The 268,627-nt window shown below is 51.9% G+C and overlaps 5 protein-coding genes and 2 long non-coding RNA genes across 18 annotated transcripts; 4 read left to right on the top strand and 3 right to left on the bottom strand.

Annotated features, from left to right (window-relative positions):
- Positions 1-52,833: 52,833 nt before the first annotated feature.
- On the bottom strand, positions 52,834-67,751 carry TPRA1 (transmembrane protein adipocyte associated 1). 5 transcript variants are annotated; one of them, XM_057311984.1, is made up of 12 exons: positions 67,060-67,369; positions 59,632-59,773; positions 59,343-59,475; positions 56,504-56,590; positions 56,332-56,404; positions 56,143-56,222; positions 55,487-55,597; positions 55,279-55,339; positions 54,985-55,087; positions 54,767-54,847; positions 54,184-54,344; positions 53,440-53,525 (listed from the first exon to the last, which is right to left on the bottom strand). In XM_057311984.1, exons 2-11 carry the CDS (start codon positions 59,754-59,756, stop codon positions 54,185-54,187), a joined length of 1,014 nt encoding a protein of 337 aa, XP_057167967.1. In that variant the 5' UTR covers positions 59,757-59,773; positions 67,060-67,369; the 3' UTR covers positions 53,440-53,525; position 54,184. The 5 variants fall into 5 exon arrangements, with proteins under 5 accessions (XP_026357286.1, XP_026357285.1, XP_057167966.1 ...); XM_057311985.1 differs by having other exon boundaries at positions 54,184-54,341; XM_026501501.4 differs by lacking the exons at positions 54,184-54,344; positions 67,060-67,369 and adding an exon at positions 67,571-67,751 and having other exon boundaries at positions 52,834-53,525.
- Positions 67,752-72,266: 4,515 nt separating this feature from the next.
- MCM2 (minichromosome maintenance complex component 2) lies at positions 72,267-93,003 on the top strand. The gene is made up of 16 exons (XM_026501499.4): positions 72,267-72,398; positions 73,338-73,567; positions 76,233-76,408; positions 76,550-76,810; positions 77,573-77,792; positions 78,069-78,276; positions 80,120-80,254; positions 80,600-80,791; positions 86,832-86,925; positions 87,768-88,018; positions 88,139-88,265; positions 88,853-88,965; positions 89,882-90,130; positions 91,058-91,240; positions 91,549-91,704; positions 92,138-93,003. Exons 1-16 carry the CDS (start codon positions 72,393-72,395, stop codon positions 92,246-92,248), a joined length of 2,712 nt encoding a protein of 903 aa, XP_026357284.2. The 5' UTR covers positions 72,267-72,392; the 3' UTR covers positions 92,249-93,003.
- A 13,351-nt stretch (positions 93,004-106,354) lies between these two features.
- PODXL2 (podocalyxin like 2) lies at positions 106,355-142,537 on the top strand. Its single transcript, XM_048227035.2, has 8 exons — positions 106,355-106,451; positions 112,100-112,378; positions 127,967-128,757; positions 129,496-129,570; positions 138,340-138,496; positions 139,071-139,132; positions 141,340-141,519; positions 142,009-142,537. The coding sequence occupies exons 1-8, from the start codon at positions 106,382-106,384 to the stop codon at positions 142,219-142,221; spliced, it is 1,827 nt and encodes a 608-aa protein (XP_048082992.1). The 5' UTR covers positions 106,355-106,381; the 3' UTR covers positions 142,222-142,537.
- A 115-nt stretch (positions 142,538-142,652) lies between these two features.
- Positions 142,653-150,536, top strand: ABTB1 (ankyrin repeat and BTB domain containing 1). 4 transcript variants are annotated; one of them, XM_026501496.4, is made up of 13 exons: positions 142,653-142,819; positions 144,098-144,160; positions 144,256-144,311; positions 145,443-145,587; positions 145,740-145,899; positions 145,991-146,036; positions 146,383-146,499; positions 146,586-146,704; positions 147,259-147,357; positions 147,465-147,632; positions 147,812-147,844; positions 149,640-149,840; positions 149,914-150,536. In XM_026501496.4, exons 1-13 carry the CDS (start codon positions 142,764-142,766, stop codon positions 150,118-150,120), a joined length of 1,470 nt encoding a protein of 489 aa, XP_026357281.1. In that variant the 5' UTR covers positions 142,653-142,763; the 3' UTR covers positions 150,121-150,536. The 4 variants fall into 4 exon arrangements, with proteins under 4 accessions (XP_026357281.1, XP_026357282.1, XP_057167965.1 ...); XM_026501497.4 differs by lacking the exon at positions 147,812-147,844 and having other exon boundaries at positions 142,659-142,819; XM_057311981.1 differs by lacking the exon at positions 146,383-146,499 and having other exon boundaries at positions 142,669-142,819.
- Positions 150,537-156,257: 5,721 nt separating this feature from the next.
- Positions 156,258-268,367, bottom strand: MGLL (monoglyceride lipase). 5 transcript variants are annotated; one of them, XM_026501494.4, is made up of 8 exons: positions 268,251-268,361; positions 266,819-266,963; positions 226,937-227,043; positions 188,494-188,630; positions 187,060-187,170; positions 176,461-176,550; positions 162,886-163,101; positions 156,258-159,224 (listed from the first exon to the last, which is right to left on the bottom strand). In XM_026501494.4, exons 2-8 carry the CDS (start codon positions 266,941-266,943, stop codon positions 159,099-159,101), a joined length of 912 nt encoding a protein of 303 aa, XP_026357279.2. In that variant the 5' UTR covers positions 266,944-266,963; positions 268,251-268,361; the 3' UTR covers positions 156,258-159,098. The 5 variants fall into 5 exon arrangements, with proteins under 5 accessions (XP_026357279.2, XP_026357278.2, XP_048083155.1 ...); XM_026501493.3 differs by having other exon boundaries at positions 267,434-268,281; XM_048227198.1 differs by lacking the exon at positions 187,060-187,170 and having other exon boundaries at positions 268,251-268,362.
- Positions 164,980-176,142, top strand: LOC125283797 (uncharacterized). The gene is made up of 3 exons (XR_008959143.1): positions 164,980-165,894; positions 168,030-175,198; positions 175,972-176,142. It is a non-coding gene; the product is annotated as an uncharacterized LOC125283797 (long non-coding RNA).
- On the bottom strand, positions 236,910-261,113 carry LOC130543643 (uncharacterized). The gene is made up of 2 exons (XR_008959144.1): positions 260,636-261,113; positions 236,910-247,403 (listed from the first exon to the last, which is right to left on the bottom strand). It is a non-coding gene; the product is annotated as an uncharacterized LOC130543643 (long non-coding RNA).
- Positions 268,368-268,627: the final 260 nt, after the last annotated feature.

The raw sequence follows: 268,627 nt of genomic DNA, 5'->3' as shown, positions 1-268,627 counted from the left end.
GTATATTAAATCATCACATTGCGCACTTTTTAAAAATCACACCATACAACCTAAATATATACAACTTTTATTTGTCAGTCATATCTCAATAAAGCTCAGGGGGAAAAGAAGAAATACAAAATATTGAATGTTCTGTTAAACTATTAGAGAAATTGAAAGTATAATTAAAAATATTTCACAAAGTACATTTGAGACCTAGATGGCTTTGCCAACAATTTTTACCAGAAATTTAAATCCAGAGATGAGGAGAAAAAAGGAACACTTCACAACAGAATATAATCGATATCAAGACCCAAAACGACATTATGAGAAAGGAAATATCACTTAAGAAAATAAATGGAAGGGGACCTGGGTGGCTCAGTCAGTTAAGTATCTGCCTTTGGCTCAGGTCATGATCCTGGGGTCCTGGGATCGGGACCCGCATCAGGCTCCCTGCTCAGCAAGGAGCCTGCTTCTCTCTCTGCCCCTCCCCACAGCTCATGCGCACGCTCTCTCTCTCTCTCTCTCTCTCAAAAATAAATAAATAAATAATTTTTAAAAAAGAAAAGAAATGGAAAAATCCTGAATCAAACATTAGCCAATCAAATCCAGTGACATATCAATCACAGCAACTCAAATTTATTCTATAATTTGTAGGTTGGTTTAACATCTAGAAGTCACCATATCAACAGACTAGAGTAGAAAAAGCATGTAGTTATCTCCAAAGATGAAGAAAAATTGATCACATTTTATGTACATTTATTAATTTTTAAATCTTATCAAGGTAGGAATCGAATGAAACTTTCATAATCTGAAAAAGGAAGTATATAGAAACATAGAGCAAGCATCATATTTAATGATGAAATGTTGAGCTCTTTCCCCTTTGAGATCAGAAGTCAGTCAAACATGGACGGGACTGGAGGAGATAATGCTAAGCGAAATAAGTCAAGCAGAGAAAGACAATTATCATATGGTTTCTCTCATCTATGGAACATAAGAAGTAGGAAGATTGGTAGGAGAAGAAAGGGAAGAATGAAGGAGGGGTAAACAGAAGGGGGAATGAAGCATGAGAGACTATGGACTCTGAGACACAAACTGAGGGCTACAGAGAGGAGGGGGTGGGGGAATGGGATAGGCTGGTGATGGGTAGTAAGGAGGGCACGTATTGCATGGTGCACTGGGTGTTATACGCAACTAATGCATCATCGAACTTTACATTGGAAACCGGGGATGTACTGTATGGTGACTAACATAATATAATTAAAAAATATATTATTATATTAAAAAAAAAAGTCAGTCAAAGAGACTCACTATTACCACTTCTATCTGGCATTTTATCAGAGATTCTAACCAGTGCAGCAAGGCAAGGAAAAGAAAAGATAAGGAATAGAAAAGAACTAAAACTGGAATTGAATTAATACAAGGTTAATATATAAAAATCTATTGAATTTCTATAGATAGTAACAAACTGAAAATAATTTTTTGAAGAAGCTGCTATGCTAGCATCAATAAATATCAAATACGTACAAATAAAATTAAAGAAAACCTACATAAATGAAGGTATAGATCACATTCATGGATCGTAAAATTCAATATTGTAAAAATGTAAGTTCTTTCTAATTCCTGTAGAGCTTCAGTGTGGTCCTAACCAAAATCCCAGCAGGTTTTTTGTGGAAATTAGCAAGCTGATTCAAATATTTATATGGAAGAGCAAAAGGCCAGGAATAACCAAGACAATCTTGAAAAAGAAGAACAAAGTAGGAGGACTTGTTCTGCCAGTTTTCAGGACGTTATAAAGCTACATTGCTTAAGACAACGCAGTTCTGTGCAAGGTTATGTAATCAGATAGACCAACAAAGGAGAAGGCTCCAGAAACGTATAATCGGATGGTCAATTTATTGTTTTAAAACAGTAACAGCTCAGAATGGGGTATGGGGAATTATTTTTAATAAATAGAAATAAAATATTTGATTATCCATGGTTTTCCATGAGGAAAATATTAAACTGATCCCTGCCTGCCACCATATATAAGAAAATCAGGTCCAAGTGGAATCATAGATCTAAATATGAAAGGTAAAACAATAAAGCTTCTGGAAGATCATATAAAGAAAATATGTAATCCCAGGGTCAAAAAAATTTTTTTCAATAAGATACAAGAAAACTTACCCTTAGAGGGAAACACTGACATATTGGAATGCATGGAATACATGTTGTATATGTGAATATATACTTTTATATATTATACATATTATATGAATGTTATTTATATTATGTATAAAAATACACAGGTAGAATACATATTGGAATATATTAAATTAAAATTAAGAAATTCTAGATATCAAACACCATTTAAAACTTTCAAAGGCAAGCTACAAAATGGGAGAAGCTGTTCGTGACATGTAACAGGCAAAGGCTCATATCCAGAATATGAAAAGTACTCCCACATTTCAATAAGAAAAAGACAGAAAACTCATAAGAAAAGCAGGCAAGAGACTTGAACACGTGTTTCACAGAAGAGAATGTCCAGAAGATCTACAGACACACGGGAAGATGCTCAGCTCACTGGAAATTATGGAAATGCAAATTCAAACCACAATGAGATAGATCCCTTTACACATCCGTGAGAATAGGCTAGAATTTAAAGTTCTGGCAATAGCAGGTGTCGGCATGATGTGGAATAACGGTAATTCTCACATTCTGCTGGCAAAATTGTAAATGGACACAACTCTTTTGGAATCTACCAATGTCGAAGACAAGCATCCTGTGTGACCCAGCAATTCCACTCAGATCTGGTTCCAAATAGAAATGCATGCACCTGTTCAGAGAGTTCATGGCAGCACATGCAGAGTATTCGAGACAGATGGGAAAATGTCCATAGCCGCATGATTCATAATCGCCCCAAACTGGAATGAGCCGCGTGTCCATGAACAAGAAAGTGGAAATGTAAGCGACAGGGCATTTACAAAGAAATACCCCCCAGCAAGGAAAACAAACAAGCAGCTACACCACAGCGTGGATGAATGCCACGAACAATGAGAAATGGAAGACGGAGACAAACTGCGTGACTCCACGTAGATGTCTTAAAACCAGCAAAAAGTTGCAAACACGTTCCAGGGGTGTAGGCTTGATACAGTGATAAAACTATTTTAAAAAGAGAGAGAGCGAGAGGAAGTAATTACCGTAAAGTCAGGATAGTGGTCATTTGGGAGGAGGACAGAGAAGGTAAGCGTTAAGACAGGCAGGAAGGGATTTCTGAATCCTTAGAGTGTTCAATTTTCTGCCCTGACTGGTGGCTTTCTGGGTCTTTGCCTTGTGGTAACTCACTCCAGATGTACATTTCTGTTTGGTACAATTTCCTGTATGTGTTCACAATTCATGATGAAAAAATTCTTTTAACTGCTTCTGTTTCTTTGGCCCTGATATATTCATAGTCACATGGACTCAACTCTTACGCTCTTTAAAGTACGACGCTAACGGGTGGCTGTTATTCCTTTTTCAGATAAGGAAACTGAGTCTGGGGCAGGGCGCGAGGCAGACAGCTGTGACCGTGTTCAGTGGCAGAACAGCAACAGAACATTCAGTCACACCTGATCTTTTGCTTTACACAATTAATTTGTTGGGGGCAGAAGGGAGGTACAAATCACGTTTCTGTAAATTGATTTCATTTCATTTAAAATGCACCGGAGAGCCTGCCACTTCAGGAAACCCCTGAGTGTATTCATTTATTAATTGGTTCAGCAAATATTTATCAAGTGACTATCTTATTCACAGAACTGTGAACCCCATTGAAACCTAAAAGGCTTGCCTTTTAATTTTCTTAATGGTGTCTTTTGATGTATAGAATTTCTTCATTTTTTTAAAAAGATTTTATTTTTTTGTTTGAGAGAAAGAGAGAGTGTGAGTGAGCAGAAGTAGGGGTGAAGGGGGCCAGAGGGAGAAGCAGACTCCCCACTGAGTGGGGAGCCCAACTTGGGGCTCGATCCCAGGACCCTGGGATCATGACCTGAGCTGAAGGCAGACTCTTAACTGACTGAGCCTCCCAGGTGCTCCTAGAATTTCTTCATTTCAATTTAATATATTCCAACATGTATCCGACATACATGTATTTTTTACACATGTAAAATATATTCCATACGTATTTAATGCCTTCCAGTATGTTAGTGCTTTCTTTTAAGGTTAGGTTTACTTTGTTATTTAAATTTTCTCATAAAAATATGTTTTTCAGGGGCACTTGGGTGACTCAGTCAAGGTTGAGCATCCGAATCTTGCCTTCGGCTCAGGTCATGACCTCAGGGTCGTGAGCTGGAGCCCGGTGTCGGGCTCAGTGTTCATCAGGGAGTCTCCTTGAGATTCTCTCCCTCTCTCCCTCTCACTCTGCCCCTGCCCCCTCTCATGCTCTCTCTCTCTCAAATAAATAAATCTTGAAAAAAAAATTTTTCATAAATAAACACGCCCTTAATTTATTGGTTATACAAGTCTATGTTTTCCGATATTGATACACTTTAACATTTTATTGTTTTTTTTTTCCTTATTCCAACAGTAGTGCCTGTTCTGAAAAACTATAGAACATTTAGAAACTAGAGGAAACAAAAAGAAGAAAGAAAAACCACCTGTATCCCACCCACCCAGAGATAACCATTGTGAACATTTTGGCCTGTGTCTCTCTGATAATTCTTTTCTATGCATGTATATATTTTCCTAACCAAAATGCAATCATTTTAAGTTTCTTTTTAACTTTAATTTTTATTTGATTTTAAACATCTAATTGAAATCTATACAGGAAAACAGAGAGAAGTATCTCAAATACGTGAGCCATCCTGCTCCTGATTTGGGTGGGAGGACTTCAGATGTCAGGCACAGATTAGGGACACACCACGCGCACATGCCAGGGTGACTGGGTACCCCTTTCCTGGGACTCTGTCTCAGGAGTGGTCTCATTGTGCACTCACCCCCAGATGACCTCCATCATCACTGTCAGCTGAGCACAGCACCAGGTCTGTGCAAAGACTCAAGTCCCCACTACTTGGAGAGACCCAAGGAACTACATACAGTTACAAGACAATTGCCAGTAAGAATATACAGACAGGTCTCTGCAGATCACCTTTGAGATTTCACCAAAATTCTCCTCCAGCCTTTGCTTTGGGTAACATGGTCCTGTTGATTCAAGTCTCACTACAAGAATTTCAGCACGTTCTGCTTATAATCCTATGGATATATTCTATTGTATGAAAGCCAACCCAGGTTGTTGGCAGGACCTCAATACTTTTCAAAGAATAGAAAATTTGGCAAGTTGCACTTGTCCTTGTCCTCTCCAAAGGCAAGGCACTGGTGGGGGAAGCAAATACAGGGCATTAGGGAGAGAAGGGGACTGATGACAGACAAGACACAAGACAGTGAGGTCTATGGCTCAATGATCAATATCATTGATCAATATCATTGATCCAGAACCAAGCCAGCACCATCAAAGCTTGAGCAACCTGGACAAGAAGGAGGAGCCAGGAGAAAGCCAAGTTCAAGAACTTGATCTAACATCTGGAATCCAGGAATTACCACTGGGAAACAGAGGTAGCCATCAAGGAGATCTTCATAACCCTATTCAGGAGAAATAGGGCATGTTAGGACCCAAGAACAAGTGACCTGACAACCCTGGGATGAGATGCTCATGTCCCCAGTGGCTTACATATCAATACCTCCCTTGTAAAAATACAAGCTATTTTTATCTTTTCTTAGAGTACCAAGAACAACCTAGGAAAAGTTGGTTTTTATGGAACACAATTCTTGTAGCAAAGACTCGGTCACTGATTCGGTCAGATGCCAAATGAATTACAAGCAAGGATTAAAGTCATCTTAGCCAGTGAACAATTGCTTCTTCACCGATTTGTTTATAGTTTATAAATACCTTTGAAAGAAAGCATCTCAAGAAAAGGACTGGAAATAGTCAGAGGGACCCAAACAAGTCCTACTTTTAGGTTGGTAATTAGACCCAGTTTGCTGACTCTTTTATTCTTTTTGGATACCTAGCATCTGAATCTTTTTTTAGTGTTAGGAGAAATTTCACCAGAGAAAGAATGGGCATCTCCTCAAGACCCTGGGCTTTGAAACTTTGGGAGACCCTCTTTTTAAAGGATAAATGCTTTGGTAATAAGATAGTGGCATTGTATCAGCAGCAAATACACACATGCATTTAAATATGGGGAAATGTGGAAAGTTAAGTGCAGCCTGATATTGGATAATCAAAGAATGGGGTATTGAAGGAAACCTGTTTGTTGGCTTGTTTTGCTGCTTAGCAAGTGAATTACCCTCAGCTATCAAAGCCCAACGCTCCCAATGTGATGGTGTTTGGAAGTGGGGTCTTTGGAGATAATTAGGTCATGAAGGTAGAGCCCCGTGAATGGAATTAGTGCCCTTACAAAAAGAGACGCAAGAGAGATGACGTCTCTCTCCACCACATGTGCACACAGCAGGAAGGTGGACATCTACAAACCAGGAAGAGAGTCCTCGCCAGGAGCTGAGTCTGCCAGGACCTTGATCTTGAGCCTCCAGATCTGTGAGAAAATAAACTTCTGTTGTTTAAGCCACCCGATCTATGGTATGTTTGTTATAGCAACCTGGACTGACTAAGACACTGTCCTGAGAGTGACAAATCACTGCCTTATGAGTTTTAGCAGGGGCAGAGCCCACTCACTACTCAAAGGCGGTTAAGAACCCAGGATCCTGCTTCCCAGCCTCACTCATAGTTAGCAAGTGCACATGACCCAGCATCTGCCAGACGGGATGTACAGATAGGGGCTGGAGGAACAGTCCCAGTTTTTGCAGCAGGACTCTGGAAGTGGTGTCCAGAGATTTGCCCATGTACACAATCCTGTGATCCTTTTATACTTCTGTGAGATACCCCGTACCCTTGTCACAAGCTTTCTTTCTGAGTAAATTAGTTGGAGTTGGTTCCTGAGCTTTCCAACTAAGAAGCCAGATTGCTAGACTATGAAAATAGTAACATGCAATGCAGTAATGAGAACGACACTGTCTTCTAAGATGCTTCGTTTAACCTCAATGAATAACCAAGATTTTCTTCGTGAAATCTGTACTTTCTAAAGACCTAGGTATGAATTTGTCTTATCACCTATACAAAATATGATATATAAATTAGATGACATCAACTGGCAGCAAAATTGTCACGAAATTTAAAAATACAAACAAGACTTTTGAAAATAGCCCCATTAAGTTTGCGTTCTCCCCTTCTCATTGAAATCTCTTAGAAACAGCAAGAAAATCAAACTTTACCTTGATTAGAACTAGGATTTAGCTAAAACACCAAATCAAAAAATAGGTGAAGTATATGGAGGTTCCTGAGTGGCTCAGTAGGGTGAATATGCCACTCTTGTTTTTGGCTCAGGTCATGATCTTGGGGTCGTGAGATCAAGCCCTGTGCCAGGCTCCATGCTCAGTGCAGAGTCTGCCTTCCTCTGCTCCTCCCCCTGCTCCCTCTTGCTCTCTCTTCTCTCTCTCTCTAAAATAAATAAATAAATAAAATCTTCAAAAATTAGGTGAAATATAAAAAAGCAATAAAATGTGAGCAGGAATGTAGGGGAAAACAGTGTTAGAGAATGTGCCCATGGCTGCAGGTCCCAAAAGAGTCAACAAAGTACACGTACCCAAGTAAAAACCAAAATCCTTTATTGTAATATCAAAATCCTTTCTGATGAAGAAAAAAAAATGTATTACCTTCTCTGTACTCAGTTTGGGTCTGAAAAACAGTGGGCTGAGCTCCATAAGCAATCCCAGACACAGGGAAAAGGTATCTGCAACAAACCACCAGGCCATGTGGCCAGGTTAAAAAGAGAGACTTCACTCTGTGACCAGACCTACAGGTGACTGCACTAGCAGGTGGGAACAAGTGGGCCCCGAAAGATGCACACACATTAACTACAACCATCCCTGGGTACAGCCCTGGCTCTCCTCCATTGAACCTGAAATAAAGAACTCATCCATGAAAAATACCCTTATGCAGAGATGAGTAATCAAAAGTAACAGATGCTTATAAAGATATCACAATAAATGAAAAATGAGAAATCTCACAAAAAATGAATAGCAGATGAATATCACTCACCAGAAAACATATTGCTTCTGAGCAGAATACAAATACTGAATTTTACATCATAAAGTATGAAGATTTAATGAAGTCCCTGCCAATATAAAACAAGATAACAAAGTAGATATAAGAGCTCAACAAAGATATAGCTAGAGAAAGAAGACAGACCATGATGAGCTGACAGAAACCAGAAAAGATCAGAAACAGCACAAAAGACTATAGATGGAGTCCATCTACAATTTATCTGGACCCTCGTCCACACAAATTCTCAAATGTCCACTAAAACCATGGTTCCAAACTTGCCCACAGACCTTATATATAATATTTCCTTCCCTGTGAATTGCTTCTGTATACATGTACTGTAGCTACCAAACTGACCTAGTTCTGCAGGATTTGTCTTCTTTTGAGTTGTTTTATGCTGAAAAAGCTATGAGAGGTTTTCACCCTCATTTCTATATGGCTTCTCACGATTACTTCTCCTGTGACTGTTTGAATTGTTAAGCAATCTTTGAATATGCTAGGTATGTGAATAGGAAGATGAGAATGCACAAAACTCTTCTCCTCGATCTCATGGTCTTCCCTGGCTCTCTCACGAGTTGGAGCTTTCTTCTGGATGATTGCCACTTCCTTCACGTGTGTCTCCTGATTTGCTTGGTGTTTCTTCAACAGATCCCTACAATGCCGAACCTCTCCACATGCGAAACAAGGCTCGGTCACTCTTTGTAGTTTTACTCCATGGGATGGTTCTTCATCATAAATGCCCTGTGTTGGGCCTCAAAGAGATATCTGTACACTCATGTTCACAGCAGCATTTTTCACAATAGCCAAAAGGCAAAACGACACAAGAGTCCATCAAAGGATGAATGGATAAGCAAAGTGTGGTCTCTGCAGACGATGGAATGTGACTCAACCTTTAAAAGGATGGAAATTCTGACACATTCTGCACCATGGATGAAGCTGAAGGGCACTGTGCTCGTTCAAGTAAGTCAGCCACAGAAGGACAAATCCTGTATGATTCCACTTACGTAAGTATCTAAAGTGGTCAAATTCAGGGGGACAGAAAGAATGGTGGTTGCCAAGGGCTGGAGGAGGGGATGGGGAGTTAGTATTTAATCAAGACAGAGTTCCAGTTGGCAAGATGAGAAAGTTCTGGAGGTGGATGGTGGTGATGGTTCCACAACAGTGCGAATGCACTTCCGGACCGCACACTTAAAAATGGTTAAAATTATAAAGTTTACGTTATGTGTATTTTACCACAAATAATTTTTAAAAATTTTTTAAATGCCCCAGGTGGAAGCTGATTTTTCTCATGCCAGCGATGTTCCCAAATCTGAATAGTTACCTTGATAAAAACTTTTTTTGACCCTTCATGATTTATCCCTTTGACCCAGCTGGGACCTCTCCCTCAACCTGGTGACAAGCTCTCGATCAAGGAAGGCTGTCCCCAAGTTAAACCGTGGCAGTGGCTGGATCCAACCTGGGTTCCAGAGTCCCCACAACCCCTGCACTGTGCTGCCCCTCCAATGATGTACATTCAAATAGGCTCTCAAATGCTCAGAAACTTCTGGAAGCTCTGTCTAGGAATTGTGGGCAGGTTTTTCCTGAGCCTTGATGTCTATTCCCTGGGCACAAAGGGTGCTGAGGACTTGCCCACCACATTCCCTAAGCACTCTTTCCCCACAAATTGCCAGCTCTTTTTTTCTCCAGACTGTGGATGTTTCTAACTTTTGCTATTATAATTGCCCCTACAGGGAGCACACTTGTAGCTACATCTTTACTCACTTAATTATTACTTTAGAATAAATTACTGGAACTGGAATTCTTGATTCAAAAGGTATGTGCATTTTAAAGGTTTTTGATACATATTGCCAAATTGCCCTCCCAGAAATGTTGTACAAATGTGCACTCAAACCAGCAGGGTATACAAGTCCCAATTTCCCTACACACCCCGCAAAACCGGGTCTTAGCTTTTTGTTTTCCTCAGCTCTGGCCGATTGCTCTGGTTTAAAAAAAAAAAAAAAAAAGAAAGAGAGAAAGAAAAAAGTATCTTATTGTGTTTGCATTTGCATTTCTATGATCGCTGGCAATGTTGAGCACTTGTCATATATTTATTAGCCACTTCTGGTTTCGTCTTTTGTCCGCGTCCTTTGTCGGTTTTCCCATCGAGGCGCCCATCTTCTCCTTAATGATTTATAAAAGCTCTAAGCGTACCTGCTTTGCTGAAGCGGGGCCCAGCTGCGCTCCGCACCCTCTCTGGTTGCTATGCAGATGTGCCAGTGGCGCGACCAGTCTCCATGGCCACAGATGCCCGGGTCTCAGCGAGGAGCGGCGTGGGGAGAGCGTTGCCATGGCGATGCTACCCAAGCGGTGCCTGGCCCCCCTCCCCCTCGCTGAGCGGCTTTCCTGGCCCAGGGGCCACCAGCCCAAGCAAAGGCTTTGCAGCTGTAGGGAAGGAGGCCTAGGGAGGCTCGTGCCCTGAGAGAGCCAGGGACGAGTTTCCTGCCTGCACAGTAATGCCCAGCCAAGTGTCTGGCAGGCCTGGTCGCAGAGAGCTGGCCACCCAGACTTCAGGAGTCAGAAGTTTAGACTATTTCTTCCCTAAATATGGAGATGTGTGATAAGATTCAAAGAATAAGCTACTCATTGCAAAACTTACATCACGTCCCATGGCCAGACCAGACCATTTGTAATGCACTAAATGAATATTTTAAACTGTTGGAATTATCTTGTTATGAGCGCAATTGTGGCACATTATTTGTGTGAAGTGTGCTTAAAGTACTAATTTGTTAAAATAACCATTTAAAATATAGACTAATTTTTTAAGCCATTGAGGCATGCCATCGTGTTTTAATATGCCAAAATCCTGAAAGAAAACAAAAACAAAAACAAAAAAACTGGAAGTGCCTCTCTCAGCCTTGGAGAGGGCCTGTCCTCCCATTTTATGAGCTGAATCACGTCCCTCCATGAAATTCGTATCCGAAGTCCTAACCCCTAGTACCTCAGAATGCGACTGTACTCGGAGATGGGACCCTAAAGAGGTAAGTAAGTTGAAATGAGGTCATTAGTGTGCGTGCTGTCTAATGTGACTGGTGTCCTTATAAAAGAGGAAATTTGGACACAGACGTGCTCAGAGGAAAGACCATGTGGAGACACAGGAAGAAAGATGGCCATCTACAAGCCAAAAGGAAAGGCCTCCAATGAACTGATCCTTCTGAGGCTTTGATCTCAAACTTCCAGCCTCCAGAACACTGAGACAGTACACTTCTGTTGTTTAAGCCACCCAGCCTATGGGATTTTGTTACGGCGACCAGAGGAAACTAATGCACCCCATATCATCCATTTCACTTTATCAGCACCACGGGGAGCTGGTGTCATGATCAAACCCATTTACTGATGCAGACACAGGCGTTCCAGGAGATCAGAGGGTATGTGGAGAGAGGGACTGGAGTCAGGATTCAAATCTGGGTCAGCTCTTCTTTGGCAACTGTGTTCCGCCCACTGCATACACTTTCTGAAAAGATTCTGACACTTTTCCTAGGAGGTGGGAAGCCTGCACCAACCCCTTCATTCCCTTGCTTATAGGTGGGGAAACTGAGACAGAGGTTGACATCTTCTGTAAGTTCAACACTGCTCCACCTCTTTAGAGAAGCTGGAAGGAAAGACTCCCCTCTCCTCAAACACCCCCAGCCCTGGGCAGTCCCTTACAGGTCTGGACGAAGGTTACTTGTAGCTTTTGCATTCATGGATTCATTCATTCCATTACCTGACCCATATTTATTGAGCACCTACTATGTCTCCAGCACTGGTCTAGGGAGACAGCAGTGAACGAGAAAGACAAATCCCTGCCTCACAGAGCTCACCTTCTAGGGGAGACAGAATATACCCACGTAACCTAGTAGAAGAAGATCATTTTAGGGAGTTGTAATGCTAGGATAATACAAGCTACAGGATAGAGAGGGGCTGCGGCAGGGGGTGACTTGAGATCGGGTGGTCGGAGAAGCTGACATTTGAGCTGGGACCCTAACGATCTGGAGCAGCTAACCATGTGAAAGGTTGGAGGAGGCATGGTCCAGGTGGAAGAAACAGCAAGTGACATCCCCAAGGCTGGAGTGAGCCTGGAGGTCCAGGCAGAGTAAGGAGGGCAGTGTGGCTGGGGCATGCTGACAGCATAGGGGAGAATGGGAGATGAGGGTGGAGCTATCTCAGGTCCCAGGAGCAATGAGGACCTCATCTTACCCCACCCTCAGGAGAACAAGCTGGGAAGAATCCAGCCCCCAGGCCCTGCCCCTGCCAGCGCTGTCCACCTCATGGGTTGCCCCCTGGGAGGCAGCAAGAGATGTGAGGAAGAACATGAATTTTGGAGACAGAACTAAATTGGAATCTCCGCTTTGAACCAGCAAGTTATGTGACCTTGAGTATGTCAGTTTGTAGGGGACACCACCCTGTGCAGCCCAGATCCCCACTTCTGAACCAAGGCACTCATTCCCCCAGAAGCTGGAGGTGTTGAAGGTGGACAACTGGTGGCTGGGTCCCTGGGAATTGTCCTTGGATGGTGGCAGCTGCTTTGCCCAAAATCATGCCCCTCCCAGAAAGGAGGGGGAAATGGGAGTGGGCATCCCACATCCAAGAACTAGATGATGAAGGGTCCAAAGTCCTGGCCCCTAATTAGGAGAGAAGGACCACCCTGCAGGGTTATCCCTAGCTGGCCCTGGCTGAGACTGCGTGGCAGCAACATCACAGCCCAACTGCTTACTCTGACCAGTCCTGCTTGTCTCTCTCCCCTTGGTGTCGGTCCCGCATTCACTCCCTGTTAAACCTCCCACATCTCGTAGTTCATTTCCCAGGAAACCTGACCTGAGACACACTCCATCTCTGAGATACAGTTCCTCAGATGTACAGTGGCCATACGGAGTCATAAAGATGAAGAGATGAGGTATGCAAAGCTTCTTTGTATGGTAAGAACATGGTAAGTCTTCAATAAATGTTGTTTTTCCCCTTATCTGACCCTTACATGTATTTCTATTTCCCATGGGGCTCAAGCCAAAGTCTCACGTGCAGTATGTGCTCAATGTGTTCTGGATTGAGACAATACCCAAGATATGACCAATGCCGCACTCATCACACTTATCAGAACATGAGAGAGAAACTGTTCATTGTCCCCAATATCCACTGTCACCTCTCTTTCATGGAAATAGAACTCTAGACTTTTAGCTGGATACTGGGTTCCCCAGAATAAATATTATATTTCCCAGCATCCCCTGGAGCTAGCTGTGGTCATGTGCCTAAATGCTAGCCACTGAAGCATAAGCAGAAATAATGTGTGCAACTTTGAATGTGTTCTTAAAATGAAGGGTAATGCTTTCCTCTTTCCACTGGCTGGAAAGCAGATGTGATGGCTGGAGCTAGAGCAGCCACCTTGGACCACAGAATAGCAAAGCAACTATAAAACTGTCATATGTACCCTGAGCTGAATGCTCATTGGCTGTGCCCATCATGGCTTACTTCAGTGAGTCTTTTACCTCAAAGAACCTCACTATTTGCATATGTAAAATGAGAACAAAATTCTAAGTGAAACCATATGTGATGAGTTTTACCCAATTTTACCCAGGGAGGAAAAAAATCCCTTAAACAGTAGGGTCTGGGACTGTTAGAAAGTCTTAATTCTAAATTAACTCCTTCTTAATTAACTCATTGTGTTTCTATTTGCTTTGGGGATATGATCTTCCTTTCCTTGGAGTGTTAGAGACGTAGCAGGACGAAGGAAAAGCCCAACTGGTAAAGAAACAGATCTCTCCCTCTCAAAGGGAACATTGAATTCATGTAAATTAAGTGTGAGCCTGCCAGGATTCCAGCAAGGCAGACCAGAGACCCCAAGGCAGTCCCCATGCTTGTTGCTCTGTGATAGTTTGAAATGCCCTCAGAACTTCAGGCTCAGTGGGAAGATCTGGTCCAGTGGAGGTGATGCTGGAGTTGTGTAGCCTATGGTCATTGAAGAGGAGTAAGGACTTTCCTGGAGAGCAGAACGTCCTGGTCAGTGGTATAGAAATGAGCATGAGCATGGCAGGGTGGGATAGAATGGACACTGGCCTGGATGGAGGAAAGTGTCTTTGGGAAATTTGGGAAGAGGACAAATCCATAGGTTTTAGAGGACAATCAGTGAATGCATGAAGTTAGCCTGAATTAGATGTGGTATCAGTGAATCTAAGGCCTGGCTTTCCTGTGGCCTGGACACCAGCCTGTCCAACCCAGCCCCCTTCCAGCTGCCCCCCTGCCCCCACCCAGCCTTTGGGATTCAAGGGACCTTTCACAAGAGCTCAGCTCTGTTCTATGCACCCTACGGGTATTATGCGAAGTAGGCCATGTTCACAATTTTCAGAAGAATGTGTTGGCATAAGAATTGAACAATTAGAGCAGAAACCCAGTATGAATACCAGTCATGTATATATCAGAATCTTGAGGGAAAGCAAGGTAAAGGATACTCTAGACAGTTGCAAAAAGCTCTGACCTTTGGGACTACCACATACGGAATGAGGGTAGAAGTACTTTCCTTGGTCCTCCCACTAAAGACTGCTCAAAGTCACGGATGTTATATATAAACACTGAAAAATGGAGAAAAGAAAGCAGACCCACTGGGGACCTCAGGGCCCAAGGAATGAAATGGTGGCGAGTTCTCTGAGTCTTCTTTATTCCTCACATACCCCAGCTTGGATGCTGGGGTAGTTGGTAAACTAGAAACACCAATAGGGTCAGAAAAAATCCCCAAGAGACGTCTGTTCCTTCTAGTCCAACAACCGAAAGAAGTAACCCAGAAAACTCACAGACAACAGCTGGGCTCTACCACTGCATACAAACAACACAGAAAAAAAAATGAGGTCTCACCTCCACTCTGGCCAGCAGAAGCCAGATTTCCACCCTCACCTAGTTGTAATGAGGTGAGCCCTCTCCTCACCAGGGTGGCATTAGAAGGTAACTGGGAACTGGGACTTTTGCCACAGCCTAGCAAGCACAAGGGACCCACCCTGAAATGTCAGTGGAGGCCATGACAGAACGGTAACAAGGTGTTCCTCCCAGCAAGGGCTGCAGTAGCAGAGGAAAGCCCAGCCCTGCCAACTGGAATAAGAACCCCCCCCTCCCCTAGTATCAAAGGGAGCACGGTGGGACACTGGACTTCCACCCTCACCTGGCAATAATGAGACAACATCCCACCGTCCCTACCAGCACAGCATCAGAGGAGATGTTTGAAATAAAGCTCAGAATCTCATAGCATATGTCCCCAAATGTTCAGGTTTCAATCGCAAGTCACTCCTCATACCAAGATCCAGGAAAATCTCAACCTGGATGAGAAAGAACAACCAAAAGAAACCAATCAGAGGATACAGATGTTAGAATGATCTGACAAAGATTTTAAAGCAGCAATATGAAAATGCTTCAACAATGAACACAATTGGAACAAGTGAGAAAATAGAAAGTCTCAGCAAAGGCATAAAAGCTGTAAAGAAGACTTATTTCATAACTGGGTGATGGGCATTAATTAAGGAGGGCACTTGATGTAATGAGCACTGGGTGTTATATGCAACTGATGAATCACTAAACTCGACCTCTGAAACTAATAATTTAAAAAAATCTGTAAAGAAGAACCAAATGGAAATTTTAGAGCTGAAAAATACAATAACCATATTTAAAACTCAATGTATGGGCTCAACAGGACAGAGGGAACAGAGGAAAGAATTTGTGAACTTAAAATAATAGAAATTACTCAATCTGAACAACAGAGAAAAAAATAGACTTAAAAAAAATGAACGGAAACTCAAGGACCTAAGAAAGGGACTAGAACAGAAGATCTAGCATTTGCGTGATCAGAATCCCAGTAGGAAAAAAAAAAAATCAAGGCAGGACTGAAAAAGCTATCAAAGAAACAACGGTTTAAAAATTCACAAATTTGGTAAAAGACATAAACTTACAGATTCAGGAAGCTGAGCAAACCCCAAACAGGATAAACCACAATAAATCTATGCTAAGACATAGTATATTAAAACTTCTAAGAACTAAAGACAAAGAAAAAAATCTTGAAAGCAGTGAAAAAGAAATGACATCTTACATATAAGGGGAAAACAATTCGAATGTCAGCAGATTTCTCATCAAAAACCACGGAGACAAGCAGAAAATGGCACAACATTTTTCAAGTGCTGAAAGAAATGTCAACCTGGAATCTTATATCCAGTGAAAATATCCTTCAGGAATGAAGAAGAAATCAAGACATTCTCAGAAGAAAGAAAGCTAAGAGAATTTGTCACCATCAGACCTATCCTAAAGGAATGATTAAAGGAAGTTCTCTAAACAAAAAGGGACAAAATGATAAAAGAAGGACTCTTAGAACATCAGTAGAAGAAAGAGCATAGTAAGCAAAAGTCTAAAGAAATACAATAGACTTTATCTCCTCTTTAGTTTTCTAATTTGTGTTTGGCAATTGAAACAAAAATCATAACACTATCTGATGTGATTCTCAATATATGCCAAGAAAAAAATAAGACAATTATATTAGAAATTGGAAGACTAAAGGAATGTAATGGGATTTAAGTCTCTATACTGTACTCTGGCTGATAAAATGGCCACATCAGTGAACTGATAAGTTACATATGCACCGTAGAATACCTGGAATATGCTAAAAAGCCTATATAAACAGATACATTGAAAAGCACTATATATAAGTCAAAATGGAATTTTTTAAATGTTCGAGTAACCCACGGGAAGGAAGAAAAAGGAAAACAGAGAAATTAAAAACAGGAATAAAGAAAAGACAAAAAAAATAAAATGACAGACCTAAAAATCTAACATATAAATAATAATATTAAATATAAATGGTCTAACACACCAATTAAAGACAGAGATTGGCACAGTGGACAAAACAACAGCAACAACCACAGCAAAAACTGCATGCTGTCTACAAGAAAGTCACTTCTGATTTAACGATATAGGTAGGCTGAAAGTAAAAAGGTAGCAAAAGATAGTGACAATACCAACTGCTGGAGAGGGTGTGGAACAATACGAATTCTCACCGCTTGCTGGCAGGAATGTGAAACAGCACAAAAACTCTGGAAAACATTTTGGCAGTTTTTTATAAAACTAAATGTACTTTTACTATACAACCCAAAAATCGTACCCCTGGGTATTTATCCCAGAGAAAAGACATCTGTGTACACACAAAAAGTTGTACAGAATTGTCCATAGGAGCTTTATTTATAATTGCCGAAAACTAGAAAGAACTCAGACGTCCTATGACAGGTGAATGTTTAAGCAAACTGTGCCATAACCATACCAGCAATAAAAAGGAACAAACTATTAATACCTGCAACAACTTAGGTAGATTGCGAAGGCATTATGCTGGGTGGGAAAAGCCAATCTCAAAAGTTCACATACTTATATAAAATTCGTGAGACGACACAACTGTAGAGATGGGGTGAAATTAGTGGTTGCCGGGGTTAGAAATGGTAGAGGGGGGTTGGTTACGACAGTAAGGGGCAGCGTGAGGGGGATCTTTGTGGCCAGAGAAGCTTCTTTTATCTTGATCACAGTGACAGTTACACAAATCTACATATGATAAAGGACATGGAACCAGACACACATCATGGAAATGTCAATTTCTGGGTTAGGGTTATACTATAGTCAGGTGGGGTTAGGGTTATACTATAGTCAGGTCAGATGTTGCCTTGGGGAAGCTGGGTGAAGGGTACAAAGGATCTCTTTATGTTATAGTTGTACGTCCTTTAATTTTAGGTTAATTTTGAAATAAAAAAATTAAGAAAAAGATTAGAATGCAAAATTACTTTCTTTACTTTGACTGCATCCATATGTATTCATAAAGATAATCAGGAGAACCCAAAGATTTGTATTTAGGTTTAAAAAAAGTTAACAGTGAAGATGCTGTTTTCATGGTTTATTATTTTGTCAATCTGTAATGAAACACTATTAAATTGGAAAAAATTGGTTCCATTTGGTACACAAGTAAATGAAAGCATGTGTGTATTCACTTCCTCATTCCATCAACACTGCGTACCAAAAAAGAAAAAAGTATCTGGCATCTTCAGCAATTTCCAGCAATTTCCCAACCTGAGATACAACAGCAACCCCCTAATTCTCAGAAAGCAGTCGGTACACAAGCGATCCGTAACTGTTGATTCTCCAGCCCTTCCAACAATATTGTAAGCCCCTCCCCCCCATATTCAATCCTTTTCTGTTTGGGCAGGAAAGGGGTACCTTGCCCAAATAATCCTGACATGATGTGTGTGCAAACTGCCTGCACCAGGGCGGGAACCACTGGAAAGCACAAGTCTGGTGGTGCCACTCCCCTTGCACGGGACCATGAAGTCTTCTGTTTGCCCTTCGTCCTTCTACTGGGAACTCGGGACATCCTTCCCTGTCTGGCTTCATCTCCTGTACTCCCTGTGTCCCCTCCAGGGCAGTTCCAGGTTCTTTCCTCTCCCTGCCTTTTTCTGCTTCTCCTTCTGCTCAGAATGCTGTTGCCTGCTCCTTTTCCACGGTGAACCAATCTGTCTCTGGTCAGATTCCGAAGAAGCATTGAAGTGCACGAGACGTATTAAGTGTTCCCAGGGGCGTACGATAAGGGCACCGGGAATGTGAAACAGAGCAGGGGAGGAAGCAGGCAAAGTACGCAGGGCCAGGGCTGGAGACACAGGAGTATCTGCTATGCCAGAGGCAAGGGAGTTGGGTTTTCCTACTACTGCTCCCATCACCATTGGCTAAGGGTCTCCTGAGCCTTTGCCACTCTCTGCAGGTAATGGAAGAGCAGCTCCAGGAGCTCAAGAGAAGCCTTTCCAAGAAGGGTCACAGGTGTGTCTTCTGGAAGCAAAAGCACAAGGGAGCCAGGGAAGGGGTGCTCAGAGATGAGGAAGGGTGCATGGGGATCAGATCTATGGCCAAGATATTATCCCTGCTCATCCAGAGCCAATGTCACCTCCTCTGCAAACCCCCGCCCCAGCCAGAATGTGCAGCTCCCCACAGCACCAGCGTCCCTCCATATCCTATCCCACACCCCACACTGGCCCTCATAAGGCTGGATTGGATGGCAGACCCCAGGCCGGACTCTCCCCAGAGATGGAAATGGGCGGCTTGGTGGTTTATTTAGAACGCTGGGAACACCCTCCCTTGAAGGGAAACGCCCAAAGAAGTCCCACAAAGCTAACTTTCATTCTAAGCAGCAAACTAGAGCTCACATCCAAAGACATCCATGAACATTGTACCTTTAGGCATCACCAACCTTAAACAAACATTTCCATGTATCTCTGCTGCATGTTACAGTTTGGATTACCAGGCAGAGGTGGGCTGCCTGTGACAGACCCAAACACATCCTGGAAGCTGGTTCTATCTACGTCCCACTCAGGACACTGCTAACTGTAAATAAAAGACAAGGTCACTGAGAGATGCCACCGCAATCATTCTGTCTTCCCCGGAGACTGTGAGCCCTTTGAGGATGGGGCTTACTCCGATTTCTCTGTACCAGCGGAAACCGGCATTGAAGCTGGCCAAAGAAGTAGGGGTCAGAGACATTTTCTCTTAAACGCATGAGTGGGTGCTATGTCCAGGGTCCGACTATTTTCAGAGGAGCAAGATAAGGAGGTGTCTGTATGCAAGATCCCACTTCCAAAGCCAGCGGTTTGGCAGACTCTCCCCACAGCCTGATCGGATCTGTGAAACAGCCTGAGACCCTCACCAGCATGAGCTGTAGGCAGAGAGGCAGTGGGCGCCTTCCCTGGGTGCTGGGAGGCCCTGTGTTCCCCTGCCGCAATCCTTTCTTTCTAGAATATTCCCTGGGCCCCTCCCATGTGCCAGGTTCTAGGGACACACAGCAAACAAAACGGACAGTCCCTTGGTGGCCATGGCACGATGCTGAGCTACTCCCTCTGCCTCAGTGTCCTCGGTTGTAAAAAGGAGATTATAATAGCTCCTACGTCACAAGGTTGCTCCAGGGGTAACAGATTTAAAATGCATCAAGGGCTTGAACAGTGCTTGGCACATAGTAAGTGCTAAATAAAACTGCCTTGAATTTTGTTATTATTATTTATTAATAGTTTTATTTTTACTTTATCAATAACTTGTTCAATAGGGTCATCTTAGAGAGGGAGAAGCACGGCAGGTGGGACAGAGCAGGGGTGGGATGCAGGTGGTTGGGAGGGGCGTCGCCTTAGATGGACAGGCCTAGCCAAAGCCATTGCAGCTGAGTGATACCCTCCCTGAATGGTGCAGTGAGCTCCACGGAGCCCTGGAGGAAGCATGTGCCAGGCAAAGGGAAAGGCCGTGCAAAGGCCCCGAGGAAGACTCAGTCTGCCCTGTTGGGCAGCGTGGCTGGAGCATGGGGAAGGAGTGCACTGGAGAGGAGGGTGGGGTGAAGCCAGGTCTAACGGGGCACTGGGAAGCACAGGGAGGCATTGAGAGTTGTTCCCTCTCCTGCCCCCCCAGGATCACCAGCCCTTCACCCCAAAGCTGCAGCTGAACGCTCTTCTCCTCTGGCTTCAGGGGAAGGAAAGTGCATCCCAGGAGGCGCAGATGTGAGTGTCCCCCAGTCTGCTGCAGGGTGGGTTTGTCCTCACCAGACATGCTCAGCACCAGGCCTCAGGCTGTGGAGCCCAGACCCACCAGATGGTGCACCCAGTGTTCACACCGATCTCATCCTCGCACCCCATCCGGCAGAGGCCCGCACAAGGCTCCCTGGGGGATGGGGGGGCCGTGTGTGGGAGCAGCGAGGGTGCCAGCCCCAGGAGGAAGGTGGGGGTGGAGGGGCTGACCAAGAGAGAGAGCTCTACAGTGATAAGGGATGAGCTGGTGGAGGCAGCCCTTCAGGGGGCCTGCGGTGGGCTGGGAACAAGGCTAGAGACCCTCCCCCTGCAAGCACCACTCTTCTTTCACAGACACACCGGCTTTGTCTTCGAGACCACCGGCTGACTGGAGTCCCTCGGTTGCTAGGTGACGGGAACTGCTGGGAGGGGAAGATGGGGAGCAAGGCAGGGTCTGGTGGGCCCCACAGTAGGGGGCCCTGACCATCCAGACCCTGGCAGAACGCACGAACCACCTCCACACAGCCCCACAGGCACTTGGGGACACCCCCCCTCCCCGGCAGATAGGCTCTGAGGATCGCAGACACACCCCCACAGATGCACCCAGCAGCCCCCCTGCAGAATCACACCCACACCCATCAAACCAAACCAAAACAATCACATGCTCGTACACAAATACACACCCCCGCACGGATCCGGCAGACGCGGAGCTACCCGCGACAGACAGGTCTGACCCACACAAACAGGTACAGCTGCGCCCCTTGGCCCCGCGGGAGCTGAAGGGAGGCAAGGGGCTCACCGCGCTGCCCTGGCCAGGGCTGGACGCACAAAAGGGGCTGCCCCATAGCCCGGGGCAGGGAAACTGGGACACCCAAGAAAACTTACTTTCAGCACTGCCCACACAGTCACACCCTCCAGGTACACTTCCCACCCCGCCCCCACTCACCCTGGGTCCCAGATGCCAGCCCCCCTGCAGGGGTCACCTTCAGTCCAAATCCAGGGCCTCGACTTGGTGTCTCCAGCCAGCTCCTCACTGCACCCCATCTGTTCATTTACGTGTGCCTTAAATGCATGTTCACTGGGTGCTCCGGGACACAGCTGTAAGGAAGTGCCTTGCCCTTGTGGCATTCAGAGTTTGGTGGAAAATGAATACATCGTGCTTGTAACAGGAAGCCTTGACCTAGTTTGGGGGGCAGCGCCCCGGGGAGATGACATTTGAGCTGGGGTGGATGTGGCCAAAGTGGGGAGATTGCACAAAGAGTGTGCAAAGGTCCTGAGGACAAAGAGGATGTGGGGGTGCAAGGGACAGAGCAGAGACCAGGGCATAAGGAGCAAGTGAGAGGAGAGTGACAGGGCCGAGGTGAAACTGGGGTCAGCAGGTGAACCTGGGGCCTGGTCAGGATTTCACTGTATTCTAAATGCAGTGGGAGCCATGGAAGAATCCAGGCAGGCCAGTGCTGTGAGTTCTGGGTGAAAGTCTAGAGGGAACACTGTGGTGGGAGGAGAAGGGGAGGCACAGCAGGAATGGGGAGGGCCAGATTTGAGCCCTATGGCTACATGGCCGACGTGGGATCATGTGCCTGGGCATACGTAGGGGGGAGGGGGGAGGGGCAGCACTCATAGGGGCTCCAGGTTTCCAGCTCAGGCAACAGGATAAATGGGGGGGGGGGGGGGCTCACTGACATGGAAATATTGCAGGGGTGGGGACCACGGCCAGGCCAATCCCAGAGCCCTCTCTACCTGGCCTGTGTCACACCTCTCCCCACCGGGACCACCACCTCTGTGTTCCCAGCAAATCCAAACTCTTCCTCCATTCCTTCAGCACAAGCCCGTGCCTGGCCACGTGAGCATAGGCACCAGGCCCTGCCCTTCCGGGCCTCCGGTGGGCAACTCGCACCTGTACTCTGGTCAGCACCTCGTCCTGAGGGAGGCTGGCGGCTGCGGGGAGGCCTGGAAAAGACGAGGCTTCCTGGGGAGCAGGCGCTCTAGCCTGGTAAAGGTTGGGGTCCGGCATCCCCAAAGTGGAACCCCAACCCTCGGTGCAGACCAAGCCATAGCAAATGCTACAGAAGTAAGCTAGAACTTCCGTGCGTGACGACACAGTGTGAGAAGAGAGCGTTAGAACTTCTGTTTTGATTATATGTTTCTCCAAAAAAAAAAAAAAGAAAGAAAGAAAGAATGCACTCTGCTTATCAGTACATCCTCTAAAGGGAACATGTCACCTTCTCACCTTCGTGTGGCCCTGCAAGGCCCAGGTGCTGCAGGGGAGGGGAGAGGCGGGAGGGGTGGCCTGAAAGGTAGAGGGCATGTGTGCACAGTTGCATCCTCCTTCAGTGTACTGCCGGGGTAAGTGGATTTGTGGATTACAGTCTCTGGTTTTAATTAAACTAACACTAACAAAATGACCAAGTAGCTTAAGAAGTTTCCGGCAAAGGAAATGCGGATTGAATTTAATGCAAGCATGAGCTCAGGACGAAAAAAATAGTAACGCAGACACTTTCCTTCCCTCCTGGAAGGAATGTAGTGAGCACATTACTCAGTCGACACAGTGTCTACTAATCGGCTCTGACGAGAAGTCGAACACAAAAATCACAAACTCCCGGAGAAGGCTATTCGCAATGTGGGTTCACATCTGCGACCGTGAACGCCAGCCTGACCTGGAAGACGTCCCGGGGGATAACAGGTGAAAACACAGGTGGCAGGACAGAGTGTACTTTAAGTCCCATTTGTGATAAAGAACGAAATAATGAGAATAATGTATGTTAACGTATGCGCAGAACCCGGAGGGAGGGACACCAGCCCAGGCTCCCCTCCGCAGGGGGGCGTAGCTGCTGTCAGCACCGTGCCTCTCCGCTGACTGGAATCATTACAACGAGCACGTAAGACAATTTTAATAAGAAACACAATAAAGAATCGTTAAGCATCTGATTTTTTAATGCCTCATTTTCAAATAATTTTGGATTTACCCAAGAACCACAAAGATGAAATAGAGTTCCCAAGCGCCCTCCTCGCAGCTTCTCCCACGTGAGCGCGCTGCATAACCACGGCGTGTCCATCGGGACTAAGACGGAGACACCAGTCAGTCGTAGTCCCTGAAGTTCAGGCTTCCCCGCTTACCCACTAACGTCCAGTCCAGGCTCTACGTGCACCTGGCCATCTTGTCTTCCAGTGTCCCGCAGTCTGGGACAGCTCTTCCAGCGTGCCTTGTCTTTCACGACCTTGACCCTTTTGAAAACAGCGCCCAGTTCCTCTGCAGGATGTCGGTGGCTTCCTCATGATTACCCTGGAGCTGTGGGTTTGGAGAGAGAAGACCGCAGAGGTGGACGCCCCTCCCATCACATCACATCAGGGGGTGCGTGCTACCCGTATGGCTGATGGTCGCAGGTGCTGTTGACCTTGAGCACTGGCGAAGGTGGTGTCTGCCAGGATCCTCCACTGTCCAGTTGTATCCAGTTTTCCAGCAGCGTGAAGTTTCTCAGGGCTGGAGGGATCCGGGGCAGGGAGAGAGGCAGGATGGGCCAGGTCCCAGGTGACCTTGACTGTGAGCTCGGACCTTCTCTCAGAGGGAAAGGGAGTCCGAGCCGCGCCAGGCACAGACACAGCAGGGACGGTGCCCATGTGCAGAGAGGGCCCAGGGGCAAGGGAAGATGTAGGGGGCAGCAGGGAGGCCAGAGCAGTGGTGTCCAGGTGACAGGGGTGGAGCTGGAGAGAAGAGGGGGAAAATTCAAGAGCAAGGGAGGGGTAAGACAGAGAAGCCTCTGAGAGTGGTGCTTCTCTCACTGGAAGGAGCAGAAAGTCTTAAAAGTTGCTCTCCTGGGGACATCATCTTCCCTCCCCACCCAACCCCACCTCTTCACAGAGGTGAGGGCACCGTCTGCTGCCCACGCATAAACAAACCACGTCTTACCAGCTGCATACAGGTGCCTGCTGGGCTCGCCCGTGTTCTGGGCCTGGTGACGCCCGTGCGGGGAACGGGGAGGTAAGGACACTGGCCGGGGTGACGCAGTCAGGGCAGGCCAGGCCTGAGGCTGTGGTGAAGCCCAAAGCCTCAATCTTTCCCCAAATCCTGCAGGCCTCTTCCTCCGCCCCAGCCGCGTGAGGTGGACAGGCTGTGCTCCTCCATCCACCCAGGGCCTCCAGGCCCTCCGGTCTCCCGGCCCCTTCAAAACCAGCCCAGGGAAGTCTGCCGGCCCCAGGGGTGGAGTGTGCGGTAACACGTCCTGAGTTATCCTTCGCCGTGTTAACAAACCACTCCAAACTTAGTAGCATAAAGCAGCAATCACTGGATTCCGCTCTGAGTCTACGGGTCAGGAAGCCTGCCAGAGCCCAGCGGGCTGGCCTGCCTCTGTACACGCGTCTGAGACCTCGGCTGGGAAGACTGAAGGCTGCGGAGACGCAGGCCACTGGGGGCTGGAACCATCTGGAGAGCCTGGCACCTGGGCTGGGGCAACGTGAAGGCTGGGTTGGGGATGGGGGCAGATACACGTGGTCCCTCCATGGGGCCCCTGCAGCGTGGGGGCAGGGCTTCCAGAGCAGCACCCTGAGAAGCGCTAGTCCAAGAATCCAGGTGGAATCTTCGGACCTGTTCTTCCTCCTCATTCTACAGATGGTAAGGCGGTCACTAAGGTCCGCCCGGATTCAAGGTCGGGGGTATAGGGGCAGTGGTGGGCCAAGGTCACACGGCAGAAGAGCCTGTGGGGTGGGGGAGGGGGTGTTACGGGACTACGTTTGGAAAAGAGCAACTCCACATCCCTCAGCCCTGTGTCTGCGCAAGCCCAGGCTCCTGCTCCCAGGGTCACCTCCCTACTCCTGACTCCGCTGCACAGTGTGGGCCCAATCCATTCTACCCCCAGTTTCCCCACTGGACACCCCCTTCCCCAAAGCATCTTTTTTTTTTTTTAAAGATTTTATTTATTTATTTGACACGGACAGCCAGCAGAGAGGGAACACAAGCAGGGGGAGTGGGAGAGGAAGAAGCAGGCTCATAGCAGAGGAGCCTGACGTGGGGCTCGATCCCATAACAACGGGATCACGCCCTGAGCCGAAGGCAGACGCTTAACGACTGAGCCACCCAGGCGCCCCTTCCCCAAAGCATCTTGAAGGCCAGAGCTTGCCTCAGGCTGGGTCTCTGCGTTCAGCTAGGGCCATACAAACTCCCCCACCCTGACAGGTGAACTTGGAGTCAGACAGCCTTACGTTCCGGTATCAGCCCTGCCCTGACCTGCCTCACCACCTTGAATAAACGGGTTCTTCTCTCAGGGTTTCAGGCCCTCTGGCCCCAGGCCCCAGGGGTAATGAGTGCTTCCTTGCACTTTGCACACGCACCTTGGTCGGGTTCACGCAGTGCCCTCCCTCTGTGCACCTCCTTGAGCCTCCCCCTCCTGCAGACCCAGCCCTGCAGGAAGCTTACAGCCCACCCCACTCTGTAACCCAAGCCTGCTGGTGACTGGGGTCCGGCCTCAATGGTGTGCCTGACAGTCCAGCTTCCCCAAGGCCACCCGGAGGCAGGCCGTCCATCAGAGCCTGGAGTGGACACCGCCGGCTGCTCACCCTCCTGTCGGGAGGCAAATACTCCCCCGGCAGGTGTCAGGGGTGCTGGGGGCCCAGCGCTGCCCCCGTGGAGCGCATGTCGCAGGGTAGGAGACCGACAACATACCACAACCAAACGAGTAGAAGAACGTGAGGCAAAGGGAAGACCCCAGCAGGCAGTGCAGACGGGCACGACCGCAGGTCGGGAGTGGGACGAGGACCCTGAGATAGAGAACAGCCTGCAGGGGCTTAATTAGGAGGGCTCTGGCGGTCAAGGTCTTACTGGTTCATATGCAGCAAACATTTACTTCTCCCAGTTCAGGAGTCTGGAAGCCCAATGTCAAGGGGTCAGCAGACTTGGTGTCCGGCTCATAGAGGGCCCTCGTCTGGCTGTGGCCTTGCATGGGGAAGGTGGGCGAGGGGGCTCTCTGGGGTCCCTTCATAGGGCACGAATCCCATTCCCGAGGCTCCACCTCCATGACCTAATCACCTCCCTAAGGCCCCACCTCCAAATACCATCACACTGGGGGTTAGGATTAAACATATGAATCTGGGGGGACACACACATCCAGTCCACACAGAAGGGGAGAGAGAGCAGAGGCAGACGTGGGGGGTGGGAAGCACGCTGTGAGACAGTCCAGCCAACCCTGCAGGAGCATCGGCAGGGCAGCCGGATGGTCCTCTAGAGCTGCCTGCGTGGGGAGGAGCCCCCATCAATCACGCACAGGGAGGGGGTGACCTCCGGGAGGCAGGTTTCCGCACCTGAGGGCAAAAGGCCCTCATCCCCAAAGCTGCGGTCTGAGCAGCCTGCCACAGCTTCCCTCACGGGCGCTGTTTTCATTCGGGAGGCTTCCGCGATGGTTACCTTCATGTGTCAACTTGACGAGGGCGCGCTAGCCAGTTTTTGGTTGACTACCAGCGCGGATGTCACTGCGAAGGTATTTTTTAGAGGGAATTAACACTGAAGCCATTAGACTTTGGGTAGGTTAGATTCTCTTCCGGAATGGGGGTGGGCCTCTTCCAATCAGTCGGAGGCCTGAATTCTTTCAGCAGGCTGCCTTCAGCACCAGGCAACTTCAACTCTTCCTGGAGTCTGCCGGAAAGATTCCAGACTTCGCCAGCTCCCACAGTCACGTGAGCCAATTCCCTGAACTAAGTCTATCTCTATCTCTCTATATATATCTCTCTCTGCACACACACACACTCACTCATGTACACACAGGAGGCAGGACAGCAAGAAGGGCCTGGGTGGTGAGGAAAGTCTGAATGGTCAGCAGGGCACAGAGGGACACTTGGCTCTGCGTGGAGCCAGGCTTGGGAGGAAGGGATGCTTCCTCTGGCCGCCTGGTGGGAGACAGACTGTTGGGGGCCCGAAGGGAGGCAAGCAGGCCGGTGAGGAGGTGGTCACTGCCATCCAGGTGCCAGGGTGATGGTGGTGGCAGGTGAGTCTGGAGGCAGAATCAACAGCCCCCCCAGTGGCTTAGCTGTGTGCTTGGAGGGGCGGAGAGGACTCAGGAGGGAAAGAGGGTGAGGCCAGGGCCCCGTTCCAGACCCCACACGTATCCAGGATGGTTGGTTTCAGCCTGTGTCTCACAGCAGGCTCCAGGAGGCAGGGGACGGGGCATCTTCCAATCCTGTGTATCGCGGTGCCCCCAGGGCTGGACACATATTTGTGAAGTGAGCGGCTGAGCCGCCTCTGTGCCCTGCCTGCCCGCTAGTGCCAACACGGGGGGCTCCAGGCTCCGGGCATAGCCGCCTGCCCCAGCCCAGGCAGCGGGGAGCCCCGCCTGCACGGAAGGCTGTGCCGGGCCCAAGAGCACAGCTCTGCCTCGCAGAGCTCACACGAGTTGAGGAGATAAGGCACAAAATAATTAGTGAGCAGAGTGTATAATTAAGTGCTAAATTGTGTGTTTCAGACTCGCTGAACTGCAGGAGTGCTAGGTGGAGGGAGTCGTGCCAGGCTGGAGTGGCTGGGGGAGGTGGCTTGGGCAAGCGGGGTGGCCATACTAGAGAGGGGGACATGCGGGCAGCCTCCTACTCCCACAACCTCAGTGCGGAGTAGGGGGAACAGGGTCACCGGGTTATGCTGGGTGAGCACGGTGCGACCTCAGTAGGCTGCAGGGATCCGTAAAATGGGCTGCCTGCACACCCAGCAGTCTGTGCACAGATGCCAGCCCGGGTCTGGGACAGCAGGGATACCCAGGCGGACAAACAGTCAGGCTACCACACAGACAGAGGAGTGCACAGTCAGGCACATAGGGGAGCAGTCGGACGGACAGCGAGACACACGGCACACAGACCAGCAAGATACATCCAAATAGACAAACAGCTGGATCCGAGTCTCCCAGCCCCCGCCCTGCGGGAGCCCATCCAGAGCAGGTCCTGCCCACCCTCGTCCTGTTCTGAGGGGCAGGAAGTCTGGGCTGCCAGGTGGTACAGGGCCTGCCCGAGTCTCAGGATGTACTTGCCGAAGCCTTCTGAAGCTGGGAGCTCTGGGAAAGCACCCGGCTGCAGGTCTTGGGGGGCAGGGGCCAGGAGTCAAGAGTGTTTCAAAGTTGCCCAAGCGAACAGTAGTCCGAGCTGGGGCAGAGGTGGCCCTGGGCTAGAAGGAAGACGGGGAGGCAAGGGCAGTGAGGGTCCCTCGCACTCCAGCCGGGGCTCCAGGCCAGACCCTGGAATAGGCGCGGCGTGTCCCTAGCCCCGCGAGGGGCCCAGCGGCAGCAGGAGGCTCCCTCTTGCCAGCGCTGTGTTTGCAGCCTGGCTTAGCGAGCCGCCGCCTGTTAAACAAATATTGTGACAGGCCCGCTCCGTGCACTCGGGGACGGCGGCGACACTTGGCTGTCACGGGGGGCAGCCTGTACTGGGGGCACTGTAAGCCACAGCAGAGCCTCTCCTTCCAGCACAGAGGCTAAGCGCTCTGCCTAAACAAACACCAGGCTTGGCCACAGCCAAATGAGATGCACCCCCAGCCTGGAAGAGGCGCGACTCCCGCCATGGCCACACTCGGGCGCTCAGGCTTCACACACATAGGCAGAAAGGAGGCAGCGTACACAGCCCCGCCCCATCTATTTATCCACCCAATGTTTATTGAGCACCTATTGTGTGCCAGGCAGAGTCCTGGGGCCTGGGATACAGTAGGAAACAAAGCAACCAAAAGTTCTGCCTTCATGGAATTTCCATCCTAATCGGGGATGGTGACCATAAACAAAAGTACAAAGCGCCCAGGGGCAATAACGAGTTAGGAAGAAAAACCACAAGGTAAAGGTGGGGAGAGAGTGGTCAGGAAAGGCACCTGTAAGACTCTGGGGCAGAGACTCAAAAAAAGTGGCAGAGCCAAGTGGGAATCCCAGGGAATAGCATCCAACCATCAGGAACAGCATGTGCAAAGGCCCTGGGGCAAGGCTGTGCTTGGCACGTTCTGGGACTGACCTGTAAGAGATGAGTGTGACTGAAGCAGAGTGAGGGCTGGGGATAGAGGTAAGCCCTGAGGACTGAGAGGTACTGGGACAGAGTGTGTGCGCTTTTCCTCTGAGAAAAGTGGGGGCATGAAGGGTGTGGATCTGGGTTCAGTCTTAACAGGATCTCCCTGGGTGCTGTAGGGAGCCAGGGCAGAAGAAGGGAGGCTGTTCTGACAATCCAGGAGGGAGAGAGTGGGGCAGTTCAGGCCAGGGCAGTCATGCTGGGAGTGAGGAAAGAGGTCAGAATCTGTCACTATTTGCAAGCTAGAGGTGGCAGGATTTCTTCAGAGACCAGATGTGGCAATGAGGCAACCCCACTGGTCACAGGCTTCTCAAACAGTGCACAACATCCCCATTCATTCACCTATTCGTACATTTATTTTTCTTTTCTTTTTGGCAGGAAGGGACCCAGGGAGAAACAAAGATGTTCATTGCAGCATTAATTATAAGAGTAAAACTGGATAAAAGATACTGGCCTTAATGGTGGGGTAAGAAGTAAACCGTGGTTTCAGCCACACAACAGAGGAGTGAGCAGCTCTGAAGTTCAGGTCTTTGGAGTGTTTCCAATCCATCCATCCCTCTTTCTCCAGCCAGAAACGCTGCCGAGCCATGTGGCCCTGAAGCCCGGAGACAAAACAGCCCAGCCCAGCCTGCAGTGACAGGGGTGGAGCTGGAGCGGCCCCTGACCACACTGGGGGGTGCCCGCTGAGGCAGTGACAGCAAGCCCAGTCCTGTAGGACGAAGGGGAAGAAGGGAAGGCTGCAGCAAGGATGGGGAGGTGCAGCCAGGCTGCGACTGGCCTGCCAGAGGAGAGGAACGGGAGCTTGAGCATGAGGCTGCAGGACCTCAGAGGCCTCAACCATCTGGCTGAGGACGTGGACTTGGTCCTGAGGACCCCCAGCAGTCACTGAAGAACAGAGACATCGCCCCCTGGCGGCTGCGTGCAAGGAGCCGGGAGGGCTCAGACTGTGGTGGGGAAGGGGGGCCCTGGCCTGAGCTAGGGCAGAAGGAAGGTCACACACTCCCCCAAGGGGACAGAGTTCCCTATGCCCTGCCACTTAGACCTCCACCTGACCCCTATCCTGCCCTTTCCTGCTGAACCTGTCCCTGGCCCTCTTATCGCTCAGCCCTGGTCCCAGCCTCACTGTGTGACCATGGGCAAGTCCCCTGCCCTCTCTGAGCCTCCAGGAAAGAGCCAGACACCCGGGTCTGTCAGCCCAAGGACTCCTGATCTTGGGCCAGCCATTCCTAAATCCACACTTCTTGCAGAGCCCAGCGACACTGGGCCAGGGCAGGCCTGCAGCCCTCGGGAGAGCCATGTCTGTGATGGTGATGCAGCTCAGCGGCCGCTTTCAGCCTCTTTAAACAAAGCCTCCAGATGGACCTCAGTGGCTGGGGAGGGCTGGACGGGCTGCTGCACTAACCCGGCCGGCTGCTACGCTAGCACTCGGGGACTTCCGCTAATTGGCTCCCTGGGGAAGAACAGCCACCATCCCCAGCCAACCCATCCATCCATCCATCCATTCATTCATTCATTCATTCACTCACTGAGAAGCTGCAATGTGGATGAGGGCACTGAGCAAGGCTGCGGGGACTCTGGGGTGAGCGAGATAAAGCAGTGCACAGATGGCGCGCACGCCGCTGGGGGAGGCCCACGATGGAGCACAGGGAGAGCTCCAACACACTATGGGGCAAGAAGAGAGTTAAGCAGGTGCACAAATAGTGTTGGGGGGTGCATCTCTGAGGAGGTGACATTTAAGCTGAGACCTGAATGGCCAGATGGAGCCATGGTGTTGGGGGACCAGGCTGTAGGCAGAGGGGACGCCAGGTGTAAAAGCCAAAGGACCTGCTCCAAGTGAGGGGCTGCGTGGCTGAACTGAGTGGGCATGGGAGGGAGCGGAAGGAGAGGAGGTGGGAGATGTCAGCAGGTGCGCAGCAGGAAGGCTCTGGACTTTATGCCGAACACACTGGGAGCCATGAAGGGTAGGTGAGGGCAAAAACATCCCCAGCGTGCTCTGAGCCGCTCCCTCTGCTGCAGTGCCACCCACCCGTGCACAGCCCTTGCCCCCAACCCTTCCACTGGCCCACACTGCCCCCTACAAGGAGGTATGGTCATGCCCATTTAACAGATCAGGAAACTGAGGCTCGGGAAGTTGAAGTTACTGACCCAAAGTGATAAGGATCAGAAGCTGATGTTAGCAGGGACTGAGTCCAGCCATTCCAGCGGAATCCAGCCCAGAGAGGTATTTTGTTTTCCCTGCCGTTTTTAAAATGTGAATCAGTTGCTAACATTGAAAAATTAGAAAACCTCACATAAAATATGTCTTGGCTTTCCAGTGCCTCTTGGATAGTCTATGGCAGCACTAACCCCTAGCCTTACATGGGGTCAACTGTGGCTGCCTCTGCAGACGGGGGGAGGGGAGACACTCCGGTTTGGCACAGACCCCCTTTCCCAACTGTATCACATTTGGTCTTGTCCCTCAATGTGTCCCCCCAGCCCTGTGGCATCTGAGGTTGACATCCTAGTGGCCTCTGGTTGGACCCTGGCTGCTGTAAGCCCCTCCCTTGCTCAGCTGATGACGGGTGAATACACCAGAAAATCTCTAAGGGGATTACCACTTCCACCACCCCCGCCCCGCCCTGCCCCGCACTCCCTGATTCCACAACTATCACCTCACTTTCCTGCCCCAGGAGCAGAGACACCCAATCCCAGCTTTCAAGAAATGGATTCAGAAGCCCTCACAGCCAGAAACCATGTATGAAACCATCCCTCAAGGGGAAACTGAGGCCTGGCAGGGCTCAGGGTCACTCTGTCCGTCTTCCCAGGAGTCCCTCTGGAGCTAACTGTAAAGAAGGGCATTCTACCTAGATTCCTTGGCTCAGAGACCCGGTCCTGCCTCTGTTCACCTGTGACACTTGGGCAACAAGCCTCAGTTTCCCCCATCTGTTCACTGAGGGGTTCACTGTGATGCTCTCTGAAGCCTCTCCTATCTCATGTACCCATAATCTGGGAAGGAGAAGAGAAGCAGCCTGCCTCTCTAGAATCAAACGCGCCCACTTCCGCTTCTGTCTGTGTGACCTGGGGCAGGTGGCTTAACCTCTCTGAGGCTCTGTTTCTTCATCCATAAAATAGAGATGTAATGTATGGGGTTATTTTGAGATCCCACAGGACAATTCCAGAAAAGCACTTAACACACAGTAAGTGCTCAGTAAATGTGAGCTGCCCTGTGTCCCCCTCTGTAAGGGCTTAGGCCAAGGTCATGGCCAACCCACCAGTGTCCCAGACTGGCATGGAGGCCAGCTTCCAGAGAAGGCCAGGCTCCAGGCTACCTCAGCAGGTGTCCCAACGTCTGCGCAGTGGAGTCCCAGACCGAGGTCACCCTTCACTCCTATGTTACTGAGTCCCTGCCGTGAGCCAGGCACGCTTGTCAACATTGGAGAGAGGTCCAGGGATGAACAAGACACTCTTGGTCTTTGGAGGTGGCTGCCCCTGACATTCTGGGGGCGGTGGGGGAGGAGTGGAACAGAAACACCCGGTAGGAATTGGGGCTCCTCCAGAACCCGTGGTCAGGGGCGAGCTTCCTGAGGAAGACATGTTAAGAATAAGGGAGAGGGGCAGCAGGACAGGCCTCCCAGGTGGAGGGCACTGCAAGCGCATGGGCCTGGAGGCCGTCACCAGGCGGAGGTTTGGCTGGAAGGGAAAGAAGATGGATGTGCGCGCTGTCAGGAGAGGACAGTGCTAGGAGATGATGTCAGCCAGGCGGCAGGGCGTGCACGCAGGCCTTGAAGCAGCGGTAAAGCAAAGCGTTGGGATTCTATTTTAAGGTGACAGGAGCCCCTGAGGGTTGAAGTCGAGCTCAGTGGTGGGCTTTCCATCTTACAGTGAGGCCAGGGGCAGGCTCAACTCTTACCCTAGGAGTCTGGCTCCAAGCCCACAGCTCCGGGCAAGAAAATGAAGCCTGAGGGAGGCCCCCCCACCCCGGGGCGGAGGGAGCAGGGGCTGGGGGAGGGGCACGCGCTGGGGTCCACTGTGCGGTCTGGGGGTGGGGCGTGGCTGGGATGTGCCGGAGGGCCGGGAGCTGGGGTCCAGAGGAGGGGTGGGGGTTATAAGCCAGGCGGTGCTGGCGCAGGTCTGAGCCAGCGCTCCCCCAAGTCCCGAGCCAGGCGGCAGGACGCACGCCGCCCCAACCACCGAGCGCGCCACCGAGAGGGGCCTGCAGCAGCCCCGGCGCGCCGCCCGCTCCCCGCCGGCCGAGCGCGCTGTGCCCGGTGCGCCACCGCCCCCTGCTGCCCGCGCCGAGCATCGCACCAGGGCTGCGCCGCACCCCGGCTGCACTGGCTGCGCGGGTGGGACCGGAGCGGGAGTGCCCGCAGCCAGGGGGCCGGACGTGGGGGCGCAGAACGCCCGAGAGGGAGTGTGGGAAGCCGAGGGCGAGAAGGAGGCTCACCTCCTCAACCTCCGCCCGGCAGTCCCCCTGTGACCTTGGTAGCCCCCAACCCTGGATCTCACTTCATAGTGGAACATGGCCAAGGTCACGCAGTGAGAGCGCGGGGCCGGCCAGCACTATCCACACAGGCCAGCAGGCTGTACGACTTTCTGAGCCCCAGTTTCCTCGTCTGTAAAACAAGGGTCATCATTCCCCTACCTGGCTTAAAAGCCCACCTCTCAAACCATTAAATCTCAGCAGTTAGAATCCAAGCTAAATTCTCCAACAATTTCTAGATCGTTTTGGTTTAAATCTGCCTTATTCGTGCATTTCTTTTCAGCTCTGGAATGAAGCAGAAGTAACGTTGAACTGTAGGGTCTCCTAACTAAGGATGATGGTTTCTGAGAAGGAAGACCCTCCAGAAGTCAAGCTTGCAGCTCGATTGAAGATGTGCAAGGACCTACTTGGAAGTCAAAAGATAAATGACACACCAGGAAAAATCTTCACAACTCCTACCACAAAAGTCTAATACAGGAGTCCGCAAACGTTTTGTGTAAAGGGCCCCGTGGTAAACGTTTTCAACTTCCAGGCCGTAAGGGAAACTACTGGACGTTGGGTTTGCAGCACGCCGGCAACCACAGACGCTGCAGGCGGCTGGGCTCCAGTAGAGCTGCATTTATAAGAAATAAGGCAGTGGGCCTGACGTAGCCCATGTATGGGCTCGAGTTTGGTCTAATTTAACCAATATATAAAAAGCTCCTGGAAATCAAGAAAAGAAAACCCAATGAGAAATGCACAAAGAGCATGAATAGACAGTTTAAAGAAAACTCGAAAGGTCCCTACACATATGGGAAACGCCCAACTTCACATACAGAAAAGAAATGGCAATTTCCTTTGTCCCTTATCCGAATGGCACTTCTGTCAGGTGCCGAGACACTCTGTCGGTGATGCCACAGGACACAGGTCCGTCCCGTGCTGCTGGGGGGAGTACAAAGCGGCCCCCGCCCCAGGGGAAGCTGTGTGTATTTGTCCATCACGGTCACCCGCTGCCCCCGCAGCCCCACTGCGGAGCAGACCCGGGGCCCCTGCAATGCTGTGTTTCAAAGGACAGCCGGTGAGCCACATGTTTGGAAACAACCCACCCAGAGCCCGTTACCGAAACCCTGCTTTGGGTGCATGGAGGAATATCACACAGCTGTTAACGGCAGGGAGAAGGTTCCAGGCTGATAGCAGAAAATCTGCACGCTGGCAGACATTGAGGGGAAAAAGCAAAGTGCAGAAATGTGTGTTTAGAGTAAGGCTTGCGTGTAGGGACAGGGTGTGGGCATAAGAGCCTATTGGTATGTGTTTGCATTTGTGTGAAGAACACAGAAAGGGTCCCTAAGAACCCAGGCAAGTGCTTACCTGTGTGGGGAATGAGTGGTCAGGGGCAGGGAGGAGAGAGAGAATTCTCAGTGTAGAGCGTGGAAGTTTTTAAACCCTGAAAGAATATATTTTCTCTTCAGAGACTTAAAATTCTTAACTCCACAGCTACGGCTTTGATGAGGAGTGAGGGAAAGAAGCCAGAGAGTATATATAGATTGCTACAGTTTGTACGGGAAAATGCATGTTTCCTAATGTGCGAATATCTGGAAGGACAACCCCCTCCCCTCGAAAAATGCCGGCAATGCTGTCCTCTGGGTGGAGCATGGAGCCAGGGGTTGGAGGGAGACTCACCTTTCATTGTTGATCCTTTTGAACGGTTGGATTTTCCTTAACTTTTTTCTTTTTTTTTTTTCTTTTTTTTTTACCGTATACATGATTTGAAGTTTTCAAATCAAAAGCAAATGAGATGAAAAAAAAGGCAGGTGAGAGCCTACGGGCCATTAAAATCATACAGCAGCTCCCCAGGCGTGGTGTTGGCCACGAGCCCCGTTCTGTTCCACGTGTTTGCACGCATTGCTCCCTCCATGCACCCAGCAAGTGCCGAGGAAACTGAGGCCCAGAGAGGGGAGCGCCATGCCCCGCATCATGCACCGATGGGCATGTGGCCCATTGAGCTCCTGGGGGAACCCATGGGCCCCCAGCTGGAAAATAGCGAACACTCACTGCTCAAAGCTGGAATGCCCTCTGTAAAATCCTCTCAACTTGTTGCCCAGCCTTTGCTTGAATACCTCTCCACACAGGAAGCTCACCACTTTACAGGCAGAGCATTCCATGGCCAGGTGGCTCAGTTAAAAACTGCTCCTCACTCAGCAGGAGTGCCTCCCTGCTCCTGGCTCTACCCTCTGAGCCACCTGCTCCCCCTGCCAAGGAGAGCCACACGGGCACACAAAGATCAGGGCAGCTAGGGCTGTTCTTCAGGCTGAGCAGTCCTGGCTCCCGAGGTACCCCCTGTCATGTGATGCAGGCTGGTCCCGTGCCCTCCAGGAAGCAATGTGCATAACACATCCCCTTCCACATGGTTGCAGTGAGCTTCGCAGGACCAGGGCTCCCATGCAGGGAGCCCCAGCCAGTCTCTCCTGGCTCCTCGTTTTTCTGTGCTTTGGCCATATTAACCTTTGGTCTTGCTCAAATTAGCCAAGACAGGTCATACCTCAGGGCCTTTGCACTTACTGTTGGCTCTAACTGGAAAGCTCTTATTATGACTGCGTCTTCCTATGCTCAGTTTCTGAGTGGGAATGTGATCTCCTTGGACAGGCCTTCACTGAATACTCTAGCTAGCATAGCTCCCGTCCATTCTCTTTCCCATCTTTCCATTTCACTCTGGAATCATCTTGCGTATTCGTTGCTTCGTTTGTAATAGAACGTGAGCCCTAGCAGGCAGACAAGGCCCTTGTCTACTTCATTCACCGCTGGATCCCAGTGCCTAGAACAGTGCCTGACATATAATAGGTGTTTGACGCATGAATGGCTGGATGAATGCAGAGGCCTCTCTAGCCTGCAGGGACAAGCCAGGAGGGGCTGCGTGCCCACAGGGCTACAGGTCTAAGTGTCCCTCTCTGAAGTCTGCCCTGAGCGGCCCCCACCCAGGCACCATCATCAGTCTCTGCCCTTTCGCCCCTCTGCTCTCTCATTCACTGCACAGGGCAGAGGTGAGGCCAAGAGGCCACCCTCCCAGAGAAGTATCAGGGCTCTAAATTCAATTTAAAACAGTTTAATTGCCTAATTGCTCTGCTCTTTGGTGCAGTGTGTTAACAGAAGCGATTCTGCAGCAGCCAGGCCAGCCTAGCAGAAAATTGGCATTTCAGCCAGAGGGAGTTAAAGAGGCAGAGCACTGAACTGCCACTGATCGCGGCCACCCCACTGCCCCTGCACCACCACCACCCCAGCCCCACATGAGGCGCAGCCACATGCGGGGCTTGGACCAGGGACAGGAACGCCAGAGCTGAGCCTCTGTCCGTGCAGACGCGCATGCGGGTCTGAGCAGTGTCTGTGTGCTAGGAAGAACAGGTGCTTCCGCCAGTATGTTTGCATCTCTCTGCTGTGTGCTTACCTAAGCATGGCTGTGCTTTCCCCTTCTTTATGTTTAAGCCATGCTTGCAAACAGGGAACCCATGCAAATGGGTTAATTCAAGGCGTAAGTGGGTTTGCAGCAATAAGAGCCTCCCTATCCCCCACCTTGATCCTGGACCACCAGTTCGTTCCCCAAGCCCAGACTGGTAGGTTTCCTGTGGGTCCTTCTAGAGGTATTTCATGCTTATATATGCATGACTGTTTTATACAGATGATCACATACCATAAACATTGTTCTGCTTTTCTCCCCCACTTGCTGCATCTCGGAGACTGTTTCTTATCAGAGCTTATCTCGAGCTTCCTTATCTTTGTCCTATTGAATGAGTGCCCTTGGTGACTTTCAGGAATCCCCTGTTGCTGGACATCATGGTTGTTTCCAACTCTATGCTTTAGAAGAAACAGTGCCATCTCAGTGTGTATACACGCCTCATTTTTGCACATAGCATGGTACACGGGCTTAGAACTCATATGCTTTTTCCAAATCCAGTTGGCTTTCCCACCCACAAAGCAACACTGGCATCCTACGGGAATAGGAGAAGTGCCCCAATCCTACGGACTCAGAAACAACCTCAGTTATGCCCAGACTCTAGTGCGTGTGGATTCTGACTTCTGTCTCACCCAAACAGGTTCATAGCATTCAGACTATCTTGCAAGCTGCTCCTTGTTTTCTTCACTCGACGATCAATGACGCTCACCTTCCCATGTAAGTAAACAGCTCCGCTTCGGGTTCTGAGGGCTGACTAGCAGGCCATTGTGCGCCCTCCTACTACAGCGGATTTAACCACTCCCTTACTGGAATCCAGATTGTTGCCAGCTTTGTGTTAGTACAAGCTGCACCGCAGGGAAATTCCTTGAAGCTAAGTCCTGGCACACATCCTCTATTCTGTCCTTAGGGCAGCTTCCCAAAAATGGAATTTCTAGGTCAGAGGATGTGTACTTTTGGGGGGGACTGCACATTTTTTAAGTCATTTGAAATGTATTTGTGCGTGTGCGTCCCTGTTGTGTGTCTGTGGGCTTGTGCCCATAGATTCGTGCAGGTGACCAAGCAAATCTGTTGCATGGAATTTCATAAAGGGGGGGGGTCTGTGCTATCTCTCCACCCTTAGTCTCTAGGAGTACTCGGTGCTGCCCCTCCTCTGCTGAATATCTGGGGAAGTAGGAAGCGTCTCTCGCACCTGTACAGGGCCATACTTGCCCTCTGAACACAGCTGACGGAGGGTCTGTAGACCTCACTCTAATTCCCGAGCTAAGTCTCATCTTTCCTGGATCCTTCCGGTAGCCAGGGTCAGAAGCCCAACCCAGACTGGCTTTACATTACAGGGAGAGGTCTGAGTCTCGGGCCCAGGTAGAAGCAGGTGTTGAAATCCATTCAGAATTGATTCTGGTTGGCTCTGTGCTGGCTGCACTCGGGTCAGCCATCACACGTGGAGGCAGAGACAGCTGGCCACCTGCTCCAAGCATCCAGCTTCTCGCTTGTGACCCCAATTCCTTCTCTTTTCCCTGCAGATCCAGGCACGGCTTGGGATTTCCTCCGACCAGCTAGGATCGCATGTCTGCCTGAACATCATGGCGTCCAAGGGACCATGGGGCCACAGGTCATCTCTGCATCCAGAGGTCGGAGCCAGCTCTCCTGCCCCGCCCTGCCCAGCCTGGCTCCCGCATCCCTGCCCCTGCCTGCTCGCCCAGCAGCCAACAATGAAGGGGTCGGCACCGATAACTCTCGCCAGTTGCCTCACCCCGGGATAGCTGCAGTCTCCAGTGAGGACTCCAGAAATCCAAAGACGTCCAGCCACAGAGGAGGAGAGGAGCTGCGGACCAGAAGCAGCTATTTCATGTCACAGAAGTCAAAGGAAACAAGGCTTGATTTGCTTGTCTTTGAAAAACACTAAATGATTTGGCAGAAGGGGTGACTGGAAAACAGTGGACAGTTTCACTGGCCCCACTGCTGTTCCCGTTTTCCTGCCCTGACCCACCCAACCTGAATGAAGGGCAGCGGTTTGAAGCTGAGACTGAACCTTCACCACAGGTGATGCTTCCAACCCCAGGTCCTATCAGGCTGGACTTCTGTGCTTTGGCAAACTCCTACTCATCCTGCAAAACCTCTCCTAAAGTCACCTCCTCAAGGAAGCCTTCCCTTGCTCCCTGTGGCAAAGTTGGCCCAGTGTGATCTATCTCTGCCTTCTGAGTATCCACCATCCACCAGTGCCCTGAGCTCTGGGTCTGATCTAGGGCTTCTGACATCCCCCAGCCTCATATCTCTTTGTTCCAGGAAAAAGGAGCTTAGGGTAAGGTGGATATTTTGATCAGCTAAAGGAACAAAAATTGTTTTCATTCATTCATGCATTCATTCATTCAGCCAATATATACTGAACACCTACCAAAGACCAGGCCTGTGCCGGGTGCCCCAACAGATATCACAATAACCAAATAATACCACACATAAGTGCAGCATTACAAAGGATGGTGCATGAAGGAGACAGCATTATACAAGGGCTGAGAACATGGGCTTAGAGCCAGACTGCCTGGGTCTGAATCACAGTTCCACCACTCACGAGCAGGATGAGTGTGGCCAAGCCTCAGCTTTCTCATCTGTAAAATAGGGATACCCGCAGTGCCTGCCCTATTCATCCCGGGGAAGGATTAAATGGGTCACTGGAGAAAAAGTGCCCAAGAGCTGTGTGTGGCCCATAGCAGGAGCTGATACACACGTGCACAGAAATTCTGGCGCTTATGTAGCGGCGCGCCTACCTTCTTTGGTAGGTCAGGGAAAGCTAGTGTTTGAGCCAGAGGCTGCAGGATGGATAGGAATTAACCGCGGAGGGAGAGCAGCAGCATTCCAAGCAGAAGGAGCCTGTGTGTGCAAAGATGCTGGCTAGCTGGTGTCCTGTTGTGGACATCCCATCTGGAGCACATCACAGCTCACCTGGACAAGAAGAAATGGCCGGGCGGGGGGGGGGAGGGGGGGACGCCAGGCAACCTCCATGAGGTATGGTGGAGAATGGATGACCTTTTCTTCTATCAGAAAGCATGACAAGAGGAATAGGATACAAAGCATTTAAGGAAGATATTCAATATTGGATGTGCACTAAATTTCCAAATGAAACATTTTCAAATATGCAAATGATCTTGAGTTGGCTTCTACAAACATGACTGTTTTCACACCACTATATCAGGTTTCATCCTTGAGATGGCTATATACGGTGCATCACCAAGAATTTGTTTCATTGACCAGCTCTTTCGTGGGTGAGAAACAGCAGGGGCAGGTGGCAGCAAGGGAAGGCTGGGGGCGAAGCGCTGCGAGGACGCTACAGAGCGCCCTCTGGTGGCAGGTGGGAGGCCTAGAAGGCCAAGTCCCCGGGACTGAATTAGAATGGCAGGTAGGTGCCAAAATAACGTCCCAGTATCATTCCAAACGAATTTAATCAAGTGGTTGTTAGAAAGTGATTTTATAACTATAAAAATTTACCAGTATGAAAATCTACTACCCTCAATAGCTTTCAGGTTAGTGTTGCAAAGTTAAGTTAGGGGGGTCCACAGTGGGGTGTTCTAGAGTGTAGACAGGGGAGGGTGGCTCCAGGTAAGACTGATGTGAAGGGCGGGACCTCTAGGGGCCTTGCTGAGGCCTTTAGGGGTCGTGCTGGGAAGCCGTAGGAGGACACATGGAGCACAGACTCAGAGCTGCATTTCTGTCTCTGGCCTCAATCTGCAAACGGAAGATAGCAGGGGCAGGATGGAAATGACAGCACTGTTCTAGAGGTGAGGGGTGGCAGCATGGACCAGGCTGATGCAGGAAAGAGGGACAGGTAGATTGAGGGTATATTTTGGAAGTAAAATGCACAGGACTTGGTAATGGATGTGGGAGGTGAGGGGGTGGGAGGCTGCAGGAGGACCTTCAAGTCTTGGCTTCCAGAACTGGGTGGGCAGGGCTCCCCTTTGGAGGCGGAGTTCAGGAGTGCCCTCCTCAGCAGGAAGCCACCTGAAGTTGGGGAGGGAGGATGGCATAGGTGGGCACACGTGCCAGATCTGGGGGGACAGTCCTGGTTTATACATACATTCCTGCGTTGTTGTTTATCGTGCCCCCTTTCACTCTCAGAAGGGTCCCTGTCTTCCTCTGAGTCACAAATAAAAATTAATATAATAAATATAAATAAAGGAATAAATGAACAGAAAGAAGGGATGCTCTTCTTGATAGCGGAAACCAACCTGTGAATGTGGAAGGATTAAATGGTACAATTGGAAGGAAAGTCACCATCTGGCAACCAGCTTGGGCACCACTGTTTCTGGCAAGAATCAAAAGATAGTAAAACTAGCAGGGAAAAGGGAGAGGGAGACAAGGGTGTCTACAGAGGCTCAAAGTACCTCCCCAGAGAGGTGCCTGATGTACAAAGGGGAAAAGAGTAACTCTGCAGTGAAGAAACCTGGTAGATGCCTCCGTATTCAAGTGAGGAGACTTAATGCCAACACAGAGACAAATGACATCAGGAACCCTGTGACAGGGTGCGGTGGGGAGAACGCAGCCTCACTTCTGTGATATCCCTCCTGAAAACACATCGGTTGGATCTAATCATTAGGAGGCAGTTACTCTATAAAATAGAATAATGTTCAAAGGCATCCAAGTCATGAAAGCCAATGAAAGCCCGAAGAATGTTCCAGATTAAAGGAGACTCAAGGGACAGGGAAACTCGGGGTCCTGAGTGTGTGGTCCTGAACTGGATCCTTTTGCCATAAAGGACATTACTGGGGCAACTGGCAAATGTGAACAGGGTCTGTGGATCAGACCAGGGTGTCCTATCAGTGTGGTTTTCCAGACTGGGGGGGCTGCGCTGTGAATGGTCTGAGGGAAATACGCAAAAATGTCACTAGGTGGACACTATCATGTTGGCCGTTGCTCTCCGATTGTCTGGCAAGTAAGAGCTCTTTGTCCTATCTTTGTATCTTTTCTGTGTGTCTGAAACTGAGGCCAGAGAGGAAAATGATTCGCCCCAGGACCCTCTTGGAGGCAGAGAGTCTGACTTATACCAGGCTCCCTGGCTTCTTGCCTCCTGCTGCACTCCGCTGCCCTTCCCAGCCTGGAAAAGGATTCTCTGCTCAGATGCGCAGTTTCCCAGAGCAGGGGTGGAATCAGAGAGGTCAGAGACCTATGACACACGTTTAGCCACCCCCCACGACCACATGGCTGGTTGCAGTTCTGAGACGTAATGAGAAATTTGAGGGTAGCATTCCCGCCACTTGAGCCGGTCCAGATGGCAGGGGCAGTCAGCGCAACCAGGGTTTTCCCACCTGCGCCTTGGGAAATCACGTCGTCATCAGCATCCCAAGAAGTAGACCTGGGGAGGGGAGGGGCAGGCAGGGCAGGGCAGGGGAGGAGAAGGTCACGTGGCTGCCATGGCCCTGGTGCAAATCAAGGGTGCGGGGTCCCTCCCGTGGTCCCACCCAGTGGGTCTGTCTCTCAGCAATCCTGAACTTTCAGGTCCCAGGACTCCTTTACACTCTGAAAGATTATCGAGGGCCCCAAAAAGCTTTTGCGGATGGGAATTTTGTCTATCGACATTTACTGTACTCAAAATTTAATTTTGATTAAAATTAAAGCACACATTCCGTTGGCTGTCAGAGCAATGACATCATCACATGTCAGGTCTGGAAAATTCAGTGCACTCAGGACAAAATGAGATGAGCAAGGCTGATAATGCCTTATATTATTATGAAAACAGCTTTGACCTCACGAGTCCCCTCAAAGGGTCTCAGAAACCCTGAGGGGCACGGACCCCAGGGGAAGAACCCCTGGCGTATGCCCGCCCCTGCTCCAGGGCTCACTAGGACCACTTGGAAGAAGTGGAAGATGCGTCCGCCGGTGACGCCCAGCTGTTCTTCCCTCCAGATGCACCCTAGAGAGACTCCCACACGCACCTGTGAACCAGAAAGTCGGACACAAGAATGTGCATGACAGCAGCATCTGCCTTCACCGTTTGGAAACGCCCTGAACAACAGCACTGACAAGTAGACGACGTGCGGTTTGTAGAACAGCGCCCTAGCCAGCGGCCAGCAGTATCAACACACAGAAGTCCCCCAAACAAACCTGCTTGAAAAACAGGTGCTGAGGGGCGCCTGAGTAGCTGAGTCGGTTGGACATCTGCCTTGGGCTCAGGTCGTGATCCTGGAGTCCCCATCGAGTCCGGAATCCGGTTCCTGCTCAGCGGGGAATCTGCTTCTCCCTCTGCCCCTCCCCCACTCATTCTCTCTCTCTCTCTCTCTCTCTCTCTCTCTCTCAAATTAATAAACAAAATCTTTGTGAAAGGAAGGAGGGAGGGAAGGAAGGAAGAAAGAAATTGAAGGAAGGAAGGAAGGAAGGAAGGAAGGAAGGAAGGAAGGAAGGAAGGAAGGAAGGAAGTTAGGAAGGAAGGAAGGAAGGAAGGAAGGAAGGAAGGAAGGAAGTTAGGAAGGAAGGAAGGAAGGAAGGAAGGAAGGAAGGAAGGAAGTTAGGAAGGAAGTTAGGAAGGAAGGAAGGAAGGAAGGAAGGAAGGAAGGAAGGAAGGAAGGAAGGAAGGAAGGAGGGAAAGGATCGGTAGGAACGCACTGGATGGGTTTCCAGCGCAGAGGCCGGCGCTGCCCTTGCTCACGCCTACACGCGTCTTCGCTGCGCGGATGAACACGAAATTCAAGATGTCAAGATTCAAGGCCGTGGTTCCCTACTGTGGGGGCAGGGGAGAGAATTGAGAAGGGAAGTTTACACACGGGGTTTTCACTGCATCCGTGACGTTTAATTCATAAAGTTATTTTTAAAGTACCTGAGTGACTGTGGGGAAACGTAAAACTGGGACAAGTGGATGGTGTGTGCCGCCCGTTCATCGACGGAGGCTTCGCTTTAGTGAGCCCGTGCAGTGGAGACTGTCAGCTGCCTGCTGAGTATCTGTTTTCCTTCTTTCTTTCCGGTTTATCAGGGGCAGTATGTGCCCAGCTCAAACCAAAAAAAAAAAAAAAAAAGAGAGAGAGAGAGAAAGAAAGAAAGAAAGAAAGAAGAAAGAAAGAAAAAGAAAACCCTGCATAGTCCAGCCTCCCTGCAGTGTGGTGGCCAGATCAGCAAATTGGGCCCAAGAAGGTGAAAGTGAGGTTATTTAATGCATTTCATGGGAAAGACCCTCCAATATGAGGGATGGCAACTAAGAGCACTGATTTTCTCCACCCCTCACGCTCACCCCTTTCTCCCTTTTCCTATCTAGAACTGGGTGGGGAAGACCGCCGGAGCTGCAGCAGCCTTCTTGTGATCATGAGGCCGCCTTGTGGCTGGAAGGCAACACTAAGAGGGTGCAGCATAAAGGCAGGGGAAGCCTGGGCACTAATGAATCCATGGAGCCCCCCACCAGCCCTCGGCTGCTGCCTCCTGACCTCACGTTTTGTCAGGGAAAAATAATCCTTCTTTCTTTAAGCCCCTTGGGTCCAGGTTATATCCACTCACAGCAAGGAGACCTCCTGCACTCGTGGCTCCCCAAGCACGCTGGGAGCACGCTGTCTCCCACCACAGATGAAATGGCAGTTGCCCCAGCTCCCTTACTTGCTAATCTCCCTCTTTGCCTTTTCATAGTCTACGTTTCCAGCTTGTTAAGCTGCTTTTCTTCCCCCTCCTCTTGGTGCCAAATAATGAAATTTCAGTACTTAGCCTTGAAAACTCTAAGCTTTTCTAAATGCTGGTAAAAGAAATCTCAGCAAGATAAGAAGCAAAAAATGTTCCCGCTTCCCCTACAGCTGCAAAAACACAGACACTCCTCGGAATCATAAAGCTGGTTCTGATAAGTGCTGGATTGAAAATGCCGAAAAAACCACGTATGTTCTCCTCTTCAGTGTGGAGACTGATGTGAAAAAGTAAAGCCCTGTTCTATTTTCCGTCAATATGAATGTGTCCTTAGAAGGGTTATTTGCACAAAGGAGCCTTGTAAGATGCCTGGCCTTTGGGCCTGGCGGCCGTGTCCTGTGAAATGTGACCTCAGCACTCGCAGGCTGCAAGGCCCAGGACTGGGGGTGACTTATGCGATCACTTCTCGCCCTGCTGATAATATTTAACTTGGCATCTCTAATGTTCTGGAATTCTCGGTCAAAACCTAAGAGGATCGTTGCCACTTGCATAAGGGAAAAAATTAATAAAAGGTAAGATGTTGTTAGAGTCTTTATTTGAACCAAGATTCTGAGATTCTTTTGTCTCATTTATTTTTTTAAAGATTTATTTATTTATTTGAGAGAGAGAGCAGAGGCAAAGGGAGACAAGCAGACTCCCCACTGAGCGAGGAGCCTGATGTGGGGCTCGATCCCACCACCCTGAGATCATGACCTGAGCCAAAATCAAGAGTTGGACACTTAACTGCCTGAGCCACCCAGGCGCCCCTCTCTTGTCTCATTGAAATCAACGCTGATCTACCAGTCTTTGTTCTGGGTTCCCCTGTCCAAAATGTGCTCCTGCTCTGCTCTCCTTTATTTCATTAACATCAACTCACCCGTCAAACTCGCCCAGAGTCTCCATCTTGGAAGGACCCTGCCCCCAGCAGAACTGGGCCTCCTTCTCCAATCCCACAGCCCCCCAGTGTCTCCCCACAGTAGCACACCCACTCACTCACATCAGCCAGGACTCCTCTAGTTATAAGAGATAAGAGCCCAATTAAAACTACCTTGAGCAAAGAAGGAGCTGCCTTAGCTCTGGTGCCTGGAAACCCTGACCAGGCTGCATTCAGGCACAGCTGGATCCAGGCGCTGGGGTGCTGATTTGTTCTTGTGCTTTGCTCCCTGTCTAGCCTCTGCCGTGGCCTGGGGTGGCTTCATCCTCAGAGAGGTTCTAGCAAGGGAGTGACAGCAGCTCCAGGGCCACAGCCCACCAATTCAGCCAACCCGGCAGAAAGAGACAGCTTGTTCCTGAGCCCCACAAGCGGCTCTATGAGTCCAATTGGCCCTTCCCCAAATGTCACACACATCTCTGAGCCAATCACTGCGGCTTCTCATGGGCTAGGTCTGCACCTGTGCCCACCATGGACAGGAGAGGAAGCCTTGATGATATGGGGGGGCCCATCCTGGAAAGGGTGAGAGGGTGGTTTCCATCAGTACACTGAGCTGGCACAGAAGCCCACTGCAGGTTGTAACTCGTGTCTGTGTGTGCCCTCTGTGCCAGATGGCCAAACACAGGAGCCTGGCACATAATAGGGGCTCAGTAAACGCTTGTGGGATAACATGGGTGGGAAGTACTAGATGTGGCCTGGACATGTCACCTTGATGCCACAGCCTTAGAGTTTCTCAGCTATTTCAAACTCCCACATGTTGAGGGACCGGGCTGGAGACGCAAAGAATCGATGTAGGTTAGGCCAGGTACCTGTCATAACTTGGGGGGTTGGTGGAATGCCCCAATCTGGGATTGTTGTATCTTGTGATTTTTTTTTTTTTTTGAGAAACTAAAAATCTGGAAGTGTGTGTGATATCTAATATTTAAGTCTGACAACTAATTAGAAAACATTTTTTAAACATCATGCATGCCCATAGGCCCCCTGTTTGTGAGGATAACGAGAGTCGGTATTTGAAATGTGTGCAAGAGGGAAGACTAGGAAGGTTCTGGAAGGCTACCTTCACAGGGGCTGCTTCCACGGCTGTGTGAGAGTGCTATCAGCCCACGCCGGTCTGGGAGTCAGTGGTTTCTGGAGCCATCCCTGGGGGCAGGCCCATCGTGTGAGGGTGTGAGCAGGGCCAGCCCCCCGGCCAGGGGCAGACCCTGGCCCACTGGGAAGGCTGTCTCCAATTTTCCACCTTGAATCAGGCTCATCTTCCCCAGAATTCTATTCGGCCCTGGCCAGGTGGAACTGATTTTGCGTCCCAGAGCCTCCCAGAGCTCCTAACGAGATCTGACTGGAGCCCGGCTTTAAGCATTCTTCACAGCGGGTGATTGGGTCTTGATTTGCTGGGTGCGTTCAGCTGAGTCACCGTCCCCAAACAATATGAGAAATAAAACGCCGGCCACGCTCGGATGGCCAGCAGATGCCTCCTGGTCCTCGGGGCCAATTACACAGGCCGCTCCCCGCAAGCAGGCCCAGCGCCCCCCCAAGGAAGGTCCTGCTTAGAAACAGAAGGTGGACGGCCCCTGAGACAGAGAAGCTGTTTGGTGCCAGGCCCCGCGCAGGATTGGGTGTGGGCATGGTCAGTGCCACCTTGCAGGTGGGGAAACCGAGGCATGGAGAGCAAGGAGCCCTGCCGAGGTCACATGTGAGGGAAAGGCAGACCGGGGTCAAGGTCACATGTGAGGGAAAGGCAGACCGGGGTCTAGGAACCAGGCTGTCTGCTTGCTGCTCGAACACTGTGCATTCTGGACCCGGCTCTGCCATAAGCACCCCAGGGGCTCTCTCTCCCCTCCAGGCCAGTCCAGTGGGGAGACTGTCTGTGGAGCGGCTGCGGGTTCCTCACCGCGTCCAACGGCCCCAGCGACCAGGCGCAGACTGGTCTTTCTGTGAGTCTTAGCAGTGGAGAGTAGCGGTCAGAGGCCTGTCGTCACATCCCCTGCGCTGTGTTTTGCTGTGTGGCCGCTCTACCCTCAGCTTCCCCGTCTGTAAAGTGGGCATCTTAACAGCACGAGACTATGTTCCCCGTGGAGTGTTCAGAATGTGGCCTGCATACAGACAGTGTTAGGGACTGCCACTGTCACAGGCCCCTGCATAACAAACGACAGTCATTCTCCCCCAGGGACAAGCAGCCCCGACTTTGTCTCCAACATAACACCTGCCGGTCAGCTCCCCTTCACACCCTTCACACCTGCTGCTGCTGGGGGTGTCCCGGGGCCCGCCTCCCAGCTCCACTTCCCACGACACAGCAGCTGGCCCTGTCAGCGCCTCTGTGCCCTCACCTGTGGGTGGGGGTGACCGAAGAATGCCCATCTCGCGGGTACTTCTCAGGGCTTTAGCGGAATTACCTTCCGTGGATGACCTGTGGCTGAAGAGCAGACCAGCTCTCTGAGAGACAGCAACCCCCCATGATCCGGAGAGCCTAGTCTTGGCCCTGCCCCTGCAGAGTCTGGACGCAGAGCCTCTCCCCGCATCCCGATCTTGACAGGTGCTTCCGTGACTGTGGCAGGGGTCACGTACTAGCCGTCACATGCTTCTACTCAGAAGGGACAGTGCCACTTCTCCTGACATTTCACTAACCAAAGTAAGTCACACGGCGGCATTACCCCTCTCCCTAAGGGGGGCAGGGGAGGACAATAACCCTATAGGTGTGTCCGGGAGGAGGAGAAGCAGAATGTGTGGGCGATTCTCCCTTACACGGGCACTGTGAGCCCTAGTCCACACACACACAAGTGACTTTCTAGAATGCCACTTGATTTCCTACTTAGCCCTACTCTGCTGAGTTGGTGGAAGATTTCACCCGTCATTCTTGGGGGCTTTCTGCCTGGTCCGTGGCTTTGGTCAAGTCCCCAGGATCTAGTACAGTGTCAGGATGTCAGGAGAGAAAACTCTGGTGCCATTTGTTACGGGCTGAATTGTGTCCTCCCCCAATTCACATGGTGAAGCCCTCACACCCAGCACCTCAGAATGTGTATTTGGAGACAAGGCCTTTAAGAACTGATTAAGTTAAAATAAGGCCATCGGGATGGCCTTAGAAGAAGAGGAATTGTAGACCCCCAGAGAGACAGCAGGGATGCACATGTACAAGGGAAAGGCCATCTGAGGACCGAACCAGCGTGCCAGAGAGAGCTTGGCCTCCAGAGAAACCAACCCTGCCGGCACCTTGATCCCAGACTTCCAGCTCCGGAGCTGGGAGAAAGAAATATCCTGTTTTAGCCAGCCAGTCCATGGTGCTTTGTTACGGCAACCCCAGCAGGCCGATACGCCAACGAGCCTGTGTTCACACCTGAGGCCTCCAGTGCTCCTGGCCACGGAGACCTGCAGATTTCAGAGTGTCCCTATCACACTTGGGCCAGGAGACCCCTTTGCAGCAGCCAAGGACCCTGTGCCCAGGGTCTTCCTCCCTAAGCTCACAAGGGTGCTGTGTTATCTGGGCCTGGCCTTACCCATGCCTGGGTCCTCAACACTCAGGGACACATCCCAAGGGAATCCCTACCTGCTTCTTTCCACCAGCCCCTACTGCCTTCTGTAACCCAAGGCATTTGGGACAAAGTCAGGAGGTCATCCAACAGCTGTGGGCTTCCCTGAGCAAGGAAGTACAAGACCAAACTCCCACTGACATGGGAGAAAGAGGAAGGTGAAGTTCAGACAGGAAAAGACACAATTACCATCTCAAAATAGTATCCTGTCTCCTGCAAATGACCCCTTGGGGGGCATGTTCTGATCCTCACATGTTTCCATTAGGGCCAAGTTTGCTAAAAACAAGGTAGTTCTTTGCTCACGTTAAAGAAGCCTGTTGGCAGCAGTGCACTGCTGGTACAGCAGCACCACCATCATTAGGGACAGGGCTTATCGTTTTGTCTATTTGAGCATCCCCGATGAATGAGGATGAGCTTCCCAAAGTCACCTCATCACCCAGGATGGCTGCTGGAGAGCCAATCATCACATCTGCATTCCAGGAAGCAGGAAGGAGAAAGGCAGGAGGATAAAGGAGCACAGTTCCTAGCTGAGTTAGCTCCCTTCAAGCAGTCTATGCTAAAGAAAGTCTCTCATACTTCTGCTAACATCCCATTGAGCAGAACTTAGTCACATGAGTGACTGCAAAGGGGCAGGGAATGTCACCTTACACCCAGGTGCTTCCCTGAACCACAGAACATCAGGGTGTGGTCACTAAGGGAGGGAAAATAGGTATTAGGTGGCAACCAGTCATCTGATACCCTGAGTCTCTACGAGGAACTTGAAGGTCAGAGAGAGAACATGACCTGCCCACAGTCCACACCCCATGAGGAGCAGCAGTCGTGAGGTAGGACTGGAACCTGGGCCACATATGGTGAACTCCATCACCATAGCAAGGCTTCAGAAACCCCCCATTCTGGCCACTCCTCAGCACCATGTTTGTTACCATCCAGATACAGCACACAGAATGTGGTCCTAGCAGAGCAGAAGTGAGCAGGTCTTTTTAGGAAAATAAAAATTCTGAACGGCACAGTGTCGGTGAGCCTGTACTGGCAGAAGTTAACACTGGTACAGCCTCTTTGAAGAGCCTGTTGGTTCAGATTAGGTTCCACTGTAAGAGAAAAATCCAAAGGGGTTTAAACCAAGTAGACATTTATTTCCCACTCATCCTCTAAAAGTCATCCTGAGGTGGAAAGTCTAAGTCCACTGTGGAAGCAGCATGGGGACACGGGCTCCTTCTATCCTGTGGCACTTCCATGAGAGGCTTCCATTCCAAGATGATCTGTGACTCAAGATGGCTGCTACGATGCCAGCCAGTGCGACCACCTTCCCATTAGAAGAAAAGCTCAGAGCCTAGCCTCTCTATAAGGAAGTTAGTTACATGCATGCTTGTATCCCATTGGCCAGAACTTAGCACATGGCCACACCCACCTGCAGGGACAGCTGGAAAATGTAGTCTTGTTCCAGGAAGCTGTGCACCCAGCTTAAAAAAAAAAAAAGTCAGGGATTCTATTACGATGGAAGAAAAGGGGGACACATTGGAGGACAGCTATTTGTCTCTGCCAGAAGACTATAAGATAATTAAAACCAATTAAAACTCTGTGCTTCAGTAATTCCACGTGCATGAGTTACCGAAAGCATATTTATAAGGATGTCTGTCACTGCACTGTCTGTTGTTGTAAAATGTATCGGGAACAAAAATCCATCCCAAGGGGACTGATTAAATAAATTGCCGTATATTCATATATCCGTAATGTACGCAGCTACCGGAGTGAGGCCGCTCTGCCGCCTGACAGGGCATGATCCCAAGATCAAGTGTCAAGTAAAGAAAAAATCGACAGAATGTCTACGTTCCCAGAACAGGGAAATGTACATACACACGTGTGAACACACACAGGCACTCTGGACGGCAGTGAGCCCCTGGCCTTGGTGGTGCTTCTGGGGCAGGGGACGGGGAAAGTGAATCCGCTGCAGGGAGGAGATTCACACTCCACTGCACACCTCCCCGCACCGAGTGAACTTCTCCTTGCCATGTGCACAGTACCTATTAAAAAACAAACTTCAAGATCAGAACAAAAAAGCAGCAGGCTTCTAGCCTCTTTTCTTCTGTGGGTGCCTCCCTGTTGACAGGGCTGGTTGCTCAAGCACCGCACTGAGCAAACCCAGGCCGTCACTCCAGCCTCTCAGAAGGCACAGGCATCCAAGGCCGACGGTACTGAGTATGGCTCGGATTGGCCTGTCCAGGCCTCCATCTCTGGCCCCCAATACTTGCTCTGCTTGGAATGCCCTGTAGGCCCCCTACCCCTCCCACCAGCCTTCCAGGAAAGCTCTGAGAAGGAACTTCCTGGCCCACTGACAGCCCTCTAGGCCCCAGATCCCGGGGAGCATGGCATGTTGGCCCCACAGTCACAAGCCGTGTTGGAGCTGGTGCCTTGGTGTCCTGCCACAAAAGAGGGCTGGCAATGGAGACGGGTGCCAGGCCTGACCCTCAGCACCCCCGTGGCCCCACCGAGACCTCCTCTTCTCTGGCAGTGGGAATGACATAACCAGCAATGCTTTCTCTCCCGCTGCCCACAGACTCGAGGCCAAGCTGAGGTATAAGGGCAGGGGACACACAGCACCTCTCTCCTCTTATTTACAGTTTGCCTTGTTCTGACTTAGCTCCATGTTTAGCTTAGCACGTCGATTCTGGTCACGTCAGTCCCTGTCATCCTACCTTCTGAATGCCTGCTTTGTGGCGAGCAATACTCTAGGGGCTAAAAACAACTGAGTTATCACTACTGCTCCATAAGCATCTGTCGGCCCTTCATGCTACTTCCTAATCCTAACAGCAGCCCCTGCAAGACAGGCCTCCTTATCCCCATTTTACAGCCGGCGAGCTAGAGCTGGGGGAGGGGAAGCGGCCGGTCCAGGAGGGCAGAGCAGAAGGTACAGAGAAAGGACAGGACCTGCAGGGCTCACTCCAAACCCCACACTCCCCAACAGGGTGAGGAAACAGCCGCTCTCTTTCCACGTCCCTCTTGTCTGCTTGGACGGGGGCCCGGGACACGGAGCACTGGGATCCAATTGCCCGCCACTTCCCCAGCAGCCGGCCCAGGGCCTGTGCACTGGCCAGTGTTCCTCCGTGGAGCAAACGAAGGATCCCAGAGCCTCCCAGCGCTTGGGACGCAGAGGGACCTGCCAGGACCTCTGATCATCGCAGGTTCTCACGCCAGCCCTCGGGCTCCTAAGAGGAACCTCCACAGCCGCACCTTCTGCTCCTTTTGTTTTTTATTAAAAAATAGATCAAGAAAATATACACACTTCAGCCCACCTGCCGGAGTGGGCTTTGAGGAGGCCAAAGCGCCACGGGGAGGAGGCAGAGGGATGAGAAGGGCCAGACCGGTCCTGGGTGCCCAGGCTTTGGAGAAAGGAGGTGTCCTCAGCCAGCCTAGCCAGGCCTGGCCCTGAGAGATTAGAGTTTGGGCCATGCAGCTGAGCAGGGAGAGGGCGGGTAGAAGGTGGAGGCAGCCCCAGTTAGAGCAGAGGTGGCCAAAGGCAACTGGGGACACAGAGGGCGAGACAGGGCCTGCATGGGGCTCCTGCCCACAGAAGGTCCCATGACCTCGTCCTCCTCCCCCAGGGACTTGGCACCCCCTGGTCTTCTCTCCAGCCTGCCCTCCACAGACCCCAGCAGGCCCTCCAGCCACGGTGGCCACACTCAGGCATTGATAGTCTTCCAGCGCTCACTGTCTGTGCTGTTGATGCTACCCGTGTGGCAGGGCATGGAGGCAATGTCGTCCAGGTAGGCCACCCCACCAGCTGAGTCAAACTGTGTGCTGGCAGCCCCTGCCGCCTCCGGGCCCTCCCGCCGGGCCACCGCGTAGGGCTGGGGCAGGTGCATGTCTGGTTCCTCGGTCTCATCCACTTGGCATTTGTAGGAGAAGAGGATCTTGGGCTCCGAGCTGGTGGGGAGGAGAGAGGGGCAGGGGAGCCCAACTGTTTGGTCAGGAAAGGCTTCCTTCTCCGAAAAATAAGGCTTGTGCCTAACAGTGACCCCAGGAGGTCCCCAAAGCTTGGACTCTGGAGTCCAGCGGGACTTGTTTTAAAACTCAGCCCACATGTGAGCCTGGGCAAGGAGAAGTTTCTCACTTGCCTGTTTCTCACTGCAAAATGGGTACAACTCTGACCTCGAGAGGACCTCAGCAGAAGGTAAACAGAGGTAAATTCTGCCTCGAGGTGCTCAGCAAACACCAGCTGCAACCTCCACCCTTGCAGCTTTATGACCACCTACTCTGCGCTTACCCAGTCCCTCAATCCTCAGGGTAACTGACTGGGAAGTGCTGTACCCGATTCACAAAAAGGAGCCCGAAGCCAGGGAGGTAAATGCGTGTGCAAGGTCGCACACAGGTCAGGGCTGGGCCGAGAGCCAATCTAGCCCCTCTCACCCCACCTCTGACGCCCTCTTCCTGCTTTCCCCCCTCAGATCCCCCACCACCTCTGCAGACCCAGCCCTTCTGCCACATCAGAGGCCCAGGATCCAACCCTCAATCCCACATGTCCTTAGCACCCTGTCTCCCTGACACGCCTGCAAACGCACACGTGCAACCGCGTGCACCTCACCCTATGCTCCGCCGCACGCCCGCCTCCTGCAACCCTGCTCCGCTCCCCAGCCACTCCCAGCTAGAATCCGTGAGCACGGTAATTCGTGTCTTCTTTGTTCCCTGTTGTGTCTGGCAGCTGCAGCAGTGCCCGACACCCAGTAGGTGCTCAATGAATGCCTGCTGAAAGAATGAGCTAAGTGTTCTGAACCAGCAAGCGTAGAACAAGGTGCACAGACACTCTAGCGGGGAAAGTGTGTGTGTGTGTGTTGCATATAGAATGTGTGTATGTATGCATGTGTGCATATGCACATGTGTGTATGCATGTGTAGGTACAGACATACACACCTCATCTGCCTCATCATTCCGGGTGTCAAGCCAGAACTCGGACTAGGGAGGCTCGGGAGCCCGAAGCTGAGGCTGCGCATGCGCAAGGAGCTGGAGGCGCAGTTCCGCAGGCAGCCACGCGGGGGCGCCCGCAGCCCTCAAACTACCAGCCACTGGGTGGCAGGCAAGCTGGGCACTAGCTACCACCGTCTCACGTCCCCTGCCTGCGCCGTCCGCCCCCCCCACCCCGAACCGACCATCCCCGTGGGAAGACTCACCCAAAGAAACCCCGGAGGAAGGCCACGTAGATGAGGGGCGCAAAGAAGCTGAAGTAGAGAAATGTGGTGGCATCTACACAGCTGGGGGGCAGGAGGAGCCGGTCAGGGAGGGTCCTCCTCTGGATGGGACCTGGGCTTAGCCTCCCTCTGCCCGCCGCTCACAGTCAGGCCTCCCCCACACCCAAGCCAGCGGGCACCCCGTGCCCCGCCCCACCTACCAGAGCCCCTCGATGATGTCGGCGCAGAGCAGGGCGCTTCCCAGCCCCTGCAGCAGGTTGAGCAGCGCCAGGATGCCAGCATACACGTAGAAGCTCCTCCGTGCTGCGGGGTTGGGGACTGTGAGGCCCTGCCCCTGCCTCCGCCCTTCATCCCCAGCGTGTCACCTGAGGCCCTTCTGGGCCTCCAGGAGGACCCCTCCCTCTCAAGGGCTCTCCAGCAGGAGAGGCGAGGTAGCCCAAACAGACCCTGCCCTGCACCCGGCCCTGTCCCGGAGCCACCCACCAGCTGCTTACAAGGCAGGGAGATGCGATCCTTCAGCGGGGTCTTGGGGAGCACGACCACCAGAGAGTAGACCTGCAGAGACAGAACAGGACTGAGAAGGACGCTGGGGACACAAGGCCCAGAGCTAAGCCCAGGACCAAGACATCCAGGCTCCTGCCTCGTGCGGCCACCCCCAGGGTGCAGAGGCCCAGAAAGTGGGGAGGGCACCCTCAGCCTCACCAGGAAGAAGAAGCAGGAGCTGACCAGCCAGAACTGGCGGCCCCCGTGCCCGTAGATGTTGAAGTCCTCAGCCGACAGGTGGGCATCAGGGTACAGGATCTCCAGTGTCCCCTGCAGGGGCAGGCAGGGGAGGCCCTCAGTCTCCTGCCACCTGGAAAGCCCCCTCCCTGGGAGCTCGCTGATACAAAGACCCAGAGCTCTCCGCCACTCCAAGCCCAGCTGCCTGGCCTGGCCTTCCAAGCTCCCTGCTCCAGACTGCTCCCTGGCCGCGCCCTGCTCCCCGCCCGCCTAGCTCCCACACCCGGAGTAGGCCCTGCCGTGCGGCAGGGAACTGGGCTGGGCAGGAGGTAGCCCCCAATCTAAGGAAGGAGTCTCCAGATGTACAGCCCACAGTGCGGTCTGCAAACCCTCATGTCCCCACCCGGGCTGCTTGTTACGGCAGGTTCTAGGCACCCTCCCCGCCCCCACCCTGGCCTATTGGGCTGGAATGGTATGGGGGAGACCCTGCCTTGTTAACAAGCACCTCGGGGGATTCCTTAGGCGCACCTAATAAACATTAAAACCTGGACTCAGAACCAGGGAGCGGGGTCTGCTGGGGCCTCAGGGACACCTGGCCTCCTTCAGGGGGACCCCACAGCTGCCCCATCCCCCCTTACCTGGGTGACAGAGTAGGCCAGGGACAGCACCGTGGTGATGGCCAGCACCCGCTTGATGCTTGACTTGCTCTCTAGGTGACCTGGAAGAAACGTGCTGGTCAGTCAGCGGGAGCCAGCCAGGTGATCATGGTGGGGTCGGTGCCCACTAGGGAGGGACAGGGAGAGCGCTGGCCCCAGCAGCACACGCACCAAAGGCAAGGCCCAGGATGACCACACTCAGCTCGATGGCCAACAGGAAGAAGCGGGTAATCTCCCACAGGATCTGGACACAGAGCGGGCAGAGTGTCAGCCTGGGGGCCCAGTCACCCCGCTCCCCAGCGCCCAGCATCCCCCCCACCCTTGTCGGTAGGCCCGGCCACACCTTATCAGCAACAGTCGCAGCATCCGAGGTGCTGACCGTCATGGACACCACGGCCCGGGCGATGCCCACCAGCGCCACCACGAACACCTGGTGGGCAAGAGCAGGAATGCCAGGATGGGGTCAGGGAGGGAGACCCTCTGAATCGCAGGGCCTCTGCAGGAGCCTTGGATTCTTTGAGAGCCGAAGGCTTCCAAACTCAAAGAGTCGGGAGTGAGATGCGGGGAGGTGGGGAGATCCTCCACTGTCAGTAACCGCTGCCTGGCCTTTCCCTCTCGGGCCTCAGTTTCCCGGCTACGCTGGCAGCCTTAGAATGGTTAGTAGGGGTGACACGGTGGAGCCGCACTGCCGGGCTCGAATGCCAGCCCTGCTGCTTCCTGCTTCTGTGACCTCGGCCGAGGACCTGCACCTCCGTGCCTCTGTTTCCTCATCTGTGAGACGGGGTGAGCCCAGCACCTGCCGTATTTGATGGCTGGGAGGAGCGTGACCTCGGCCGAGGACCTGCACCTCCGTGCCTCTGTTTCCTCATCTGTGAGACGGGGTGAGCCCAGCACCTGCCGTATTTGATGGCTGGGAGGAGCGTGACCTCGGCCGAGGACCTGCACCTCCGTGCCTCTGTTTCCTCATCTGTGAGACGGGGTGAGCCCAGCACCTGCCGTATTTGATGGCTGGGAGGAGCAAACAGGTAGACCGACGCAGTGGAGGGAGCCTGGCACCCGGTAAGGCCAGGTGCACATTCGCCTTTACCATCGTCATAGTAGCGCTTTTAATCCCAAGCCATGGGGGGAAGGGGGCTGCAGGGAAGACACCTCAGAGACCCTGGGGAAGGCTGCTGCCCCAGCACGTCTCGCAGAAGCGCCTGTGCAGCATTGGCCGATTTTGCCACCCCAGTATCCACTCCCTTCCTCTGGCAACAGCCTCCTTCCTCTCCCTGTAGCTCACAAGGCTCGGGCGGGGGGCGGGGGAGTGCCAGCTTCAGGGACTGGCCTGTAACCCAGGGCTGGCCATTCGGTACATGCCATTCCCTGATTTGGGGATGGGGGTGGGACCCAAGGGAGGCTAGTAACAGGCACAGCCAGGACACCAGGTGCAGCCCCTGGAAAAGGAAGCTGGGGGGAGGCGGGGTTGCAAGCTGGAGCTGCTGGGGCAGCCTGGCTCCATGAGCACGAGACTGCTAGAGACAGGGCTGTTGGACAGACCCCAGCTGAGAGGGAGACTGAGACTGTGCCCCCACGGCCTTCTGGAGCCCCTGAATCCAGCCATGCCTGAAGCCCCGGGACTTGTCAGTTTCTCCATCAATACATTCCCTCCAGCTTCTGTGAGTTTCACTTTGGTTTTCTGACACATGCAAACAGAAGAGTCCAGATGCACACACAGTCTGTCCTTTGTGCCACAAAAACGGTGTGGAACCAGTGGGGAGGCTGACACCACACAACAGGGCAGGCTGTAGAAGCAACAAACTGCTGTGTGCCTACTGTATGCCAGGCTGCCACCAGGCTAGAGCTACGCATGCGGTCCTCTCTGGTGCTCACAGGAATGTCGCAAGCTAAACAGGTCCAGCACGCACGATGTGGGGAGGACGGCACTGACGCACAGAGAGGCCAAGCCACCAGTCCAACATCATTCAGCACAGCTGGGGTCTGGAGGCAGTCTGCCTGGGCCAATGCTCACCACTGTCTCCTGAGCTCTCTAGAAAGCAGTCCCCAGGAATAAGAAGGCATGGGCAGTGCTGAGTCCCCTGGCCCTACCTCATGCTGTGGGCATTGGCCCTGGGTCCCTTCTCCCCTCAGGCTCCCCCAGAAAGGGCATCTGCCTGCCTGCTTATCTGTTCAGTAAATATAGTAATGAGTCAGAGAAGCAGTGGGGGAGAGAAGAAAGCAGGCCTCAATGCCCACCCCTGCCCACCACTACCTCACAGGGGAGCTCCGGTCAGCCGGCAGCCCCTGGGGCCTCCATCGGCGGCCTCCAGGCGTTCCCCACAGCCTCTGCCCCTGCCTGCCCACTGGCAACTCCTCTGACAGTTCTGAGCCAGGCCGCGAAGAGGGGACCCAGGGAGCCACTCAGCTCTCAGGGAGTGGGAGCTAAGAGGCGGAGAGAGGGGAGGACTCCGGTCAGTCAGGCCTGAGCCCAGAAGAAAGGGAGCTGGACAGTCTGCACCTGGAAGCTGCCCCTGGAGCCCATACCTGGGGCAGCCTCCCAACTGCAGCCCTGCTACCTCTCCCCGGGCAGCCGCACCAGCACTGACTGATGAGAACTCAGGTTCTTCCGACAGGCAGGAAGTCTGCTCCAAAGAGGTCTCACAGAATGTGTGAATGGATGGCTGGGTGGACAGACGGACAGATGGAGGTGGCAGTGGGCATTCTTCCACCAGCCAGCATAGCAGCTCTTCCCTTGCCCTCTACAAACGGCTCCCCAGTATTCCTCCAGGGACCACCACCGTCCTCAGTCCCCACGGCCTGGCTGAGTTGGCCCCACCCTCCCAGCCCCAGAGTGTCCCTTCCCTGCTAGCACAGTGACTGGCTCAGGAACCAACAGGGGATCCAAGGTGGGCCGGTCAGAGGGAGTCCCAGGTCTCCACTAGCACCACCAGGAAGGAGGTCGTCTTCCACCGGGCACTGGCAGGGAGGCGGGATGTCAGCTCACAGCTGGCAGGGACAGCTCATCTGAGACAAGGCCAGAGGAGAGCAGAGAGGCAGAGAGACAGAGTCCTGATGACGCCCGTCTACCCCTGGATCCAGCCACGTCTGAAGCTGGTTTTCATTACAGAAGCAATTAATGATTCCCTTTTTCACTTAAGCCAGTTGGAGTTGGGTTTTTCTGTCACCAGTTGGAGTGAACTCACCAGGATATAGAAGGTGATAAAAATGGGGCTGGAGGTGACGCGGATCTTGGCCCGAGCAAACGGAAGCTTCCAGAGCAGGAAGATGAAGAAGAGCACATTGGGGATGAGCAGCAGGAGGTCCCAGTAGCGGACCCTAGCAGATGGGTACAGAAGCCAGCCGACTGGTAAGGGTCTGTCTGCAAGCCCCGCCCCCGCCCCCCATCATACACTACACACATGCGCGTGCGCACACACACACGCACACACACACACACAGGGGAAACCCACTCAGGGCCATGGTCTGCCTCACCTGGAGGTTCCGATATCCTCATAGAGCAGCAGCAGACAGCGATGCGGCACGCTGATGTTGGGTGCCACGGGTGGGGGCAGGGCTGTGCTCCCGTTGGCCCAAATCGCCTCTTCCAGGATGTCCATCCCGCCAGCAGCCAGCCCTGGGGGATGAGAGCCCCCACGTGAGCAGCGCAGGGGCTGTGTGGCCGTGGGCCTCTGGTCTCAGGTTCCCAGTGGAACCCAAGAGTGTTCCTTACAGTGGGCTTGTGGACCACTCTCCCACCCACCAGGCGGAGGCTGAGGTGTGGCTCCCCCACATGCCACAACACAACCCCCGGGCAGGGGCCCAGTCCTCTACCTTAGCCTCTGTCTCGTGACCCCCACATGGTAAACGCCACCCCCAGTGACTGAGCCTTACTCTGTGCCAGGCACAGCAATGCAAGGTGCTCGGCATGACCCTAGCTCATCCCCCCGATCCTGGGGGTCCCGGGGACAGACAGGGAGCAGAAGGGCTAGGAGCCAGGGTCCGCCTGCCCCTGGAATGGGACTAACAACAGCATCCACCCTGGGCGGCTGTGGTGGGCTCTGAAGAAGTGATGTCTAGCGCCTCCTACAGCCCACACAGGCACAGTGCTCAGAGTCCTCGGCACACAGCCTGCTGGAGGCCCAGTGACCGTGGTGCTCAATCACACACCAGAGTGCGGCATCGTGCACACCGCGGGTGGCCCACACCGCTTGTCATCCTCTGCTGCCACCCTGGAAAGGGAGACGCAAGACAGGGGGACATGCATGTGCCGGGAAGATGCACAGAAGGTCTCTAGGTGGAGAAGGGGAGGGAAGGAGAGGCACGGCACAGGGGGCCACTGCAGAGGGGGCTGTGTCTGCAAAGGGGGGAATCGGGATGGGGGGAATCGGCACGGGGGCCCACAACCAAGCGCCTCCCAATGAGAGGTTAAGAGTCCAGCCTAGAAGACAGGACAGCTAGTGGCCTGGGCCCCTGGGAGCCGCCCCGGACAAGGCGGGCTCCCACGTCGCTGGGCTCTCCAGGACGAGGACAGAGGGGCTGGGCCCGCACTGACGGTAGGAGGGACCTCCTTGGGGAGCTCAGGGGGTGCAGGGCAGGCGAGCTAGGGTGGCCTGGGCACCAGGACATAACAGATACCAGCATTACAATGATGACGGGAACAGATGAGGCCTTGTGACCTGGCGTCTTCACTTCTGGGTACATCTGTAACAGCCCCAGACTAGCCACAGCCCAGAAGCCCGCCATCAGCAGTACGCAAACCCTCGTGGTGACACTCCCATGCACAGCAGAACAGAAAGAGAAAGAACAGGCTACTGCTGTGGGCAGCCACACGAGGGCCTCACGGATATGGGGCCGAGCGGGGCCAGCTACAAGTGCACGTGTGCAGCCTGACCCCACGCAAACATCCAGGGGAGGGTCACCTTTGTGGAGGTTGGAGGGTATGGGGGGGGGACGCCAGCTTCTGGTGCTTGATTGTGAGGGCGGGGGGTACACAGGCATGCTCACCATGGCAAAATTCATTGAGTCACCCACCTCTGATCTGTGCACTTTTCTGTATGGGTTACACATCAGTTAAGTTTTTAAAAATTAGAAAGATGTGCTCTGTTTACACTCCCAGAGTGCAGGTCTCCCATTCAGCAAAGAGCAGCCGGGGCCGCTGAGCGCCCTATTGCAAGGATCCGCAAATGTCGCGGGCACCTGTGCTTGTGCTGTCACTAACGCTACCCCTGAGCGGCAGCAGGCTTGGGGTGAGGGCTGCAGGGGATGCAGGGGCATCCTTGCTACCATTCCAAGCCATGAAACGTGAGCGCCGCCTCTGGCTGAAAGGGAGAGGAGACTGAAGCGAATGGACCGAGACCTGGGGCTCAGGCTCCTCTGTCCTTCTTTACAGGCCACTGGCCAGCTCTGGGATCACATCCCCAGCTGCAACGGGGAAAACATATGCCCAACACATAATAGGTCCGAAGAAAGGATACATTCTTCATGCACTCTTCCACCGGCAGCAGCACCACCTACTGTGAGCCAGGGATGAGTCTGGGTGCTGGGACACACCCGGTGGATGTGCCCTCCCAGGGCTGTCATTCCAGGAGAGGAGGCAGGCAGCCAGCATGAAAACCATGTTAACAGAGGAGTGGAACTGAACAACGGGTAACACGGTAGAGACTACCAGGGTCCTCAACATCCACCCTTCCCTTTAGTACTGGAGCCCATGGATTTTAGCTCACACATGGCTTCCCAGGATAATGGCTATTTTCCAAGGTTCCCTTGCCACTGTATGGCCACATGACCAAGTTTTATCCAATGGGAAATGAGCAGTTAATTTAATGAGTTGGTCAATTTCAGGCCATGCAAATCTCTTTCCTATTGCCTGGAACAGGGATGTGGTGGCAGGAGAAACAGCAGCCATGTTAGACCACGAAACTGAAACCATTATTGAGGATAAGAGAGAAATGAGGAAAAGTGTCTGGGTCCCAGACCCAACAGGCCTCCAGGCATATCCTGGACAGCATGCACACAGACCACCATGCAATACACAGGAATAATCTTCTATCTTGTTATTCTGACCTTTGTTCAACAGCTAAGCCAGAATCCCAATGAATATAAAGAGGTGCTGCTTTGGACTGGGTTGTCAGACAAGCTGACATTTGCACTAGATCTAAATAATTGAGAAGGAACCAGACTTGGAAAAGTCTGGACAAAGAGCACACCTGGGAGAGAACAGTGAATGCAAATGCCATGAGGTACAAACAGGCTTGGCCTGTTCAAAGGGCAAGAAGCAGGCCAGTGTGGCTGGCGGGGAGATCAGAAAGGTTGGCAGGGCCAGGTCACACAGGACGATACAACCACATGCAATGTGATTCCATTCTGAATGCAATGAGAAGGGTGTCACGAAGGTAGGTGACCAGGTCCCCTGTCCACGTGGAGAGGACCACTCAGGCTGCTGGGCAACACGGACTGAAGCAGGGGGAGACTGCAGGCAGAAGGATGGTGGCTTGACCAGTGGTTGCAATGGGGGTGGGGTGGAGGGATCTGGATACCTCTGGGAGGGTCAGCCAACCTGAGCAGCCCACAGACACCCCAAGGGAATGTGGGAAGACAGCAAGGATGTGGTGGCTTCTGGCCTGGCCGCTGGATATTCTGTAACAACTAGGCCAACGCTGCAAATGTGTCCCCACCAAACACTGCCCCCTTCTCCCTAGCTGTCAAGGTACAATTTTATTCCAGGACCCCTCTGTGATGCTCCGCTGTGCAGGTAGGGGCCTCTCCCCTGGGCCAGAAGCTGAATCTCAACTACAGTAAGCCAGTGGCCTTGGGGTAGGGGCAGTGTGGAACAGTACCGGACACCCCAGTGGCGCAGGGGTGCTCCAGTTTGACACGGGGATGGTGGGGGTGGGGTGCCATGATTTTTCGTGGACAGGGTCCGAGGCTGCCACATGTCCTGCAACATGTGGGCCAGTCCACCAAATGAATGATCATCTTCCCCTTTGCCAACAGTGCCCTGAAGGGAGGCTGTTGGTCAACGTCAGGAAGGGTGTTCTCCTTGCTGGTGGCAAGTTTAGGCAATGGCATGTGATGAAATATGGGGGAAGTCTCCCAAGAAACGTTTTCCTTGCAGACCATCAGACACCCTCCAGGAGGAAAGCCCCTTCTTTGCACGTGCACATGGCCATTGAGGGTCTGCTGTGTGAACCATGGCCATGCTGAGCACAGGGCCATTACGGCCAGCGGCGCGCCACCCCCTCAAGACTTCTGCTGACCTGACAGGATGACTGGTAAGTGACCAGAGCTGAAGGAGAGAGATTCCACCACTCCCTCCGCCCCACTCACCATTCCCTGTGGAGCAAACTTCTGGTCCCAGCAGCCAAACACCAGCTCTGGCCTAGGACAGGGTGTTAAGCAGCCCCAGGAAGGGCAGGCCCTGAAGAGCAGGCCAAGCACCCAGCAGCCACTGAGAAGCCGAGAGGTCCCTTGTGGCAAAAAGAAGCCAGTGAGGATGCCCAGGGCCAAGCAGCAGGAAGAATCAGAGTCTGAAGAGGGGAAGGAGGAAGCATCACTTGGTTTTGCCTGTCCAGCCCCCCATTTTCCTGAGGGGGGGAACCTCAGCTCCCTGGGTCTCTGTCCATGAAGCTGAGGTACAGCTGACTCAAGCCCTTCACAAGACCAAGGAGTGTGCATGTGATCTAAGCCTGGCCAGTCCGGAGGCTCCACTGTCCCAGCCAATGAGAATCAGCCGAGAGACTTTTGCTGTAATTGTGAGAACAGATACGCTTTCTGCTAAAAAGTGGCATGGTTCTGTACAAAGCTGTACCACTTTGACCCCACCCATGACTACCCACCTGAGAATAAAGCCAACACAGAGGAATGCAGAGCCGAGAGACAGATGGAAATCCATCCCGGAGACACAGCCTCACGTGAGCCCCTGGATCTAGCCAGGGGCTAGTGCTACCCCTCGACTTTCTTTTTAGGTATAAAATCCAACAAATTCCCTTCTCTGCTCAGGTCCGGTTGAGTCTGATTTCTCTATTCACTGATGAAAACCTTCTGGCTGACAGGGGTTATGGAGTCGGGCAGACCGGGGTTGCACGTCTGGCTCTGCCCCATACTTGCTATGTGACCTTGAGTGAGTCACTTCTCCTCTTGGAGTGTCACAGGGACAATAACACCTACCCAACAAAGTTGCCATGAGGATCAAACAAGAACAGAGTTGTAAATGCCTACAACAGGTCACGCCAAGGTAACTGCTGCTTTTTTTCCCAGAGGAGGGCCTGGGTGTGTAGAGGGAAGAAGGATTCGGTTCTGAGCACAAGGGCCCCTTTCCAAGGAGAGTACCAAATCCTTCTTCCCTCTACACCCTCGGTGACAGCAGCAGACACACTCGCTGAGCCCTCCCAGCCAGACGTGGGAAGTACTTCTGTTACCCCCTCGGACAAAGCTCGGGGCCCACCAGGCACCTGCCAGGTTGTCTGTCTCCAGTGCCCAGGCCCCCAAGTGGCAACTTGCCAAGTACCCTTCTCTGGGCATCAGTTTCTCCACCTATAGATGGAAGGCTCTGGGCTCCATCTAGAGCTGTGCTTCTCACACCTGAGTGTTGTGAAGGAGCAGACTCTGATCCAGCAGGCCGAGGGCAGGGTGACGGTCCACATTGCTAAATAGGATTCCAGCTGGTGCCTGTTCTCTGCTGGCCAGAGAAGCACTGTTGGCTTATGAGGCTGTTGAACATACCAGAATCGCCACTATGTGTCAAAGCTTGTAAAATAACTGAAGCAATGATAAAAAATAGAACAACGATGCACACTACCCACGGACAGAAGGCTAAGTGCTTTACATGGAGTGACGCTCTTAACTATCACACCAGCCTCTGCGCGAGATGGAACCACTCTTGTGCCCATAGTACAGAGGGGAAAAGGAGAGGCACAAGAGGCTTAAGTCACTGGCCCTGTATTCCCCTCCCCCCACCTTAGGCAAGCTCCTGGGCTTGGGGGCAGAAGCCTGGGCAATGACAGAGAAGTAAGGGGTCTGCAGGCTCAGGAAATGGGGGACAGATTGATGGGACAGGGGACAGGAGATGGTGGGAAGGCTGGCTGAGGGCAGGGAGAAGAAGGGGTAGAGCCCAGACTCGAAGGAGGGGTAAGGGAATTCTCAGAAGAGTTTCCTGGATGCTGAGTGGCCTAAGGCAACCCCAGACCTCTCCAGACCAGAGAAACTGGGACAGACTGTTTCTTCCACCTGGGAGGGACTTTCCTGACCTTGTTAACATTCCAGAGGCCATCTTCCCACCCACCACTTGGGCCTCCAGCTCCCTCCCACCCTCCTTCTGTGGGCAGCCTATGGGGCAGGATGCCAGGCTGGCTCCAGTCATGCAGTGCCAGACCTGCAGTGAGCCCCCGGACAGGATCGTCCCTTCTCTGGGCCTCAGCTTTCCCATCTCTCCTCTGTGCAATGGGATTGACCAGGACTGGATGGAAAACCCCAGGAAGACAGAAAGCCCTGCGCTAAAGAGAGAGGCTATACTTCATAGTTGCTGTAACGCCCCTCAGTGCTTCTGACCCCTAGCAGACTGGTGAGCTTCTAAACCAAACAGATGAGGAAGGCTCCATAGGACAGCGGCCAGCCCCTCATCCCTCAGCCTTGCAGGTGGGGGGAGAAGGACGCTGTCCCAGACAGGCCACTTCTGGTACACTGCCAGCAGCCCAGGCAGAAGCCCCCAGGATGAAGGGGTGCCCGTCCTGATCCACCCCCTGCCTGCTGTTCTGCCTCATGCCTTCCATCCACCAGCCCCTGGCTTCCACCTTGTTCTCCAAGCTGCTAAGCTTCCTCCTACCTCAGGGCCTTTGTGCTGGCCCTTCTGCGGGTCTCATCATTCAGGCCGCCTCCTCAGAGCCCTCCTTAACCATCTCTCTCAGCTAGCCCGCCCTGTGTTTTCTTTACAGCACTTGGCCTCCATTGGAAGTGGCCCTAGCTGGGTGTTTATGTGTTTACTGGCTGCCCACCCCAGGCGTGCTCATGACCCAATCCCCTAGAATAGCGCCTGGCACAGAGTAAGTTCTCAACAAAATGTTACAATGTGGACAGATGAATCGCCAGCAGAGTGCAGCCAAGCCCTTCTGGAGAGCAGGAGAAGGATCGCCTGGGAGGACCCCAGCCCCATCCCTACTACAGAGGCAGAAGGCAAAGTCACTCTCCACCCCCTTCCCCTGGTCCAGTGGAAGCAGCGCTTCTGAGCCTCCCAGAAGGCCCCTCCTGCAACAGCAGCCCCAGCCGCAGAAACTACACCTCCTGCCCCTCTCGGGCTGCTGAAGGCCACAGCAAAGTTGGGGGCAGGTCCTGTCCCGCTGCTTGTAGACAGGAACACAGGCTCAGGTGCAGGGCCACTGAGCCTAGATCTCTTTCTGCACAGCCTCAAGCCACAGGGTCCACCAGCCCTTCTAACTGGCCATTCCGGAACCCTGTGCAGCTGTATGTGCTCACTCCCCCTCCCCGAGCGCTCGGCCACCCCCATCCCCTCTGGGTCTCGCAATCACCCTTCGCCTCTTCCTGTGAGTCCTCACCCAGGGGCTCCTTGGCCCTCTGAAACTTCCCCAAGGGAGTCCTCTGAGGTTGTGCCCTGAGCGGGAAGGGGTCACTCCCGGAGGAAGGAGCGGCGACAGGTGGGCCCCGGTCCAGCTGTGGGGATGCGGGTGGAGGTCCCGATCAGCTCCCGGCTCTCCCGCAGCTGTCCCGGGGAGTCATTAGATGCTCCCGGGCTCTGGGAGCTCCCTGCCGGGGAGGGACTCTAGGTGCGGCGGAGGCCAGGGGGCGTCCCTGGAGCGGTGGTCCCAGCCGCCGCAGAGGGACGGGGCGCCCAGCCCCGCGGTAGGGCTTCGGGACGCGCGAAGACGGGGCTACCCCTCCAGGTGTGGCGGGAGAACATCCTCTCCTTACCTGAGGGACCCGGGCCGTGCTCAGGCCCCGCCGCCCGGGCCGCTCATCCGCCACCGCAGACTGCGCCGACCCCACACAGGCCCCGGGACTCCGGCCTCCTGCGTCCAGGGCAGGCAGCGGGGCCAGGGAGCGTCGCGCAAGAGCTGCCGGCAGCCGGCTCGGCAGAAATGGGGCGCCCGCGGGAAATGGGAAACGCGGTCAGCGCGCCGGGCCCACCGGCCCCCAGGACAGCATGCAGCCCTTCTCGGTAGCAGCGACCGGAAGGGAGGCGCGTCCTTTTCGTTCGGCCAAAACTGCGAAAACAGCCACGGCCCCTACTTATAGCATTCAGGCCCGCCCCCAGGCCCCAATAGCCTATAGAAATGGAGCTACATCAAAACGAGGGGGCAAGCCGCGGAAGAAGCCAATCAGATCCCTAAGAGGAGGGACGACCCGCTGACCTCTTAAAGAGACAGGAAGCTGGCACTGAGGGGGAGGGAAGCAGCCTCGGGGTACTGAAGCTGCTGCGTACCTTACTCTGAAGGCGGCCAGGATCGCGGACCGGACAGCCGAGGACGCTGCCGCCTCTTGGCCCCCGCGCCTGCCAGCTGTCACCAGCTGTCAAGGGTCCCTCTAGCCCCAGCCTGCGCTCCTCCTCCGGGGCCGGGCCGCGGCCCGACCGTCCAGGGAGGAGCCTCCGCGGACCGCCCCCTCGCGTGCCGCCGCCTCGGGCGCCCCGCAGCGGTAGTCGGGCCTGGTGACCTTTGGTCACCTGGCTGAGGAAGGATGGGTAGAGACAGCCCCTCCCCCGGAACGACGCGTTTCCACGGCACGCCACGCTGCCTCCACGTCCACCATCAAAGCGCCCTGGCATCCGGGTTTCAGGCACTAATTTTCACAACAACCTTGCAGGGCGGTTATTATTAGTCGTCTTTTCAGAGGAGGAACCTGCGGCTTAGAGACGTTATATAACTTGCCCAAAGCCACATAACTAGGAAGTGGCAAAGCCTAGATGCGGGGCGTTTGAACCGCCCCTCCTCTCATCTCTAACTTCGACGGTTCTTCGGGCAACTTCCTCTGGGACGCCTTCCGTGATTGCCCCATCCTTGCGCTTCTGACATCTATGCTGTGTTCCCTGCAGGCTCTCCTCCCGCTGGCCCTGCGTGGCCCTCCCGCGTCTGAGTCCTCCTCTCCCACCCGTCCCCTCTTCATTCAGCGTGCTCCAGACACGGTGGTTTCTGTTTCTCTTCAAGGCTTGTTCCTGCCTCCCACTCTCTTGCATCTGTCCTGTCTGGCTGGCTCCTTGTCACATGACCTCCTTCTTGACACCCTAGCTAAAGTAACTGTGCAGTCTCTGTCACATAATGACCCTTTATTTCCTCCAAGCACCATCTCTCTAACATGATTATATTCATTTACTTGCTTCCTAGTTCATCAGCCACCCTCCACTAGAATTGTCAGTGTCATGAGGACAAAACCATGTTTGTCACATTCCTTGCAACATCCTGAGGCTGACTTGGTGCCTGGTGCAAATTGTAGACACCCACTTATCACAGTCACCCCAAGACACACACCCCGTGATAACACAGCTTCTTCACAGTCAGGCTGGAACGAGATAGGCCCCGTTCTTCTAAACAGGAGAAGGAAGTCACCACCTCAGCATTTGGGATTCGGTTTGTCTGGGACTTTCCCAGCCTGGACCGTGGTCAGCTCGGCGTGCATAGTTTCTGTATCAGCCGGGAGGGGCTGTGCTCCACGCTGATGCCTGCCTTCCTGAATGGGCTGTGGGGAGTCAAGGTCAACTTCTAGAGTTGCCAGGAAACTAGAGGCATCACCACTAATCACATTTAATTGGCAAAAACAAGTCCTAGGCCACTCCTAACCTCCAGGCGGCAGGAAACATCCCTCCTACCATGTTCCAGGAAGAAGAAATGGAATATCTGTGACCAGGCCAAAAGACTACCCTCCATCTTAAGTGTGTGTGTGTGTGTGTGTGTGTGTGTGTGTGTGTGTGTGTTGAGACACTACAGACTTTCCAGGGCGGGGAATTTGCTATTACCATTGCAATGGACAATTCTGCATTCTATACTCCGAGTCTAGACCTCGTGTAGGTTTCTGCATGATTTCCTTTGTGGAGTAACTGAGGATATCTATTGTATCCCCTCCCCTTCAGGGCAGAATCAGGGTCTTATTCACTGCTGTATCACCTACACACAGAGTGTGGTGTCAGCAAAGTTCAAGAAATGGTAGTTTGACAAGCAAAAATCTGACTCTCAAGTTCTGTTCCTTGCCCTACACCAGGCTCAGGGGTGGTCATGCTCTCCGGGCTATGGCTGCTACAGAGCTGGGCTCCATGAAAGCAACGGAAATCTGCAAATAACAGAAACAACACCACAGTGCTCAGCTGTCAGAAGAAAAGTTGGTGCAATTGTCATATAACCATTGAGGCCGAAAGGGCAGCCAGCAAGGCTGAATAGACCTCTGGGAGGGGATGAGAGAATGCCACATTGGTTCCTTGGTCTGTATGAGGAGAGTTTTCCCAGTGGTGAAGGTCAAGTGAAAGCCCCTGAAACTCGTCCCCCACCCACCCACCTCAGCCAAGATAGTAGGTAAAAAAAAAAAAACAATATCACCTCGCAGGAGAAATGCAGAGATGAGCACTACTCATGAAGACCTAAAGCATATGGAGTTGGGGGTGGACCCCATCATATCCCTAATGAATTCACCAGTCCGACATTAAAACAATACAGAGAGTGGTAGCGGATTGCTGCAGACTCAACCAAGGAGTAGCCCCAGTTGCAGCTTCCGTGCTGGCATCCTTGCCGGCATGGATCGGCACGGCCTCAGGTACCCAGCAGCTAGCCCGAGATCTGACCATATCAGGAACTGTTGACATTCACAGGGAAAGACAGCCGCTCACATTTATGGTCTTGCCCCAGGCCAGTGGTCCCTCTCTCACCTGTGTCATAATATGGTCCAAAGGGCCCTGGCCATCCGGACATCTGGCAGAACGTTGCATGGGTTTACTCTATCAATGACATGGGTTTACTCTATCAATAACAAGTAAATGAAGACCTCGATGAGACACAGGTGCTCCAGAAGATGGAGGAAAACCCCTGTGAGATGTGTGAGCTTGCCACCTCAGTGGAGTCCAGCGGTCTGGGGCATACCAGGACATCCCTTCCAAAGGACAAATGATTGCATCTTGCACCCCATTGCAGGGAAGGAGGCACAATGTCGGAACCTGTTCTTTGGATTCTGGAGGCAGTATATTCTACACCTGAGAATTCTGCTCTGACCCATATATCTCCGGGCAACATATAAACTTCTGGCTTTGAGTGAGGCTCACAGCAGGAAGGGGCTGTCCCCTAGGCCACAGGAACCACAGACCCTATAATATCAGAGCCATGTGTGGTGGGTAAAGATGCTGTGTAAAGTTTATGGCAAGCCCTCATGGGAAATCCATAATGTATATCCCTAGGGTTCTAGAGCAAGGCCAGGCCACCTACAGCAGAAAATTATACACAAATTCAAAAAGCAATTCCACTAGGCTACTGGACCCTTGTGGAGAAGATTAGGGGACACCACGTGACCATGAGGCAAAAGCTGCCCGTAATGAGCCGGGGTTTACCAGGCTGGCGAAGCTGTAAGTTCAGGTGGGCCCGGCGGATCATAAGCAATCCACGGTAGCTCCGCATCCTGTACCCGTCACAGCAGCACGTCTCCCTCATTCACACCTATGACCTACCGGGAGCCCCTCATGACGGCTGACAAGGGAGAAGGCTAAGCTCAATCCCAGAGGCGCTGGCTCCTTATCTGACGCGGTGCCTAGACAAGGTGCAGCCATACGGAGACTCTGAGGATGAAAGCCACAGGCCGAAGGCGGGAGGACACTTGTCCTTGAGGACATTCAGTGTTGGATGCCTACTGAGGTAAGAAAACTAAAGCCCCAAGGTGATGTGCATCCAGAGTGAGTCCAACGTGCTGTTGTCTGGGATCCCCAGTTCTCCACTGGGGTCCCCAGTCCTCCATTCCATGGGCCTGTTCACAGGGCTACCTGTGTGTCCTCAGGACATGGTAGCTGGCTTCCCTCAGAGTGAGTAATCTGACAGAGAGAAGGGGACAGAGATGGAGAGCAAAGCCACAATCTTTTTATAACTTAATCTCCTAAATGACATCCAGTCATTTCTGTTGTATGCTATGGGTCACACAGACTGACTTTGGTTAGTGTGGGAGATTACCCAAAGGTGTGAATATCAGAAGGTGGGGATCATCAGAGGCCACAGCAGAGGCTTCCCCCACCCCCTTCCACATTTCCATTTCTCCTACCCTCTTCCCATTAGCATGTAAACATGCCCAAGTATCATCTCAAAAAAAAGCCCTTCCTCAGCCCCACATCCCACTGCCACAGCCCAACTTCCCCCAAAGAGTTGTCCACCTTCACCCTTATTACCTCCCTGTACCCTAATCCTCAAAACACCCCAGTGTGGTGTGTGACACTAATCCAGCTCCTAAATGTCTCTTGGGTATTTCCAGTCCCTATGATCTCCCGCACCTACACGGGGTTCCATCCAGAGATGCTTGCTTGCAGCACAGAAGTACCGAGGGCTGACGGACATCCAGCCTGCCCTGGTCACCAAGGACCTGCCCTAGCCTGAGGTGCTTGTGTTACTGGAGAAAGAACAGCAGCAACAGCCTGGTTCAATCCACCACCACCCAGGAGCAGCCTGAGGGATTCCCCCTTCCTGGGAATACAAGCTGTTGAACCAAACTACAGAATTGCTTAGAGATCCCCGCGGTGCCATGCTCTCCGCATCTTTACAAATGACGTTCTTTCTATCTGGAACGCCTCTGCATTTTGCTTTCCTCGGTGAACGTAACTCCTACTAGAACATCAAATTGCGGCCTTCTACAGTCCTGGAGCTGTTTGGGGGCTCTAAGTTTTCATCCTGAGAGCTTTTGGAGTAGTTCAAAGAGACCTTCTGCTCCCAAGACCTCAGAGGACAGGCCTCAGTTGCCTCATCTGTAAAACGGCCACAGGGCGAGGAGGCCACGCAGGCGGCAGGTGTGGCGGGTCCCCATTGCCCCCACCCGCAGCTCCAGCTCCCACTGGACCTTTTCTCGAGGTCAAAGCCTGGCGGAGCTGGGTTGCGCGCCCGGCCGCGCAGACGGCGCGCCTCGGAGGTGTGGGCGGGGCCTCTTCCTCTGGCCCGCCCCCCCGGTCACGCAGATGAGGCCAACGTCATGACGCAGTGTTCCTTCAGTCGCTTCCCGGGCTCAGTAGGGTCACGTGAGCCGGTTTTCGCGCGAAAACTGGTTGTTGCTGGAGTGGCGGCGGGGAGCGCGGCGCTGCGATGGCGGTGAGCGCGGGTGTTCCCCGGCGGCCTGCGCCTCTGCGGTGCGGGACGGAGGCGCGGGCGTGGGGGGTCGGCGGGTGGTCCAGGGAAGCCGGCGTGTCTGCGTGGGCCGGGGCGCGGGGCGTGCGGGAGTGCGCCGGGACCTGGGGAGAAGGGCTGCACACTTCTAGTCCTCAGGCCCTCACCCCGGTCCTTCACGTCCGGATGGGGCCTCCAGGTGGGGTCGGGCCCCTGGGCTCTGGTTTGGAGCTGATTTCTCCCCTTTACTCCTCTGTTGCGGAGTCTGCAAAGCCAGCGGGCGCTCGAATCCCCCTGGGGATGCGTCCTCTCCCGCACCAAGTTGGGAGCTCGAATTCCCTAACCTGAGCTTGGTGGCCCACCCGGCCGCTATCATTTACTCACTACGCACATGTTTGTGGGGCGCCCTCTATGCCTGGCGCTGGATGTACGCAAGACAGATATGGCCCCGCATTTTCGTGTATATATTATTGTAGTGGTTTTTGTCCTTTTGCCTTACTTATTGTCTGTCCCCTCCACCAGTCTGTAAATTTCACATCTGTGATGTTTTGGTCACTCTCGTATTCTGTGTCCTGTCGCAGTGTCTTGCATATTGTGGGTGGGAAGGCATGCTTACGGGAGAGGAGTGCTGGAGGAGTATAGAAACAGGTACATCAATAAGGTATCCTTAGTGACTTGTCATGGAGAAAACACGGAAATGTCAGTGCCGGCAGTATTTGAGGAAGTGATATTTGAGCTGGCTCCTGTGTGTTGAGAAGCCATTGGTCAGAGAGCTGACAGGAGAGCATTCCAGGCAGAGGGAACATCAGATGCAAAGTCTTGAGGCTGGAGGGGTTTGGAATGTCAGGGGGCAGGGTCACAGGTGGAGAGGGCTGCCTTATAGGATGCTAAGTCAACCCTCACCTTCTTGGTCCTGTCTTGCAGGAATCATCTGAGTCTTTCACTGTGGCATCCAGCCCAGCCCGGCGACTGCGAAGTGATCCTCTCACCTCCAGCCCTGGGCGAAGCTCCCGTCGCACAGATGCCCTAACCTCCAGCCCTGGCCGTGATCTTCCCCCCTTTGAGGATGAGTCTGAGGGCCTTCTAGGTACAGAGGGACCCCTGGATGAAGAGGAAGAAGATGGAGAGGAGCTTATTGGAGATGGCATGGAGAGGTATTATCATTCAAAGCCAGGCACTCGGCAGATAGCTTTGCAGAGAGCCCATTGTGTGTCCAGTGACCTTGCTTTGGTCCAGGGGAAGCAGAGGAATCAGTATCCTTGCCTATGAGTGCACCCTGATGCAGGATATGGGGCGGGAGAGACAGGTTCAGGGAACCACAACATAGGCCCGTATAACTTGCTGTATCATAGACTGGGCCCTAAGGCCTGCGTAAGCCTCAGCTCTGTAAGATGTGCACCTCAGGGGATGCAAGGAGTCTCTCCTGTGGTGGACCACATCAGGGATGCCAGGGATGACTTGGAAGAACAGGAAGCAGGCAGCTGAGTGTTTTTCTGTAACTTCGAAGAAGGGGGGGTTGGGGGTGGTGCCTGATGAATCAAGATTTCGATGCAATTCAGCAAACATTTGTTACACTTGATCTGTACCAGGCCCTGCGTTAGATATTTTCACGCTTATTAATAAAAATATAAACGTGTATTAAAGGTTACAAGCTTAATGGTAAGGTAATGGAGTAGGCTCTGCAAGAGAGCAGGGTTAGATTTCTCCTGCTGCTCTACCCCGTACTTACAACCAGGATTTGGTAGATATGCTAGTAGTAGAATTGTTTGAAAGCCCAGGAGCCTCATGAAGACTCCCCTTTGGAGCCTTCTTTTACTCCTACTCAAGGGTTTCAAACGTGGTGCGTTTGAGAGAACTGTGCAGGCCATCCCACAGTCCATGGGGAGCGCCCTCTGTGAGCCGCCAGAGGGACTTGCAAGGGCTCTCTGAACCTTTCAGATCTTTGCTTTAAGTACCATCACCCCAGATGATGAGAGTGGATGTGCCATATGTGCCGCACTATGGAAGGAATCAGGAGCCTTTGGACAAATCAGCTCGGAAGTTTTTACGGTTCTTTTCCGCATATATCTAGGGGTGGGATTGCTGGCTCATGTGTCAACTCTGTGGTTCATCTTCTGAGGAACTGCTAGACCATTTTCCAAAAGAGCGCCACCATTTTACATTCCCATGAGCTGTGTGTGAGGATTCTGGTTCCTCCAGTTCTTGCCGACACCTGTTATTTTCTGGGTTTTGGTGATAGCCATCCCAGTGGGTGTGAGGTGATGTCTCATTGGGGTTTTGGTTTGTATTTCTCTGGTGGTTAATGATGTGGAACATGTTTTTATGTGCTTATTGGCCATTTGTGTCTCTTTGGGGAAATGTCTGTCTATTCAGATCCTTTTCCCATTTTATGATTGGATTGCTTGATTTTTTTATTATCGAGTTGTAAGAGGTTTTAAAATTGATTCTGGGTACAGGTCTTTTATCAGATATGTGATCTGCAAATGCTTTCTTCTCAGTCTTTTTTTTTTTTTAATGGTGTCTTTTGAGGCACAGAAGTTTTTAATTTTGATAAAACCCAATTTATTAATTTTTTTATGGACCAATTAGAATTTCACTGAGGATAGAGGACATCTCATGGGACTTAAAATTTTCTCAAAGAGTCAGACAAATACCTTTTAACTGAGAACATTTAAGAATTCAGAAATGGATCAGCCCACACGTTTACCTCGCTCCTCTGGGATCTGTTTCTGGCATCAGCAGTATGGGATTACTTATTCTGAATTTATTCAAAAAAAAAGGGGAAAAAAATAAAGTAGCAGCCCCCCCCCCCCATCACCATTTACTCTGAAAAAAGGGAGAATTCCAGACGATCGTTTTGGGGAGGCCGTGTGGTATCGGAACGGGCCTGCAGGTTGTGGTTGGACTATGTTTTGACACCCAGCTCTGCTGAGTGGCTCTTAGCAAAAGCCCTATCATCCCCATAATCCTGCTTCCTCATCTTTCAGGTGGAGTAATGATGTCTACCTCCCAGAATTGCAGGGAGGAAAGCCCTCCTTGCTTTCAGTGGGTTCTTTGTCCAGACAGCATTCCCCTTCAAATACCTGACAGGTGACATCATGGAAAACAAGTCCTTGGAGGTGTTGGAGTAGCCAGGAGGGTTGAGCCAGTGGGCCGGTGTTTCAGAGAGGCTGGTTTGGCTGATGTCGATAGAAGACCTTCCCAGTACTTCAAGGGATTTGAGGCGGCATTGTCTGGAAGGGGAAGGTGCAGGGAGAATTTCTGCCCTGTTAGGGAGCTGGGGTTGGCTGTCTGAAGGGCCTTTCTGCCTGAAAGTTTTGTGGTTCTTCAAATTCCTGTTTCTTATTGGATGCTCAAAGCTGTCTGGAGGTCCCCTCCCCCTGTTTTTTATTGTGGGAAAACACACGTAACACAGAATTTATCATCTTAACTGTCTTTAAGTGTCCAGTTCAAGGGCATTAAGGATACTCTTGTCATTGTGCAACCATCTCCAGAACTTCTTCACCTCCCCAAACTGAACCCTACAGTATTTGTCCTTTGTGATTGGTTTAGTTCACTGAGCCCGTCATCCTCAAGATTCACCCACATTGTAGCCGTCCGACTTTCTTCCTTTTGCAGACCGAATGATACTCCATTGTATGCACAGACCATGCTTTGTCTCTGTCGGAGATCCTCGTAGAGCCTTTTGTCTTTCTAGCCTGGAGACTCTTCCAGCCTGCCTAGGCTGGGGCTCCTGAGTCTTCTGGAGTAGGCCCAGTTCCTGGGCTGGCTTTTGTTTTGTTTTTGGTACTAACAGGGTCCATTTTGGGGCTCCCTCAGGGACTATCGTGCCATCCCGGAACTGGATGTCTACGAGGCCGAGGGCCTGGCCCTGGACGATGAGGACGTCGAGGAACTGACAGCCAGTCAGAGAGAGGCAGCAGAACGGGCCATGCGGCAGCGTGACCGAGAGGCCGGCCGGGGCCTGGGCCGCATGCGCCGCGGACTCCTGTACGGTAGGCTCAGACGTCTGCACCTCCAAGGGTGCAAGGCTGGTCCTAGCTTCCAGAGCCTCGGGGGGCTGGAAGGGAATTCTGGGGAAGGCAGGTGGAAGGTGGTGGGAAAATTTCACGTGAGGGTATCTGTTTGGCCCCCAGACAGTGATGAGGAGGACGAGGAGCGCCCCTCCCGGAAACGCCGCCAGGTAGAGCGGGCCACGGAGGACGGCGAGGAGGATGAAGACATGATCGAGAGCATCGAGAACCTGGAGGACCTCAAGGGCCACTCCGTGCGTGAGTGGGTGAGCATGGCAGGCCCACGCCTGGAGATCCACCACCGCTTTAAGAACTTCCTGCGCACCCACGTGGATGGCCACGGCCACAACGTCTTCAAGGAGCGCATCAGTGACATGTGTAAAGGTGCGGCTTCCACGTGTCCCCGCTGCCTCTCGCTCACCACAGTCCGCCTTACATTCTCCCACAGGGGTCACTCCCTTGGGCCTTCAGCAGCACGTGTAATAGAGATGTGAAGTGCAGGGAATGCTGAGCCACTTGCCCGTCACTAGACAGGAGCTAGCACCTGAAGCCCGAGATGGCCGTCGTCAGGCAGATACAAAAAGCATTGCGTGTCTGCACGAGAATGCTCTGCCGGCTGTCCAGGGACAACATCTGGACCACAGAAGCATTGTTTGACGTGCTCAAAATGTGGCGGGTTTAATGTGAAAGTCTGGATTACTACTTCAGTCAGGAAGTAGCACATTTCTGTGTGATGGGAATTACCTTTAAAAGGAGGCATGTGCATCTTGGTCCGGGGCCGTCCACTCCATTCCCTTTTGTCTCATATTTGATGCAGTTTATTCACAGGTTTTCTTCTGGGCCCTTCTAGGCGTTTTGAGTTTGCAGCCCTCCTGTAAGAGGCACCTCGCGTGTATCGTTTCACGTGGCGTGATTTCGTGCGCTACGTGATGCCCACGTTTTGCAGACTGAGAAGTGGGGCCTCAGCACGTGCCCCTTACCTGAGTCGCACAGCCAAAGTAGGGCAGGCTTAGCAGTCAGGGCTGGGGTTTCCAGCTCCAAGTCAAGGATTTGGAGGAGCAGGCCTTCCTCCTTGGATGGGGAGAGGGCGATCGCCTGCTGTGTCCCCGGCTGAGCTCTGCGCTTGGTCTCTCTTCCCGCCGCCAGAGAACCGCGAGAGCCTGGTGGTGAACTACGAGGACCTGGCGGCCCGGGAGCACGTCCTGGCCTACTTCCTGCCAGAGGCGCCAGCAGAGCTGCTGCAGATCTTCGACGAGGCCGCGCTGGAGGTCGTGCTGGCCATGTACCCGAAGTACGACCGCATTGCCAGCCACATCCACGTGCGCATCTCCCACCTGCCCCTGGTGGAGGAGCTGCGCTCGCTGAGGTGAGCCGAGGGCAGGGCGAGCCTGAGGCCCGGGTTCTCAGCGCCCTGTGGCTCAGCTTTGTTCAAGGGAGCTCCAGCAGGGCCACCGAGGTCTGGGTGGGCGGGCCGCGGGCAAGGAGCCCCCTCACCCCAGCGCTCTGGCTTGTCCTGGGTGTGATGGTGTGCATCTGATGGGATCCAGGTTTTCTGGATCTACCTCACTTAGAGCGCTGATCTCTGGAGGGCGTGGACCGGTCATCGGCTCCAGGCTTCTGACAGGCCCTCTCGTCTCTGCAGGCAGCTGCACCTGAACCAGCTGATCCGCACCAGCGGGGTGGTGACCAGCTGCACGGGCGTGCTGCCCCAGCTCAGCATGGTCAAGTACAGCTGCAACAAGTGTAACTTCGTGCTGGGGCCCTTCTGTCAGTCCCAGAACCAGGAGGTGAAGCCGGGCTCCTGCCCCGAGTGCCAGTCGGCTGGCCCCTTTGAAGTCAACATGGAAGAGGTGAGAGGCCACACCTGCTGGTGGCTGTCCTTCCTGTGTACGCAGGGGCCTGCCCCACCGCTAAGGCAGTTAGCGTGGCAGCCTCGGGGAAACAAGGTGGACTTGTGGACTGGCCACACCGTGAGGCAAACCAGATCTTTCTGGTCAGCCTCTTTAGTTTGGCCTGTGAGGTGTTTTTCAAGAATTCAAGCCAATATTTTAAAACCAGGCCATTTTGTTTAAAATGTCAGCGTTGATGGTTTTTTTTTAAAAAAAAAAAAAAAGAAAGAAGAGGGACGATATGGCGAAACTGGACTCACTTCTTGTTCAGCTGTCTCCTTAGTAAGGTACCTGCTTTCCCATCCCTCATTCCGTGGGGCTTGCCCTTGGCGGTTCTGGGAGCTGCCTCTCTGTGGGCCTCTCATCGGGAGCCTCTAGATTGTAACTAGCTTAGACGTTGCTGTGCCGGATTCAGGAGGCCCTGCTGAAAGCTTCTGGGCCGTTGGCCTTTGTGTTTGAATGACTTCATCTGTAGAGTAGAGGTCATCACAATGCCTGCGGGGGATGCCCAGACCCCCTTTACCACCTTGCTGCCATGAATGCTGGGCTAGGCCCTCAGCACTCTGTGCCTCTGAGAAGTGCCCACCTGGGACCTCCTTACCAGAAAGTGCCTGAGAGTTTCTGCTTCTGGCAGCCCACATACGAAAACAGATGTTCGCAAAAGCTCAGGTGCACCTTGCCTTGGGGAGGGCGAGCCTGTGGCTTTGCCCAGAGTCTTCCCCTGCCTGCTTAGGTCATCTTCCTCCAGAGTCCACTTTCCCAGAAGCTTCTTGAGAAGGCTCTTAACGCAGGAGCAGGGTTTCAGGCTCTGCTTCTCCATGAGTAATAATTACAGCTGAAGTTTCTGGAGTACTTGCAAGGTACCTAGTGTGTGGGGGGTGATGTATAATTCAGTCTTTGTCACACCTTTTGAGGCAGGTGGTGTTATTGACCCCAAAGTCACCCAGCTAGGAAGAGGCCCAAAGGATTAGATCTCAGGCGTTTGCATCCAGAGCGTCTGCTTTTAATAGCTGTACTATGGGGCCTCTTTTATAGACTGTAAATGAAATAGTGGACATTAAATTGCACAGCAGAACATTGGCATGCAACATTTGGCCACAGTACCCACAGTTCGTGGAGCTCACTCTTTTGTTGGGCATTGATTTGAGTGCTTTTGATGTATGACTTTTTATTTGATTTTTTTTTTTAAGATTTTATTTACTTGAGAGAGAGAGCATGCATGAGTGGGGGCAGGGGTGGCGAGGGGGAGGTCAGACTCGCTGCTGAGCTGGGAGCCCTACGTTGGGCTCACTCCCAGGACCCTGAGATCATGACCTGAGCTGAAGGCAGATTCTTAACTGACTGAGCCACGCAGGTGCCCCGTATGATGTGATTTAACCCTCACTGTGAGGTTGAACTTAGATCATTAGCTTCCGCATTCTGCAGAGACGACATAGAGAGGGGATATCGCTTGCCCAGGATCACGCAGCTTAAGCCATGGAGCTAGGATTTGAACCTAGGCAGTGTGGCTGTGGCTTCCATTTGCACCAGGGCTCAGCTACAAGCCACTGCTGGACTGGCCGTAAGGAGGCAACCACGGGGTAGTGGCAGGGGTAGGGACAGTCCGTGTGTCGGTCACAGCAGTCTCGTTCTCACCTGTCTTTGGCTGTCCATTTTCTGGTCTGTTGATGGAAGATAGGAATCCTGTCTGTTCTTTCTCATGGGGCCATGACCAGGGTCAGGTGACATAGTAAGTCAGTGCTTGGAGGACTGCGAAGTCGGCCGTGCAGAGACAGGCCCCTGTGACCTTCTGTGTCCCACGCAGACCGTCTATCAGAACTACCAGCGCATCCGAATTCAGGAGAGTCCCGGCAAAGTGGCGGCCGGCCGGCTGCCTCGCTCCAAGGATGCTATCCTCCTCGCCGATCTGGTGGACAGCTGCAAGCCAGGAGATGAGATAGTAAGTGGCCCAGGAGCAGGCCCGGGGAGCCGAGTTGCTAAGCACATCAGTGTGAGCATCTGGGTGCGGAGAGGGCTGCTGGCACAGGGCTGCTGGCACAGGGAGGGATAGGCGGAGGTCAGTTTTTCAGTCACTGGATGGAAGAGCCTTTCCTCCTTGCAAAGGACTGGCTGGTCGGAATGTAGGGGGTAGTAGTTTTGCTTTGGTCTTCTGGGTTGCTCATCTCACTGTCTGGCAGTGAGGAGTTGAGGAAGAGAAATTGGACGATGGAGGCAGTGGGGAGGAGGATCCCGGCCCTGAGTCTAACCCCAGACCGGCCCCTCTGGGTTGTCTCCCCTCTCCCAGGAGCTGACTGGTATCTACCACAACAACTACGATGGCTCCCTCAACACGGCCAACGGCTTCCCTGTCTTTGCCACTGTGATCTTAGCCAACCACGTAGCCAAGAAGGACAACAAGGTCGCCGTGGGGGAACTGACAGACGAAGACGTGAAGATGATCACCAGTCTCTCCAAGGACCAGCAGATTGGGGAGAAGGCAGGTGGAAGTCCGGGCGGGATTGTCATGCTGCCAGAGGAGGTCCCAGAACCACGGTCCTGATTCCTGGTCCTGGGGTCTGGGCTCCGCTTCTTCATTCTTTCCCTTCCCAGTGTTGGCTCAGTCAGCTTGCCTTGACTGGGGTGGCCTGCACTCTGGGGGAGGAGCCTGAATGCTGGCATTGGGTTGGGGCTGTGGTGAGGAGTCCGTGGATCGAGTCGAGCCCAGGGGTCAAGCTGAAACAGGTGGAGCAGTAGGAATAACTCGTCTCCTGAGGGTATCCCCTGGTGTCAGACTCCTACCAACGCTCATTTCTCTAGGAAGAACGCTACCCTAAGGTGCTTTTAGAGTTCTGGGGTTTTTTTAATTGTAGACGTTTTCGCCGAAGGTTGGGGAGCTAGGGGTTTGAGAGCCAGACCCTCAGTTCAGGTGAATCAGTGCAGGCTCCATTTGGCTTATGAGCAAATGGGATCATTCCCTTGAGGGCAGGGCCCCATCTGACGTACTCATCTCTGTCACCTCCACCTGGGCCACCGAGATTTGGGGTTCCACCAGGAGAGGAAGGGGTTTCCCCAGCCTCGGGAGGACAAGAACTTCATTTTGCCAACGTACTCAGTCCTTGAATACCTTGTAGGGCCGCATACTAGGATTGCGGTGGGAAGTCAGACATAGTCCTTTCCTTCCTGGGGCTCATAGTTAATCAGCATCCCCGATAATAAGAAAGAAAACAAAGACAAAGGATCTTTTCACGGAATCAGTAACATGGGAGGATAGCCACAACCTGTGATTATTTGCTTCCTACCCTTCCCGGAGGAAAATTAGTACTAACACAGTGGACATGTTTTCACACTCTTCACGAGTATTTGGGCCAGTTTCTCCAGGGCTGGCGACCCGGCGCTCGCTGCCTGTGACCTGGCGTGCATCAGCTGTGTGCACGTGTACCCGAGCTGCCAAAGGAGCAGTGTGCTTCTAAAACACTTTGCTGGTGCCCTCTTTCCCTCTGCATCAGTTCTCAGCCGCTGCTCTTCTGCTCTGTCGAGGAGACAGGAAGGGCAGCAGATAGAGCGTGGGAGGCAGGATGTGCTTGACTTCAACAAGGCTTTGGACAGAGCGGTCCTTGTATGTGTCTTGTGCCCCAGACTTCCAGAACTGCTCCTGGCGGCCCTAACATAGAAGGCTCTGCCACACGTGGTGCGGTGATAGGTGCTGTTTTGTCTTGCCTCCTTGTCCACGTAGCTGACTTTTCCAGGCAGACACGTCCCGGCATCCTGGTAGTGACTGACTGCCCAAGTTCAGTTAGCCCTGCATGTTTACACCGTGACCCCCTCAGGGTTGGAGGTGGGACCTCCAAATGAGGTCCTTCAGAAGGATCTAGAGGGGATCCTTCTAGAGACGATGACATCTCTGCAGGACACCTTTCTGAGTTCGTCAGGGAAGGAGGGCTGGGTGATAGTGGGGAGGGTTGCTCTGTACTAACCCTGTTAGTCCACTGTCAGGGGGCTATTTTTACCAAAAACTTGGACAAAGAAACCACACTCAACAGTTTTGGGGACAAACTGGAAGGATGGCAGGCTTGTCATGATGGGGCTTATTTGAACTGTTTAAACCAGAGGTTTGCAATTTGGTGGTCTGTGGGCCACGGTGCAGGCTGCTGAGGGGTTTTGTTTGGTTGGTAGGTGGTTCTGTTTCCTTTTCTTTTTTTGCTTTTGTTTTTGAATTATCATCCTCTAGGAATTAAGAGATAGCACATAAAAATCTGGAAGCCCTGGTTTGTGACCATCCAAGCATTCATCTGCTAGGTCTTTTGTTTCTCTCCAGCGGTGACTGATGGGAGAGCTGAGGGGCAGCTGCCCTTGCCCAGGGGGCACGCTCCCTGCTCTCTGCCCCCTGCCTCGTCCTCTGCAGCCTGATGAACTCAGATTGCCTTCTGGCGGCATTTGATTTTGTGGGCTCTGGCCACTAGAAATAGTCCTTTGGTAGGTGCTGTGCCTAACACTTAGATTTTGAAGAACTAACGGGAGAATCAGTCTGGGGCCAGACTTCTTAGGTTTGGCTTTTGGCCTAATCCTTGGTGTGATCAGATGAGTTGCTCGCCTCAGTACAGACGGGCAGACGGTAGGTAGTACCCGCGGGTGGAGTGTTACAGGAATCACGTGGAAGTGCGCACGCGAACGCCGCACTGCTGTGTGCTCAGCAGCTAGCTGTTCTTGTACGTCGGGACAAAAGTTCAACTGTTTGTACAAAAACTGGATGGGCGTGCCGCCCGGGACGCGGGTGTTAAAAGCGTAAAGGACCGTAGGAGGATAAAAATAGCTTTGGGGCATGTTAGACATTTCCTGTGCATTGTCTTGTGCTCACAGTAGCTGTGCGGATGGGAACGTGGCCTCCCTTCGTGGGGGGCTGTTCTGAGCCGCGGGGATCGGGCAGTGCATACTGAGAATTAAGAGCGTGAGCTTCAGATTCACAGGAATCTGGGGTCAGGTCCTGCCTCTCACATTTAGGAACAGACAGACCAGAGCCTTGGTTTGTTTCCTCCTTTTTGATGTGGGGGAACCAGGCTCATTATGAGGGTTAAGAATACTTCACGAGGAGCGTATTAATCCTTAGCAGGTTTGGGTTTGATTTTACCTTTTTTTTTAAAGATTTTCTTTATTTGAGACAGGGAGAGGGTGCGCATGAGCAGGAGTTGAGAGGACAGGGAGAGGGAGAAGCAGACTCCCTGCTGAGCAGGGCGCCTGATGTGGGACTTGATCCCAGGACGCTGGGATCATGACCGGAGCCGAAGGCAGACGCTTAACTGATTGAGTCACTCAGGCGCCCCTGATTTTTTCCTTTCTTCCTAGCCTGTACGTTTGCCTGTTACTCTCTCAGACCAGCTGGGTCGGTGACAGGGCAGCGTTGGCTCTAGCGTGGTTGCTTCCTTGCCCTCTAGTCTGTAGGGCGGCCCTTCTGATGTTTTGCGGGAGGGGAGCTAAGCCTTGGCAGCTGGTGCCTAACAGGCAGGAAGAGGGCCTGCTGCTCTTGGACATCTCCTGGAGGGAGACATTACCTCATCCTTGCAGGGGTGCCTGCTACGGGAACAGCCCTGAGAAGCGGTCTGGGTAAAGAGAGGTTTGGGACGGGCAGCCTTGTACACCCACAAGACGTACAGGAGGATGAGACATCCATGGCAGATGGTCTTTCCTGACATTGCCAGCACAGGCGAGGGTACAGTGGAAGAGTCCTGCATACCGAGCCCTGCATACCGATGCTGTATATGTAATTTCCAGGTAGTAACAACAGTAATAATCCTACAGTAGAGGTGTCACGGGTGCCCGTTTTATTGATGAATAAACTGAGGCACAGATTAAGGAAGCTGCCATGTGGCATAGCTGCTAACAGCAGAGCCAGGATCCCTGTTCACGTAGTCTGGTTTGAGTCCGCGCTGCAGTGACAGCTCTCTGCTGCCTCTCCGTTACGGCAGCGCAGGAGGACGGTGTGTGTTGCGGGGGGGGGGGATCTTGGTTATGGTGAGTTCTGTGGCCACCCTAGCACAAGTCCTTGTCTGAATATTAAAACCTTGTTACAGAAACTTGCAGACATACGTGTGGAGTGGGTACAGTGAGCCCTGCGTGTCCTTCCCCCCGGCTCCACCTGCGGCTGGCGACGGGCCACCACTGTGTCCTCTATACTCACGCCCAGTCCCTTCAATGACTGCAGCCCGTTCCCCACGCACGGTTTGACCTGCAACCGTGGATCTCACAGGCCCTCTCTACTGAACTGAACCACAGCACCGCGGCCACACTTTAAAAACAGGTTTGCGGTTCCGTGGTAGCAAGTATTTCGTTGGTATCCACATTTCCCTGATTATCCTACTTTTTTCTTTTTTTAAAAGTCTCTAGGAGTCGATGTCCAAGTGAGGCCCACACGTTGGGACCGGTCGATCTGTCTCTTAAGTCTCAGTCTTTAGGTCCCCTCTCCCTCTCCTCCTATTTTGTGGAAGCATCTGGGTCGTCTGTCCTGTTGAGGTTTCCACAGTCTGGGTGTTGCCGATTGGGTCTTTGTCAAACATACTTCTGGGCTGCCTGTTTTCTGTGAATTGTCACTGCTTAATCAGTATCCAGGCTGATTTCTTTTGGGTGGGGTCCGTGGCGAGATGGGCCAGAGGTCTGTGTTCCCACCATGGCACCTCGTGTTTCCTTGTCTCTCTGTGATGTTAGCAGCCTCTGATGATCCTTGGCTACACCCACTCATTCATCAGGGGTTGCAAAATGACGGTCTTCTAACTCCAGATCTTTCTTCGTTTTTTTCTGGAATGCTTGTATGTAGAGAAACTTCTTTTCATTAACTATTGGACTGTACCTGGGAAGAGGGCCTGTAGGAGGAGAAGAATTGTGCTTGATCCTTTACCTTCATTTACCAGTTCTCAAAATAATGACTGGTTCCCCTCCTGAGGTGACGCTGAGTGTCATTACAGATGAGCGCTCTTAAATATCCAAGGCTTTGGCGTTGCAGTGGCCGTCCGGGTGATGCCCAGCGGGTCCCTCTAGTTGCCAAGCGTGAAGCCCATCGTCCAGAGCCCTAGTGGCGTGACCCCGGGTCTCTGATAGCTTTCTTCTTTCCTATATAAGACACTGCAGGTTCTTTTTGCACATTTCCTGCCCCAGACCTGGGATCGGCCATTTCTCCAAATAGCCCCGTGGGGAGTAGAATTTTCTTTCAGTGGAAAGTAGTGTTTATAGAGGTCGGCTTCTGTGGGCACCAGGCCCGGACTACCGTGCACCAGTTAATTCAGGACTGTGTCTCCTTGTGCTGGGTTTTGCCGGAAATGTATGGCCAAGGAAAGAACCAGCAAAAGTGTCCCAGTGGAAACTGACCTCCACCCCTACTTACCATATGAAATAACAGCAGGAGGCACTGATGGCTCAGTACCAGTGGTACTGGCAGATCCTCTTTCCAGAAGGACCTGCTGGTCACGCTGCCCCCTGGCAGCAGTGCAGAGTGGCCATCCGTAGGACAAACTGCTGACCCCTGACTCCAGCTCTAAGAACTGGACGTCTCACCTTCATGCTTCCAGGGAGCCCCGAGGGAGCAGTTCTTCCGTCTGGCTGGTGGGCAGGCGGGATGGCTGGCTCTAGCCTGGTGGGGGTGGGTGAGCGCCCTCCGGGTTTTCAGCACTGACTTTCCTGCTTCAGTGCTCCCTATCCCCGGGGCCTGCTGTATTACAAGCCGCCTCGGTGTGACCTGTAAGGAGAGGAGGCACATGTGTGGCTTCTGCAGAGCCCCTCCATGCAGATGGCGGGAAGGTTGAGAACAGAAAAAGTGTGCAGGAAGAGATGGAAGCTGCTTCCTCCCGGCAAGACATTGCTTTGTTGTCTCTGGTGTCAGTTTTAAAAGTCAGGCAGATTTTGAGATTCTCTCTTTTCCTCTTCTCTGTCTTTCTCTTTTACACACAAATAGATGGCTCCGTGACTTACCAGTTGAAATGATGACTTCTTGGTGGGCCCATCTCCTGAATGTTCTGTATTTATCATGTCTGGCTACCACAGCATAGCCGGGAGCCAGGCACTTGTATAAACCCCTCACTTAGCGCCCACCCAGTCCTCGGAATTGGGTTGTGATACCTGTCTTGCATTTGAAGAGACTGAGGCTCAGGCAGCCACAGAGCCCATGGGAGGGGTCTTCCTGCATCTGTGTCGTCAAAGCCTACCCTTTTCCCAAACAATGCCCTGTTTCATGGGTCTGGGTCTTGTCTCCTTTCTGCGACCTTTGGGTCGTCCTTTTTGAAATATGACCAGAAGGGGGTCGGACTGAGATTCTGTTAAGCTCTAAGGTTCTGTGATTGTTAGGAAAAGGCAGCTAATTACCCAGCCCAAGGTCAGAGGCCAGGCCTTGATGCTGGGGCCTGCTGGGATTGTGGCAGCTGTGGTGTGGGCACTTTGGGGCTGGAGACATCCCTGTTCCCTGAGATTGGAGCGGGTGGGGGACGTCCTGTGTGTGGGGAGCTGGCCCAGACTCAGAGCAGAGGCACCCATTCTCACTGGCTCTTCCTCCCTTGCAGATCTTCGCCAGTATTGCTCCTTCCATTTATGGACACGAAGACATCAAGAGAGGCCTGGCACTAGCTCTGTTCGGAGGGGAGCCCAAAAACCCAGGTGAGTGGCGTTGGGCGCCACCCTCCTTTCCTCTGTGTTGCAGGTACCAGACAAGGCAGAACTTTGCATCTGAAGGCTGGGTATCTGGGGAGAAAGTACAGGTTAGCAGATGGCCAGACCATGTGTGGCTTGGTCATCATAGGGAGAGCATAGCCTGTGGCTATGGCACCTTGAGTGGTTTTAATTATAAAAATAATACATTAGTGTGTAGGGATATAATTACACCCTCTTCTTAAATTGTTAGAAGTCACAGAAAGATGGAAATCCCTGCCGACCACCGTTTCTAATCCACTCTCCTCCTGGCAGGGGTCACTCCTGATCAGTATGGTGTGTGCACTAGTGGACCTTTGTGTGGCCATTCATGTAGACTTGCACTTGTGCGTACACAATGACACAGTTCCGTGGCATGCGTATGTTAACACAGTATTTCCTGTACCTGCCTGTAAGTGGCGATGTAAAATATCCGGCTCACTTCTTCCCATCGTCAGCACGTTTGGGGCGTGCTTTCACATTGGTGCGTGCTGAGCGGATTCATTCTCATAAGCAACTGTATCAAGGTCCCTGCAGCACAGCATACATAGTTGTTCTTCTCGGTGGAGAACATCTGCATCACCTCCGGTTCCTTAGCTTCGCTAAGAGCGTCTTTACGCTAGTGGCCCCATGCCCGCATCTCTCTGGGTTCAGTTCTTAGAAGTGGATTGTTAGTTCTAGGGTCTGCCATCCCTTTCTAGAAGGTATGCTTTGCCACCAGCATAAGCAGGCTGAGAAATTAGAGGTAACCCGGCTATGTTTTGCACCCCTCCCCTCCCTTTCATCCCCACCTCCGTCCCTGCCTCCTCTAGGGGGAAAGCACAAGGTGAGAGGCGACATCAACGTACTCTTGTGTGGAGATCCTGGCACAGCCAAGTCTCAGTTCCTCAAATATGTGGAGAAAGTGTCTAGCCGCGCCATCTTCACCACTGGCCAGGGGGCTTCAGCCGTGGGCCTCACGGCGTACGTCCAGCGGCACCCTGTCAGCAGGGAGTGGACCTTAGAGGCAGGAGCCCTGGTTTTGGCTGACCGAGGAGTGTGTCTTATCGATGAATTTGACAAGGTGGGTCCTTGGGCCACATGGCAGTAGGGTTTAGGATGTGTTGGCTTAGCCCTGAGTTGGGGAACGAGTGTTGACGGGATAGCGGTTGGGGCAAGCATCACCCATTTGAACCTCCTGCAGATGAATGACCAGGACAGAACCAGCATCCACGAGGCCATGGAGCAGCAGAGCATCTCCATCTCCAAGGCCGGCATCGTCACCTCCCTGCAGGCTCGCTGCACCATCATTGCCGCGGCCAACCCCATAGGTACGCCAGGCACGACAGCCGTGGGGGTTGGGGTCTGCCACGGAGGCAGGACCCAGAGAGGCCTCGCCTTGGGGAATAGGAGCCTGCAGCGTCCCTCAGCCAGTTCTGGGGTCTGAGGAAGGAACTAAGCATCAGAAAACCTTTTCCACAGTTCCATGTTGGGGATGTGTGGAAACAAGACTTGGGGTTGTTTGTTAGGCTATGTTCTTAGAACCAGGTTTGGACATTTTCCTCAGAAGACGAGGGAAAAATCTAGTGCATTGTCTGAGTTGGGATGAAGTTGGTTGTTGATTCCAGTCACCATGTGGGCAGGGAGCCCAGACACCTCGCTCACCTTATTCTAGGTTTTTCCTGCTGGGAGTTGATTAGACTTCTAGTCTAAAGGCTATTTCAGGCAAGCGCTCCGGGAAAGCCCTTCTCTGTGTCTTGTCCAGAATGCCTGGCGGATGCATGCACTGAGCGTCCTTCCTTTCCTGAAGTCATCTTTCTCTTCCGTCACTGAAGCACCTTGGAGTTGGCAAGAACTTTGTGCTCAGAGGAGCAGATCAAGGGAGATGAGGCCTGATGGGAGGTGCTTTGTGTTACAGGAGGCCGCTATGACCCCTCACTCACCTTCTCAGAAAACGTGGACCTCACGGAGCCTATCATTTCCCGCTTCGACGTCCTGTGTGTGGTGAGGGACACAGTGGACCCAGTTCAGGTACACAACCCCGTGTCCTGGGGCTCGTGCAGTAAGTTTTGGGGACGTGGAGTGAGGCTCAGGGCCTGTGTGGTGTCAGGCACGAAGACAGGGATGCCACTTGGACCGTGGTGTTTGTCCAAGAGTCAGCCTTGGTTTCTCTTTCCTTCACTCGCCCATGCCCGCTGCCCAGATGGCAGTCCACTCTCTGCCACCAGGCCCTGCCGGCCCAGCCACGGGCGCCCACCTGCTTCTCACCACTTCCCTGCTGTAACCGAGTCCCGGCTTCTCTTGCTCTGACCCAAAGTACTGCCATGTCTTGTGGTCACGCTCTTGGCTTCCACTCCCACACCCATTTAAGCCCTTCTCCAGTTGGAAGCCAGCCCATCTTCTGAAAACGTAAGGTGTATTATGCCTCTCCTTAATCGCTGGCAGCTTCCACTGTAACTAGCAGAGAATCCACTGGCCCCGAGAGGCCTCCTCTGGGCCTGTCTCTCCTCCTTGCTCCCTTCACTTATCTACCTCGGCCACACCAGCCTGTTCTTCTCCCTTGCAGCTGCCAGGCCTTGCCTTGTCAGCATGCTCTTTTCTTTTCCTGGAAGGCTCTTGTAGATGGCTGAATGGCTGAGGCGTTTTGGCAGCGTCAGCTGGAGGAGTCTCCGCAGGCCCTCGGTCCCCTGCACGTCCCTCTCTGGTTATTTTGAATGCTGTGTCTGTCCCCGCTCCTCTCACCAAGAGGCGAGCTCGTGAGAGCTGTGTCACGTGCACCGGGGACCCCCAGCACCCGTAGCTGCCGGGCACGTAGTAGGAGTTGGATGGTAGCGTGGCAAGAATGTCATTCTCCGGCACCTGCAGCTTTGACTTCTAGCGAGCCGACTTACTCCAAGCCGGGTCACGAGACTCACCCTGCGACTTGCCCTCTCCCGTCTTGTCTTAGGATGAGATGCTGGCCCGTTTTGTGGTTGGCAGCCACATCAGACACCACCCCAGCAACAAGGAGGAGGGGCCGGGTGGCAGCGGCACCCAGGAACCTGCCATGCCTAACACATACGGTGTGGAGCCCCTGCCGCAGGAAGTCCTGAAGAAGTACATCATCTATGCTAAGGAGAGGGTCCACCCGAAGCTCAACCAGATGGACCAGGACAAGGTGGCCAAGATGTACAGTGACCTGAGGAAAGAGTCCATGGTGAGGGCCCAGGGCACAGCCGGGAGGGCGGGTGGGGCGAGGGAGAGAAGCACAAGCAGATGCTTCTTTAGCTGTGCGGTCCGTTAATCTCAGAACTGCTAGAGCTGGAATGCCTTTAAAAAATGATATGTAGATCTCTTAGCCATTTTGTTTCAGATGGAAGGCAAACGTGTGTGCACTTGTCTATCTGGGTATGGGGCCAAGGTCTCTTGAGTGTCAGCCACTGGTTAAGTTCTGTGCTGACCTTGTGAATCTCACCCAACATGGGGTCTGAACGAGTATCCCTTCTTTCATAGTGGAGTGAAATTTAAGGGCAGCTTGCATGTAGCTGGAATGCAGAACTCTTTTTATTTTAATTTTTTTGAAGATTTCTTTATTTCAGAGATAGCTTGAGTGAGCGGGGGGAGGGGCAGAGGGAGAGAGCAAATCCCCAAGCTGACCTCTGACGTGGGGCTTGATCTCACAACCCTGCGATCATGACCTGAGCCGAAATCAAGAGTCGGCCGCTCAACCGACTGAGCCACCCAGGTGCCTCTGTATTGCAGAATTCTTGTCGATTGGTAGGTCTCACCCACCTGACCAAGGCAGCGGCTTCTTTGTTTTTTTTGTTTGGTTGGTTGGTTTTTTTACCTTTCAACCTCATGAGGTCCTTGGAGAGCATTTGACTTAGTTTTTACACACACAGCTTTCTTTCCCCACTTACATTGCATGTGTACGTACAGCACTTACGCTGTGACAGAAACCAGTTCAGCTGGCCACAAACGTCTCGGAGTCTGGGGTGCACACAGTGAGCTGGTGGAGAGGGTGCAGACGGGATGGCGGCAGGCCGCGAGCATGCGGCATTCGTACGAGCCGCTGGCGGCGTGCGTCTCCATTTTCCTTGCTTCTGTCTCCTGCCGGAGAAGACCTGACGCTGTCCTTGTCCAGGCCACAGGCAGCATCCCTATCACGGTGAGGCACATCGAGTCCATGATCCGCATGGCAGAGGCCCACGCGCGCATCCACCTGCGCGACTACGTGATCGAGGATGACGTCAGCATGGCCATCCGCGTGATGCTGGAGAGCTTCATCGACACGCAGAAGTTCAGCGTCATGCGCAGCATGAGGAAGGTGGGTGGGAGCCTGGCGGCCACGGCGGGCGTCCCGAGGCTCTGGATCCGGGCTCTGCTGGCCTGCCTGGCTGCTCGGGCGGGTCGTGACGGGAGCGTGGCGGGGACTGGATCCGGGCTCTGCTGGCCTGCCTGGCTGCTCGGGCGGGTCGTGACGGGAGCGTGGCGGGGACTGGATCCGGGCTCTGCTGGCCTGCCTGGCTGCTCGGGCGGGTCGTGACGGGAGCGTGGCGGGGACTGGTCATCCTGTAGTAGTCTTGAGGGTTCCGGTGAGGAAGGGCATCATTTGACTTTGGCTGTTCTCTGCAGACTTTTGCCCGTTACCTTTCATTCCGGCGCGATAACAACGAGCTGCTGCTCTTCATACTGAAGCAGTTAGTGGCAGAACAGGTGACATACCAACGCAACCGCTTTGGGGCCCAGCAGGACACTATCGAAGTGCCCGAGAAGGACTTGGTGGACAAGGTATGGGCACAGATGGGCGGGAGGGCTGCTTCCTGGGGAGCTGTCCGGCATTGCTGGGGGCAGAAGTCCTTGCTCCCTCATTAAGTGGGCGGGCCTCAGATGGGAGCCATTCACTGAGTGCTCATGATTGCTGAGCCCTGTTCTGTGCAGTTACACTGGACCATGGTGAGTCCTGTTCCCGCTGTCCTGCCTCACAGAGGAGACAGACACAGAGCAACTGAGTAGCTTGTCCACTTTCATGGGCACTTGGCAGAGCTAGGATTTGAAGCCCCGTGTCTGACTCCAGACCCCAACTCCACGGCCCCTGCGCCGATTCACGCTCACCCTGACCCCCGCCGCGAGCGGGCCATAGCCACTGCGCCAGAACCAGAGGCTCTGCTGCAGACCAGCCGAAGCTCATTGTCATGGCTCACTTGGCATGTTCTCCTTTCAGGCTCGTCAGATCAACATCCACAACCTGTCTGCTTTTTACGACAGTGAGCTCTTCAGGACGCACAGGTTCAGCCGTGACCTGACACGGAAGATGATCCTTCAGCACTTCTGAGGCTCGGGGCCGTCCACGGTAGCTCGCTGACGTACTGGCGGGGCTGGCTCCACACGCTCTCAGGCGCACAACCCTACCAGTGAGGGACCCCGGGAGCGGGTGTGGGGCCCCGCGGCTGAACCGCCCGGCTCCACCCACCGTCTCCCGGGCTCAGGTTGGGCTGGGAACGAGGCTCTTTGTTTCTTTGGCTGCACTGTCTGCTCCTCACGTCGTCTTGGGTGGGCACGCTTTGCCAGTGTTCCTCTTCACCTGCTCGGCAGCCCACTGCCTACAGAAGGTTTGTCTCCACTTTGTTCCTTGGATCAGAGTCCCTGGTGTTCAGGGTACCGCGGTCCGTTTTAGATGACCGAGCATATGAGGGTGTTGCGAGAACTTGTCCTCTTGGTGTGAGTTCCGGTCCTAGATGTGTCTACCACTTGGCCAAAGAGCAAGTTCAAGGTATTCGTAGTGTTTTTCTGAACTCTGTCCTGCAGGTTTCCCTGGGCTTCTGTGAGTAGAGAAAATGTGGGCAAAAGAGCACACAACATGTGGCCCAGCGCCTTCCCCACCCCCCAGCTTCCCCCCCAGGCCAGGGATTGCTGTGGTAGCCAGACGGGAATGAGACTTACCCTGGTAACGATGGTGCCTAGCCAGGACTGGCCATCACCATTGCCCTGCTCATTGGTTTTCTCCTACTAGCCATTCCCCATCCTCTCGTTGTACATTCAATTTTTGTTTCTGTAGTTTTTATTTTCAATAAAATAAAATCTAAAATAGTGATGGCTGATGGTCCAGATTGTGTCTTCATGTCCTCATGCAGGCTTTCCTGCACTCCCCTTAAAGGCCTTTCCCCTCTTCTGATTTTGGTGCTTGTTGGAGGTAGATTTGGCTGTAAGAGCTGTCTTGTTTGTGGGTGTGCAAAAAGCAAAAATGGTGTGGCTTTTCGTAGGGAATTCAGTTGGCAGTTGCTGCCTCTGTGACTTCTGTGGAATCCACGAGAACCAGAGAACAGACTTGTACACCTGGAGGGACTGGAGGTAATCTGGCCCTGCCTCCAAATGGAGCACAGTTGTTTATCAGCATCACCATCTGGATTGTTCTTTCTGGAAACTTCCGGAATGAGCCCTTCCTGTGAAAGTCTTGCAGATGTTTGGTGAACCTCGTATGTTTGATTTCCTTGCACATATCCTTGAGAGTCTGATGAGGGGAAGGCCCTGAGGGATGTGGGGAGATCTCTGAGGAAGCAGTCGAGTACTGGGGAACCAAACAGAGGAGGAAAGGGGTGAGGAAATGGCCCCTGTACAGGTGACATCTTTAGGAGGAAGAACGGAAAGGAGCCAGCCCCAAGGAAAGAGCAGTTGGTGTGGCCGAAACTTGAGGGGTGGAGGGGAAGAGCTGGGGCAGGAGCTGGGCCTTGCGGGGCTTGCAGCTTGAAAGGAAAGGTTTTCTTTACACGGAGATGTGTGGGTTCTCCACACTGCCCAGTTCACTTTACAGTCACATACGGGGTGTCCTACAATTTATTTTTTTAAAAGATAATTTGAGAGAGTGTATGAGCAGGGTAGAGGAACAGAGGAAGAAACAAACTCCTCATTGAGCAGGGAGCCCCAGATGGATGTGGGGCTGGATCTCAGGACCATGAGATCATGACCTGAGTCAAAGGCAGACGTTTAACCGACTGAGCCTCACAGGTGCCCTGGGTGTCCTACAATGTAAGGCAGCTCTGATGCGACCTGGAAGCAGCATGCAGAGCCCACAGCGTAAGGGCTCAGTCCCGCAGGACTCCGCCCACTTCAGACACATTGCAGGTAGCGGGTCCCCAGGCCTCCCACAGTTAGATCCAACTTGCCTGTAAATCAGAGATTCCCATGACCCCCTCCTCAGGTCTGATAACTTGCTGTCACAGCTCGTAGAGCCCCGGGCAGCAGTTGACTTGCTATGACAGACTGACTACATCCTGAGGGATAGAAAATGACCAGTCAGATGGAGAGAGACACAGGGTGAGGTCCCAAAGAGTCCCGCATGCAGGAGCTTCTGTCCCTGTGGAGTTTCAGGGACACCACTCTCCTGGCACATGACTGTGTTCCAATTTGCCAACCCAGAAGATCCTCGAACCCCTTCAGTTAGGGGTTTTTCTGGAGGTCTCATTACAGAGGCACAATGATTAAATCGGCTATGAGTGATTAGCCCAACCTCGCCCTCCCCTCCCCAGAGGTCAGGTTCTAACCCTCTCATCCCAGGTTCCCATGGCAACCAGCCCCCATCTTTAGGGGCTTTCCAAAAGTCACCTGCTTAAGCTCCGGTGTCGTTGAAAGGGCTTGTTAGGAAAAAGTAAAGACATTCTTTTCACCTTTATGACTTGGAGCTTCAGGAGCCAAGATAAAACTGAGATATTAGAACAAAAATGCTCCTCTTATCACTTAGGAAATTGCAAAAATATTAGGAGCTGTGACACGAGCCAGGTGTGAAGACAAATATACTGTATATTGTTTGTTTTCTTTAGAAACTAAGATGAGAGATCTAAATTTTTGTTCATTGAGATATAATTGACATATAACATTCTATTAGTTTCCGATGTACGACAATGATTTGATCCTTGTACATGTTGCAAAGTGCTCATAGTAAGTCTGGTTAACATCCGTCACTCCACGTAGCTACAGATATTTTTCTTGTGATGAGAAATTTTAAGGATGCTTTTACTCTTTTTTTTTTTTTTAAAAGATTATATTTATTTATTTGACGGAGAGAGAGAGAGCCAGCGAGAGAGGGAACACAAGCAGGGGGAGTGGGAGAGGAAGAAGCAGGCTCCCAGCGGAGGAGCCTGACGTGGGGCTCGATCCCAGAACACCGGGATCACGCCCCGAGCCGAAGGCAGACGTTTAATGACTGAGCCACCCAGACGCCCCATGTTTTTACTCTTTACCAACATTTAAACCTACCATCCAGCACAGTTAATCCTAGTCACCTTGCTGTACTGTATATTTTTACAAGGCTGCATGACAATATCACACAGGCTGAGTAAGGGCTTGAGCCTGACTGCAGGAGCCGGTCCTTGTGGGGTGGTAAGCAGGAGAGTAACAGGGTTCGGCGTGTGTGCCAGGAGCTCCTCGTGGCCCCTGACTGCAGGGAGAAAGGAAGAGGTGAGTGGAAGGCGGTGGTGCTGTCTGCAGATGGCAGTGGTCTCAACTAGGGGGCGGGGGAGGGTGGATGCAGTTTAGAAGGATTTTGCAATTTCAGCAAGATTCAGTGATGGATAAGAAGTGGGAGTAGGAGAAAAGAAGAAACCGTGGATCATGATGACCAGGTTTCTAGCTTGAGAAATAGGTTGAGGTTTAGTGGGGAGAACCAGGAGCTTCCACGCAGACATCAAGTAGCAGTGTGAACTTTGCAGGCAGTTTTGAGCCCGGGCTGCTGATAGAGTTTCGAGCACGAGCTATAATCATCTGACAGCCATCAAGGTGGGTCTGGGTGTAATCACCCAGCAGAGCGCAATGAGAAATGAGCACCGAAGGAGACTTGAGGGCCCATTATCTGAACCAGCAAAGCACACTTAGGAGCGGGCAGAAGGCGGGAGGAAAATGAAGGGAGGGGTGCTTATGGAAGCCAGAAGAAAGCCATTCAGGAAGGTTGAGGTCAGTTGGGGCCAACATAGCTTGTAAGTTCGGATAAAATGACAAGCCTGTCCACCGTACCAAGTTTCATTGCATCTAAGATGCCATCTATTATAAAAATCACCATTATTTTATGTGCTGCTAAGACAAAAATGCTAACATTTAGAATGATTAGATGCCATCAACCATAACACATCCCAGCTTAGAGACGCTGGGGGATTGTTTCAAATATGCATCTCAAGTGGAAATGGGGTACTTGCGGCAACATGGAGGCTGGTGGTGACCTTGATGAGCAGTTTCAATGCACTGTTCTTAGAATAAGGGTGAGGTAAGTGGTAAGGCGATAGAAATTGAATATCGAGAAAAGTCTTGAGAAGTTGGGCTCTGAAGGGGGAGCAGGGAAATGGGCAGCTGGCAAGGTGTAAAGGATCAAAGGAGTTTATTTTAGACCTGGATAGTCAAAGTTTGTATTCACAAAATAAAAGAGGGGCACCTGGGTGGCACAGCGGTTAAGCGTCTGCCTTCGGCTCAGGGCGTGATCCCGGCGTTCTGGGATCGAGCCCCACATCGGGCTCCTCCGCTGGGAGCCTGCTTCTTCCTCTCCCACTCCCCCTGCTTGTGTTCCCTCTCTCACTGGCTGTTTCTCTCTCTCTGTCAAATAAATAAATAAAATCTTTAAAAAAAAGAGAGATTTTTAATGGATTAAACTGAAAGATAACTGTAAGTGAAAAAATAAGATGCCAAAAGATGTGATCCCAACTACGTAAGATTTACAAGTATACTGATGTTACGTACTGTCGTGTGTGTTAAAGCTAATGCAAAGCAGGAGTTCTGGGTGCCCCAGATCGTTAAGGGACTGGCTCAGGTCATGATTTCAAGGTCATGAGATGAGACCCACATCAGGTTCTATGCTCAGCACGGCCTCTGTTTCAGATTCTCTCCCTCTGCCCCTCCCCTCTCCCCTGATCACTCTCTGTCTCTCTCAAAAAAAAAAAAAGATAAAGTGTATGCTTATGTTCTTGTGTTTTTATTTTTATTTTTTACATAACAGGTTTATTGAGATAGAATTTATATACCATATGATTTAAAATCTACAATCCAATGGTGTTAACATATTTAGAGTTGTACGGTCATCATCACGATCAACGTTAGGACATATGCATCACCTCCCAGAAACCCATCCCTGTTAACAGTCAACTCCCGTCCCGTTCACTCCCCAGCCCTAGGCAAACACTAATCCACTTTCTGTCTCTGTGGTGTGCCCATTCCGGACATTCGTGTAGATGGAATCTTAACATGGAATCGTGATGGGCTGCTTCCACGGAGCGTCATGTTCTTAAGTTCCATGCCTGTTGTAGCCCGTATGAGCACTTCGTTCCCTTCGTGGCTGGATGACATTCCACTGGATGGATACACCACAGTTGATGTAGCTACTCTTTGGTTGTTGAGCATTTGGGTTGTTTCCACCTTTTCACTATTACGAGTCATGTGACCGTGAACATTCCTATAACAAGTTTTTGTGTGGACACATGTTCTGTTCTCTGGATCCTTACCTAGGACTGGAATTGCTGGGTCATGAGCAACTCTAGGTTTTAATCTTGTGAGGAGCCACCAGCCTGTTTGGATTCCAAACAGCTGCCACCATTTTGTGTTCCCATCACTAGGGCATGAGGGTTTTGATTTCTCCACATCCTGCCTAACACAAGCTGTCTTTTTGATTTTAGTCATCTTGGTGCAGGTAAAGTGCCCTCTTGTTGTGATTCCGATTTGCATTTTCCTGAGGCTAATGAGGTTAAGCAACTTTTTATGTGCTTATTGGCCATTGGTATATCTTTGGAGAAATACCTATTCAGATTTTTGACATTTTTAATTGGTTTGTCTCTTTATTATTGAATTATAAGAGTTCTTTATGTATTCTAGACACAAGTCCCTTATCAGATTTATGACTTCCAAATATTTTTTTCCCCCATTCTGTGGGTTGTTTTCACTTCCTGGATGGTGTCCTTTGAAGCATAGAAGTTTTTAATTTTCTCAATTTCCAATTTTTATATCTTTTGTTGCTTGGGCTTATGGTGTCATCTCAGAAACTATTGGCTAATCCAAGGTCACGAAAATATACCCCTATGTTTTCTTTTTTATTTTTTAATATTTTATTTATTTATTTTGAGAGAGAGAGTGAGCACAGACCGGAGTGAGGAGGGGGAGAAGGAGAGGGAGAGGGAGAAGCAGACTCCCTGCTGAAGTGAATCTGATGTGGGACTCAATCTTAGAACCCTGGGATCATGACCTGAGCCGAAGGCGGATGCTTTACAAACTGAGCCACCCAGGCACCCCATCCCCCCTTGTTTTCTTTTAATAATTAAGTTTTATAGTTTTAGCTCCTACATTTAGGTCTTTAATCCATTTGGAGTTAATTTTTGTAGATAGTGTGAGGTAAGGGTCCAATTCCGTTTTTTTTTCATGTGGATATCCTATGTCTCAGCATGATTTTCCGGAAACTGCTTTCTCCATTGAATTGCTTTGGCATTCTTGGCAAAAATCAATTGACCATAATGGGAGGGTTTATTTCTAAACTGTCAATTTTATCCGAGGATGTGATTATCCTTGTGCCAGTGCCAACTTTGTTTTTCTTTCTCAAGATTGTTTCAGTTATTCTGGACCCTTTGAATTTCCACATGAACTTTAGAATCACCTTGTCAGTTTCTACAAGGAAGCCAGCTGGAATTTTGATGGGGAGTATTATGTTGAATCTGTAGATTAATTTGGGGATTGCCATTTTAACAGTCTTATTTTTCTTATCCATGAAAACGGAATGTCTTTCCATTCATTTAGGTCGTCTTTAATGTCTTTCATAACATTTGTAGTTTTCAGAGTGAGCATTGTGCTTATTTTATTTATTCCTAAGTATTTTATTCTTCTCGATGCTGTTGTAAATGGAATTGTTTTCTTAATTTCACTGCAATTTGTATTAGTTTCCTATTGCTATTGTACCAAATTACTATAAACTCAGCGGCTTAAAATAACATACATTTATTATCTCAGTTTTGGAGGTCAGAAGTCTGACAAGGATCCCACTGAGCTAAAATCATGGTGTCCATAGGGCTGTACCCCTTCTAGAGGCTCTGGAGGGAAGATCCATTCGCTTGCCTTTTCTGACCTGACTTCTAGAGGCTGCCTGTATTTCTTGGTTCATGGTCCCTTTTTCCACTTTGAAAGCCAGCAGTTGCATCACTCTGAGGTAGGCTTCCATCATCACATCTCCTTCTCTGACTTTGACCCTCTTCCTTTCCTTCCCTTCCCTCCCCTCCCCTCCACTTACTTTTAATTTCTTTCTTTCTCTTTCTTTCTTTCTTTCTTTCTTTCTTTCTTTCTTTCTTTCTTTCTTTCTTTCCTTTTTTCTTTTCTTTCTTCCTTTTCTTTCCTTTCTTTCTCTCTTTTCTTTCGTTCATTCGTTCGTTCGTTCCTCTAGTTAAGCAATGTCTACACCCAATGTGGGGTTCAAACTCATGACTTCAAATTCAAGAGCTGCATACTCTACCAACTGAGCCAGCCAGGCACCCCTTCTTCTTCCCTCTTTCAATTGTAAGGATCCTGTAATTATATTGGCCCACCTGTATAATCCAGGATACTTTCCCGTCTCAAGATCTTTAACTTAGTCACATCTGAAAGCCCCTTTTGCATCCACAGGTTCTGGTGGTTGGGACAGAGGACATCTTTGGGGGGCCATTATTCTTCCTACTACAGAAGTATATAGAAATACATTTGAATTTGTATAGTGATCCTGTATCCTGCTGAATGCATTTATTCTAATAATTTTTTTACTGGATGAACCTTTAGGATTTTCTATACACAAGACTGTGTCATCTACAAATGGAGGTGGTTTACTTCTTCCTTTCCAATCTGGATGACTTATGTGATTTTCTTTCCTAATTGTCTGGCCAGAACCTCTAGTACAATATTAAATAGAAGTGGCAAGAGTGGACATCTTTGTCTTGTTCCCGATCTTAGCAGTAAAGCGTTCAGCTTTTTACCATTAAGTATGATGTTGGCTGGAGGTTTTCATAGGTGTCTTTATCAGGTTGAGAAAGGTCCCCTCTCTTCCTGGTTTCTTAAGTATTTTTATTTTTTTATCGTGAAGGGGTATTGAATTATGTAAAATACTTTTTCTGCATCTATTGGGATGATCATGTGGGTTTTGGCCCTTCTTCTGTTGGTATGGTATATCGCATTGGTTAATTTTCACATGATTTTCAGATTTCAAATTACCCTGCATTGCTGGGATATATCTCAGTTGGTCATAGCGTAAAATTCTTCTTATATGTTGCTGGATTTGGTTTCCTAGTACTTTGTTGAGTATTTTGCATCCATAATCACAAGAGTTATTGGTCTGCAGTGTTGTTGTTTTTTTTCCCTGATCATATCTGCACCTGGTTTTGGTATCAGAGCAATACTGGCCTCATGTAATGAGCTGAGAAGCGTTTCCTCCTCCTCTATTTTTTGGAAGAGTTTGTGAAAAATTGGTATTGATTCTTCTTTAAATGTTTGTTTATTTTTATGTAGTTGTAAAACTCAATCACTTCATTTGTGCATTTTGCGACTGGTTAATATATTTCCTGTATTACTTACCATTACTTAAAGTAGCTTTTAGAGATTATTACATTCAGTTCTTCAGTCTAATGATACGATGATATGAAGCATGGATGTAACTTCACGTTTTCAAGTATAATTGACAAAACACCATTTACTGAATGAGTAGTGATTCCCCACTACTTTGAAAAGCTTTCTTTATCATAAATGTCCATGTGTACTGAGGTCTGTTTTTGACCTCTCTGTTTTATTTCATTGATTTATGCATCTGTTCTGATTTTAATACCACGGTATTCTAATTTCTATATTTTATGCTATGTTTTGATAAAAATTTCCTTGGCTCTGGGGTGCGTGGGTGGCTCAGTTGGTTAAGAGTCTGCCTTTGGCTCAGGTCATGATCTCAGGGTCCTGGGTTTGAGCCCCACGTTGGGCTCCCTGCTCAGCGGGGCGTCTACTTCTCCCTTTCCCTCTTCTGCACCCCACACCTCATGTTCTCTCTCTCTCTCTCTCTGTCTCAAATAAAATCTTAAAAAGAAATTTCCTTGGCTCTTCTTTGTTGTTTTCTGTTCTAGATGAATTTTTATTTTTTATTTTTATTTTATTTTATTTTATTTTTATTAAAATTTTTTTTTTTTTAAAGATTTTATTTATTTATGTGACAGAGAGACAGCCAGCGAGAGAAGGAACACAGCAAGCGAGTGAGAGAGGAAGAAGCAGGCTCCCAGCAGAGGAGCCCGATGTGGGACTCGATCCCGGAACGCCGGGATCACGCCCTGAGCCGAAGGCAGACGCTTTAACGACTGCGCTACCCAGGCGCCCCTAAAATTTTTTTTTTGAACAGAGATAGCACAAGCAGGGGAGAAGCAGAAAGGGAAGGAGAGGGAGAAGCAGATTCCCCACTGAGCAGGGAGCCCAATGTGGGGCTGAATCCCAGGACCCTGAGATCATGACCTAAGCTGAAGGCAGACTCTTGACCAACTGAGCCACCCAGGTGCCCTGTAGATGAATTTTTAAATCATCCTGTCAAATTCCATAAAATAGTCTCTTAGGATTTTTTTGTTGGCATTTCATCAAATTTTATTAATCTGACATCTTTACAATATTGAATCATCCTATCCAGGGACAACGTATATTTTCGCCCTTGTGCTGGGTATTATATGAAGCTCTAGCATTTTCTCCATTTAGTTCCTATACATCTAGTTTGGTTTATTCTTGGCTTCTTGTTGTTGTGAATGGGATCTTTTCTCCTCCTATTTTTCTGACTGGTAAGTGATAATATATAGAAAGTTATTGATTTCCGTATCTTGTATCCAGAAATCTTGATGAACTATTTTTTTAAATTATTTATTATTTGGGAGAGAGAGAGTGAGCAGGGGGAGGGGCAGAGAGAGAGAATCCCTGAGCAGACTCCCCACCAAGTGCAGAGCCTGACATGGGGCTCAATCCCATGACCCATGAGATCATGAGCTGAGCTGAAACCAAGGGTTGGACACTCAAACAACTGAGCCAATCAGGTGCCTGTTGCTGAATTCTTATTAAATGTTTTCAATTAGTGTTTCTGTTGATTGTCTTGCATTTTCTCAGTACACTTGCAGATAATTAGTTTTACCAAATTTTCCCCAATATTTTTAGTCCATTTCCTTTATCATGCCTATTGCATTGTCTCTTACAGAATACTCCATATTCTTGTTGGTAATGATTATCCTTTCCTTATTCCTCACTTAAATGGGAATGCCTCTGATGTTTCTTCATTAAGTTTGGTGATTGCTGTAGTTTTCGGGACATATCTTTTTTGAATGAAAGAAGTTTCCTTCCATTTCTTGTTTATTTCTTAAGTTTTTGTTTGTTCCTTTTAAAAGGAGTAGGTTTTAAATCTCATCACATGCCCCTTTTGGGGGCGTCTCTTGAGATTTTTTTTTTCTTGAGTCTCTTAATGCAGAGAACTGTACTCGTGACTTTTGCTAATACTCAACCAATCTTATGTCCTGTTTAATCATAGGGTTAAGGCCTATTCAATTATAATATATTTTTAGTGCATTGCTGCAGTCAACTTGCTCATATTTTCTTTATGGAACTTACATCTGTGTTTAGGAAGGTTGGCTTAGGGTTTTTCTTTTTGTATTATTCTTAGTTGGCTTTGGCATTGGGGTTATACAAGCCTCATAAAGTGAATTGGGGCACTTTCTTTTTTTTTTCTTCTTTTTTTTTTTTAATCTTTAATAATGATTTTTTATTATATTATGTTAGTCACCATACAGTACATCCCCGGTTTTCGATGTAAGGCTCGATGATTCATTAGTTGTGTATAACACCCAGTGCACCATGCAATACGTGCTGAATTGGGGCACTTTCTAACTTTGCTTTGTAAGTTTATACATTGAAGGTTGGACAGAATACACTCATTCCAAAAGGGGCTTATGTCTCTTTTGAGGGTCAATTTTTTACTGTCTTTTAGTTTTTTCCACTGTTATTTGTTTGTTTAGCTTTTCTACTCTTTGAATCAATTTCAGTAGTTTGTGTGTTCCTTAAAAGTATTCAATTACACTTTAAATTTTATTGCTACATATCGAGTTTTGCTTATAGTTTTGAAATCTTATTTCTAGTTTTGTTCCTTTTTCATTCCTAATGGTATTTATTTATGTCTTCTCTTTTTTATCTTACAGTAAAGTTTTGACTGTTTTATTTATCTTTTCAAATAACAGGCTTTTAGCAATCAGTTCTCCTGGGGGTTTGTGGTTATTTTAACAATAGAAATTTATTGATTCGTGTGTGGGGGGATGTGTGTTTTTGTGTAGTTTAAAGCTTCTTAAATTGAATGCTTAGTTCATTTACATTTAACCTGTGTTTTTTTCCCTAATAAATGCATTTACAGCTATAAACCTCTGTGAATTGTTGGCTATATCCTATGGATTTTGATGTGCAATGTTTTCACATTGTCATTAATTTCTAAATAGACTAAAATTTATATTATGATTTAGTCTTTAACCTAAGATTATTTAGACAGGTATGCATTTTGGGTTGTGGTTTCCTCCATTAATTAAATCTCATTTGCTTTTTATCTTCCAAGCAGTTCTTCCTCATTTTAGACCACCGGTAGACCCATCTTGTTTTCCAGTGCTGTGTCGGACTTATGCGTATATATTCATCTTCCCTATCATTTCTAGGAATCAAGAGCAAGAGGGGAAAGCAGGGACATATATCCAGTGTACCAGCAGCATGATTTCATATCCCTCAATTGTTTTCTTTTCCTTTTTTTTTTTTTTTTTTTAAGGTGGAGGTTCTGGATCACATTTGTATCTAATGAAAATGATCCAGAGAAAGAAAAACTGACACTGTCACAAAAGGGATACCTTAATATGGAAGTCCTTGAAGAGGAGATAAAGAATGCAATGGTGGAGGAGACTGGCCAGTGATAAAGGGGATGTTTCCTTTGTTGTAACAGAGGAAAGAAGGAGATAGCTGCCAGGTCTAGATGCACCCTAGGTTTCTCTTTTCCAAGTCAGATACTCCCAGTTTTAACAGTTGGTTTTCATGACATCTTTCTGGATTTCTCCTCTGTTACTTGGTTCTTCCTAAAAAGAAAAAGGTTATTAAAAATATATAATGTTAATTACGTTCAAACAGTTCAGAATAATAGGACCATCAACTTCTTGTTCTGGATACTGTACTCATTTTAAGCCCAAAATTGCTTTACACTTTATAGCCATTACCTATTTGTGGGCTTTTTGTATGAACTGTTGTTTTTTTCTTTTTCTTTTCTTTTCTTTTATTTATTTATTTGACAGAGTGAGAGAGGGGGAAAGATAGATAGCATACAAGCAAGGGGAGCGGCAGGCAGAGGGAGATGGAAAGGGAGAAGCAGGCTCCCCACTGAGCAGAGAGCCCTACATGGGGCTCAATCCCATGATCCCCTGGGATCATGACCTGAGCCAAAGGCAGACGCTTAACTGACTGAGCCACCCAGGCGCCCGTGTATGACCTGTTAAATCACGTTTCCTTTAACTTGTACTTGCATAGAGAATAGCACCCCAAAACACAGTCGACGTAACTTAATTCAGTCATTCTCCAAGTCCTGTTGGTTGTGTCTGGAGTGTTTTCTCATATCTGCTCTGCTAGGCCTAGGTCAGACTTCCACACCTGCCACTGAGACTACTGCAGCACTCTCTCCATTGGCCATTTTGCTCTTCCTCCCTGCTGCCTTCAGAATTCTCTAAAATACATACCATGGTTCCTACAGAAGAAAGGGAAGTCCAAACTTATGACGTTCAAGATCTTTTACTACCAGGTCCTCACCTACTTTTCTAGAACTCACCATGTTCATTGACCCAAATGGCCTATGGAGTTTAAACTGATCACAGGCTGAATAAAATGATGTAGTTCTGTAAATTAAATGAGAATATCTTTACTTAAAGGTTCTAATGTTGTGGTACTGCTTTTTATTATGTTCTTAGGCCAGTCACTTTCTCCTTGTGTTTTGCTTCCTCATTTATAATGTAAGGGCTTACTACTTTGTACAGATTAATCAAGAATTCATCAAGATATTTAGCTCATAAGTCATCTGTCTTTCTCACATTGTCTCCTGCCCCCATGCTAATCATGAAATTCATTGTCCCCTAAGTGTGATGTGCTATCTATTACCATACTATGCTACATTTTGCTCATGTTCTTTCCTTTGCCTGGGACCCATTTCTGCCCTATCCCCCTCCTCCCCAACTTCTATTTCTCCTAAGTATTTAGTCCTAGGAGAGTCCTTTGGGATCATCTACAATACCTAGTGACATACCTCTGGATAGAGGGATGAGAATCTAATTTGAAAAAGCAGGTCCAATATAATAATTTATTTTAAAGCAATGTTTTCCGAATATACTACATATAAAGTAAAACTCCAAGAAATTATCCCTGCTGCAAATGTTTCAATTTCACTCATCCCCAAAGGGTCAGGACTTTTCTCTGTTCCTTAAAGAGGCTGGGCTCCACCCTAACTCAGCAATTACTAATGCACTTTTCTCTCTGCCTGGAAGATTCTCTCCCTAACCCAACTTCCTACCTAATACCCATTCATCCATCCAGGTGCTAGCTTAAATGTCGTTTCTTCAGGAAGGCATGTGTAAAGGTTCTCTTCTGTACTGTCTCATATGCCCTTATACGTCTTAACAGACCTTACTACAATGGAATCATGCAATCATATGTGTGTCGTGTTGGTCTTCTTTAGGTTTGTCTTCTCCACTGGACTAAGCTCTGAGGATAAGGGTTGTGGCTGTTTTGTTCACTACAAGGGTGCCTGGCACATGAATGAACTTCATTTGCCAAAAGGGACCAAACATTTTACGAAAGTTAAGAAACGCTGCTCTGATAATGGAAAGCCCATATATAACAGTTGAGGCAACCGAGGCCCAAAGGAGAGCTTGCCCAGCTCAAGTGCCCTTGAGAAGCCTTCCCTGACCCCACTCCTCCTAGAGTCCCCATTCAACCTCTTGATGTAGGATTAAAGACAGTCAGGGGTCACTCCTGTCTTCTCTGATCAGTGTCGTTCCATTCAAGTGACCACCCACTGCCTTTTGGGCGCTCAGGAAATGTTTCCAGTGGAATGGATGACTAGATGGCTCTGGCGTGCCCTCCTCTGTCGCAGTACCTCGGGCAGGTGGCCACCGCTCCCCAAGCTGCGAGGTGCGAGGCCAGCACCTCCAGGCGGTCGCGGTCGCGGCCCCGCCCCTCCAGGCCTCTCTGGTGCTGATTGGCTGGCCGGGCGCCAGGGACGAAGCGGAGGGGCGGCCGCCCGCGCGCCCGCCTCGTCTCCGCGGGGGCGCGCCCGCGGCACGCGGCCGGGCGGGGCCGGGGGTGAGTGACGGCCACGCGGGCCAATGGGGCGGGCGCGCGCCGCCGCCGCCGCCCGCGCGGCCCCTGACGCCGGCCGAGGCGCCGCGCCGCTGCGGCTGCGGGCGGCGACGGCTGCACCATGGGCTGGCTGCTGCTGGCAGCCCGGCTGCCGCCGCTGCTGCCGCCGTTGCTGCTGCTGCTGGCCGGGGGTGAGTGCGCGCCGCGCGGGCGGGCGGCAGCGGGGCCGGACCAGGCGGGTGGTGGCGGTGACGGCAGGCCGCGATGCTGGACAGCTCCCGGGCCGCCAACAAAGGGGCCGGCGCGCGAGGCGCGGGAGCGCGGGGCTCGGCGGAGCTGCTGCGCGGTCCGCGACACGCGCGCTCCCAGGGCGGGGGGGCGTGGGGCCACCGCGTGTGCCTCGCGTGAGAGCTGCTCCCCGGCGCGGGGACGTGCGTGTGCCCACACAAACACACACACACACACGCAGGGGAGGCGCGCTGAGTGTGGCGGCGGGCGCGCCTGCACGCGCTCCCTGGGGGCTCTGTTGGGGGGCCTTTGGGGAAGGCAGGCGAGAGGAGGGCGGACTCTGGCTGCCAGCTCCGCGACAGCCACACAGGGGTGGGGAGACGGCATTTACAGGTCCTGTGGGGTCACTATAGTGAGCGTGGGCGCGGGTGTCTTGCGGCTCCGAGGGGGAAAGTGCCAAAGAGCCGTACACACAGCTGCTGCGACAATGAGGGGTGTGTGTTTGCGCGCGTGTGGTGCTCCCGGACAGGAGGGGGTGTGTGTCATTGTGAATGGCTGTCTAGACTGTACTGGGCAACTTTATCAGGAGCTGACAAAAAAGGTAGGACTGCAGCCAGGTCTCTGCTTGTGACAGTGACACTGCTGGATAGCTCCTGCGCAGCTGTCACGCAGAGATGGGTGTGAGAGACACTCTGAGATGTGGTTGCCATTCAGCAGTGCACAGGGGCAGTGTGTGGGTGATGACAGGTTGGGTGTGCGGGGCAGGCGTGAAATAGATGCGCCTGTGACAGAGCCTGCTGAACAGCTTCCCAGTGGGAGACGCGGGATTCAGGTGTGTGCCTGGCGGTTGGGCACAAGGTATGTGGCAGCCTCCCAGAGAGGCCACCACCACTGAGCGGGGTTGGGTAGAAGTGCTGTCTGCAGGGGTGGGTCAAATAAGGACATGACTGAAGAGCTTCTCCATGTAGCCGACACAGCAGAGGGGAGAGTATGCCTCGAGTACATATTAAGGGGGATTGCTAATCGGTGTTGGTGGAGAGACACACTGGAATGAGTGTGTGTGCACGTTTGTGTGTATGGTGTACCTGTTCACTTATCAGATGGCCTTGAGTGACTCCACTTCTGATGGACACACAGGAGTATAACGTGTGTGCGTGTGTATGTGGGAGTTGACCTGGGACACTGGTTACTTAGTCGCCTCCCATGAAGTTAACCCCCAAAGACACAGGCACAGGTGTGCATCAGTGTGAGTGAAGGAGAGGCCTTTGAAGGGTCTCTGCCCGAGGGGGGAGAGCAGTCTGCTTGGCAGTGAAATGGGCCATTGCATGGGCCCATAGTGACAGAATCCCGGGGAAAATGACTGGGAGGGGAAAGGGGCCTCTTGCTCCTGAGCATGTCCCGGGAAGGGTCAGTTCAGCGAGGGTATTTTTCACCACCATCAGTCCAGGAATGGGTAAGGACCTAAGTGGTGTGCACAGAAATATGTCCATTGGCATTTGTTTCATGCACTCACACACCTATGCCTGTGTTTGCATAGCTTGAATCCTCTCTGGAAGAGGTGAGATTCAACAAATAAATTAAATATTGATTAGTCTGCTATTTCTTTGTGCAACAGCCACACCAGAACTAGCAAGCAAAGTGTGTCAGGAGCCATGCCCAGCTGTGGCTAGCCATGGATGACGGTCGGCAGCTTTACTTCTACTTTCCCTCCCACCTCCTCCCTCCTGTACACACTTCATGATGTATGTTATTACCTCCCTCTTGGTGACACGTATGTGTCCGGTAGTATGTCTCTGTCTTATACACCTTTCTGTAAAAACCCTTCAAGAACCCTTGGGCGTTGCTTCTCAGACACATCCAAGGTCCAGACACGCACACGAGTGTAAGAGTGTGTGTGTGATAGGGAGACCGTGCTAGACAATTTCTGTTGTAGCTGACACTTAGGGTATGGGGGCTGTGTGGCAGATGCTGCTGGGCTGCTCTCGTATTGGTGTCTGGCAAGGGCTTAGGGAGAGCTGTACTTCAAAACTGCTGATGAGGGGAAGGGTGGGGGTGTAGCTGATGGTGGGAATCAGAAAAGGATGTTGGGATCAGGAGCAGATTGCAGGGGAGATAAAACATGCGGATTACTAAGGCCTTGTTTTTTTCACCCCCTGAGATATAAGCCTGCTTCCTTTGCCCTTTTTCTGAGTTTGGGTCAGATTTTCAATTTTTGAGGCTGGTCCCCAAATCCTTTTTATGTGCTTTCTTTTTCTCTTTCTCTGTTGGGAGTGATGAAGTATCAGAAAATTATAGGTGCTAGAGAAGAAAAAGAAAATGAGGGGCGCCTGGGTGGCACAGTTGGTTAAGCATCCACCTCTTGGTTTCGGCTCAGCTCGTGATTCTGGGTCGTGACACTGAGCCCCGTGTTGGGCTCTGTGCTCAGCATGGAGTCTGCTCGAGATTCTCTCTCCCTCTCCTGCTGCCCCCCCCCCCAGTTCCCTGAGTGTGTGCACATGCACGCGTTCTCTCTCTTTCAAAATAAATAAACCTTTAAAAAGAAAAAAGAAAATCAGTCACAAAGAGTGTAATTCTGAAATTTTAAATCAGATGCAGTCTCAATTAAGGCGGATTAATTATCAAGTGCAAAGGCAATTATATACAGAACGCTTAGGGTTCAGCTACTATTTTGGTGGGCAAGTTTGAAAATAAGCACCTTCTCACAATTACCTAAATAATTACCCATTGCCAAGGCTTTTGAAAATATCAAGGTCTATATAAAGAAAAAATAATCATCACAGGGGAAAAGAGCTTCAAGAAAATGGAACTGTTTACTGGAGAAGGAATGAAAACCTGATCCTTTTTTCACACACAGCTTTTCGGCAAGATTATCAAAATCTCTGTTCATTCATATCAGATGGTTGGGAATGGAAGAGAAGGAGGGAGGGAGGAGGAGGTGAAAGGAGACTGTGGCTTCTCTGCCTGACAGGTGGGGGAGAGAGGTTCAGAGAATAGAGAAACTCCTCTCATTGTGGAAATGGTAAGGAGTAGTCCCAGCTCATTCAACAGACTGCAGTCCTCGGCACAGAGAGCTTCACTGACTCAACAGTATTTGATTTCCAGAGGTGGGAAATCAACAGGACTGCTGGTCAGACTTTCCTTGAGAGGGCCGATGCAGTTTCCTCAAGATTCACACTGCTGTGGGGAGCTGGCTCAAGGCCTAGAAGGGAGTGACTTCTGTCCCACCATGCCCCAGTTCAGCTCTGAGAGAAGCAACTCTCAGGTTTTGAAGAGGCAATGCAAGTTTGAGCCTCCAGAGGCTAAAATCCCAAGAATTCCTAAAAAAACCAGTTTGCACTTTTCTAAAGAGGCTGACATACTGTCTTCCCCAGCAGACCTGCTAGAGGCTGATATATGTAGATAGAGATTTTCTCCCCATGGCCCTGTCAAAGATTGGCTGCTTAGGTGACCTGGAGATCTGTAAAACGTTTATTTAATTATTACAAACATTTCTCATCAATTGACTTTATTTCTTCATAGACTGTGTGAGTTTTTTCCAGGTAAGTTTATCTCACTTGGCTCTCCCAATCTTCGGGGTACCACTTCTACAAAACAGGGCTGTTGTATCTGCTGGGATCACATTTAAAATTTAGATGACACTTTTCAAACAGTGGTCATTTTCGAGGCAATAAACCAGCTAATTACAGCGCTTCTGTTAACTAGCTATTTGACCTTACAGTCCCGAGCCCTCCCATATTTCACCTGTGAAACAAGAGGGTTATTTATTCATTTATTCAAACACCTGTTGAGTTCCTGTCACCCTTCAGAGACTGTTGAAGCACTGGACCGACCAAGTTGACTCAGACACAAGACAGGAAGGAAGCCGTAAATGGCCTGTTACAGTTTGAGAGAAAAGTGCTGTATTTGGTTCAGAAGGCTGTGATACTAGGAGTGGTGCCCAGCCTAGACTGGGAGTGGCCAGGGAGTGCTTTTTAGAAGCAGGAGCAGAAGCTGGGCAGGTGGGCGCAGGTGGCCCTAGGCATTACCTATTTCTGGTTAAAGGCTTTTTGAGGCTTGGATGCTGTCCCATGTTTCCACCCATCAGTCCTGATTTTGTTTTGTTTTTTGAAGTCACATAGAATAACTCTAGTCTTTATTATTCACAGCAGCCTTTTATTTTAATATACTCGAAGATACTGACCATTTTCTCGCTTGAATGTTCTTTTTTCTGGCCAAGAACATCCCAGTTCTCTGTTCTTTAGTTTTCTGGAAGTCTGCTCATTGTAGCGCTGTTCGCATAGAGCTTACCTCATTTGAGGCCCCTGCCTCCCTGAGGGCTGTGGAATTTTTGCTTTACAGATGAGGAAACTAGGGCCCCTGGTGGAAAAGTAGCTTACCCAGAGTGGCTCACCCAGGGAAGCCAGAACGCAAGCCTGCTTCCCTGGCCCAAGCTCTCTTTACTAGAACATCCTCCCATATTTGATTTCAAGACCTATTTATCCTCATCCACACACCTTTTAGCTGCGTTAAGCCTCTTTCACTTGGTAGGCTTTCCTTACGATCAGGTGTTGTATTTGTGTATTCATAGCGTGCAGTGTCCACCACACTCTGGGTGCCAAGCGTAGGGCTTACTATGACTTCATAAGGTGGTTGTAAAGATTCGCATTCAGATAACGCTTGCAGAGCATTTAGCACACAGCACCAATAATGCTAGCTCTCATTTTTTATTATAAACATAGCGAAAATTTTCCATGAACTATTCAGGCCAGGGCATGGTGCACAATGGGAGGAGAGCAGGATGGCACTCTTTACTGCATCATTGAATGTCAGTCTTGGGAAAGAAAGCTTGGAGGTCACTTCAGCCACCTTTCTAATTTTTTGGATGTGGAGATAGATCCAGAGGTTTTAAGCAGCTTTGCAGAACACATAGAACCAGTTAGTAATATCTGTGTGATTAAGCTGGTAAGTAAACTGGCCAATAGGGCTGTCTTCCTCTTCTTAGTGAATGGAAGTGAGAGAGATGGAAAAAACATGCCCTTTAGTTTATTGGGTTTTGTTCATTTGTTTTATAAATTAGGAGAGAGGGATCCAAGATGCTAAACAAATATGTCATTACCAACGCTGGATGAGTCTGACTTGCAATCTCACATCGTCTTTAAGGACCGTTCCGGAGATCCTCCTGCTGAGATACAAATCTCGTTCTTAATGCAGTTTTGGAAAACATTCAGCTTAGGACAGAAGCCTGGGGAACAGTGCACGCAAGGTCCTTCAGAGCAGGGACTCGTTCTCCACTGCATTTGTACCCCGAGCACCCACCTCAGTTGTAGCGAAGACGGGCGTTGGTGGCTGTTTCTGAGTGAACAGATGCCCAGCAGGTGCTGAGTCAGATGAACCTCACTCTCTCCTGCCCACCACCCTTGTCCCCCCTTTGCACCTGCCACAGGGAGGGCTAACCAGTTTGGCCTTTGTGGAGTGAGAACAGCATCTCAGAATCCCCCAGTAGCCCCTGGGTGTCAGGAGTGTCTCCCCCCAAGCACCCCTGGGTATTTTGCTGTTGGAGACGCGTCTTCACCCCGTGCCAAGTGCGGCCTTGCCGGCCTCTCCTAACCATCTGGCTTTCGTGTCTGCGCAGGAGCGTCCCTGGGCACGTGTGCAGCTGGGTCCGATGAGCCTGGCCCAGAGGGCCTCACCTCCACCTCCTTGCTGGATCTCCTGCCGCCCACGGGCCTTGAGCCGCTGGACTCCGAGGAGCCCAGTGAGGCCATGGGACTGGGAGCTGGCCTGGGAGCCCCGGGCTCGGGTTTTCCCAGTGAAGAAAGCGAAGAGTCGCGCATTCTGCAGCCACCACAGTACTTCTGGGAAGAGGAGGAGGAGCTGAATGACTCCAGTCTGGACCTGGGACCCACTGCAGGTAGCTCTTCTCACCTAAGAGTAGGTGCTCATTGCAGCTGGGAGTGCAGCTGGCTAGGCAAAATGCCAGAGGATCATTTCCTTGCTCAAATCACATCTCTTGCTTCTCCCTGCCAGCTTTTACCGTGTGCTGCCCGCCTGTATACCAGAGCCGAGTCTCTGGGACCCCCAGTGTCTTACTGGTCCTGGACGCTCTTTTCTCTTTATCGTTTGCTGCTGTTTAGGGAGCCCATGTTCGGTGCTCATATAACTTCACATAACGTGACAGCCTGGGAGCGAAACTTCGTCCCCACGTAAACATGCAAAAACTGCTACTCAGAGTGGTTAAAATCATGCCTAAGTTCATACAGCCGCTCGTGTGCTCAGCCATGATCCAAGCTGAGGCTTCCCAAGGTCTAGGGGTTCATTTGTTTTCCCTGCTGTGCTATATTGTCCCTGTTGAAGGTTCCTGGGCCCCTCCTGAGGTCTCTCTGATCCCCCATTCAAGGCACCGCCCTTCTCTCGGTCACGCCCCCGAGCTGGTTCGTGGGTGTCCAGAGTATGGCTGATGGACCTGTGGGGGCCAGCCACCTGAGGCCTGGGCCACGCTGGAATGCATGCAGTTAGGGGCTGGATGCAGAAGTGGCCCCGGCCGTGCCCATGCTAGACTGCTGCATTGTGTCTGTGCTCGCCCGTGCACACGGGGTGGGCTGTTACAGAACGCAGTTTGAATGTTTTCTCTTTAGCGTATGTAATATTTTGGGTTTATGTCCTCTAATTATGAAAGTAATATCTGGAAATTGTAGAAAATACGAAAAACGCAAAGAAGGAAACAAAAGTCACCCATAATCTCACAACTAAAAGGTCATTACTATTAATAGTTTGGGACACATCCTCGCAGTCACTTTTATGTGCCAGATTGGAATCGTACTGTTTTCACTTAAAATATTTAATAAATGTATTTCCACATCATTAAATATTCTTTTTAAACCTGATTTTTAATGACTACGTAGTATTTCGTCACGTGGCTCATATGTATAAAACCAGCTCCCTACTGTTGTTGACTATATAGCTTGCTTCCAGTTTTAATGCTGCTAAAAGTATCATTATATATTTTTGCACTTCTCTGATTGCTTCCTCGTGATTAATTTCTAGAATAAAATTGCTAGGTGTAAAGACGTATCATTCGGCATCCCACCTGGAAAAAGAGGACATGACCACGCTGAGATAACCCAGGGAGGGTGTATTTATAGACCTAGGAACTTAGAAAGGTATGAGCAGGGGATAGGCCAACCACAGAGGAATCCAGCGCCCGTGGCAGCAGAGCACTGAGTGGCCCTACACCCAAAGGGACAGACAGAGGGATGGATGAAAGGAACCAGGAGGGACAGAGAGTGGTGGAAAGCAAGTGATCCTGGCAAGAGCAATGACCCAGCAGGGGAGAAACCAGAGGAGGAAATACCTGACCCCGTCTCCTCCCATCTTCTGCCAGGAACCCTGTCATTGTCTCTTCCCCTGCCTCTTCTGAGGAGTCCGGCTGGGAAGCAGGGACATGGCCTGTTGCAGTAACTTTCGGGGTCCATCTCCCGGGCAGAGGACAGGGTGGAGAAGGGTAGAGAGAGGATCTGGAGGAGATGGAGCTTGTCTGGCACAAAGGATAGGAATCTTTCCACAGGCTTTTGTTAAATATTTTCAGTCAGCCTCTAGAAAGGCCTTTACAGTTTGCATACCCACCAGAGGTAGAATGAATGCCAGGTTGTTGGACCCTTCCCACCACTGCATTTTGTCATTTAGAAATCTTGGTCAACTTGATAGGTAAATTGTAATAGCCTTTGATTGCTAGTGAATGTTCACACGTGTGTGTGTGTGTGTGTGTGTGTAGACATATTCTGACCACTTACAGTCCTTTCCGACTTGAGGCATGGTATAATGAAGAGCGGGCTCTGGCATCGGGCAGGTTCCCAAGTTTCAGCACTGACACTTAACGGCGATGTGATTTTTGGCAAGGAGCAACCGAGCCTCAGTTTTCCCATCTAGGAAATAGTATCATAGGGTTGTGAGGTTTAAATGCAATAATTCATATTATGCACTCAGCACAGTGCTTGGTGCATCATAATACTCTGTATTACCTATTATTACTTTTCCATTTTTTTCTATTGAGGCTTTAATTTTTTACCACTGTACCAATCCTTATATAAAAAGGATACATTCTCTGATGTATATAGAAAACATTTTTCCAGTTTATCAGTTACTTTTCTTATTATAATAATTTTTGACATAACATTAATTTTTTTACAAACTTGGACAGTCTTTCTTTTGAAATGTTTGGATTGTTTTTATGTGTTTTTCTTTGCTTTATGTTTAGAAAATCCCTTCCCTTCCTGAGATATATGCATCTGTATATCCTTTATTTTCACCTTAAATTTTTACATTCAACTCTTTATTCTAGCAGTAACTTACTGTGGTATGTGGTATAAGATAGGGATTTAGTTCATTTCCCCCATAAAGCTAGCCTGTTACCGCAGCAGCAGAGGCTAATAAATTTATTCCCTCACCATGGAAAAGAAGCACTAGACACTTAGATGTACTTGGGTCTTTCTCGGGGCTTTTCTTCTTGTGTAGACTCTTGAGATCCTAGTCTGAGACAAGCAGTCATTCCGAGGGCCTCGGCCGAGAAAGCCACAGCGCTGAGCCTAGGACCTTCCTCAGGATCACAGTGGGTTGGTTCTTTAATGAACTCAAATTTTCTCTGCCTCTCCCTTTCCTTCCCCTCTTTTCCTCTCTCTTCCTCTCTCTTCCTCTCTCTTCTTCCTCTCTCTCCTAATAGTGAAAACAGCTGCCATTCATTGACTCTGTGTTCTGTCACAGGCACTTCGCATCCATTCTTCTCCTTGTGCCGGCCCTACAGCGTGGTCTGTCTCCTCATCTCCACTATACACCCTGAAAAACTGTGAGATGGGGACTCAGGTGTCCTGCACGAAGAATGGGCAAGAGTGCTGGAGGAGGTAGAGGAAGGAGGGCTGCTTTTGCCAGGCTCCCTCATCGCTCACCTTCCCACTGGGCCCTTGCCTTTCCTCGGGTCAGTCTCTTCTCCGTACACCCCCAAAGCAATTTGTGAAAACACAGTACCCACAGGATAAACGCAAAACATCTTAGTACTGTGGAAAATGCTCTTGATGTTCTGGCCCAGCCTTCCCCTTGGCCTCATCTCCTTCCCTTCTCCTGTGTACAACGTTTCATTAGCCTATTATCTCCCGCTTGGCAGATGTGGGACTGGTGCACAGGGAAGCTAAGTGCTTTAACAAGGTCACACTTGGTATGTGACAGAGCTGGATCGAGAATCAGCATCTTTTCAGGCCTGTTCCCTGAGCCTCTGGTGCCCTTCCTCTTGTTCTGTCTGCCTGGAGCACTCTTCTCCATCCCAGCTGCCTGGCAGACTTGTCATCACCCTGCAACATGTAGCTCAGAAGACACAGCTACTAAGAACCAGGAATCAAACCCAAGTTCTCAGACTCCATAGCCTTGGCTCTTCTGTTAGGTTGCCTCTTAGCTCAGTGATTTTACTAGAGACTAACAGGAATGTCTTATATTTTACATAGCAAATACCACCATTTTTTCCAGAATTTTCTCTTTGATTAGCTCATTTGGACTTCATAACCACTCTGTAGGGTCCACAGGCAGGAGTTGTCACTGCTTCACAGATGCTGAAACCCAGGCCCAGAGAGGGTAAGAGCTTTGCCCAAGGCTGCACAGCTTGTGTACGGCAGAGCTGAGTCTGGAATCAGTGGCTCCTGAGTGCCTGGGCCTCGCAGCCTGCTGTGGGAGCACAGAGATGGTATGTGTTAGAGAGGAAACCAGTGCGTTTCGTTGTCACGAGTACTTTGGTATACATCTCATTGCTAGTTTGTGGGGCCTAGAAGAGTCGGAGCTGGAGCCTTCTTTCTCCTCCTACAGCAATGATCCTGAGGTCCCACAGCAAAAACAGCCACTTGTCTTTCTGCTTGGCTGCTGACGAGCGGTGTGACCTTGAGTGGGTTCTTTGTCTAATCTTCGCTTCAGTCTCTCCTTTGCGAGGAATGATAGATTGAAGCCTTCTCCAGCTTTAAAATACTATGGTTTTCTGACATTTCAGGTGAAAAGAGTGGTCTCAGCAAAGTGGGGAGAAAGAACTGGAATGTAGATTGCCCCTCCACCAGGTAGCATCAAGCCAACTTAAGACCTGATCAAGTAATTCAGGCAAGATTGTTAATGATTAAGAACAGTTTCCCGGGTTACCCACTCATCCCCAGGCTCTCTCCTGTCACCCTCCACCCTCTCATTCTTCAATATCCTTAATAAAATTCTCTGCATGCAATTTTAATTTTCCTAGTGAACAAGCTAATCAGTGTTCTACAAGAAAAGCAATAACTCTTTGGGGTTGGCACGTTCTAGAAACTCAACTCAAACAGGTTCACAGGCCTGTGTGAAAAAGGGGGTGTTGATTGGCTCGGTAACTGCAGAACCCAGGCAGGTGGGATTCAGATGTTGAGATGGGACATCAGCACCTGCCTCGCTCCATCATGCCTCTCCTTCCCTGGCTGGCTTTGTTCTCAGGCATGTTGTCCCTGTCTGGTGGCTCAGAGAGCCCCCAGTCACTCCAGTGTCATCTCCTCTCACTCAGCCCCAGCAGAGAGAGAACTCTACCTCCCAGCACTTCTGGAAAAGTCTCAGGATGGAGGCTCGTTTGTCTGCCCTGGGTCATGAGCCCACCTACGACCCAATCCTGAAGCCAGAGGGACTGGGTTCTCTGGTCCAGACTGGCTCTCGAGCACCGTTGGAAGCCAGGGGGTAGCGCCCCACACTCCTGGACCAAGAGGAGGGGAGTACATGCCAAGCGATGGTTGGGCATAAAGGAGCATTCATGAGTGCTTATATTATTATATAAATTGTTTTCACAGCATTTTTTTTAACCTCACAGCAACCAATTGAATCCGTAAAAGCAGGCATCGCTAGGATCACTGTTTTATAGGCTCAGAGAGGTTTAAACGTGGCACTAAATTACACAGGTGACGAGTGGCAGAGCGAAATCTCAGATTTGAGATTTCTACTATAAGATCTGCTACCCCTCCATGTGACATCATTCATTAGACCACTTGAATTACTATTGCCTGTGATGAATTTTGTAGAAAGCAGATCATCAAAGCCAGTCTGCTGGGACCTGGAAATGGTTCCTATACATGGATATTGTACCTGCTGTTGAATGACTGGCCCTTCGAGGTCGCTGCACACACATCGGCCTGTTTGCTAAGAAGAGGGCCAGCGGGCAGAAGCACCGGCATCTAGATGCCAACAAGAAAAAGATGCCTGTACTTTTGTTTTACACTCGTAATAAGTATCATTATGTGAAAATTCAAAAGTGCAGAAAAGAAGAAAGTAAAAATCACTCCTAATCCCATCAGCCAGAATTGGTGAATGTTAACATTTTGGCATATATCTTCCTGGAAATTTTTCCCATATGGGAAATACATAAAATATGCTTTTATAAAAAATGGAATTATAGTGCACAGGTCCTGCTGTTTCACTTACCAGCATCTTTCCAAGCCAGCTTAACAGAGCTGTCTGCCCTCAGTTTTAAGGCGGGAGTAGTCTCCCAAGCCTGGCCAGGCTACGGCCCCTCCAGTCAGTGCCCTGCTGCCTGAGCGCTGGATGGCCTCCAGTCTCTTGTTCTGTGAGCTGTGCCATGATGGGAATCCTTGAAACTGAATCATTACAAGCATCCTCATTGTTTTCTTAGGGTGCATTTCTAGGAGTGAAACGACAGGTTCAGAATGTTCGTTTTTAAAGCTTTTCATTCATATTAACCCCCCACCCCCGATGTGGCCTGATCTCCATTCCTGTCAGTAGCAGATTTCCTGCACTCCTCTAATACTCGGTATTACCTTTAAATATATATGTATATCGTCACGTTGGCAGCCCCAAAACTGTATCATCTTGTTTAATTTACATTTCTTTGATGACTACTGAGGTCGACCATTAAAAAGTCATTTTTAATTATGCTGAAAGCTTCTCCCCTTGCACCTCTGTTGTATACAAGTCTGTTGTGAATTTCATGAGTATTTTTGTATTAACACTCGGTTGAATAACTGGCTTGAGTGTTGCACCCAGGGGGCAATTTTCAGTGATTTGACATTAAGCGAAAGGGACATTCAAAGTGATCTTTCAAGGCCACTGGCTTGGTGCCTGTCTTAATTTCATGTCTTAAACTGGGGAGTCAGTTCATTAATATTTCAGCAGATGCCAAGGGTCATCCATGAAATTATGGCTACCCTGGAGGGCAGAAACGAAGTCCAGCGTGACCTTGATAGGCTGGCGAAAGAGACTTACAAAACCGATGAAACACAGGAGAGAAAAAATGCAACACCATCTATTTAGGGAACAAAAGCCAGGCCCCAGAGTGAGATTAAAAGAAAAAGAAGAGGCTTGGAGAATCCAAGCTGTCCAGAGGTGTGGAGCTTCCATCAGAGCGGCCTCCTGCTGCCTGTGAGCCGCCAGATCATGTCCAGCGGGGAGAGTGCAGCGTGAGTGCTGTGTTAAATTCAGACCGCGCTGCCCGAGTTGAGAAGCCTTACTTTCCAGCTCCTATCAGCTGGCTTCTAACGTGTGAATCTTGTTCGCTTTTCAGCAATCCACTCAGCAAATAGTTATTGTGCACCTACTCCGCCGATTTTGTAACCACTCTTAAAACGTGACAAATGTAGTTTCCACAAGGGATGAAGAATGACGGGGAGGGGGTGGAGAATGCGGGGATAATCCCAGTTGTTGAGCCCCAGGCAAAGGAGGCTAAATTGGAGCAACTGAGAAAATACGTAGGTTTTTATCCCGAGGGAGAATCTCCCCAGAAGTTCCTCACTTAAGCAGATAAAACAGAAATGGGCGTAAGTTGTAAAGGAACCACGGCAGTTGGGTTTAAGGAATTTGGGGAGAGAAAAAAGCCGCCACATAGAAATGCCTCTCGAAGGAGGCATATTCTTGAAGTGGGTGGCAGCCTATCTGACCTAGACTTAACCATCTCCTGCTCCAGATGACCTCCCAGGTCCCTTCTTGAGCTAGGACCCCTGGGTCCTTGGAGTCCCATTACAGGAGCCCCGGCCTGCAGACTCACCTGCAGTGAGCTGGGGCGTGTGGCCTGTGAGCAGCAGCTCGACTTTCTGAAGAGATGGCCTCAGGGCGAGGAGCCTGCCTTCCGGGTGAGGTGATTTGAATGCATTATGTCATTTCACCTGGGCCTCAAGGTCCCAGACGACAGGTGGTAGGTGGACCTAGAGGCCGGTCAGCCAGCATTCTAGCCCCTGGCTGCAGAACCTTGAAGCTGCGCCTTGAGTCCTTACCTGTCAGCTAGTCTGGTGATTGAAGCCCAGCTTCCAAGAGCCGGGCCACGGCCCACAGTGCAGATGGACGGGAAGTTGTGCCACTCCGGGTGCCGGCTGCCGGTCGGCTCCTCCGGGCGTCTGAAGCCAAGTCTGGGCGTGGGCCGGACTAAGCAGGCACATCTGGAAAGACTGGCTTTAACCACGCCCAAGCCTGAGCTTTACAACTTTACAGCGGTCGTAAGTGTAGTTTCACGATTTAGAGCAAGTGTCCTCCCCTCTGTGAGCTTTTGTCCTGTCTGTGAAAGGAAGGTTGTGTCCTTTGGAGGCCTGGTTTCCCTCAGGCTCTGGGGCAGATGTAGTTTCCAATGAAAGCCACCAGGGGCTACTGCAACGTCACAGAACTGGCGCCCTGTGTTCAGGGAGGGAAACTGCAGAAGGACTCAGGGGGTAGAGGTTAGCCCAGGTCCCAGGCCGGCTGCTGTCTCACCGACAGCGAGACTGAGCTCCCTGTGTCCTGAGTGTCCTTGCAGCGTAGCCACTCTCTGACCTTTCATGCTTTGAGGCCAAGTTGGAGCCCCCTCTGGAGGGTCTGAGCTGTGGGGGACCTTTCACCTGTCTTCTGTGTCCCAGCTGTCACTACCCTCCTGGCTGCAGGGGACAGGCTTTGACCAGCTTTCCTGCTGTCTTGAACGTGTCTCCGGGACATCTCTGCTTGTTCACACTTGTGTCCAGGTATGGGATGTGTGGGGAGTGTTCTGCTGGTACGCCTTCAACCCAGACATGTTTCGGGGTTTGTGGGACCCTTCCGTCCTGACCCCAGATGCTGAAGTAGATGGGATAGGAAGCAAAGCCTAGGGCACTAAGCAGGACAGGCTCTCCCCATGTGGAGTCACAGCTGTCGGTGACTGCAGTGGACAGGGCTCAGGACATAGCACTGTCACTGCACTTGGGAGAACCAGGGGCTGGGACAGCCACCTGCCTTGGTGGGCCCAGTGTGCCTTGCCCACTGTGGTGCCATCCTCTCCTGCATCCCTCTCCTTTTACACCCCCCTGCTTTTCTTCTCTTCCTCCATTGCCAATTCACTCCCTTATCCCTCCTCCAAAATGATTGCTCCAGCTTCTTCTCCTAGGCCAGTGTCACAAGTCTCTGGAAGCCCGGTCTTCTTTCCTTAGACGCCTGAGTGGGAAAAGCACGTTCTTCCCCGTCCACCAAGACTTTTCACCTCTCAGAGCAACCGTGTTCCTTCCTCTTGCAGCTTTTGGAAGCTCCTAGTTGAGGATGCCTGCCCTGTCCCCTGCATGTTTCACTTCTCTTCTGGTGGCCCTCACATGTTCACTAGCCAGTACTTAAAGTGATGCGTGCGCTCTCTCTCTCTTTGTAAATCCTTATTTAAAAAATAATTTCAAATTTACAGAAGATTTGCAAGAACAATCCCCACACACCCTTCACTCAGATTCCCCCAGTGTTAACATTTTACCAAATCTGTGCATATACTTACCGACATACACTTTTTTTTCTAAACCATTGGATAGTAGCTTGCAGACACAGTGTCCTTTCACTTATGCTGCATACTTCAGTGTATATTTCTTAAGAACAGAGACATTCTCTTACAGAATCACTGCACGATGACCATCAGGAAACTGACATGGATACAATACTGTTATATGATGACAAACTATTCAGACTTGCCACTCCCCACCCCCCAGTGTCCACTGTAGTGAAAGAAAACAAAATTATTTTTTACAGTTCACTCTCCAGTCCAAGATCTTGTACTGTGTTTGTTGTCATGCTTTGTCACTTTTATTCTGGAAAATCCTTCAGTCTTTCTTTGTCTTTCGTGACCTTAACATTTTTGAAGGAGATAAGCTAGTTCTTTTGTAGACTACCCCTCAATTGTGTCTAGTGTTTCCCCATGATTAGTTTCAGGTTCTGTTTTTGGCAGGAATATCACAGAAGTGCTGTTGTATCTTTCTCAGTTCATCAGACCATGGTTCTGCTCTTGGACTGAATGTGGTTTCTTCACTTGTCAGTCTACATTCATGTTTGGATCCAGTCCCACTACCCGTTCTTCTGGCATCCCCGTTTTCATCCCACCTGGGTCTGTCCCCCAGCTGCTTGCGTTCCACTTCCCACCACACCCCTGGTTCATAGTTTGTGTCCCCACTGGGTCTCGCATTAAATTCTTGTTTCTGTGTAAGAGACCTTTCTGATACTCACATCATATGTAGGCTTGTCGGGAAGGCATGGATCCTTTCCTGCCCTGCCCTCTTCTCTGGGTTCGCTTTGACTTGTTTATCCCGGGGGTGCTTATCCTGCACCTCAGCCTGTGGAGCCGACTTCCAAAATGGTGCCATTGTTCCCGTTGTGAATTTACAATATAAAAATATAATGATAAGAAGGAGGAGGAGGTAGAGGAATACTTAAAATCTATCAGGCATTTGCTGTGTGGTGTGGGCTGTGTCCAGGTTTCATCTCAGTGCATCCTGACCACAGTCCTGGGTGCTAGGTACTGTCGTTATTTTACAGATAAGGAAAAGGAGACACGTGGAGCTCAAGTGCATGTCCAAGGCCACACTGCTGATCTGCAGTGGAACTGATATCACACAGTAAGAGAAGAAGGAATAACTTTGGATGCTGAGAGGTGGTTAAAAACAAACAAACAAACAAACAAACAAACAAACAAAAACTAGGAGAAAGTCCTGCTGAGTCTGAGCCTCAGAGTGTGGCGTTTAGTGATTCATCAAGTCTCCGGAGATGAGGGGGCTGGACAGGGCGAAGGCTTGGTGGGAGATATAAATTTGGGAGTCTTTAGCAGAGAGGCAATAGATAAAGTCTTTGGAATCTATGAACTCACTGAGAAAGGAGTGCAGAAATGATGAGTCAGGGGCTGGCTGTCCGGGAGTGATCACATGTAGGGAGCCTAAAGGAGAAGTTCGTGCCATTGGAGGCTCTTTTCTCTCCCTAAAGGGACAGGTCCTGGGTTCAGGAAGCAGAAAGTGGCAGTCAGGCGTTCACCAAACACACCTTGCTCTCTTTTCTGCACTGGGCCAGGCAGGCACTGTGTTAGGTGCTAGGAACATAGGGATGAAGAAAGTCACCTTGCTCCGCAATCAGAGTTTGTGGTCTCGTAAATCCTATATTATTCTTATTTAGGACATTGGAGGAGTTGTTTTTAATGCCATTGGTGTGTGAGATAACATTTGTCAGAACCATCTCCAAAGCACAGAGTACAGTGCTAGAAAGAACCTTCAAACTCATATATACCAGCACCCATTTGTACTATGAAAAACGGAAGCCCAGAGAAACCCCGGGACTGACCATCGCTTTGACAAGTAAGTTGGTGGCTAAGTCTTCGAAGGGTGCAGATCACGTCACGCACAGCATGACCCCTGTTATTGTCCAGCTTAGCTGAGGGAGTTCTGTTGGGAGGCAGGCTGTCTCTGGAGGGATAAGCTCAACTTTCGGAAAGTCAGCATCACATTGAGTAGAGGGATTGCTTAGTCAGCTCGCCCTCTTGGGAACCCCCTACCTCAGTGGGATTCTGCTGGAGTGCACCACCATCCCCCACATTCCTGGCACATTCTAAGGCTTTACTGAACCTATTTGCTAGTTCGGGTTTCCCATCCACTTTGCCTCTAGACTTGACCATTTCTGCTATGGGCATGGCTTCCCCCGCAGTCAGCCAGAGTGCCCCCTTCTTCCTGTTAGTCAGCCAGTGCACACAGGGTATCAAGTACGTTGGGGTCATCTGCTGAACCTGTTCTCTCATCATTCCCAACGTCATCACCTGTGTTTATCTCTCCTGGAACATTGCAGCAAGCCCCCAACTCTTTTCTCTGCTTTCATTCAGCCCCTCTCTCATCAAATTCTTGCACATTGCTGTCAGGACAATCTTCTTTTTTTTTTTTTTTTATTAATAATGATTTTTTATTATATTATGTTAGTCACCATACAGTACATCCCTGGTTTTCGATGTAAGGCTCGATGATTCATTAGTTGTGTATAACACCCAGTGCACCATGCAATATGTGCCCTCCTTACTACCCATCACCGGTCTATCCCATTCCCCCACCCCCCTCCCCTCTGTAGCCCTCAGTTTGTTTCTCATAGTCCATAGTCTCTCATGTTTCATTCCCCCTTCTGATTACCCCCCCTTTCTTTATCCCTTTCTTCCCCTACTGATCATTCTAGTTCTTATGTTCCATAGATGAGAGAAATCATATGATAGTTGTCTTTCTCTGCTTGACTTATTTCACTAAGCATTATCTCCTCCAGTGCCGTCCATGTTGTAGCAAATGTTGAGAACTCATTCTTTCTGATTGCTGAGTAATATTCCATTGTATATATGGACCACAACTTCTTAATCCAGTCATCTGTTGCAGGGCATCTCGGCTCCTTCCACGATTTAGCTATTGTGGACATTGCTGCTATGAACATTGGGGTGCATATGGCCCTTCTCTTCACTATGTCTGTCTCTTTGGGGTAAACACCCAGTAGTGCAATGGCTGGATCATAGGGTAGCTCAATTTTTAACTTTTTAAGGGACCTCCACACGGTTTTCCAGAGTGGCTGTACCAACTTGCATTCCCACCAACAATGTAGGAGGGATCCCCTTTCTCCACATCCTCTCCAACAATTGTTGTTTCTTGCCTTGTCTATTTTTGCCATTCTAACTGGCGTAAGGTGGTATCTCAGTGTGGTTTTGATTTGAATTTCCTTGATGGCTAATGATTTTGAACATTTTTGCATGTGTCTGTTAGCCATTTGTATGTCTTCATTGGTAAAGTGTCTGTTCATATCTTCTGCCCATTTTTTGATTTGTTTATTTGTTTCTCGTGTATTGAGTTTGAGAAGTTCTTTGTAGATCTTGGATACCAGTCCTTTATCTGTAGTGTCATTTGCAAATATATTCTCCCATTCCGTGGGCTGCCTCTTAGTTTTTCTGACTGTTTCCTTGGATGTGCAGAAACTTTTAATCTTGATGAAGTCCCATAAATTCATTTTATCTTTTGTTTCTCTTGCCTTTGGGGATGTGTCATGAAAAAGGTTGCTTTGGCTGATGTCGTAGAGGTTGCTGCCTATGTTCTCCTCTAGAATTTTGATGGATTCCTGTCTCACATCGAGGTCTTTCATCCATTTGGAGTTTATTTTTGTGTATGGTGTGAGATAGTGGTCAAGTTTCATTCTTTTGCATGTAGCTGTGTCAGGACAATCTTCTAACCATAAAATCTCCTGATTGTAAGGGATTGTATATGTTCATTCCCCAGCATCCGTGTGACATACTGTTATATCATCTTCCTGTCAAGTGGCCACGCGACCCATTTCAATTATGGTTTTATGCATTGCGTTTCAATTTTAAACAGATCTATTAAAAAGTGCTTACTTCTATTGAAGTAAAATATTTTTATTCTTTTATATACTCGTTTTATGAGTGTAATTTCCTCGAGTCTCTTTGGAGGTGTTAATAAGAAGTGTTTCTAAGTTCTCTTTGTTTACTGGGCTAACTCTTCTCTCAGAGGTGGGTTGCTTTGCTTTCTCTCCTTCATGCTACTTCGTGAGCCTGGCTTTCCCCTGCCCTGTGAATCTTGACCATTCTTTCATATTTATAAAGGTGATACTAGATGGCTCAGTATTAGAGGCAAGTGCACAGGATTCTGTGGTCTCTGTTCCACAAGCATACCTCTCCCCTGAACACCATGACTGTCTGCTTTCCGTGGGGAATAGATAAGCTTCTCTACAGAGGGTGTGCAGAGAATGAGGAGTGGAAGATGTTAAGTTACCAGTCACTTCTACCCAAAAAGAGTATGCTTTACAAAAATGGATTGGGTAGAATATTTTAATTATTCATTTAAATATTATAGTGGGCTTTCAATGATCACTAAGATCATTCAGCTTCTAAAAATTGTACTTTTCCTTATAGGGAGTCAATTTTTCTTTTTGTAATAATTCTTAGCCATGTGGATCTATGTTCTAATTTGAATGCTTGTTCTCTAGGCCCATGGCACAGCTTCCCTCCAGAGATTTATTTTCATGACTTCCTCTCATGTTTCTTGATTCCATGTCTTCTTTGGATTTCTTGGAGAACTTCCTTAAGTACTTCTCTCATAATCCGTAGATTGAAAAACCTTTAAGTCTTTGCATATATGAAAATGTCTGTATTTGGGGCGCCTGGGTGGTGCAGTCGTTAAGCGTCTGCCTTCGGCTCAGGGCGTGATCCTGGCGTTACGGGATCGAGCCCCACATCAGGCTCCTCCGCTGTGAGCCTGCTTCTTCCTCTCCCACTCCCCCTGCTTGTGTTCCCTCTCTCGCTGGCTGTCTCTCTCTGTCAAATAAATAAATAAAATCTTTAAAAAAAAAAAAGAAAATGTCTGTATTTGTAATCATACTTGAATGATAGTTTAGTTGGGTATAAAATACCAGGTTCAAAGTACACTTCCCTCAGAATCCCGAATGCGTTTTCAATTTCCTTCCTGCCATCTAGTGTTATGAATTAGAAGCTTGGAGATAATGTGATTATCTCTTTATTATTGCTTTATAGGTTAACCTGTTCTTTCTCTGAGAGCTTTTAGGATCTTATCTTGCTCCTTAGAATTCTGAAATATCATGAGAATGAGGCTAGGTGTGAGTCTTTTATCATTTACCTCAGTTATGTACCCTTTCAATGTGAAGATTCCCGCTGCTGGGTGTGGGAAATTTTCTTCTTTGTTTCGTTCTTTATTCTCTCCATTTTAAGGGTTCTTATCTTTTTCGAAATCACGTTAGTTAGATATTAGACCTCTTGCACTGGTCATCTGTATTTTTTAACTTTTCTCTCTTATCCTTTTCTTTTTGCTCTGGAGGTTTTTCCTTGACTTTTTTTTTTTCTTCTAGCTGTTCTATTGAATTTTTATATTTTGACAATTTAATTTCAGTTTCCACAAACTTTTACTGTTTTAGAGATTACTTGAGTCTCTTATTAGCCTGTTCTTATTTTTGGGATGCAGTATCTTTGGGTCTCTCTGAGATACTAACTGGAATTTAAAAATTATCTTCCGTTCCCTGAATGTTCTATGCTCTGCTCCTTGCTCCTCCCATAGTTGTTCTTTCTCCTCAATTCTGTTGGGAAGAGAGCCTCCCTTCTCCACTGTCTTTCCTGCTGTTTGTCTCGGCTGAGCGGTTGTTTGTTCCTGTAATCTCATCTGCTTTCCACATTCCCAGAAATTTATCTAAACCTTTAAAACTTTAATTTGACAGTTGAAAAGCCAGTCTATCATTTGATAGAAATTTTAAGGGAGGAGGCCCAGTTCACCACCTTAAACTGCCTCTCTCATGTCTAAAGAGTATTTTAAAACAGTCTTTGATATTTATTTTGCAATAAAATGGCAGCCGATTAAAGTTGCTACCTAGAAATAGCTTCTGGTGTTTTGAATGAATCTCCAACAGAACAGGCCCATGACCTTGCTATGCTGTTACCCTGAAGAGGCCTAGGCTTCACGAAAAGCCAGAACAAGTCCTGCAGTCTAGGAGGCCTCCTAAGTTCTACACTTCCAGATAAGATTCTCAGGAATGACAGGGAGGATAAAATTCCCCCCGTCACCACCAACAGCGACCTTGTGCATTCTGGAAGGCTCTGGGCTCAGCCTGTGGACTCTATTGAGCTCTCCCGACATCTTTTTTTATTTCTCAGCCAGAGCCTAAATCTTAACAAAAGAGCACAGTCTAGGAACAATGGTCATGATCTCTGTGTCTCGTCTGTCCCTGTGATCAGAGGGTTCTCAGACCTCATTCGAGGGTTTTTCCAAGAGGCCTCCCATTACAACCCACTGGGAAAGAGATAAAGGGAACCTTTTCTAAGGGGGTCTGGGGCCTTCTTGGCGAAATCCCCAGATGAGGAAACACAAATGCATTATAAGTACGATAGAGAAGTAAACTTCTTGTCATGGACTGTTAACAAGGGCTAACTCTGAGGGGTGCAATCATACACACTTTTTTCTACTTTATACATTCCTGTATTCACAGAATTTTAGTGGCAGATCTGTGTCATTTTTGTCATCATGAAGGAAATAAGGACTAGCCTGGCCCACGTCTCCCCCACAGTCTGCCCCCCACACCGCCACCATCCAGCTTTATTTCCCACTCCTTTCCAAAAGGACTAGTAGTCCGACTCACCACTGTCCCCCTGTGGGTCTCATGGTTGCTTTATATCATCTGCTCAGCAAGTATTGAACAAATCAGTGATGATGATGAAACTAGCGAATGAGTTTTCTATCTCTGTCCTTAGACTACGTCTTTCCAGACTTGACTGAGAAGGCGGGTCCAATAGAAGACACCAGCCAGGGTCAAGAGGTGCCAAGTCTGCCCTCCCCCTTGCCCAAGATGAACCTGGTGGAGCCACCCTGGCATATGGCTCCTGGAGAGGAGGAGGAGGAGGAAGAGGAGGAAGAGGAGGAGGAGGAGAGGGAGAAGGAGGAGGTGGAGAAGGAAGAGGAAGAGGAAGAAGAGGAGCTGCTGCCTGTGAACGGATCCCAAGAAGAAGCCCAAACTCAGGTCCACGGCTTTTCTCCCACCAGCAGCAGCCAGATGCCAGGGCCTGCCAAACACAGGCATGAAGAATCTGGGGACCAGGCCTCCTCAGATGTGGAGGTGGGGAGCAGCATGGAGCCCAGCCTGTCACCGCCTGCAGTCACCCCAAGTACAGTGACCCTGGGGGGTCAGGACTTCATCAGCCAGGAGGCAGGGGGCACAATGCTGCCAGCCGCAGGGCATGGGGTAGAGTTTGAGGCCCCTCGAGAGGCAAGCGAGGAGGCCACTGTGGGAGCAGTAGGGCTGGCTGGCAAGCAAGGGGAGCTGCCATCCTTGGCTTCATTCCCTCAAACAGAAGCTCCCAGTGGGGCTGAGAGCCCAGATGAAGACCCCCTTTACCCTGGAGCTTCAACCTCTTTCCCCCTGGCCCCCCGAGATGTGGAACTGACACCTTCCTCTGCTACCTTGGGGCAAGAAGACCTTAGCCAGCAGCCCCAGGAAGGACAGGCCGCTGAAGCCCAGTCCAGAATACCCTGGGATTCCACTCAGGTAAAATGAGGGCGCATGAAGGCCACCTGGCTGCACCTTTCTCTCAGAGGCCTGGTCATCCCCTGGCTGCACAGTGGGGATGGGAGGGTCTGCCAGGATGAGGTGGGAGGCCCCTGTATAGCAGGGAGAACCCCAGCAGAACTTTTGGGATGCACGCCTCATAGCCCCGCATGGCTGTTCTCAGCACACTTACACGCAAAGCTCTTGGAAGAGCTCGGCTTCCCTAGCCTAGCCTTGTTCAGTGCTACCGCTGCCGCCCAAGGCCTTCCCACTGCCTGACCTGTGCCCCCCACCCCCATCTCCATACCCACCCTGTACGCGCAGTCACCCTCTGCTCGCCCAGGCTAGTGCTCACCCCTGGGAAGGGACAGTAGGAAAGGGAGTCCCAGGTTGCCAGCCTGTGCATCTGGCCTTCGGGCCTGTTTTCATTTGGCCTATGGAACATGAAACCCCTGCAGGGTGACCACTGAAGGCCTGTAGCTGGGGCAAGTCCTGTCAGGCCCCTCCTCTCACTGAAGACATTTCTTTGTGTGGTCCCTGGAGACATCTGGGTTTGTAAGCCTGGGGCTGGAGCCGGGGCATGCCACCCTGCAGAGGCTGTCAGCTCCCACCTCGCTGTCACGAACCTGCACCAGGCCTTCCCCTTCCGGCTTCTCAAAGGGTTTCCATCTGTGCTCTCTTGGATGCCTTTCCTTGTGCCTTTGTAGCTGTCGCCCTTCTTTTTGTTTCGCCGTCCAGGTGATCTGCAAAGACTGGAGCAGTCTGGCCGGGAAGAACTACATCATTCTGAACATGACGGAGAACATAGACTGTGTGAGTGCCGAGCTAGGCGGGGACCCCAGGGAAGGATGGGGGGGCCCTCCGAGTGTGGGCAGAGGGCGTGCGCGGGGCACCGGGAGGGGCTTAGCCTAACCCAGAGGAGGAGCCAGCCCCCACCCACGTCTAAAAGAGGACTGCCTTCATACGTTTAATATCCTAAGGGCTCTGTGTTCCTTGCCGTACTTAACTTCAAGGAATAGTTTTGTTCACGTGTGCAATGTCTTATCTCCTGGAGGGTACTGAAACAGTCTTTTAAAAGTTGCTTTCCTTATTTGTTAGTTTGGGCCTTAGTTTTCTCGCATGACTTTGCTCCTCAGACGTCTGGGGGGTTGGTTCAGAGTTATTTAAGGAGGGCCATCCAAAAGCTGGTTGAAGCTTTGAGCTTGGAGTGGGGTTTGTTAACTGTGGCTTCTCAGGAGGATGGACTGGCTGGGCCATTTGACAGTTTTTAATGTCACCATTTTTAGGTCCTTCCTCTTGGGCGACTAGATTCTTTGAAAAAGGAACGTTTGTCCTACTGGGAGCATAAAGGGCTAGTCGCCAGTGTTCTGGAAGCCACGGTGGGGAGAGGGCTGGGCGCCTCAGTGTTAGGGCAGGCATGCATGGATAAATTCATCTACTCCCTCTTTGAGCGTGAGCCCCTCCCACAGTTGTGCCCCTTGTCCTCTGGGTCAGAGGGCCTCTATTTTACCCTCTTTGCTGAATCAATTTCCAGTCTTCTGCCAGGGGGCGGGGACATTTGTCCGCTCTGCAGTGCTAGGGAGAGGAATTAGGGATCCAGCTGCTTCTTAAACAGCCTTTCAAACAGTTTTCCTATTTTTAGAACCATTTTCATCCTCCCTTCCAAAGGTAACCAGTGCTGCTTATTCGAGAGCGTTTTAGTTGGGAGTTTAACAGTGTAAGTGTGATTGCTTCTCAGCTTGTCCCATTCTGGCTTAGGATTCAGTTCTTTGGGGCTTGCTGGATCAGGAAATCCTAACTCATCCATATGCCTCCAGTCCCCAGACTTTTTTGCTCTTATTTCCTCTTCCACTTTGTTTTGTTTTTGTCTTTGTAGTTTTAGACCTTGAAAAAATTCTTTAGTCTCGTTTAGTGGGTTTAGGGAAAAGTGAAAGTACGTGCTTGTGTTTAATTCAAAAGTGACCCAGGAGGTTGTTTTTTTTTCCCATTATAAATAATAAACATGTGGATTTTTTTTAACGTGATTGATACATTTTAATCTGTTTCAGTGATTATTTATTCCTATTGATGCTTACATGCCCCATCTCTGGCCAGTGAGAACCCTTTTGAATTGGCTTCTAAGTCTTTTTGACCGACCTATTAGTGTTTGATATTTTCCTCGCTTTCTGGAGTAATAAGGTGTTCTGGGCTTATCTTGTACTTTCCCTCCCCCAGACATGGAATCAACATTTCTCCAAGCCCCATTTCTTTCATTGGGAAATGGTACTTAGAGACCACAGTATGAGTCCTTGAGACCCTTAGATTTTGTGTGTGCGTATTTGAACAATAAAGTCTAAAGATAATGCCTGTCCTCTTTCCAAACAACACACACATATATAAAAATGCTTTCATTCTGCTTTCCCTGTTTTTGTCGTGTTAGTTTTTCTCATTTACTATTTGATTTCCACCTCCTTAGTCATTATTTTTTTATGATGGATTTTTTTATCATGCTAAAAAACTAACAAAAATTGATCATCCTAACCATTTTTAAGGTACCATAGTGGTGTTAAGTATGTTAACATTGTTATGAAACAGATTTCCAGAACTTTTCATCTTGCAAAAATACATTCTGTCCCCATTAATCACTCTCCCAGACCCCTGACAACCACCATCCTACTCTCTGTCTCTAGGAATTTGGCTACTAAGTATGTCTTATCAGTGGAATCATACAGCATTTGTTCTTCTGTGACTGCCTTATTTCATTTAGTAGAATGTTCCCAAGGTCCATCCACGTTGTAGTGTGTGTCAGAATTTCCTCCTTTTTAAACTCTGAATAATATCCCGTGGTATGTATAGACCACATTTTGTGTATCTGTTTGTCCGTCAGTGGATATTCCGGTAGCTTCCCCATCTTGGCTATTGTCAATAATGCTGCTATGAATGTGAGCCTACTCATACCTCTTTGAGACCCCGTTTCAATTATTTTGGGTATATACACCCAGAAGTAGAGTTGCTGGATCATATGGTACTCTATTTTTGAATTTTTAAGAAATCTCTGTACTGTTTTCCACAGTGACTACAGCATTTCACATTCCTACCAGCAGCGGACAAAGGTTCCAATTTCTCCACATCGTCACCAACGCTTGTTTTCTATTTTTTGGGGTGTGTGTATGTGTTTTGTTTTGTTTTTTAAAGGTTTTATTTATTTGAGTGAGAGAGAGAGAGAGATGGGCAAGGGTGGGGGAGAGGGAGAAGCAGGCTCCCCGCTGAGCAGGGAGCCTGATGTGGGCTCTATCCCAGGACCCTGGGACCATGACCTGAGCCGAAGGCAGATGCTTAACCAACTGAGCCACCAGGCGCCCCTGTTTTCTGTTTTTTTGACTAGTGGCCATCCTAAGGGGTACGAGGTGGAACCTTATTATGGGTTTAATTTTCATTTCTCTGATGATTAGTGATGTTGAGCATTAGTCATTATTATTAATGGTCAGTGCTTATTTTGCTTTATCAGTATATTGGCTTCTTTGCTTACACGCCTTTTCACATCCCCATTCCTTTCTTGTGAATTTAATTGCCTTCTTCCTGAAATACACCCTTTAGCAGCTCTTTCTGCAAGGATATATCTGTATCAGCCCTTATTAGTGTAAAGAACATCTAATTTTCTCATGGTTTTTTTTTTTTGTAGCTTTTTATTTTGATGTAATTTCAGAAGACTGGTACAAAGAAATCCTGTGTATCTTTCAGCCAGATTCACCAGCTCTTAGCATTTTTCCAAACCATCTGAGAGTAAGTTGAGACACATTTGAGATATAGTTAGGTTTATTTGTTTCTGTTTGTATTCAGTTTGGGATTTTTCCCCCTTATCCTTGTGGATTTAGTTGTATTTTTGAGCATGTAAAACATTAACGTGGTTCTATACATCTAAATGACACAAAAATGTATGCTTAGAGAAACACCCCTCTCTCCCCCATCACCTCTTGCCCTCCATTCCCATCCACTCCGTCTAGGTAACTAATCTCATTAGTTTCTGGTTATCCTTCCTGGGTTTCTTTTTATAGAAATAAGCAGATGGACGTATAATTTCTTCCATTCTTTCTTGCAAGAAAGGTAGCACGCTGTATTTATATTAGTTTGCTAGTGTCATAACAAAGTGCCACACTGGGTGGCTTAAACACATAAATTTATTCCCTCACTGTTTTGAAGATCAAGGTGTCAGGAGGATTGGTTTCTCCTGGAGCCGCTCTCCTGGGTTTGCAGATGGCCATCTTCCCTCTGTGTTTTCACATCGCTGTCCTCTGTATGTGACTGTGTCCTTAATCTCCTCCTCTTGTAAGGACACCATCAGACTGGATAGGGCCGCCCTCATGACCTCATTTTAACGTAATCATCTCTTGAAAGACCCTGTTTCCAAATACAGTTACAGTCTGAGGTACTGGGGGTTAGACTTCAATATATGGGTTATTGGGGGGGGACACAACTCAGTCCATAATGTTATGTTATTCTTTTGTATTTTGTTTTTCTCGCTTAACAATATATGCTGGAAGTCACTTTATGTTAATTCATGGACATTATTCTCAATCATTTTATTTTTACAACTGAATGACACCCCATCATGTGTATGTATTATAGATTATTCATTGAATTTCCTTTACGTGGGCATTTGGGTGGTTTCTAGTATTCTGCAGTTACTTGCAAGGCTGCATCAAATAACCTTGTGAGCTTGTATTTCTGTGCTGTAGGATGTATCTTCAGAGTGAATTCCTAGAAGTGGGATTGCATATGCAGTTTGTTAGACATTACCAATTTCCCATTTCTCTCTCATTCTCATTAGAAGTATATTGGGCCTTCTTTTTCTTTTTTTTTTTTTTAAAGATTTTATTTATTTATTTGACAGAGATAGAGACAGCCAGCGAGAGAGGGAACACAAGCAGGGGGAGTGGGAGAGGAGGAAGCAGGCTCATAGCAGAGGAGTCTGATGTGGGGCTCGATCCCATAACGCCGGGATCACGCCCTGAGCCGAAGGCAGACGCCCAACCACTGTGCCACCCAGGCGCCCCTGGGCCTTATTTTTCTATCTATGATGTCTCTTAACACTTTTATGCTTTCTCTTTTAAAGATTTTTCCGATGAGGGGCGCCTGGGAGGCTCAGTCAGTTGAGCATCCAGCGCTTGGTTTCGGCTCTTTGGAGTCCTGGGATTGAGCCCCACGTGAGGCTCCACACTCAGCGGGGAGTCTGCTTGAGGATTCTCTCTCTCCCTCTCCCTCTGCCCCTTCCCCTGCTCACGCTTTCTCTCTCTCTCTCCAAAATATCAATCAGTCAATCTCTCTGATGCATTCTGAGTGATTTCCTAGCTTTATCTTCCAAATTAATAACTCTCTTCAGCAGTGTCTAATCTTCTGTTTGATCCATCCATTGAATCTTTAATATATGTAACTATTTTATATTTTTAGAATTTCTCCTTGGTTCCAAATCCCTCCCTTTGTTCTTCATTTTGTTACATTCTTTCATTATGGTTTCTATTCCTTCCTTTTCTGAATTATTTTAAGTATATTGATTTAATGATCTCTTTCCTTTTGTTTTAGTAACCCGACATCCTGGGGTGTCAGTTCTCCTGTTTGTGGCTTTGTACCTTGTTCCCTTGTATGGGTCATTATTCATTACTGTGATCTCCTCTTCAACCCCAGGCTGTAAAAGAGTTCCAACAGCATGTTTTCGGGGAAACTTTGGGAGTTCCAGGAGTCCTGGGTCAGCTTTCCTCTTAATTTCTTGGCTTGGATTTTTATAACACAAGAGATGGCACATTTGGACTCCAAACCCACGTGGAGCACAAGCCTGGGTTTTTAAGTGATCTTGGATAGCTTTTTCTCCTACCCATGGACCTGGGCAGATGGCAGAGCCCGTTACAGCCCCTCCAGGTGAACAGGAATGTTCGCGAGTCCCCATTTCACCGAAGGGCTGCTTTTTGGGGCTTCAGGCTCCATCCTGGTGCTCTGCTCTAGTTCTTCATCTCACATGGGCCAAGAGTAAGTAAGCACTTAGTCAAGTCTCCAGCTCCTGTGTTCCATTTCTGGGCTTGTGGACCCCCCTGAATTGCTGCAGCTTTAGCACCTACTCACTCTTCTGGCTCTGAGTTCCCTCTGTTTCTGCCTATATTTTCCTCCCCAGTGTTTCTCTGTGTTTGTAGCAGGGTGGAGGAGCAGGACCTTCGTCAGCTCTATCTGCTCTGTTGCCACAAGTCAAAATGATGGGCTGGGTCATGTGTCCCTTCCCGTTTGCCATAAGGACCATACCAGACACTTGGAGGAGTTGCACGTAACTTCAGGGCATGGAAATGGGTGCTCAGACAGTAGCAGGAGAGCCGGAGCGCTGACTGTGGGAGAAACGGTGTGATGTGAGAGAAGTACCATCCACCCCGGAGTCAGCAGGGAAGATAGCACTGCGCTTAAGAAAAGTTCTAATGACTTCCAGGATACATGTAGAAAAGCGTGCAGCTTGATGGATCAGCACAAAGGACCACACCTACGACATCAGCCCCCACATCAAGACCAGAATAGGACCAGCACCGCCAAAAGCCTTTCTCATTCTCATTTCCAGACACCGTTCCCTCAAGGGAAACCGATTTGCAACCCCATACGTTGATTTTGCACGCTTTTGAACTTTATACGAAGAGCCACTCAGTAGGCAGTACTTAGTGTCCGGCTGTTTGCCCTCAAAGTTCTGTTTCTGAGATTCATCTCGATGGCTGCATGTAGCGAAGCTTGTCCACGGTGCTTCTGTCTGGTGTTCCGGTCTGTGTCCGTGCTCATGTTGCTGGGCCTTTGAGTAGTTCCCCGCTTCAGGCTATGGGCATATGCTATGTGGATGTTCTTGGACACGCATGTTGGTGGGCATATGGACACCGTTCTCAGGGGTGGCATTGCGGGGGCACGGCCTCTGCATCTATTCACCTTGAATGGACGCTGTCCGACAGCTTCCAGAGTGTTTGTACCAAGTTCTCCTGCCTCCAGCAGTGCGTGATGTGTCTGGTTCTCCTATGTTTCTGTCAACCCTTCCCATTGTCTTTTTCATTTTAACTCGTTTTCAAGGTGTATGGTATAGTGGTATCACTTTGTGGTTTTAGTTTGCATTTTCCTGATGATTCATGAAGTTGCGCACCTTTTTGTATGTGTTTTGACTGATTGGATCCGATTGGGTTATCTTGACTTTTTTATTGATTTCTATGAATTATTTCTATATCCTGGATATGAGACGTCCGTTCAGTGTATGTGCATGTGTGTGTGTCCGTGTATATCTCGTAAATATCTGCTGCTACTCTCTGGGTTGCCTTTTTCCTCTCTTAATGGTACTTTCTGATGAATGGAAGTTCTCAATTTTTAAAAAATTGATCATAAAATAGTCCAGCTTACCACTTTTTTCCTTCTTGGTTAGTGTTTTTGGGTCCATTTTAGAAATCTTTACCTGCTTGGAGTTCATGAAGATAGCTTTCTTTTTTTTTTTTTCCTTTATGGATTTATTTATTTTAGAGAAAGACAGAGAAAGAGAGAGAGACAGAGCACACACAGGGAAGAGAGGCAGAGGGAGAGGGAAAGAGAAACTCGAGCAGACTCTGTGCTGAGCACGGAGCCCAATGTGGGGCTGGATCTCACGACCCCGAGATCATGACCTGAGTGGAAGCCAAGAGTTGGACACTCATCCGAGTGCACCACCCAGGCGCCCCTGAAGACAGCTTTCCATGCTTGCTTCTAAAAGCTTCAGATCCAGCCATCACCTGGAATTGATGGCAGCGTGCGTTTTTTTCTTTTATACTGGGACATCCACTTGTCTGGCACCTGTGACTGAATAAGTACTTCTCTTTTAATCCTCACATTAAGTGCACAGTGTTAGGACCAAAGCCCACATTTTCAGAGGGGGAAACTGAGGCTCAGAGAGATGCAGTTATTGTGCTAAAGGTCACAGAGCTGATGAATGGCAGAACTGGGATTTGAACCCAGATTTATCTGATTCCACGTCAGGGCTTTCTCCCCAGGCCACTGACACTCAGTTCCTATCTACAGAATAAATGGTGTGAAATACATAGTCATCAGACGCTGCCAGAATGGACATTGTGGGTCTGTGGGCTTAAGCCAGGCAGACATCTTGACCCAGAAGATGTGGGGTCTGCACACGTGGGGGATCATAGGCCTGTGGCATGGGGGGAGGTATTGCCTGTGGCAGGAGCGTGTTTTTCTTGTAAGCAGGGAGGCCGCTGCTCAGGCAGAGGCAGGTGTGTACCACCCCCCCCCCCGCCCCGCACACATGCACACACGTGCACACGAAGACTGTAAGAACTATTTCGGGAATAGGGCTTTCCTAGCTGCACGTGGCTATCTCCAGGTACCAGCTTTTTCCCAGATTCTGAAGCGAGCTGGCTTTCTGTCCAGCCAGTGAGTGCCAAGGCTCAAGCTTGCACCTAGCCCTTGCCATGGTAACAAGGAACTTGAGTCCCCTTGGTGGCCTTTAGGTTGGGATGGTGACTAGGAAGCCTCGCCAGCTTGGGCTCTACCAGAAAGGAGATGGGAATGTCAGGAGCCCACATGTCTGATGAGATGCTAGGGCCTTGCAGGCAGCCCCGGCTCAAAGCTCTAAGGCAGGGCACTCGAGAGAAAGCTCAACAGCTGGGACAGGTGCGTTGCTAGAAGATCTGGAGGCCAGGAACAGGGGTCAGTGATTTCCTGGTTACAGAAGGGAGAAGGCTGCTGGAGACGAGCCTGGGGATGGGAGCAGCCACAGAGCCAGTGGAGGGTCTCTTCCCCGATGGAGCTAAGTTGGTGGCCTGCCTGGGTTTCTGCCACCCCCTGAGTCCCTGGCCGGTACCTGCCTCTTGTTCTTGGTTTTTTAAATTACATAATCATATATACACAAGGTCAGGAAAATCTAAACAGTGCAAGAGAGTGTCAGATGAGAACCAAATCTGCTTATATCCTGCCTCCTGCCCTGGCCCTGCTTCCCGGAGTTACCGTTTTAACCATATCTGTTTTACTTCCTCTGGTCACCATTGCCACCATGAGTACTCAGATAGCTTTCTTGACTCCCCAACTCAGGGCTGACGGGCAAGAGGTGTGTGTGTTCCTGCTCCCCACCTCCCCTCCTGGGTTTGGTGTGCATCTTTGGTCTGCTGCACGCCCCCAGTATCTTCATCCCTTGCACCGCACACTTGAATACTCAGGCCCGACCAGCAGGCTTCCGTAGGCCTTCACACGCTACACACCCACTTCCCAGACTCGTTGCCTGCGAGTGTATCTGTCCCTAAGCTCAGTGGTGAGTATCCCCGGGCAGGAAGGGTGCCCCACACCCTCCTCACATGAGAGGCCCGGGCAGGAAGGAGCCCCTGGATGCCCAGTAGACGTGTGTCTTGGTGTTGCCAAGTTCTGCCCACAGGCCAAGCTCAGAGTCTCTCAATGGTCTCCAGAGCTACAAGAGCAGCCCCTCTGGAACAGCCCGATGGCCTTTCCCAGTGTTTGGCCCCTGGGAGGTTGGAGGTTGGAGCAGGGGCTAGACCTGGAGGCAGGGGGTCAGTAGAGCCCTCTCCCTCACTGGGCTTGGGGGCTTTCTTTCCGTCCTTGTAGGAGGTGTTCCGGCAGCACCGCGGGCTGCAGCTTCTGGCCCTGGTGGAGGAGGTGCTGCCCCGCCATGGCAGTGGCCGCCACGGGGACTGGCACATCTCCCTGAGCAAGCCCAGCGAGAAGGAACAGCACCTTCTAATGACCTTGGTGGGCGAGCAGGGTGAGCGGGGGCAGCACAGGGAAGGGAGGGCCCAGGGAGGCAGCGTTAAACCAGCACCGTTTCCTGAGGGCCACAGGAGGTCTGCAGAACCGCAGGAAAGCGCGCAGACAGGGCTTTGACCTTGGACCTCTGGGGTAGCAGGATGAGGTAGTGGTTGGGCCCCTAGTGTAGGGTTCAACTGGAGTTGAACTGGAGTTCTGGAGAAGAGGAGGAGGGTGTAAACGTCAGGACCAGGAGGGGAAGAGGTGTGGTTTCAGCATCGAGGAGACAATGGGCACCACACACTGAGTGGTGGGCTGTGGAGGGGGGGCATGTTCAGAACACAGCAGTGTGGGGCTGTGGGAGTGACCGCCTGGTGTCCCAGCTGTCACGTGGCGGGCATTCACTCAATCCTTTGCAATGAGGCAGCCGGCGGAAAGCAAGCATAGGAGAGAGGGGGAACACACACACCATGGGGTCTGCGTGTGGTCAGGAGCTGGGAAGCAAGCCTCTGGAAGCTCAGGTCAGAGGCTGTCCCAGGGAGCAGGGGGCGCCCCAGTGGCCAAGGCTGTGCTGATGATGGTGTCTCCCCCAGGGGTGGTGCCCACTCAAGATGTCCTTTCCATGCTGGGTGACATCCGAAGGAATCTGGTGGAGGTAAGAAGGCAAGGGACCTACTCCCCCTCCCATTCCTTACAGCTCTGGGAGCAGGGCTGCCTTCCCTGAGGGTAAGAGAGAGCTGGCATGGTTGTGCAAAGGAGCAGAAGTCAGATTCTTGCTCTGCACAGCTCCTCCTTTCAGGCCTTCTAAGACACAGCTCCCGTGGGGGAGAGAGCACAAATGCGAAGGAATGTGTGTGCACCACCGCACAGTTCACGAAAGGGCCCGGAGGGGGTGGTGGTCAGGACAGGACTCAGAGGGAAGGGAACCTCCGAGGGGGATCTGGACTGGTAAGTGGGAGGTAGGAATTGCCCTAGGAATTGGGCAGAGGCCTGGTGGGGTGGGAGAGCGTGATGCAGTTTCAGAAACCACAAGAGAAAGCATGACAGGCACGGGTGTGCTTCGGAAGCCATCAACCAGACACCGTCTGGTGGGAGAGGGTGCAGGCTCAGGAGACGGCCCTGCCCTCTTGAGGGGCACCCCTGACCCAGTGCAGCTGGCCAGCTGCATGGTCAGTCCTGGAGACATGGGCTGAAGAGCAGGCTGGCCAACCTGTCCTCCTGCACCACCAGCCACCCCTGTGTAGGGCTGAGCAGAGCCGGGGCCTATGGGAGGGGCAGGCCCCCCCTTGGTCCTCCTCCTTGGTCCTCCTGCTCCTTGTTCTACTTTCTCTGCAGGGGAGGACCTTGGGTTCCTCACTTCCTTTCTTCAGGACAGCCACCATGCCAGCTCCTCACTGGGAAACCCAGTGACCTGGCATCAGTCCTCTCCCTTCTCCAAGGCTCTGCAGTATTTCACAGCTGGGAAGGACGGGCTGTGCATGACCGTGTGCCCCACCTCCTTATCTATCATATGCAAGGCGGAAAGGTGGTTGTGCTGGTTTTTTTGATAAGCACATCACATGCTTACTAAGTGCCAGACTGCGCTGGGTTCTCTCACTCAGCCCTCAGCACCAGCCCAGGCCTCGTGAGGATTAAATAAGGTACCCCATTGAGTACCACTGGTGCCCTATTTAAGAGGAGAGCTGTAGCCCAGAGAAGGGAAGTGATTCGCCCGAGAATGCATAGCCAGGGAGCAACAGAGCCAGGTTTGGACCAGGCCTGAATGATTGAAGAGCCCAGGCCTTTAAGCACAATGCTGGCCTTACTACCTGGATGGTTACCAAGGGCCTTTCCAGTTGTGAAATTCTGGGTTTGTGAATACGGGTCGGGGGGGTGGACAGGTGGAACCTTGGGCTGGCCTTCATCTCTTTTATCCCCACAGAAAGTTCCTGCCTCTCCCGCCCCCTGGGTGTTCTAGCTTTGCTAGACACTATTCAGACTGACCTGGTCTGGCAAATTTAGCAATTTCATTGGCGGGTGAACCTAGCAAGAGAACTGATCTTTGATAACTAAGAAGTCAATAGAGAAAAGTACTGGAAGTAGGATGTTCATAGACACCCAGGAAGAGACGAAACCCGGCCTCAAATAGGGGACTTCAAGGCAGAAAAGGAGGCTCCCAGATCTCTGCACTGGGAGCTAGTGGACAGCACGCTCACCCTGGCACCTGTCATCCGATGAGGATAGCATCTCCCCTTCCCTGCCCTCTGCTTGAGATGCTGATTTGTGGAGAGAATACCTGCCTGGCCCAGTATGGGCACAGCAGTCTCTAGGCCTGAGACCTTCCCACCCAAGACAACTTGCAGTGTGGCAGGGGTACCGGCCAGCCAAATGCCATTGGTGACTACCCACCCTTAGTGGGAAAAGGGAGGAAGCTGGGAGGCTGGTGGTGGCCCAGGATGTGGGCTGTCCCCAGCATCCCAAACTGCACTGTCTGTAGCCCATAATGGTCAGAATGATGCCAGAACACCTGCACACCCAAGGTGGAGGCTGGGTTTCAGGGACCTGAATCAGGGCAGCCAGACTTCTGCCCCAGCAGGGACCAGGTCAGGGCAGAGCAACAGTGGGGATGTGAGGGGAGATTGGGAATGGAGGCATGGGATCGAGAGGCTTGGGGCTGCCCTCAGGTGAATGGATGTAGATTGGGCAGAGACAGGGATAGAGCCCCAGATGAGCACAGGTCCAGGCCTCTAAGAGAGCAGAGTCGGGAGTATGCCAGCTCTTCTCAAAGCCTGTCCCCTGTCCCCGAGCCCCAACCCCACAGCCCCCTGGGAAGCCCTGACACCCAGGACCTCAGCTGAGGAAACTGGCCCCTCCCACCCCCAGATTGGCATCCAGAACTACTCCACTACAAGCAGCTGCCAGGCACGGGCCAGCCAGGTACGCAGCGACTATGGGACGCTCTTTGTGGTGCTGGTGGTCATCGGTGCCATCTGTGTCATCATCATCGTGCTGGGCCTGCTTTATAACTGCTGGCAGCGCCGGCTGCCCAAGCTCAAACACGTGGTGAGCATGGGGCACGTCCCCAGGAGGGCTTGGGCTGGGGGTGGTGCCTGTGGAGGAGAGAGTACCCAGCAGGTTCAGTTATCTGAGACGCAACTGTCCTCACTGCAGGTGGGGTGGCAGTCTTTGCCCTGGGATGGGGGTGTGCGCCTGAAGCTGCCTGTCCAGAGCCTAGCCCCCAGTTTGTCTCTCCGGTCTGCAGGGTGCCAGCCCCGTCATGGGTGCTAGAGGTGCAGCGGGGTTCTGCGGGGAGAGATCAGATGTCAGGGAGGCCACCGGTTGTTTAGTGCAGAGGATCACCAGGAGTTTAGTTGTGGGAACAGAACAGAAGGGAATGGGCAGCTGTCGAGGGTCCGCTGGGGGTTCTCAGTGTAGGGTTTCACAGACCAGGGACGGAACAGTGAATGGTTCCAGGCCGCGGGCCCGGCGCTGTTCGGGTGGGTGGGGGCTTGGGCCGGGGCGCTCTTCCAGCGGCCCTCTCCCACCGCCCAGTCACATGGCGAGGAGCTGCGCTTCGTAGAGAACGGCTGCCACGACAACCCCACGCTGGACGTGGCCAGCGACAGCCAGTCGGAGATGCAGGAGAAGCAGCCCAGCCTGAACGGCGGCGGGGCCGTCAACGGCCCGGGGGGCTGGAGCGCGCTCATGGGGGGCAAGCGGGACCCCGAGGACTCGGACGTGTTCGAGGAGGACACGCACCTGTGAGGGCGCCCGCCCGCCGGTAGCTCTGGCCCGCTGTGACCCCACGGCCGTGCCCTCGCCCCGTTGGGGCAGCGCACGGACGAGCCGGGCGGACCCGGAGCGGACAGCCGCACCTCCCCTCCCCTCCCGGCCGCTCTCCCGCAGCCCGGCCCTCGGTGCGGGGTCCTCCCGCTTCCCACCGACTCACGGAACAGTCTCGGCACAACCCTCCCCATTCCCACCTGACGCCCCGAGGGGCCGGTCCCGGAACGGCCCCGCTTCCCCGGCCGCGCCCCGGGACCCCCATTAAAGCCGCCCGGAGACCACGCCGGGCCCAGCCGGTTTGCTTGCCGGACTCGTTCTTGCTCCGGGGCGGGGCGGGGCGGGGGCGGGGCGGGGGCGGGCACGCAGGGGGCGGTGCGGCGCGGCCCGGGTCGGTCCTCCGGGCGCCAGGCGCCGCTGCGGAGCGGGGCGGGGCCGCGTGTGTTTACATCCGGCCGGGGCGCGCCGCCACCGCCGCCGCCGCCGCCTGAGGTCGTTCGGCCTGGGTCCGAGCTGCCCGCACCATGGACACCAGCGACCTCTTCGCCAGCTGCAGAAAGGGGGATGTGGGCCGAGTGCGGTGAGGACCCCGCAGCCCCGGGAGGGTGCGGGGTGGGAGGGGCGCCCTCCAGGCGCCGCCGGCCCCGGCGCGTGCAGTGGACAGGCTCGGGACAGGCGCGCGCCTCGGCGCCGCGGCAGCCCTGGCGCCGGACCCACCACAGACCGCCCCCCAAGAGCGCCTGGACGCCCAAGCAGGGGGCTGAGGCAGTTTTCCGAACCGGGGTGCGCCAGGACGGAGTGCTGGGGGTGTTTTACTCCCTGGGATCCCGGAGGGCTTCCCGGAGGAGAGGACTGCTACGCGGAGCCGCGGAGAAGTGGGCGGAGAGGAGAGGATGGTCGCCCGCTGAGCGCTCAGGACCGGGAGGTCAGACCCCGGGGCGGGCCTAGGACTCCAAACGTGGCTCATCGCGCTGATGCGCTCCGAACTGGGAACCCCTAGGACCCAGAATCACTCTCTGATCCCCGGGGATTCGGAAACTCCTAAATGCAGTTAAAGCGAATCTGGTGCTGCAGTCGCCATAAAGTAGGGAGTGACGGGGTGCCTATTTGGGATGTGGGGCACCTCACTTCGTGGGCCCTTCCTTCTCTGTTCCCTGTATCTGACCCACCACTAGCTCCCTTGGGCTGGTTCCAGGTTTCCTGACTCCCACAGCGTCCCTGGTCCCTCCCTAGCATCAGGTGTCACCTAGGAGTTAGCTGATAACCCCTGAATGCAGCTCAAGAGCACTCTTGGTCCACCTTGGAGGTCCCCCCAGGCTTCCTGCTCTCAGTGATGGCTTCGTCACCATCCATGATGACCCCCCCCCCACAGGTCCCACATGCCATCAGCTACTATGTCTCCTGACTTCTGCTTTCTAGAATCTGTTCACTTCTCTTCACTCTTCCACACCACCAGGACACCTGCAGCACCCGTCTTCTTGGTTTCCCTACCTTCAGTCTCCCCTATCCAGTCTGCTGGCCCAAGCAGCCAGAGGGCTCTCGCAGAACAGATGCCCATCACCGCCTTCTCTCTCCCAGATGCCTCCAGGCCAGAGCCAGTCTTGGCCTCCTCCGCTCTGGGGTCCTGCTTCTGAGGCTCATTGTTTGCCTTATGAGTTCCCATCTCTACACCCTGTCTACCTATGTTGGTCCCTTTGTTTCAAATGCCTTTCCTGCTGTGGTCTGCCTGTCATCTGCCCTCACCTTGGGGAGACTTCCCTCAGCCAAAAGGGATGTTTTCTCTCTCCCCATTCCCTGGGTCTGCTCTCACAGACCATGAACCAGTCCTGACTCAGGCTCTGACCTCCTCCCCGCCTAGGTACCTGCTGGAGCAACGGGACGTGGAGGTGAATGTGCGGGACAAGTGGGACAGCACCCCCTTGTGAGTGCCAGCTGGGTGGGTGGGCATGGCAGGTGCGGGGCGGGGGTTTTCAGTCCTGGTAACTGCCTCCTGTACTCCTTCTTTCCCTCCCTCAGGTACTATGCTTGCCTCTGCGGGCACGAGGAGCTAGTACTCTATCTTCTGGCCAATGGTGAGAGAAGGGGCTGGGACTGTGTTTGTGTGCGTGTGGTTTGCATTTGCAGACACCCTCAAGTCCTGTCTTCCAATCAGTCCTACACACACCCAATCATCAAGCCCTGTCGGTTCTACTTGCGGAACCTATTTTGTGCCTTGTCCACTTCCCCATCTCTGCTGCCACTACCCAGCCCAACTACAACATCTCTCCCTGGCCCCAAAGCCAGCCTCCTCTGGTCTCCTGGCTGCCGCTTTTGCCCCACCTACAGTCTGTTCTCCATAATGCAGCCTGGTGGGTCTCCCAAGTCTGATAGGCTTAAAGTTCTCCAAAGACTTCCCGTCGCATTTAGCATAAAACTAGAATGCCTTGCCAGTCTTTGCACTTCTAAGTGATCTGCTCTTCCCTTTCTGGCCTCACCTCCTTTGGCTCCCCCATGTGCTCATTCTTCCAGCCACACTGGCCTCTCTGGTGCTTCAGCACTCCAAGTTCACTTCTACCTCAGGGCCTTTGCACTTGCTCTTCTTTCTGTTTTGCCTGCCCTTTCTCAGATCTTTGCATGGCCGACTTCCTCATTCCATTCAGGTCTCTGCACATTGTTATGGACACAGTGACCTTCCATGGCCTCCCTACATGGCAGCCACAACTACTGTTGCCTTTTGTCTTGCTTTCTTTTTCCTCATGGCACCTGACATTTGTTAACCTGTTTATTGGTTATGAATTCTCGTCTCTACACCCCGTCTACCTACGTTGGTCCCTCTGCGTCAAACGCCTTTCCTGCTGTGCTCTGCCCGTCGTCTGCCCGCACCGAGGGGAGACTTCCCTCGGCCGCTAGAGCAGCAGTTTGGTCACGATAGAGATTTGTCTGTTTACGGCTGCGTCTCCAGTGCATAGACCAGGGCGGTCTCTGGCCTGCTCTGTTTGTAGTCTGTGGCATACCCAGATGTGCCTGTGTGTATTGGCCCTGTCAGAGAAGGTGCTAGTGCCAGAGTGGGCCCAGGGTAGTTTGGAAGGGGCTCCAAATTCCAGGGCTGGGCCCTACATTTGGGAAGGTTGCAGGGGGAGAGATGAGGATTTCCCCCAGAGCCTACCCCAGCCGCAGTGTGCGTGTTCCTGACCCTGCTGACTGACGAGCCCTGCTACCCCCAGGAGCCCGCTGTGAGGCCAACACGTTTGATGGGGAACGCTGCCTTTATGGGGCACTGAGCGACCCCATCCGCCGGGCCTTGCGCGATTACAAGCAGGTGACAGCCTCCTGCAGGAGGCGGGACTACTACGACGACTTCCTGCAGCGGTGAGATGGGGTGCAGGGCTGGGTATGTGTGGAATAGGGCGGTGATGTGGGGCTGAGGGCTCCCCTGCAGGGTGGGGTGGGGGCCGTGGTGGTGAGACCGGGGGCAGGCGCATGCTGAACACGCCCCCACCCCCCTGCTTACCCCTCCCCAGGCTTCTGGAGCAGGGCATCCATAGCGATGTGGTCTTTGTGGTGCACGGGAAGCCCTTCCGGGCACACCGCTGTGTCCTGGGCGTGCGCAGTGCCTACTTTGCCGGCATGCTGGACACCAAATGGAAGGGCAAGAACATCGTGGTCCTGAGGCATCCACTGGTCTGTCCCCCCCAGGGGGGCAGAGGGACCGCAGGGGGCTTGTGCTGGGGGGCCACCTCTGACCTCTCCTCCTGGCTGTCTCTGCCTACAGATCAACCCTGTGGCCTTTGGGGCCCTGCTGCAGTACCTGTACACAGGTGAATCTCTGGGCCCAGGGTGGGCGGGGAGGGAGGGCGTTTCTGTCCAGCCTCAGACCCCGCTGTGGTCTTGGGCCCTCCTTCTACCTCCTGGTACTTACCCCTGCAGTGTGGGGCGGTTCCAGCTGCTTCCTGGGTGGGCTGGGAGACAATGAGCTGGTGTGTCTGCTCAGGAAGAGCTTGTCCCACGTGCAAACTGAGCCCTCTCTGGTCTGCCCTGAGGCCTGTAGAACTCAGGCGGTAGCTGCTGATGGGAAAACTAAGGCAGGAGATAGACCCAGGAGTCCCAGTGCTAGGGACGGCGGAGCGCTCCTCTCGGGCGCCGAACCTCCCATGCCGCACCCAGGCCGCCTGGACGTCGGTGTGGAACACGTTAGCGACTGCGAGCGCCTGGCCAAACAGTGCCAGCTGTGGGACCTGCTCAGCGACCTGGAGGCCAAGTGTGAGAAGGTGTCCGAGTTTGGTGCGTCCAGGTTTAGGGTCCAGGGCGTCGGGTGGGAACTGCCGGGGCCTACCTGGCTCCCTGAAGCTGTGCTCTCCCCTCCACAGTGGCATCCAAGCCAGGCACGTGTGTGAAGGTGCTGACTATTGAGCCGCCCCCAGCAGACCCCCGGCTTCGAGAGGATATGGCCCTGTTGGCCGACTGTGCCCTGCCCCCTGAACTCCGTGTAAGCACAGGGTGTCCTGGGATGGGCCCAGTGTGGACATAGCTGTGGTAGACAAGTCTTGCTGTCTTGTTCAACCCTTGTGTGACCTGGAGCCAGTCACTTCCTCTTTTCTTCTCTTTTCTTTTCTTCTCTTTTCCCTTCTCTCCTCTCCTCTCCTCTCCTCTACTCTCCTCTCCTCTCCTCTCCTCTCCTCTTCTCTTCTCAGATCTTATTTATTTGAGAGAGAGAATGAGCACAGGATCAGTGGGAGGGACCGAGAGAGAGGAAGCAGGCACCTCTGCTGAGCAGGGAGCCCCATGCAGGGCTTGCTCCCAGAACCTGAGGCCATGACCCAAGCCGAGGGTAGATGCTTAAGCAGCTGAGCCACCAGGTGCCCCAGTCACTTCCCTTTTCTGAGCCCTCTTTACTTCTGTTGATGTTTGTGTCATACTCAGATCTTCAAACGGGGCAGCAGTCCACCCCTTGGGAATAGAGCTAGAACAGGCTTTAGGCTGGGACTGGCCCCTCTCCCTTGTCCCACCTGCTCTGAGTGTGTCTTTTCTCCCGTCCGCCAGGGTGATCTCGGGGAGCTGCCCTTCCCTTGCCCTGACGGCTTCAACAGCTGTCCTGATGTCTGCTTCCGGGTGGAAGGTTGCAGCTTTCTCTGCCACAAGGTGCCGTCCCTTCCCCCCCACGCCACCACCCCCTTGCCTTAAGTCCCTGGCCAGCTCTCTGGGCATGGGCCCTGGCCCTTGCCCTTCCTGAGCCCAGCCTCCCCCAGGCCTTCTTCTGCGGCCGCAGCGACTACTTCCGGGCCCTGCTGGACGACCACTTCCGAGAGAACGAGGAGCTGGAGGCCTCAGGGGGCCTCCCGGCCATCACCCTCCACGGCATCTCGCCCGACGTCTTCACACACGTGCTCTATTACATCTACAGCGACCACACAGAGGTGCGAGGCCCCGGCGGGCCGTGTGCGCTGGGCCGGGCGGGCATGGCAGTCGGGACAGGGCCACAGCCCGGGTCCCTGCGGGGCTTAAAGGGAGGGGCTAGGTCGTGCTTGGCTCCGTGAGGCTGGTTTTCTAGGAGGCTGGAGAGGAAGTGTGGGACACATCTGGATTTGTCTTTCAGGCAGAGGGGGCCTCCGCCGGTTCCAGAGCAGGGGTGAGTGGCAGGAGCCACATAGGAGCACATGCCACCTGGGGTCCCTGAGTTCTCCAGTGGGAGGGTGGGGAGGGAGAGTAACCTGAATTACCGCAACAGTGGGGAGCCCTGAGCCTCCTGCGTCTGGATAGCGGCCCACACCCAGGGTTCTGGATTTCTGTCCCCTGTTCTCTTATTGCCTCCCTGGGTCTTCGGCTGCCCCAGAGTATCCCTAACGTGTGGGCGACATGGGCAGCTGGAGCTCGTGCCGAAGGGGTGTGGTGTGTGTGTGTGTGTGTGTGTGGTCACTGTGATAAACGGACCCCCCCAGCAAATAGTGACTTAAAGGAGAGAAAAGTTTGTTTCTCCTTCATGTCTGAGGTACGTGCACCAGGGCAGGTGGCTTGCTGCGACCCAGGTTGTCCCCTCCATCTTGTCACCTGGGGCAGGGCAAACCTCTGAGGACTAGGTGTAAGTGCCATGCGCCCAAGCATCTTTGTCCCGGCCGTTGAGCGCTGCCGTCACGCAGGGGCACCGTAGCCGCGGTGGAAGTGAGTGGGCGTGGCCGTGTTCCACTCACACTTCATTATGAAACACAGAGCGGGCTGGACCCGGTCCACAGCACCTGAGGTGTGTTCTCCTTTGCAGCTGGAGATCGGGGTGCAGGCTGACTCACATGTTAGGAGGAAGAGGAAGATGAAGCAAGCAGTTTCCTTAGTCATAGGCCAGGTGGAGGTCACATAACACCAGTTCTCCCGTGGCCCTGGAGAGAACTCACTTAGTGGCCCCACTTGCCAGCAGTGCAGGCTAGGACATGTGGCCTCTGGTCAGGAGGAGCGCACGGGGACAGGCTGGGCTGTGATGTTAGCCCCGTGCTCGCCTCACGTAGCACCCCAATCCTAAGCCCACCAGCCTCTCCACTTGGGCACCCTCTCCGGCCTCCATTCCTCCCGCCTCCTCGACTTCATTCCTCCCGCGGCACAGCTCAGCTCTGTGGACCCTGCCACCCGGGGTCCACGTTGGCCCGCTCCCCCTACTCCCAAGGGAGCTTTGCCACTGAGGACAGCTACTGAGTGGCTGTAAGCGTGGACTTGGGCTCCAAACCTGGTTTGACACCGGGCTGCTGTTCACAAGCTGTGTGCTGTTGCACCGCAGAGCTGGTTGCTCACCTGCTCTGTGCCTTAGTTTTCCCTTCGAGAGAGCAGGGGTGCTGACGGCTGTCCGAAGGTCTTGTGCAGATGGGTGTGTGTCACAGGCGAAGCGCCCGCCTGCTAAGCGGTGTGTGTGGCTTGGCTGTCCTAGCAGAGTCCTGCCCACCCTTCCTCCAGCCTGCTGCGTGTGCCCGTCGGAGTCTGGACATGAGCTGAGCAGCGCAGGGTCCTGGTGTGGGTGGGAGAGAGCACGTCAACACTTACTCCACCACCGTGGTGGGGGGCCCGTGCCTCAGTTTGGAGGAGCACCTTCTGTTTTCTGACCACCTTTTGAGGCAGGCATGGTTCACCTCCCAGAGAGGAGGAAACTGAGGCACACAGAGGTGAAGTGACTTGCCTAGGGTCCCACATCTAGAATTTCAGCACATGGGTCTGTGTGATTCTCAACTCAGCCTCTTTCCCCTGCGAAGGCCCTGCCTGAGGCCCGGGAACCCGTCTCCTTGCGCCTCTCTGGTCCCACGGTGTCTGCGGCAGTCTGGCCCCTGAGGCACGGGTGGTTGCTCCCGCCCAGCTTGCAGCCTCCACCGCCTCCCTAATGGCGCCCCGCCTTGCTGCCTCCTTGGTGACCTCGGGCATACCCTCCCTCACCCCTTCTTTCACTGCAGCTTCCCCCCGAGGCGGCCTATGACGTGCTGAGCGTGGCCGACATGTACCTGTTGCCAGGCCTGAAGCGGCTGTGTGGCCGCAGCCTGGCCCAGCTGCTGGATGAGGACAGCGTGGTGGGTGTGTGGCGTGTGGCCAAGCTGTTCCGCTTGGCGCGCCTCGAGGACCAGTGCACTGAGTACATGGCCAAAGTCATCGAGAAGGTGGGCCCGTGGGGGCCGTGGCGGGCAGGCTGAGGGAGGGCGGCAGGCATATGCTGAGCTGGCCTGTCCACAGCTGGTGGAGCGGGAGGACTTCGTGGAGGCTGTGCGGGAGGAGGCGGCGGCCGTGGCTGCCCGGCAGGAGACAGACTCCATCCCGCTGGTGGACGACATCCGCTTCCACGTGGCTAGCACGGTGCAGACCTACAGCGCCATCGAGGAGGCACAGCAGCGGCTACGGGCACTTGAGGACCTGCTGGTGTCCATCGGCCTGGACTGCTGACTGTCAGCACGTGGCGTGTGTGGGCAGCTCTGTGTGTGTGTGTGTGTGTGTGCACACGCATGTGTGCAGCTCGTCTTTCTGTTCCTTGCTTCCTTGAGAACATCGTGGTGGGCTGAGGGGGGCTCCGTGGGGTACCCCTCCCCCCACATGCCTGGTGGCCCCAGGGGAGGGTCAGGATGAGCCCCCTTCCCCAACACAAGCCAGCTTCCAAGGCCCTGGGGCTGGGTACCACTCAGGGAAACCTGGGGTGGGGGTCTCTTAGGGCCTCCCTCCCCCGGACCCCTTCACACCCCCGTTGTCCTGGCCCTGGCTTGTTTGCTTCCAAGCCAGGTCAGCCAGCAGGCTTCTCCTAGGCGTAGAGTCGGCCCACAGGGAGCAGAAAAGTCTGTGTGTGGCAATAAAGCTTGAATGAACCATGGGAGCCTGAGCCTCTGTCTGGGGGGGGGTGGGCACAGGAGCAGGCGTTGAGGAGGGCCAGGGAGGAGGCTCTGGATTTGGAGCCCCTCATCCATGCTGGGAAGGCCTCGGTGTCCAGCAGGGGCTCCTGGGGGCTGGGGGGAGTGTCTGTGGGTCTGCGTAGGCAGCCCCTCTGTGCAGGGGCCCTGCGATCCCCCAGCTGGGCCCAGCCTCTCCAGTGGTGGGGCTCCCCTCAGGCACAGGTTTTGCCTTGGGCTCCTCTTGGTGAAGTCCGACCCACCCACCTGCCCTCAGTGGTCCTGGGGGAGGTTCAGTGGGAGGCCGGCTGAGCGACCACAGAGGCTCCTTCCCCCTCAGACCAGGCAAGGACTAGTTTCTGAGCCAGACCTATTTCTAGCACTCATCTGTTGAGTACCCCCTGTATGCCAGAGGCTGTTCCTCTGGCTGCATGTCTCACCACGAGCACCTGCAGTTTACAGCTCCGGGGACTGAGGCTGGGCTGTGGGCAGGGCCAGAGGGGAGAGGCCCGGGTTAGCCCTGCAGCAGCTTGCTCTGCCATTCCAGGAGGAGGGCCAGGGAGGAGGGGTGGAAGTGGAAGGGGTAGGAGGAGGCCCAGTGACCCCAGCTGGCCCCGGCCTGGCTCCCTCCACTCCTTAGCCCACTGGCCACTGGTTGTGGGGAGCCTCGTGCCAGGAGGGGCTGAGGACTGACCTCTGCTTTCCCTCAGCCTAGAGCCAGCCTCCTTCCTGGGGAGGCCCCCTGGCCTCTGCCACAGGGGCTGTGACATTATCAGGGATGTCAGAGGTGGCTTTCTCAGGATGCCTTGTAGGCTGTCCCTCACCCCAAACCCTTGGGTCCTGAGGCCCAGGCAGCAAGCACCCTGAGGCCTGCCCCCTTCTTCCCTGGAGACAGCATGGGTATCCTGGCCCTCCCTGTAGTTGTCATTCTGCCCTTTGTGACTTTTTACTCTTGTTCGTCAGTTCCAGAACTTCTGGGGCCAGCTCTAAGGTCGGATGGGTCAGTTGAACAAGGTACCCAGTAGGTAAGGAGGTGATCAGCATGGGGGAGGGGAAGGGGAACTTGACAAGTGGACAGCAGTCCCTGCTGGGTGGAGGGCAGGGTTTGGATATGGGCCTGGGAGCCTGAAGAGGCCCGGGATGAGATGGGGAGGTCAGCGTGGCCAGAGCCCAGGCCCCACAGGGGCCAGAGTTCCCACCGTGGCTCATCCTCTTACTGCCTGGTCGCAGCTCCCTGCCTCAGTTTGCTCAGTTGTAAATCGGGTTGACTGTGATAGTGCCTGCCTCCTTGCTTGGGGCATTAAAAGCGAGTTCCTGGTACTTGGGGAGGGGCCCACACAGGCCCAGGGAGTGAGCCTGTTGTGTATTTGTGAAATGCTGGGCTCCACCCAAGGTGTGGAGGGAGGGGCGAGGAGGGTGCGGCAGGGGTTGACTTCAGCTTTGCCAGGTCACTCGGCTTGGTCTGGGCACCCAGACAGGAAGGGTGGGGCCAGGCTGGTGGCCTGAGAGCCACAGGTCCCACCTGAGACCACACACTAACTCCCATGTGCGCCAAGGTTATGTAGTAAGAGGTTTAAACGTTAAAAAAAAATTTTTTTTAATTACAGTGCATTTTTTTAAAGATTTTATTCATTAGAGAAAGAGAGCACAAGTGGGGGGAATGGCAAAAGGAGAGGCAGAGAGAGAATCTCAAGCAGACTCCATGCTGAGCACGGAGCCCAGTGTGGGGCTTGATCCCACGACCCTGAGATCATGACCTGAGCCCAAACCAAGAGTCGGATGCTTAACCGACCGTACCACCCGGGCACCCCAGTTACGATGCATTTTTAAAAAATAGATACTCGGGACAAAAGCGAGCTTGTAGAGTGAACCCATCTTTTTTACAACTATTATTTGAAAGTGTGTGTTTTATTTTATTTTAAAGATTTTATTTATTTATTTGACAGATAGAGACAGCCAGCGAGAGAGGGAACACAAGCAGGGGGAGTGGGAGAGGAAGAAGCAGGCTCCCAGCGGAGGAGCCTGATGTGGGTCCTGATCCCATAACGCCAGGATCACGCCCTGAGCCGAAGGCAGACGCTTAACGACTGCACCACCCAGGCGCCCCGAAAGTGTGTGTTTTATAACAGAGTGTAAGTAAACGCCTAAGTGAGGAGGTTTCAGGGGAAGTGCTCTGGGTGTGGTACCTTGGCAGGTCACTGAGAGAGCGAGACCGGTGAGGGTGCCGGCCAGGGAGGCAGTGGGGCCAGGAGAGTTGCCGTGTCCAGCCCCGTGGTCGGTCCCCTCAGCAGCAGGGCCGCAGAGGCGTTTGCCGGCTCCATCATCACACCTTCCTCATTTTCTCGGCTACTTGTGGTCTAAGGTGGTGTTGCAAACAGGAAACAATGAGAACAGCCTCCAAGAGCCCAGCGGGGAAGGAAATGGTAGCAAGCCCGTGTGGCCAAGCTTCCTGCGGCCCCGAAGATGCTCAGTGCGGCCTCTATACGCAGGGGGGGGGGGGGCAGGGGCCATTCCACCTGCCTGGCGGTGCTCCCCGCAAGCCCGAGCTCAGAAACGCAGGCAAGCTTCCAGATCGAGAGTTGAGGGTTTCATCTGATTTCTGTGTTGTTTTCATAGTGTGGCTGCATTGCATTTAGAATTAAAAAGCACATCTGTCCCTCAGGTAACAACTTTAATTCATTCCTGCCAAGTGAAAAAGTGTCCGTGAATTTTATTGGGAAATCTATGCATTCTATCCCAACTCAAGACATTCGCACACTTTTCCCAGAAGGAAAAACAGATCAGCTGAGTGCTGACATAGCTTGTACATAAGATGCAACGTAGGGACGGCTTGTCGCACCCCCAGGGAGAGAAAAGGAGCCATGGCGGGCTGTGGAGGGGAGGCGAAGTCAATAAGGTGCTGTGTGCTGAGTCGTGCTGGAGCTGGGAGAAACATCAGGAATCCCAATCCTGTCTTCATTTAAAATGCTGCTATTTGGTTTATCATGCATTTTCTACATTACTTCTAATTAAAATCACATGAAAGTATTACTTATCTTACTCATGAAGATTCTTGGTGCCCCTTTCACACTGTCCGAGGCAGGTGTCTTACTTGGCCTCACCCCGGTCCTGGTCCTGACCCAAACAGTCGTTACATGAGGCAGGTGTATAACGACAGTATATTTTCTCAACCATCGATTACAATCTTCGCCACTTGCAAAAAAATAAAAATAAAGAGAGTGGCGTTCTGCATACGTTCTTCGTCTACCTGGAAAACCGCACAGCCCTGAATGTGCCGTCTCACCGCCGCGGACCCAGAGCGCCTGTTGGGGGTGAGGCGGCCATCTGCGCGCTGGCGACACACGGTTAGGAGTGCTCTTGCCGGGGCTGGGAGCGGCCTTCGTCCCGAGCGACATTTTGAAGGCATACAAATTTCTCCCTGGGGAAAAGTCTCACCGGCAGGCCTCGGAGGGAGGGCTGGGGCCCTCAGGCTTCTAGGAGTTTCTAAGTCCGAGCCGGGAAGCCACCCTCAGACTCTTCCAGGCCTTCCCGGTGGTGTAAGATCTGAGCATTGCATTGGCGCGCTGCCACCGGGGCTTCGTCGCCTGCCTGCCTTCTCTGGGTCTTGGACACCTGGGCTGGAGCTCCGAATCTGCACTGGCTTTGAGCAAATCACTGAATCCCTCAGAGCCTCAGTTTGCTGACCAGTCTGAATGAAAGCAACGTCACCGACCACCCGAAGCTGGTGTAGATATTCTGCGGGGCGCCTGTGAGGAAGCTCCCACCAGGAGGGGCAGCACGACCAATGTGGATTTCAGTGGGAATATCCGTTCTTTCCTGGAAGGTCTCACAGGGACAACTCAGGGCATGCTTTGTAAGCTTTTCTTATCTGCAGCATGTTGGGGGTGTGCACGTGTTGCTTCTGTTCCCTCCAGTTCCCTTGGCCCTCAAGGGTCACCAAACGTTGTTGATTTTACCTCTTCAGGAGCCACCAATTCCCTTCTTTGTCCCCACTGTCCCAGCCACAGTCAGGGCCTGGCCTCACCTCCAGCTCATTCTCGCCCCCTTTCGACATCTTCCAGGCAGACAGTGACCCTGGGCCTCCCGCAGGCACTTTGTTCTCAGGCACAGCCTGCTGTCTCCCCCTGATATCTGAGCCTCTCCTGCTCTGTGGGCACCTGGCCCACCACCTCCCCGTCTCCCATGCATTTAGCTGTGGCTGTGCCACCGGTTTCTAGATGTGATCTGAGATACTAAGTGTGGTCTCTGGTTTATTCCTTGAAATGTACATGCCTGCGCCTTTCCTTTCTTCCCCTCCTATGGGCTGGCAGGAGGGCGCAGTCACAGGAGCTGGAGCAGCCATATTGGACCATGTGCTTAAGACTTCCCCTGCAGTGAGAGGGGAAGGTGGGAGGAGAGAGAGGCCAGGCTGCCCCTCCCTGCTAGCCTCCATTTTGGTCATGGCTGTGTCCTCTACCTGAGGCCACAGCCTGACAGATGGCTCTCCTCCTACAGGGGCGGCACTGTGTTCCACCGACACCCTGTCCAGTCAGGGCTGTGGGCTGCCTGTGGCTGGTCCTGATGCTGCAGCCACCTCAGTGGGCCCCTTTGCCACCCTATCCTTGGATGGGTGCTGCTGTGGGTGCAACCTGAGCTCCCTCCACCCTCAAGTCCTGCCCTGAGCCCCCTTGCCGCAGGACCTGTGCACCCCACTGCTGTTCATCTTTCTGCTTTCCTGCAGGGCTGCCTCTGGGCTGGTCCCCCGTGCTCTCATCGCCCCTCTTCCTGACCCCACAACTCTTGGGCACTGGAGTGGCAGGTTTGTGTCCCTCTGTCCTCATTTTGGGGGGCAGGTGCAGCAGGCCTTCCCTCCCTCATCCCCTCCCTCCCTCACTGGGCAAGTTGGGAGATCAGAGGCCTAATGTGAGCCCACAGCCTCCTGCCGGTCGGTTCTGGTGGAGGGACAGAGCTACTGTGTAGTCAAGCAGAACACAGACTCTGTCAGACGGCAATAATGTGCTGGGGATACAGAAGGTGGGGAGGGAGTCAGGGTGGGCGTGCTGGCTTTAGACCAGGAGGTTAGGAAAGGCCTCTGAGGTGGCCAGCAGGGAGGCTGGCCTGAGGGGGCCAGTGGACACAGGAGGAAGAGGGCGAAGGCAGGGAGGCCACGGGCGGCAGGGGGTCGTTGTGAGCGAGAAGGGCCACCTCTGACTCAACTAACACCGGGTCGTGCTCTGTGTGGGGGAAGGCTGGAAGGGCACCCCCTGAGGAGGGCGCTGTCGCCATCTGGCGGGAGGGGAAGGTGACAGCAGTGGGGTCAGAGGGAAGTGGCCTGGAGCCCGGCCCTGGAGGTGGAGGTGGAGCTGACTAGGGGACACGGGAATGGAGGAGGAGTGCAGAGCCCGGGGCCCAACAGCAGGAGAGCTGAGACGGGCGACGGAGTGGGAGTGAAGCCCCCTGGGTAGGGCACTAACTAACCGTGGAGTCGAGAGCCGGGGGCGGCCCAGGCTCCCCAGTACCGGCAGTGGCCAAGTCAGGAAGAGAAAGCATGTATGCAGTTTGCTCCAGGCACAAGTCCCCAAGAACGGAGGAGGGACAGTCCAGTCCCCACCCACTGGCTTGGGTCAGATGACTGGATCAGCAATAATGCCCTGCAGGAGGGCCTGCTGTTCTCTGCACAGGAATCGCTGTAGTCTGGGATTGGACAGACAGACCACACCATCGTGCAGAAAACATCCGGTTTATTAGGATTAGCTGTGGCATACATGGTTCCTTTGATAGTTCCGAACTGATCACAAGTCCCCAGTAAGGGTACACACAGAGGGATGCGGCGGGGCTGCAGAGACAGTAACTGGCAAACTGCTTAGATCACGGGGACCCGAGCGGGTTTATGTTAGTGAATGGTGAAAGAGAAGGTAGCATGGGACCTTGCCGCGGGTGCAGAGCAGGCGGGTTTGCCTGGTGTTCTTTGGTGCTCTCAAGGCGCGCCCCAGTGCCCCCCAGAAGCTGGGAGGGAGGACTGGTGACCATCCACCCCCAACCCTGCAAGGGAGCAACCCCCCTCCAATTCCCGCTGCAGGAGGGCATCTTTTCCTAGAAAGACTGTCAGGCATGGATCCCGTGGTTTCTGTAGGACCAGGGTGACCTCCGAATTCCAGAAGAAGGCGAGGCATCAGTCAGTGCTTGGGCCTAGGATCCTGATAGGAGTGCATCTCCAGGGTCCTTCCTTTCACCTTCTCGAGGCCGGGCCATGTATGACCTTGCTTCCCTTCCAAACTCAGCTCCTTGTCGTGGTGAAGGCAGGACTCTGAAGCCCCCACTGCCAGCAGGGAGCCATCAACACCAAGAATGAACCCAATTCGAGACTGGCACAGCTCCCCCAGGACAGGCGGGCCCGTGGCCCTGGTGGGACTCCAGACGCAGCTGGTGTCTGCCTGCCACACCTGCGCCCATTGAGAGCTGGGTGGCAACGTCCTGTCCCCTCCTGTATTAGGAGACAGTCCTGCTTCCGAATAATTCTTTTTTCTTTTTAATATAGGTAATTTTTTTAACCTTTAAATATGTAAATGTGACTGAATTTGTCTCTGTCAGAGCTTTCGTATAAACAGATCCATGCAGCCAAACGATTCCTGGTCAAACCATGTGCCTGATACTTAATTTGGGAAATGGCTGAGCCGGCTGTGCTCTGGGGCGGGGGGGAGGGGGCGGGGGCGACCTTGTGTGACCCGCACTATCACAGCTCTGGGTGAGAATTCCAGATCTGGGTTCAGGGTGTCTCAAGGTGTGGGGGGTTCGTGGGGGGAGTCCCAGCTCTTCCTCAGCTGGGGGGGCAGAAACATTCACACAGCGGCCCAGTTTGAACAGGCGGGGGCTGACCTTCTCTCAGCACATTGTTCACATTTTTCTCCTCCAGAGAGAAGCCAGAGAAGTGAGATGGGGCAATGAAAGCCTCTCTCTGTGGGGCTGTGGGCCCTGCCCGCCCCCACCCCCACCCCCACCCGAGGGGCTGGAGAACACAAACCTCAGCCCCAGGCCAGCATGGCTTTCCGTTGTGGCCCAGGGTCTGCCTTGGCTACACCACGGTGTGCTCAGGGCCCCTGGAAGGAGAGCAGGGGGGACCCCCCTCTCTGGGGACCCGGAGCAAGCCCCAGAAGAACAGGGTGTGGGTGAAGGAAGGGGGGAGCCCCAAATCCCAGCCTCCAAAGTCAGCCTGGCAGGGGAGCGGCCGCCCTGTCCAGGGCCTTGAGGCCCCTGGACTGCACCCTGCGGCCAAGCAGGTGCCCCCTCGCAGTTCCACCCCCACTCAGGGTCATATGTGCCCTAAGCAGCCCCATGAGGTAACAACAGTCCCATTTGAAAGTGAAAGTCCTCCCGCCGTGGGCGGTGATCCTCATTTATTGCTGGCGCTAAGTGAGGGCCCAAGGCGGGCAGTTTGGGGTTGGCACCTGAGAAAGGCAGGTCAGGCGCTGCTGGGCCCTCTGCTGGGAAAGGTGGGCCCATCCTGCTGTGGCCTCCGGGGCCTGCAGCCCTGGGCAGGGCCACCGAGTCGGGACTCTTCTTCCGCCACCAGAGGTAGCTGTGACACCAGCACCGAGGCTCCCAGGGTGGCTGTGGGCCCAGGCAGGCCAGGAGCAGGGATGGGCCCGTCCCCGCCCACTGCTGGCGCTAGGGCCCTGCTTCCCTGGGCTGCACCGGAGCGCCTTGACCTAGGGCCCTGCGGCCAGCCTTGTCCGTCCTGTGCCGGGGCATCAGTCTCCAACACCTTCAAGCCCCCCTTGGTCCCACCCACCCACCCAAATAATCTCTGCTTTAGAATATACATTATATATTAGATCCTTCATCTTCAATACAATCAGCCTCTCATAGCGTCAGGTACAATTAGTCACGCAAGGAAAGGCAGCCTCTGAATATAGAAAGCGCTCGGTGGGCAGCCTCAGGCTCCCTGGCAGCAAGAAGGGATTTCCTGCCCAGCTCTCTTCCTGGGCCAAGCCTCACCCTGTCCCCAAGCCCAGCTCCAGACTGACGAGGAGCTGACACGGGTCATGGGTGGCTCCTCGTGCCAAGAAGTCCCCGGCATTTTCTGGGCCTTGGGGGACACGCGAGTCTGCCTTGGGGGAGCTGACCCCCGCCACCTCGTCCCACGGCCAGAGAAAGGCCACAGGGTGGGGCCAGGTGGGGAGGGTCGCGGGGTGGGGGCTGGAGGGGAGGGCAGGAGGGGAGATTCCTCCAGTTATTGCAGTCAGGTGTCTGAGGAACAGGAATCCCTGGGAACCTTGGTGGGGGCTGGGGGAGGGGCAGGGCAGAGGCTTTGCTTGGTTTTAAGGACATTGGAGCACATTCCCTCCGGGAAACTACCTGTGACCCTTCTCTGTTTTTGCACAAAGTGTCTACCCCTTAAAGTAGACCCAGTAGCAGACAGCCTGGTCTATGACAAAATTGCGCTAGGGATTCCTCCAATTTGTGATTTCCTCCCCCCTCCCCCTGGCAAGCCACATGTGAGAAGCCAGCTTCTGCCCGTCCTCCGCCCACTTGCCCGACCGTGGGCCGGCCACACAGCCGGTGCGCTCAGGGTGGGGACCCTGCTCCCGCCGCCCCTGTCCTTTGGGAGATCCACATGTTTATTTCACGGAAGACGGAGTTGGTTACTTCAGGAAGCTCTTTGTGGAGAACGTGGTAGGCACCTTCGTAAATCTGCAATTGGGAAAGACAGGAGTCAGGGCCACAGGAAGGGACAGGAGCAGGCAGGGGCCTCGGGCAGCACCGCACGGGCAGGGCTCCAGGCGCGCCTCTGTGCGCCGAGGACTCCTTACGCTCTCATTGCCTTCTGACCAGATGACGGTTCAACTGCATTGAGATGTCCCAGCATGTTCTAGCACTCCCTTTCTCAAATCAGTCACACCCTCCCTTGACTCTCTTTCTCTCTCCAGCTATGGACACGTCTGTGCCTCCATCTCAAAACGGTGATTTCCACTCTGTCTACACACGCCGCCTTCCATCTACTGCTTTGCTTATTCCAACCTGACTTTTACTCCCACCAGCCCTCAGCGGAGTGTTCTTGCCGGCACTCCAGTGACCTTCACGTCGCAGGAGTCAGGGAACACGTTTTGCTTTCAAATGATTTGACTTCTCAGTTTCATTCAAAAGTTGACCGGACTTAACCTTCTAGAAACACTCTCCTCTTGTGCTTTGCATGGCTTTCTCCCCTCCCGGTCATCTCCTTGCCTCATTAGCAGCCCCTCCTCTGTCTGGGCTTACCCATGGCCCTGCTGACCTCTGCAGCCTGGTGTGGCCCACGGGCCTGGCCATGGCCCTCCTTCTCCCTCCCTGGAGTAACCTCGTCCGGTCTCGTGGCTTGAAAACCATCCGTGCTGGTGACTCAGGAATTTCTCTCTCCAGCCAGGCCTCTCTCTGAGCTCTAGATGTGTGTATCTGCCTATTTGCCATTTCCAGTGAGACTGCTAATGGGCACCTCCAAATTTCCTTTTTTAAATACTGTGGTAAAAAACATAGCATAGGGGCGCCTGGGTAGCGCAGTCGTTAAGCGTCTGCCTTCGGCTCAGGGCGTGATCCTGGCGTTCCAGGATCGAGTCCCACATCGGGCTCCTCCGCTGGGAGCCTGCTTCTTCCTATCCCACTCCCCTGCTGGGTTCTCTCTCTCGCTGGCTGTCTGTCACATAAATAAATAAAACCTTTAAAAAAAAAACATAGCATAGAATTTGCCATCTTAGTCATTTTTAAGTGTACAGTTCAGTAGTGTTAAGTATATTCACGTGGTTGTGCAATAGATCTCTAGAACTTCTTCATCTTGCAAAACTGAAACTCTGGCCCCATTAAATTCCCTCCTCATTCCCCACTGCCCTGGGCAACCGGCATTCTACTTTCTATTTCTATGGTTTTTCTGACTAGATGTTTCATACGAGTGGAATCATGCAGTACTTTTTCTTTTGCAATTGGCTTATTTTACTGTGCATAATGTCTGCAAGGTTCATCCATGTCGTGACATGAGTCAGAATTTCATTCATTTTTATGGCCGAATACTATTCCATTGTTGGTCTAGACTGCATTTGATTTATCCACTCTTCCATCGATGGACAACTTGGCCGCTTCCACCTCTTGGCTGCTGTGAACAATGCCTTTATGAACATGGGTGTGCGAGTATCTTTAAGAGACCCTGCTTTCCTTTCTTTTTCCGAATGTCTTTTCTTCCTTCCTCCCTTTCTCCCTTTTCTCTCTCTCTCTTTCCTCTTTTTCTTTCTCTTCCTTCCTTCCTTCCTTCCTTCCTTCCTTCCTTTTCCCTTTCTTCCTTTCTTCCTTTCTTTCTTTCTTTCTTTCTTTCTTTCTTTCTCTTTCTTTCTTTCTTTCTTTCTTTCTTTCTTTCTTTCTTTCTTTCTTCTCTCTCTCTCTCTCTCTCTCTCTCTCTCTCTCTTTCTTTCTTTCTTTCTTTCTTTCTTTCTTTCTTCAGAGAGAGAGAAAGAAAGTGTGGTGGGGAGGTGCAGAGGGAGAGGGAGAATCTCAAGCAGGCTCCATGCTGAGCGCAGGGCTGGATCTCACAATCCTGAGATCATGACCTGAGCTGAAATCGAGAGTCAGATGCTACTGACTGAGCCACCCAGACGCCCCGGTCTTTTTCTGAATTTCTAATGGGACTCTCTAATAGGTAGCTCAAAATGGAATTCTCGATATTGCCCAGATCTCTCTCCCAGTGTTACCCATCTCAGAACACATGCCCCGTCTCCTTACTGTGCAAGCCCACCGCCCGGGGCTCGCCCCGGTCCCTCTCTCACTGTCCCTCCTAGCAGGTCTCCGCCCTCCAGTCTTGTCTGCACACAGCGGCTGCGGGGACACCTGGAACTGAAATCAGCACATGCCGCTCTCCAGCTCCAGACGCTCCAGCGGCCCCTCGTGGAACATGAAAAAAACGTCCAGACTCTCCAGGGACACAAGCCGCCATTCCCTTGCTCGGCTCACAGCGCCCCCTGTTGGCTGCCTGCGCACACCGCGATCTCACCACCCTGGGGTCTTGTGCTCCTTCCCCTTTGGTCTGGAATGTTCTTCTGCCGGTTCTCCCTGTGCACCCCATCTGGAGTAAGAGCTTCGCCACTCCCTCTGGTCCCCCAGCCCACCCCTGACACCGACCTCCTGCATCATCATCCTGGTCAGATTTCTGCTGGGACGCAGGCCTCATGGGACACTCGGACTTGGCCTGTCTGTTCCCTAGGCCTGGCACAGAGTAGGTGCCCAATGAGTAGCTGAATTAATGATTAACAGAGTGGTCTTCCTGGCACCAGGGCCAGGGCGGGCAGCGGGAGGCTCCCACCCCGGCCGCAAGGTCTGCCTGCCTTTTCACGCCCTCTGGCACTAACAGCAGCCAGCTTTCCTTTCTCTTTTCTCTTCTCCCTTCTCTTCACCCATGAACCTGCATCTGCTGGTTGGTGTGGGGCAGGGTCCGCACTTCCTAATGGTGCGAGGGGAGCACTTGATGCTCGGCACAGATGTGAGCATCTTTGTCAGCGAGGTGCGGGGTGGAGAGGGCTGGGGGGCTCGAGCAGAAGACCTGAGTTCGAATCCCGACTCCACCGCTCAGTAGGTGTGGGATCTGTGTGACTTGCCTGCTGTCCTTATAACCCAGCAGGAAACGGCCATGGACGCAAGGCCCCTGCACATGGTTGCTCAGCCTGTGGTGGCACGGTCAAGGACATGTGCGCTCAGGAATGCACCTTGGGGCTGTGTCTGCCCAACCAGCCACAGAGAGCCACCTGCAGGAGCAGCTGTCCCTTGACGGTGCACAGCAGGTGCTCTCCAGCTGAGGCTCTTCCCAGTCCCATCAGGCAAACGAAATGGGCACATCTCAACCCCACGACGACATCTGCCATCGTGGAAGCCACTCCGAGGCAATCCCTTGTGGTTTGTTGCATCTGACATGGCACGCGGCTAAGCCATAGGCGCTGACCCTCTGCGGGACATGCTCTTGAAGAGTCCCTCACAGACCAGATCCCACCAGGGCCCCTGCACCTTCGTGCTCAGAGCCCGGGCGGTGGAAGCTGGGCTGGAGCTGTTGCTGCTGGTGCAGAAGGCCAACACGTAGGGAGGCCAGGCGAACATAGGCTCTTGGCCGTTGGTCACGACGGAGGCCTCTTTTGCTCAGTGCCCGGCTGTGGGTGCTCTTCCTGACCTGATACCTTCTCAGTGTTCTGTCCTTCCTTTCAAGCGTGGTCATGAGAACGGTCAACTAGTGGCTCATGCCCTCCCTTAGAGAGAACAGATGCCTGGGATTCCCGGTGCTTTTTCCCCGGGGGGGCCCCACGGGGTGCCACCTTCTCCTGCCTTGGGGGAGGGGGGGACAGCTGCTCACCTTGAGTGTCTTGTCCTGGCTCTTGGCGGACTCCATGAGCAGGTAGGCCCCTTTGCTGTCGCAAAGGCGGTCGGCAGAGCCCTGGAGCAGCAGGAAGGGCAAGGTCAGCTTGGGGAGGGCCCGCTCCACCCGCGTCACCGCGTTGAGCAGCTGGTTGCCGAAGCACACCTTCAGACCCGCGTGGCAGATGAGTGGGTCCGAGTTATAAAGGTCCACCTGCAGGAAGAAGAGAGAGAGCGAGCCATCAATTTGTGGCTGGGGGTGGGGGGCTCCTGGTTCAGAGGCGCAGACCTATTCCCTGGTAGTCTTCCTTCCGCTCGGGCCCGAACAGCTGATTCCATTCGGGTGAGCTCGGTCTGGGCCGAGGGTGCCGAGAGTCTGCAGCGTGGCCGGCCCTTCCAGAACCCGGACCTGCACTACTTCGGTGCCTCTTCTTCCAGGCTCTGCTGCATTCCACATTCATACATTTGCCCACAGACAGTTCTAAAGCATGCATTTATCATTAAACGATGTAAGCAGCATCATATCGTTTGCTTTGATGATTTCACTCAGGAATAGCTCTGAAGGTGTTTTGGTGTTAGTTTGTGTGGATTTTGTTTTCTTCCTTGACTTAGCAGCTGCCTGGTTGGAGCGGGTGAGGAGCCCACATGAACTGCTGAAGGCCCAGGGCTGGTGGGAGGGGTCCTGCAGGCACGTGGCAGGGCACTCGGCTCGGCTCACGGCAGGTCTGGGCTGCAGCGGTTGCCTGCCACCCTGACAAGGAGCCTGTTGCCACCCTCAGCCACGTCTGCCCCTTCGTGGGATGTGCCTGGAGGCGGGCCCTCCCTCCTCACCATCAGCCCACTGGACCTGACCCTGACACTGTCCCTGTTCATGGCTCATAGGTCCACCAGCCTCTGGTGGGGCTGCCCTGGCACCCTGTCCTGCTCTCTCCAGCCCAGAGTAGTTTCTGCCTCGACTCTTCCTGCCCTTGAGCGGGTAGTGAGCTGCCTGCTCACTATGGCCTGAGCTGGGGCATCTGTCAGAATCTGGGCAACAAGTTTCTAGAACTCTCTGAGGCCATATGGACTACTGTGATACCACAATGCCCCTTCACTCACTTTCCTCATCCTGGCCAGTGGGTTCTTAGCTAGTTGGAGAAGTGTCCTGTGGTGTTAGGACTGGGTGAGGGAGCAGAGAAGCCATGGGGACTAGGCATACAGGAAGAGCTGTCTTGTGAGGCCGCCAGAGTATCCACTGTGTTCTGACTCTGAGTCTCAGAACGTGGGGGCTCCATCCCCCCTTCTTCACTACCCTCTACAGGGCCTGGGCCAGAATGCTGGATCTGTGCCAAGAGGGGACAGGCTGTCCTGCGTCACCCCTGCCATCCCCAGATTCCTACCATGCTGGGGACTGAGCACGGCAAACCAGACCATTTGCGAAAAGCCACACGAGAGGGATTAGCCACTTCCTGCAGCTGCGCTGGCGTGACTTCCGCAGGGCCTGGCCATCAATCTGGGGACTGAGAGGGTAGACTGGTGGGGGCGGTGCAGGGGCAGCGCGTGGCTGCAGCAGGACATCATTCGGGGTGCGTAAGGAAACCTGCTTGGGGAAAGGGCTAGAGGGTCCAAGAGAGAGCCCTGGGCTGAAAGCCTGTCGTAACCTGACGCTAACAGGAACAGTGGCAACCGCAGCAGCCATGACCCGACCCATCCTTTGTGCTCAGCATGGCGCCAGGGTGTCACATGCAGGATCTCATTTGGTAAAAAGAAAGAAGGATAGCTAACATTTATTTCTGAGGTCTCCCACAAGTTTGGCACTAAGTGCTCACCCTGTTTAACGTTCACAACCTTCATAAGCACGCTGTATGAGGAGGAATGTCTCTCGTGATCCCTGTTTTGCAGAGGAAGAACCTGCCATTAGTTTCCCAAGTCTTGTTCTCCCCTATAGAATCCTGGATGTTTGGCTTGGAACACTGTCACTCAGAATAAAGGACTACATTTCCCAGCCTCCCTTGCAGTCGTGCGATCCTGTAACCAAATCCCAGCCAATAGGAAGTGAGCAGCAGTGCTGAGCGCACCCTCTGGTCAAGGCTTGTCCTCCTGTTGCTCCTTTCCCTCCTCCCACCAGCGAGGGCGGAACACGAGTGGAGTAGGGAGAGAGGTGAGACCACACAGACGAGGGCTGCACCCTGGAAACAGCGAGCAAAAAGATGGGTGCCGTTGGTCCTGAGCAGTCCCTGTGCGGAGAAATAAGCCTCTCTCCTGTTAAACTCCCATTGTTGTGGTCTGGTCCCGGCCGACTGTGAGCCCGGGCTAACCGCCCCGTCTGAAGCTGCAGGGCCCTGCTTGCCAGGAATGTGTGCTAATGAGAGCACAGGGCCGGAGCCCATTAGGTCCTGCCTGAAGCCACCCGACACTTTGCCCTGCTGACCCAGACCTTCCCGGGCATGTGAGGGCCCTGGAAGAGTCCACTCCTCGGTGTAATTGCTCTGACAGTCCAAGTGGCTTCCTGCCATGTCTTCCTGCTTCTTTTTTCCATGTCTTGATCACGAAGGCCCTGTTTACACAATTGTCTATTATGGGCCCGGGGAAGGAACTAGCAGATGTGTTGGGGAAAGGGCAGGCCCTGGTGTGAACCTGGGTGGAAGGCGAGAAGCAGAGGGAAACTGGGACCAGGAGGGAAAGGAGGGCCATACCATGCGGGGAAAACTGAAGCTCAGAGGGCCCAACCCTCCCTCCCTCTCTCCCCCCGACAAGTAACCATTCTGGCCCAATCGTGGCAGACTTTGTTTTTTGAGAGCTTAAGATCTAAATCTGCCCAAAGTCCTTTTTGGGGTAGGAATGTGTCCTGTCACCCCCAGGAAGGAGATGGACAGGGCTCTCCCTCCTAGACCAGGTCCAAGCCCTGAGCACTGGTCAGCAGAACTAGCCCGTCCGAAACCAGAGACTGAAGAGTCAGTGCCAACCGATGACTTCCTGTATGATTCCATTTCCATGACATTCTTGAAATGACAAAATGAGAGAACAGGTTAGTGGTTGTCGGGGCTCAGGAGGGGGTGAGATGGAAGGGAAGTGGATGTGGCCATAAAGGGCAACATGAGGGTTACCATGGTCATGGGGGTGTTCTGGGGCTTGACTGTATCAATGTCAGTATCCTGACTATGATACTGTCCTATGGATTTGCAAGATGTCACCACCACGGGGGAACTGGGTAAGGGTACCTGGGATCCCTCTGTATTATTCTTTTTACAAGTATGTATGAATCATAATTATCTCCAAATAAAAAGTCTAATTAAAAACACATACCAGGATGCCTGGGTGGCTCAGTCGGTTAAGCGCCTGCCTTTGGCTCAGGTCATAATCCTGGAGTCTTGGGATCGAGTCCCGCATCAGGCTCCCTGCTTAGTGGGGAGTCTGCTTCTCCCTCTGATCGTCCCCCCTCTTGTACTCTCTCTCACTCTCTCTCAAATAAATAAATAAATAAATAAATAAATAAATAAAATCTTAAATAAATTAATTAAAACAGATACCAAAGAGCCAGTCTTTGGTACTATCTCTCGCACCCAGCTCCCTCCATTTTTGGACCACAGCTAGTCCCCCACAGCTGAGAACAGTGTCTGCTGGGGACATAGCAGCCAGAGGCTGATCTGAGTCCAAGTGACTGAATTCTTGCTCCAGATGAATGACTTCTGGGGTACCTCCACTGGCTGAGACTTTTTTCTTGGGGTGTCATTGAACAATATAAGGAAGACCAGAGGAGTGAGGACCATCCAGCCAAGACACCTCCTGGCTATGAGATCTGGTCAAGGCTCTTCTCTCCTAGACTCGGTTTGCCGATCTGTGAAATGGGGTGATAGTGGAAGTGCCTCAGGAGACTCAGTGAAATGATAAAGCCCCAGTGCCAAGCCCAGGGTCTGGCCCACAGTGGTGGTGATGATGTGTGGGTTACATCTGAGTCTGACACTGGGAAGCAAGGGGAGGAGAACCGCTCTTTGCTGGAAGCAGAGTGGGGTCTGCCTTAGACAGCCCAACCCACATGGCCTCAGGGAAGGCCCTTCTCCTTCCTGGGCCTCAGTTTCCTCATAGAGGGGACCTCAAAGATTCTCCTTGGGTTATAAGTGTCATAAGCTGTGAGTATTTTCCTGGCTTCCTGTGTGTGTTTAGCAAGCCGCTGGTACCTCACTGTTTTCTGAGGCTCTGAGAGCTGTCAGCAAGGTTGGACTTGACAGCCAGGGATGTGCCAACTGGGACTTCTGATTTCTGCACATCGTCTCTCTGTGGGAAGAAAACTTTGCCCTAAAGCACAGTAAATATAGCTGCAATCCACAGCTGGGAGTTTTCTTAAACTTTTGGTTGAACAAAATCTAGGCCCCAGCCCTACAGTCAACTCTCTTGACCTATCTTTAGAAAATCAGTTCTGTGATGAAAAGCAAAATTCATTTTTTATTAGAATCATATTAAAAATAACTCACGTACTGAGCCTTTAGCCCTGTCCCAGGTGCTATATTAAGTGCTTTACTTGTATTTGCTCATTGAAACTTCTCAGGAACCCTATGCAGAGACTAGTATTATTACCACTGTTCTATACACGAAGAGCCCGAAGCTCAGAGGGGCTAGGTGACTCACTCAAAGTCACACAGCAAGGAAGGGCAGAGCCAGGGTAAGAACATAGGCCGTTGGGCTCCACATTAGCCGTCTTAACCACTCCCCAGGCTGTGCTACCTGTCCGGAGAAGAGAAAGTAAAGGTGGGTCTTGTGCACTCGGATGGCCAGGAGCTGTGGAGGCGGCCCTCCCCAGAAAAGGAAGGGGTGGGGCCCTCGTGAGGACCAGAAACGAAGTGACCTGGTGGGTCCCAGAGGTTGCCTTCCTTCACAGGCTGCCGAAGGGGATAGGGGACACCCTCGGGGCCCAGACCCACATGACACGGTCCCCCACTGCACAGAGAAATGTAGTCCCGCAGCCCTAATCTCCTGCAATTTCCCCTCAGGTACCTACCGATGTGTCTACGGCTGGGGCTTTTGGACCCTCCCTCCCTTGAATCCCTCCCCATTCCTCTGGAAGCCTCATGCTTCCACCTGTGCTGTACAGCCCATCCACCCTGGGATCCCCACCTCCTTCCTCCATTGTTTCGATCTCTGTTAATCTATTTGTTTTCTTCACAGGAAAAATCAGATCACCTTCTCTGGCCTGCCAGAGAAAGAGGGCACAGCAACTCTACCCAAGCGATCCCTGGGAAACCCTAGGGCGGCCTAAAATGGACTGGCAGGTCTTTGCAGAGGTGATCCGTTCATGTTCCACCTTTGTCTTGAATGGCGGGAGAGGCGATCTGTAGTGGAGAAAATCCTGTCCTATGTGCACTGGCTTCCATTTCCCATCTCCAGTGCTTTTCCGGCCCGATGTTCTTCATCTCACTGATGTCTACTCCACTTTCAGGCCTCCAGGCAGACTTCTCCCTTCGGGGAGGCCTTCCTCCCCATGCACTCAGGTTCACGGGCTCCCACCAGCCCTGCAAGTGCCCGCATCTGTGGTCAGGTGTTGGTGAGCCTTGCTCCGCACTCAAGCGTGGGCTCCTGGGGCAGACGCTGGGCCGAAGAACGAATGAGTGAGCTGACCTTCCTCCACCCGCCCGAGAAGCAGCCCTGGGCAGCAGTTGGGAACCCCCGCAGCAGGCTCGCTGGCCCACAGCTGGCAGAGGGGCTGTTCACAGCTGGGATGACACCAGGAGGCTTAGAGGGAAAGGTCCCTCTTTACTTCATCTCACAAAGAACAGCTGGGCATGAGAGAGGAACCCTCCACGAAAGGTCAGCTCTCTGGAGCTGCTTGCAGTTGCTCTCCCCCTGTGGCTCATGGGGCTGTGTTCTCATGAATGCCAGTCTTATGGAATATTCTAAACGCAAATAAGAATGTACCATTGAAATTGGCCTGAACACGGAACATACTGAACGTGGAGCACAGCCTTGCCTGGGGCCGCCAGCGCATGCTCCCGGGTCCATGTGTCCTCTCCTGGTGGGTGGGTCTTGGCAATCCCCCCCACTGCCCCCCAGCTGGCTTGCAGCACCCAGAGAACCCTACTTCCTGCCAGCTTTAGGGCCAAGGCCAAACTCTGCCGTGGCTTGTGAGGCCACAAGCAATGGGCTCCAGCCACTGCTCTGCAGCCTCCCTCAGTACCCCCCAACTGCCCCCCAAGTACCTCTGAGCCTCATCCGCCTGTCTCCTCAGCCTGGCTGCCTGTAGAGTTTCTCCTCTCTCCACATTCAGCTCAACTGCCCTTTCCTCCAGGAAGCCTCCCTCCCCTGGGGCACCGTGAGCCACGCTGCTCCTGTCCTTCCTTCCCGTGCCCATCTTCTGACCTACAGACTGGGACTCCTCCCGAAATTCCCAGTTTCCAGAATCCCCCTTCCCATGTCCTTCTTCCTGTCTTCTGGGGAAGCCCTGTTCCCTCTTGGGGGCCAGTTCAAGTGTTTCCTCCCACTGACCCATGCCCAGACGCCATTGGGGAAACGGGTGCTTCTGACCCCAAGGCTCCTGTATCTTTAACGACAGATATGATAATGACAGCTGCCATCCCTGTGGCATCTACACTGTACCAGGCTGCAGTCCAGCCCCCACCGAGGGGCCTGAGGATCAGTGGGTTTCCAAGGTCATGCTGGGGCACAAAGAAAGAGACAGAGTCAGGGGCTGGCTCTGGACTTAGGCCTTGTTGCTGCAAAGCTTGGGCTCTCCCTACCGAGCCCACTGCCTACCCCTTTGTCCTCTACCAGAACCACTGGTGTCCCTTTCTGTCCCCGTGACCGTGACCCTGGAAGACAGGGAGGCTTATCGGGTATTCCCAGCCTCTGGCTCAGGGCCTGGCCCAAAGCAGGAATTCCACGAAAGTTTGTTGACTTGACGCGCCGCCTGTAGGATGACAGAGGGGAGATAGGGGTCTTGCCTAACTTGGCACAGTCTCTCCAATTCGGTTGACTGAAGGCAAGCCCTGTTCACCAGGAGGCCCAAGGCTATGACTACCGAAGCAGGTGCCCAACCTTGGTGCTTGAAATCCTTGAGCTAGACAAGAACCATCAGAAATAAGGACACTGCAGTTCCATTCTGGATACAAAAGGGATTAATTGGCATTAGCTACGTGTATGAGTTACCACTTAATCAAGAGCATGTGAATTACTGAACATTCTTTCCCAAGAATTACTTTTCCTATTAAAGCCTGAACTCTTGGACATTCTGGTCAATGATTTCTTGAATATGACGTCACAACCATAGGCAACATAAGAAAAAGGTAGGTAAATTAGACGACACCAAAATGAAAACCTTCTGTGCATCAAAGAACACTACCAACGTGGTAGGAAGGCAAGCCACAGACTGGGAGAAAATACTTGCAAATCATATACTGATAAAAGGTTAATATCCAAAATATATAACGAGCCCTACAACTCGACAGCAACAACAAAACACAGAAAACCTGATCAAGAAATGAAAAAGGGCTCGAATAGACAGTTCTCCAGGGAAGATACACAAATGGCTGATGAACACATGAAAGGATGCCCAACATCATTAGTCATTAGGGAAACGCAAATCGCTTCGGGGCATAAACCCAAAGTATGGAAAGCAGGGTCTTGAAGAGATATTTGCTCGCCCATGTTCACAGCAGTGTTATTCCCAGTAGCCAAGATATGGAAGCAACCTAGGTGTCCATCGATGGGTGAATAGATACACAAAGTGTGGTCTATGCGTACGATGCAACATTGTCCTGCCTCATAAAGGCAATTCTGACACACGCTACGTGGAGCAGCCTCGAGGACACGCTGCCAAGTGAAATGAGCCAGTCACAAAAGGACACCTACTATACGAGCACATTCATATGAGGCCCTAGAATAGCCCAATTCATAGTGACAGAAAGTAGGATGGTGGCTGCCAGGGGCTGGAGAGGACGGGGAGCAGAGTTACTGTTTACTTGGGACAGAGTTTCTGTTTGGGAAGATGGGAAAGTTCTGGAAATGGTAGTGGGTATGGCTGAAAAACACCGTGTGTGTACTTCATGCAGCTGAACTATGCATTTAAAAATGGTTAAGACGCTAAATTTTATGTTCTGTGTATATTACCACAATAAATTTTAAAGGAGATAAAATAGATATCCATATTGATATTTTCATATTTAAGCATGGATTAAACAAGCACGGCAGAATATTTCCCATTGGTGCATCTTGGGGAAGAGTATATGGGAGGCATGGTACTACCGTGGTGACTTTTGTGTCAATTTGAAATTTTCCGTAATTAAAGTGGGAGGAGAAAGCTCCCTTCCTCACACTCCCAGTTTTCAGGTTCTTTATCTGGTTTCCCTTTGCCAGTAGGAACCAAACATCCCTCGGGTAGGCCTGGGGCAGGGAGACCCCTGTGGGCAGAGTCCCTTGTTCGGGGCTTGTGTCTGGCTGGGCCATTCATGCCAAGGCTTGGCAAGTCAGCTGCGTCCCATCCTCACGTAAATGGGGGTCCAGATCTTAGCTCCCGGGTGGCTTCGAGGTGACTGAGGGTGTCTTTGAGAGAGCTTGGCCCAGGTGGTATTCCCATGTGAACCCAGCCGAGCGTGTGGCTTCTTTCTTCTTGGATCACGTGAAGGTACTTGGGAGAGAAGCTGCAGGGTGGGGAGAGCCCCTCGTGGTCTTGGATCTGGCTGGCAGCTGGGACCACCCCTGACGGTCTCCCTATAGACTCACTGGCTTTTCTGCTGGCATTTGAGCCGCTGCCCGCAGGAAACTGCCTCTCCCAGAGTCGGTGGCAGGAGGAGAGCTGTGAGCAGCAAACATGGGGAGGGGGGCAGGTCCACAGACCCCTGACCTACAGGACACAGAACCAAGCTAGACCCATTCCTGTGCTCCCCGCTGGCCACTCCCATATGGAGACAGACGTGCCAAGAGACATTCTAACAGCCTGTGGCTTTTTTTTTTTTTTTTTTTTTTTAAGGTGTTAGTAAATTATTAGCTGCTTCAAATAGACAAGTCCTCTGCAGGGAATGTAAGCTAGGAATGATGGAGAGTCACAAAATAAATCAGCTAACCAAACCGGGCATACTGGGAAGTTAATAACCGGTTCTCAGAGGGGTTTTTTGTGGGAGGCTGTGTCCTGGGGACAGAGTGGGAGGCTGGGCCTATCTTTAGCTGTGGTGACAATTAGTCAAAAGCCTCAGTGATGGCCAAGCTTTCCAAGACCTGGTGGGAGTCTTCCGAGGACCACAGGCAGATATGGCCTCCCCGCAGCGGGGGTGGGAGCCATTCAGGCAAGAGGGGCAGGGGAGTCTCATCCTCAGCATGGGGCACCTCTGAAATGCTGGGTGGGGGTCTGGTGCGCCGCCCCCCCGGAGGAACGAAAGGAAGAGAGCTGGCCACGGCTTACAGCAATCCGGGTGCCTGGATCTCACCATATGGCCCCACCGGCAGGAGTGCCAGCAGCCAGGATGCGCTCGGAGGGCAGCCAGCACATTTATAGAAAACAGAGACTGGTCCCAAAGATAAATCGCCTCAATGTATACACAATGGAAACCCCTCTAGAGGCTGTGATCCGAATCACAGCCCTGTCTTCCTCCCAGTCTCCACCTGGTTCATGGGCTGGATGGAGCTCAGAGAAAGCAGTGCCTTCTGTGAGTGTGGAATTGGGTGGTTTGCAGTGCTCTGAGGGTGTGTGGAGATGGTCAGCAGCCCCCCCCCCCTTCACCTCTTGCCCCAGCATCCTTGGCCCGAGAACTATTTGGAACATTCAAGCCTTCTGGGAGTGGGAGGGATTCATCACATTGTGAAAACCCCACAGTTGAGGGTGGAATGGTGAATATGTCAGCACTCCCATGTTCTGGCCAAGGGTGCTAAATGTGTAGACAAACATAAAAAACGCCCGAGTGGCAACTTCTTTGTTCTCGGGATTTTAGTGCCAAGGACACTTGGCTCAGAGTAGAGAGATCTGGGCTCAAATCCTTACTTAGTAGCTGCGTGTCCTTGGGTAAGTGACTTGCCCTCTCCCGGCGCACGCTCCACAAATGCAAATACTGGTAGCAAGACTGACTTCCAGGAGCTGTGGCGAGACACAAGGGCTAGGGTGCGTGGCTCGGAAGAAGGCTGCGACAGTCGTGCACTGGCTGCTGTTGGGCTACCATACAGCATTTCAGCCTGTATTTCCGGGGGCTTCGCACCTGCTGGGAGAACGTGACTCCGTGGGCTGGCAGGTGGCCGTGACGCAGTGCTGGTCAGTGAAGGGTGTCATGCCAACATGCTTGGGTGGGTTGTGAGAACACTTGCCACAGCAAAGCCCAAACGCAGGTAGGGCTTTCGACGTTCGGGTGATGGAGCCAGCCTGCTTCCCCGGAGACAGATTTCCAGATCTTCCAAGAGCCTGCAGCCCCTTCCACCGGGTCCTGCTTTAGTGAGCTTGTTAGGCAAACGTCTCTTTTCTTTTGGGGGCTTGTATAGCTGCAGGGTTCCATGGGAAATATCTTAGCTAAAGATGTGCCTTAAGACACCCTGATGTTAGATCCGGGGAGGTGCCTTTTCTGAACACATTTTCCCCCTGGGCGTTGCTATTTTTAAGGCTCAGCAGAATGTTCAAAGGGAGTCTCAAAGCGGCGACAAGTGAAGGGCTGATTCTCTCCGCGGAGGAATGGAAACTCTTGCTCCTTGTTTATTCCAACTGGAGTCCAGCCTTCAGGCTGGCCGGCCACCTCCCTTCCGCTGAGTCTTCCCAGCAGGGAAATGGATTAGCATTTCTAAAGAATCACCCCATTTGCCTGACTACTCAGAAACCCTAGAAATGAGGGTGCGCAGCTGCGGGGTGCAGGCTGGATGGAGCAGGGAGGGGAAGAGCCTGCTTGCTCTATGTTCACACCAGACTCCCGGTTTCTGTAAGGCCTTCAGTGGAATTTTCCATGATCTCAAAAATGAGATTAAAGCTCTGAAATTTGCTCCTTTTAAACAAGGAGGGTTTGGAATCACTTCATTATCTTTTTTTTTCTCTTCCTTTTTGCCCAAATACCTTCGGGTGGTAAGATAAACAATTTGAATTTGCACCTGGGCAGTTTATCTCGAAGATGTCAAAGGGAGCATGCTGGCTCTCTCTCCCTCATTGTTGTGCAAGCACAGTGGAGGTGAAGATAATTGGCTTTACTAGAGATCGCACATTCAAGCCTGAGCCATTATTCGGGATGCCAGCAGGGGGAGGAGGCGCTGCCCCCTCGGGCCTCCGTCACAAAGTGAATCCTGCACACGGGCCACGGCCCCCAGCCACGGGCTCTGTGCACCAGCTATTGTTAAACAGGAAAAAAAGCTTAGTGATTGTCGACAATAGCTGGGAGGAGGCAGCCAGGCATGGGCTTCTCAAGCAGATGGGTTCAGCTCCGGCCCTGATGAGTTGTGCCCCTTGGACAATTTAAACCCCTACTTAACCCCTGAGCCTCAGTCTCCTCATCTGTGAAATGGGGTTAATGACGACTTCATTCACATTCATCAGGATCAGCTGGAACAGCAGGAGTTTGACTTTAGTGTTGCTGGGTCCTAGAGTGGTGTCTTTTCAGTGTGTAGATCGGCCTTTTGAAATGAAACTTTTTTCTTTACTCAAATATTCTTTGATCCTGGTGGGTCAAATTTGGCCCCAAGATGTGGCTTTGGGAGGCACTGTGGGTCTTAAAAATGGATTAAAAGTTTCAATTGAATGTGGATTACTTGGGCAGATGGGACATTCCGGGTGTGGGGGGAGGGGGGCTCTATAGGCCCCGCACCCCCTTGGGTCTCTTGCCAGAGTCATTTACAAACAGGTGGCCCTCAGTGGTCCAGGAGTCAGACCTCTGATCAAGATTTCTTCCCACACATTAAGGCAGATTCCCGCTTAATTGTCCATTCTCTAAGTGACTCAGAGGGCCAGGAGGTCACATTTTATAATGAAGCTACAACCTGAGCGCTCAGGTCCCGAGGAAACCCAGGAAAGCCACTGGAATACCAGAGCACCCCACTCCATTTTTCAGGGGCCTCGGGGAGCCAACGATTCCATGGTTTCCAATTCCTAAGGCAAGAGGGGAAACTGAGGCAGAAGAGTAGCAAAACGATTTGCTTAATCCTGAAGATAATTCCGGTATCTTCCAGATGCCCAGGGTTGCCTCCTGACCACTGGCCACAAGCCCACCGGGGTCCTTGCCTCCACAGACAGACAGACGGTGGAGCACGCCCACCGAAGCTCTCAGGCTAGCCCCTGCAGCAGACCTGCGGACGGAGTCTCAGTCCACTCACCTGCAACATGGGGCTGCCGTGCAGCTGGGTGAGCTCGCGGCACCTGGCCAGCACCCAATCCGAGGCAGAGTGCAAAGGTGCTGGACTTCAGCCAGATGGGAAGTGGGCCGGCTCGCTGAGCAGTCTCTTAATAGACCAACCTGAATCTCTGGGGGGTTTTGGACTATACTCAGACCCAGTATCTCAGGCACACGAGTTGACCTTGACCTCTTGTCCCTGCTGACCTTGGTGCCTGGTCCCAGAGGTGGTGACATTAACCAGATGGCACAACCTCCCAGCTTCTCTCTCTCAAAGCCACCTTGCCCTTTCTGAGCTTCTTTCAGCTGCTTTTGCCTTTACAGAAGGTAGCACAGCTCTGCTTGGGGGGCCATGATGGATTCCTGGCAGGGCAGTGGCTCCTAAGAGAAGGGGTGCGTAAGGTGTCTTATGATCTGACCTCAGTTTACCCCCTGCCAGTCACCTGCTGCCCTCTCTGCTGTGGCTGAACCGAACTATTGACTGTTCTGCGGACGGGCTGTCCTCCCTTCATGCCAGGTCTTTATCGGCACAGTTACCTTTGCTTGGAGCCCTCTTCCTCTGAACCCTCTTTGGCTCCAGCATCAGCTCCCCCCTCCCAAACCATGGACATATGACTTTTGGTCTGGCCTGAATCCAATCTGCTACCACCATCCCAATTTGCCCCCTAGAAACTGCCCTTCTGTACGCTAAACCCATGAGGTTGGGTGGGGTCAACACCACTCCTTTTCCTGGACAATAACTCAGGCCCGGACAGTCTGCCAATAAGAATCAGCCCTGAGTTGTTTTTTGGCTTTTCAACAAACTGTCTTTTCTTTCTGCTGGGGTTGCTTAGGTAAAGCTGCTGGTGAACGTCTTTGCTTCCACTTGGGGAAACTTTGCCTGGGAATGAAGCCAAACCAGGGGATATAAGAGATGGGAAGAGACAGATGGTGAACAAGACTTTTGAGCCCCTGGATCCAGCCATACCTGAAGCCTTTAGTTCCATTCACCAATAAATACCTCTTTTTGCTTGAATCACTTTGAGTTGGGTTTCTGTCACTTGCAGCCACAGAGACCTGGCTGATTCACACAATTTCATCTGATTTGCTCCTTTGCATGTTCAGGGCACAGCTTGGGCATCATTACCACCTGTCCCTTCCCGCCCAGTCCCGAAGCCACATAGCACCTCATGCATCTTCATGTCCCCATCACTTCACACAGGGCCTCAGCGAAAGGGTAGCAGACAGCCACGGATGGAACTGCCACTCAGCTTTCCCATGGGGGCTGCTGCCTTCAGTCCTTCACCAGCCTCAGGTCCCCCCAGGTTTTCAGAAAGACTCACCTCTGTCTTATTCCGAGAGAGCACGCTGGAGTCAATTGGGCCCAGGGACATGTTTGGCAGGACAAGGTTGAGAACTTTCGCAGCAAAGACCTAGCGGAGAGGGGAAAACAAGGGGTGTGAGTTCAGTGGCGTGCACGCCCAGCTCTGCCCACGGGACAGCTTACAGTAAATTAAGGAAAGGGATGCCCCAGCTGAACCCCAGCCAGGTTCTCTTCCCAAGGCTGAACACCCCGGGACTCCCCTGCTCTGATTCAGACAGCCTCCCGGTAGCCTGGCTCGGGTCTGTGCCGTGGGTGAGCCGGGCGGGACGTGGGCTGCCGTGGCTGACGGCAGGAATGCCACGTCTATTTTTTGCCTGCTCTGGATCCTGTGTGGCCGCCCTCCCTGCCGTTGCTTGGCGGTTGTGTTTTGGAATTCTTTGCGGGAGCTGCCTAGCTGAGCTCTTAGGCACGAGTCACTTCTCTGGGGTTCCTAAAAATACACAGCAGGAGCAGAATCACCCAGATCACCTGTGAAGTGGGAAAGCTCAGAAGACCCCAGAGGAGCCAGCTCTGGTCGGGAAGAATCTGTGGATTGCCTTGGTTTCTCTCGGAGGAAACAGAAATAGTCACCAGCCTGATCAGGAGACGTGTGGCAGAGGGAAAGAGACCTGCTTTGATCCCTGGCTGTGCCGTCTTGCGCACTCGGGCATAAGATCTGAACATCATGGAGCCTCCCTTTCCTTAGCTGCCAATGGGGACCTTGGCACTCCCCCAGAGGACCACTGTGTGCAAGAGCACCCGGCACACAGTAGGTGCTTAATCCATGCTCCTTGAACTTGAACACCATGCAGGGACAAGCCTTGCCTCCCCACCCCATCTGTCCTGCAGGATCTGGTGTTTACCAGGAACAGTGTGAGCCTGGATCTCACACTTCTGCCTGCAGAGGGGGGCTCTTCTCGTTTCTGCACTGCGCACAGACACTTGGGGTGAAAATGCTATTTCACAAGTGAGCTGTGACATGCTGAAATTAGAATCCCATGGAAGGTGGTGAGCGGTGAATTCTCGGTCTGTGTGGAAGGCGCACATCACGGAGCTGAGAGGTGATGTCCCCTCGGTGCCCTCGGCAGGGGCAAGGGCACTAGCATCTACCAAGTGACAATCTTCGGTGTGTCGCACACAGCTGTAGGTGCCCGGTCTTTTAATCCTGACACAGATGCCATGAGGTTGAGGGTTCATCCTCGTTGAACAGACAAGGAAACAGGCTCGGCCGTGCACCCCACGGCCAGCTGGGATGGGGGTAAGGGTCTGGGCGAGACTGTGCTTTCCTCTCACGCCCCTGGCCTTGGTTATTCTCTGTCCGTATGAGTGTAGTGGGGGCCTAACCTTTCCCGTGGATGACCGCACACAGCCGCCACTGAGGCTCTCTGTGGGGACAGTTGCCGTGCTCTCCCACCCCTGACACTCAGAGCTCAAACGTCCTGTGTCCTCGGGCTGTACAAGCAGGATGTCACCTCACACAACTGCCTCTCAGACAGCCAGGGATCAGGCAGAGAAGAAAAAAGGCTTTGCTCCTGAAGGAACACAGCCGCATCAAGAGAGCCACATGGTCAGCTTTCTGTGCCTCGAAGACCAGCCTCGCTCCCTGCACCCCAAGCCAGCAAACCCCATGCATGTCAACTCACTGCCATCAACGCGCCCGGCACCACGCTGAGCCCTGAGCTGACTTGTGACAGTCTAGCATAGAAATATTAGGGATTCCACCTTGGAGCGCTGGGGAGGGGCCTGGACTTGGCCACACAGACTGCAGCCTCATGGGATGGACGGGACCCGTGGGGCAGGGTCAAGAGTCAAGGTGGGGTTTGGGCTAGCCCCAAGGACAAGCACAGGACCTGGACGGCTTGGAGTTCGGGGAGCTATGACAAAGGAAAGGGTTTGGGTGTTTCCAAATGTCTATGAACTCCAGGAATTGGAGGTTCCTCTGGGAACTTATATTCAGGAGTTGGGATCTGTGCTTTTAAAGGTTAAAGAAAGTTTAAATGAAGAGAAAATAGAGCAGGTGAGGAGCGCATTGCCACACATTGCAGGGAGGCAAAGCGCTGTGCCCCGTGGCCCCCACTGGGCTCCAGCTGCATCGGGAGGGTGGATGGACTCTGTGGGACTTACTTCCTTCAGCGGGACTGCCCAAGGGCGACATTGTTAGGGAAGAACTTAATGAGTATCCCAAAGTTTGCACAACTGGCATCTAGACATTTTGCCGTCCTCAGTGACTCTTGCCATGCTCCCTGAGTTGGGCCTGAGGGCTGATGATTGACTGTGTGTGACCCTGCCATGCCTCGGAATCGCCAGACACCTTTGGCCTCTGTGGCCGTCTGGTCTGGCCTGGCCTGCTCAAGGACACCGCGGTTTTTCTGCCCTTCAGTTTCCTACCTATTCCCAGATTAGATGCCAGAGAGCCAGGAAAAGGCCCGGGGGCATACCAGCTCTACAGCAAAGAGAAGGAGGGAGTCCACACAGCATCCATGCCGGTGCTCCTAAGCCCACCACCAGATTTCTTGTTTGCCAACAATTTGTGGTTTGTCGTCATCACCTGATTCTGCGTGGACTCGGGCACACAGGGGCCGGCCGGTGGTGAGGAGACAGACTTACCTCCATCTTTGAATCTATGCTCCTGCCACTGGTGCTTCTTGAACCAAAACACTTATGCCCCCAAAGTGCCAAGACCCCATTTCCAGGAGAAGATGCTGACAGTTAAGTTTGACAAGGATCAGAAAAAGCAGCACGGTGGCTCGCACCATCCTTGCCCTGGATTCACAGGGCTGAGGGAGGTTACAAGAGGGCCAGGAAGGACCCCACCTGCTGCAGAGGATGACAGCCTTCTCTCCAAGAGAATACTTTTCTTTCTCTTAACAGAAAAACGTTCTACAGCTAAAGGAAACTTTAGGAAAAGAGTTTGGGAAGAAAAATAAAAGAGGGGGCCCATTTCTGGGGAAGTATTTGCTTTGTACAAAATACCTGGGGCGCCCGGCTGGCTCAGTTGGTTGAACGTCTGCTTTGGCTCAGGTCATGATCCCGGCATCCCGGGATCAAGTCCCCCATCGGGCTCCCTGCTCAGCAGGGAGTCTGCTTCTCCCTCTCCCTCTGCCCATCCCTCCCCTCCCCCTCACTACACTCGTACTCTCTCTCTCTCTCAAATAAATAAGTAAAATCTTAAAAACAAAACAAAACAAAACAAAAAAAACGAACAAAAATCCCAAAACGAACAATGGCAGGGTTTGGCATCTGGAAGAAACTAAGCAGTTACGGCAGATCAGTCGGCTGCCATGCCTCCCCCTTCCGAGTCCAGTGAGCCAAGTGCTGGAGAGCCTGCTCCCTCCTGCAGCTGTCAAAGGCGTTTCCCCCAGAGAACAAGCAGGAGGAGACAGGGCAAGGACGTGTCAGGCTCAGGACGGGAGGTGGCAGGTGCCTGGGCCACTGGATGTGACTAGCCGTATGCTTTCTTCCACAAGGACTCCCAGGGCAGCAGCACTTTTGCTCCTCTAAGGGAGCTGGCACCCGTGGGTTCAGGATGGGCGAGGGCACCTAAAAGGACCAGCTCATGACAGTAGGTATGACTCCAGTGCTAGGACAACAAGAACTGGTGATTGAGTCATGAGCACAGATGAGGGGCAGACCCTCCAGGAAGGCAGGCTGCCGGCACCGTGGCCTTTTCCCTCTTCAGCCTGGTTGTGTCTTGGCACTCAACTCTGCAGGACGCCACCCTGGGAACAGAAGGGTCTTGGCGCTGAGAGATGGCTCAGCCCTGGCTGTGAGTTTGCCCCAGGGAGAGTCCGTGGAGAGGCCTGACATACCATTCACAGGACAGGCCCAGGGAGGGAGACTTCTTGACTTCAGGGGTTCCCTTGGAGCGACTTGTGGCACCCTGCCTTCCCAGGAAGACAGCACTGTTGTTGGAACCTTCTGGTCCTTCCAACCTGTTAGCCTCCTGGTAGTGGGCACGGCAGCCCCATCCAGCCTCCACCTTCCCGATAGTCCATGGCCTCCCTGCTCTAAGCGTGGTCCTCAGCCAGTAGCAGCAGCAGCACCAGAGGCTCCTGGGGACTCTGGCCCATCGCATCAAGGTCTGCATTTTCACAGGACCCCAGGGCGTTCTTGCGCGCTCTGAAGGTGGACGGGCGGCCAGCTGGCGTGTCTCAGGGAAGCATCACAAATGCCTCTTCCCGGGGCCCACCCTGAGAAATTCTGATGGAGTTAGTCTGAGGTGGGGCTCTGGTGTCAATATATATTTTTTAAGCTCCCTGGGTGATTCCAGCGTTCAGCCAGAGTAGAGAAAGTGCTCCCGTCCCATCGCGGTTTGGACAGGGTTTGGCGGTGGCACACGGACATCTCTGAAGGGCACTTTCGAAGGAGCCGTGATAAAAGGTGTTTGGACAGCCCTGACTCTCAGCTCTTTTCCTAAAGCTGCATGGTGAGTTTCACACCGCATTTCTAACAATGGGGTAGAGGCAAATCTTTTGATGACAATGTGGCTTAAAAAGAAGAGTTAGGTGCTTAGCCTCTTCCCCACAAAAACGTCCAAGACAGTTGCAGGGGCAGAATGCCTGGAGCAATTGCAAAAGATACTCCCTTTCCCTGCTGTTCTTTCAGGGGTTGTTTATCCCATTAGCCTAAAGGCCATCGGGGGAGGAAAGGGTGAGGCAGGGCAGAGGAACCTAGCAGGGGCAGCGGCTTGATTGTGCTGATGAAGAGAGCCGGAAGGGCTGAGAAGGGGGTAAGAGGGAAGGAAGGGCCACATAGTAAGGAAAGAGGGGGGGGTGGGAAGGGCTGGAAAGAGCCCACACCCTGAGGATCAACTCTGTTCAGGCTGCCCAGGTGGTTGCTGCTGCGTCCCACCATCATCTCCCTAAGCCTCCACCATCGTCTCCCTAAGCCTCCACCATTGTCTCCACCATCGTCTCCCTAAGCCTCCACCATCGTCTCCCTAAGCCTCCACCATCGTCTCCCTAAGCCTCCACCATTGTCTCCCTAAGCCTCCACCATCGTCTCCTTAAGCCTCCACCATCGTCTCCCTAAGCCTCCACCGTCAGCCGGGAGAGCCCCCGTCGACTGCCAAGGGAAGGCAGAAGAAGCTGGTAGAGGTGCCAGGAGGCGTGCGGCTCACCCATGAAGAAATCGGAATAGAAGAGCATAACCTTCTCGTTGCCAGTTCACTCAGGCTCTTCGGATAATCCTGCAAGAGTGTGGAGAGAGCCTCGGATCCAGCTCCGGGGAGGGGCGACCCCAGATAGCGCCCCTTGAGGTGAGACCTCCTCCAGTCCTGACTCCCACAGGCTAAGTCAGGTTTGTGCCACCAAAGGAGCTCCCAGTGGCGCCAACTTAGCAGGGACCCCCGGTCTCATCACTGAAGGATAATGGGGGGCAGAGACCTACAGCTAATGGGCACAAAGTTGCCAGACCCCAACCCCAGAAAGAGGAGACGGAGAGCCAGGCAAATCTGGATTCAAACTCTGGTTCTGAATCACCAAAAAAGTCTATGGTCCTCAGTTTCTTCATCTCTCAAATGGGGATAATGAAACAAACCTCGAAGTGTTGCTGGGGAGGGTACCTGAGACCCGGTTCCCACAGAGCTCATCCCTGGCTTCTGGCCCCAGGAGAAACTCAACGAATATTCCTCGGCTGACTGAAGAGAGCACCTGCCGATGTTTTTCAGAGTGAAGGTTTCAGGAAAAGTATGACCCGCAGCTCTGCAACAACCGTCATGGTCACAGCTAGAACCCCAAACTACGGCACCCCCCCAAAAGGACAACTCTCCCAGAAGTGAGGTCCAGCTCTTGAGGAGCAAGGGACCAGAGTGTGTCACTGGCCCTTGACATGCCCTTGGGGCATTCCTGGATGAAGTGCAGCGCCCATCACTTTAAATACTAGTGACTTGCACAAATGCCTCTATTGATCCGAAAGGTTTTAATGGCTCCCTAAGATCATTTTTAAGCTTCTGCCACTGAGAGACTTGACATGAGGGAGGGAATTATAATGGCGATCTTCTAAAGTGGCTCCAGCAAGCTGACTTATGCAAAAGGAGGCCAGAACTCCAGGCCTTCTGTGAGGGTGACATCCATGCAAGGGTCAGCCCAGAATTTCTTGGTGGGGGAGGAAGGCACCCTCAGGCCAGCCGAGACTAGAAAGTGCCTTGTGCCTTTTCTGTAAGCAGAGCTGGGAAGGAGGAAGCAGCTGCTCTCTGCTGCCTGTCCTGTGCCTGGCGCATAGCATGGGCTCCCCAAAGATGTGTTGGGGAGATGAACTCAGTCCTTGAATGCCAAGCATCTAGAAGTCTGAACCCCCAGCTGCGGCAGCGCAGACACCTGTAGGACAGAGGTAACACCTCCTGCCCCCCTCCCCCACTCCAGGGACATCACAGCTGCCAGATTCACGGGCCAGTTTAAGTCCTGGTCTCTGGGTCTAACTTTACAGCAAGTGTGAAGGAGTGGCAATGTTCCCCCAATGCTTCCTGTTTCCCCTCCACCCCCAGCCCTCAGACTGTCCCCAGGGCCTTCTGGAGCCCAGTGACTACAAACAGATGAGAATGTGCTCAAGTCAAGGGAAGCTGATCGCAGGCATGTTTTGGGGTGAAAGGGTGCATCCTGCCTTGCCCGCCGGCCGGGGCTGGGGCACAAGCAGACCTTGAGCAAGACAATTGGCCTCATGTTCTCGTCTGTGAATTGGGAATGCCTTTCTCTCCTTACTGGGTGGAAAGGAACTGAGACAGGGCAGGTCATGCACCAAGGGCCAGGTTCATGGCAGCTCTCTTCTCTCTACTTGGCTAGGTGCCCCAGTTGATGGGGAGTGGAAGCATCTGGAAGCACCGGACTGGCTCCTGCAACCCTGACCCTGGATCCCAGGGGACAACCTCTAGGCAAGAAGCAGAGAAGACCATTTAGAAGATTACCCTCCCGGCAGGCTCAGCCCCTGCCCTGACCCTACGCACTGCCCAGGGGGATTTCAGGTGTTCCTCATCACCCCTGCCTGGGAAAGTGGGTGGCTCTGCAACCTGCCCGAGTTCCTGCATGCTATCCCAGGGCAAGGCCAAGTGAGGACACACACACCCTACTAGCTGGGCAGCCAAGGGTTTCGTCTCTGTGCCCTGGGAATGACTCTAGCCCTCCTGCCCCCACGGTGTGGGACGTGGAGATAATCCCCAGGAAATGGCTTCATAAGCAGCTGAGACTCATTCTGATACGCTGGATATTGTTTCCAAATTTCCCCTGCTGTCCCTTCCCTTGTGCAATCACATTCTAAACACAGACAGTGTTTGGGGGCCAGAAGCCTCTGTCCTCTTTGTCTGTTCTCCAGGCTAAATATACCGCAGCTTGTTGAAAAGGGAGCAGGGAGGTAAGACCAGATGTGTGCAGGTCTGGCGGGGTAAGGAGGGGTGCGGTCTGGCAGGGGGATCGGTGTTCCCACATTCCAGGGGGTGGGGGCTGTCCTCTTCCACATGCCTGTCTACATTCAAAGACTCAGGTGCCTCATCGCTGTCCACTTCGAGGATTCGGGGAATCTCTCCAGCAGGAGTTCGGTGCCATGAAACAAACCGTTGGCACAGTCCATGGGCTGAGCTCCGGGAGAGGAGGCGCGAGGCCAGGACTCGGCTTTGTGCTCTGTGGCTTGGCCCCGGGAAGGCCCCCTCCTCCACCTCAGCTCTCAGGTGGGGGTGGTCTCTGGGAGGCCGTCTCTGAGGTGCGCAATGGAGACCTCACCTAATCCAGGACCTATCCCGAACTATTCCTGTTAACCTGGAGGTAGCCCCGAGAGTCAAACGACCAATTAAAGGCGAACCCACACAAACGAACAAGCCAGCAGAAAGCACAGAGAGGGTATTCTCGTTTGTGTGAAACCCAGGAACGAACGGAGCGTGCCCGTGTGTCCAGGAGACGGAGACTCTGGCTGCCCGCCTCCACCAGGCAGACAGACTGCCTACTGTCTGTCCTCTCGTCATTTTTCAAATTTTGAACCCTGTGAATGTATTATTCTAATGATGTTTAAATTTTAAACAAAGATTCCATGAGACTCTTTCAGGAAGGTTGTCAGACGAGACTAGATGTGTGCGGGGTGATCAAGTCACCCGGGGGCGGGTAGGCAAAGGAATCAGAGACTCTGTCAGTCAAAATTGCCCAAGACCCAGGGGCAGCAACAGAGTTCATGGTGGGGAGGATGTGTCCTCAGGTCTGGGGGCAACAGGAAATCCAATTTGTCTTGGTTAATAAGAGGAGAGCAGTACCCCCCCAGGGATGGCTGGTTCCTGATTTGACAAGGTGATCTGTTAGCACAGTGCTCTGAGAGGTCACGCTGGCAGCCTTGCCTGGAAGTCCCACCTCTGCCAGCGACTCTGAGGGGAAGCCTTGTGGCCCACTTCTGGACCCTGCTGCCATGACCCCCTTGTGCATTTTATTTGGAAAGCCCCAGGGTCTCCGGCTTGTCTCTAAGGGAGAATGTCCACGGCAGAAAATACCTATTTTCTTCTGTGGGGAAACATCCCAGATGGAGAGTGGACGGCCCCAGATTCAGATCAGTCACGAAAGTTGTGTGATCCTGGCGAGTCCCTCGCTCTGCCCAAGCCTCAGTGTTCCCATTTGCAAAGCAAGGTCACAACTTCTCCCAAGGGCGGTAACGCACAGGAAAGCAGGGCACGAGCTTGGTGCTCACTGCATTGAGTAAATCTTCCCAATCAGAGCACAGGGCTGCCATGAGAACTGCCCTCTCTACCGTGGTCCTGCTCTTGCTTATTCTACTTGGAAAAGGACCCTCGATTTGAGTGGTTCGGCCTCATGCTCTATAATCACAGTCATGATGGGAGCTGTCCTCTTGCACATGTCAATGACCGTGAAGGAGCCTGTCTGTGCATGACCTTCATTTCTTTCCACGGCAGAGGCAGGGTGGCTTCCGCCTCCGCTGCTGTCCTCCCACACAGCACTGAAATTTACTAACGATAGTTGATTTCAACAAGTCAGTGGTGGTGTCCTTCAAATGGGGTAAAATTCAAAGAAGCTAGGCATCTCTATTCTTCGGCAAGTTAAGAAATTCATGGTTCTCTGGTTAAACTCTCAGATAGCTCCAGGTTTCTCTCTTGCTCAGCCTGTCTCCATTTCAAATTGGTGACATCTCTGTGTCTAAAGGAAAGCTTGCACACAGGACCTGCCCACCCATCTCTGGCCGTGGGCTGGAGGAAACACTTTGAAAACATTTTTATCAGGTTTCCTTCCCTGTCCCATGCTCCCCTCTTTGGGTCCTCAGGAGAATACTGGAGGCATCGGAGCTAAGGCAATTATTTAAATGTCCTGCTGTTGTTTGACGGTGAGGCCAGGGAAAGGAGGGTAAGCCGTGGGCTGATGGCTGCCCAGTTCCCCACGGCCCCATGACCCCCACCTCACCGTTGGAGTCCTTTGAGATTCCTGATGACTGGCTCAGACAGCAGCCCCACCTGGCATTGGCATAAGATTAACCCTTCCCCGGGGATCCACGGGGTTAGGATTCTCTATTCTCGTTCGGTTATGCGCTCTCTTAAACCTCATGCCCCTAAAAGATGGGTCCGTAACATTCACAACCCACGTTCACAACAAGCAGTCCTGCGACGCCACGCTTCCACCTCCCTTCTCAGAGAGAAAGCACCTGTTCCGCTCTGACGTAGCACAGTTGACCCTTGGACAACTCCAGGGCTGGGGGCGCTGAACCCCTGCCCAGTTGAAAACCATATATAACGTTGACACTGCCCCCAAACCCCAACTACTAATGGCCTACTGTTGACTGGAAACCTTACTGATAAGATAAACAGTTGATCAGCACATACTTTGTATGGTGTATGTATTATACGTTATATTCTTATGATAAAGTAAACTAAAGAAATACTGTTATCAAGAAAATCATAAGAAAAAAAGAAAATCAGAAGGAAGAGAAAATATATCTACAGCACTATACTTATTGAAAGAAACCCGTGTCTAAGGAGGCCGCGTAGTGCGTGCCTGGGTTGTTCAAGGGTCAACTGTACTCGTTAGCTCGTTTGCCTCGTCAAAGTAGCTCGAGGCCGCAGAACCACGAGCACGCACACGCATGCCGCTGCACACCAGTAGAACCAGAGCAACAAAATGATGGGTTTAACAAAGGGACGCATCCTTAGGGCCAGAGGGAGAGCGCTCTGGGCGCGAGCAAAGCCTCGATGTCACCATTACAAACTGCCTGCAGTTTCCACTCACTGTGCACTTGGGGCCCATGTTGGCAAGTATTCGATGAAAATCAGCTCAGGCCTTGGACACAAATTGTTAACAAAGGTTATTTTGCTGGACTCCTAACACGTGTCACCTTTTGCCTGTTTAACTTTCACCAATAAAACATGCACACACAGGAAATCATTCTTCTGTTGTTTCTCAGGAACAAAACACACCTGAATTTGGAAAGCAGGGGACCCCGGTGGCAACGATGTTTGATATTCGTCCAAACCTTCACACGGCAATGCTTGAAGTCCAAAAAGAGACTTTGGCCCTTTCCCCCAGACTCTAGCCATAAATGGACGTCCCCGTGGACGCCCCGGGTCCCGGGCACCGCAGGACTCGCCCAGCACCGGAAGTCCGTTTACCTTGAAAGTTGTTGCAGACTCAGGATTGGCAAGAACCAAAGGCGAAATGAGGACCATGCCGGAGAAGTGGCTTGGCCTCTCCGCGGCCGTGAGGATGGCGATGGCACCTCCCTGCAAAGCAGAACAGGCCAGGGTTGCCGCGTGCCAGCTTCCGCCAGCGCACATATTTCTAATAAGCACCATCACCGCGCTCCTCCGAAGCTGCAGGCCTGGCCCGGAGCCCTGGGGAGGTCTACCTTGGAATAGACACCACGGAATGTTGGGTAAACTGGATCTGCAATTATTTTATTACACATGTTTTTTTTTTTTCCTCTGGGTTTTCCAAGAGCAAACATTTCAGAGAGATATAAATAAGGTTCCTGCTTGTGGGCTGCAAGTTAAACAACACATTCCTACTTCGTTTCAAGCCAAAAGCTGGCAGACCCCCAATGCATCCATTCCGTCAGCCTTAATATGAGATTTTTGTTTTTGTAATCGGATTATAAGACAAGATCGCTATACTTTTTTTTTTTTCTGGTTCGGTCAAGGTCCCGGAAATTTCGGTTCCAAGAAAAATACTTGGTGAGTGTGGATAGTGCTGGAAACATGAGGCCTTGGTTGTGGGCCTGAAGCTGAGGGTAGTTGGAACCAGCGTTGAAATCACAAAGGCTTACAGAGGCCGGGCAGGTAAGAGAAACACAGGAAGCAAGACAGGCTGTGATAAAGGGGCGGAAGCCCTGCCCCAGAGTGAAAAGTCCCCCCACTGCACCCCACCTTCCCATTTCATCAGTTCAAAACCCTCTGCCAGCCAGCCTGTCAGGCTGTCCAGGGGTAGATGTGCTGCTAATTTGCAGGCCGTGGATTTAAAGAACATACCTGGTTGATTCTTAGGGGATCGTATACAATGAAAAGGCGGAAAGGATTTTGAATGATTTTAAAGGAATTGTTTCCTTGGGGGAGACTGTGCCCCCCGCTCCCATTTGTACTGTGCAAGCTGGAACGAGCACCCAGGGTTTGGGCACTTTCCCTGGGCTTCTCGCCGACTGAGAGCCATCCCTGCTCTAGAAATGGCTCTGCAGGGAGAAGTGCCCTCGGGAGCCTCACTATGAAATGGCACGGAGGGGCCAACAGAGCTTGAAGAAAAAGGTTGGTTTCCCAAGAGGCCCCGCACCAGAGGTCCTCAGGAAGGACGGGCAGGCAGCCTCCTGGCGCCTTGGGCCCCGATGGGAAGCTCCCTCTGGGGCTGTCTCCAGAACGCGGAACCTGACTTGTCCCAAGCACTACGCTGTCCGGGAGCTCCAAGTACAGGGCATGCGGAGGGGGGCGTGCCAGCAAGGCAGAGAGCAGATGGGGTGGGGAGCCCCTCTTCTTCATCACGGTGTTCTCACACCTCCTATCCGCAGCAAGGCTGGGCACCGGGCTTGATTTGGGCGGGCTCTTCTGTGGTCTACTTACCATGGAGTGGCCCAGAAGGAAGACGGGAAGCCCTGGGTAGTCTTTCTGCATGGTATCCACGTGCTGTAACACGTCCCTGATGAAAACGTGGAAGTCAGACACTACCATCCTCTCCCCTTCGCTCTGTCCATGGCCAACTGGAAGGGAAAGGGAAATGAGAGAACTGTAGTTACCAGGGGGCTGTCTGCTACTGCAGCTCGGTGGTCCCCCCGCCGGAATGACCTGCCACTCTTGACTGAGGACCTGAACGGATAGTCCCATGGAGTCCTCTCTTTCCAACCACTCGCTCACGTGGGAATCCCCTCCCCGCTTTGCAGCTTAGGAAGTCGAAGCACAGACTGGTTAAGGACCTTGCCCAAGATCACACAGCTGGGAAGTCATAAGCCAGGCTGTAACTGTTGCAAAGCCTGTCCACGCAGCCAGGATGCTTTCCTTGTGGCTGTTTCTAGGGAAGGAAGGACGGACAGGTGCACAGAGTCTCACCAGGCCTGATTTTCTATCGAGTGGCCAGGAGTGAAATTGATGGGGCTCAGAATTTTCTGGGGTTTTCCCAGCTCTTTGATCCTCACAGCTGTGTTTCAACATTAGCCTTTCACCAGGTAAACTGTTGCATCTTGTCTCCTCACTTTATAGCTTTCAGTGATGACAATCTGACAGACACACAATGAGATAAAATAGTCAAGTGTGTTTGCCAGAAGGCTCAACAAAGCCGCAATAAAACTAGGTCACAGTGTATTCCTCCTGGATTTTATGATCTGTCGCATTTCTGTGCCATTCATTTCCCCTTGTTCTTTTCTTAGGGTCTCTCCACGTTTTCCCTCTCTGAAGGACATCAGTCGCTATAGAAACAGCGTGCTGGAGCTTCCTTCCTTATTCAGGCTGCAAGCAGCTCATGCGACTGACTGTTTGAAAATCACAAGAAAGAAAGAGCTTGCAGAGAACAGGGGCCACGCAGCCAGGGTATCTGCCCAAACCCGTACTGCCACCTCTGCGGGGGGGCAGCTGGCACAGGAATAATGACGGCAACACTCATTTCACAGATAGAAAAGGTAAGGACTTACTGCTTAGAACTGACAGGCTGCCCGCTCCTCAAATTCAGGACCCACACCATTGGGCCAAGGGCAAGCTCCTGTTCCCTGCTGGCCGCCGTGCACCCCGCCCCGGCCCCCCGCAGCCAGGGGCCCACCAGCTGGCACCTTCTCAATGGCACCCTCTGCTCCCTTGCCCCCTGAGGGTTTTTTTCCCTCCTAAAATTTATTTTTATTTTTGTATTGTGGTAAAATGTATGTAACTCAAAATTTACTGTCTTAACTATTTTTTAGCATAGAGTTCAGTGGGCTTGAGTACATCCACGGTGTTGTGCTGTTATCACCACCATCCACGACCAGAACTTCCCCAAACTGAACCTCCATACTCCTTGTTATGGTCTGAATTGTGTCCCCCACCACCCCCAAATTCTTATGTTGAAGACCTAGATCCCTGTAGCTCAGAATGGGACTGCATTTGGAGACAGGGCCTCCAAAGAGGTGATTTAATTAAAATGAGGCCATTCTGGTGGGTCTTAACCCCATCTGACTGCTGTCCTTATAGGTGGAGGAGTTTAGGACATAGGGACATCCAGGGCATGCGCACAGGGGAAAGATTACATGAGGACAGAGCGAGAAGACGGCCATCTGCAGGCCAAGGAGAGAGGCCTTGGAAGAAACCAGCCCTGCCGATACTCAGTCTTGGCTTCCAGCCTCCAGATATGGGAGAACATAAATGTCTATGGTGCTTTGTCCTGGCAGCCGGAGCGGACTAATACACCCATTCCACAATAATTCCCCACTCCCCTCTCCCCGCCCCCCATCCTTAGAACATAGTTCAGTAATGATATGCCAGAGTCTTATACTTAAAGTTCAAGTTATTGCAAATATGTCATAATTATTTCCTCTGGGTGCTTATGTTACTAATTTGATATACAATTAGATTTGTTAATTTCAAAATAAATTTGTTACCAGCTATAAGTTTTGCTTTTAAACTTAATTTTCTTTTCTGAATCCATACACATTGACCTGGTACAACAGTTAGAGATTTATAAAAAGATCCATCCAATGAAGTCTTACTTCTATGCCTATCTACTGTACCTCTCCTCTCTTGTTCCCTATGGTTAACCATTTTAGTTATCTTCTGTTTTTTTCTCGAAGCATTTCTTCGTTGCAAAAATATGTTGCAATGCGTGGTACCCCTTTGTGTGAGTGAATGGAAGTTTCTGCAAGCAGTCTCTCACTGAAAACTATGTGTGTGCTAGCAATCTCTGATTTATTAAACAGTTGGCTGGGGGCGTTCTATTTCACCTGGGTGAAGGGGTGCCGTCGGGGTATATGTCTAGATGCAGGGCTGCTTGGTTAAAAGACATGCCCATGTCACTTTGGTGGTTTCTGCCGAATTCCCCTCCACGTGGGATATCCGGTCTGGACTCGATCAGCCGGGTATGGAGAAGGCCCGTTTCTCTCAGCCTTACCAACAAAGCATGTCGACTACTGTTTGGGTTTTTACCCGTAGGATAGGGGAGAAAGTGTAGTGTGAACACCGTCTCATTCTTCAAGAGCCAGCTGTATTTCTTTTGTGGTGAACTGAAAATGCATGTCTTTGCTTATTTTTTGCTGTCACGGTCTTGCATTTTGTCTTGATATTTGAGAGTTTCTTTTATATGAGTTGGTCTTTTGTCTTTCCACTTGAGCTGTGCAGGTGATCCTTATTTTTAAATAGCCAAATAATAAGTCCTTTCTTTTTATGGCTTCTGAAGTTTGATTCTTGCTTACACAGGCTTTCTCCACTTCAGGGTTTTAAAGGGTGCCGTCAGTTGTACGTTAAGTTCTTGTATGGTTTCATTTCTTTTTTTGTGGTAACATGTACATAACACAAAATTTACATGCATCGCTTCTAAGTGTCCAGCTTGGTGGCCTGAAGGACACTCACAATATTGTGCAACTGTCACTTCTGTCGAGTTGCAAAATGCAGATGGGTCTTAATTGTCTTAACGAAAGTCCTGAAAAAGTCCTTCATTACTTCACTGAATTGTGAAGTCATCCTTGTCATACACGGAAGTTCCCATTTTCACTTGAATCTAGTCCATTTCTGGATTTCTGCTCGGTACCGCCGGTCCGCTTATTCGGGAGTTAGCTCCTGTTACTAAGCACTAGGGTATCTGCCTTTCCTTTCTATGGATTACATGCAGGAGGCCCCAGGCACTCCCCCAGCTTGCCCTTGTTCCTGTCCATGGCTCCCATGCTTTGGCTCTCCTCCCAGGGTAGATGTCTCCTAGCTACGCGGTCTCTGGCTCCTGGCTCTTTCCAGAGCTGCAGATCTGTCTTGCCAGCCCCTGGTCCGAAGGATTCCTGACTGTCCCGTGGCTCCTCAAATTTCTTCCAGACCAGCTCCCCTCCTGGCGTCCACATGGCGCTCCATGGCCCCATCATCTTTCCGAATCATTCAGGCCCAAACAGGGCTATTGTCTTTGACTTTAATTCTGTCCCTGCGTCTAGCTGATACCCGATTTCTTCTGGATCCTTCTGGATTTCCAGTGGCACAGCCTCCAGAATCAGTCGCTCGTGGGGGCTGAGGCCCCTGCTGGATTTCACCAGCCACGGCCTCGTGACCGGCCTCCCTGTCCACCGCAAACTCTCCCGGCTCTAACCGGCTCTGCACTGCCCTGCTCTGCTTCTGGAAGCTGCTCTGATCCTGCAGTGGCCAGATGTCCCCCACTTCCCAGAACTCAGTCTGCACAAGCTAGCCCAAGATTCGGGGCTTCCACTAAAGCCTCCTACGCATGTCTCGACAGAAACATTCCAAGCCATACTGACACCCCCCTGCCCACTACTCAAAGCACATCCATACCTCCTGCCTCGTGCCGCTCAGGGAACAGCCAGCACCCTCTGCGGCGGAGCCCTCACTCCTGCACCAGGCCAGGAGCCAAGCCCTTTAAGACCAGGCACCAACCCGATCACTTCCATAAAGTCTGCTGTAATCTCCTGGAAGCAGGTGTGGTTTTCTTTCCCTTCCGTACCCCCAAAGCACTTCTTGCCTTTATCACACGTGCGCGTTGATGAGACTGTGCCTTCTTTCTCTCCTCCAGCACCATCCCTCCCCCATGGCCTGAGGGCCCTGGAGCCAGGGCGACAAAAGCTTCGATGAGTGGCTGTGGCCCCCACTGTACTGTGCGGGGGGGGGGTGTCTGGGTCTGGCTGGACTGGGCAGAAGGGAGTGCTGCGTGTGATTAGTGATGTCTGCTACGGACACGAAGGAGGAGGTTCAGCGTGCACGTACCCCATATTTGCCAGGCTGTGCTGCTGAGCAAGGATCCCATGTTATTCATCTGCTTTTGCCTCAGGCTCTGAGCACAGGCCTGGCAGAGGGTAGGTGCTGGCTTAATGCCTGCTGAAATGAACTGTAGGCAGTATCTCCCTAGTGGCCGCGCATCAAAGAGATTTAACTGCATGACTCCGGCCACGGTGGATGGGATACGTTTCCTTTCCCACCACGTAGACGGAGCCTGCTGAACAACAGTCTACACGTGCAACGCAATTCTTCTTTCCCATGTATCTGTTTAAAGAACCCTGCCCCACAGACCTTGATCCCACATACTTTGAGTTTCGTTAACCCTGATTCCTCTACATACTATGTTTTTTTTATTTTCTGTGTTTTGACACTTTAACATCTGACCCTGGTGAGACTGCCCCTCCCAGCATTCACCAATTTCTAGAGAAGGGAAAGAGCTTGCCTGTGAGGGAGGGTTCCACACGCAAACTGACCACGCCAGAGCCCGCTAGCCCCGGCACCCCTCGTGTATGGCTCTCGTGCTCCAGGGCGCTAAGCCCCTACCCGCTCCATGGCCCAAGCACCCGAGCACCACGGGGCCAGGGGCTGGATAACGGGGGAGAGCCCTGTGCCCCAGAGCATGCTGAAATTATGCAAACCAGTCAAATTATGCAAACCTGCTTACCAGGCCTCACCTGTTCCTTCCCTCAGAAACCACAGGGAAGTCTCCTGCCCAGTCTCCCCCTCACTCTGCCTCCTGATGACCCTGGAGCAACATCTTCTGTTCCTAGGGCTCCGTGAATAGAATAAATTCCTACTTCGTATTACATTTACACTGTTGATGACAAATAAGCACTTAGTAATTCTTTGTTGAATGGTTAAATAATCCCAGTCTCTCTTTGTCTCATACAAAATCTTTCTTATTTTCCACACTCCTATCATGTGCAAAAGAGATTGCTGGGAAGTATTCAGAAAGCTGAGGATCCTATTAATGTTAGAATAGAAAGAAATGAACACCCCACTTTCCTTTTAATAGGGAACTGGTCCTACCTAGTATTCACTTTCATATTGAAGAAAACGCTGGTGAAATACAGCCTGAAGTAAGGGAAGAGAGAGTAAGTATTCACAAAGCAGGAATAACAATGCCTAATATTTGAGTGGCAATTTGTAATTTACAAAGCCCTTTTCCCAGAGTTTATTCCATCTGGTCCCCACGACTCTGTGACTCAGGGTTCCAGTGCCCCATTTTCTAGCAGAGGAAAGGAACCCTCGGGCAGACTGGATGGAGCTCGGCCCACGGTGAGTTGGGGTCCAGACCCCACATCCAGTGCTTTTACTGTCACAGCTCCATGGGACATGTGCGCAGGAAGCGGGGGGAAGCCGGTGGAAAGAAAAGAAAAGCCCTTCCTCATAGGGCAAAGAAGCTGCCGTGAGCACAAACAGCTGGCACCTTCCCTCCGGGCTTGTGCCCTCGTGCTGGGAGCTGCTCACACCTGAGGCCAGTCCTGGGAGCGGCCCATCAGCTGCCTCTTACGCAGGGCGGGTCACACTTGCCAAGTGGCTGAGCTCTTTACTGCCTGCAGATGTGCAAACACGGGGGCCCCGGGAAGCATCTGTTGAGGGCCTTCCCAAATATTTGACAGCGGGGTACAGTGGGAACATGTAGTCTGGGCAGAGACATCTAAACTAACCACAGCAAACAGCGACAGACATTCACTGAAGATCTCGTGTCTGTGAGCGCTCCGTGTTCAAAGGTGTTAGCACGGACACGATGACCCGTCTCTGGGAGGTTCCGCAGATGTGGCCTTTGCTCTGGCTGCCAGGGGTTAGGGGGGAAAGCTTCACCTCTGGGTGGAGGGAGGGAGTCATCAGGGTGGGGAGCAGCCCCCAGGGTGGGGCAGACAGAAGACATAGCAAACCAGAGACTTTCCTCGATGAAGAAGGACACATAGTCCTGGCGGAGGTCCTGGTCTCTGCTTCTGCCTCCACGCACAAGGCGCCCCCATGGAGGAGGGCAGCCCTCAGCTTAGAGATGGCATCTACTTTCCCTGCAGACCGAGAGACCCCCAGAAGCTGCGAAATCCATAGGAAGCCTCAGCGTAGCGGAGCTCATAAGCCACATCTTCCCTTTACTGTCAGGGAGGAGATGTGGCTTGTGTTATTTAAAATGCAGACCTGTTAATATAGGTGTTAACATCACACCAGCACTTTCCTGCAGTTTCTCTGGCTTCTGAAAGGCACAGGTCAGCAAGGCCAGTCTAGAATGATGACACGGTTTCCATAAGACCTCAGGGTGCCCAGGTCCCAACTTGGCCCTCTGCCCTGTGAGAGCAGCGCCCTGGCATCTCCGGTGAGGGGTCTGCAGTGAGGGCCCCCGGCTTCGGTTTTCCTAGCTCCTAAACCGTGTGAGGGCTTTTGTACAAGCAGAAATCTCTCCTCATTTCTCACCTCTGGAGAGATGCCTCTCCGCCCTCCCAGGTGGCCGCCTGCCCACAGACCACACAGTTGGCCTGCCAAGGAAACCAACTCTCTGAAAAGATGAGAGCACAAGGAGGACAAGGGCTCTGGCCTTGGCTTTGGCTCAACTGCACGATACCCACAGAGATCCAGGGCGCAATTCGCAATTTACCAGGCTGCTGAATTTACGGCACAGAAGCTCTGTAAGCTGCTCTGTTCCCGGTTTTCCAGGGAAGCTTTCCTTCCGTGAGCAAGGCAGCCCTGGGACGGACGTGCGGCTAACTCAGCGCCTAGGTTCTGGAGAGCTGGCTTTGGTCTCCCCGGGAATGTCTCCTGGTCGGAGGACAGGCACTTCCTCCCACTACAATTAGGGTATCTGCCCTGCATTGCTGGCCAACCCACCCGAGGTCAGCAAGCACCAGGCTGGGGCGACCCTTACAGGATGTGTGGTCAGGCCAACCAGACAGACGATCATCGATCATCGTGGAGCCTCTGGCCTTGAGAATCATGTGGCTGGACCAGCAGCAGCCAGATGTGGGTGTCACAGCTCCTCAAGCCCAGAGGGAGAATTCGCTGTGGCTGAGAGCCAGAGTGGAACAGACGCTGTTAGGAGCAAGGTGACAGCCCTCCTGAGGTCCTACTTCAATGTCTACCGAAATCACTAACTCATATGTGTTCTAGGAAGGAGGAGAACTGGGACAGCCACTTCGGAAAACATTTTGGCATCTCGTAGGGTTGAAATTCCATACTTTACAACCCAACAATTCCTCCCTGGGTATAAATACGCCCAAGAGAAATTCTTGTGCACCCCTCAGGAGACAGGCATATGATTGTAGCAGCCCCTTATCATAGCCAGAGATGGACATCTTGTAGCAAAAGGATCACTGTACAGTCAGATCAATGAGCTAAATCTACATGTAGCAACGAGGAACCTTAGCAACAGAATACAAAGTAAACAAAAGCAAGTCATAGAAGACAGCGCAAGTGCGCCGTTCAGTCGTTTTCTATAAAGCTTAAAAAAACAAAACACCCAAGCAAAAGCAAACAATGGATTTTTCGAGAGTGCCATACCTATGTGATAAAAGCATAAAATAACAAAGCAAGGGAATGAAACACAAAGTTTAAGATGGTGGTTACCTCGATTACTTGCCTAAGCGCAAAACTGGAAGACATGTACCGCTCTCCTAAAGTTGTTGGGGGGATAACTAGTATAACCAACCGGGCATACAGCAGGCCGTCAGCACAAGCTAGCTGTCACCCCCCGGCCCTACACACAGGTGCAGATGACAAAACTGGTGAGCTATTTCGGGGTTCAGCACTCCTCTGCATCAGCGTTCTTCTGCAGGTCTGACCTGTATTTCACACACTTCCAAGGATTTCCTCTTGTCCAGCTCGCCAAAGAGTGGAGGGCAGCTGGTCTGCCTCCTCAGGACAAGTGTGGCCTTCTTAGCGATGAAGCATTACATAACCTTTCAGCTCAGTTTCCTGTGAACTACCATTCCCCAGATTTAACACGTAACAGCCCCCTTTTCCCCTTCCAAAACATGAAGTTAGATCTGTCATGTTCTCCACCCGATTCCAGAAGTTCCCACGTGATGCTCTTCAGCTGCTTGGAGCTTAGGGTAGGGTAAACATGACAAAAACAGAAACGCTGCAACCCAAGTTTAGCTGCCGCGGAAACTCGACCAAGGGTTACTTTGAAAAAACAAAGAAGTATGCACGTGGTAAAGCGGATTGCTTCAAAGCCAGCGCAGATTCATTTCTCCAAGACGTGAGATGCTATACTTTTAATATATACAAAGCAGAGCTTACCGAAAGCCTTGGAAAGATGCAAGCAGCCAAGACCGGCTGAGGTCAGGGTCCCAGAGCTTTCAGAGAAGGCAAGAGGCAGGCCCGCTTGTTCTCAGCCGCACAAAGTAAAGGAGGTGCAAAGTCAAACACACACGTAAGATGTTGTGAAGGCAAAACGAAAGGAGATTCGTTCGTTAAGCTTTATTATACGCCTGTGCCTGTGCCAGCCTCCCGGACCTGTGACTCCTCTGGTATGGGGCCACAACTCTAACTTGGACGATCGCCGTCCACTGCAAAGACGAGGAGGCAAAAGCCAGAGAGTGCCAGGCACTAGAGGACTGGGACTAAGAGCGGAGGGCTCTGGAGTCAGCTCCGCCTCCATGTGACCTGGGGCCAGTGACCTCTCCTCCAAAGGCTCAGCTTCCGCACCTGCAGTGAGGGACACTCACAAAACCCACTCCTTGGGGTGCAGCGAGGGGTAAGTCAGAGCCCTGAGTGTAAGGTGGTTGGCACTGTGTGTGGCATGCAGTAAGTGCTCAATAAATGCCTATTGTCGCTATTACATTATTAGGAAGACAGGGTCTGGACCGAAAGCCTCCCTGCTTTCTTTGCACTGGGATATCTGCTGTGTCATTTTCGACTCCAGCACATCACTGACCACCTCCAGGATACAGGGAGGTCATCTCCTCCTCAAAACTGGCATTAATTATGTACTAACATGGCACAAGGCGTGAGCAAGGGAGAATGATGTCAGAAGTGCCCGTGATTCCTGGAAATTTGTGAACGATGATTTAGATCTTTCCCGTTGATCCCTCAAGCAGCTGTGGGGGCAAGCCACACCGCAGAAAGCTTTGTTTCCTGAATTGGGTCTCTACCTCCTGAGAGCAAGCGGGGTAGGAGTCCCACATGACAGTGGTGGAGGGGTGGAGGCTGGGGGCTCTAGAATCCGGCCTCAGGCATTCCCGCACCAGCTCAGTCTTGTCAGAATAAGGGAGGAGGCAAAGGGAGGCTTTTGGCAGAAGCCACCTGCTAGGATCCTAGGGGTCCTACTCACTTGAGCCCCCGATCCCTGCTGGCCCTGCCTGTGAAGAGGTTAGAGACTGGCCATCTGGCCCTCTCTGCCCATCCTCACCGCCTGGGCAAACTGATCTCCCAGCACAGAGGGATAGGGTGTGGTCCGGCAGCTTCTGGCCCAGCCCCCCTGCAGAGTAAGCATTCCCCAGCCATTCTGGCTGCAGGGCACCACGGCCCTTTGTGCCGTCGGGCAGCGTGACTGCAGGAAGGTGTTAGACTGGCTGCACTGTCCTGTATGGTAGCCACCAGCCATGAGTATCAGTTAAACTTAGAGTAATACACATTCAAGGCAGCTATCTGGGGAAAACCAGACAAGCACTGAGCTAGCCACACAATGTGGGGTTAGGTGGGTCAACTCTGGGGTCAGACTTCCTTGGGTCAGATCTGGCTTTGTTATAGTAAAGGCATTATGCAAGGTTTTCAACTTCTTGAGCTGCAAAGTGCAGGAAAAGAGCCCTACCCGACTTGGATTGTTGGTAAGATGAACGGAGATCATCTGTGTAAAGTGCTCGGGTCAGTGCTGTGCACGGAGGAAGTGATCAGTAAGTGTTGGCTGCAGAAATAAGTAACTACACAGACAAACGAACGGAAAACAACAAACCACTCCTGCCCTCGCCAATGAGGAATGAGCATTATTCAAGTTCCCTCTCATTTCAATGGCTTGCCAACATGAACGGTGCAAGCTGACCCGGGAAGACCTCTAGGGCACATCGCTGGGAGAAAAACCTCAAATTGTGGCATGCTGCCTACACAGCTCTCCACTTAGGGTTTTACAACCCACAAAATCATGCTATTCCCTACGGCCCCTGGGAGGCCATCTGCCTTGCATGTGGCTCTGGACACAACCTCGGCGGGGCTTCTCAGGCTCTTCCCAGCCCGACAGGCAGGTGCTCTGCCCTTTGTCAGGCACGGGCCTCCTGCTGGGACACCCAGGATGTGTGCCTTACAAAGGGGCAGAAGATTTAGGAGGAGGTGGCCTCCAGTGTGCCCTCCAGCAAGAACAGCCAGGGAGCTAATTTGACTCCTTGCTCCGTGAACGCCACTATCACACGTGCAGCCCCCAGGGGCAGGCGCCCTAGGGCCTGAGGTGGGGAGGAGGTCAGGCCTGGGAACCCACATGGCCTTCTCTAACACGGCTGCTGCAGGAAGACAGGAAAGCAGCTCATTTCAACCAAATCAGTGTTTCCTGAACACCTGCTGTGTCCCTGGTCTTGGCTAGGGACTGGGGGCCTAGAGTTGATTTGTAATTTCATATGTAATACAAGAATATCCCCCTCCCACATTGTTACATAATTTGTACTTGTGATTTCTACTGACTGCCGGCTCTCCCAGCAGGGGGATCAAATCAAGACTCATGTGACCATTTTCAACGGTGAGGCATTGACAGTGCCTTCAGTCCTTGCTGTTATAGAATTGTTAGGGTTAACTTGCCAAGATGGGGTTTCCGGATCGAAAGATATGATTATTTGGGGGGAGTCCCCATTAGCAGAACCAAAAATGCTTTCCAAGTGGAAAGTTTTTGTCGTCCCCAGTAAAGTCTGGGAATGTGAGTTTCATCACATCCTTGTCTGCACAGGGAGCTGTATCTTCGTTTATTATATGGGAGGGGGAAAACTCACTTTGTTTCCAGGCAAGAACCCCAGGAAAGTTATCGTTTGGGCCTGAGGAACATGGAGTTCAAGTCATGTTTTTTTTCTTCTCCACCTTTGGTGGGAAGTGAGCGTAGAATATAAACGTACCCCAAACAATGGTTCACGAAATCATCCAGGCCTGGGGTTGACTCATTTGGGAGCTCTGGGGCAGGCAGCCATATCAAATGTACCCACACGTGAGGGGACAGAAATGCAGCTCAGAGGCTGCCCACACCAGCAGGCCACAGTCGTCCAGATCCAGCAGATTTCCCCAGACCGTGTGTGCTGTCTGCTCCCAGGGCTTAACCTCAGTGCTTTACTGGAACGCCGCTGCCGCAGCCCCATGTTTCCTTCCTACTTTACAGATCGTGGTTTAAGCCTGTTTTCCAATGAAGGTCTGGCTTGCTTTCTGTGCTCCTGTGACACCCAATAGCAGAAAGCCCGTTAGCAACGGCACCTACCAAAGTGTAAGAACGGAAGAGCAATGACAAATGTTTTAAAAGTAAAGGAACCGCATCGGGAAGCTGAAGGCTGTACGTCCATTTGCTGCCACCAAAGGAAAAAAACCCCACGTACAGTCATCAGCCTACACACGGCACTCATGCTAAAAACGTCCTTGTTAGGCTCCGAGGGCAGAGTGGGGAACAAAGGGAGACTCAAAGTCCTAGGGCCAAGGAACCACAGAAGCGATGGGATCCAGCTGACGCGGCGTCTGTCCCCAGCCAGGGCAAGGAAGAGCATGCGACCAGGGACGTTCTGCTTCCTTCTCCTGATCTTTCTCTTTTTACCGAACATGCATATGGCAAAAAGTCCAAGATCACAGCTTGTTGGCCTGAAAAACAGTTTGTTTCCCTCAACAAAAGCCATTTCCTCCTCTTGTGTTTGCTGCTGGTCCAGGCTTCCTTGCATGGACACAGGGAACAGCGTGCTTTGGTGCCCCCAGCAACCAGAGCGCTCAGTTACCTTCCACAAAAGGAAACCTGCCTTTGCTTCTAGCTCTCTGCAGCATCCAAGTACACGCTCAGCTTTACAAAGGACATAAAGACAGAAATTAATTTCTTTACTAATTGACGACAGCTTGAAAAAGGTATAAAGATGCCAGAATTCAGCATATGGGCTATGGAAACACATTTTGGCTCAGATTTTTTTTTTTTTTTTTTTTTAGCTGTTACAACATGCTTTATAATGTAACCAGCTAAAAGGCTGTTAACGGTGTGGCATTTTAGAAATAATGCATTTTCAGGATTTCATGTTTAGAGGGTTTATTTGAAAACATCCTACTCTCCACTGTATAAATAAGAGAAAACAGCATGACAAAAAGTGTCATAACTAAGGTTCTTGGCGTCTAGTAAGAAGATCTCTCTTTTGCATCATGCTGTAGGATGACGACTCAGTTTTGGAGAGCGGAGGGAGGCTGGTTCGCACTCGGGGACTAGCGATCACCTCCCACGTGTCATGCGTGTGGGGGTCATTCTCCTGTTTGTATTCTGCCTCCCGAACAGATTCCGGGTTAGCCCAAATCCTCCAGAAATACTAGACCTTTCACCCAGATCTTTCCGATGAAGGTTGAATACACAGAAAGTTTATAAACAGGCAACAGCTGTGGGGTGGGGTGAGGCGTTCACTCTCAGAAACTTCCAGGATGCGATGAGATCAAGGAATAAAAAGTCCGTGAGAAAATAACAGGACGCTGTGAAAATTCTGAATACTGCTTGACGCACATTACAGCACGCCGTGTGATTACTCCATGAGATCGGCAATCCCCAGGGTTTGAAACTTCAGAAAAATGTTAAATATATTCTTAAAAACCTTCCTGTATTTAGAGGCAAGTAAAAGGGAGGAGGTCAAAGGGATAGGCAGCAGTGCACCAAATCAGGCAAATTCCTGACCTAACCCGGCTTTCACAGAATACTTCATGTTAAAACTATTTTCTCCATGTCCTTCAGACCATCTTGATGCTTGTCAGGGAACAGATTAAACAGACTTGTTTTGACTAATGTACGGGACTGCATACCCTAAACCCATTGGTGGGCGGAGCTCCTGGAAGACCATAGAAAGGATCTGGGTTCAAATCCTGACTCCTACTTTGTAGCTGTGTGAGTGTGGGCCGGCCACCTTGCTGCTGTGCTCCCGGTTTCCCCTGGGTTAAGACTGCCCCTGGGGGTATGCGGCGGGCAGGTGACTGGAGGCTACACAAGAGAGCAGGGAGAGGCAGCTGTTGGCAGCATGGTGTCTGTCCAGCCTCCCCAGCACAGCCTTCCTCCCTCGGGCCAAGCAGGGCTGGACGGGGGTGCTACGCCCAGAGCAAGCTCCCCTCCAGAGACGGTTGTCATGAGCTCTCCCTGCGAGCGGGGCCAGAGGAGCCACAGAGGATGAACGGGGAAGGCTAACTGCGGCACTGACTTCTTACCAGACCAGCTGTGAAACTGCCTATTTTTGCCCACTGTGTTAACAAAAGTGCTTGTGACTTTTCAGAGCTCAAACAGAAGGGGACACCTGGCAGCCCGGAGCTCGGGAGAGAGTGGCCCAGATGGGAACAGGTGGAAATGCAGATGTGCCAGCAGGGTGGAGGCGGGCAGAAGACAGGGCTCCCGGGGTTGAGGACAGGAACCCACGTCCTGCTAAAGTGGGAAAGTCTTCCTGACTCTGTTTCAGGGAAAAAAACCTGAAAGAAAATACAGGCGACCAATTGCACCGAGTTTTCTCATATGGGAGCCCCACCCCATATCACTGTTGCTACGTTTCTCCAAGTCTCTCCAAGCTGCTCATCACCCCTGTGCTGACGGCGGCCACCCCCTTTCTGAGAGCGAAATTCTCCCCTCCCTGGACTCACAGATCCGCCGTGTCCTCCTGCCTTGCTGGCCCCCTCCCCACCCCTCACTCGGTGTGGAACTCAGCCCATCTTGTCCGTCCCCTAGAAGGCCCTCAGCTTCTCCCCGAGCACTCAGGCTCCCCTGCCCAGCGCCCCCACTCCACAGCGTGACTACACTCCACACTGTGGAACCACGCCCCCGAGACAGTGAGCTCCTGGGGGCCGGATGCCGTATCTTTGTGGGGGCCTAGCATTTTTTTGTCTCTAGCATCTAGAAAGTGCCAAGTCCACAGCGAATTCTCAGGAGTAAGAGAACTAACCAGAACCAGAGACTGTGGTTTATAGGGTCACAAATGAGAGGTTCACTCCAGGCGAACGGGCTACAGGGTCTCAAGTCCAGCCCGGCCCCAAATGGGCACAGTCACAGTATCTTCCATCAGGTGGCTGTCCAAAAACTTGTGAGACATGGTCCCAGGCTCCCTGGGGACACCAGCTTCCACGATGACACCCGTCCAGCTCCTCAAAGACTGTCTCAAAGGAAATACCCAGAAACTGCGATGGGTCTGGAGCCGTTTCACACTCGAGGTCTCTGGGACTGGCTCACAGACTCTTGAACCTATGACTCAGTCAGAGCCCAGAAAGGGGAGCTTTCCCTGCAGGAGCAGGATTTCACGAGGGAAGGGGCCCCAAAGGTTGGACAGTAAAAGGTTTGAGAGTAAAGAATGATTCGAGAGAAGATTCAGAAATATTCTCCAAAATGCCAAGTGTTGAAAGTAATTGTAAGCAAATATCGATGGCCTTGTGCCCATACTCTGTGGATCTCACTGGTGTGGTGCACGGAGGGCGATTTTAGTTTCTTCCATAAAAGCACACCTGCCCTCCGTGGCCTCAGAACTTTCTCCCTCTACACCAAGAAGAGGCATTTGGCATTCAAAGGAACATCCGAGTCCACTCTGAGTTCTTCTGAACTCAGGGTTGTGCACCGGAACCCGCTGGCACTGCGCCTTCCTCCATGACGCCCGGGAGAAAGCCCGCAGTGCTGGCCACAGCTCACCGACGCGCTCCCGGCATCGTGCCAGGGGCTAAGCTGCGGCCCCCACAAATTCCCGTGGTGAAGTCCTAAACCCCACTACCTCAGGATGTGACTGTGTTCGGAGACAGGGCCTTTCAAGGGGTGATTAAGTTAAAATGAGGTCACGGGGGAGCGCCCTCTCCAATCGGACTGGTGTCCCTACAAGAAGGCAAGACTAGGACACAGACATGCACAGAGGGATGACCACGCGAGGACGCAGGGAGAAGACGGCCATCTGCACGCCACGGAGAGAGGCCTCGGAGGAAACCAACCCTGTGGATCTAGGACTTCCAGAGCCATGAGGACGTCCATGTGTGTCGTTTAAGCCCCTCCCCCCTCTGCCCGCGGTGCTTGTTAGGGCCCCCGGAGCTGAGCCAACTAATGAGCAGGGCACCCTTTCCCTTGTGCTCCCACAACCACAACTGGTCCGCCTTCCCTCCACACACCTCAGTTACGGACGCTGTTCTTGTGCAAAGGTAATTCTCTTTGCTCGGAGTGCCACCCTCCTCTGCCCACCTCCCAAGCTTGTCCCCAGCCACGGATCCCCCTGCAGACACACGGCCTCTGTGCTTCTTGCGAGGCGCCCTGTGCCCCTGCCGCAGGGGGCTGCTCCCTCCCTCCGCGTGGAACGCCCCATCCTGCCTGCAGCCTGCATAGGGCCCTTTGCTGAGATGCCTGTGGTCTGGTGCAAAGTCTGATCTCTCAACACCAGGATTCCGGCCATTCTCGAACTGAACGGGGCCAAAGTGAAAGTTTCAGAGGGTTTTCCTGTTATAATGCCTTTAGAATATATAAAGTCAGATAATGTCCATTTTAAAAGGAAATTCCATTCATCTTTTATTCACCCAGATGTTTCCTGAGCACTTGCCATGTGCTAGGGTGGGGGCAGGCCGCGGAGAGATGAGCGAGGAGCCCCGTCCACACCCCAAACAGGCCTGTTGTCACTTCGGTGGAATCGGACGAGAAACACAGAAAATGTAGAGCAGGTCTGCTGGTGGGAGGGTGCCAAGCAAGGGGCAGGTGGGCAGTGCACGCATGCGTGTGTGGGGTGGGGGTGACAATTTCAGAGGCTTGTGAGATGGTGATGTTTCAGTAAAGATGAGAAGGCAGTGACAGGAAGCTAAGCAGACACCTAGGGAAGCTTGCTCCCATTTCCCATGGCACAGGGGGCAGCGTGTGGAGGCTCCAGATGGGGGCCCTGTGGGCGGGAGCACAGGGAAGCCAGTGATCTGGAGCAGGGCAGGGATGGGAGGGTCCCTGGAAGCGATTCCCAGTGGGGGGGGTGTGGGGTGTGGGGCAGGGGCTCCCTGCCGAGGAGTCACCTCTGTGTCCAGTTTGCTTCCCAGCGAAATTCAGGGCTCTTTTCCTTCTGGGTTTGCTGTGGAGACAGAATCAAGAGTCCCCATTCTGCCTGCAGACTGGTGGGTGGCCCTGAGCAAGACCCTTGCCCTCTCTGGGCCTTGGCCTCCTCGTCTGTGCAGGGAAGGAGAGAATCCATATCTGCTCCCATCTAGCTTCAGTCTGCTGCAATCCCCTTTCCCGATGTCAGAAACAACTAACAAAAGAGTAGAGGGAAGTACACAACCGCGGGAGCGAGTCCCAGGGCCCAGGGGCAGGGGAACAGAGAATGCCCCAGACGGCAGGTGGGAGGCTGGACCCGCAGCGACTCAAGGGAACGTCAGCCTGTTCTGCTGGCAAAGCCGCTGGCCCCAGTCAGTCACACACACATGCACAGACGTGCACACATACGTACACACACACGCACAAGTGTGCACATGTGTGTGCGTGCACACACACTCCCATAAACACGTGCACACAGCTGAAAGGATATACCACACAACAGGATACTGGTTGTTTCTGGGTAGTCTGATTAAGGTTAATTTAATTGTTTTTCCTTTTTTTACATTTTCCAAAATTTGTACAATGAACTAGTATTTTGTCATTGAGGGAAAAGATAGAGGCTGCTTTTTTTGGAAGCCACGTCTGTACCTATGTACAGACACATAAAGCACGACAACAAAATCACCCAGCTCTGCAATCCACCTACAATCATATCTGCTCTTGAGAAATGATTGTAATTGGAGGTACTGCGTCCATGCGTTCAACCAACGCACGGGGGCTCGGCTAGGTGGTGAGGATAGGAAAATTAATGAGCGGGGCCGGGGGGTGGATGTAGTGGCAATCAACCCAAAGGGCCCTTTAACACAGCAGTGATGCTTCTGCTGGCTTGGATCACAGCCATCAAGACAAGACCTTCACCTCCACCGAGACACCCGGGGAGAGAAAAAGGCACTTATCAGAAATAGCTCCAAGAAATGCTTTCCATTCTATTCTGTCAACTCTGGCTTCTCAGAAACACACCTGGAAGCTTATCTTGGTCACATGGTCGGCTGACCGCACACATGGCTGCAAGTCTCCCCCGCTTTCCCAGGGGCCCCTGCAGCTCCTCCAGGCCAGGCCTGAATCCGGGCTCAGGACTTGCCTTGACCGACACAATGCAGCGAGGCGATATACCGCCAGGTCTGAGCCTAGGCTCAAAAAGGTCTTGCAGCTTCTGCAAAGCCTGCTTACCTGTTGGCTGAAAGAGACCAGCCCAGTCACCTCCATGGCCTCGACCACCCCAGCCCCCAGCCAATGACCCTCAGGACACAGGTGTCCTTGGACTTGCGGCGGAGCCCGGCCTGACACACTGACTCTCAGGTTCATGAGCTAGAGGAATGGCCGTTGTCTTCACCACTCAGCTGTGGGTGCTTTATTGCATAGCAATGGATAATGATTGCTGTCATGAATGTCCCTGCACGAGAAAACCTTGGCTTTATTTATTTATTTGTTTATTTGAGAGAGAGGGGCATGGAGACAGGCAGAGGGGGAGGGAGAGAGAGAATCTCAAGCAGCTCCCAGCTGAGCATGGAGCTCGGCGGGCTCGATCTCATGACCCTGAGATCACGACCTGAGCTGAAATCAAGACTCGGATGCTTAACCGACTGAGCCACCCAGGTGCCCCAGCCTTGGCTCAGTCTAAACTGGCCCTCAGAGAATTTTGTTTTAGACCGTGAGGCTCTGGCTGAGAGAACTGTTCTCCTGTGCTGGACGTCTGGGCTCTCCCAGTCCGTAGCAGGGCCTTTTGGAGGTCAGCGCTATGGCAGGAGAAGGACACAAATGATAACTTGTCAACAAGCATTGCATCTATCGATTATTGTTAAATTTGTTATTTATTTCTAATTTACACAAGACCTGAATGCAATCTCAGATTTGCTAATCTGATCACTTTGGTGTGTTTCTGCACACTCACATTCTTAGGTCCGTACTTCCGTATAATTTTGTGTTCTGATCTTTTTCTTTCCAAAAACAGTTGTCTATTTTTACCCTTAACAATATACCTTGGAGACCTTCCTAAAGCCAAAATTAGAGATGTCTCTCCTTTTTTACCCGTGACATATGAATGTGCCCTAGTCTACCTAACTATTCCTCTGTTGGGAGGCATGTGGGTTGTTCTGGACTGTTCCCTAGAACAAGGCTTGTCTCTCTGGGCACACCTCACAGTGTGCTTCCACTCTCTAGGACGGAAGCAGAAACATGGACTCACTGGCCAATTGAGCATTTTAAAGGGAAGACAGTGGCAGAAGGAGACTTCGCAAAATCCACAGGCCAATGAACCCCCTTCCTGCAAAACCCAGCCAAGCGCCCCCCTTGTCCTGTGTTTTCTGGTTTCCACCACCTCCCTCCTCTCCTGGGCTCCTTCCCTTTTGTCTTTTCCCACAGCCTCAAGTGTACTTAGCAGGAGACGTGTCAAATCGTGTTATCTTTCCTGCCTTAATCTAAAAAGCATGTGCGCTTTTAGTTGCTGTATTTTTCTAGAGGGGAAAAATCACCCCTCCCCAGTTTGCTTATTCTTGTGCCTTTACTTTTTTTTCTGAGTCAGCAGTTTACATTTAAAAAAAAATTTACCATTTATAAAACACCAGATTCTCCTGGGAAGACTTTAAAAGCAATCACTGCAAAGACAAGAGACACGATATACACAGAAGTAAGTACAAAAGAAACCCAAAGAGAAGAAAAGAAGAAGATGAGTGGTAACAGAACAGCGGAGAAGCACGGAGCACCCTCGCCCTGTCACGCCAGGAGCCCGCTGCCCCACAGCTGCTCCTGCCGTCTGGAAGGGTGAGGGCTCCGGACCGGTGAGGGCTCCGGACCAGTGAGGGCTGCAGGTGTTGGCTGCCGACAACGGGGACTGCCATGTACCCTTTTTCTGGAGGTCATGAGAACCCAGCAGCGTTCTCAGGGGCTCAGGGGTCAGGTGTGAGGCTATTGGTCCCCACACAATGGCCAAAGTGGGCACAGCTCTGCTCCCACAGTCACACCCCGCCGACTCCCCGGCTGTTGGCAAGAACAGAGCACAGGCCAGCTGCTGAGCCCAGGGCGTCTCCAGCATCAGACATTCCTGGGCCTGAGTTTTGGCTCTGTCCTTGGGGAGTGGTGCACAAATGCCCTCTGACCTTCACTGTCTTTGTTGCTAATGGTAACCCTAATAAGGACAGCATGCAGTCCTGGGGGGGAGGGGAACACCGGTCCTCCTGTGAGCAACATGAGGCCCAAAGGCCACCCGATGACTTCAATCAAGGTCAACACTCCAAGGTGGCAAAGAACCTGGTGCAGGGGGACATGCGGGGCATGCGGGCATGACCCCCACCCAGCAGGGCTGCGACCCCCTTTGCTTGGTGATGGCTCTCCATCTCCACCCCTGCCCTTGAGTTGGCAAGCCCACGTGGAGCGGGCTGGACCAGCCTGAGTTGGCCGGGACGGCACCCCTGAGTTCCTCGGTTGTCTTCCCTGTTTCTGGAGGCCCCACCTCCCACGTGTGGTGTTCTGTTTTGGTCACTTTGGTGGGTGGCTGGTTCAGCATGCGGGGGTGGGGTTGACTGCCCGAAGAGGAGGCCACCCCCTCCCCCCAGCCTGCCCCCCCCCCCCCCCCAGTCCCCAAGCACTGGTTTCACTCTGCGTCTCTGAGCTTCCTTCTCCCTCTGGTGCTTCCTTCTGTGAACTCAGGCCCCAGCCTGCGCTAGGTGCCCACCGCTGACCCCCAAACCCCGTGACCTGCCAGGCTCATCCACCCACGTTCCCATCAAGGTCACGGCAAGCTCCTCCGATCCCCTTGCAAGAAGGAGACGCCTAGATGAAATGAGAAATTCTCTCCCTTTTAGGGAATCAGAGCTGCTGTTTCCCTCGCAACCATAAAAGGCAAAATAAGGAAGAAAACATATATATAAAAAGCTCCATACCAATATGCTCTGAGACCGTAGGAAATGCTTCAGTCCTGTTCCAGTTTCCTCGACTGTAAGATGACAAATCTGAAGCCTCTTGCTGAGGGCTAGCGGGAGACGCAGAATCATCGCATAACTGCTCAGGGACTCCCACGCTTGCTGTATGGGAACTGGATTAATTCTCACAGAGCCAGCACTACGGATCTCTATTTTACCAAGCTGGAAACTGAGGCACAGAGGGCTGACGTGACAGGCAGAATCCACAGCTGGCTGGCTCTGCCCTGAGCCCCTGAGGCCCTAGTCCTCAAGCCCCGGGTCCTGGAGCTGTGGCCTGCGCTCCGCACCCTAGCAGGCCTCACACCCTTCCCCCATCGGCAGCTGACAACCACGGGGAGAGGGGGGAATGTCAGAATGAAAGGGGTTTTTGGGAAGGCGTCTTGTAAGATGTGTTTTTAACTGTGTGTCCTCTGGTTTGCACATCCTAGCCCCTTAGACAGTAACATTCTCTGGACTCTGCATTCTGTTTTACAAATTCACCCTGAACCCAAGTGAGAAGGTTGTCTATGAGGAACGCAACGTTTGACAAGATGGTGGGGTGTTTTGTGTGTTTTTATAAGTGCTTTTTGGCATCCACAGGCTTCTGGGCAATGACACCTGGGTTTGGGTGGTCACCCAGCGGTGGCATCCAGGAGGGACCGTGCTAAGATGGGCCCCTCAGACATGGGGCTGTTCTTTTGGCCTACACAGCCCCATCTGCATGGGGGGGGGGTACCATAAGTTGCTCAACACTAAGAAGAAAAGCAGAAGACAAAACCTTAATTCAAACAATTTCACTTCTCATGAGCCACTGTGACCTGGAAACATGGGAAAAACCACAGTTAAAACTATGTGCACGTTAGCCATACTCTGTTCTTTACAAAAGGAAGAAGGAGTTCGTTAAAAAAATATATATATGGAAAGGTTTAAATATCTGCTCACAGGTTCCTGAAGGATAAGTTTGCTTCCCAACCCAGCCCGCCTTCCTAAGTCTCATCCCCCTACCCACCAGCCACCACAGTGGTCTCGGCTAGGGTCATGATCTCATGGCTGTGAGATCAAGCCCCGTGTTCAGTTCTACACTCAGCGGGGAGTCTGAGATTCTCTCCCTCTCTGTCTCCCTCTGCCCCTTCCCCCCCTTTCTCACTCAAATAAATAAATAGATCTTTAAAAAAAAGAAAAAGATATTTCTATCACTACTGTTAATGGAAAACCAGAGTAACTTACCATAAACAGAGAGTAACTGTCAGAGACTGCCATTTGCCTACCCGGTATCTAGTCCCTCCTTCTTAGTAACTTAAACCCAATTTTATTCAGTTTGGCAATGTACCTGGCTAAAGCACTCTATCTCCCAGTCTCCCTAGCAATTAGGCGTAGCCATGAGACCAAGTTTTAGTCACTAAGATAGGAAAGGAAGTTGATAGATAGAACTTCCAGAAAGCTTCTTAATAAGAAGGTAGACATTACTTCTGATGTCTGAAATATACATGTGATGTGATGGCTGGAACTCAAGCAGCCATTTTGGACCAAGAGGGAAACTTGAGGCTGGATGGTCTAAGGAGATAGAAGAAAGCTGGTTTCTTGATAACACAATGAAGCCATCATCTCAGGGTATGTTAAGCATGTCTTTTATTCTATTATTTGGTCATCTGGGGCCTGACCAACCCTGGGAAAACTGCCCCTCCTAGAGCTAACCAATTCCTAGAGAATACCAAACAACTTGCTTTTGAGGGCCCCTTTTATATGCAAACTAACCAATCCTGAGCCCACTCCCTGCCACCACCTCCAGGCTCCTCTATCAGGCTCTCCCCCTCCAGGCCAATATCTCCCTGCCCTAATCTCTCCAGGGTCAGGAATCAGACAACTAGGGACCACTCTTATGCCCCAGAGTCAAAAGATGATTCAAACTAGCCAATTCTAAACCCGCTTTACCTTGCCTCACCTGTTCCTTCCCACAGAAACCACAATAAAGGCTCCTGCCCACAGTTCCCCCACTCCCTCTGCCTCCTGACCCACACTGCTGCTTCCCCCCCATTGTGGCCCTGCCTGGTGTGGAATACTCTCTCCTCTGGGAACTGTGAGTGACAAATTATCATTTCAATGGTGGTGATCTCCTGACCTGTTGACCCCACCACACCTGAGTAATAATAAAACCTACACTTAAAACATCTGCTCAGAATATCTCCAGACTTCTTTTCAGTGAGAGGGAAAGTAACTTTTTCTTGCTTAATCCACTGCCAAGACTAATCTCTGTTCTAGCAGCAAAACGTAATTCCTAACTTATATAGAACTCATAACATAAATATATATGACTTAAATCGAACAGAGATTGCCTGTATACTATTTAAAATTACCTTGAGTTTCACCCCGGATGGTTCAGGCCTAGGTCAATAGCAGGACAGGTCCTAGGTCTTTTCTAGGGAGACCTCCCTCATCCCTGCTCTTTGCCCCAGGTTATGGGGAATCGTCCCACCAAGTGAGGAATATAATGTCCCCAACCTGTGAATGTCGGGCTTGGCCGTATGACTTGCTCTGGGCAGAAATGATGATGGGACAGTCTGAGCCTAGACTTTAAAAAAACATCACATGGTTCTACCGCTGTCTTGTGTCCCTGATGTCACAGTTGGCCCACTGGCCTAAGGAGGAGAGACGAGTGGACAGAACTGGAAATCAGCTGACCTACAGATATGTGAGAAAGACAAAGTTATTGTCTTAAGTTAATCAGCGTCGGGAGACTTGTTACACAGTGTCATTGTGGTGATTGCTGACTGAGTCAGTCAGGAAGAGCAGCCATCCACAAATACTGATTGCTTTCTTATTGTTAGAAACAGCTTTAAGTGTATCCCAGTGCATATACATAATAAACATAAAATATATTAACACACAACACACACACACATTCTCACGATCAGTGACTTGGTTCTTGGCCTCAAGGGTTTTATCTTAGCTTTGGAACTCTCCACTTTCAAAGACCACAGAGATTAGCCTGATGCCCGGTCACAAGCTCCAGCAGGACTGTATGATCGTTCCCCAGATGAACCGATTCCATCAGAGAAAGAAGCTCTCTATTGAGCTTCCCGAAAGACAAAGCCCCCAAGGAGCCTTGGGGGTAACCGAAGAAGCTGCAAGGGTGCTGCAAAGTGGGGGAGGGGTGGGTCCTGCTAATGAGAGAGAACCCGTTGATGCCCATCAGGGTGGGTCCGAACCCAAGCTCACCCTGACTGGGCTGCATCAGCCACGCGGTACTGACACCTCGTGAATGGACAGACGCCGGCTTCCTGCATCTCCGATGTGGAGGAGGAATGCACACTGGCTCGTACTCGGTCAGTGCCTACCAGCGTGCAGGTGCTCGCTATGTGCTACCCCGTCAAATCTGTACGACCGCCTTTACAGACAAGGACCCTGAGGTTCCCTGGGCCCTGCACGTGCTGTTCCTTACCTCCTCTGTCGCATCTGCCACTCCCCTTGCTCCCCCTGCCTCCCCTGTCTCCTGATCGCTCCCCTCACGAGCCAGACACTCTCCTACCTCAGGACCTTTGTACTGGCTATTCCCTCTTCCCCTCGAGGACCCGTTGCGCCTCTTCCCCTCCCTCAGGTCTTCGCGTGGTTGCCACTTTCTCGGTGGGACCAGCCTATTTAGAACGGCACCCAGCCCCCCCTGCGCTGCCCTGCTCTACCCCTGTTTTGATTTTTCTCCCTGACGCTCACCTCCAAGTTATAGACTCTCTAGTCATTCGTTCCTGCTTAGGGTCTAACAAGGGCAGGGATTTTTGTCTGTCTCATTCACAGCTGTATTTCCCGTGCTTAAGACCAAGCCTGGCCATGGCAGGTGTTCCACAAATTACAGTGTAAACAAATAATCCACGAGTGAGGCTGGGGGATGTGAAAGACAATGCAAATTGTCAATAGCAAGAAGTTTTCCGAGCAAACTGAAGCCCCACAGTCTGCCTGCCCGCCTCGCACAATTAAACCTACAGCCGCACTTCTCTCTTCCGGCATATTCCATTGTTAGCTCTGAAACACAAAGTGTCAGTCACTTTTCTTAACAATTCTGCTGCGCGGAGGGAGGAGAATGGGGGAAGTGACAATTTTCTTTTCTCTCTTGCTTTTTAAAAAAGGCCTTAAGAATCAGATAAGTTTTATGGGGAAACCAGTCGACCTATCATGTCAATGACAAGCTATTACTAATGGGGAAATACCATCCTTGAAAATGTGAGTAAACATCACTCCTTGCAGGTGAGGACGATTTGGGAGGCCCCAGGCACAGATCTGGAACAGTTCCCGTCGTTGCAAACCAGCACCCCTATTCTGTAACTGTGGCAGCTGTGACACACAGGCCAGACCGGTCCCAACCCTGTCTCTAGGCGCCCGGCTGATGGGCCACCGTCTCAAAGCTCTCCAGGCCCGTCCTCACGCCTCTCTTGGCCCCTGGACCACACACGCACGTGTGACCAAACCCAGCCCTGTGCCTGGCACGCAGCAGGTGTTCAGTGAAGCTCGGTTCACCTCCCTCTGGGTCACATGCCCGAAGGGATGTCTGTGTCCACATGTGGTCATTCGGACAGCTTGACCATGGGTGTGCTCCCACATCTCATCTCACCTTCTGCTCAGGGAGGCTTCTTTAGCTCAGAGACAGTGCTGTTTTATCAAGATGTATTGAGCCCAGGGAGCCTGATGACTTTGGGGGCTCTTGGTTGGTGGGTCAGCTGGGAGGAAGGGGGGCCTGCCCCAGAGCCCCCCTGCTGAGCAGCCGGGTGGGGGGGGGCCTCCCTGCACCCAGGGGCCTTGGAATCTGTGCCTTTGGCCTTCAAATGAAGGGCTGTGGACGATTCCTCTCCTTTTTTGGTAAAAGAGAAAGTTTCCACTGAATAAACCCTCTAAGCAATTTTTCCGATCTGGTGACATGTGTACAATAACCAGGGAAAGAAATTATTATTATTATTATGGTGCCTAAACAATCCAGGGCTTCTCCCCAACTCCAGAAAAAGAGACAGCTGGCCCCTCTCACGTTCAGTCTTTGCTAGCAGCCCTGCCCTGCAGGCCTGGTTTTCGGCATTGAAGAAAGGAAGCCCGTGGCGTGGTAGAGAGAGTGCCACCTTCCAGATGAAAGCAGAGCAGAAGGAAGGGACAGAACTATGTTGATTGCATGCAGAGCTTGCGCTGGGTTCTTTGATTCAAGGTTTCTAGGGGAACTCTCCAGCTCATTACCCAGATGGGAAAACTGAGGCTCAGAGAGGTCAACGGACTGGTCTCAGCCACACAACCAGAAACAGAGGGCCAGCCCCGAACCCAAGTCCCTCTGCCTCCATCCGGGAGAGCCCCATAACGGAACACCTGCGGCTGAGCTCAAGCTGAAAGCAGCCAGCCAATCCCTGTGCGAGGCTCTCAGGATACTCTCAGCACGGCTGCCAGGGTAGGAGCTGAGGCATGGGGGCGAAAGCGCTGTGTCTCTCCTCCTAGCTTCGGCCCTTGCTGCTGTGTCGGCCCCTCGGCTGGGCTCAGGTGCCCCCTCTGGGAGTCTGAGCGTCTCTGAGCAGAGCTTTGGCGGAAGGTGCGCCCCGGGGAGCTGGCACGGCGCCCCGACAGACTGCGCGTCACGAGCTATTCCCGGAGCCGCTCCGGTGCTCTGTCAGATGGTGCAGACACCCCAGGGCCACCTGCGGGGGGCTGGGCCGCCAGCCAGGCTGCTCGGAGGCACAGCACCAAGAGGGGGCCTCACTGGTGGGACAGAGCCTGCCGCATAGGCACCGCACCCAAAACCATCTTCCAAAAGCAAAAATCCCAGCAAGCGGAAAGAGTACAGGGATCTGAATCGGTTTTGGCACTGGATGGCTGTGTAGCCTGGGGCAAGTTACTCTACATTTCTGAGCTCGCCTCCTCAGTGGGCACGCTGCCCGCCTCGCCACTTTGTTGAAAGGATTAACTGGGGTGGTGATCCGTGGAAAAATGACGAGCACACAGATGACAGATTTTCCCGGGTTGTAAAGTGTCATTTGGTTTTCTTTAAATAGGGCCCGTCCTCTGGTCCAAATTCATACACACATACACAATTCTCCAGTCTGAACTAGGGCAAACCCAGAGAGACCCCTGTTTTCTATCAACATGCCTCGAAATGCAGCAGGTGCTCACGGAACAGCTGTTGTATCCTGGGGCCTCAGAAGGACACAGAGATCTGCCAGTCTCGGCTGGTGTTCTGGGAGCACTTACTGTGCCGAGGGAAGGACGCTCGGGGAGGGAGGCAGGGAGCCGTGGGGAGGCCAATGGCTGTGGGGAGGCCAACGGCTCTACCTTGTGGCTGTGACTCCTCAGAGCCTGGGCGGGGGGGATTGCTGGCTTGGTTCAGGGCTGGGGTGAGATGCGATGCGTGAGCGGGTGTCCCTTCTCCAGCGGGCAGTACCACCTGCACCCGGCCCCTGCTTCCAGGTTTGGGGTAGAAGCCCATGGACTGCAGGGGGAGCACCGGTCTGCACGCACGGCCCTGTGGAAAGGCCTGGAGGCTCCACCCCTGGCACTTTTCGCCCGGTCCGTGTGTTGTATCAGTCACTCAGCTACAATAGCCCGGGATTGGGGTGCGGCCGGTCTCACTGTTTGTAGATGAGGAAACTGAGTCCCAGAGAGACCCGGCACACAGCCAGTCTGCGGCCGGGCTTGGCTCTAGAACTCAAGGCAGGGCCACTCCAGCCACCTTGCGTCTCTCATGTCCCACCTGCTCACCTCACAGGACTGGCCTCTGGGGGCCCAGCTCTCCAGGCTCAGAGCCACCCCATCTTCACACGCAGGGCTCCTCATTCTCAAACGTCCAGACAAGCATCGAAGGTGCACGGCACCCCAGGCTGCTTGCCGAGAGACCCAAATGTGCCTCGACATCCCAGGCAAGGTTGGGGTCCCTGGGTTGGCTTTACCTTTTTTCTTTTACCACTGATAGGGGAGAATCAAGGCACGGACAGGATTCACGAGCTGTGAGCGGGATCCTGCCCTGGCCCTCCTGCTCCCGGCATGGCCCATCATCCGTAAGCGAAGACGGAGACCACTCCACCAGCCTTGGAAGCAACTTGTGGGAATGAAATTCAGCAAAAGCTACGAAAACCCTCAAAAAAGGTGTCGGAACAGTGCAGCTACTTATTTTTCCCAGTGTAGACTTAAAAACTGTGTACCTCACATGTACCCGTAAAAGCCGTGTACTTGTACATGTGTATACTGCAAACTGTGTACTCGGAACGGGCCCCCAGAGGCTGATGAAGCCCGGCGCCTGCTGTCACGAGGCGCGTCTCCACCGCCCGCTCCCTCGCCTGTGTTCTGGCCTGCCCTGCCCGTTGGCAGCACGGCACACGGTTATTTTTAGTTCTCGGTGGGCCAGCCGTTTCCTGGTCATGTGCTGCTTGAGCTCCCACTTCAGGAAGGCTCACCAGCCAGACGCCCCCTCCCCCAGGCAGCCCCTGCGGCCCCCTGAGGCATCCGGTGTGGGCCTGACACGTCCCAGGGACATGTTCAAATGCAGCCAGCCCTGGCTCTACCTGTTTCCAAATTTCTGTGAGGAGCTGCTTTTCTGGTCCATCTGCAGCCAGAGTGATTTTGAATGTTCATTTACGAAAGGGCGGTGGTGGCCGGTTCCAAGCCTGGGGGAGGCACAAGGACCCCTTCCTGGGAAGCTGGAGTCCAGGCCTGAGCCCACCATTTGTTGCCAGGACCTTGACCCCGCACCTGTCCCCATCCCCCTGGAAGAGAAGAAGGGCCTTTCTTGCAGGTTTGCCGCAGCTTGCTGACGTGTCAGCGACCACTAAGTGACTGTCAGGGTCACTATTTGGGCCTCGGTTAGGAGCATGCTGTAAGAATAGGCATCGCTTGCTGACCTGCGCCCGGGTCAGCTCCTGCTCTAAGTGCTTTTCAGATGGTCACTCACAGGGGTTCTGCAGCGAGGACCGATATCATGAGTTCCACCTCACAGGTAAGGAAATGGGGGTCCCCGGGGTCCGGTCCTTGGCCACGGCCGGCAGCCGGTGAGTGCCGGAGCTGGGATTTGAACCCAGGTGGCCACTCCAGGATCCCTCTCACCCTGGGCAGCCACATTAGGTCACTCCCCTCCGCGTGCCCTTGGTCTCAAAGTGTGCTTCAAGAGGCTGCGTGTCCCCGCTACTGATTAGGGACCCATGTGCGTTTCACCCGACCGGAATGTCTTTAGGAAAATACTCAATATTCGCAGATGGGATTATTTTTATAATCCAAGGTAATTGTTACCTAAGCCAGGGGCAGACTGTTTCAATTTAGAAGGTGCCTGGCGCGTGGCAGGGGGAGCCGGTCTGCTGGAGCTCGGCGCTCTGCTAGGCCTGCCCGCACGCGGACCCAGCCAGGGAGCGGGGGTGCAAGGGAAGGCACTCATCTCAAAGCAGGCTTTTAAGGCACCCGTGGGGGCATCTGCTCAGCACCAACTAAGGGTATTATGAAACAACTGCTAAAGGGCATCAGCCCTATTGACAGCCTGAAGCTGCCCCGGACACTAAGAATGCCTGGCCAGCCTCCAGTTGTGTGGGCTCTGCAAGCTCAAGGCCAGCTCTGACTCAGCTGCAATGGGAACCTCCAGGATGTGCCCAAGGCCTCCAGGAACACGCAGGAGTGTGCCCTCTGCTTCCTGAGGGGCCTGCTATGGCCAAGACTGCCTGGGGTGCGGCTCCCGCCCCGATCCAGGTGGGGACCTCTGCTGTCCAAGCGCAGAGCCCTCCTGGACAAGTCCTGCTGCGGACCGGGTGCAGAGCCTGGGGATTGTCGACCTCCCCCTCTGCTCTACGCTCTGCCACCATGACCCTGCGATCCACAGGCTCTCTTCGAGTTTTGTTCCTTCCCCCTTCCACACCTCTATCCCTCCCATTGCTCCCCCACCCTGTAATCTCCCAGAGATGGGACCTTATTTGATGGGGGTAGGATACCATCCTCAGGGAACTGCTAAGCTCATTTATTCCACAAAACCATGACACCTCCCCCCAGGAAGTGACCAGACTCTCAGCTGTGCTAAGGAAACGGGAAGAAAGACAAGACAAGGCTCCAATGCCGGGGGAAATGCAGGAGGAACTAAGAGTCTAGCAGGGGAGGCAAACGTATGAACAAATAACTAAAAATACACAGTGGGAGAAGAGCTGTCCTTGAGCGAGGGAAGGATGGCCCGGGAGCACTGAGGGCAAAGAAGGGAAGGAAAGCTGCAGGGAGATGCGAGCTGGGGCTGCAAGCTGGGCTCGGTGGGGGTGGGCAGGCCAGCGCTGGCCACGGGAGGCGACCAGGTCCCTGGGGAGGCTGCAGCCCCAGTATGCGCATGGCCTTTGGCCAGTGTCCGCACAAAGCTGTATGTTAGGAAGCAGCTGATGCTTCTGGGGCCTTAAAATACCCTTGGCCACTGTGGGCAATACTGAGCTGCTTGCAGGTGGTGATAGAAGTCCAGCAGCTGACCCATTGGACGGCAGCCAACCCCTGCCTCGGAGCCCCGGTCCCGGCCATCGGTGAGGCTCTCGGCAGCAGCACGTCGCTGCTGCTCCTGTGTGGCTGGACCGTCATCCTCCAAATCCGGCCCACACCCAGTCACCTGGTTCCCGGGCTCTGGCCACCGAACTCAATGGTGGCTTCTCAACCATGAACACCCTGGACAATGGAGGGAATCCAGTATGCCCTTCCTACCACATGCCTGGTGTTCTGCTTCCCCAAAGCTCAGTATTCCCACCTTTAAAGTGGGAGGACACGCCTGTGACTCATGGTGTCAGCCTGAGACAGGGGCGCTCACTCCCATGTCCTGCCCCTGCTTCTGCGTCTTTGCCCGGCTGCCTGTTCTCCTGCCCCACCCCTACCAGGGGCGTCCCGATGCAGCACAAGCCTCAGCCCTCGTGGGGCTCCTTGGCAGGGACTGCCAACGCTCTGCCCTTTCTCCTGCAGTCTTCCTCCCTCCCAGCTATCTCAAGTGCCACCTGCCTCTCTTGGAGTTGGCAGGGTCCCATGGCCCCACCCTGATGACCTGTGCCTCGAGCAAGGGCAGGGTCCGTCTGAGTTCTGGGTGTCCCATCCCCCAACAGGGCCTCCTGGGTAGTGCCCATGCCTGTTTGCTGAGGTGACCCTCCCCTGGGCCAGCTGTCCTCCCTTCTCTGCCCTGATGCGGGAACTCTGACATGGTAAGGGAGGAACTTGGGGAGAACACACTATCCTTCGAGAACGCGCACACAGCAGACTCCCTGGGCTCTGTGAAGCCTAAGGAAGAAGAGCAGGTCTGGTGCATTTGTGGGAGAGGGGCCAAGAACAGGGGCTCCGGGACTGCGGACCTCTGTCACCTGCATACCCGTCCTCTGCTGTCCTGCCTGGAGAACGGGCCTACGGATGCCCAGGCTATAGGTTTGCCGTGCAGAATAAGTGAGATGAAATGGCCCAGGACAGTCTCAGCCCACAGTTAGTAGCCACACGGTAACTAACTACTGGCCCTATGTTGTACAGAACAGGGTGGGTGGCTCTTGGGGTGCTCTCCCCACCTGTGATAACTGTACCTACTTCTAGGCGGTCAGGAGGGTCACACAGGCATTGTTTCAAAAGCCTCACACGTGGACAGCCAGGGGTACAATAACTATTAATAAGTATTAATTGAATGCAAGTATCATCTCATCGTATAATGACTCTTCTAAATACCCCATGAGACAAGTCATGTGACATCCACTTTTCAAATCTGGAAACGACACTCAAACTCAGGTTTTCTACGACTATTAAGCAGTCACCCACCACAGCCAGAATTTGGAGTATTTAAGGTGAGCCAGGCACTCCCCATGGATGATCTCAATTGACCCTCCCACTCCCAGTGCTAGGGGATAGGTAGAGACTTTGAGTCTTCTCTGCTACGGATGAGAAAATGGGGACTCAGAGAGGTTAAGGAACTTGCCCAGGGTCACACAGCAAGTAAGTGGTTCAAGGGACTCGAACCTGGGTCTTGCAGACACCAAGGTCTACATTTTTGTTCTACTTCCGTATATAACCTATGTATACACTCTAATTATGTACCTCTTTTCTCAGTTCCTGAACCACGACAAAGAACGTCCGTGGTGCTGAGAAGAATTTCCTTCCCTAGAATTATTCAGCCTTTTTTTTTTAAACACAGCATCACATATAAGTAATTTCACTTTTTTTTCTCCTCCAAGTGACTCATTTGAACACTTCAGAAACTGTGTCTTCCAGACACACAGAATGATGTCTGTTTTCTCCTTACCAGAAAATCTTAAATATTTCCATCTCTGGGGCCACGTGAGTAATTAAGAAATGAATGAATACGTCCTTGGGGTAAATTCCTTTTGAAAGATAACCAGGTAGCAAATTATTAGGCCAACTCCAGCACTGAGACGAGAAACGTGGCACTGACTTTCCAGAAGCATCCATTTGGCTTTTGAAGCCTTTAACACAAACTCCTGACTCAGGACTCAGACTACAAACTCGCCTGTAGGCCTCAAAAGGGCAACTTGCTTTTGTTGCTTCCACAAAGCAGAGTAAACAAGGTGCCTGATTCCCGCTGACTCACAAGCGAATAAGTCAGTGCTCTTGGGGGAACCTTCCCCAGCAGTCATGTTCCACACTGCCGACAAAACGAAATCAAGGGCCTGGGCGGCTCAGTCAGTTAAGCATCTGCCTTCGGCTCAGGTCATGATCCTGGGGTCCTGAGATCGAGCCCCACATTGGGCTCCCTGCTCAGCGGGGAGCCTGCTTCTCCCTTTAGCTCTGCCCCTCACGCCCCCCACATAAACAATTAAAATCTTAAAAAAAAAAAAAAAGAAAATATTACATTTCCAATTTTAACTGTATCTACAGTGTAGTTTAAAGGAAATTCTACAAAAGAAATATCGGCAGTGAACCCGGCCCCCTTTCTCCTCGCAATCTGCCGGCTTGCATCAGAACATCTGGGAGTGGGGCCCGCCCATCTGCGTTTCCACAAGCCTTCTGGGGACACCACTGTCCACTGGAGTTTGAGAACCCCGCTTCCTCTCATTCTATCCCACAAACACAATATGTTGTTGTTGTTGTCGTTATTATGACTGCGTCATTTTATAGCTGAGCAAACCGAGGCCACAGAAGTTTGTCTTTTATTCAAGAAAGAGGCAAGTGACCAAATAAACTCATGTCAGATATTTATACCCAAGATGGAAGGTCTGGGTGTGCTTACCTGTGAATAAAGGAGGAAGAGGAATAAAGGAGGGGGAGAAGGAGGAAGGGAACCACAAAGCCCTCTCGGGATACAGAGGGCGCACGGCCCACCCTCCTACACCTGCCACCCCGGTGGCCAGTTCACGGAGGCCTGTCCTCGGAGCCGGGCTCCCTGAGCAACTCAAGTGTCAAAGGGCAAATCACTCCATTATTCTCACTTGCATATTTACTAAAGCAAGAAAAGTTGACACATTTTTCAAACATTTCAAACAAAAATCTATTATGGTGACGGTGACCAATTTTTAGAATAGGTCCAGCAAGGGACCTTGACTCAAAATGGTCTCCTTGTATGGAAAACACACATATCATCTTTTCCCCTCAAATTTCCTAAATACCCTTCATGGGACTGGGTAGAGCCCCCTCGGGAACAGAACAGGGCATAACTGCCGCCCACGAACCTTCCCTCAGAACTTCCTCTTCTCACACACCCCAGCTGAGCTAGAAAAAATAAAACAAACAATCCCCCTTCAACACTTTCCCTCAAATATTTGCAGATAATTAATTCACTGTTAATCAGTTGCGAATGGCTCTTTGATACTTTGTAAACAGAAACAGAGCGGCTCTGGCCTCAGCAAACGGAGCCTCAGCAAATGTATTTTTCAGCGAGCAAGAGGGGTCCAGAGTCAGGAGGCTGCTCCCCGGGGAGGGCTCCCTTGCAGCCGCCCTGCCCCCCCCGAGCCCGCCAAGATGCCCACATTCCAGGCAGGACCCCGGCCAGTCTCCGAGTCCCTCCACCTGCAGCAGTGCCTGCTGGTGGGACAGGGGAGCCCGCCCCAGCACCTTGCCCCTCTCTCTCGGTCACACCCACCGCTCAGCGTGCGTGGAAGTCAGAGGGGTTTCCAGTGAGTCACCGCGAGCAGCTGGTGACCGAGGGACAGCATAAGCATGAGCCCTGGTTTTCTCTGCACTATATTTAGAATGACACAGAAAATCCCATCCTCTGGTGTTTCCACCTGTTTGGACGTCCCGGAAGCTCCCCCACTCTGTCTGCCCACACCTCTCCCTCGCTGGGCCCTGCCTGTGTCCTGTCTCCTGACGGCTCCCGAAGTCTCCTGGTGGCCCTCGCTGCTTCCAACAGCCAGCCTGTCACTCCCTGCGTCAACGCCTTCGTGAGCTCCACGTATCCAGAGGGACTCATCACAGAGCCCCGAGCTTCGCAGGCCAGGGGCTGCCTGCCCCCACCCCCTGCCCCCTGGTAATGCTGCTAAACCTCAGGGTCCCGTGAGTCCTTGCACTTGGACGTCTCCCTGCACACACATAAGCATGTCAGATTGGGCATCTACATTGTGCCTGTATGGTGTCTTCCACCTGGAACTGTGGTTCTTGACCTTGGCTGCACATGAGAACCACTTGGGGTGATTTCAAAAGTCTCCATACCCCAGACACATCAAAGACCTAAGAAATCCAAGGCTTTCCAGAGAGAGGGCCCAGGCGTTCATATTTTTTGAGACTCCCCAAGGATTTCAATGGGCAGTTGAGGTCCGAGCCACTGCTCTCAATGATGGGTGCCTCTCTCCACACCCTTTCTTCTCCTGGCAGGCCCCTACTCATCCCACATGACCCGGCCACCCTGCCAGCACTCTGGGCGTCGGGGAAGCCCGTGTACCTCCTCGGCACACCCGACTTACAGGCCTCCTCTGCTCCAGCCTCCACCCACATCGCTTTCAAGCTTCACTGGACCGTTGTCCCAATCTTGGCCACCAGACTCCAAGTTCCAGTGGCCACTCTGCTGGGTCCTCTCCACAAGGATGAGACCCAACAGTGCCCTGTGGATGTGGATACTCTTACGTGGATGTTTAAAACATCTCTGGTCTGGTGGGTTTGGGATCAGAAACTCCTTCCTCTGTTCAGCCAACTCTGGTGATGCCTCCCCTCTGCTCTACACGGTGGACGAGAAGGCTGTAGGGAGAGCGCGGGGCTGACACGATGACTCAGTAAGACAGTCTCCTCCAAAGGAAGGAGTTACCGCTCAGGATACTGATTACTATAATGAAGCTGAGCATGTGATAGGGGCCGCTAAATTTTTCTGGGGAAGACAGGTCGCTCCATCACCAGCACGTCAGCTCCCGCGTCGGTGAATCTGTCCTTGCACAGCCCTTAACCCAGGCCTGCTGCACAACTGGGAACGTTAACCACTACTTATTGGTGCTGCTCATAATGACCTTTGCATCAAAACCTTATGAAAGGACAGAAGGATGGATGAGACAGACAGGAGGTGCTGTTATAGCCTGAAAACACGTACGGTAGAAATGGCTGGGAAACACTCCTCTCCGTGAGCAACCTGGGGTATGGTGTGCCAGAGGAGCAGATGCCTACTGACAACATCCTTTCTCCACTTCTTGCTGACAGAAGCTGCTTTGTTGGTGGCAGCAAATGTACCAGGAGCAAATGAGATTTCCCTGCCTCCCTTGCAGCTAGGGGCGGAGCCATGCGGTGCAGTGCCAGCCAAGGACGTGTGGCTGGAATACGCCGGTGAGCGTTCCTGGTATGAGCCCAGCCCCCTCCTCCGTGTTGTGCCCACATCCCCTCTTACTGAGAACGTGAGGCTGGAGCGGCTCCCATGGGAGGAAAGCCACAAGCTAACAGCAGCTGAGCAAGACTGCAGATGGAGCTTCGGACAGCCGGGGTGGGAGAAGAAGAAAGTGTTTGTGAAGACGGTCAGTCTTCTGTCGCAGGCAAACTGCCCCTGACTGGTATGAGTGCTCTGGTGCGATGAGAATGTCTCCCTTGGCTCTAGAGTCTCAGAATCCTCACCTCTAAAATGGGGTCACAATATCCATCATTAAGAGGGAGTAGAATGTACCAAAAGTGCCACTCGACCAATGGCAGGAATCTTAATTCTCATTTCTGGCGAGCTGTTCACGCCGTGCGGTCATCTCGTAAAACCCTTAAAAAGCAAAGTTAGATGAGATACTAACTGAGCACAGCTCTGTGCTTGCCAGTCTACCGGGCATGCTGGAAACCCAGCCGGACAGCTACGCCACAGAAATCTCAAGATTTCTGCAGAAACAATGAAATATTATAACGTAGTTGGACAACAAGATTTAATTTGACATCAAGTTAGTGGCTGATATATAGAAACCCGCATTTCTAGAAATCGTGTTGTAGGAACCAGCAGCGGCAGCTCCGTTTGCCTTGTAAAGCATTTGCACATCTGTCTTTGCGCCAGCCTCTCCCGGCCAGACAGAGGACCAGGCTCAGGGCAGCACTCCGGGCTCCTGGCCTTGGCATAGCTGGTCCTGCTCAGAGCCTTGGAGTCCCCCGTATGGGTACCCAGCACGGTAGGCAGTCTGCATGGTGGCTGGAGGGGGTCTGGGAGAGGGCCGGAGTGCGTGTTGGTGGGGGCGGGGAATGTTACCATGCTCTGCTGGGCCCTCTCTATGCATTATGTCACAACAATCCTGACTGTACGACAGCACTGCCTTGCCCATTTGGCGGATGAGAAAACAGAGGCTTGGAATGGTTCAATGCGGTGTCTGAGATCTCAGGTCTGGAGTCGCAGCCTAGTGGGAACTTGGACCCAGGTGCGTTTGCACCCGAGCCCACTTGCTGTCTGGCATGAAGTTTCTAGCAGCATGCCTCTGACAACGCACAGGAGTGCAGGATGACAATGGGCCTGAAAACACGGGGTTGAGGTCACACTGGCCCTGGAGAGGCCACGGGCCCTAGAACAGTCTTTCTCAGCTCTGCATTTTTAATCCTTTGTGTTCCAACTGGCCCGGTAAATGCCCAGCATTCTTCCCCTCTCTGCTATATTTGAATTGAAAGTCTATGTAGGAAAGAATGAAGCCCGCCTATGTGTCCGTATGCATTCATGCCTGGTATGGACACCAAATCATCCATATCTTATCAAGAACCTGCCGTTCTGGGTTCGAATCCCTCCTTCTCCACATGTCTCAGCAAAAGGGAATAAAGCACAAATCACTAACTGCCAGGATCCACTTCTCCAGCTGGCACGAGATCCCACGACAACGGCCCGCTCACGCGGCTTTCCCCTACTAAGTAAGCCACGGTCACTTTCATCTGTAGACGACCACCAAAGTCACACACACATTCAACCGGATTCATTTCTTGACTAAAAACCTCCCTCTGGCACTAGCCAGGAGCTTTCCAATGAGTCGCGGGAAGAAGCCGATAAATCAAGGAACGCAGAACAGGTGAACATAAACAGCCACTCTGGAACTATCTTTAGAACGTCACAGAAGGCTATGCCTCCATCTAGGTGTTATTTTGGAAACATCAAAAGGCAGGCTGTTTCTTTTCTCCTTTTACTCAAATAAGGAAGCCTTTGAAACTTGTTTTTCAAGGTTCCACAGACAAGATAAATAGGGCACAACGGGTACTCGCTGCCCCAGGTGTGGCCAAGGGGAGTTCGTAAGGAGGTGACGGACTCCAAGACTCACACACCTCCTTGAGATTCTGGCTGCAGGTGTTTGGTGTTTGCAGAGTGTGATTATTCTTTTCTTCCAGCATGGCCCTAGACTGTCCAGTTTGAAGAGGGAGGGGATGATTGCAGCAAATATTAACAGAAACAAAGACAACAGGAAGAGAAGCACTCCCATCTTGGGCTTTTACATGAGGCGCAAAGTGCCGAAGCTCATAATGACACGGTCCCCACAGTGAAAATCAGGGTAGTCCTCAAACACTGCGTCTCAAACAACCTCACAAATATTGCCGGGACCATCTGCAAAGCGCTAAAGGACATCACAGCCACAATAAGAAAGAATTCAGTCAATATTCCCAGTTACGAAGATGTTTGCACACATCCGGCTTCAAAAGGACTCTTGGTAAGTCCTCATTTCCACTTCTTTATATTCAAAAAGGCCCAGCCAGCTTCTCATCCCCTGCTCCGTGTCTCTGTATTTCGCAAGGACTCCCAGGCCCTGTCATTGCTCCCCTCTCCCTCTTTTCAGCAATGCCATTTAATTATCTATTTTCATATCACATAAAACAGCAGCCATGTGGCTGGATCTGAGCCGGGACGATAGCGTGCCACGCTGAAGCTACGGAGAAATCACCGTGTTCAGTCACAGGGACACTTCATTCTTAAAGACTGTTAGGCAAGGGAAGGTCTAAATCGGGGGCCTTCCGAGCCATGAAGAATGTCACCAAAATGATGAAGGGATGACATGTGGGCTTAGACAATAAACATTGCATTTTGATGGTTATTGTGGATTTTGTTAAAGGACAAAGAATCAAAGAATCGGCCTGCGGACGTGTGTGTGTGTGTGTGTGTGTGTGTGTGTGTGCATATGCGTGTGCGTGGGTGTGGGTGTGTGTCTCTGTGTGTTTGGCGTTTTCTTGTGACCAATATGGCCTTTGAGACTTTTCCTATTCTCCTGGTGTGAAATGCTTTGTAAGAGTCTTGTGGTGAAAGGGGTTGAACTGTACCGTCGACGACTACACCACAGCCATCTGAAGTCCCTTGGGAGAAAACCGGGGCCCATTTTGCACAGAAAGTGCTTTATAAATGCAAGAGAGGATTCCTTGGCCTGGGGCGAGTTCTTGTATAAACAGATTCTGGCTTTGGTTTTTTTCAGTTGAGATTTCTAATCAGCCTGCATTCAATCCCAGACTCAACAGAAACTGCTGGTCAGACATATTTTTTTGTTTACATAACTACATTTTTTTTTTTTATTCAGAAACATCCCATGGACAGCGTCTTTTCCCAGTGTCACCGCAGGAATCACAGGAGAATAACAGAGCAGGAGGGATGAGAAAGGTGGGGTGACAGAAAGGGGGTCCCCCAAACGGTCAGGCGCCGGCCAGCAGTATGGGCCCTGTGCCCTGGGGGGGTACTCACCATGGTCGTGGGCGAATACCAGCAGCCCCAGCCCCACCAGCATCTGAGCCAGCTCGTCATAGCGACCGCAGTGCTCCCCGGCTCCATGAGACACAAAGATGAGGGCCCTGCAGGGGTGAAAGGGAGCGGGTTAGGAAGGCGAGAGAGCACGGAGCGCGGCTTGAGCAATACAGAGCTTTCAGGACACCAGCAACGAGGGCAAGACCAAATCGTGGGTGAGCCGGCCCTCAGCCCACCAGGACACGCCGTGGTCGTGGCCACAGTGGTCCTCAGACAGGTCGAAGTGGACCCTAGGTCTCTGGCCGAGGGAGCCAGGAGAAGGCAGCCTCAGCTTCCGGCCACGTGTGAGCCACAGAGGCTGTGGGCCTCGAGGGGCTCCAGCCTCTGGGCCAAACTGGAGGATGAGTCAAGCCGACAGGAGAGACCACGCCAGGAAGGGACAGCAGGTCCTGAAGGGGGTGCTGGAGCCCTGAATCCATCCAGGCTGACCTGAAGCCCGTGCTCCCCCCGCCCCCCCTTCTGTTGTGCTGTTTTTGTCCCTCGTAAAGAGAAGAGCCCTAACTGACATCCGGCTCTTTGCATTTGTGTGTGGGGGACGGTTTACTTCCCCGGGTTGCTGAATTCGCCTCACCTGTGCGCCTCGGATTCTCGGCCCCCTGGCTCCAGCTGGCACCCCCCCCCCCCGACCTTGAGCCTCCGGCAGCCTCTGCTAAGTCTCTCTCCTCAGGGCTGTTGACCCAGGGGCGACAGCGGCTCTCTGCCTACCTCCACCCCCAGTTACAACCTTCTCGAGGCAAAGACTCCGTCTCCGCCCTTTCTTTAGTAGCTAGCAGGGTTTTGAGCCTGGTGGAGATTCCGAAGGAAGGAAGGTCGAGAGGTTTTACAGGAAACAGCTATCTTTTGCACCTTAGATCTGTGCAGGAGAAGCCCAGGGATCCGGAAGCAGAGCTTGGCTGGGCACTCAGTCACCCCAGAAAACCTCCAGTGTGGCGGGGCAGCTCTGGGACCCGAACAGTGGCACCGCCACGCCGCGGCTCGCCCCAGCTTCGGCACGAGCCAGAGCCAGCTGCGCGTGGTGGGGGTTAATGAAGGAGCATTCAGATTCTCAGACAGACAGTTGTCAAGACTCCTATTCTTGGCATAAGACCCACAGGATGCTAGATTCCCCTTCGGGCAAAGAGGGAATGCTGTGAGCAACACCCATCCAATTTCTGCCAATAATGAGAGGAGGGAGGAGGGGTAGAAGAGGGAAGAGGGGGAGAAGGGAGAAGGGGAGAACCACAGCTGCCATTTTCCTGAGCATTCACAACGCATCGCTTCCTCTGTTAACTCCACATACGAGATCTCTAACCCTTACCATCATCCTAGGCTTTGTTTTCTTGACAGCTGAGAATGAAAATCAGAGAAGTTAAGTTTGTGGCCCAAGTCGCACAGCAAGTTGGTAATATGTAGATCTGAGCATGTCACTGCCGGCTTTCGGGCCTCCAGAGAGCCACCAGTGGGCTCGGAATACAAGTCATCCTGTCCCTTGCCTGCCTCGCCACTCCTCCTTCTGCACCCCCGCCCCCCAGCTTACCTCCCTGTCCTCACGAGGGGCTTCCTGCCATGCTCGGGCAGCACCTGGTTCTTCCTGCCTCAGGGCCTTTGGCCTTGCCAGCCTTCTCTCTCTGAGTGCTCTCCACCCAGATCTCCCATGGCTGCTGGTCATGCCCTGGTCTCAGCACTGACATCACCTCAAAGAGGCCTCTCCTCCACCCCACCTAGGGTGGCCTCCCCCACTTGGGTTTCTGACCGGCACTGGCCCCTCGCCGCACAGCACACTTGGCCGTCACTTGCACTGGTTGGTAACTGTCCACCACGGCATGCCGTTGTTTTGCCATCACTGGCTTGCTCAGTTCCTGGCTCTCTCCTCTTCAACGTCAGCTCAAGAGGCCGGGAGCCTCGTCCACCTTGCTGCTGGCAGAACCCCAGTGCCGTATCCCAGCCTACTGGCCCTCAACAGGGACGGGCAAATTGTGACAGGAGCGAACACCTCATTCAGAAGCCTGTGTCCTTTCTATGGCTCCTCTCCCAGGCTGTGCAGGGGCAGAAGCGTGCCTGTTTGTTCCGTCATGCTTATGCATTTTATTCTTTGAGCAGTGCACTAAATACCAGCATTGACCTCATTTGCCTCTGGTATGTGTCCTCTCTACCCTTTCCCTAAAAACAGAAGAGACTTGTTTCACACCCACTTCGCTGCTTCCTGGAATGCCCAGCCACCTGTCCCAGAACAGACATCCATCCGGGCAGATCCCCCTTGCCCGCCTGACACTTCTGGGGTTGACTGATGGGTTTTTCTCTCAGCTACTGAGGATTATGCCAGAATCTCTAAACAGTCAACTCCCATTTGCAAAAGGGGCAGGGCTTCCAGAAAGGATGGCACGAGCACTTTAACATCCTCTGGGAATGCGGCAGCTGCTGCATTAATTCAGCCCGCAGTTAATGCAGACGAGCAAGTGCTCCAGCCGGGTCAGGCTGCAGTCAGCCTCTCGCCGCGGTCAGGGTCCCGCTCGGTGGAAGAGCCCTGCAGGGTCTCACTTTGTGCCCGAAGGAGCGGCACAGGGCATGCCATTATGCCTGGACTCGCTTGTTAATAGAATCTATCCCCGAGACATGCTGTGGAAAAACACTTGGCCTCTGACTCTACAGAAATTTCTTCCAATCCAGTGGTTCTCAACCTTGCCTACAACTTGAAATCTCCTGGAGAGCTTTCAGCAAAGCCGAGGCTGGGTCCCACCCCCGGAAGAACCTCTGCGTTTAATTGGTCCGGGGTGGGAAAAGCTCTCCAGGGGTTCTGGTGCACAGCACTGCTCTCATCGCAGCATGGGACCTGGGCTAGACTACTGCTCAGATGCCACGTGGAACTCACCCGGGGCAAGAATGCAGCCATTCTGTCCTGGGGACGCACAGGCACTTGGAGCCACTCCTCTCCCCAGGGAACATGCTGGGTAAACCACAGTTTCTATCTGTAGAGATGCAGACGCTTCCAGAGATTGCTGCTGCCTTCCCTTTGGAAAGGAAGCCGACTGGCACGGCTGCCCCCACAGCAGGGAGCAGAGGCTTCCGTGGGCCTTCTCGGCATGGGTGAGGCAGCACCTGCTGGCTCAGCCCCTCCCTCACACCCCCGTCCCGAGCCAGACCAGCCATCTCAGCAGACACCTGGTCTTGAGCTGCCCCTGTGCTAAGTGGGGTTCTCCTTAGTTTGTGCATTTGGCTTGTGCCCGGGCCCCAGTTCTGATCAGTCAGTCTCTCCTCCCCCTCCCCGCACGTACGTGTTCCCTGGACCCGAGTCTTTGTTTTGTAGAATCTGTCTGGCAAAGTGAACATCAAACCACATTACTCCTCTGCCTTGAACCCTTCAGAGACTTCTCGCCGCAAGAGAACAAAGCTATTGCCTCTGTGATAACACGCCCCCCTCCCTCCTCCCCTCTGCCTGTGGCCTCCTTTCCAATGCTCAGACATGCCGCTCAGGGGGTGCACTGTTGAATGTTTCACAAGTGGGGTGAGCCGGGGGGGTGGGTCCTGATTTGCAGCGTTTGCCAATCACAGTGTAAATGCTCTCTCTCGGCCGGCTCACGTGCTGTCACTGAACACGGAATCGAAGGGCGTGCACACCCCCGCAAGCCCCCGCAAGCCCCGGCAAGCCCATTCCCACCTGGGAGCCTCGGGCTCTGCCGAGGCGGCTACCGGGGAGCCCACCCCCAATCTGCGCACAGTAGCAGCTTTGGTTCGTTGTGGGCACTGCTGTGGAAAGAGCCGTTGAGCACGGGTCACTGTCCCAAACTGCTTACCCGCTTCCACTAGCTAGAATGTGTTCCACGAGGGCTCAGTGTCATCTACGCTGTTTACTGCTACATCCTCAGCCGGCGGAGATGCTGGTGCGTAGTAGCAGCTCAGTAAGGATTTGTTGGCTGACTGGATGACCCTCAGGGCCTGGATCCTCTGCCCCGCCCCCCCGCAGCCCCCCGGGTTTGGAGTTCACACCTGGGGGCAGGCACGTCGGGAAGTCAGCCTGGCACGGGGTTTTCCATGGCTTCGTCCCACTCACCTGTCAGGACACCCCTGCTCCCCGGGTCCGACCTTCCTCCCTTCCCGCACACTAGGTGTGACACCAGGCTGTTCTTCTGCTCCCCAGTCACCGGCCAACCTCCAGGTCTCACCCCTCCCAGTGCCGGGGCAGATCCGGCCTCACCCCAAGCTGTGTGCATTTAGGCTCTGGCTCTCTGGCAGAAGGGGAGCCCCCCGCCTGGGGCTGTATGATGGCACTCCCTCCTTCACCACTGGATGCTGACCTCCACTTGGAACTTCCCCTTTGGGGTTTCACAAGATGTTATGATTCTTGTTGCTTCTGCTCCGAAAACATACAGCACCAAGGAACCGAGATGTGGTTAAATAAACACCCCAGTTGCTGGGAGGCTGGGACTAGAGCAGGCTGAAGCCAGGATGACTAAGTTTGATTCCGGGCGTCACCACACGTGGCCCTGGACAAGTCACTTGGTGGCTCGGAGCCTGCACTCACAGGACGGCAGCAACTGGGGACCTTGACTGAGGCTGTCCAGAGGTACTGACTCAAGGCTTATCACATGTCAAAGAGGGACAAATAGCACTGTCCCTGCCCTCACACAGCTCACAGTCCAGCAGGACAGACAGGTGCTCAGTGAATACACCTGCAGGCACGTATTGTGGGAAGCGCTAGGGACACAAAGAGAAGGGACCACGGGGAGCCTTATTTGGACAGGAGGGAGTGGCTGGGAAGGGCTCTGAGAAGTGAGGCAGCCAGAGCCTGGAGGGCCTCGGGAGCAAGGAACTGGAGGGTCTCTCCTTACGGAGGATGGATCAGCGCAGGGCAGTGAATGGATCTGACCTCCCAAAGCTTCCAGGGCTGCTGTGGAAAACTGAGGGGGGGAAGGAGGATGGTGTTTGTCAAGGAACCTGCAGGCTGGGCTCTCAGCAGGTGCCAGGCACAGTGTGGTTCCGTCCCTCCCCTCCTGCCCTGGCATTCTGCAACCTCGACAGAGAACAGCAGTAGAAAGCTAGCAGGGCCATTTACAGAGATAAGGCAATACCCACAGCGGCAGAAATTAGGTTGCAGAAGAGTCTGGTGAAGATCTTTTTCCTGGAACTTCTTTAATGGCTGCAGCCCGTTGGGAGACAGCCGTTCCGGGAGAAGGCAACGGCTGTCAGAGGGGGAGGCCCAGCCCCAGGAGCAGATGGCCTGCCTGGCATCCGGCCCTAGTAGGCGGGGCAGCTCCCAGCAAAGCATATGCAGCCCTTGATATGAACATGCCGCAGAACTTCGCAGAATGCATAAGCCGGGGCTGGTGCGGCCGTGCCCCAGATTGGACAGAGCGGAGTTTCCCCGGCATTAAAAAATGATTTCTTCCTTTGTTCCTTTGTTTATTCATTGTTTCAGTGACTAAACTTTCCAGGTCTCAGCGTGCTCACCTGTAAAATGGGGATAATCCCTCCACCACCAACCTCGGGGGGCATTGTGACACAAACGACCAAATGTGTATGGGATGCTCTGGGTCTTCCTGGCATACAGAAAGCGCTCTGTAACTGCCTGCCGTGAAGCTGTTTCCTCCGATGGCATAGAAGTCCTGCCTGCGGTCTAGAGCCCTGGCTTTACACTCCAGCCCTCCCATAAACTGATTTCTGGATCTCTGCAGGCCTCAGTTTCTCCACCTATGAAATGGGACATGGCAACTCCTCATTGGGGTTTTGAGATGAAATGAGGGAATGTATGTGAAGGTGTGCAGCTCAAGGCTGAGGCCTCGGACTGTCCTGTCACACATTCCACCTGCTCACCCCCCCCCCAAGAAGGTGAGGCCCGTTCACGGACCCACACTAGGCAGGGACCCGGGAACTGGGCGGGAACCAAGACAGGGACGGGTGCTGGAATGACAAGCACTCCCCTCTACCAAGGACACCCCGTCTGTCACCTACAGGACTGTGGACTTGCCGACCTCTGCCCTTCCATGCGCAGATCTGCGGGGGGATCACAACACCTCCCCCATGAGGCTGTCAGGAGGCTAACATGAACGGCTCAAACACTTAGCGTGGTCTGGCACTGAGTGGAAAATATCAGCTTCTGTCTTGCCTGCCCTTTCCAAGGTCACGGCCACGGTGAGGTCCATCAAAGGAGCTCAATGCCCAACTGAAGAAACGTTCTGCTCATTTTATTAGGAAAAATTCAGGAAACCCAGGATTTGTGGGAGGAACCCCATGTGTCGGGTGGACCCTGTGGACGTTCCTACCAGCAGGCAGCAGCTCAGGTGGCATCTGACCAACGCGGGGGGGGGGGGGGGAGAAGGACACTCGCCCCCCCAGACCCTTAGACCGTCCTCACGCGCAGGGGGCGGGAGGGCGTCCGCCTGCGTCTTCTGGCCAGTATGTGCTGTGAGTTCTCGCTTATCCCCAAGGCATCCCACTCAGGCACTGGGCGGCTCACTTCATCACCCACACCCACCCAACTCCTTCCTGCCAAATTTTATGCCTTGAAAAAAAATTCGCCCGGCACGTTTGTCATCGGGCCTGTGAGTGGGATTGTCAGGCTCAGTTGGACCCCTTTCCCATAACCAAAGCAGAAGCATGATGGGCTCTGCTGGAATCCACATTTAACCGTTTCCCCTCCTCTCGCCGAGCGCCAGGCGGACCATGTTCCTCTCCGTCGCTGGCAGGGCTCCCGCGGCACAAATAGTGTGCGGCGGGGACGGAAATAGAACAAAACCGCGAAGGGGTCTAAAATTTCAGAGGGGGAACTAGAAATAGACTTCTCATTTGTAAAACAGATCAATAATGCCTATCTGCCGGGGTCTTTGTGAGGGTTGATTGAGAGAATTTATGGAAAATAACCCGGCAGGAGGCTTGGTGCCGAGTCAGGCATTACGTAAGAGCGGATGCTGACGGCTGATATTTACCTTGGCTTGATGTTATCGAAGTGTGTTATGTGCTAACTCGTTTCACCCTCACGACAACCCCCATGAGGTGGGTCTGGCGATTTCCCCCATTTTTCCAATGAGAAAACCCAGGTCCAGAGCGGCTAAATAGCTCACCTGAGGTCACACAGCCAGTGGGCTCAGAACTCAGGAGAACCTGAACGCAGCCAGCCTGGCTCTCAGGTGTGCATTCTGGACCACGGCCTGATGGCATCGCAAGAGGAAGAGGCCAGGCAATCATGTCACAGTCCGTGGCCAGGTGGCCCCCAGAGCCCCTCGCCCCGTACAGCCTCTCCCTCAGGCCTCCCGCCCCAGCCCACCCCTTCTTCCACTCTGTACACCAACCAAAAAAGGACTTCTGGTTCTTCAACCCACCATCTCTGCCCCTGCCCGTGATTTGGCTCAGGTTCAACTCCTCCCCTCTCCGAACTCTGAAGCCTTTCCTGGGGTTCCCTAGGCTGAGCTACTGCTCCCTCCCTGAAGCCCTAACAACACTCTGTCCCCATCTCTTTTATCCAGGACTCGTCAATGTCTAGTGTGAGTAGACCACGAGTTCCTTGAGGACAAGGGCCATGTTTTATTGATTCGTCCTGGTGTCCTGTCCCTAGCAGCTAGGATGGCCTCCGTTCTATAAATGGCAAATGATGAATGACAGAACGAGTGAATGAGGGAATGAAGTGGCTCAGGGGAGACGGAGACAAGCGTGGGCTGGCACAGCCAGGGGAGCGTTCCTGGAGGCCCCTAGGCCGCTCCTGCAGGCCCTCCCACTATTTTGAAAGACCCTGATTCCCCCTAGTAAATTCCCTTTCGCTTTGCCTGGCTGTGGAGGTTTCTGTTGTCTGCACTGGATCCAAAGACTTTAACCAAGAGCTTGGGACTGCCGTTGGCCCAAAGGGACAGGAGAAGGAGGACAGTGAGGAGGACCTGAACGGAGCATTCGAGGTGATGGAGGACCCAGGAGCAGTGTGAGGGAGCCAAGGCGGACTCATGAGACCCTGAGGAGGGGGATGGCCCAGAGGAGGCAGGAAGGAGCAAAGCTCAGCAGATTGAGGACAGTGGGGACAGGAGCTAGACTGCAGGGGGCCCCAGATGCAGGAACACCCTCAGGGGCTCAGAGGTGCTCAGGGTCTTGGCTGGGCTGTGATAAGCCAGAGGGACCCGTGCCTATGGCTGGAAGGCAAACTCAAGACTCAGAAGCGTAGTAGGAATTAGGCTACTCATCTCTGAAACCCAACCCCACCTTAGTTATTTTTTTTTAAAGGCAGATCTGCAATAGAGGTGTTTTCTGAGGAGAAGATAAAATTATCCATGAGAGACTATGGACTATGAGAAACAAACTGAGGGCTACAGAGGGGAGGGGGATGGGGGAATGGGATAGGCTGGTGATGGGTAGTAAGGAGGGCACATATTGCATGGCGCACTGGGTGTTACATGCAAATAATGAATCCTGGAACTTTACATCAAAAACTAGGGATGTACTGTATGGTGACTAACATAATATAATAAAAAATTATTATTAAAAAATTATAATAATTTTTAAAAGGCCATGGATGAAGTTTCCTTAAGCATTTGGTCACTTAATATTCCTTTTGAAATGCGCGCAACCTCAAACCCAAAACGGCTTTGCAACCAACATATTTAAATCAGATGCTGCTTTCAGACCCCACATTTTATATATTTATTTACTTATTATCATAAGGAACACTCTAAAACAGAAGAGCTTGTCTAGGCAGATAAGGCATTCACTACAGATCATGGAAAGAGGATAAACTGGGGGTCCCCCCGCCCCCTCCCATCAGCAATAGCAGTGCTAACAGATGAGTATGGGAGGCAGCGTGGGGTGGGCTGGAGCCCTGGAATCGCTGTCTGGACCTGAATCCTGGCACTGGCCCCCACTAACCACAGGCCTCGGACAGGTGACTCGGCCTCTCTCTGTCTCCATTTCCTCGTCTGTAAAATGGGCACCGGCAGTAGCGACTACCTGCGAGGATGCTGAGGAGGAGGTCAGGAACCCCCACAGTGCACGTGCACCAGCGGTATTACCTCACCGGGCACGATCTCAAAGTTACTTACTATTATGCACCATTTTACACACGAGGGAACAGGCACACATGTTAAATCAGATGCCAGTCTTCGACCCTCTTTCGTAATCAGTATGTTAAAATTCCGATGATCTCCCAGGACAGGGAAATGGGGTGCTCTTTGTGTTTTGGAGAGGCGGAGGGCTCTAAGTGGCTTCTGCTCTGACGGGCCTCCACAAAGGACATTAGTAATCTCAAACTGGCTGGGGACGACCTATCCAAGCTCTGCTTCTATTCTACAATCCTGAAATAAATGTACTGAGCCATTTGATCATTTATCAATGATTTGCCAGACCAGCTATGTGCCAAGTCATCTACGGATCCTATGAGTAAAAGAACTCCACTGCTCTAGGGAGGTCAGAGTAGAGAAAGCTCCTCTCACCTCCCCATGTCCCACAGCACAGCCACCCCACTCCACCCGCGATGGGATGCTTGGCTGTCTAGTTCGGGGCCACTACTCTGCCCCACTCCCATCTGCCTGCCCATTTCCTGTGTGGCTCTGGTCTCGAGCCTGTACCGCTTCTCCCATATGTGCTCCCCTGCGCTCTACTTACCCCTGGGGCCCGCTGGGGCCCTGAGCCCCCATGCCACCCACTCTTCCCTTCCCCCACTGAAGCCCTGTTGGGGACCCCAAAGTGCACGCTTAGGGTTGGCTGGCCGAGCACCTGGTCTGTCTTCCTCTTCCTTTCAATGAAGCACACGTTCCCAACACCAAAATGCTCCCAGAGATAGAAGACTAGGGAAGCAGAGGCCACTAGGCTTTATCCCCACGATCCCCACATTCTGAGCTTTACCGTCCATCCGGGGCTTGCTCATGGATCATTTAGAAGACCAGAATCCTAGAAGAGTCCCACAGCTCATCCCATGCCCATTGGCCCCAGGAACTAGAGAGCCACCCCTCCCTGCTCCCTTCTCTTTCTTTTCTTGTCTGTGCACCGCCCTATTTTAAAGGACTCTGAGAAGTATCTGAGCCCCCACTGTAAGCCCAGCCCAGCCACAGTTCAAATTTCACGTCCTGACTATTCTGCACAGAGGCACTGGGTTCTTTTTGTCGAAAGTGTCTGTGCATCTCTTAGCTGTCCCACTATGCAAAAGCCGAAAAATTCTTATTTGTTGAGCTAGGCACTTTCTATATGTTTTACTGTTGATTATCCCAGCCCCAGCATCCTCCCAGGACTAGGACCAGGGCATTTCAATACCAGCATAGGCCAAACCCTACCTTTGGTTTTTGAGAAAGTCACTCACTGCCTCAAGGGCCTTCCTTGTGAAAGAAGAATGAGAATCCCTTCATTGCACAGGTGTTTTCAAGCTTAAATGACAATGTTCTCAGAATGTCTAGCGTTGCACCTGCCTGAATGCTGGTTCCCTTCTTTGGGCTTGTATGAGTCAAGTCATTTGAGAACAGGCAAAGGAGGCTCGTACTTGGAAAGGGTGCTCCAGACAACCATTTAGTTACATGCCCGATCACCTACTGGTTTTCTGGTCTGTGTGTTTGGGTTTCTCTTTCTCTGACTCACGTCAGGTAGGCACACCTGTGTCGACAATGGACTGGGCCTCATCTGCCTGTGGGGGTCATACTAGAAACATTTTTATTTGGAGCAATGATGATGACTGTCAGCCTACCTAAGTCTGAAGAAATTCTCCATTCCCCCGGCTGTGAGCCAGATGGAACTCTTCCCAGCTCCAACACGCTAACTACAATGGCTCCCCCAGAGAAATAAAGCAATCAGAGTAGCGCCAGGCACGTGGCAGGACGGCAGCCACCTCGGGCCCCGGCTGGCTCAGCAGCTCCCACTGCCGCAGTCGGGGCTCGGTCCACAGCCTGCCTGTGTCTACAGAGAAGGAAAGCAGATCGGCTTGGCCGATTTGCACAAACCAATTGGTTTAAAAAACCCGACGTGGCATAATTCCTAAGAAGCCAAAGTTACTAAATCATTAGTAAAATAGGTTATGTATGTGTCGGTTATATTATAACTGTAATTTTATTTTAAGAAAAATTGTAACAACACAGGTAGGGGGGTGGGTGAAGTAGGTGATGGGAATTCAGGAGGGCCCAGGAGATGAGCACTGGGTGATGTGCGGAAGTACTAATCACTAAATTGTACACCTGAAACTAATATTACACTCTGTGTTAAGTACCTAGATTGCAATGAAAACTTAAAAGAGTTATAACACATATTTTTCGTGTCTCTGTGCCAGGTGCTGGGCTTTGAGCTCTATACACACAATTTCACCCCCCCTGGCTGGAAAAAGCTCAGAGCTCTAGATCCCATGGAGTCTTTTCAGATGTCAGTTTATTTCTTCTTCATAAGTGCCCACTCTTAGTTTATGGAAGCCAAGTCTTCCTGGATCATGCCAGAAGTTACTGGCAAGTTTCTACATTTCTCCCAGCAATACCATCTCATAAGATCCTTGCTTCTGTGACTCCTTAGAAGGATGCCCTTCTTTGGGACTGCTAAGTTTTTTGGATCACTGGTGATTTTTCATCTTTTGCTCAGCCTTTCCAAAGGAGGTCAATATTTGTCCAGTACTAGAAATTGGGAGATGATTGTGGGGGTTCTTGCCCAAAGGTTTCAGTCCCGATGAAGTAAAAGGCTTGGCATTACTCTAAGAAGCTACTTTAATACACTGAGAAGGAGTAATTAATGTTCCTGGTGCATTCATGAAGAGAAAAAGCGTGCCACCAAATCTTTTCTATATATAATATTTTAAAATGCACATACCCACGCCCACACACATAATTTATGTATGTATGAAAAGGGAATGTGGGTCATTCTGAAAAATGGAAAAATACAGACAAGCCTAAAGGAAAATAAAATCCATCCATAACCTCACTATCCAGTGATAACCAGCATGAATATTATATCTCCTTCCCAGTTCTTCCTCCCCACGTATATTAATATTTGTTTGTCATTGCTGACAGTTTAATTATAAATGTATAGTTATGACTTTCAATTGTAATTATAATTTATAACCACAATCACAGTACATGTTTCATTTCAGATCCTGCTTTTGATTCCTTAGCATGTTTCCATGAACAGCTGCCCACAGGAAGAGCACTGCCACCTCCTTCCAGAGTCACTCTGAGAGTGAATGGGGGGAATGTCTGAGAAAGCCCCCAGCACAGGGCCCAGCACCTGGGAGGTATCTAAGAAGTGATTAATCATGGCACTCGGACCCCTATTCCCCTCCTAAACCCAGAGCAGACATCACTAATCAATCACAGTTCCCCACTCTGCTGAACGCCAGGTAGCCTTGAGCCTTTTTCAGCACCACATTCTGGACAGCCGCATATTAGATTCCCACCCATGTTATATTTCCTGGTGGTGAGAAGGCTGGTCCTGCAGAGCTTCAAGCCCCAATTTCCCCCTAGGATGATGCCACCGCTACTTGGAGCGGCCAGCCTCTTGCATTCCATGAATCAGTAGCTGACTCTTTTACACCTAGTTTGGGCCTTCCCTATAAAGCACTGTGGAGCTAATGCATTTGGGTTGCCAAAATCAGGGTCTGGCTTCAAAAGCTCTAGCTAGGTGTACAGGGGATGAGAGACTCCTCTGCCACACAAAAGTGGCTGGGCAGAATTTACTTTAAGACTGATCCATCTCGAGTCCTGGGCCATCAAGAGAACGTTATCCTACAACCCTCAAAACAGCACCATACTGAAGCCACGGGTGCTCCTTGGTAAGAATCACAAGAGGCTTGGGGCCATCCAGTCTCCTGAGCACTGAATCTCAGTAAAGCCTTCCCATCATAAGGGTAATTAAATTCCAAAGTAGGCCTGCCCTGAAGCCGTTCAACTAGAAAATTACAAGCCACAGCAACGATGTATTTTCATATAAATGTGCAAAAGCAAATCCAGCATCAACCAGCTTGAAACAGAGGGGGTTGAACAGTTTGATGCATTTTAACACCTAATTTATCATACTGCTAACATCTCTCTTTGGGCACTTAGCGCATTCCCCTCCCTGGGCCACCCAGATGCCTGCCTTATCTAGCCTGCTAAGCTGAGAGGTTCTGGAAGGCAATGCCTTACTCAAGCTGCAGAGTCTCATGGGAGCCTGCGAGCAACTGTGGTGCCTGCAGTCAGGGCTGGCAGAAGAGAAGCAGGTCATGCCACCCTGTCACCAGCACATCGTGGGCTGTGGGCTTCATGACCACGTCAGCATCACCCCCATCCCCAGTCCCACTGTCCTTGTTTCTCTGTGGAGGACATATCCCAGGACTGCTCTCTGCTCAGCCTTTGGGACAGTCACTCCCCACTGGCTCCCCTCACCGCTGCATCCCACGTGGCTGTCCCAAGCAGAGCTGGGTGCAGCGACCAAGGCCAAGTCTCTTCCTGGGCTCACGATCACTAGCTCGCTTTTTGTAGGCAAAGAAAAATGTCCCCCAGATGCACAAGAGTACCATCTCCCCTAAATAACATTTCCTCTTGACCTTTCAATACTCAGTCTAGCCTTCCTTTGCACACAGCCTAGTTTCCGAGCTGGAAGGCCTCCGAAAGCAGAAATCCAAGGCAAAAGGATTGAGACCCAGAACATCCTTTTATTATGGTTATCTACAATTCCTTGTTATATACCTGACATGCTGTATATTCTGAATGTCACTCGTACCCTAAAATATTCCAGATGAGGAAAACAACATAAAATCAAAAACAACGTAAGATCAAATTCTTTATACTGCCCAGAAGTGCCTTCCTAATGTGTCTCCAGCCCCCACCTCCAGGGGCATCCCAGCCCCCGTAGCACTTACACCAAGGTCAGTGTTGCCAGGTCAGCAAGGCTGGTGTGATCTCTCATTGTGAATTTACCTGCTCAGGTTACATAATCATACGGAAATGGACACACGCAGACAGAACATCACTGGACTACAGAAGCGCGTATGTGCCTCCTCCCCCCTCCAGAAGTCGCCACTTGTCCTCACTCCTGGGATAATCACTCCTTCGCTTTTCTTTGCAGCTTAACCACCTCTGCATGGAGGTAAACAACGATCTGTTTAGTTTGCCTGTGTTTGAACTTTTATGTGAATAGACTCATCCTGACTTTTTTTCCTGAGTCTTGGCTGTTTCCTTTATTCGGTAGGCTTTGGGAGCTCATCTACACGGATTCGTGTAGCCACGGAGTCCCTTTTCACTACCGTATAGTACTCCACCATAAGGCTATGTTTTGATCCTATGGATGAGCATGTGCATTATGCCCAGTTTGGATATGCTGCGAGTCATGTTGCTACGGCCATTCTTGTGTGGCTCCTGGCGCTCATGGGCCAGAGTATCTCCAGCGTGTACATCTGGGAGTAGAGTCACCGGATAGGGCGTGAAGTCGTTCAGGCCCTACCAGGTGACGACAAATCATTTTCCAAAGAGGTGGGACCAATTTATACTCTTCCTTATAGGTATGAGCATTCCTTTGCCCACAACCTCACCACCACTTATTGATGTCAGACTTCAGATTTGCCAGTCAAATGGGTGTGAAAGGTATCTTCTTGTGGTTTGAATTTCCGTCTTCCCGAGTACTGGTGAGCTTGAGCACCTCGGGCACGTTGTAAGCCTTCTGGGCTATGCTGCCCCGCACCACCATGACCACACAGACATTCTGGAGTACCCTCTCCCTCCTTTCCGCCAGTGAGCTCCTGCTCATTCTGCAACACCCGATTCAAATGGGACTTTCTGGGTGACAGCATCCTTTTGGTTCCCTGAGCCAGAATTAGACACACCTCCTGCTGGGTTCCCACGGCCCTGGGCTCAGCTGTGTCACAGTCCCTGATCACCCTGGGCTGGAATAACCTGTTTCCTTATTGTTTCTGCCAATAAATGACTGCCTCCCTATTTTCTCTCATTTCCATCCTGCAGAATAATACCTGGCACAAGACGGCTGCTCATTATGTTCGTCGATGGATTTCATCAGGTTTAGAGAAAAACCGATTCTTTCTAGTACAGCGTTGTTTGGACTTAGGGGGAAAGGAAGTTTGGATTTAGATAAAAAGACGGGTCTGGACTCCTTACCAGATCTGTGTGCGTCAGACTAGTGCCCAAGGAGAATTCCTGGAATGCTGCGCAGGCACTCATCTCTGTGGGCTCCCCGCTCTGGCTTTGGGCTCCAAGCCCTGGGTCCCCTCCGAGGGCCCGGTGTGGACTCCTGCCTCATTCTCACTTCTGTGACCACGCCTGTGACTCCAGCAGCTGGACCCCAGACAGGGAGTCCCAGGACCGACTTCCCCAGACAGGCCCTCCCCAAGTGCTCACCCCTCTCCTGTTTGTTCTCGCCATTCCCTCTGCTGCCACCCCCGCCCATGCTACCCCAGACCTGGATGCTTACAACAGCCTCTAGCTTGACACCCTGCCCCCAGCCTCTCCCACTCAAATCTGTGCTGACACAAACCCCAGCTTTCTATTGTGTTCATAGCCAAAAGTCGTCCACTGCTCTGCTTCCAGAACTGACTCATCCAACCTCAGTCCTCACCTTGCTGGCCCCTCCCCTGCCCCTCCCAGCTCTTTACCCTGCCAGAGTTTCCTGTCTCGACAGCCTCTGCTCTGTGGTCCTCCCAGAGTGCTCCGGCTGGGCCTTGGTGAGGGTGGGGGTGATCAAGATACCCACAGTAAGCTGAGGCCTTGGGTGACGTGACCACGCCGGGAGCACCCGAGAGAAATCTGGGGCAGAGCAGCAGGAGGTGGGAGCAGTTCCAAAGCAGGACCACAGATCACCAGGGTCAGGATGAGAGAGCAACCCAGCTCCATGGGGAGGCGAGGACTGGGAGGGACTGGCAGGGCCACTTGTCCAGCTTCCCGAGGTCTGTGGCCTCAATGTCCTCCCAGTGCATTCTCGGGACCTCATCAAGCGTGCAGGACCAAGTGCCCCGAAGAAGCCAGAAGGGTAGGACACGCTTACCCAGGGAGCATCCATTGAACCAAAAACAAATCCATTCTGCCGGGAGATTCTTATGAGGTCTCTGACATAAGAAAGCATAGCACCAGTTTTAAAGATGAGGACACTGAGTCTCAAAGAAGTGAGGTTGCTTGCTAGCAGGAGTCAGAGCTGGACTTTGGATATACCTGACCTCGATGTGTGCTGTGCCCATTTCACCACACTACCCTAGAGGCCTAGCTCCAAATCCTGGCTCCATTCCCCACCAGCCACGTGATTTCTCTGAACTTGCCCTGCCTCTCCCAGGGTTGGGGAGAAGATGAAGGAGGTGGTGGGTGTCAACAGCATTTGCCAACTGTCCATTGCTATAGTTACACTACCTCAGTCCCTTCTTGGAAAGACACGTGTGAATAAATGAGAGTGAATGAATGCAGTCATGAATCCACTCTCTCCGCTCCCTGTGCTTTGTGGCCGATGCCTTACCTCCTCGCTATACCACAGGTGGAAGCAGTGACTCCGGCTTCTTGGCTCCCAAACTGCTCGCCCCAGAGCTGCCCACCAAAGAAAGCCTTAACAACATTTCTTAAATGAATAAAGGACCACATGCCTGCATGATAATAATGAACATAGCACTTTCCTTGCAACAGGCCACCATTAATGCTCACGAAAGAGGAGACGATCTTCACAGCAGACTGCGAATGGGCTGCCCTCGACTCCATCCTCCCTTTTGTCCAGAGTGGTAGAATTTGACCTGGGCACACGGCTGCCCAGGCAGAGACCATCTTTCCCAGGCTTGCCTCCAGCTAGGTGTGGCCACATCACTGATTTATGCCAGTGGAATATGAGCAGTAGTGATGTATGCCATTTCTAGACACCAACTTTAAAACAATCTGCTTGTTTTACACTGGCTCTCTTTCTTCTTCCCCCATCTGGAAGACAGAAATGGTGATGGTGCAGCTTTGGTCGTGATCCCACATCCACAGAGGTGGTGGAGCAACAAGGTGGAAGGAACCTGGGCCCCCGAATGACAGTATGGTGCAGGCTGAGCCGCCAGCTTGGCCCACTGACCTCTGGACTGGTAAGGGAGAAGGAGCCTGTACCTTCATCTTACATAAGCCATTAAGTTGGAGGTCTCTTTTTCACATGGCTCAGTCTGTACAGTAACAAAGGCAGACTCATTACCAACATCCCCCACGTGTGCAGCAGCAAGCTGATCTGGGTTCAGATCCAGACTCTGTTCCTTCCTAACTCTGCGACTTTGGGCAAGTCGCTGACCTCCCTGTTTCCGCCTCTGTGAAATGGGGAAACTACAGGACCTGCGGTAGAATTAAATGACATCGGATAGGCACAACAAAGCCGGCTATTGTCCTTATCATCACATCAAAATGTTTTCCTACCGGTAGAGCCCCAGCCAGGCCACCCTGGGCGCGGCCTCCTGTGCCAGAGGAAGTAGCTTTTATGTTGGTCCCCTGTGTGGTTAGCTATGATCTTCCTGCCGCAACTGGTTTTCCTGTCCTCACATCCATTTTAATGCAAGAACCCTATAAATCATGGCAGTAAGAACTGCAGAGTAAGGTTCAGATGCATGTAAAGTTCTGGAATATTTCCCAAAACATCGATTTTCTTTAAATATATATATATTTATATATAAACATATATTTTTACATATTATATTATACAAATATATAAAATATATAAATAGTATCAGGTATTTATATATATATTTCCCCCCTAGAAAAGATAAAGCTCCACGAGCCCGGAAGGCTGCTACGATCACACCCATAATGCAACATGAAGGAACAGAAGGACTGCCTGTCATCGGTCTGATGCCCACACAGCTCTCAGCCCTTCATTTCTTCACTAGCAGACTTGTTGAGTGCGTTTTCTGGGCCATGTACTCATTGAGGCTCCAGGGACACATCTAAATTAAATAAAGTCCCTACCATTATGGAGATTTCGTTCTAGTGCCAGAGCCAGAATACTTAGCAAATAAATATATTCTGAGCTGTGTCAAGCACTTTGGAGAAAAACAGTCAAGGGGGAGGGTCAGAAGACTGTTCTGCTCCACCCTAACAACACGGACTTGCTTACTACCGTGCTCGTCATACTAGCTAGTAGGTTCAAGACTGCAGTGAGACATTTTCCCAATGATTATGAATGGCCAGCAGGTGCATGAAAAGGTGCTCAATTTCACAGTCATCAGGGAAATGCAAATCAAAACATAACAAGCTACTGCCTCACACCACTCAGAATGGCTAGTCTCAAAAAGACAAGTGACAACAGGTGGCAAGGATGTCGAGAACATAGAACCTTGTCTGCTGTTGGCGGGAATGTAAACTGGGGCCCCAACTAAGGAAAACAGTATGGCGCTTCCTCAAAATACTAAAAATAGAACTACCGTAGGATCCAGCAATTCCCCTTCTGGAAATATCTCCGAAGGCAATGAAAACTATGTTGAAGAGATATCTGCACCCCCGTGCCCACTGCAGCATTATTCACAACAGCCAAGACATGGAAGCAACCTAAATGTCCACCAGTGGATGAATGGATAAAGAAGATGTGGGGGATATGCATGGATAGACACAGTGGAATATTACTCGGCCATAAAAAAGAAGGAAATCCTGCCATTTGTGACAAGATGGACAGACTTTGTGGGCCTTGTGCTGAATACCGTAGCATCTCACTTATATGTGGAATCCAAAAAAAGAAAGAAAAAGAAAAAAACCAAACTCATAGAAAAAGACATCAGTTTATGGTTACCAGAGGGGAGGGGGGACTGGAGAAGGAGGCCAATTATAAGATGAGTAAGTCCCAGGGACGTCCCATACGGCGTGGCGGCTCCAGCTGCTGCTGTGTGTGGCATACAGGAAAGGTGTGAAGATCCTATGGGGGCTTATCACAGGGAAGACACCTTTTTAACTCCTGTACGTTTTTGCTGTTGCTGTGTGAGGTGGTGGACGCTAGCTGAACTCACTGCGGTGATGGTTTTCACGACACAGGGAGGTCAAGCCGCCACGCCGCACCACTCCGACTTCTACAGTGCCACGTGCCAATGACATGGACTAAATCTGAGCAGCGACAGCAAAAGTTGGGTCGGAGAGGACTTCAGAAACTGAAATGCCTTACTGCTGCCAATAAGTGCAGAGATGACCACACACGAGGGCCCACGGAGGCGCTGAGCCGCCGGCAGTCCCAGTGTCCAGGATGCAATAACGAGCAAAAGCGACATCCCAGCTTCCCTGGTTAAACAGGGCCAGCCCCTCCCACGTTCCCGCTCTTCCTGAAATGTCCTGCAGGTGCAGGAAACACGCCGATTCCAGGGAAGCGAGACAGGTAACGGCCGTACGTGAATGAAGTTAGAAGCTTCTATGGAAACGATTATTCCTCCAACATCAGGTCTGTCCTGCCTGAAAATAATTCCCTACACTTTGAGGGATGCAACCTCCAGGAATGATTTATTTTTAATGGCAAAGCAGTTCTGTAAAAGGCCAAGAGATTAAGACCCTTCATTAGCATGTGTAGTCTCTTCAGAGACCTCTTCTGGCAGCCAGAGCCGTGGCCAGCTCTGAATAGGTCCTCACGCCAAAGGGCTCCTCAGAGGCCGCAGTCCAGATCAATATTTGGAATGGGCCTTCTGGGAAATCACTAATGGTCTGTGGAAGACACATGGCGTGATTTTTCGGACAGTCCATTAATGAAGAGCTTCACAGCTGTCCCACGATTCCAGAAAAGGCCGGCCAAGGGGCCAGATGTTGGTGTGACTGACTCGCTTCCGTGTGAAGGAGCTCTGTCTTCCAAGCCTGGTCTTTCTTACCACACAGAAAAGGGCCCTTGTTTGCCTTTGTTCCCAATGGGGCAGGGGGTGCCCTCCTGCAGACCACCTGAGGTGCACAGGGGAGGGCCCTGGCCTCCAGCTGCTCCCCTGCATCCTGCCAGGTGCCAGCCAGGCTTGCCGCAATGGCTGACGCACGCGAGCTCACGCCATCTGGGAAGGTCTCGCTGTACTGGCAGATGCCGGTAGAAAAAGGGGTGGGGGCACATTCATTTATTTATAGCGTGACTCTTGGCTGCAGGGGTGTGTATCCACCTGGGGGAAAAATGTTGAAGAGAACTCGACTGTCAGTGTCCTGGGGGGATGGTACGAACTGTCAACATTTACTAGTTGGTACAATGAACCTTGGAGGTGCCAAACTACCACGTAACAGGCTCTCAACCTGTAAGATCCCCAGGCTGGCGGTGCTCGGGATGAGGGGGGCTCAGGGACAACCTTAAATAACATGAACGCGCACGAGGAGAATGTTCTTTATTGCGGTCTGTGAGCACGGAAGGGAGGGTCTCAGGGGGGTGGATCTGTCTTAAGTATGTCTTGAACGCGAGCCCATCTCCAGGACAGAGAGAGAAGCCGTGGGCTCGGGGCTCTGGGGCTAGCCCAGTGGGGACCGGAATTTAGCACCGTGCTGGGTTTTCTCCTGTGGTCTCTCCTTCTGTTGATGGTATCTGATACCGGTTTCCTATTTCCTGAGTTAGAATAATGTTTCCTCTTAAAATAGATCTGGAGTGAAAAAGAAAGCGAGTCAAAGACAGCTGTGAAGAAATCACATTCAACTCAAAGGGCTGCAGTGACAATCACACAGGTGGCGTGTGAACACCCGAGGTGTGGGGAGCACGGGTCTCCTGAGGACGTGCCAGCTCTTTCTCTGCGGTGGGCCTGCAAAACTCACCGGGCCCTGCAGGGTCCCCAGGCCCCCCAGGCCCTGCCCAGCTGCTCGCTGCCGCCCTTGGGAAGCACTTGAGGACCCATGCGAGACTAGAGATGCGGGAGGGAGGCACGGGGCAGAAATGACCCGAACGAGGGAGGGCAGGTAGAAGGCAAACTTCCAAAGTGGTCTTGGGAGGAGGAAGAAGCAAACCGCCCCGTGCCGGTGAGGCAAGCACCGGCGTGAGCTCCAGGCCGGCCCTGTCACTGGCCGCCAGGTTCTAGTCCAGACTCAGCTCAAATGTCGCCCCGGCTCAAAGCTGCCCCAGCCACCTCTCGCTTGCGCCTGGCCCACATCCCCGCCAAGGGTCACCGATCTCTCAACTGTTTCCTGGCTTGCCAGCCGACCTCTGGCTTCCTGGGAACAAGGACCTTGGTGCACTCGGCTCAGACTCCCCAGTGCCTGTCGCTGCCACCTACATCTCTGAGAGGGAATGCATGACCCTAACTCCCTGTGCCTCAGTTTCCCCATCTGTAGAGTCAAGGGTTGGAACTAGATCATCCTTAGGGTGCTTTCCAAGAGCTGCGACTGTTAACACGATTGTCCCGTGGTGGTCAGGCATCCCAGCTTTCTGCTTTCCCTTCATTTCTCAATGGCTTCTAGTGGATATGTTCACCAAAACAATAGAGCAGATTTTATGAACAACCACAAAATTCAACGACCTAAGATGAATGAGTGAAGGAAGAGCCTGTTCCATGAGGGAGACATGGCTAGAGTCGGTCCGGCCAGGAACCCCAGAGAGGGTCCACGGGGACCTTCAGCCCCCCGAGATGTCCCCCATCACTGCCCAAAGGACAAAGTGGCCAGCACCGACCACCAGGAGGAAGGCCTGAGTGTTCTCCAGAAGAAGCCTCTCCTCACAGAACCCAAAGGAGACCTTGGAGAGAGAGCAATTCTACGGGGGCGTGGGGATCACATTTAGATTCTTCTTAAAGGCTTTGCAAGGGAAAATATTTAAAGAGACAGCTGTGGTGTGGTTGTGGACCTGGATGAATCCAGAAACAGCGAGTGGAAGCAGCAGAGAGTTCCTTTACTCAGAGACGAGGCTCCCCGACCCTCCTATACCAGTATGCTGGGCTCCATCTTATGTAACACTTTTTTTTTTTTTTCCTGGAAGGAGAACAGCATGAACTTTCCAAGTATGCAGACAGCTCTAAGTTCTTCTGGGTGGTGAAATGCCAAACGGATGGCAATAAACGATTGGGAATTTATTGAGAATGCAGGAGAGGTGAGATGGGCACACAGTCATTAATTAAGGGAAATGGTTACAATTTTATGGGCTCCATAAGGCTTCTGAACTCAGTTGTGATCTAACGGGCAGCTGCGGCCAGGCTGGCGTGATCAGAGCCCACACTGGAGTTGGACACCCGTGGGGGGTGGAGGGACCATGGACCACGGGCTCACACCAAAGACCTGTCATCCCACCATGGGACTTCATCGGAGCCCCTGTGCCCTTCTGAGCCTCAATCTTCTCATCTGTAAAATGGGGTTATCATCTGAACACTGAGTAGCACCTATGCACATGGCGGGGTTATATGAATGCCTCTGGAGAGGTTTCAGGAGGCAGGGCTGCATGTTAGGGCAAGAACAGTGCCTTTAAAGCAGACGGATATGGGTTCAGATCCTGGGTCTGCCATTTATGAACATGTGGCTCTCTGAGACTCAATTTCCCCATCAATAACATAACAGGAATGATTCTAACCACCTACAGTGATGTGAGATTCAGGGAGATAGAGCCAAAGAAGTATCTAGCAAGGTGTCGGACTCGGGCTTGGGCCTTTCTGAAGATCCGTTTCCTTCCCCTTTTCAAAGAAAATACGGGCTCAAAGACACATATTCAAGGAAGTCTTGCTTCACTGCTGTATTTTGAGGTTCAGCCATGGAGATGAGCTCTCCCAGCTCTCGGCTGGTGTCAGTCAAGACAGAACCTGCCAATGCGCATCTTTGATGTGGTACGTGGGATTCTGAACGCGCCCAATGGCCAGGCAGGGCGTGAACTGGGACTGCAAGGGGAGAACACTCTCAAGCTTCCCCAAGCAAAGCACCTGGTCCAGAACCCAGACCCCACTGGGCCTTAACACATGTACAAGGGGCTTGCCTTCCTGCCTTGCTCTCTGTCCTGTAGATCCTCCAAAGCCCGGGGCCATGGGGTTTCAACAATTTCTTTCTCTCTCAAGACCCAGTAAAATGCCTAGCGTAGAGTTGGTGCTCAGTGAATGTTTGTTGAATGAATCTGATGGATGGATGGATAGATGGATGGATGAATGAATGGATGGATGAATGGATGGATGGATGGATGGATGGCTGGCTGACTGGCTACATGGGCAGATGGCTACAACTACATGTTTGTCTCTTCCCTCACAGATGCTGCAGGACATACAGGCTCTCTCTCTGAGACATGAAAGCCAGGGGCCTATTGACATCCAATATCCCTCTCTCTGGGAGTCCCCGAATCATTTTCAGAAGAGCTGTAAGGAGTGCCATGGGGTGCCTAGGTGGCTTAGTCAGTGAGGCATCTGCCTTCAGCTCAGGTCATGATCCCAGCGTCCTGGATCAAACCCTATAATGAGCTCCCTGCTTAGTGGGGTCTGCTTCTCCCTCTGCCCCTCCTCCTGCTCGTGCTTGCTCTTTCTCTCAAATACTGTAAAATCTTAAAAAAAAAAAAAAAAGGAGTACCATGGTGGAGTCATCCTTTCAGCCATCTCCACGGTTTGTGGCTGACACCACGCAAGTTGGAGGGAGGAGACTCCCAGGCCAGCTGCTTTTCCACAAGACCCCAAGCCAGTGGCCCACTGTTGCCCTGTGACACTGCTCTCTTCCAGTTCTCCTTCCAACTACCTACTATTTTTTGGTCTCCTGTGGATCTCTCAGCAGTGGGGTCTCTGCTCTTCTCCCTTTATTAACTCCCACCAAATCCCAATAAGGGAGTCAGTCTCAGAACCTCCCCGCTGCCCACAAGTTAGAATCCAAACAAGGCACGTGAGCCCTTTCAAACGGGACAGCCACCTGCCTTCAGAGCCTCGTCTCTCAGGGCTCCAGCCATTTTCTCTGTCCCCACCACGCCTTCTGAGGCTACCCAGTCCTGCCGGGGACACACTTCCCTCTTTGCTCAAATCTATCGCCCTTCAAGACCTGGCTCAAGTCTGAAGTCCCCCAAAGCCTTCCTGCAAATTGCTCCTTTTAGAAAATATGGGAAAACCACAAAAGTCTGAAGGACAAAATAAAAACTGCCCATCACAATTCCACAACCTACAAATGACCACTATTCATATTTCTCTTCCTTCTTCCCATGATCATATTTTTAATATGGTTGCGATCACAGTTTTATATTGTTATTCCCATGTATCATTATCTCCTAAACAACTTTCTGTGCTATTGGGTTTTTTATGGTAAACATCATTTAAAATATTTGCATAATATTCCTTAACTCATTTCCCTAGGTATTTGCATTTGTCGGTAACAGATTTATTGAGATATAATTCACAGACCATACAATTCACTCTTTTAAAGTGTACAGTGCAATGGTTTTTAGTAAATTCATCACCATAGGCAACTTTAGAACATTTTCATCACCCCAAAAAGAAACCCTAGACTCGGTAACTATCATCCCCTACTTCCCCAACCTCCACCCCAGCTCCAGAGAACCACTAGTCTGCTTTCCGCCTTCGTAGATTGGCCTATGCTGGACACTTTGTATAAATGAAATCGTGTCATATGTGGTCTTTTATGACTGGCTTCTGCCACTCAGTGCAAGGGTTTCAGCTTCACTGCTGTTGGGCTATGTATCAGTATTTTATTCTTTCCTATGCCTAAAAAATATTCCACTGTCTGGAGATGCCACATTTTATTTATCCATTCATTAGTCGACAGACATGTGGGTTCTTCCTACATTTGGGGAATAATGCTGCTATGGGTATTCACGTGTTCATGCGGACATACATTTTCAGTTGCCTTTGTATATACCTAGGAACGGAGGAGCTGGGTCATATGGTAACTGCATTTAACCTTTCAGTAACTGTCAGACTGTTTTTCCAAAGTGGCCACACCATCTCGAATTCCCTCCAACAGCGCGTGAGGATCCTGATTTTTCCACATCTTCGCCAATAGTTGTTACTGCCTTCTTGGTTTTTGCCATCCTGGTGGGTGTGAAATGGCAGCTCATTGTGCTTTTGACCCGCAGTTTCCCGAAGGCCAGTGAGGCTCAGCACCTCTTCATGTGCCCACTGGCCACCTGTAGATCTTCTTTGGAGAACCGTTTTCAGGTCTTTGCCCATTTTTTAATTGGGTCATTTGCCTTTTTATCATGAGTCGTAAGTGTGCTTTTTATATTCTAGATATGATTTCCTACGAAGATAAATGATTTGTAAGTATTTTCTTCCAATTGTCTTCTCACTTTCTTGATAGTGTGCTTCGAAGCACAAAGGTTTTTAATGCTGATGAAGTCCAATTGAGCAACTTTTTCTTTTGTTACTTGTGCTTTTGGTGTCTGAAGAAACCGCTGTCAAATCCGAGGTCGTGAAAATTAAGCATATGTTTTTTTCTAAGATTTTTATAGTTTGAGCTCTGACATTTAGGTTTTTTAGTTTATTTTTGCCTATGGTATAAGGAAGAAGGCCAACTTCATGCTTTTGTATGTTCATCTCCAACTGTCCCAGCACCATTTGCTGAGAAGACTATATTTCCTATTGAATTATTGTGGCCTTCTTAGCAAAAACGAATTGATCATAGATATATGTTTTTTTCTGGACTCCCAATTCTTTTCCATCCTTATGCCTGTAGCACACTGTCTTGATTATTGTTATTTTGCAGTTAAGTTTTGAAATCAGAAAATAAGAATCCTCCAATTTGGTGGTCCTTTGGCAAGACTGATTTGGCTTTTCTGGGCCCCCTGAGTTTCCACACGAATTTTAAGAAGTTTGTCAGTTTCTAGAAAGAAGCCTTAAATCTGTAATCAGTTCGGGGAATACTGCCATCTTAACCGTACTGTCTTCTAGTCCATTGATGTGGGATGTCTTCTACTCATTTGGACTTTCTTTAATTTCCCTGAGAATGTTCTGCAGTTTCCAGAGTATAAATTTTGCATTTCTTTTGTTCAGCTTAGGCCTAAGTATTTCTACGCTCTTGGATACTCTCGTAAATGGAATCGTTTTCTTAAGTTCCTTTTCCAATTGTTCACTGCAAGTACATAGAAATATAATGATTTGTGTCTTTTCAGTTTGTTTCTTGTACTTGTTGTGTGCGTTTATTCGTTCTAATGGTTTTTTAGTGGATTCCTTAGGATTTTCCATATACAAGATCATGTCATCTGCAAATATATTTTTACTTCTCCTTTCCAAACTGGTTGCCTTTTATCTCCTTTCCTCACCTGACTGCCCTGACTAGGTCCTCTAGTACAATGCTGAATAGCAATGGGGAGATGGCCGTCCTTGTTTTGTTCCTGACCTTAGGGGCAAAGCATATAGTCTTTCATCATTAAGTATGATGCTAGCTTGAGTTGTTTGTCATTGCCCTTTACCCGGTTAAGGAAGGTCACTCTTGGTTGGTTGGATGTTTTTATCACGAAAGCATACTGGATTTTATCAAATACTTTTCCTACATATTTTCGATGATCTGTTTTCTTTATTTTACCAATATGGTGTGTTGCAGTAATTACTTTTCAGATATTAAACCACTCTTGCATTCCAGGGATAAGCCACCCTTGGTAATGGTATATAATTCTCTATAATGGTGCTGGGTTCCATTTGCTAGTATTTTATTAAGGATTTTTCATCCATATGCATATGAAATATTGGCCTGTAGTTTTATTTCCTTATATGTCCTTGGTATCCAGGTGATACTAGCCACTTAGAAAAAGTTAAGAAGTATTCCCTCTTCTCTTAGAAAGTTGTGCAAAGAGTTGTTATTTATTCCCTACATGTTGAGTCAATTTCAACAATAAAGCCATCTGGGCCTGGGCTTGTCTTTGTGGGTAGTTTTCTGCTTACTAATTCAGTCTCTTGTAAGTTGATTCAGATTTTCTGTTTCTCTCGAGTCAGTTTCAGTAGTTTGCATCTTTCTAGAAATTTCCCTTCACTTATCTGACTGATCAGCATACAATTATTCATAGTATTCTTTTATAATCCTTGTACTCATGAAAGATAGGTAATAATGTTCCCTCTTTCATTTCTGATCCTAGTCACTAGAGTCTTCTTTTTCTTGATAATCTAGCTAAAGTTCTGTCAATTTTGTTGATCTTTGCAAACACCCAAATTTGGATTCATTTCTTCTATCTATTGTTTTGCCTATTCTCTATTTCATTTGTTTCTGCTGTGATCTTTATTCTTTCCTCCCTTCTACTTGCTTTAGGTTTAATTTGCTCTTCTTTTTCTAGCTGGAAGACCGGCCTATAGCCAGCCCTGGCTGCCAATGACCCCGGGTAAGGAGAATGGAAGAGTCACACCTGATAGAAAACCATCGTGAATTGTACCCCCAGGGACAATAGTCAGTAAGGAAGGAGCGGGAGTGGTTACAGAGAGGGTAAATACCAGGTCCGTACAGCGCCCTGACTCTGTAGAGACAGGGCTTATTCCTGGCCTGCTCCCACACCTGTGTCTGAGCCAGTTGGCCAACAGGGGCCGCTGAGACTAGATGGTCTTAGCTGTAAGACTTCAGCAGAAGGATAAATCTGCAGCAACTTCAGACAGGCTAAGGCATCTAGCATGAAACCACAGAGAAACAGAAACGTGAAAAGCCAGGACGCTCATGCACATTCAGCCATGGAAGATTCTCCAGTAGCCTGAAAGCTCTAGACTGGAAATGGTAGCCAGCTGCACTGGACTCCACCTCTACACTGGCTCCCACACAGACCACACAGTGAGGCCCAAGTCCCTTAGCATGTCAAGTACAGCGGTACGAACAACTGTGTCCCCCAGCATTCACCTGTTGAAGCATTAACCTCCAGTATAACTGTATTTAGAGATAAGGCCTTACAGGAGGTAATTCAGGTTCGATGAGATCATAAGAATGGGGCCCTAATCCAGTACTACTGGTGCCCTTATATGAAGAGAGACCCAGGAACGTGCACACATAGAGGGAAGATCATGAGAAGAGAAAGCAAGAAGGTGGCCGTCTACAGGGCAGGAAGAGAGCTCTCACCAGAAACCAACCATGCCAGCACCCTGAGCTTAGACTTCCAGTCTCCAGGATTGTGAGATAATTTCTGTCATCTCAGCCCCTGGGTCCGTGGTCTTCTGTTACGGTACCCTTAACCAACAAGTACAGTAGCCATTCAAATCCAGGCTCCCAAACCAACCATTCCAAACTCATCTTCTGCCATGTACTTTAGACTACAGTTGCTGAAGAATGCCTGTCATTTTCAGAACATACCTCCATGCCTGTATGAAAGGGCTCCCTCTTGCCTGCAATGCCCCTCGCCGCCTTCACGAGCCAACTTAAACTTTTCTCTGAACCCCCGACACAGAGCGTATGGTGCCCACAAACACCACAGTGCCTGGAACTGCCGCCTCAGTACATGAGCACGGATGTCTGTGAAGGCAGAGACAGAGCCACTTCACATCTGTATCGCCAAACGAGAATGGGGGACAGCACAGGCAAGGAGTCCAGAAGGATCCTTGAGTCTCCAGGCCGTATCGTGGGCCCTCCAGTGCTGCCGCCGAGCTTGCGTTTGGAGCTCAGTTAATCCTGGTGACTCATCTCCCCACATCACACGAAGACGCAGACCTCATGCCCAAATTCTGGTGTCCACTCTGACTTTGAGGCTAAAATGGAAATCCCCTTCTGCCATCCTGCAGGCCCCACTTGCACGTGCATTTTCACATACAGAATTTTACCTTCCAGTTAAATTGGCTAAAACACAGCCACCTGGTCTCTTGGGGGATTACCTACGGGGAATATTCTTATTCTGGGTGTTACCAACGCCTTCAGGGATACATCTGGATTCTGGTACTCCAGTTCCTGAACAAAAAAGTCAGCCCCTCTGATCTGCACTCAGTGGAAATATTCTGTTCTTTTCCTCGAAAATCATGCCTCTGGAAGGGACTTTGGAGAATCATCTAACTCAATCATCTGACTCTAAATATGAGAAGTTCATCTATTCATTCAAGAAACATGTTTAAATCCCTTATTTTGTGCCAGGCCAAAACTCTACGAGGGGGTAGCACTGGAGTAGAGAGCATAACACTAAACATGACCGAGTGCCTGGGTGGGGCCGTCGATTAAGCATCTGACTCTTGGTTTGGGCTCAGGTCATGATCTCAGGGTCAAGAGATCGAGTCCAGTGTCGGGCTCCCTGTTCAGCATAGAGTGAGCTTGAGATTCTCTCTCCTCCTCTCCCCCTGCCTCACCCTCCCTCCACTCACACACTCTCTTTCTCTCTCCCAAATAAATAAATAAATAAATAAATAAAATCTTTAAACAACAACAGCAACAACATAAACATGACTTCTGCCCCGGAGAAGCTCAGGGGTTGTTCCACCATCATAAGATGCAAAGTGTCCTAGAGTTATATAAAATGCAAAACCCTCTGGGAGCTTGCCTGAAGGTCTAAGAAATGGTACTTTGTCTAAAGTTACTCAGAGGCAGAGGCAGAAATAAAGCTTGGATGCTGGTTTTCTGACTCTTAGGACAAAGGTCTTCTCCCCGTGTGGTAGAATGTCAAAAGTGGCCTCATTCGTGTCCTCCACTCATCCTTGCTCCTTGGGTGTGCCCTCGCACACCACCTCTGGGCTGACATGCTCTGACAGTAGGACCCTTGCACACTTTATCCCAACAGAGACTTGAAAAGCACGTGTACATTGGGGTTTGCTCTCTTGTTGTTCTTGAAACATTGCCACCCTAAGACCAGATCTGAGCCCACCTGATAAAGGGTGCCAGACCACATGCAGAAGAACTAACGAGCTCCTGCCAACAGTGTGCTGATACCAGACCTGTGAGTAAAACCACCCTAGACCAGCAAGCCCCTAGCTGGCCCGCCAGTGCCCACAGAGCCCGTGGCTGACCACAGATGCATGCGGAAGGTCAGCCAAGAGCAGCAGAAGAACTGCCCGGCTGAGCCCAGCATGAATTGCCAATCCACAGAATCACGAGCTAACAACATGTTGTTACATAGCAACAGGTGACTAATGCACGCCGGACTGCCCCGCCCACTCCAGATGCAGTAAATGGCAGGATGGCACTTGTACCAGTTAACCGCATCGCTTACAATAGAAACATTCTACACATCTGATTGCACATCAGGACCAAAGGAGACATACATGCCTGAGACGGAAATGTCTTAGGACACAGACTACTGGAAATGGGGTGGATGCATCTACTCAGGTTTGCTCGCACTGACTTCCAGCTTTACTCGCTAAGGCTGCTTTGGTCTCCTTGCCGGGCAAGAGTGTACCTCACACACTGTCATGGAGGTTTCGCATGAGATAAACGTGTCTCATGGTCCCAACTATGCGTTATCTCAAAAAGAATTTCACCACCAACAGCTCCCTCGTGGTTTCTTGGTTCCTTTACCTTGTAAACTAAGCACCCAGCATCTATTTCTATTAAACTTGTGTTATTTAGGGAGTTTGAAATCTCACTGAAATAGAACTGAGGAGTTTTTGTTTTAAGTCATCTCTACACCCAACGTGGGGCTCCAACTCAAGACCCGAGATCAAGAGTCCCACGCTCCAATGGCTGAGCCCGCCGGGTGCCCCCAAACAGAACTGAATCGTTGTTTAACTGTTAAGGGAAAAAACAGTAAATAGGCTGAAGACTGGGGGAAAGCATGCAGCTGTGGTCATGGGGGAGAGCCATAAAGGTGGAATTTATAAAGATCATTCTTGGCGGGGCGCCTGGGTGGCTCAGGTGGTTGGGCGTCTGCCTTCGGCTCAGGTCATCACCCCTGGGTCCTGGGATTGAGCCCCGCATCGGGCTCCCTACTCAGTAGAGAGTCTGCTTCTCCCTCTGCCTCTGCACCCCACATCCCACCCCTGCTCATGCTCTCTCTCTCTCGGTCTCAAAGAAATAAATGAAAAATCTTTAAAAAAATAAAAGATCATTATTGCTTTCACTGTAGGGCTTATGTGACTGATGCTTGCCAGGAGGGTGATGAGAAGTAAGGGATAATGGTGGGTAACAGACAAGCCCAACACACAGTCCTTCCTCACAGCCTGCCAGACTGATGGTGGAGGTAGCCAAAGAGATCAAACTAAGTAGTAAGAGCCCACACTCACACCTCATTTACTACGTGCCTGACATGAACTCTGACACATATCTGACCCACACAACCACCCTAGGGAAAAGGTGCTGGTGCTCCCCATCTTAAAGTGGCAGAGATTGGTCAAGGAAGGCCTACAGTCCCACGCCTCGTCCACGTGGGCCTGGTCTGTTCCCCATGGTCTGTTCACTGCACTATCTCACTTTGCACCCCAGAGAGACCAGCTTTCCCTGAAACATGTCTCTTCAAGATCAACTGAACAGGATAAACAGAGCAAAACTTCCAAAACATCTAAAGGCAGCTATTTCCTAGCCAGGGGTCTTCCACCTCTAATCCAGTAGCGTGCAAATGGCCTGGGGAACCGACCTGCCTTGACAAGGCGAGACTAACCAGAGGCTACATGAGACCAAAGATAGAGTTTTCTCCCTGCCTGCAAGCTTTTCTCCTTCTGTTCCTCCCCCTCCCGCCCCCTCTGTATTGCAGGGCCCCACGCATCCTCTGCCTCATCCTCCTTTTACTCTCCTAGAGCTTTTCTGGGCCTCTCTTCCTCCTAGAATGCATCTCTCTTCTTGTGTGGCCCCTGAGTGCGTCTCCTGCCATCTTTCTGAAGTTCATCAACCCTCATTACTCAGCATCCTGGGGCATCGCCTAGGTGCCCACATGCTTCTAACCACTGAAAACAGAATCACCAAAATAGAGATCTCGTCAAAAGTCTTCCAGCAGCCAGGAGGGAGGTGGCCAGTTAAGGCCTCTCCAAGCCCTTCCCCAAACTGGACATCTGTTGAAATCCTTATTGCGAAGGGCTACCTTGTGGCTTAAACCCATGAGAAGAAGGCGTGGGAGCAACTCCTGGGAGACAGCATTGCACAGAGGAGAGCGTGTGGTCAGGACCTGGCCCCCGGGCCCACGCCAATCCCCTAGGTGACCTCATGTTTACCCTCTGAGCCTCAGTCTTCCCATCTGATGATGACACCTGCCCAGAGCCTTGGGGTCAGGGACTACCCCCAATTTGAGAGTCCGATGGAGCCTCCGATCCATCTTCCTTTCCAGAAAAGTGCACATACTTGACATACCCATGATGTCAAAAGGCTCACAGACTCCAACCCTCTAAAACTTTCCACGACCTCCTAGGGGAAGTCCCCAGGGCCAGGGAGGGCTGGGGAGCTCTGAGGAAACCCCAGCACTCCACTCTGACTTCCTCCACCAGAAAAGAGAGAGCTCTGCCAGTGACGTGCTCACATGCCCCTTTCCTGGCTCGGAAGAGACTCGTTCACTCATTAACACACATTCACGAAGCTCCCGTGGCGCGCAGGCCGCTGTTCTAGGCACCAGGGATACCACACGCATGCGCAGAGAAACAGCATACTGGCACGCCTGCATTTTGGTGGGAGAAGCACACCGCCATCTCAGGAAACTAAGCCTTGCTCTGGGCATTGCACCCGACATCTGCTCTCTGGAGGGAGCAGCACCAGGGGACAGACACGCGAGTGCCCTCCCAGTAACACAGGTGTGACTTCAAAAGTGATCCATTTCCATCCTGATCTCTATGAATCCTGCCCCATGGAGATGTCAATATTTCTGGTTTTGGAAACTTGTTCAAGGAAAAGGAAGGTCCAATTCCCCCTCAACCAAACATCAACTGAAACTATATTTTTCCAAACCTTCTTTCTTTCCTTCTGTTCATCCCCCTTCTCCTCTTCCCTCCCCCCTGCTCCCTCCCACCCTCTCTCCCTCCCTCCTTCCTTTCCTTCCTTCCAGAAATGTGGCTAGAGCTGTGATCCCATGAGAAACAGTTAGTTTACACCTTTTTGAGGAAGGGGAGGCACGGTGTTTCATCACCGCACAGGAGGATTTGCTGGGCTCACACGCGGGAGAGGCGTGCAGGGGCCGGCGACGAATGTGAAATGGGGCAGCTGTAAGTAGAGTGCGGGGGCTCACAGCTCTTGTCACGGCCCTCCTGGCTCCACACAGCCCCCTGCTGTGTGTGTCTCCGGACAGAGAGAACAATGTCACCCCCAGTCCCTCAGTGACCACCATCAGCACCCCACCCCCACCCCAATGAACAAGGCTGTGTGACATGAAAAGAACCTCTTACCAACAAGAACCTTGGATGACCCTAAAATATGGGACAAGGGTCGTCTTGTAATCTCAGCTGTAAAAATTCGCACCACTGAAGACCACTTCCTCCATTCATACAGTAACCGATGGTGTGGGTTTGCCTTCACGGACGAAGTGCCTCTGGGATTGAGCTCTAAACCCCGAAGGTGCTGATAAATAGACAGTGGTGGACAACGGGGGCTATTCAGGAAGCAGCTTATTTTGCTATTTTTTTCTTAGATTCCACTGCAAAACAAAGCCAGATTTGTATCTGCAGAACATTCTTATAGCAACTGGAAGAAATTATCCCTTAACGAAGCTGTTGGAAAAATCAACTGCAAGAATAGCAGCCGGCCCTTCCTCTGGCCATCAAAAGATCTTTGCTACTCGAAGAGTCTTAAAAAAAAAAAAAAAAAAAAAAAAAAAAAAAAAAAAAAACCACCCAGAAGAGATGCCCTATTTAAAAATAAGGCAGTTTGCTATGCTGTAACAAAGGCAAAGCATCAGAAGCAGAAACAACAGCTCATACGAGAGAAAGAAACTTCGGAAATTCTTAAAATAGGCAAAAGAAAATCAGATTGCTACTGAAAAGCTGATTAATCTGATCTAAAATAGTGTCATTGCTATAAATTCAGATTGAGGTCCACTTTCTCAGAGCTTTGGTGTAAATTGCATAAAACAACAGGTTAAGACAAAGGTGCTTCATTTTCGAGTCCTCATTGGACTCCCTTCTCTCACCTTCATGAAAATGAACTTGTCCCCGTCATTAATAATTTTTTGGGACTTCAGTTTGCTTGGCCATGCTCCTTCTCCTCCGCCTCTCCTACTGGTTTATTCCAGGGATGGTGCAGGGAAGCGCCCCCGGGGCCCCAGCAGTCCTCACCTGCAGAGAGTAGAGTGGGCCTCTTCGGAGCGGTGGTGATAAAGGGGTGTGTGGGGAAGGAGAACCCTGCATTCCCTGTGCGCCTGTCACCTGGGGGGGCACCTGGGAGTTGTCCTTCCCCCACCTGCCATCACCACCAGGAGTGGGCAACTTTAGTCCTTCCACTGCTATCACATGGAGCCACTACTATGTGGGGATCAGCACTCTTCACCTGTCCCCTGGATGATGGCAAACACCTTCAACCAGCTGGCTGTCCAAGTGACAAGTCTGTCTCCAACACTTCCAGCTTAAAACTTATCCACGGGGCCCCCACCCCCTTAAGGTTCAAGGCCAAGCCTGTAGCTCAGCCTGCAGCCTCCCCCACTCCCCCCCCCCCAGGGCTTGGCCCCTCGCACCCCTCTAGCTTCCTTAGGCTCCGCCTTCTGCCCAGCAATACCATGGCTGAGGTTCCTGAACATCCCACACAGCCCATGCATTCCTGCTTCGGCTCCTCCCCCCCGCATGCCCTTCCTGAAGGTCAAGTGCACTGGCTGAAAGGATGAGTAGGCGCTGAAATCCAGCCCATGTTCTGCTTCCCAAGCCACACACCCGAGGGGCTAGGTCTACCTGGATGGACCCCTTTCCCTCATTTGCACAAAGGCTCTGCAGGGCTCAGCTGTTGTCCTATCTCTAGGGGCCTGCCACATCACATCGCAATTATCCCCGTGTTCTCCTACCCCCACCCCTTCATCAAACAAAGCGGTCTTTGCCACCCTCTCCCCACGCTGGTGCCCAACACAATGTCTTGAACATGTAGACGTCAATAACTAAGTGTTGGCCGAACTGGCCAGTTGAACGGGAGGCTGACTGTGGCTGAGCAAGAAGAGCAGGGAGGGGAGCCCCAAGAGCCTGTCTTGCTACAGAGGCTTCCGAAGAGCCCCAGAGCTGTGCCAGCACCTGACAACCAGGGAGCAGGTCTCAGGGTCTGGGCCTGGGGGGAGCCGGACGCTCCTCACAGCCTTGGAGTCCAACAGAACAGAGTTCAAAATGGCTCCTTGGAGGGACAAAGAAGGGATGGGATCTGGTCCACCCTGAGGGTGTAGCAACCAAAAGTAATTGATGCAGTAACACCTAGCCCCGTAGGTGGCAGGAGCTCAGAGCGGGGAGAGGTCACGACAGCTGCGGGAGGCAGCAGGGGACATACAGGGAGGCGGAGACACTCAGAGATGTAAGCAGAACGCGCGGAACCTTGCCCAGAACACCGGACCAGTGCCGGAGGCCGGGGGGCAGGGACGGGGCACTAAATAACTGACTTACAAACCGAAGGAGGAGGGGAGCACAGGAAAAGCCAGGCTGATCTATGAGAACAAAATTCCAGAAGGCAGCAGGGGTCAAAACGATGTCCAGCCAGAGGGTGGAGATGCTGCGTCCCGTGGTCTGGATCCAGCTGGCTGGGAGCAGCCCTTATCTTCTGGAGCCACTGGTGCCACGCCCAAGGGGCAGTGGCTGATGTGAGGAGGACATTATGAGGGTGGCAGGACGGGAACGTGTTTAGTAGTGTTTAAATATATCCCAGCTTTGAGGATTCACTTATTTTCCAGGTAAATTTGCATAGGTGGGAGGAAGTGTCCTAAAGCGGCATTGCCCAAAAATGCAGCTACAAGTTGTGAAAGCTTTGTGGAGAAAGGGATCAGTGCGACGCAGTGCAGAGGAGATCAGCTGAGCCCCTCTCTGGGGAATAAGGGTTAAGGAGAGGAGTAGCGGGAGCAGGGACCTTGGTTTATTGATTCTAGATCCACCAACAATGGCCAAGGCTGAGAAATGATGCCACATGAACCTCATTAGTCCCCTTCCTGCCATGTGCCCCAGCCCAGCCCACACGCCATGTCACCAAGAGGAAGTCTTGAGAACCTCGCCAACAGCACACCGCCTTGGACACAGCCCAGACTGGTGGAACCGGGAGGGGAGAGGCAGCGGCGTCTGCATACGGGTGTGGTGCCGGGTGACTGGTGGGAAAAGCCGGGTTTCTGAAACTGAAGTCAGACGCCAGAAAGAGAAAGAGCACAAAACCAGCAAGCTCTGGAGAAGGAACTCTGGGGGCTTCTGTTCTGGAAGGTCTCTGAAAATGTAGGGGAATTTGGAAAGAAATGCTAAATGAAACTTTCAAAAATGAGTCTCTTGTGATTCCAGTGAGTCTCCTTGCACGGTGTGTGCCTCTGGACCCCTGCGAGCCAAGGGACAAGGGACAACCGCACTTTGGAACAGCTCCCCCAATAAACCAGTTGTTATCACCATGGAAGTTAGAGACAGGAACGCTTGTCAGCTCTTCAAAGCTGAGGGGCTGCCCAGAGACCAAGTGCACAGAGGGAAGTATGGGCTTTAAAGAAAGATGAAGGGCACCGACGTGTGTATCCAACACACGCCCACTGCAGATAACCAGGCAAACGTGCTCCGGCCCAGGCCCAGAACCAGCCGTCTGCGGGGGGCTGCGCCTGCGCCATCGCACAGTTGCAGGGGGCTCCCTGGCCCTCCTCGTCACACAGAACCAAAGGCAGCCTTGAAATCCTCAAGCTGAGTCTGGTTTCCCACCACGTGGGGCAGGCGCACTTTCACTGCTCTGAGCGTGGCGGGGTAACACGCGGAAGTTGCCATTTAAAGTTGTCCTTTAATGGACTAAGGGCCACGTGGCCGACTGAATGCAAAGGTGCTAAATGCCACTGCTCTGGGGCGCAGGAGCTCGCCAGGCAACCCAACCCCCACCGGGGCGGGTCTCAGTCTCCCTGCTGATATCAGGGCTGGAAATGTGCTGAAGAACCGGTATGTCCCAGTCCGAGATGCCGCGTCTATCTGGATAAAGCAGCCACTCCCCCAGGGCCTCCCAAGATTTTTGGCTTCCAAACAGATCCGTATCTTTCATCTATTTCCCACTTTTAGTAATTATGAGCAAACGATTAGGGAGAATTCGTTACTCTCTTTAGGGTGAAGTGATCTTCAGCCGTAATGAGAAATGCAAGAATTGATCAGGAAGACGCTGCTTAAAAACACGAAGCCTGTCTTTCTCAGTGTGCATCAGGGGCAACTGACTCGGAGCCACAGGGTGCTGAACTGAATCCAGCTACGGTTGCTGGGTCATCGTGGGCCTGTTCTCCCATGTGTAAAATGGAAATAGCCGTGGCAGCACTGGCCTCACAGGTTGGTGTGGGGTCCAGATGAGATCGTGTGTGTAGAGAGTCGAATCCAGACCCCGGGACGTATTTGATACGCAATTAACATGAGATACTCAACTGACATAATCCTGCCTGAAGTGTAGCACTTGTTATCCTGGAAGTACTGGCGGAGGAGTGGGATTTGCCTTGACACTGCCACACGTAGGCTTCACAGTCTCTGGCATGAAATGACCCAAGGCCGAGCCTCTGGCCTGCTATATTAAACACAGCGTCGTGTTTGGACACACACGTTAGAATGACGATCCCAAGAAATGCTTTCTTCTTTCTCAGGGTCCAGTTTGAGAGGCTGGCATTTATAAAGACATCATCTGTTCCCATAAGCAGGTTAGGCCGGTTTCCCAGCTATGGCTGCCACGTGTGACCCAGTGTTGCTCTGAGCCCCTGCAGGGCTGGCGTTGGAGCCCAGCAAGGCCCACAAGGCTCCATTTCCATCATTTCCTTGATGGAAAATGTACAAAGTAATTGAGCTGGCAAAAAAAGAGCAGAAAGTTCCAGGTGCCCTGAGGCAGGCCCCACGAGCCGGAGGCAACTCGCCGAACACAAAACCAACCCAAAGCAGTGCAACCGAGAGGGGTGCACACAGACCCTCGTGTAAGATGACACCCAGGGTGGCTTCGGAGGCCTCAAGGTCCTCTGTGAGAAAGACTTTGTTTTTAATGGAGCAGAGTGCAAGGACAGAGAAGAAGGTAACGTTTGTTTGGGTTTTCCTACAGACGGTAGAGCAGAGAAGGCCCTGAGCTGAACTGGAAAAAGGGCCTCGAGGACCCTCCCCAGAGGGTATGGTCTGAGGCCAGTGGTGACTTGAGTTCCCCTCCCCCTTCCTGCCAGCAGTAGACAACGGTGTGGAAACTCCACAGCAGAGATGTTCCAGACAGGAAGGCGGGTGTGCATAGTAGCTGCTGCCGCCCGAGCAGCCGCTCTCAGTTCTGAAGACACGGACACGCTCTCCCGCCAGTCGGCACAAGCCTCTGCTCCGAGGCCCTCGCTGCTCCCCACCACTCCGGCTGCCACGATGCCTCCTCCAGGAAGCCCGAGCCCTCCACAAGATCCAGAGATGAAGCCACAGGGTTAACACCTGCCACAGGGGGCCTCCAGGAATTTCTGATTGGTCGGGGCTGGTGGTGAAATGGTTTGAAGATCACCCCTGATATTGGCCCGGACTCCCTATGATCCACAGCATCTCCAGGGGGTAGAGGCAGAATAGGTGGGGGGGGGGTGTCTCCCGGTCACATTTCTCTCCCAACTCCCAGGACCCAACTGCCTCAGCCACCCTCCCGAGTTCTTACTGCCATCGGCAGCCACTAGATGCAAACCCTGACTTCCCAGAGACAGCTCGGTTCAAACTACCAGGGGCTGGGCCGGGGGGGGGGGGGGGTGTTGTCACGGCTAAGTGAAGCAAAAACAAAGGAGCAGACAGAATTCCCCACAGTGCCACGTCGGCGTGGAGATTGTGAAACCCACGCACAGCCAAGGAAGGGCAGCCAATTCGGCCACTCCCAACCCATTTGCCCACTGCCTTGCGAGACCCCCGCCGGAGACCCAAGGCCCTCCTTATTTCATTGACCTGGAACTAAGACGGCCTCCCCACTCAACCAAGGGTAGCTCCCAAAGTCCGGGACCTGGACATCAAAAATGTGTACTTCCAAATCTTTGTCCTCTTTTTGTAAATTGATCAAATAATGCACCATATACCACAAAGTTCTTAGAAAATTAAACTGAGAATGAGCAATTCTACAGCCAGTTAAGTCAGAGTGGAGAATTAATGATGCCTGACAACACTTTCTCTCTCTCCCTCCCTCTCTCTCTTCTCCCCCTTCCTCCCTCCTTCCTTCCCTCCCTTCCCCACTCTCTCCATCTGACACATATGCAGACATACACACTCTCTTCTCAAGGAAATCCTCAAGAAAGATATTGCCAGAACTGGTAAGAACCATTACCAGCCCATTACGATAGCCAGTCTAGAGCTGCCCCGAAGCTATGGTTTAAACCAGGTCTTTAAAAGTCCCTATCTCTGTGTTTTTAATGAGCAACCACCTGGATTACATACACCTTGTTGAAAATATAGCAGAGGCTCTATGGCTCTGCTAGGGTCAGGTGACTACCGAAACACAGAGACAGAATCCACATCAGACCGTGTCCCCTAGGAGACCACAGGCCTGCGAGGCAGGTAAAATATCCACGGGACAGGTGATGCTCACCTGTCACCAGGCCAATTGGTTACCACGAATAATTTCTTTCCCCGGATAACACAAACAAGCAGGGTTTTCCCTGTTTTGTACAAAGGAGGGGAGCAGCAGGAGACCAGCTGTCTGATGGTGTACAGTCCCAACGCCTGTTTCTAATAGCAAGACAAATCCTTGATGGAAAATGTACAAAGTAATTGGGCTGGCAAAAAAATCAGAAGGAAATACCCAGTCGTACACGTACGACACCTCCGAAGCTCGGAATCAAGCAGGAAAAGAGAAGGGAGATCACTCTATAGATACAGTCTTGATTTTCCTATCTGCTTAGCTGGCTTTCTGGGGCTGTTGGGTTTGATTTTTAAAGGAATGCCTGTACCACAGGAAATCCACTCCGGTACAAAAAATAAAGTCATGTGGAATTTTTGAACACGGCCATACGGTAGAATCCGTATCCTAGTTGTTATAATGAAAATAGAACTGCTTCTTAATTAAAAAAAAAAAAAAGATCAAGTATAAGTCTCAGCTTTTTCAGCACCGCCGAGCCTGACGTGAAGTAGGTCATGCAGAAAGCGGCCCCAAAGGAGATGCCACATGAAGAAGGAGGAGAGGCAGGTGAGAATGTTCCAGCGTGCATCTGGGGCAGCCTTACCTGGGTGTGCCCGTCGGTTTCCAGGACCTGCAGAACAGGTACTGTCCGTCGGCATTGACCAGGTGAGGGAGGTCCTGGTACGGAACGCTCTGCGGGGTCCGCCTGGGAGAACCTTCCTCCGGCATTCTGAAAGGATCTTCAAGTCCTTGAAAGAAAAGAGGACATATTCCAAAGTCAGAAATATGGCAAAACACACAGAGATGGGGAGAAAAGCCTTGTGGGGTGTCAGTAATATTTTTTAAGCAGTTAAAAAAAAAAACTCTCCATTTCAAAGATTTTTAAAAACCCATATATTTCTTGCAATCTCTCCGAGACTGAAAAATCCCATTTGTTCTTAAGAAAATGCTCACTTTATTTTTTAAGTGCCTCATTACAGCTTTTTCCCCCTTCCCATCTGTGTTTATTTTAAATCATTTCAGGAAACTTCATCTTAAAGACTATTTTAGCTGTAATCAAGTGGAAATTATAGTCAGCTCTGTGGGTATAAAGACCCAGCTGCAAGAAGACCCATCTATCTTAAAATCCCCAAGGAAGTTTCAAAGGGGCACAATAATGAGGTGGATGATACTCCAATTAATTCCTCCTGTCTGAAATTCCAAAGATTCCATGACAAACCTGTTTCCATCGTGTCCTGGCTTTTGCATTCCACAACCACGACAGCACAGGGGATCAGAGCCAGGCAGATAAGGGCTGTTCCCTCATGTCAGCGGTCACAGGGCAGCATTCAAGCGGCTCCCGAGCCCCTGTCCCCCACCCCGAGCCCTGCCCCCAGAGCCTGCCTTTCAGACTTTAGGGGTGCCTAGCCCCGGAGCCTGCTGCCAGCTCGCACTGACAAGCTCTCCGGAGCTCCCCTGCTTACCCAGGGGCGGGGGACATGCGCCTGCGATGCCCCACTACTAGTTTAGGTCATCACTTTCACTACACAAACCCATGGGGGGTTCAGGGACAAGAGGGGCTCACGAGCCCGGCACCCCCTGCCCTGGGAAACTGGGAAACTAGCTCCGCGCACACCGAGGCACCTCGCACACGCACAAATGCGGGTCCCCGAGGCAAAGTCACCCCCGAGGCTCCTAACAAACTTTGCTTGCTGCCTGTCTCCAACAGCGCAGGGAATGGAGCCCCGCAGCTGTCACCGGGAGAGCCACGGGAAAAACCAGGAGACTTCGCCGGGCGTGTGCACGGGGACGGCGGGGACAGGGAAGATGGAGTTGACGGGGACAAGTTGGTTTGGGGGCTGGTGCGAGGGAGCAGGGGAGGGCGCGCGCACACACGCGCACACACAGACACGCGCACCACACAGACACGCGCGCACACACGCGCGCGCACCAGGGGGCGCGGGAGCCCACGCCGAGCGTGCGGGGGACCCCTGAGGCTGCTCCCCACCCCTGGGGACGGCACTTGCTGGCTGGGGCGGGGGCCGGGAGGCAGTTACCGGGGCCACGAGCGCCGCTGTCGCGTTCCCCGAGCGCCGCGGGTCCTCGTCTGCGGCGGGCCGGTGCCGGGCCGAGCTGCGCGCCGCCGGCTCCGCGGCGACAGGGCGCGGCGTCTGCGCTGCCACTTTATCCCCGGGCCGGCTCGGCGGCGGGGGCGGCCCGAGGTGGGTGGGGACGCGCGGGACCGGCGGGCGGTGCAGAGAGGCGGCGCCCGGGGCCCACGTGTGCCTGGCCCGCGGGGAGGAGCGGGGGGCACAGCCCGCGGACCCGGCCACGCGCTCCTCCCCGCCCGGCCTCGCGGGAGGCCGCGCCCCGGGGTGGCCGCCCGGGGACCATCACGAGGCCTGGAACCCAGCCGGTCTCACCCGAGTGTCAG

Source organism: Ursus arctos, unplaced genomic scaffold, assembly GCF_023065955.2.
Source record: "Ursus arctos isolate Adak ecotype North America unplaced genomic scaffold, UrsArc2.0 scaffold_14, whole genome shotgun sequence".
NCBI lineage: Eukaryota > Metazoa > Chordata > Mammalia > Carnivora > Ursidae > Ursus > Ursus arctos.
Note: the sequence above shows the minus strand (reverse complement) of the source record. Positions and strands in the feature narration are given on the sequence as shown.

Excerpts from the sequence above, each read along its gene's own strand:
- MCM2 (XM_026501499.4), top strand. Across the intron at positions 77,793-78,068 it reads GAGGAGCTGCGCTCGCTGAG|GCAGCTGCACCTGAACCAGC; the intron begins GTGAGCCGAGGG and ends TCGTCTCTGCAG. Across the intron at positions 88,266-88,852 it reads TGCCGCGGCCAACCCCATAG|GAGGCCGCTATGACCCCTCA; the intron begins GTACGCCAGGCA and ends TTTGTGTTACAG.
- ABTB1 (XM_026501496.4), top strand. The coding sequence starts at position 142,764 with ATGGACACCAGCGACCTCTTCGCCAGCTGCAGAAAGGGGGATGTGGGC. Across the intron at positions 142,820-144,097 it reads GGGGATGTGGGCCGAGTGCG|GTACCTGCTGGAGCAACGGG; the intron begins GTGAGGACCCCG and ends CTCCCCGCCTAG. Across the intron at positions 144,312-145,442 it reads ACTCTATCTTCTGGCCAATG|GAGCCCGCTGTGAGGCCAAC; the intron begins GTGAGAGAAGGG and ends TGCTACCCCCAG.
- TPRA1 (XM_026501501.4), bottom strand. The coding sequence starts at position 59,756 with ATGGACATCCTGGAAGAGGCGATTTGGGCCAACGGGAGCACAGCCCTG. Across the intron at positions 56,591-59,342 it reads TTATCACCTTCTATATCCTG|GTGTTCGTGGTGGCGCTGGT; the intron begins GTGAGTTCACTC and ends CTTGCCCACCAG. Across the intron at positions 53,526-54,766 it reads TTCCTCCGGGGTTTCTTTGG|CTCGGAGCCCAAGATCCTCT; the intron begins GTGAGTCTTCCC and ends CCTCCCCACCAG.
- PODXL2 (XM_048227035.2), top strand. The coding sequence starts at position 106,382 with ATGGGCTGGCTGCTGCTGGCAGCCCGGCTGCCGCCGCTGCTGCCGCCG. Across the intron at positions 128,758-129,495 it reads TACCCTGGGATTCCACTCAG|GTGATCTGCAAAGACTGGAG; the intron begins GTAAAATGAGGG and ends TTCGCCGTCCAG. Across the intron at positions 139,133-141,339 it reads TCCGAAGGAATCTGGTGGAG|ATTGGCATCCAGAACTACTC; the intron begins GTAAGAAGGCAA and ends TCCCACCCCCAG.
- MGLL (XM_057311980.1), bottom strand. The coding sequence starts at position 266,943 with ATGCCGGAGGAAGGTTCTCCCAGGCGGACCCCGCAGAGCGTTCCGTAC. Across the intron at positions 227,044-266,818 it reads AAACCGACGGGCACACCCAG|GGCCCTCATCTTTGTGTCTC; the intron begins GTAAGGCTGCCC and ends TCACCCCTGCAG. Across the intron at positions 188,631-226,936 it reads GGTATTCGCCCACGACCATG|TTGGCCATGGACAGAGCGAA; the intron begins GTGAGTACCCCC and ends TTTCCCTTCCAG.